Source organism: Ranitomeya variabilis, chromosome 2 (genome assembly GCF_051348905.1).
Source record: "Ranitomeya variabilis isolate aRanVar5 chromosome 2, aRanVar5.hap1, whole genome shotgun sequence".
In the NCBI taxonomy this organism is placed as follows: domain Eukaryota; kingdom Metazoa; phylum Chordata; class Amphibia; order Anura; family Dendrobatidae; genus Ranitomeya; species Ranitomeya variabilis.
The window spans coordinates 1,013,793,946-1,014,079,499 of NC_135233.1; the positions used below are offsets into that span (position 1 = coordinate 1,013,793,946).

A 285,554-nucleotide genomic window follows, 5' to 3' on the forward strand; every position below is an offset into this window, starting at 1 on the left:
CAGTGATCTTCCTCCTATTTTAAACATTGCAGTTAATAGTGTGGGCTTTGAAAATAATTACCTCCAGCAAAATGGCACCAGAAGCGGTGCTTGCTCAAAAGCATCTAATGCTTGCCAATAGATGCTTCTGTACATGTGCACCTGCCTTCTTACTGGAGCCAAATGTATTTTTTGTGCCAGCAAAATGGTGGTGGCGGTGGTGTCTGCACAGTAGCATCTATCACCTACCGATAATTGCGACTGCACATACGCCACCACCATCTTGCCGGAGCCATTTTTTTTACTCCAGTAAAATGGTGCTGGCAGTGGTGCATGCGCAGTAGCATCTGTCTGCAAGTGATGCTCATAATCTGCACAAGCCCATCCCATTGGTGGGCAGGGCTTATGCAGATGCAGAACATTGCTTGCCGATAGATGATAGTGCTCATGCGCCATTTTGCTGGAGGTACATTTCTTTTTCCAAACCCACACTATTAACTGCAATATTTAAAATAGGAAGCAGGTCACTGAAGGATCAGTGACCTGTCTTCTAAGCCGCAATAATGAAGATGAGGCCAGAGAGTACCAAATAAAGCCTCACCCACAAACCTTTACGAAGCACGAGAATCTCATTAACTAAAAACTCAAAACAAAGATTAAACAACAACCATAAGACAGATTTCTTCAACCCAGGTATCATTTTAATTAGTGTAACAGTGCCAGCCTGACAGTGTTTGTGGTTTACACAACACAATCCTGATGACAGGTTCACTTTAAATAAGACTCTGGCATCTATTTCTAGAGTATCACAGAAAAAACAATAATCAAGGAGTTACCAATTTACCAGTCTCACAGAACAAAACCACAAAAATACTAAAAAATCTCTTTATTAACAATTACTAAAAAACATAGTGTATGCAAAACCATCACCAAAATAGACATTTTTGGTGATGGTTTTGCATACACTATGTTTTTTAGTAATTGTTAATAAAGAGATTTTTTAGTATTTTGGGGGTTTTGTTCCGTGAGACTGGCATCTATTTCTAGCGTGCACCACAATGCAGCTTGCATAGTGAGAGAAGCATTGAAGGAACGAGTAGGATCTTTATTGAACACATCCAATGTCTAAATATAAATTGACATTTATTTAAAGCGTGCCCCAAATTGCAGTTTTGACATAGTATGTGTATTCATATTAGTCCAAAAATAACCTAAACACCATAGGTCACACTCCTACATGACTACTTTTATTAAGAACCAATAAAGGCCCATGAAGTGTATATAAAACAATTAATAAAGTTTATTTCAAAAACATATCCATAAAATCATTTAACAGTATATAATGGATGCCTCAAAAAATGACCAAACAACCAGCAGCAGAATGACACATTGATTCACATACAGGTATATACCATGGTAAGTATTGTAATCATATGGTAACCACAAAACGAATATTCAAATCTAATCCAGTTCCAATTTATAATAGTCGCCATAAAAAAATATGGTATAGTAAGGTGTCTACGTGCAAAGTGCTATTCTATTTTGAGAAAATAAGGTGCAAGAAATCACGGCTGTGTCTCACCCCGTTGTGTGTTTCGCCTATTCTTCTTCCGGAGGCGTGTATATACGGGTGGGTACGGAAAGTATTCAGACCCTTTTAAATTTTTCACTCTTTGTTTCATTGCAGCCATTTAGTAAATTTAAAAAAAGTTCATTTTGTTTCTCATTAATGTACGCTCTTCACCCCATCTTGACTGAAAAAAACAGAAATGTAGACATTTTTGCAAATTTATAGAAAAAGAACATCTGAAATATCACACGGTCATAAATATTCAGATCCTTTGCTCAGTATTGTGTAGAAGCACCCTTTTGAGCTAGTACAGCCATGAGTCTTCTTGGGAATGATGCAACAAGTTTTTCACATCTGGATTTGGGGATCCTCTGCCATTCTTCCTTGCAGATACTCTTCAGTTCTGTCAGGTTGAATGGTGAGCATTGGTGGACAGCCATTTTCAGATATCTCTAGAGATGCTCAATTGGGTTTAGGTCAGGGCTCTGGCTGGGCCAGTCAAGTATGGTCAGAGAGTTTTTCTGAAGCCACGCCTTTGTTATTTTAGCTGTGTGCTTAGGGTTATTGTCTTGTTGGAAGTTGAATCTTTGGCCAAGTCTGAGGTCCAGAGCACTCTGGAATAGGTTTTCATCCAGGATATATCTGTACTTGGCCGCTTTCATGTTTCCTTCAATGGCAACCAGTTGTCCTGTCCCTGCAGCTGAAAAGCACCCCCTTAGCATGATGCTGCCACCACCATGTTTCACTGTTGGTATTGTATTGAGCAGCTGATGAGTAGTGCCTGGTTTTCTCCATACAAATCGCTTAGAATTATCACCAAAAAGGACTGTCTTCATATCATCAGACCAGATAGTCTTATTTCTCATAGTCTGGGAGTATTTCATGTGTTTTTTTAGCAAACTCTGTGCAGGCTTTCATATGTCTTGCACTGAGGAGAGGCTTCCGTCGGTCCACTCTGCCATAAAGGCCTGACTGGTGAAGGGCTGCAGTGATAGTTGACTTTGTGGAATTTTATCCCATCTCCCTACTGCATCTGTGGAGCTCAGCCACAGTGATCTTGGGGTTCTTCTTTGCCTCTCTCACTAAGGCTCTACTCCCACGATTGCACAGTTTGGCTGGTGGCCAGAGCCAGGAAGACTTTTGGTGGTCCTGAACTTCTTCCATTTAAGGGTTATGGAGGTAAATGTGCTCTTAGGAACCTTGAGTACTGCAGAAATTCTTTTGTAGCCTTGGCCAGATCTGTGCCTTGCCGCAATTCTGTCTCTGAGCTCCTTGGCCAGTTCCTTTCACCTCAGGATTCTCATTTGGTCTGACATGCACTGTGAGCTGTGTGGTCTTATATAGACAGGTGTGTGCCTTTCCAAATCAAGTCCTATCAGTTTAATTAAACACAGCTGGACTCCAATGAAGCAGTAGAACCATCTCAAGGAGGATCACAAGGAAATGAACAGCATGTGACTTAAATATGAGTGTCTGAGCAAAGGGTCTGAATACTTATGACCATGTGATATTTCAGTTTTTCTTTTTAATTAACCCCTTAGTGACAGAGCCAATTTGGTACTTAATGACCAGGCCAATTTTTACAATTCTGACCACTGTCATTTTATGAGGTTATAACTCTGGAACACTTTGTTTTTTCGTGACATATTGTACTTCATGATAGTGGTAACATTTCTTCGATATTGCTTGCGATTATTTATGAAAAAAACAGAAATATGGCAAAAAAAATTAAAATTTTGCAATTTTCAAACTTTGTATTTTTATGCCCTTAAATCAGAGAGATATGTTACAAAAAAATAGTTAATAAATAACATTTCCCACATGTCTACTTTACATCAGCACAATTTTGGAATCAAATTTTTTTTTGTTAGGGAGTTATAAGGGTTAAAATTTGACCAGCAATTTCTCATTTTTACAACACCATTTTTTTGTAGGGACCACATCACATTTGAAGTCATTTTGAGGGGTCTATATGATAGAAAATAACCAAGTGTGACACCATTCTAAAAACTGCACCCTTCAAGGTGCTCAAAACCACATTCAAGATGTTTATTAACCCTTTACGTGCTTCACAGGAACTGAAACAATATGGAAAGCAAAAATGAACATTTAACTTTTTTTGCAAACATTTCACTTCAGAACCGAATTTTTTTATTTTCACAAGTGTAAAAACAGAAATTTAACCATAAATGTTGTTGTGCAATTTCTCCTGAATACGATGATACCCCATGTGTGGGTGTAAACCACTGTTAGGACGCACCGCAGAGCTTGGAAGAGAAGGAGCGCCATTTGACTTTTTCAATGCAGAATTAACTGGAATTGATATCGGATGCCATGTCACGTTTAGTGAGCCCCTGATGTGCCTAAACAGTGGAAACCCCCCACACATGAAACCATTTTGGAAACTAGACCCCTTAAGGAACTTATCTTGATGTGTGGTGAGCACTTTGAGCCCCCAAGTGCTTCACAGAAGTTTATAAAGTAGAGCCGTGAAAATAAAAAATCGCATTTGTTTACACAAAAATGAAATTTTCTCCCACAAATTCTTATTTTCACAAGGGTAACAAGAGAAATTAGACCACAAATTTTGTTGTGCAATTTCTCCTGAGTATGTTGATATCCCATATGTGGGGGTAAACCAATGTTTGGGCGCACCGTAGAGCTTGGAAGAGAAGGAGTGCCGTTTTACTTTTTCAATGTAGAATTGGCTAGAATTGAGATCGGACGCCATGTAGCGTTTGGAGAGCCCCTGATGTGCCTAAACAGTGGAAACCCCCCACAAGTGACCCTATTTTGGAAACTAGACCCCTTAAGGAACTTAACTAGATTTGTGGTGAGCACTTTAAACCCCCAGGTGCTTCTCAGAAGTTTATAACGTAGAGCCGTGAAAATAAAAAATCGCATTTTTTCTACAAAAATGATCTTTTTGCCCCCAAATTTTTATTTTCACAAGGGTAACAGGAGAAATTAGATGACAAACTTTGTTGTGCAATTTCTCCTGAGTACATCGATACCCCATATGTGGGGGTAAACCACTGTTTGGGTGCACTGCAGAGCTTGGAAGAGAAGGAGTGCCGTTTTACTTTTTAGATGTAGAATTGGACGCCATGTAGCGTTTGGAGAGCCCCTGATGTGCCTAAACAGTGGAAACCCCCCACAAGTGACCCTATTTTGGAAACTAGACCCCTTAAGGAACTTAACTAGATTTGTGGTGAGCACTTTAAACCCCCAGGTGCTTCTCAGAAGTTTATAACGTAGAGCCGTGAAAATAAAAAATCGCATTTTTTCTACAAAAATGATCTTTTTGCCCCCAAATTTTTATTTTCACAAGGGTAACAGGAGAAATTAGATGACAAACTTTGTTGTGCAATTTCTCCTGAGTACATCGATACCCCATATGTGGGGGTAAACCACTGTTTGGGTGCACTGCAGAGCTTGGAAGAGAAGGAGTGCCGTTTTACTTTTTAGATGTAGAATTGGCAGGAATTGAGATCGGAAGCCATGTTGCGTTTGGAGAGCCTCTGATGTGCCTAAACAGTACAAACTATATTTTCAGGTAATCAATGGCTGATAATAAAACTTAACTTTTAATAATAATGATAAAAGTTTGTAGTGTATGGACTGCTGCATGTTATTGTACTATCCTCTGCACGATAGGGCCGACTAGGGACAGATAGGGCAGCCTACGTTGAGCAGGGGCGCCATTGCAAAGGATTATTAGGGTGCCAACCTCTGCTGTAAGGTAGGGACCAGTTAGATAAGCCCTCCAGGGAGATTGAGCACCCTGTATCTTTGGTTGCAGCCATACATGTTTTTAGGTCGTGATTGTTGTTTGTTGTTTGTATTTTATCATTATTATTAAAAGTTAAGTTTTATTATCAGCCATTGATTACCTGAAAATATAGTGTCTCTTTTTCGGTGAAATAAGTTAGTATAAGACGCTGGTATCTGATTTTTTTCGGTGAAATAAACAGTACAAACCCCCCAAAAGTGACCCCATTTTGGAAACTACACCACTTAAGGAACTTATCTAGATGTGTGGTGAGCACTTTAAACCCCCAAGTGCTTCACAGAAATTTATAAAGTAGAGCCGTGAAAATAAAAAATCCTTTTTTTTTCCTCAAAAATGATTTTTTAGCCAGCAATTTTTTATTTTCTCAAGGGTAACAGGAGAAATTGGACCCCAAAATTTATTGTGAAATTTATGCTGAGTAGGCTGATACCCCATATGTTGGGGTAAACCACTGTTTGGGCGCATGGCAGAGCTCGTAAGGGAAGGAGCACCGTTTTGGAATGCAGACTTTGATAGAAATGTCTGCGGGCATTATGTTGCGTTTGCAGAGCCCCTGATGTACCTAAACAGTAGAAATCCCCCACAAGTGACCCGATTTTGGAAACTAGACCCCCCAAGGAACTTATCTAGATGTGTGGTGAGAACTTTGAATGCCCAAGTGCTTCACAGAAGTTTATAATGCAGAGTCGTAAAAATAAAAATAAACATTTTTTTCCACAAAAAAGATTTTTAAGCCCCCAAATTTTTATTTTGACAAGGGTAACAAGAGAAATTGGACCCCAAAAGTTGTTGTCCAATTTTTCCTGAGTACATTGATACCCCATGTGAGGGGGGGACCACTGTTTGAGTGCATGGCAGAGCTCGGAAGGGAAGGAATGCCATTTTGGAATGCAGACTTTGATAGAATGGTCTGCGGGCATTATGTTGCATTTGCAGAGACCCTGATGTACCTAAACAGTAGAAACCCCCAACAAATGACCCCATTTTGGAAACTAGAGCCCCCAAGGAACTTATCTAGATGTGTGGTGAGAACTTTGAATGCCCAAGTGCTTCACAGAAGTTTATAATGCAGAGTCGTAAAAATAAAAATAAACATTTTTTTCCACAAAAAAGATATTTAAGCCCCCAAATTTTTATTTTGACAAGGGTAACAAGAGAAATTGGACCCCAAAAGTTGTTGTCCAATTTGTCCTGAGTACATTGATACCCCATGTGTGGGGGGGACCATTTTTTGAATGCATGGCAGAGCTCGGAAGGGAAGGAATGCCATTTTGGAATGCAGACTTTGATAGAATGGTCTGCGGGCATTATGTTGCATTTGCAGAGACCCTGATGTACCTAAACAGTAGAAACCCCCAACAAGTGACCCCATTTTGGAAACTAGAGCCCCCAAGAAACTTATCTAGATGTGTGGTGAGAACTTTGAATGCCCAAGTGCTTCACAGACGTTTATAATGCAGAGTTGTGAAAATAAAAAATATTTTTTTTTTCCACAAAAAAGATTTTTTAGCCCACAAGTTTTTATTTTCACAAGGGTAAATGGAGAAATTGGACCCCAAAAATTGTTGTCCTATTTATCCCAAGTACGCTGATGCCCCACATGTGGGGGTAAACCACTGTTTGGGTGCACGGCAGAGCTCGGAAGGGAGGGAGCACCATTTGACTTTTTGAGCGCAAAATTGGCTGTGGCGTTTAGAGACCCCCTGATGTACCTAAACAGTGGAAATCCCCCAAATCTAACTCCAACCCTAACCCCAACACACCCCTTAGGCTTCTTTCACACTTCAGTTGTTTGGCGTCAGTCAGCTCCAACATAGTGACGGATCGACGGATCTGTCACAATTGTTGAGAAAATGGTTCTAACGGATCCGTTTTTTTGACGGATCAGTTACTTGGGGGTTGTCTGGGAAAAGTATCTACCTTTTGGAGCATGCACAATTGAAAAAGCGGATTGGGGCGATGGATCCGCCGAAATGACGGTGACGACGGATCCATCGCCCATAGGCGGCCATTCTATGGAATGACGGACGCGACAGATCCGTCGCAAACCGCCATTTCGGCGCAGACAAAAAATATTACAATGGCCGTCAATGTCTAGATGACGTCCGCCAAATCTCGACGGATCCTTCGCATGGCGGATGGAACGGATGACCATCCGCCACAATCCGTCACTAATGCATGTCTATGGGAAAATAGCGGATCCGCCAAAAAAAATGGCGGATCCACTATTTGACAAAAATGGCGGTTTCAGACTGACGCCAAAGGACTGAAGTGTGAAAGAGGCCTAACCCTAATGCCAACCCGATCCATAATCCTAATCACAACCCTAAGGATAATCGCAACCCTAACTCCAAAACAACCATAGCCCTAATCAGAACCCTAAATCCAACACACCCCTAATCCTAATCTCAACCCTAACCTCAAACCTAACCCTAATCCCAATACACCCCTAATCCCAACCCTAACCTTAACCCTAATCCCAAACCTAACCCTAATCCCAAACGTAACACTAATGCCATCCCTAATCCAAACCATAATCCCAACTCTAACCCTAACTTTAGCCGCAACCCTAGTCCGAACTTTAGCCCCAATCCTAACGCTAAATTTAGCCCCAACTCTAACTCTAGCCCTAATTTTAGCCCCAACCTTAACCCTAGCCCTAACCCTAAATTTAGCCCCAGCCCTAACCCTAAATTTAGCCCCAACCCTAACCCTAAATTTAGCCCCAACCCTAACCCTAAATTTAGCCCCAACCCTAACCCTAGCCCTAACCCTAGCGCTAACCCTAACCCTAAACCTAACTCTAGCCCTAACCCTAGCCCTAACCCTAACCCTAGCCCTAACCCTAGCCCTAACCCTAACCCTAAATTTAGCCTCAACTCCTCTAGCTGCCGGCCGGCAGATCATGGCGGGCGCACTGCGCATGCGCCCGCCATTTTCTTACCGAAGGAAGAAGCCGGCAGCCAGAAGAGGACACAGGAGGACCCAGGGACACCGGTAAGTATGATAGGGTCCCCGAATCCCCCTATTTATCTGTCCTCTGATGTGCGATCACATCAGAGGACAGAGAATTGCACATCGCTTTTTTTTTTTGCGGTCGCCGGTAAACAGTTCATTACCTGCGATCACAAAGCATCATGTTCTTTGGGGTCTCGGCTACCCCCGGCAGCTGAGACCCCAAAGATCTCCCGGGTGCCGGCCAGCCAGTTTTTTGCCGGAAGAAGATGGCGGCGCCCATCGGGAGCCACGAGGATCAACAGGGGAGACAGGTGAGTATCGAGGGCTATCGGGGACCCCATTTCTCTGTCCTCTGATGTGTGATCACATCGGAGGACAGAGAAATTAAATGGGAAATCGCGGGGGGGTTTTTTGCGATCGCCGGTAAACGGTTAATTACCGGCGATCGCAACTCGGGGGTCGGTAAAAAAAACCCGAATCATGTTCTCTGGGGTCTCGGCTACCCCCGGTAACCAAGACCCCAGAGAAAATCTGACTCTGGGGGGCGCTATTCACTTTTTCCACAGCGCCGTTAATTAATGGCGCTGTGGTTTAAGTACCTTTAGCGGCCACCGTTAAAAGGCATATCGGCGGTCGTTATGGGGTTAAATTTGCAAAAATGTCTACATTTCTGTTTTTATCAGTCAAAATAGGGTGCAGATTGTATATTAATGAGAAAAAAATGAACTTGTTCTACCAAATGGCTGCAATGAAACAAAGAGTGAAAAATTTAAAGGGGTCTGAATACTTTCCGTACCCACTGTACCAGTTTGATTAATGCCATGACGCTTATAAAAAAGTACAGATGAGCGTACTACATTATCTTTAGCCTTACATCTTCCTGTGTGCATGGGAAGCATATGGGGCATTCTAATATGACCAGAGCAGTGTTTAAACTTTACTTTTATTAGATATAAATCAATCAACATAAATTATTTTCTATCTTATCTAGACTTCAAATTAGGGTTGAGCGACTTTTACTTTTTCAGGATCGAGTCGGGTTTCGCGAAACCAAACTTTGTCAAAAGTCGGGTCGGGTGAAATCGGCCGATTATTTCGAAAAGTCGGGGATCCGACCGAAACACGAAACCCAATGCAAGTCAATGGAGAATCAAAGTCGGCAGTGAGTGGAGGACAGGAAAACACCAACAGAGCCCATTTTAATGCCAAAAACATCAATTCTTGGTACTTAAGCTTGTCAATCTTAATTTACCTTATAATAATAGTTAGCCATTGAAAATTTGGGGGTCATTTGGCAACAGTTGTGGGGGGAGTAGGGCTGGCTCAAGTTTTTCGTGGGCCCAGGAAACGCGAACTACGTCACGGCGGTGGAGCAGGGAGAGGTAAGTATTTCAACTTTGCAAGTGCTGTGATCCTGAGCAAGCAGGGGGGCACACTCGTTCGCATTGCCACTGGCACAGGGCCCCTCAAAGTACGGCGTTGTGATTGACGGCGGGGGTGCCTCCCACCAGCAGAGACACTTTTGCGTACTATGAGGGGCCCTGTGCCAGTGACGTCGTCAATGAGTATGCCCCCCCACCTGTTGAAGGAACCTGCACTTTCATCTGCACCTTCCTCTTTGCCCCCATGTAAGGTGGTATAGTATGCGGGAAGGGGAACCTGAGTTTCAGCAGGGTCAGATTCAGGCTGTGTAGAGTGCAAGGGGAATGTAGTGGTCTGTGTCAATGTACCAGCAGACTCATCTAGCATTGGCTGGGCAATGGGCAGGAATGAGGAGGAAACACAGATATAGGCCCAAAATAAAAAAAGTAGGCTAAAAGCTGTTAAAAATTGGTAACAGGAGTAAACAGGCGGCATTGGTTTGTTCAGTGGAGGAGAACAACAATCAGCGGCAGACACCGTTAGTAGGCCCAACCAAACAAGTAGGCCAAATGCAGTTTCATATTCTAAATATAGGCCAAAAGCCTAAAGATTGAAGCTCAGCTTTGTGTAGTAGAGGAAAACAAGAGGCAGCAGCAGACAACATTACTAGGCCCAAACCAAGAACTAGGAAAAATGTAGTTTCATATTGTTGTTACAGGCCGAAAGCCTGAAGCTTCAAGCTCAGCTTTGTTTAGTAGAGGAAAACAAGAGGCGGCAGCAGACAATGTTACTAGACCCAACCCAACAAGTAGGCCAAATGCAGTTTAATATAAAAAATATTTAAACGAAAGCCTGAAGATGGAAGCGCAAGAAAAATAAACCAGGAGAACACCAAGGAGTGGCAGACACCGTTAGTAGGCCCCAACCCAACAAGTAGGCCAAATGCAGTTTAATATTTGAAACGGGACAACAGTTGAAGTTCAGCTTTGTTCAGTGAAGGTAAAAAAAGAAGTAGCGGTAGACACCGTTATTACGCCCAAATAATAAAGACAGTGGTAGTAGGCGCAAAGTATTAAATGGAGGCCGGGGCCCCTGTATATTTTAACTATCATCTATCATTTCAAATAATTCGTATTGGCAGTGCCATTTAAGGTTTTAACCGCACAGACTACACAGTGGTGGAGCTGGGAGAGGTAGTATTGCAAGTGGTAGAGCACTGTTCAAGCTAGGGGGGGAACACTCTCTCGTGGGCGGTGGTATAGGCACAGGGCCCCTCATATTACGACGGTGTAATATGAGTTGTGGTTCAGTGTCTCCCCCCAAAAAATGAGGAAGTCTGGTGGAAGAGGCCGTGGGCGGGGGTTGCCAGCTGGTACTGATGGTGCTGGTGGTGCTGCATCTCGTGTTAGTGGCAAAAGCACAGTAGCACCTAAGGCTGGAGGTGTTCAGCCTGCGTCATCGTCTGGCTACACAAGGCCTCGAAGGCTCCCTTACCTGGGAGTAGGAAAACAGCTTTTAAAGCCGGAGAAGCAGGAAAAAGTGTTGTCTTTCCTTGCTGACTCACCCTCTAGCTCTTTCGCCTCCTCTTCCCAAAGTTCTAAATGTAAGAGCAGCCAGTCGTCAGTGGATGCTCCCGGTCAGGAAAAAGACGTTTCCTTGTGTCCTTCTCCCAAACCAAAAGTGAAGGATGCATCAGGCGACACTACAGGTTACTCCATGGAGCTCTTTACACATACCGTGCCTGGGTTAGAAAGGGAAATTGTACACTGCCAATTACAAGAAGAATCGGACATGGAGTGCACTGATGCACAGCCACAGCTAGATTGTGATGCTGTTCCATTGACTCTGATCACTACATTGCCCTCGCAGTTTACTGAGCCAGAATGTGACCCTGATGAGACTATGGTGCCCTGTCCCGAACGCTATAGCACCTTACACGGTGACACTGAGGAAGGTGCACATGACATTGAGGAGGAGGTGATAGATGACCCAGTTCTTGACCCAGATTGGCAGCCATTGGGGGAAGAGGGTACCGCTGCCACTAGCTCAGAAGCGGAGGAGGATGATCCGCAGCAGCCATCTACATTGCAACAGCTGTCATCTGGCAGGCCCGTATCAGGCCAAAAATGTTTGCAAAAAACAAAAACAGTTTTAGGAGAGCGTGGCCATTCGGTGAGAGTAGCACAGCGCACAATGCCTGAAAAGGTTTTCGATAGTAGGAAGAGTGTAGTGTAGCAATTTTTTAACCAAGATCAGAATGATCAGTCAAAAGTTATCTGTAAGAAATGCTCAAAGACCTTTAGCAGAGAGAAGAATCTTCAAAATTTAAATACAACGTGCATGCTTAGACATTTAACCAGCATGCACTTGCAAGCCTGGACTAACTACCAAACGTCCTGTACCGTTGGTGCACAAGCTCGGAATGAAGGTAGTCAGCAATGCTACATTGCTTCCCTCACTGTAAGCCCACCGGTTAGGACACCACCAGCAGCAAATGTGGAGGTATCGTCGTAAGGCCAAAGCAGTCAGGGAATCACAAGGTTATTGGTAGGAAAGACTGTATGTAGGCCAACAACAAGAATACCATAACAAACGCTCTCTCAATCCGCCATGTCCACCACCACCACTGCTAGTTCCACCATATGCAGCTCTCCAGTCCAGCTCACCCTACAAGAGACTCTCATTAGGAAAAGAAAGTACTCATCCTCTCATCCGCGTACACAGGATTCGAACGCCCACATTGCTATACTAATCTCATTACAGATGATGCCCTACCATTTGGTTGAAAGTAGTGTTGAGCATTCCGATACTGCAAGTATCGGGTATCGGCCGATACTTGCTGTATCGGAATTTCCGATACCGAGATCCGATACTTTTGTGGTATCGGGTATCGGGTATCGCAACAACATTAATGTAATAATGTGTAAAAAAGAGAATTAAAATAAAAAATATCGCTATACTCACCTGTCCGACGCAGCCGGGACCTCAGCGAGGGAAGCGGCAGCGTTGTTTGTTTAAATTTCGCGCTTTTACTTGGTTACGTGAAGTCCCGGCTTGTGATTGGTCAGGGCGGCCATGTTGCCGGGATGCGGACCAATCACAGCAAGCCGTGACGAAATTACGTCACGGCTTGCTGTGATTGGTCCGCGTCCCGGCAACATGGCCGCCATTAACCAATCACAAGCCGTGACGTCACGGGAGGCTGGACATGCGCGTATTTTGAAAAGCACGCGTGTCCAGCCTCCAGTGACGTCCCGGCAACATGGCCGCCATTAACCAATCACAAGCCGTGACGTCACGGGAGGCTGGACATGCGCGTATTTTGAAAAGCGCGCGTGTCCAGCCTCCAGTGACGTCCCGGCAACATGGCCGCCATTAACCAATCACAAGCCGTGACGTCACGGGAGGCTGGACATGCGCGTATTTTGAAAAGCGCGCGTGTCCAGCCTCCAGTGACGTCCCGGCAACATGGCCGCCATTAACCAATCACAAGCCGGGACGTCACGGGAGGCTGGACATGCGCGTATTTTGAAAAGCGCGCGTGTCCAGCCTCCCGTGACGTCACGGCTTGTGATTGGTTAATGGCGGCCATGTTGCCGGGACGCGGACCAATCACAGCAAGCCGTGACGTAATTTCGTCACGGCTTGCTGTGATTGGTCCGCGTCCCGGCAACATGGCGCCGTGACCAATCATAAGCCGGGACGTCACTGGAGGCTGGACACGCGCGCTTTTCAAAATACGCGCATGTCCAGCCTCCCGTGACGTCACGGCTTGTGATTGGTTAATGGCGGCCATGTTGCCGGGACGCGGACCAATCACAGCAAGCCGTGACGTAATTTCGTCACGGCTTGCTGTGATTGGTCCGCGTCCCGGCAACATGGCCGCCCTGACCAATCACAAGCCGGGACCTCACGTAACCAAGTAAAAGCGCGAATTTTAAACAAACAACGCTGCCGGTTCCCTCGCTGAGGTCCCGGCTGCGTCGGACAGGTGAGTATAGCGATATTTTTTATTTTAATTCTTTCTTTTACACATTAATATGGTTCCCAGGGCCTGAAGGAGAGTTTCCTCTCCTTCAGACCCTGGGAACCATCAGGAATACTTTCCGATACCTGAGTCCCATTGACTTGTATTGGTATCGGGTATCGGTATCGGATTGGATCCGATACTTTGCCGGTATCGGCCGATACTTTCCGATACCGATACTTTCAAGTATCGGACGGTATCGCTCAACACTAGTTGAAAGCGAAGCTTTCAAAGACCTGATGGCCCACGCAGTACTACGCTATGACCTACCCAGTCACCACTTCTTTGCGAGAAAAGCCATCCCAGCCCTCCACCAGCATGTCAAAGACCGCATTGTCCATGCCTTGAGGCAATCAGTCAGTGGAAAGGTGCACCTCACAACAGATGCATGGACCAGTAGGCATGGCCGAGGACGTTACGTGTCCATCACGGCACACTGGGTTAATGTGTAGGATGCAGGGTCCACAGGGGGCAGCCATAGTGGGACAGTTCAGCCTATCCCACAGTCTAAGGAAACAGTTGGCATAAGGCATTCGCCACTCCTCCTCCTCCTCCTCCAGAAGCGAAAGCTCGTGCACAGAGTGCAGGCGCCCTACCACTCCATCCGTAGCTGCCAGGGTTGCACACGGGGTGTCCCATTATCGAACAGCTAGTGGTAAGCGTCAGCAGGCTGTGTTTCAAATGAAGTGTTTGGGTGACAACAGACACACCGCGGAAGTACTGGTGGAGTACTTGCAGCAACAAACTCAGTCATGGCTGGGCAGTGTACATCTTGAGGCAGGCAAGGTATTTAGTGATAACGGAAGGAATTTTATGGTTGCCATAGCCCTTTCAGAACTGAAACACATACCTTGCCTGGCTCACACCTTTAACCTGGTGGTACAGGGCTTCCTCAAAAATTATCCAAAGTTACCAGCCCTGCTCCTGAAGGTGCGAAGACTTTGCTCGCACATCCGCCGGATGCCCATACAGTCCAGCCGTATGCTGAACCATCAGTGATCACTGAATCTTCCCCAGCACCGCCTAATAATCGACGTTGCAACAAGGTGGAACTCCACACTGCACATGATTCAGAGGCTGTGCGAAGAGAGGCGTGCAGTAATTAATTTTTGGGAGGATACACGGGCAGGCACTTGGATGGCAGACATGGAGTTGTCGGGTGTGCAGTGGTCGACGGCATCATAAGCATTAACATCCCACTTATGCATCTGCTGATGCAAAGTTTGACGCACATTAAGGAGCAGGCATCTGCAGCCGAGGAGGAGGGAAGCCTTGATGACAGTCAGCCATTGTCTGCTCAGGGAACTGTCCAGGACGAATTGGCGGATGAAGAGGATGAGGAGGAGGATGATGGGGATGAATATGTATGGGAGGAGGATGATTCTCAGGTGGCAATAGAAACTGGTGGCATTGCAAGGTCTGGTACAGGTTTATTGCGGGACACTTGTGATGTTGATTTGCAAGAAAGTGGTCCTCAACCCAGCAGAAACAGTTAATTGACACCTGGACATTGGCCCACATGGCTGAGTAAGCCTTGCGTATCCTAAAAAGGGACCCCATTGTTAAAATGATGACCGATGACGTCAACTGGTTGGCCTGCCTCATGGATACAAGATATAAAGGAAAACTGCAAAATATCATGCCACATGAGAACCTAGGTCAAATATTGGATACCAAACAAGCAACTCTTGTAGACCGTTTGGTTCAGGCATTCCCAGCACACAGCGGCGGTGATGGTTCTCACACAAGCTGCAGGGGGCAACATGGCAGAGGTGCTAGAGGTGCAGAAATCCGAAGTGGCGTTGGACAGAGGGGTTTTATGACAAGGTTGTGGAATGATTTTGCAATGACCGCTGACACGACAGGGACAGCTGCATCGATTCAAAGTGACAGGAGACAGCATTTGTCCAGTATGGTTACAAACTACTTTTCCGCCCTTATCGATGTTCTCCCTCACAGGTCATTCCCCTTTGACTACTGGGCATCTAAACTAGACACCTGGCCTGAATTGCCAGAATATGGATTACAGGACCTTGATTGCCCAGCTGTCAGTGTGCTTTCAGAAAGAGTGTTCAGTGCTGCTGGTTCAATACTGACCAAAAAAAGGACACGTCTGGCTACCAAAAATGTTGATTAGCTAACCTTCATTTAAATTAACCAATCATGGATATCACATTCTTTTGCCCCACCTTCCCCTGCTGACACGTAGCTTGCCTGAAAGATGACTTGCTTTTGGGGGGAGACACAGAACCCCAAATCTGGCCCTGTGGTATAACACAACACTATGAACGTGGCAGAAAGTGGCTGCCTGATATACGACGTACTAGCAGTACAGCTGAATATACACTGTGTGAGAATTTGAATCTCCATTTTTTGGGGGGAGACACTGAACCCTAACTCTGGCCCTGTGGTATAACACAACACTATGAACGTGGCAGAAAGTGGCTGGAATTATTAGAAAGAAAAAAAAAAGGTACTGCAATAACACGCTCCCTAGTCCCTACAATGATCTCAGGACAAGTATGGCAGCAATAAAAAGGACTTCAGAACAAAAAAGTGTGGACAAATAAACAAGACAGGTACAGTAACTGTGCAGAAAGGAGCAACAGGATTTTTGCTTTCAAAAAAGCAGTTGGTTTGCACAGCACCGTGCACACAGATATGCTGCTGATCCACTAAAATACGACCTCCACTGTCCCTGGACAAAAAGGTGGTGTTGGACAGTGGAAATCGCTACAGCACAAGCGGTTTGGGGGTTAATCTTCCCTCCCTAACTATATCCCTTCTTCTGATGAAGCTGCAGCAACCTCTCCCTATGCTAAGATCGGCAGAAGTAAGATGGCGGTCAGCGTGCACGCCCCTTTATAGCCCCTGTGACGCCGCAGAAAGCAAGCCAATCACTGTCATGCCCGTCTCTAAGATGGTGGGGACCGAGACCTATGTCATCACGCTGCCCACACTCTGCGTGCACCTTCATTGGCTGAGAAATGGCGCTTTAAGCGTCATATGAAACACGACTTTGGCGCGAAGATCGTGTACCGCATGGCCGATCCCACGCTGGGATCGGGTCGGGTTTCATGAAACCCGACTTTGCCTAAAAGTCGGCGATTTATGAAAATGACCGATCCGTTTCGCTCAACCCTACTTCAAATGAAACTTTTCAAGCTTCCACAAATTATTTTTTTATAAATAGCAAATACTTCAATTGCCTTTAAACGTCATGTTAAAGTGAACCTGTCAGCAGGATTGTGTTGAATAGCCTACAGATAGTGTCAAGTTGGCACCGTGCGCAACTAAAGATAGATTACATATATACACATAGAATAGGTGTAGATATATACACTGCTCAAAAAAATAAAGGGAACACTAAAATCCCACATCCTAGATATCACTGAATTAAATATTCCAGTTGTAAATCTTTATTCATTACATAATGGAATGTGTTGAGAACAATAAAACCTAAAAACTATCAACAGAAATCACAAGTTATATCCCAAAATCAAAGTGGAAACAGAAGTTACAGGCTGATCCAACTTCAGTGGAAATGCCTCAAGACAAGGATATGATGCTCAGTACTGTGTGTGGCCTCCATGTGCCTGTATGACCTCCCTGGGGAACAAGCAGGCCAGCCCATGGCTTCAATGCCTTCATATTGCAGGAACTGCTGACACACTCCAGCCACATGAGGTTTGGTATTGTCCTGCATTAGGAGGAGCACAGGGCCAACCACACCAGCAGTTGGCCTCACATGGGGTCTGAGGATCTCATCTCGGTACCTAATGCAAGTCAGGCTACCTCTGGCGAGCAGATGGAGGGCTGTATGGCACTCTAGAGAAATGCCACCCTACACCAATATATGTCTTATATTCTAGGTTCTTCAAAGTAGCCACCTTTTGCTTTGATAACTGCTTTGCACACTCTTGGCATTCTCTCGATGAGCTTCAAGAGGTAGTCACTGGGAATGGTCTTCCAACAATCTTGAAGGAGTTCCCTGAGATGCTTAGCACTTGTTGACCCTTTTGCCTTCACTCTGCGGTCCAGCTCACCCCAAACCATCTCGATTTGGTTCAGATCTGGTGACTGTGGAGGCCAGGTCATCTGGCGTAGCATCCCATCACTCTCCTTCTTGGTCAAATAGCCCTTACACAGCCTGAAGTTGTGTTTGGGGTCATTATACTGTTGAAAAATAAATGATGGTCCAACTAAACGCAAACCGGATGGAATAGCATGCCGCTACAAGATTCTGTGGTAGCCATGCTGGTTCAGTATGCCTTCAATTTTGAATAAATCCCCAACCATGTCACCAGCAAAGCACCCCCACACCATCACGCCTCCTCCTTCATGCTTCACAGTTGGAACCAGGCATGTAGAGTCCATCCGTTGATCTTTTCTGCATCGCACAAAGACATGGTGGTTGGAACCAAAGATCTCAAATTTGGACTCATCAGACCAAAGCACAGATTTCCACTGGTCTAATGTCCATTCCTTGTGTTCTTTAGCCCAAAAAAGTCTCTTCTGCTTGTTGTCTGTCCTTAGCAGTGGTTTCCTAGCAGCTATTTTACCATGAAGGCCTGCTGCACAACGTCTCCTGCTGCATACACAAGTTTCCAGTAATCCTCCTTCATCTGCTGTTCGTGTTTACTTTCATCTGCATTTGCTGGACATGTAAGCTGTTTCTGCTTTGCAATAACCTGAGACTATTAACCAGGCCTCCCTGGTTGAGCTAAGATATGATTTGAACTGCCTAATAAGCATATCTATCTGTGCCTGGACTAAGACAAGGATTTATTCGTGTCAAGTATCCTCAAGAATAACTGTGCTTCATAGACTTTCTGCCTGATTGCATTTTCCTCTGAAGTTTCCTATAGACTGCTAAGCTGCATTTATTATTTGCACCAAGTGTTGTGGATGTGAGTTTCTCTCTGCACATGTTTGAATCACCGTGTGATAATATAGACTTTACCACTTATAAAACTGTGTCCTGTAGTTGTCTTGTTCCACGCAAAGAGTCTCCTGAGTTATCCCCTATAATTATTACAGTATACATCTCGGATGCACCTGGCATCTGATGGGGATAACATGCTGTATACATTTTTTTATTTATTTTTTTTAATTTTGAAAACGCGAAATACTGAGTAGAACAAGGCTAGCAGATGGAACTATGCAATGTATGCCTGCAAAGTGAAGATTTTTCCACCACAGATACACCAGGCATCTGACAAAGATAACTGACTGTATACATTTTTAATGCTTTTTTGCAATTTTTGAAAGCATTAAATACTGAGTAGAACAAGGCTAGCCGACAGAACTATGCAATGTATGCCTGTGAAGCAAAAGTTTTTACACCACAGATTCACCAGGCATCTGGCGGAGATAACAGACAGTTAAAATATGTTTGTTTTTAAGGTTTGCACCATTATCAGACACATCCTTCCTTGGATGCAGGTTCAGCAGAGACAGCCATTGCTCATACTCCTCATGGAGAGCTGTCCCAACTCTTCAGCAATATGACTGCAATGGCATATCAATTTTAGCACTGCCTGATTGTGGTGAGCCCCGGCTGAACATTAAGGTGGTGGTGGGGATTTGCTCTGCACTTTTGGGATGCGTGTCTCATTAAGGATGAGGTTGAGGGTGCAGGTGGAGGCCCTAGAGGAGGTAGAGGAGGCAGAAGCCATGGAGGAATTGTGAACTATAGAGGTTTGTCCTGCAAGTCTTGAGATTCCAAGATTTATGAAGCATCATCTTCCCTGCCTGTCCCCATAGCCACCAGAGTCACCCAGTGCCCAGTCAGCAAAATGTAATGTCCTCGACCATTCTTACCCAAGTGTCTGTGGTGAAATGTGCCCTGGCAGACATAGATTTAGTCAAGGAAAGGATGATGTTGTCTGCGACGTGCTGGTGTAGCGCAAACACAGATTTATTAGAGAAGTAAAGGCGACTGGGCAACCAATACTGGGAGACTGGGATGGCCATTAGCTTTCGAAAATCATCTGTATCTACCAGGCAGAAAGGCAGCATTTCCATGGCCAACAGACTGGAGATGATGGAGTTCAATCTCTTAGCATTGTTATGTGTAGGAGGAAACAATCTTTTACGTGAACACAACTGCAGGACTGTGTGCTGGCTGAATTGCTGAGAGAGGGTGGAGTAGGGTGAACTGGACAAACTGCTGAACCATGAGGGAGGTGCAGGCAGAGATGTTATGGTGGATTGAGAAAGTTGTGGTGTGCTCATTCTCTGAGATCAGTCAAAAACAGCAGGCATGTCTGCGTCCGATACAGCTGATGGGCTCTCACTCAGCCTAACTGGAGCGGGTAAAGAACCCGAGTTACTGTGGTCCTTTGACCACAATAACGTATAACACTTGGGACTGTAACAGAGGAGGAGCAAGAAACAGGAGATGCGATTGATGGAGAGGCTGTTGGTTGTTCAGTTCTGCTGGTCTGCCTTTTAATGCAGTGGAATTTCCAGAGTAACGCATGTTGATTATGCATGTGAAGCTTTATTCATGTAGTAGTAAAATTATTGCACTTTTTCCCTCTACTCTGTTTTTTTGCAAAGTTGGCAGATTATGTGAGTTGGCACATCCTTTGCGGTGTCAAAATAAGACCCAGGTTAAGCATCTCTTGCTGCCCCTGTGAGCTGCAGACCAACATACACTGCTGGTCACAGCCACAGTTGTGGCTGAGGAAGCTTTGCTGGTCATTGCTTGCATCACTATGTGTCTACACCATACAACATAATGTGACCTCATCTTCCTCCTCCACCCCCTCAGATGCCCTACTCAGCTGTGTGCCGCTGTGTTCTACCACCTCTCATCATCCTCTGTGTTATCACATTCTTTGTCTCTAGAGTCACCCTCCTCCTCTTCCTGCCCTGATAGCACAGTGCATTCAGTGATAGCCTCAGATATCTGTGTCTCATCAGGATCACCTCCCTCGGGCGTAAATGTTTGGGGTCGAGGGTCAGGATGCTGCTCTGACCCTACTTTGCTCTGCCATGAATCCAAGCTAAAAAACTTTGTGTATCCGTGCACATGATTTGTTCTTGTTGACTCTGTGAAGCTTTGAAGTACAGTTCTGATGCCCATGGAATAAAATGTGTGAAAGGCTCCTCAAGACTCACCCATCTGTGGTTCCATACAGTCAATTGGGGGTAGCAAAGGTAATAGGGGTGGCACCTCTGTGGACTGTACTAGGTGTGATGTTGAGGTGGAGGAAGAGGAGGAGAGGCCTCTTGAAGCTGGGCTTGCCATCCACTCGAGCATATGCTTTTTCTGGGTCTCATCAACAACGCATACTGTTGTGTGTCTGCCAAAGACAGGTAGTGTAGTAGCCCTTTCAGTAACAGAAGTTGTCAGTTGTCTTCATATAGAATGTTACTTTGTTGGCTCACTAGTGCTTTCACAAACATTACCACCTACCTCACGTACACCTTGAACACCAAGCCTAATCCCTCTTCCACGACAACCTCGCTTTTTCCCAGTCATGTTGCTCAGATTGTATGTTACAAGCACAGTATTAGCAACAAAAAATTATATTTTTTTACTCTGCACCAGCTCTGTAAACAGATGAATTTTAGAGGCACTTAATGGCCAGGTGAAATATGGCGTACTGAATCACATTAGTCACAGAAGAAATTATTGTTCGATTGTGAATGAGGTTTGTATGACAAAGAAGATATGCTCCAAACAATTTTAAAATTAGATCTCTCCTACTGTATAACGTTAATAACAAACACATTTTTTGGGGGGAGGATGAGGACTGTACAAAATAGACTAGATGCTCCAAACAATTTCAAAGTGAGATCTCCCTTACTGTACGACATTTGTAACCGAAGAAAGTTTTTTGGCCTGTCGCTGAGGTTCATATAACATAGACTATATTGCTACAAACAATTTCAAAGTGAGATCTCCCCTACTGTAAAACATTAGTAGCAGAAGAATTTTTTTGTGTGTATGAGGCATGTATAAAATAGTCTAGATGCTCCAAAAAATTTCAAAGTGAGATGTCGGCTACTGTATGACATTAGTAACAGAAGAAAGAAATGTTTGAGTGGGGATGTATGGCAAATAAGATATGCTTCAAACGATTTTAAAATGAGATCTTCCCTACTGTATGATGTTAGTAACAGAAGACTTTTTTAGGCTGTTGATAAGGCCTGTATAAATTTGAGAAGATGCTACAAACAATTTCAAATTGAGATCTACCCTACTGTATGACGTTAGTAACAGAACATTTTTGGGGGGCTGTGGATGAGGCAAGTATAAAATAGACTACATGTTACAAACAATTTCAAAGTGAGATCTACCCTAGTGTATGGTATTAGTAACAGAAGAAAGAATTGTTTGAGTGTGGATGAGGCCTGTATGACAAAGAAGGTATGCTCCAAAGAAATTCAAAACAACATCTCCAGTACTGTATGACATTAGTAACAGAAGGAATTGTATTTTTGTGTGGCTGAGGCCTTTATAAAATACACAAGATGCTCCAAACAATTTCAAAGTGAGATCTCTCTTACTGTACGACATTTGTAACCAAAGAAAATTTTTTGGCCTGTCACTGAGGTTTATATAACATAGACTATATTGCTACAAACAATTTCAAAGTGAGATCTCCCCTACTGAAAAACATTAGTAGCAGAAGATTTTTTTTGTGTGTATGAGGCATGTATAAAATAGACTAGATGCTCCAAAAAATTTCAAAGTGAGATGTCTGCTACTGTATGACATTAGTAACAGAAGAAAGAATTGTTTGAGTGGGCATGTATGGCAAAGAAGATATGCTTCAAACGATTTTAAAGTGAGATCTCCCCTACTGTATGATGTTAGTAACAGAAGACTTTTTTTAGGCTGTGGATAAGGCCTGTATAAATTAGACAAGGTGCTACAAACAATTTCAAATTGAGATCCACCCTACTGTATGACGTTAGTAACAGAAATTTTTTTGGGGGGCTGTGGATGAGGCATGTATAAAATAGACTACATGTTACAAACAATTTCAAAGTGAGATCTACCCTAGTGTATGACGTTAGTAACAGAAGAAAAAGTTTTGGGACTGTGGATGTCCAGATTCAAACCCAGCAGCTCCTGTGCAACAGACAGCATCTCTTTCCTCTGAGCTATTCAGCTCGCTAGACAGTTCCGTGATAACCCAAATACTTGTACCTATGTTGTTTCTGATGGTCTCCACCTGAAGTTCCTGTTGGTCACCACCCTATGTTTTTTATTGGCTCCATACTGATTGAACACCCTATTTAAACCTGGCATAGCACTCCCTTCCTTGTGAGATTATTGAGCCACCAGCCTCTAGTCAAGCTGCCTTCCCCTGCTGCATATCCTCAAGATACTACATTGCTGTTCCCGTGTACTGACATCTGGCTATCCCTGACTACGATTCCCGCTCATTCCTTCAAACTACATTGCTGCTTCCTGTGAACCAACTTCTGGCTATCCCTGACTATGCTATATGCCGCTGCTGCCCCTAGTGGTTGCAATACCACTGCTCTAAATCAGGTCAGTCTATAACAGTGCATGAGGCCTGTATAACATAGACTACATGCTGCAAACAATTTCAAAGTGAGATCTACGCTACTGTATGACGTTAGTACCCAAATAAATTTTTTGGGACCTGTGGCTGAGGCCTGTATAACATAGACTAGATACTACAAACAATTTGAAAATTAGATGTCCCCTACTGTAGAACGTTAATAACACAAGATTTTTTTTGTGTGTAGATGAGTCCTGTATAAAATAGACTAGACTAGCTGCTGCAAATAAATTCAAAGTGAGATCTGCGCGATGCCAGTAATGGAGATGCATGATTTTAGTAATGGAGAAAAGAAAAGTTTGAGTGGGGATGAGGCCTGTTTGACAAAGAAGATATGCTCCAAACAATTTCAAAATGAGATGTCCCATACTGTATGACGCTAGAAACATAATAATTGTTTTTGTGTGTGTGGATGAGGCCTGTATAAAATAGGCTACTTGCTCCAATGAATTTTAAAATGAGATGAAAACGAGATCCATAGAACAGAAAACTTAGTATTATAAATAGGATTCTATACCAAGTGGTTCAAAGGGTCTAGGTACCGTGGGACACTTCTTATATATCACATAAGCACAAAGAGCAGAAAAGAGAGGGATAGTCTAGGGTAAAAAGTAACCAATTTTATTAAACTAATAGTTTAAAACAGCAGTGTATAAACACAATTACAATGAAAATGACAAAAAATGGATAGTGTAGAACAAATGTGCAAAAAGCACCTAGACCCACAAATATTAACCCCTTTCTGACCTCGGACGGGATAGTACGTCCGAGGTCTGAAGCCCCTCTTTGATGCGGGCTCCGGCGGTGAGCCCGCATCAAAGCCGGGACATGTCAGCTGTTTTGAACAGCTGACATGTGCCCGCAATAGGCAGACAGCGGCATTTAACTACCGCATCCGGCCGGGCGGCCGGAAATGATGGCATCGCCGACCCCCGTCACATGATCGGAGGTTGGCGATGCTTCTGAATGGTAACCAAAGAGGTCCTTGAGACCTCTATGGTTACAGATCCCCGGCAGCTGTGAGAGCCACCCTGTGGTCGGCACTAACAGCACACCTGATTTTCTGCTGCATAGCAGCGAACAGCAGATCGCTGCTATGTAGCAGAGGTGATCGTGCTGTGCCTGCTTCTAGCCTCCCAAATGGGAGGCTATTGAAGCATGGCAAAAGTAAAAAAAAAAGTGAAAAAAAAGTGAAAAAAATAAAAAAAATATAAAAGTTTAAATCACCCCCTTTCGTCCCAATCAAACTAAATCAATAAAAAAATCAAACCTACACATATTTGGTATTGCCGCGTTAAGAATCGCCTGATCTATCAATAAAAAAATGCATTAACTTGATCGCTAAACAGCGTAGCGAGAAAAAAATTTGAAACGCTAGAATTACGTTTTTTTGGTCGCCGCGACATTGCATTAAAATGCAATAAGGGGCGATCAAAATAACGTATCTGCACCAAAATGCTATCATTAAAAACGCCAGCTTGGCACGAAAAAAATAAGCCCTCAACTGACCACAGAACATGAAAAATGGAGACGCTACGAGTATCGGAATATGGCGCAATTTTTTTTTTTTTTAGCAAAGTTTGGAATTTTTTTTCACCACTTAGGTAAAAAATAACCTAGTCATGTTAGGTGTCTATGAACTCGAAGTGACCTGGAGAATCATAATGGCAGGTCAGTTTTAGCATTTAGTGAACCTAGCAAAAAAGCCAAACAAAAAACAAGTGTGGGACTGCACTTTTTTTGCAATTTCACTGCACTTGGAATTTATTTCCCGTTTTCTAGTACACGACATGCTAAAACCAATGATGTCGTTCAAAAGTACAACTCGTCCCGCAAAAAATAAGCTCTCACATGGCCAATTTGACGGAAAAATAAAAAGTTATGTCTCTGGGAAGGAGGGGAGTGAAAAACGAACACGGAAAAATGAAAAATCCCAAGGCCATGAAGGGGTTAAGTGGATGGGAGACCAATGAAAGCAGCATCATTACATGTAACGTGCCAGTGCTTCATATCATGGAATGAACAAAGAGCTAGCACTTGACTGGAGATGGAAGTGGACGGTGCAAGTGAAAGGAGTCCCAAGACCCCAAGAGTACCAGGAGAATTAAATCACTGCACTCATCATAGTTAAAGTCAATTTTGCTGAAGTGAATCTTTTTATTGGAGATGAAAACGAAATAATAAGGCAACAAAAAAGTTTTTAACGTTTCGGCCACTCAGTGGCCTTGATCACAAATGATGCTGTAACAAAAATAGAAAAAAACAGTGTATGAACATATAATATATACAGTGCTCAAATGTACAAGATATACAAAATATACAGACAATTATCCATACGGGTATGGATATAATGGAGCTCATGTCAGAAAGGTCAGTAAATAGACAAAATGAATTTTATCACAATGAGAGGACCTAGGTAACATGCAAGGATGTAAGAACAAAGAAAGGGATACTTGAAGATAGTATGTGTCAGTAGGGACAGAGATAAAGCAGTAGGTAAAGGTGGATTAACGTACCCTTAATAGGTTATTCGTATAGCGTATTATGGTAATAGAGTAAAAAATTCAAAATTAAAAATTAAAGGTGGCCCAGATTTCCCTGTTAAAAACAATAGGAGAACATGATATGGTATAGAAATAATGTTAGTGCACATAACACAGGGTTATCTCATAGAGATGTATGTGATCCGTGGAATTATACCACTGAACTGAAAATGGAAAGGTATTTACCTAGATAGTGGAGGAAGGGGCTTTTTAATTCAATAGTAACTGTCCAGGACAGCGTATCAGTGGTTTTAAGTAGTGTTGAGCATTCCGATACTGCAAGTATCGGGTATCGGCCGATATTTGCTGTATCGGAATTTCCGATACCAAGATCCGATACTTTTGTGGTATCGGGTATCGGGTATCGCAACAACATTAATGTAATAATGTGTAAAAGAGAGAATTAAAATAAAAAATATTGCTATACTCACCTCTCCGACGCAGCCTGGACCTCAGCGAGGGAACCGGCAGCGTTGTTTGTTTAAATTTCGCGCTTTTGCTTGGTTACGTGAAGTCCCGGCTTGTGATTGGTCAGGGCGGCCATGTTGCCGGGACGCGGACCAATCACAGCAAGCCGTGACGAAATTACGTCACGGCTTGCTGTGATTGGTCCGCGTCCCGGCAACATGGCCGCCATTAACCAATCACAAGCCGTGACGTCACGGGAGGCTGGACATGCGCGTATTTTAAAAAGCGCGCGTGTCCAGCCTCCAGTGACGTCCCGGCTTATGATTGGTCACGGCGCCATGTTGCCGGGACGCGGACCAATCACAGCAAGCCGTGACAAAATTACGGCACGGCTTGCTGTGATTGGTCCGCGTCCCGGCAACATGGCCGCCATTAACCAATCACAAGCCGTGACGTCACGGGAGGCTGGACATGCGCGTATTTTAAAAAGCGCGCGTGTCCAGCCTCCAGTGACGTCCCGGCTTATGATTGGTCACGGCGCCATGTTGCCGGGACGCGGACCAATCACAGCAAGCCGTGACGAAATTACGTCACGGCTTGCTGTGATTGGTCCGCGTCCCGGCAACATGGCCGCCATTAACCAATCACAAGCCGTGACGTCACGGGAGGCTGGACATGCGCGTATTTTAAAAAGCGCGCGTGTCCAGCCTCCAGTGACGTCCCGGCTTATGATTGGTCACGGCGCCATGTTGCCGGGACGCGGACCAATCACAGCAAGCCGTGACGAAATTACGTCACGGCTTGCTGTGATTGGTCCGCGTCCCGGCAACATGGCCGCCATTAACCAATCACAAGCCGTGACGTCACGGGAGGCTGGACATGCGCGTATTTTAAAAAGCGCGCGTGTCCAGCCTCCAGTGACGTCCCGGCTTATGATTGGTCACGGCGCCATGTTGCCGGGACGCGGACCAATCACAGCAAGCCGTGACGTAATTTCGTCACGGCTTGCTGTGATTGGTCCGCGTCCCGGCAACATGGCCGCCCTGACCAATCACAAGCCGGGACTTCACGTAACCAAGTAAAAGCGCGAATTTTAAACAAACAACGCTGCCGGTTCCCTCGCTGAGGTCCAGGCTGCGTCGGACAGGTGAGTATAGCAATATTTTTTATTTTAATTCTTTATTTTACACATTTATATGGATCCCAGGGTCTGAAGGAGAGTTTCCTCTCCTTCAGACCCTGGGAACCATCAGAATACCGTCCGATACTTGAGTCCCATTGACTTGTACTGGTATCGGGTATCGGTATCGGATTGGATCCGATACTTTGCCGGTATCGGGCGATACTTTCCGATACCGATACTTTCAAGTATCGGACGGTATCGCTCAACACTAGTTTTAAGACCTCTGTTGGGTCTTAAATTATCTGCAATATAAATGCATATATACGATGAACACGGCACTAGAGTTGTATAATAAAGGAACATATTATGTATGTCCATGGTAATTATACCTTAGTAGTCTTAGGCCCGTGTCTTGTAATCCTGAGGGACCCAGGGGTGGATAGTGGAAGTGGAACTCACCACATTAGTTTTGACCCCTCAGTATAAGGTGGGTATGCCTATTGAAGACTAAGGATATGGACATATAAGAGAAAGTCTAATAGCTTGGAGTACTTATCTGAAGTGCAGCCGTAATCTTACAAGGATTGGTAGCGCAGTGTGAGCATAGTCCGGGGCCTGGGAGACCGTTTGGCTGGTCCTGTGAAAAACGCCGACACGGACCGTGTCCTGGCGGTGGAGGCGGTGATACCATGGCTGAGAAGCGCCGTTCTATATAAACTACCGGTCAGTCCTTTGACCGGAAGTATGTGCGGACGCCCGCGCCTGCGCAGTACCCAGGGGTTGCTGGCAAGTCCGGCGCCTGCGCACTGTGGAGGAAAATCGGCGCATGCGCTGTGTCCAAATGGAAAAAACAGAGCCGGCACAGTGCGGTGTAGTGACAAGCGTATTCTGCGGTACCGTGAGAGGAATTAAGTTGGCATAGGTGCTATGAATGGACCCTACTTGGTGATATGCAAGATGTCACTGCAATAGTTAGACTAATGCTCTCTATGTGAAGACCGTAGGTCCTGACAATAAAGTACAATCAGTAGAGTATAAGTAATGTGATCTGATTGGAAACACCGCATAGAGCAATAGATAGGTGAAACAGTTTGTGAATAGACATAAAGAGGTACACATTCATATCACAAAATAATTGATACTCAGTGTTATAGGGGTAATGCCCATAACATGTATAGCCAAACATGATAATGAAAAGTAGGAGTCCAAACAATAGTTGATTATTCACAGTACTGGAAGCACCTTGAGTTGAATGGGTCAAAAAACAAATTATGCAATAGAATAAATAATATATTTTAGGATTAATAAGAAGACCAAATGAGCAAAAATGAAAAAAATTTATGAAAAAAATGAAAAAAGATGAACAAATGAAAAAATGAAAAAAAAGGGAAAATGAAAAAATGAAAAAAATATAATAATAATCAAATAAAAATGAAAATAAAAAATAAAAAAATAAAAAATAAAAAATAAAATAAAAAATAAAAAATAAAAAATGAAAATGAAAAAATGTAAAAAAGGAAACTTGTGAAGCACCTAAAGGGTATACGTCTTACCATCCTGCGGGGGTGCGAAACGATTTACACCAGAGCAGTGGGTTAGTTCGCCTATGGGAGAATAAGAAACTGGTTAAATTAGCCAATCGATTTCCCTGTTCAAGCCTCTAGGGTGAAGCGTATCTAACTTATAAATCCAAAAGGTTTCCCTTTGTTTAAGCAACTGGATATGGTTACCCCCCCTCCTTGGACGATGGACCTTTTCAATAACCTGAAACCGTAGTTGAGCGACTGTGTGTTGAGCTTCTTTGAAATGTAGAGGTAGCGGCAGCCAGGTCTTACCACATCTTATAGTGGATTTGTGACTTGAGATCCTATTCCTGATGGCTTGGGTGGTCTCACCCACATAGAGTAATCCACACGGGCACTTGATGATGTATATCACAAAATTAGATTCGCATGTGTGATACTCATTAATAGGAAAGGCTTTACCAGTGCGGGGATGTAGGACTTCACTGCCTTTTATAATGTTTGAACAACACATGCAATTTAAGCAAGGGAATGTACCCGTTCTTCTCTGGCCTGTAAGTGTCCTAAGTGGTGGTGTTCTAGATGTGCCTAGATCAGCTCGCACTACCTTATCTCTTACGTTACGAGGGCGTCTCATACTCATAAGGGGAAGATCTTTGAAGATTGAAATCTGTGGATAGGCCTTTGTCAAGAGTGGCCAGTGGCTACGGATGAGATTATGGATTCTATACATGGTGGGGTGGTGATCGTGAACGAACGGGAGTCTCGGGTTTTTGAACGTTGGTAGGACTGAATCTTCAGTGTCATGAAGGGCTTTGGATGATTCCAACTCAAGGAGTTTGGTTGGGTAATTACGTGCCCTGAATTTATCAGCCATTTAATGTACTCTGGTTTTCCTGGTCTCAGAGTTAGAGACAATCCTGGCTACCCTCTTGAATTGGGACCTGGGGAGGCTGTCACTGGTAAATTTGGGGTGGCAACTGTGGTAAAGCAATAAGCTATTGCAATCAGTTGGTTTAACATATAAATCAGTGCTCAAATTGCCGGACCTGTCTTTTAAGACTTTGGTGTCCAAGAATGCGATTTCCTCATGATGCTGTACCAGTGTAAATGATAGTTCGGGTCTGACCTCATTAATCGTGTTAAAGAACTCTTGTAAGCTGGTTTGGTCCCCTTTCCAAATGCAGAAGATGTCGTCTATGTACCTATGCCATGTTAGAGCATTCTGTTGGAAAATAGGATTAGGGTATACATGTGTCCGTTCGAAGTGGTCCATATACAAATTAGCATAGGCTGGGGCCACATTGGACCCCATAGCGGTACCACATGTTTGTAAAAAGAAATCACCCTCAAACATAAAGAAGTTCTCCCTAAGAACAAGGTTCAGTAAGTCAATACACAAATTTAGCGAGCCCGTGTCAACATTGGCCTCACGAAGGGTAAGCGTTACTGCTTCAATGCCCCTGTCATGCTGGATCGAGGTGTAAAGGCTGTGTATATCTAGGGTACATAAGATACTATCAGATGGAATGTTTTTGATGTTGTGAATTTTATTCAAGAAGTCTCCCGTGTCTAGAATGTAAGACTTTGTGGAGCGAGCATGAGGTGTGAGAATTTTCTCAAGAAAAATGGACAACGGATTAAGAATAGAGTTAGTGGACGCCACTATCGGGCGGCCGGGAGGGTTATGGAGATTTTTGTGGATTTTGGGCAAAATATACAGTACTGGGATAACTGGATGGTGGTTTATGAGGTATGTCCTAGTTTTGGTGTCAATTGTTTTGAGCTGAACGTGTTTATCCAGAACCGTATTGATTTTCTGGCGTATACCAAACGTAGGGTCAGTGTGTAGTTTTTTCATTTTTGCTCATTTGGTCTTCTTATTAATCCTAAAATATATTATTTATTCTATTGCATAATTTGTTTTTTGACCCATTCAACTCAAGGTGCTTCCAGTACTGTGAATAATCAACTATTGTTTGGACTCCTACTTTTCATTATCATGTTTGGCTATACATGTTATGGGCATTACCCCTATAACACTGAGTATCAATTATTTTGTGATATGAATGTGTACCTCTTTATGTCTATTCACAAACTGTTTCACCTATCTATTGCTCTATGCGGTGTTTCCAATCAGATCACATTACTTATACTCTACTGATTGTACTTTATTGTCAGGACCTACGGTCTTCACATAGAGAGCATTAGTCTAACTATTGCAGTGACATCTTGCATATCACCAAGTAGGGTCCATTCATAGCACCTATGCCAACTTAATTCCTCTCACGGTACCGCAGAATACGCTTGTCACTACACCGCACTGTGCCGGCACTGTTTTTTCCATTTGGACACAGCGCATGCGCCGATTTTCCTCCACAGTGCGCAGGCGCCGGACTTGCCAGCAACCCCTGGGTACTGCGCAGGCGCGGGCGTCCGCACATACTTCCGGTCACAGGACTGACCGGTAGTTTATATAGAACGGCGCTTCTCAGCCATGGTATCACAGCCTCCACCGCCAGGACACGGTCCGTGTCGGCGTTTTTCACAGGACCAGCCAAACGGTCTCCCAGGCCCCGGACTACGCTCACACTGCGCTACCAATCCTTGTAAGATTACGGCTGCACTTCAGATAAGTACTCCAAGCTATTAGACTTTCTCTTATATGTCCATATCCTTAGTCTTCAATAGGCATACCCACCTTATACTGAGGGGTCAAAACTAATGTGGTGAGTTCCACTTCCACTATCCACCCCTGGGTCCCTCAGGATTACAAGACACGGGCCTAAGACTACTAAGGTATAATTACCATGGACATACATAATATGTTCCTTTATTATACAACTCTAGTGCCGTGTTCATCGTATATATGCATTTATATTGCAGATAATTTAAGACCCGACAGAGGTCTTAAAACCACTGATACGCTGTCCTGGACAGTTACTATTGAATTAAAAAGCCCCTTCCTCCACTATCTAGGTAAATACCTTTCCATTTTCAGTTCAGTGGTATAATTCCACGGATCACATACATCTCTATGAGATAACCCTGTGTTATGTGCACTAACATTATTTCTATACCATATCATGTTCTCCTATTGTTTTTAACAGGGAAATCTGGGCCACCTTTAATTTTGAATTTTGAATTTTTTACTCTATTACCATAATACGCTATACGAATAACCTATTAAGGGTACCTTAATCCACCTTTACCTACTGCTTTATCTCTGTCCCTACTGACACATACTATCTTCAAGTATCCCTTTCTTTGTTCTTACATCCTTGCATCTTACCTAGGTCCTCTCATTGTGATAAAATTCATTTTGTCTATTTACTGACCTTTCTGACATGAGCTCCATTATATCCATACCCGTATGGATAATTGTCTGTATATTTTGTATATCTTGTACATTTGAGCACTGTATATATTATATGTTCATACACTGTTTTTTTCTATTTTTGTTACAGCATTATTTGTGATCAAGGCCACTGAGTGGCCGAAACGTTAAAAACTTTTTTGTTGCCTTATTATTTCGTTTTCATCTCCAATAAAAAGATTCACTTCAGCAAAATTGACTTTAACTATGATGAGTGCAGTGATTTAATTCTCCTAGTGCTTCATATCATTCCTACCATTGTGTTGCAGTGTGCATCGATTATCTAAAGCCACAATAGGCAATGTGCAAGTCCAGAGTCCAAACTCAGTAGTAGTAATTCAGAGGCTACCATTTGTGGTCACGGGTAGAGAGAACACCGGAGGTCAAGCAGTAATTATAACTACAGACAATGCAATAAAGCTCTTACCCACAGTCTCCACACAAGGTCTGGTGCTGATAGCCCCAACATGCTTTTTGCGTGGGCTTCCTTGGGGGGTTGTGATTAGGTGTGCATTGTTCTGGTTATTAACTAGGGCTCCCTGCCAGCTGCTCAGTTCACACAATTTTTTTTTTTTTTGCAAAATCCTTTTTTTTTAAATTTCAATTAGGAAAACAAATTTGGTATTGTCGTAATTAAGCAGCGCTGGACCATTGTGTTGCTATGACTCTGGGCATGATGTATCTATATTAGTAATGAGCTCTGGTAAATTAAAGCTCCTTGATGAATACGTACGGAATGTCCATCAGGCAGTTACAGCTTTGTACCCAAACAATCAATTCCTGTAGCTCAACTGATATATAGATAGCAAGCAACGGCTCCTGATGAAATTTGGAATTTATGAGGTCACTGAAATTTGCAATTTAACTTCTTAAATGCCAATATCAAAAATCACAACATCATCTAAGCGGAATATGTTGATGAAGTGGAATGGGAGGTGGTAGACAAGATGGACAGAATTATTTCTCTCCACACTCTATATTTAGGTGAAAAGTATAAAGATTTATTCACTTGTTACAATACAAATAGGGCAAATACATACATATGATATGAATTATTAGGCGATATATTGGAAGAAGTGAGATTTTGCCCATCAGACAATCCAACGTAAAGTATTGCAAACATATGCACTGTATATTTGACACAGTATCGTTAAAGCAGACAATTGGTAAAATTATATGAATAGAATCAGCAATGCAGATAAGGCTGGCTATGTACACAAAACACCTTAATATAAGGTATAAATTAGGTTCAATCTGTGTCTATTATAATATGGGACATTAACATATCAAAAGGTAAATAAGATTTAGGCACTATATAGTATAATGGCTGAGGCTACATTGACTGAAGCAGGGTTATGGAGCAAGTCCAAAATATTGGAGAACCTGGGAGTGAATATTGAATATGGATTTGGCTGCGGATCCGCAGCACGAAGTCCGCAACGTAAGCACATAGCCTTAGGATTTCCAGTAAGATCAATGATGAATTTGCAATTAGCAATGATGCATCTGTGCTGTAAAATGCCTGTGAACTTGCATACTTCGTGAAACTCTGAAGAGCATCATATGGACACCTGCATAAAGGGGATAAAAACTGTGAAGCAGCATTTTCATGACAACAAAGGTGATGTTAATCTTTCATTTCAGTAATTTTGCAATGAGAGGAGGTGCAGAATGCGTGGGAGGCAGAAGGCTATGGAAAAATATATTGGATAATTGTTATAGATGAGCAAATTGATTCTAATTGAAAATGTGTGTCAAATTTTCAGAAATTTGCTAAAGCTGGTAAATTCCAATAATATTTGACTTTTCTTATACAAGTCACCTAAAATGCCATTGTTTTACATACTGCATAAGATTGTATCAGCCTTAGAAACATCACATGATCCTGGATGCATCTGGCAGGATCATCTTAATCTAATTTAAAGGGAACCCATTATGCATGTATAGTATGTTAAAAAAAACTCTATTACACTGCATTAGAGCTGGCTGTCAGTCTGTGCCAAGTTCTCTTTACAGCCACGTCTCACTATGCACTGAGTGGTGACTGAAGCCACGCAGACCACATCCCCATGACTAAAAGCTCTAGGCTGTTGGAACCAAAAAAATATATTTTTCTCTGGGATCTCAGTGCAGTAGCTGCACGACTTGAGAATGCAATTAACATGCAGATTAACCCTATAACTGCAGGTTAATAGTGGATCTTGTTACGTGACAGGTTCTCTTTAAAGTATCACTCCTATCAACATTTTTATCCTTTTAATATATTACAATCATCATAGTATATAAAACTGTGTAATTACAATTGCTCATTTTGCCCTTTTACCCAGTTATTTTTTTTCTTTTACAATAGGTGTATGATATCATATGATTAAAACAGACAAACTGAATTGTTCTAAGCTCTATGTAGAAACAGGAAGTCTCTTTTTCTTGCATGATTCATCCCCATCTTCAACTTATGACCCAACTGTCCTGGTCCTCCATTCTGCTAGAGATTTTGTAGTGACTAGAATTGTAGTTCTAATGCTGACTCATGCAAGGAAAAAATACTTCCTGTTTCTACATAGAGCTTAGAGGGATTCAGCTAGTCTGTTTTTAATCATATGATGTCATAGATCTAATGGAAAAAGAGAAGAATTAACTAGGTAGAAGGGAAAAATGAGCAATTGTACGTACACAGTGCTATATAACATGATGACTTAATGATATTAAGTGGATAAAAATGTTGATGGGAGTGCATCTTTAACGTGGATATATGTCACACCAATATTGCTGCCTGTAGCTTGATGCTGCTGAAATTTGATTTGGTCCTAGGGGACCTCAGATTGTCAAACATGGATACATGGCTTTTAAGGGCAGTTGAAGTCTTTGGAGACATTTCCATTCATTGCAATTCAATTTTTCCAGCCAAATTTGTCAAAACTGTTGAATTTACTTTTCAAGAGATGTGCTTATCAGTAATAGCTGTAATTAGTGTTGAGCATTCCGATACCGCAAGTATCGGGTATCGGCCGATACTTGCGGGTATCGGAATTCCGATACCGAGATCCGATACTTTTGTGGTATCGGGTATCGGTATCGAAACAACATTAATGTGTAAAATAAAGAATTAAAATAAAAAATATTGCTATACTCACCTCTCCGACGCAGCCTGGACCTCACCGAGGGAACCGGCAGCGTTGTTTGCTTAAAATTCGCGCTTTTACTTCCTTCCGTGATGTCACGGCTTGTGATTGGTCGCGTGCCGCCCATGTGGCCGCGACGCGACCAATCACAGCAAGCCGTGACGTAATTTTCAGGTCTTCAATGCCTAATTCTAGGCATTCATGATTTCAAAATTACGTTCCGGCTTGTGATTGGTCGCGTCACGGTCACATGGGCAACAAGACCAATCACAAGCCGTGACGTCACGGGAGGCAGGAGACGCGCGCATTTTTAAAATTACGTCACGGCTTGTGATTGGTTGCGTGCCGCCCATGTGACCGCGACGCGACCAATCACAGCAAGCCGTGACGTAATTTCAGGTCCTGATGCCTATTTCTGCATTCAGGACCTGAAATTACGTCACGGCTTGCTGTGATTGGTCGCGTCGCGGTCACATGGGCGGCACGCAACCAATCACAAGCCGTGACGTAATTTTAAAAATGCGCGCGTCTCCTGCCTCCCATGACGTCACGGCTTGTGATTGGTCGCGTCGCCCATGTGACCACGACGCGACCAATCACAAGCCGGAACGTAATTTTAAAATCATGAATGCCTAGAATTAGGCATTGAGGACCTGAAAATTACGTCACGGCTTGCTGTGATTGGTCGCGTCGCGGCCACATGGGCGGCACGCGACCAATCACAAGCCGTGACGTCACGGAAGGAAGTAAAAGCGTGCATTTTAAGCAAACAACGCTGCCGGTTCCCTCGGTGAGGTCAAGGCTGCGTCGGAGAGGTGAGTATAGCAATATTTTTTATTTTAATTCTTTATTTTACACATTAATATGGATCCCAGGGCCTGAAGGAGAGTTTCCTCTCCTTCAGACCCTGGGAACCATCAGGGATACCGTCCGATACTTGAGTCCCATTGACTTGTATTGGTATCGGGTATCGGTATCGGATTAGATCCGATACTTTGCCGGTATCGGCCGATACTTTCCGATACCGATACTTTCAAGTATCGGACGGTATCGCTCAACACTAGCTGTAATATTCATTGATAGAATGTAAGAAAGTGATGTTTGGTAGGATTGACTATGAGGAGAGAACTAAGGAAAAAAGAAGGGGAACATGAGAGGGATGAGTTTGCCATGACAGTAAATAGCAACTGATGAGACAGCATGCAACAGCAAATGGATTTCCAAAAGGAGGGAGTCATGAAGGGTGAGAAGAAAAATGGCAAAAAAAGAGAGAGTCAGGAAGATGGCCGGTGTTTATACCTACTCTCAGAATAGAAATCAGAGATTCATATTATTGGGTGTTTGAGAAAAAGAAGAAGGAAATACAGCAAACACATATATTAGTAGGTAACTTTCCCTATTTAAGACTTCAGAAGAGAGTGTATTTATCTAAAACTACCTTTATTTGAAATGATTAGCACATTGACCGTGTATTTGAAGCTTTTTTTTATGGTCAGTGTCACCCAGTGGCATAGAAAGGGGGGTGCGGGGGGTGCGGGCCGCCCCGGGCGGCACAATGCGGGGGTGGGTCACCGGGCCGCGGCCGGCGCTGCAGGCTGCAGCTGTTTAACGCTATTGACGTGTGGGCGTGGTCAATAGTTAACAGCCGCCAGCCAATCTGAGGCTGGCAGCTGACGTCAGTCCCAGCGTGCATGTCGCCGGCGTCTGACGTCATTGTCAGTCGCCGGCGAGTGCACGCCCCTCATGTGCAGCTCCGCCGCCCAGGTTAGCCTGGCATGTGGGACTCTTCAGCCATGGTGGGGGTTATCTGTGTGGCCCTGGGGGGTACTTCTTAGGAAGGGCTCTCTGCAGGGGACCCTTTCAGGCTTGCACTCTAAGGGTCTCTTGGAGAGGGGGAAATATTGACTTGCTACACCCCTGAAAGGGCTCCTAGGGTGGCAATGTGAATCTGCAGGACCTCTTGGGGGTGGGATCGTATGAAACATGGGGTGGGCACCTTGGGTAAGGGGTGGGTAGACTCTGTGGATCTGAGAGGCTTTGAGGGGACACAATGTGGCTTTGGGGGGTATTCTGCACCCTGGGGCCTTTTTGGCAGGAGGAGCTCTTTCAAGGGGGCACTTTGCAGCTCTGGGGGGCCTCTTGAGGAATGGGCACTCTGCTGCCCTAGGGGCCCTTACATGGGGCACTCTGACTCTTGGGTAGGTGGGTTTGTGCGACCCTTGGGTAAGGGGGGCTCTGTGGCTCTAGGAAGCTTTGACTGGGCACTCTGTGATTTTGAGAGGGTGGGGCACTGCTGAAAGGCGAGCTTTATGGAAGATGACCCTGTTACCGCAGACTTGCTTACAAGAAGCCATTCCATTTTTAAGCCTTTTTTGCTGTCTAATGACAAACTTTTAGTAATGACTTGAATTAATATTTAAAATAACCATAACTTTATGTATACAGCCCCTATGCAAAACTATGCATCCATGGTTCCCGTAGCATGACCAATCAGCAATGTGCAACAGTTTTTTTTTTTTAATTTTTTTTTTTCCCTCCTGCCTTAACACGCAGCCATAGTTGCCCAGGGATTCTGGTTCGGAGCGAGGCGTGGGGCGCACCGCACCTTGTGCCCCAGTAATGGGTGGACTGATGTCATTGTGTGCAGTGTACCGTGCCTTCTTGGTGACTGTCACTGTTGTGCATCACAGGGAAGACCCCAGAGATTTGGGTTGTTTCCAGCTCTCAGGTGGGAAATTGACATAATCTATCTTGTCGTTCTTTCCATAGATTCACTTTGACCAGTTTAAAGAAGCCCTTATCGATGCCTTATCCAGCACACTGTCCAGTAAGGAAAACTGCCCTGAACCAGGTACATGATCTGTTTTTACTGCAACCTTTTTTTTTAATCTTAACATTAAAGGGTGTATGTATTTTTGCAACTTCTTTTTTTGTGCTTTATTGCATCCAAAATCTCGTTGTAGCGCATCCTGTGCACATAGCCCGGGGCCGAGCGGGCACTCACCGGCCGTTACCGCCCCCATATTCACACTACACGCTGGGCACAGCCTGCAGCCGGAAATGTACGTTCTGCTCCGCGAAATAAAGTTATGTGAAGGTGACGTCATATCCGGGTAGTTCAGCCACACTTCCGGGGGAGAGCGAGGGAGCCACGAAAGTGGGGAGGTAAGAGAGTGATGGGGTGATACAGTACAGGCGGTATTACACTCTGTTGTCCTGACTAGGGTTGAGCGAAACGGGTCGATCATTTTCAAAAGTCGCCGACTTTTGGCTAAGTCGGCGTCTCATGAAACCCGATCCGACCCCTGTGCTTGTCGGCCATGCGGTACGCGACTTTCGCGCCAAAGTCGCGTTTCAATGACGCGAAAAGCGCCATTTCTCAGCCAATGAAGGTGAACGCAGAGTGTGGGCAGCGTGATGACATAGATCCTGGTCCCCACCATCTTAGAGAAGGGCATTGCAGTGATTGGCTTGCTGTCTGCGGCGTCACAGGGGCTATAAAGGGGCGTTCCCGCCGACCGCCATCTTACTGCTGCTGATCTGAGCTTAGGGAGAGGTTGCTGCCGCTTCGTCAGAAGCAGGGAGAGCGTTAGGCAGGGTCCACTAACCACCAAACCGCTTGTGCTGCAGCGATTTCCACTGTCCAACACCACCTTCGGTGTGCAGGGACTGTGGAAGCTATTTTTTTTTTTTTTTCCCCTCAGCGCTGTAGCTCATTGGGCTGCCCTAGAAGGCTCCGTGATAGCTGTATTGCTGTGTGTACGCCACTGTGGAAACCAACTGCTTTTTTCAAAGCACATATCCTCTTGTTCCTTCCTTTCTGCACAGCTATCTTTTTTGTTTGTCCACACTTTTTATTTAATTTGTGCATCAGTCCACTCCTATTGCTGCCTGCCATACCTGGCTTACATTACTGCAGGGAGATAGTAATTGTAGGACAGTTTTTTTTTTTTTTTTTTTTTTTTTTTGTGGGAGATTAAGATTGGCATTTCTGCTACAGTGCCATCCCTGTGTGTGCCATCTCTCACTGAGTGGGCCATAGAAAGCCTATTTATTTTTTCCGTGATTTGTGTTCTAAAATCTACCTCAACACAAAAACACTACATCAATCAGTGGGAGAAAAATATTGGCCTCAGTCAGGGCTTGTGTGCCACTGCTGTGTGTGCTATCTCTCATTCAGTGGGCTATAGCAAGCCTATTTTTTTTTTTTTTTTTTAATATTATTTGGTTTCTAAAGTCTCCCTGAAAAAAAAAAAAAACCTAAAAAAACAGTGGGAGAGTAATATTGCCCTTTCAGCTTGTGTGCCAGTCTTGACTCCTGGGTGTGCCACCTCTCTCCCTCTCATTCAGTGGGCCATAGAAAGCCTATTTATTTTTTTTAAAAAATATTATTGGGTTTCTAAAGTCTCCCTGAAAAAACAAAAAATACATAAAAAAACAGTGGGAGAGTAATATTGCCCTTTCAGCTTGTGTGCCAGTCTTGACTCCTGGGTGTGCCACCTCTCTCCCTTTCATTCAGTGGGCCATAGAAAGCCTATTTATTTTTTCCGTGATTTGTGTTCTAAATTCTACCTCAACACAAAAACACTACATCAATCAGTGGGAGAAAAATATTGGCCTCAGTCAGGGCTTGTGTGCCACTGCTGTGTGTGCTATCTCTCATTCAGTGGGCTATAGCAAGCCTATTTTTTTTTTTTTTTTTTTTTTTTTTTTAATATTATTTGGTTTCTAAAGTCTCCCTGAAAAAAAAAAAAAACCTAAAAAAACAGTGGGAGAGTAATATTGCCCTTTCAGCTTGTGTGCCAGTCTTGACTCCTGGGTGTGCCACCTCTCTCCCTCTCATTCAGTGGGCCATAGAAAGCCTATTTATTTTTTTTTTTTAATATTATTTGGTTTCTAATTCTCCCTGAAAAAAAAAAAAAAACCTAAAAAAACAGTGGGAGAATAATATTGCCCTTTCAGCTTGTGTGCCAGTCTTGACTCCTGGGTGTGCCACCTCTCTCCCTCTCATTCAGTGGGCCATAGAAAGCCTATTTATTTTTTTTTTTAAATATTATTGGGTTTCTAAAGTCTCCCTGAAAAAACAAAAAATACATAAAAAAACAGTGGGAGAGTAATATTGCCCTTTCAGCTTGTGTGCCAGTCTTGACTCCTGGGTGTGCCACCTCTCTCCCTTTCATTCAGTGGGCCATAGAAAGCCTATTTATTTTTTCCGTGATTTGTGTTCTAAATTCTACCTCAACACAAAAACACTACATCAATCAGTGGGAGAAAAATATTGGCCTCAGTCAGGGCTTGTGTGCCACTGCTGTGTGTGCTATCTCTCATTCAGTGGGCTATAGCAAGCCTATTTATTTTTTTTTTTTAATATTATTTGGTTTCTAAAGTCTCCCTGAAAAAAAAAAAAAAACCTAAAAAAACAGTGGGAGAGTAATATTGCCCTTTCAGCTTGTGTGCCAGTCTTGACTCCTGGGTGTGCCACCTCTCTCCCTCTCATTCAGTGGGCCATAGAAAGCCTATTTATTTTTTTTTTTTAATATTATTTGGTTTCTAATTCTCCCTGAAAAAAAAAAAAAAACCTAAAAAAACAGTGGGAGAATAATATTGCCCTTTCAGCTTGTGTGCCAGTCTTGACTCCTGGGTGTGCCACCTCTCTCCCTCTCATTCAGCGGGCCATAGAAAGCCTATTTATTTTTTTTAAAAAATATTATTGGGTTTCTAAAGTCTCCCTGAAAAAACAAAAAATACATAAAAAAACAGTGGGAGAGTAATATTGCCCTTTCAGCTTGTGTGCCAGTCTTGACTCCTGGGTGTGCCACCTCTCTCCCTTTCATTCAGTGGGCCATAGAAAGCCTATTTATTTTTTTTTTTAAATATTATTGGGTTTCTAAAGTCTCCCTGAAAAAAAAAAAAAAACCTAAAAAAACAGTGGGAGAGTAATATTGCCCTTTCAGCTTGTGTGCCAGTCTTGACTCCTGGGTGTGCCACCTCTCTCCCTCTCATTCAGTGGGCCATAGAAAGCCTATTTATTTTTTTTTAAAAATATTATTGGGTTTCTAAAGTCTCCCTGAAAAAAAAAAAAAAAACCTAAAAAAACAGTGGGAGAGTAATATTGCCCTTTCAGCTTGTGTGCCAGTCTTGACTCCTGGGTGTGCCACCTCTCTCCCTCTCATTCAGTGGGCCATAGAAAGCCTATTTATTTTTTTTTTTAAATATTATTGGGTTTCTAAAGTCTCCCTGAAAAAACAAAAAATACATAAAAAAACAGTGGGAGAGTAATATTGCCCTTTCAGCTTGTGTGCCAGTCTTGACTCCTGGGTGTGCCACCTCTCTCCCTTTCATTCAGTGGGCCATAGAAAGCCTATTTATTTTTTCCGTGATTTGTGTTCTAAATTCTACCTCAACACAAAAACACTACATCAATCAGTGGGAGAAAAATATTGGCCTCAGTCAGGGCTTGTGTGCCACTGCTGTGTGTGCTATCTCTCATTCAGTGGGCTATAGCAAGCCTATTTTTTTTTTTTTTTTTTTTTTATATTATTTGGTTTCTAAAGTCTCCCTGAAAAAAAAAAAAAAACCTAAAAAAACAGTGGGAGAGTAATATTGCCCTTTCAGCTTGTGTGCCAGTCTTGACTCCTGGGTGTGCCACCTCTCTCCCTCTCATTCAGTGGGCCATAGAAAGCCTATTTATTTTTTTTTTTAAATATTATTGGGTTTCTAAAGTCTCCCTGAAAAAACAAAAAATACATAAAAAAACAGTGGGAGAGTAATATTGCCCTTTCAGCTTGTGTGCCAGTCTTGACTCCTGGGTGTGCCACCTCTCTCCCTTTCATTCAGTGGGCCATAGAAAGCCTATTTATTTTTTTTTTAAAATATTATTGGGTTTCTAAAGTCTCCCTGAAAAAAAAAAAAAAACCTAAAAAAACAGTGGGAGAGTAATATTGCCCTTTCAGCTTGTGTGCCAGTCTTGACTCCTGGGTGTGCCACCTCTCTCCCTCTCATTCAGTGGGCCATAGAAAGCCTATTTATTTTTTTTTTAAAATATTATTGGGTTTCTAAAGTCTCCCTGAAAAAACAAAAAATACATAAAAAAACAGTGGGAGAGTAATATTGCCCTCTCAGCTTGTGTGCCAGTCTTGACTCCTGGGTGTGCCACCTCTCTCTCTCTAATTGTGGGCCATAGAAAGCCTTTTTTTTTTTTTTTTTTAATATTATTTGGTTTCTAAAGTCTCCCTGAGAAAAAAAAAAAAATAAATTAGGTGGGAGATTAATATTGACATTAGTGCTTGAGTGACAGTCCTGCGTGTGTGTCATCTCTGTGATTTTGTGCCACAGAAAACAGAGTGTGTAACATTGTGCCTGATTTTCCTTGTGGTCTCACCAACCTGTTAAGGGATATTGAAATCATACTGAAGTTATAGCTCACCGTGTAAGTTGTTTGACAGCAACAAATAAAGTTACTTTGGTTAAGATTTTAAAACAATGAGGAAGTCTGGTGCAAGAGGTCGTCGTGGGCGTTCATTGTCAGCTGGTAATGATGGTAGTGGTAGAGGAGCATCAGGTGGTCGTGGGGATAAAAATATTCCACCTAAGTCTGGAGCTGTGGAGCCAGTTTCGTCGTCAGGCTACACAAGGCCTCGAACGCTCTCTTTTCTGGGAGTAGGAAAACCGCTTTTAAAGGCGGAGCAGCAACAGCAAGTTTTGGCTTACATTGCAGACTCAGCCTCTAGCTCTTTTGCCTCCTCTTCCGAAACTGGTAAATGTAAAAGCAGCGCGTCGCTTGTGGATGTTCACGGTCAGGGACAAGTCGCTTCCTTGTCCTCCTCAGCAAAAACTACAACAAGAGAGAAGGATGCAGCAGGCGACACAACGGGTCACTCCATGGAGCTCTTTACACATACCGTCCCTGGCTTAGAAAGTGAAACATTTAACAGGCCATGCCCATTACAAGTATATTCTGACATGGAGTGCACTGATGCACAGCCACAGCCAGAGTACTATGCTGCTCCTTTGACTCAGACCACCACATTGCCCTCTCAGGGTACAGATCCACAATCAGACCCTGATGAGACTATGTTGCCCCGCCACGAACGCTATACCACCGACCGACACAGTGACACAGACGAAGTTGCACACGAGCTCGAAGAGGAGGTAATAGATGACCCAGTTATTGACCCCGATTGGCAGCCATTGGGGGAACAGGGTGCAGGCGGCAGTAGTTCAGAAGCGGAGGTGGAGGAGGGGCCGCAGCAGGCATCAACATCGCAACAGGTTACATCTGCCGGGCCCGTATCTGGCCCAAAACGCGTGTCAAAGCCAAAACCTGTTGGAGCACAGCGTTGCCATCCGGTTAAAGCTCAGTCTGCAATCCCTGAAAAGGGATCCGAGTCTAGGAAGAGTGCAGTCTGGCATTTTTTTAAACAACATCCAACTGATCAGCGCAAAGTCATCTGTCAAAAATGTTCAACTAGCTTAAGCAGAGGTCAGAATCTGAAAAGTCTAAATACTAGTTGCATGCATAGACACTTAACCACCATGCATTTTCAAGCCTGGACTAACTACCAAACGTCCCTCAAGGTTGTAGCACCCTCGGCCAATGAAGCTAGTCAGCAACGCAACATCCCTTCCGTCACTGTAAGGCCACCATTTTCCGCACCACAGGCAGTATCTGTGCAGGTTTCTTTGCCAGCCAAAAGCAGTCAGGGTCAGGGAATCACCAGTTTTGTAGGAGGAAATATTGCATCTAGGGCACCGGCGGAAACAATACCGTCTCCAACCGTCTCTCAGTCTGCCATGTACACCGGCACACCCGAAAGTTCCACGATCTCCAGCTCTCCAGTCCAGCTCACCCTACATGAGACTCTGGTTAGAAAAAGGAAGTACTTATCCTCGCATCCGCGTACACAGGGTTTTAACGCCCACATAGCTAGACTAATCTCGTTAGAGATGATGCCCTACCGGTTAGTTGAAAGCGAAGCTTTCAAAGCCCTGATGGAGTACGCTGAACCACGATACGAGCTACCCAGTCGACACTTTTTTTCCAGAAAAGCCATCCCAGCCCTGCACCAGCATGTTAAACAGCGCATCGTCCATGCACTCAGGCAATCTGTGAGTACAAAGGTGCACCTGACTACAGATGCATGGACCAGTAGGCATGGCCAGGGACGTTATGTGTCCATCACGGCACACTGGGTGAATGTGGTGGATGCAGGGTCCACAGGCGACATCAATTTAGGGACAGTTGTGCCTAGCCCACGGTCTAGGAAACAGTTGGCTGTAGGCGTTCGCACCCCCTCCTCCTCCTCCTCCTCGTCCTCCTGCAGAAGCTACAGCTCTTCCACAGAACGCAGTCTGCCAACCACTCCATCGGCAGATGACACTGTTGCACACCAGTTGTCCCATTATGGGCCAGCTACTGCCAAGCGTCAGCAGGCTGTATTGGCTATGAAGTGCTTGGGCGACAATAGACACACCGCGGAAGTTCTGTCCGAGTTCTTGCAACAAGAAACGCAGTCGTGGCTGGGCACAGTAGATCTTGAGGCAGGCAAGGTAGTGAGTGATAACGGAAGGAATTTCATGGCTGCCATCTCCCTTTCCCAACTGAAACACATTCCTTGCCTGGCTCACACCTTAAACCTGGTGGTGCAGTGCTTATTGAAAACTTATCCTGGGTTCTCCGACCTGCTCCTCAAAGTGCGTGCACTTTGCTCACATATCCGACGTTCGCCTGTACACGCCAGCCGTATGCAGACCTATCAGCGGTCTTTGAACCTTCCCCAGCATCGCCTAATCATAGACGTTGCAACAAGGTGGAACTCAACACTGCACATGCTTCAGAGACTGTGCGAACAGAGGCGTGCTGTTATTTATTTGTGGGAGGATACACGGGCAGGCAGTAGGATGGCAGACATGGAGTTGTCAGGTGTGCAGTGGTCTAAGATACAAGACATGTGTCAAGTCCTTCAGTGCTTTGAGGAATGCACACGGCTGGTTAGTGCAGACAACGCCGTAATAAGCATGAGCATCCCCCTAATGCGTCTGCTGATGCAAAGTTTGACGCACATAAAGGAGCAGGCGTCTGCACCAGAGGAAGAGGAAAGCCTTGATGACAGTCAGCCATTGTCTGGTCAGGGCAGTGTACAGGACGAGGTAGCGGGCGAAGAGGAGGTGGAGGACGAGGAGGATGATGGGGATGAGTATATTTTTAATGCCGAACCTTTCCCGGGGGCACAGGAATTTGGTTGCGTGTCACGGCCGGGTTCTGGTTTTTTGAGGGACACAAGTGACGTAGATTTGCCTGCAACTGCCCCTCAACCAATCACAACCGGAGATTTGACAACTGGAACTTTGGCCCACATGGCGGATTATGCCTTACGTATCCTAAAAAGGGACACACGCATTACGAAAATGATGAACGATGACGATTACTGGTTGGCCTGCCTCCTTGATCCACGCTATAAAGGCAAATTGCAAAATATTATGCCACATGAGAACTTGGAACTAATATTAGCAACCAAACAATCAACTCTTGTTGACCGTTTGCTTCAGGCATTCCCAGCACACAGCGCACGTGATCGTTCTCACACGAGCTCCAGGGGGCAGCAGACTAGGAGTGTTAGGGGTGCACACATCAGAAGTGGCATTGGACAGAGGGGTTTTCTGACCAGGTTGTGGAGTGATTTTGCTATGACCGCAGACAGGACAGGTACTGCTGCATCAATTGAAAGTGACAGGAGACAACATTTGTCCAGTATGGTTACTAACTATTTTTCATCCCTTATCGATGTTCTCCCTCAACCGTCATTCCCATTTGATTACTGGGCCTCCAAATTAGACACCTGGCCAGAATTGGCAGAATATGCATTGCAGGAGCTTGCTTGCCCGGCAGCAAGTGTCCTATCAGAAAGAGTATTCAGTGCTGCAGGTTCAATATTAACCGAAAAAAGGACTCGTCTGGCTACCCAAAATGTTGACGATCTAACATTCATTAAAATGAACCACAACTGGATTTCGAAATCTTTTGCCCCACCTTGCCCGGCCGACACCTAGCTTTCCTATGAAAAGCTCTTGCCTGTGAATTACTTTTCTAATGTCTAATTTGCTGCAGCTGATTGTACAGCATACGACATGTTTACACCTCCCTAAATGGCAAAACTCCCCACACGGGGCCGTGGTATCGCGACTTGGCGCAAGCACCCGTGAGACTGCTGTTTGTCTGAAGAGGTGGGTGTGCTCGCTTTTGGTTGACGGCATTGCTACTGGGTCCCTCATAGTACAATGTAGTGTCTCTGGCGGTGGTGGTGCGCACCCAACGTCAGACACACCGTTGTAACATGAGGGGCCCTGGGGCGGTCCCGCCGGCCTCAAGAGAGTTCCCCCCTACCCCAGCTCAAAATGTGCTCTACCACGTGCAAAATTATGTCGCACAGCTCCACCAATCTTTAGTCTATTCGCTGACATCATTCAATGTCTGGCACTGACAATACAAATTTGTAGACATCTATGATGCAACTTAAAGTAGTCTGTGTCTGTGTCCTATATTGGCACCATTAAATAGTTACTGCCAAATTACTATGTCAGAAACTCAGTAGATGAGCCCACCCCTGTACCTAAGTATGCCACCTTTTTTTTTTGTTTTGGTTGTTTTGCGAGACATTAACATCTATTTATATTTTGGGAGTACTGGGACAGACACTCCTTGCACTACTCCTCCACTCACCACCAAGCTGCCTGTGTATCCATGTAACCGCTGTAAAACTGCCATGAGCCTATTGTTTGTTATTTTAGGCCTTTGATAGCCTGTCTGCGGCCCCTACTTGCAATACTCCTCCACTGACCACCAAGCTGCCTGCCCGTGTATCCATGTAACCGCTGTGAAACTGCCATGAGCCTATTGTTTGTTATTTTAGGCCTTTGATAGCCTGTCTGCGGTCCCTACTTTAAATACTCCTCCACTGACCAGACCACTGCTGCCCGTGTACCCCTGGAACCAATTATAAAGTGCCTACAGCCAGCCCATTTTTTTATGTTAGGCCTTTGAAGCCTGTCTGCGGTCCCTACTTGCAATACTCCTCCACTGACCACAATGCTGCCTGGAGTGCCTGCCTGTGTATCCATGTAACCGATGTAAAACTGCCATGACTGCCTACTGTTTGTTATTTTAGGCCTTTGATAGCCTGTCTGCAGCCCCTACTTGCAATACTCCTCCACTGACCACCAAGCTGCCTGCCCGTGTATCCATGTAACCGCTGTGAAACTGCCATGAGCCTATTGTTTGTTATGTTAGGCCTTTGATAGCCTGTCTGCGGTCCCTACTTTAAATACTCCTCCACTGACCAGACCACTGCTGCCCGTGTACCCCTGGAACCAATTATAAAGTGCCTACAGCCAGCCCATTTTCTTATGTTAGGCCTTTGAAGCCTGTCTGCGGTCCCTACTTTAAATACTCCTCCACTGACCACCAAGCTGCCTGCCCGTGTATCCATGTAACCGCTGTAAAACTGCCATGAGCCTATTGTTTGTTATTTTAGGCCTTTGATAGCCTGTCTGCGGCCCCTACTTGCAATACTCCTCCACTGACCACAATGCTGCCTGGAGTGCCTGCCTGTGTATCCATGTAACCGATGTAAAACTGCCATGACTGCCTACTGTTTGTTATTTTAGGCCTTTGATAGCCTGTCTGCAGCCCCTACTTGCAATACTCCTCCACTGACCACACCAATGCTGCCCGTGTACCCCTGGAACCTATTTAAAAGTTCATAGAGCCTAGTTATATATTTTATTTACTATTAATAAGGCCATGATGGACTACGCTGTACCACGCTACAAGCTAACCAGTCGACACTTCTTTTGCGAGAAAAGCCATCCCAACCCTCCACCAGCATGTAGAAGACCGCATTGTCCATGCACTCTGGCAATCTGTGAGTACAAAGGTGCACCTGACAACAGACGCATGGACCTGTAGGCATGGCCACGGAAGATTACGTGTCCATTACGGCGCAATGGGTTAATGTGGTGGATGCATGGTCCACAGGGGACAGCCTACTAAGTCTGTCTGCAGTCCCTAATTCAAATTGTCCTCCACTGTCTAAATCGGAACTTCCACCTTCTGGCTTTCGGCCTATAGTATCAGAAATTAAACTGCATTTGGCCTTCAACTTTGGTTAGGGCCTACTAACGGCTTCTGCCCCTCCCTGGTGTTGCCCTCAACTAAATAAAGCTGAGCTTCAACCTTCCGGCTCTCATTATGTGGTTTAAAAAAAAAAAATGGTGGTTAGGGCCTACTAACGGCTTCTGCCCCTCCCTGGTGTTGCCCTCAACTAAATAAAGCTGAGCTTCAACCTTCCGGCTCTCATTATGTGGTTTAAAAAAAAAAATGGTGGTTAGGGCCTACTAACGGCTTCTGCCCCTCCCTGGTGTTGTCCTCAACTAAATAAAGCTGAGCTTCAACCTTCCGGCTCTCATTATGTGGTTTTAAAAAAAAAAATGGTGGTTAGGGCCTACTAACGGCTTCTGCCCCTCCCTGGTGTTGTCCTCAACTAAATAAAGCTGAGCTTCAACCTTCCGGCTCTCATTATGTGGTTTTAAAAAAAAAAATGGTGGTTAGGGCCTACTAACGGCTTCTGCCCCTCCCTGGTGTTGTCCTCAACTAAATAAAGCTGAGCTTCAACCTTCCGGCTCTCATTATGTGGTTTTAAAAAAAAAAATGGTGGTTAGGGCCTACTAACGGCTTCTGCCCCTCCCTGGTGTTGTCCTCAACTAAATAAAGCTGAGCTTCAACCTTCCGGCTCTCATTATGTGGTTTTAAAAAAAAAATGGTGGTTAGGGCCTACTAACGGCTTCTGCCCCTCCCTGGTGTTGTCCTCAACTAAATAAAGCAGAGCTTCAACCTTCCGGCTCTCATTATGTGGTTTTAAAAAAAAAAATGGTGGTTAGGGCCTACTAACGGCTTCTGCCCCTCCCTGGTGTTGTCCTCAACTAAATAAAGCTGAGCTTCAACCTTCCGGCTCTCATTATGTGGTTTTAAAAAAAAAAATGGTGGTTAGGGCCTACTAACGGCTTCTGCCCCTCCCTGGTGTTGTCCTCAACTAAATAAAGCTGAGCTTCAACCTTCCGGCTCTCATTATGTGGTTTTAAAAAAAAAAATGGTGGTTAGGGCCTACTAACGGCTTCTGCCCCTCCCTGGTGTTGTCCTCAACTAAATAAAGCTGAGCTTCAACCTTCCGGCTCTCATTATGTGGTTTTAAAAAAAAAATGGTGGTTAGGGCCTACTAACGGCTTCTGCCCCTCCCTGGTGTTGTCCTCAACTAAATAAAGCTGAGCTTCAACCTTCCGGCTCTCATTATGTGGTTTTAAAAAAAAAAATGGTGGTTAGGGCCTACTAACGGCTTCTGCCCCTCCCTGGTGTTGTCCTCAACTAAATAAAGCTGAGCTTCAACCTTCCGGCTCTCATTATGTGGTTTTAAAAAAAAAAATGGTGGTTAGGGCCTACTAACGGCTTCTGCCCCTCCCTGGTGTTGTCCTCAACTAAATAAAGCTGAGCTTCAACCTTCCGGCTCTCATTATGTGGTTTTAAAAAAAAAATGGTGGTTAGGGCCTACTAACGGCTTCTGCCCCTCCCTGGTGTTGTCCTCAACTAAATAAAGCTGAGCTTCAACCTTCCGGCTCTCATTATGTGGTTTTAAAAAAAAAAATGGTGGTTAGGGCCTACTAACGGCTTCTGCCCCTCCCTGGTGTTGTCCTCAACTAAATAAAGCTGAGCTTCAACCTTCCGGCTCTCATTATGTGGTTTTAAAAAAAAAATGGTGGTTAGGGCCTACTAACGGCTTCTGCCCCTCCCTGGTGTTGCCCTCAACTAAATAAAGCTGAGCTTCAACCTTCTGCTCCAAATTACCATTTTGAAAAATGCAATAGGCTTTTCAGGCCTACAAAAGGTGTCTGTCTGTGTGCCCCTCCCTGGTGTTGTCCTCAACTAAATAAAGCTGAGCTTCAACCTTCCGGCTCTCATTATGTGGTTTTAAAAAAAAAAATGGTGGTTAGGGCCTACTAACGGCTTCTGCCCCTCCCTGGTGTTGTCCTCAACTAAATAAAGCTGAGCTTCAACCTTCCGGCTCTCATTATGTGGTTTAAAAAAAAAAAATGGTGGTTAGGGCCTACTAACGGCTTCTGCCCCTCCCTGGTGTTGTCCTCAACTAAATAAAGCTGAGCTTCAACCTTCCGGCTCTCATTATGTGGTTTTAAAAAAAAAATGGTGGTTAGGGCCTACTAACGGCTTCTGCCCCTCCCTGGTGTTGCCCTCAACTAAATAAAGCTGAGCTTCAACCTTCTGCTCCAAATTACCATTTTGAAAAATGCAATAGGCTTTTCAGGCCTACTAAAGGTGTCTGTCTGTGTGCCCCTCCCTGGTGTTGTCCTCAACTAAATAAAGCTGAGCTTCAACCTTCCGGCTCTCATTATGTGGTTTAAAAAAAAAAAATGGTGGTTAGGGCCTACTAACGGCTTCTGCCCCTCCCTGGTGTTGTCCTCAACTAAATAAAGCTGAGCTTCAACCTTCCGGCTCTCATTATGTGGTTTTAAAAAAAAAATGGTGGTTAGGGCCTACTAACGGCTTCTGCCCCTCCCTGGTGTTGCCCTCAACTAAATAAAGCTGAGCTTCAACCTTCTGCTCCAAATTACCATTTTGAAAAATGCAATAGGCTTTTCAGGCCTACAAAAGGTGTCTGTCTGTGTGCCCCTCCCTGGTGTTGTCCTCAACTAAATAAAGCTGAGCTTCAACCTTCCGGCTCTCATTATGTGGTTTTAAAAAAAAAAATGGTGGTTAGGGCCTACTAACGGCTTCTGCCCCTCCCTGGTGTTGTCCTCAACTAAATAAAGCTGAGCTTCAACCTTCCGGCTCTCATTATGTGGTTTTAAAAAAAAAAATGGTGGTTAGGGCCTACTAACGGCTTCTGCCCCTCCCTGGTGTTGTCCTCAACTAAATAAAGCTGAGCTTCAACCTTCCGGCTCTCATTATGTGGTTTTAAAAAAAAAATGGTGGTTAGGGCCTACTAACGGCTTCTGCCCCTCCCTGGTGTTGCCCTCAACTAAATAAAGCTGAGCTTCAACCTTCTGCTCCAAATTACCATTTTGAAAAATGCAATAGGCTTTTCAGGCCTACTAAAGGTGTCTGTCTGTGTGCCCCTCCCTGGTGTTGTCCTCAACTAAATAAAGCTGAGCTTCAACCTTCCGGCTCTCATTATGTGGTTTAAAAAAAAAAAATGGTGGTTAGGGCCTACTAACGGCTTCTGCCCCTCCCTGGTGTTGCCCTCAAGTAAATAAAGCTGAGCTTCAACCTTCTGCTCCAAATTACCATTTTAAAAAATGCAATAGGCTTTTCCGGCCTACTAAAGGTGTCTGCCCCTCCCTGGTGTTGTCCTCAACTGAACAAAGCTGAGCTTCCACATTCTGGCTTTCGCCCTATACTATCAGATATTAAACTGCATTTGGCCTACTAGTGTGGTTAGGCCCTTGAAACAGTGTCTGCTGCTCTTGGGTTTGCTACTCCACTGAACAAAGCAATGCCGCCTGTTTAGTCCTGTTACCAATTTTGAACTGCATGTAGCCTACTTTATTCTTTGGCCCTATATCTGTTTCCTCCTCATCCTGCCCATTGCCCAGCCACTGCTAAATGAGTCTGCTGGTACATTGACCTAGACCACTACATTCCCCTTGTACTCTACACAGCCAGAATCTGTCCCTGCTGAAAGTAAGGTTCCCCTTCCCGCATGTTATACCACCTTACACAGGGACAAAGAGGAAGGTGCAGATGAAAGTGCAGGTTCCTTCATCAGGTGGGGGGGCATACTCGTTGGCGACGTCACTGGCACAGGGCCCCTCAGAGTACGCAAAAGTGTCGCTGCTGGTGGGAGGCGCCCCCGCCATGCAAACACACCGCCGTACTTTGAGGGGCCCTGTGCCAGTGGCAATGCGAACGAGTGGGCCCCCCCCCTGCTTGCTCAGGATCACAGCACTTGCAACTTTTAAATACTTACCTTTCCCTGCAACACCGCCGTGACGTAGTCCGCATTTCCTGGGCCCACGAAAAACTTGAGCCAGCCCTACTCCCCCCACAACTTTCACCCAATTCCCTATGCCCAACTATTATTATACAGTTAATTAAGATTGGCAAGCTTCAGAAACAAGAATGGATGTTTTTGGCATTAAAATGGGCACTGTAGGTGTTTTCCTGGCCTCCACTCACTGCCGACTATGCTTCCCCATTGACTTGCATTGGGTTTCGTGTTTCGGTCGATCCCCGACTTTTAGCGATAATCGGCCGACTGCACTCGACTCGACTCTGGACAAAATCGGGTTTCCCAAAACCCTACTCGATCTTAAAAAAATGAAAGTCGCTCAACCCTAGTCCTGACTATTTTTGGTAACCTTTGTGTGTATTGAGCCGGGGGGGCGCCAAACTCGGGAACAGCCCCGGGCGGCAAAAGCTCTATCTATGCCCCTGGTGTCACCTGAATAGTTAGGGAGGAAGGGGGCTCATTCTGTTAGTCTATGACCACCCAAGAGATTGAGAGGTTCATTGCAGTGTGAAGTCTAGTAATGACCACCATGGCTGCCCTATTAGTTCTCTTATAGACTCAGACAGAAACTGTGTCTAATAGGATGCTTGAAAGGTTGTGCTGACTTACTTAATACACTGCGTTAAAAAAAGAGGCATGGTTCACATAAAGCACATTGTGGACTATGCTTGGATAGTGCATTTAGATTTGAGATAGTATAGACACAATAAATGGGAGAAATGAGTTGTCAATTCAGATTCAATTTCTAATTTTTAAAGAGCATTTGGAAAGGGAGAGAAGTTAGGTAGTTGGCTAATATGGGTAATTGTACCATTTTTAATGTCTAGAAGTTTTAGTACCGTATTTTCCGGCGTACAAGACGACTTTTTAACCCCTGAAAATCTTCTTAAAAGTCGGGGGTCGTCTTGTACGCCGGGAATCGCCTTGTACGCCGGGTGTATATGGTGGGTGGGGGGGGGAGTGATCCTGATGACGACGAGGGGGCGTCTCACAGAAAAGTGAGTATCCCCCATTACCTTATCATAGCGCTGCAGCGTGGGGTCTCTGTGCTGGGAGCGGCGGCGGCTGCTGTGCTGTGGCGGCTCCTCTTCTGCAGTGTGGGGCCTGTGGGGCGGTGGCGGCGGCGGCGTATCTTCATGCAGTCGGGGCTCCTCCGGCATCTCAGCCTGGAAGCCCCGCCGGCAACTCCATCGGTACAATGCGCTGGCCTCCGGGAAAATGGCCGCTGCTTAGATTCAGATCTCGTTGAGATCTGAATCTGAGCATGCGCAGCCCCCAGCGGCCGGGCCACCGCATCGCACCTATTGAGCTGCCTCCGGGAAAATGGCCACTGCTCAGATTCAGATCTCGTCTCCCGAGATCTCGGGACGAGATCTGAATCTGAGCAGCGGCCATTTTCCCGGAGGCCACCTGACCGCATTGTACCCATGGAGTTGCCGGCGGGGCTTCCAGTCTTTGAGATGCCGGAGGAGCCCCGACTGTATGAAGATACGCCGCCGCCACCGCCCCACAGCACCAGAGGCCCCACACTGCAGAAGAGGAGCCGCCACAGCACAGCACAGCACAGCACAGCAGCCGCCGCTCCCAGCACAGAGACCCCACGCTGCAGCGCTATGATAAGGTAATGGGGGATACTCACTTTCCTGTGAGACGCCCCCTCGTCCTCATCAGGATCACTCCCCCCCCCCCAAAAGGCACATATTCACCGGCCCTATAAGACGACATAGGGTGTATAAGAAGACCCCCGACTTTTAAGAAGATTTTATTTTTTAACTGGTAAAGTTGGGGGGTCGTCTTATACGCCCAGTCGTCTTATCCGCCGGAAAATACGGTAAATACTTTGGGATACTTTGTGAAATAATCCAGATTACAGATAAGTTGCTTTACTGTTCAGAATTGCATCATAGGTGGAGGGGCAGTACTGTTGGTAGAGACGTTCCACCAGCGTGTTAGTCCTAGGGACCATTGTTTCTTTTTCATCATTCATGTAGTTCCATAGATGAAGTGCAAATGAGTTTTTGAAGGTTGGCAATTTGCTCCATACTTCAAAATATCTTTTCCAAGATGGATATAAGATAGGATAGAATCTTTCAGGATGAAAGTAAGAGACATTTGCACACTTTGTGTGATCTATATAAATAAACTTGGGAACACCACAATGCTTCTTCACAACACGAGTAAAAACTCCAGGTCCTTGATGTCCCCATTTGCTTCCTCTATAATTCTGTACAAAGTTTTCCATAAATTCCCATGTCAGTGTGTGATATGAAGAAAGCCCAAAAACACTACTGCTGGTAGTCGAAAATGTTTCAGCAGCTAGAAAATTGTCTTCAGGAATTGGTCGAATAGAAATGACATCAGTATCCATGTAAATGCCTCCATATTTCCACATCAGTGCAAATCTGCAGGCGTCCGATTTAACATGAGTCCAGTAGACTTCTCTATGGGGGTTCACCTTTAAAAAATAAAAATAATAATAGTAAAGAATGGAAAAATAATGTAATTTTGTATGCATTTTCACAATGATAATACTGATTCTGATCCATTTTTACTACTACGCAACATGAGTCTCCAGTTCAGTACAAATATGATAACACCAAATTTCAAATTTTTTTTTTATTACTTCAGTAGCTTACATTTTTTAATGTTTAAGAAAAAAAATGTGGTTCATGCTGCCATTTTTCAACACCAATTTTGAACAATTTTTTTGAGTGTTTTCTTGCAATGAAATGTACCCAAAAACATGGAACACCCTATGGGTGAGCAATATGATACATTAGTAACAAGTTTTTGGAGTGTTACATACCAACAAAATGTACTCCAGATGAGTGAATAGTCTACAGGTGAGCATGGTAATACCAATACATTTTTAAATAAGGCTAGGTTCACATTGCGTTAGGGCAATCCGTTTAGCGCTAGCGCTAGCGGATTGCGCTAACGCAATGTATTTTTATGGATCGCGTTTGGGGGTCGCGTTATCGTCCCCGCTCTCGCAGATCCCCGATCTGCGAGAGCGGGGAACGGACCTCGGGCGCACCGCGGACGCTGCAAGCAGCGTCCGAGGCGCGTCACAGAAGAACGGCACATCACTAGCGCGAGCCAAAAAAGGCACGCGCTAGTGATGCGCTGCTGGCGAAATTAACATTGCTGTCAATGGGTGCGCTAACGGACCCGTTGCACGGCGTTAATTGCGACATTTTCGCTGTGCAACGCTGTCCGTTAGCGATCACCCATTAACGCAATGTGAACCTAGCCTAAGTTTTTGGATGACTTATAAAACACTAAAATCTGCCAAAGAACATGTAAAAGTCTATGGGCGAGCAATATAATATCAAGACATATTGTAAATAATTTTGGGAGGATTATATACAAACAAAATGTACTCCAGACCATGGAATAATCTGTGAATGAGCAATCTAATACCAGTAAAATTTGGAACAATTTTTTTTACGCTTATATAACAACGAAATTCACCCAGCAAAATTCAATACCCTATGGATGAGCAATATAATACCAGTAAATTTTGCAGAAGTTTTTTGAGGGTTATTTACCAAGGAAATGTACCAAGCACACATAATACTCTATGGTTGAGAATTGTAACTCAGCAAAATTTTTAAACATTATTTTTAGAGTTATATTTCACAAATATTTTTCCTTGAACATGGAAGAGTGTATGGGCTAGAAATGTTAAGAAACAAGCAACATTTTCAAATGCTTTTTTCTAATGTTACATATAATGAGTAATCTAAATCTGAATTATTTTTCTATGCTTTTTGTAAGTTTTAAATACTGCAGTAATACAGCAATAACCTTTTTAAACTGTCTGGATAAGTCACTGAATCCATAAAATAAATGTGAATGAAAACATTTTGAAAATGTCGTTGATGTACTTATACAGTCATAAAGGCTTTTCGGAAAGTACAAAGCTGGACAGAAATTTTGAGGATGATCATCCATAGACCCATGAAGAGCAACAACTTGAAGGCCTCATTAAAATATTGAATATTACAAACACTTTATGTGCTACTGTCATCTAGTGGTGTGAATGTGTGTGCTAATCCAGGCTTTGTTAATTTTTATGAGAGTGAGTCTAGTTGCATTGTCTGTTGGCTGGCGAAAGCGCCTGCCTGCTATGTCTCCGCTAGCAGCACAGAAAACCAGCTAAAAAAAAAACACTAGCAGCAGGGCAGCATGACACCTCCAAGGCATAGAAAGACAGCTCATGCCAGGTGTCCAGCTTGCTGGTTTGGTTGACCAGTTATTGCTAGACCTCCTTTAAAAACTTTTCCCTCCTTGTCAAAAATGCCAGTTCATCAGGCCATGGGTGCTGGGCTTTGTCATGAAATTGGCCCACGCTTTTGACAGTGTACCCCTGATATTCCTGTGTTTCTCCCTGGCCTCTTCTCTTTGGTTTAACAAGGAAGCTTTTTTAGAATATTTTCCACACTGTTCTTCTGATAGAGCACCATTTTTGAAGACCTCTCCACCTCAGGAAGAACAGATGAAGAAGTGGTGTACTGTCCTTCCCTGCAAGGTGGGACAGGAACCTATGTGTCATGGATGCGCGTGTTTCTTGTACTCCAGCAACAGGCATAGTCATAAAGGCCCCGTGTCCTCAGCATCTCCCTGCACCATCATCAGCACTTCTACTTCCCCATCCCTTAATGCATGCCTTAATCATTTTGTAATTGCTAGGTCACTTTTATAGATTACAGAAACATTCACAGGCCACGTAATACTGTATGTTTGAGAAATGGAAGCCTACAAATTTTTTAAAAGCTTTTTAGCAGTTTTAGAGAGCATAGAAATTTACTCCATACTACGAAATAGTGTATGGCTAAGAAATGTAGCCTAGGAAAATGTTTCAATGATTTTTGGATGTGTTATATAACACAAAAAAGGACCTCAAAGCTTGTAATACTTGATGGATCAAAATATATTCAATTTTTTTTAGCCCTCAGAAAAAAAACTGCAGCTATATATTTTCAAAATTTTCTCAAAATATCTGTTTTTTTTTCACAAAAAATGCAAGTTATATCAAATAAATTTACCACTATCATGAAGTACAATATGTCACAAGGGACAGCGGTCAGAATTGTAAAAATTGGCCAGGTCATTAACATGCAAACCACCCTCAGGGTTAAAGGGGTTAAAAAACATATGTATTGTGATGTAGTACATGATAGGAAAACATGTGGTGCAATCACATGGTATGTATAGTGGTACAAAACAAAATATTGTTTTATTAAATCACATGACTTTTGTATAAAGCTATATATCGTGTCCAAAACATATATGGTGATTAGTGTTGAGCATTCCGATACCGCAAGTATCGGGTATCGGCCGATACTTGCGGGTATCGGAATTCCGATACCGAGATCCGATACTTTTGTGGTATCGGGTATCGGTATCGAAACAACATTAATGTGTAAAATAAAGAATTAAAATAAAAAATATTGCTATACTCACCTCTCCGACGCAGCCTGGACTTCACCGAGGGAACCGGCAGCGTTCTTTGCTTAAAATGCGCGCTTTTTCTTCCTTCCGTGACGTCACGGCTTCTGATTGGTCGCGTGCCGCCCATGTGGCCGCGACGCAACCAATCACAGCAAGCCGTGACGTAATTTTCAGGTCCTTCTAGGCATTCAGTATTTTAAAATTATGTTCCGGCTTTGTGATTGGTCGCGTATCATTGAGCCACTCTGGGGAGATCTCAAGCCCGCAGTTCATGCTAGACAGCCCAGGAATTTACAGGAACTGGGGGCTTTTTGTCAAGAAGAGTGGGCAGCTTTACCATCTGAGAAAATAAAGAACCTCGTTCACAACTATCATAAAAGACTTCAAGCTGGCATTAATGTTAAGGGGGCAATACACGGCATTAAGAAATGGGGTATGTGAACTTTTGAACATGGTCATTTGGATGTTTTGGGTTGTCATTATGATTTAAATAGAGAAAACACAGTAGTTTGACATTAAATGGCTTCACTCAACCACTAACAATGAGTGGAGAAAAAGTTTTGGTGTTATCATTCATATTCTCTGAAAAAGGCCAAGAAAGCAATAATAATAATAATTCTGCCATGGTATGTAAACTTTTGAGCACAAAAAAATGTTTCATATGAACTTTTGTATAGGCTTTCACATAGTCAAAAAATGTTGAGGGGTATATCTTTCTTCACTTCAAATAGACTTTTCCAATTCAGGAAAACACAATATACGGTTTGCGTATTTTAATATCTACAGTCTAGTAGTTTATGACATCATGGATTTATTTTACTTTTTACATTTCCTTTTGTCACTTTTTACATCACTGTTGGTATAGGTGGTTTAAGTAATTCTAGAGAATAATATATTTGGTGTGTATTTGACGAATACAAGTTATTAAAACAGTATGGCACTAATTTGTATAAATATTTTTGCTCATGGGTTTCACTTTATTTGTAATAGTTGCATATGGTAAAATGATGTATGAGTACAGTATAAATTGACTATGAATCCATTATAGTTGATGGGTTGCTGCTAGTGATGAGCTAGTATGCCTGTTTGTTGGGAAATCCCCACATGTATTCAAGCTGTCTAGCAGTTGCAAATGATGCAGCTGCGTCGACATAAACTAAATCTCCGAGCACAAAAATTGAAAGAAATGGATGGCACTCACCGGTTAAAAAAAACTTCTTTATTCCAATACTTTAAAACATCGGCGTCGGGAGGATGGGAGCAGGAGTGGAATGGACGAAAGCCGTTTTGCGCTGCAGTGGAGCTTCTACTGGTCACACAGGTGAGTGAGACTGACATCACCTCTTAACAGAGGGAGGCAGCTAAACCCCACCCCCGGTGCTTGAACACATGTGCAGCAGCTATACATAACAATTAACATGCATTTAGAAAACAAATGAAAACGATAAAAAACACAATAAAACCGGCTTATTACAGGAAAATGGACATAGCCAATCTTCCATTCAAACCAGCGTATTCTTGCGCTCGAGTGCACATAATCCATATGGCCTTTCTTTTTATTAGAAGCTTATGCAGATCTCCTCCTAGCACTGGAAGAGACACCCTTTCTAAGCCAGCAAAAGAAAGCACCTCTGGGTTTCCTCCATGGAATTCCCTGACATGTTTGATCAAACGTGGAACCCCCTTGCCTGAACCAATCGAGTTGTATTGCTCTCTGGACCTCACATAGAGGGGGCGAATGGTCTTACCAATAGAAGGACTTACAGCAACATAAAACCACATAAACCACATGGGTCGTTTTGCACGTGATGAAATCTTTAACAGTATGAGAGACTTCTCCAATGTGCAGTGTTTAACTTACATCATGGTAGTTACAAAAAGGACAATGTCCACACTTAAAATTACCACGAGGAACACTTTTACTTAACCAATTGCTTTGTTGCTTCACCATCCGATTTTTTACTATTATGTCACCCAGAGGGGTACTGCATCTACTAGAAATATTAGGACCCCTTGCTGCCACCTCCGCAATATCTTTATCAGGTTCTAGAATGTGCCAGTTCCTGCGAATAGCAGACCGTATGATACCATCCATAGGGCCGAATTTAAAACAAAAAACAAATCTCTTATCGCGTTTGTGAACAGAACTACAATTATTGTCTCTTGCCTGATTAACCCTATTGTTAGCCTCATTCAAAAGTTCATTGGGATAACCCCTACAGTGAAACCTGTCACACAACTCTTCTGCCTGCTGAGTGCAGCTCTCCTGAGTATTATTAATCCTCTATAATCTTAATAATTGGCTATAAGGGAGGGAGCGTTTTACATGAGCCGGATGGAAACTATCAAAATGTAGGACAGAATTCATAGCAGACAGTTTTCGAAACACTCTAGTACAGATCGCACCATCCACAACGTTAATTTGTATGTCTAAAAAATCCAAATAAAGGCCTCCATATCTCGATGTGAACGACATATTCATTTGATTAGACTCATTGAGATACTGGACAAAATCATCAAATGATTCACGAGGCCCGTCCCATATCATGAAAATGTCATTCACATAGCGAACATAAAGTCTCATGTGCCTCAAAAAATTATTTCCCATATTGTACACACAATCCTCCTCCAACAAAGCCAGAAAAAGGTTCGCAAAAGTGCACGCCCCCGAAGTTCCCATCGCGGTCCCAGTGCATTGCAAAAACCAGGTATCCATAAATTTGAACGCATTGTGTTTTAATATGAATTCCATGCCCTCACACACAAAGTTGACAAAACCATCACTGCTTTTTAATGACCCCACTGGTTACACTTTCTATTTGATTGGTGGTACTATTTAAATATTAATCAGGCAAGAGACAATAATTGTAGTTCTGTTCACAAACGCAATAGGAGATTTGTTTTTTGTTTTAAATTCGGCCCTATGGATGGTATCATACGGTCTGCTATTCGCAGGAACTGGCACATTCTAGAACACGATAAAGATATTGTAGAGGTGGCAGCAAGGGGTCCCATTATTTCTAATAGACGCAGTAGCCCTCTGGGTCACATAATAGTAAAAAAACAGATGGTGAAGCAATAAAGCAATTGGTTAAGTAAAAGTGTTCCTCATGGTAATTTTAAGTGTGGACATTGTCCTTTTTGTAATTACCACGATGTAAGTCAAACACTGCACATTGGAGGTGAGTCTCATACTGTCAAAGATTTCATCACGTGCAAAACGACCCATGTGGTTTATGTGGTTTTATGTTGCTGTAAGTCCTTCTATATTGGTAAGACCATTCGCCCCCTCTATGTGAGGTTCAGAGAGCAATACAAGTCGATTGGTTCAGGCAAGGGGGTTCCACGTTTGATCAAACATGTTAGGGAATTCCATGGAGGAAACCCAGAGGAGCTTTCTTTTGCTGGCCTTGAAAGGGTGTTTCTTCCAGTGCTAGGAGGAGATCTGCATAAGCTTCTACTAAAAAGAGAGGCCATATGGATTATGCGTACTTGAGCGCAAGAATACGCTCGTTTGAATGAGAGATTGGCTATGTCCATTTTCCTGTAATAAGCCGGTTTTATTGTGTTTTTGTATTGTTTTCATTTGTTTTCTAAATGCATTTTGTTATGTATAGCTGCTGCACATGTGTCCAAGCATCGGGGTTGGGGTTTAGCTGCCTCCGTCTGTTAAAGGGTGATGTCAGTCTCACTCACCCGTGTGACCAGTACAAGCGCCACTGCAGCACGAAATGGCTGTCATCCATTCCACTCCTGCTCCCATCGCTGATGTTTTAAAGTATTGGAATAAAGAAGTTTTTTATTAACCGGTGAGTGCCATCCATTTCTTTCAATTTTTGTATTTATTGTGGCTATTTTCTTTGGAGTGGCAACCCGGCTCACGGAGCACTTACTGCTGTATGCATGCTTACAGCATCAGTTCATGTAATTACCTGTGCACTGAGTGGGCTTCCCCGCTGTGCGGATTAACACTTTGTTGGAACTAAATCTCCGAGCACGCCAAAATACTTGGAGACCACCCGAGCATGCTCGGAGAAACTCGAGTAATGAGCATACTTGCTAATCACTAGTTGCTGCTATTTTCATAAAATCTTTGTTTCTATAAGAGTGACATAATAGCTGGCTTGTCAAGGTAAGGAGGCTTATTCGCCGTGCAATGCTCCTCTGGGAAATTAAATATGCAAATTGCCTCTTCTGAGAAAAAGATGACTTAAACTCTATAGCGCCACCTGTTGGAAGTAGCGATCCTACAAGTCACAATCAACCCTTTAACGAGTTATGCAATATGACTTAGGATAAAAGCCAAATCAGTATCTCAATTCGCAGACATGGTGTTTCGGGTTGTTGCGGCCCCGGTGCCTGCGCTGTAAGTTCGAAGGGCAAAGCAAACTGCACATGCTCGAAAAAAACTTACAGCGGAGGCCCTGGGGCCTGCAGCAGAACACACGGGTGACTGCTGCGTGTTGTCTTCCTCAAAGTGGTCGCTGTTGTGACTGCTGCTCCAACCGCGGAAGGTCGTCTGGGAAGCGAGGGATGCACTGCGGTGGTCACTGACAAGGCGGTAAATCCGGGAGCCCCAGTGGGACGTGAAGGCAGAGGAGGTGGAGCCCGGTGCGCAGAGTATTGAGTGACAGCTGTGAGGCGTTTCTGTCCGGGGAAAAGACATGCCCCAAGTCTATTTCAAGGTATCAGGGACAAATTATAAAAGCGATTATTTCAGTGTTTGCAGGGACCCGAACTAAAAGAGTCACCTTGACAGAATGCAGCATTAGTGCTGCACAAGGTGGTTCTTTTAGTTAAAACCGCCTGGGGGGGGGGGGTGACAGGTTCCCTTTAATGAATGAGCCAATTTTTACAATTCTGACCACTGTCATTTTATGAGGTTATAACTCTGGAACGCTTTAACGGATCAGGCTATTTCTGAGAATTTTTTTTCGCAACATATTGTACTTCATGCTAGTGGTAACATTTCTTCAATATTACTTGCTAGGGTTGAGCGAAACGGGTCGGCCATTTTCAGAAGTCGCCGACTTTTGGCAAAGTCGGGTTTCATGAAACCCGACCCGACCCCTGTGTGGGGTTGGCCATGAGGTCGGTGATCTTCTGAATCTGGTATCGGAATTCCGATACCGAGTTCCGATATGTTTGCGATATCGGGAATTGGTATCGGAATCCATATTTAAGTGTTAAATAAAGAACCAAAATAAAAAATATTGATATACTCACCATCAGACGCGCCCTGGTACTAACCGGCAGCCTTCCTTCCTAAGAATGAGCGCGTGAAGGACCTTAGATGACGTCGCGGCTTGTGATTGGTCGCGTGACCGCCCATGTGACCGCTCGCGACCAATCACAAGCCTCGATGTCACCGCAGGTCATTTACGCCCTCTCCTTCAGACCCTGGGAACCATAGTATCCCATTGCACTGCATTGGGTTTCGTGTTTCGGCCGACCCCGACTTTTTTATAGGATCGGCCGATTTCACTCAACCCGACTTTTGAGAAAGTCAGGTTTCGTGAAACCCGACCCGATCCTATAAAAATAAAAGTCGCTCAACCCTATTACTTGCGATTATTTATGAAAAAATGGAAATATGGTGAAAATTTTTAAAATCTTGGAATTTTCAAAATTTGAATTTTTATGACCTTAAATAAGAGAGATATGTCACACAAAAATAGTTCATAAATAACATTTCCCACATGTCTACTTTACATCAGCACAATTTTGGAAACAAATTTTTATTTTGTTAGGAAGTTATAAGGGTTAAAACGTGACCAGCGATTTCTCATTTTTACAACAAAATTTACAAAACCATTTTTTTTAGGGACCATCTCACATTTAAAGTCACTTTGAGGGGTGTACATGACAGAAAATACCCAAACTTGACACCATTCTAAAAACTACACCCCTCAAGGTGCTCAAAAACAAATTCAAGAAGTTTATTAACCCTTTACATGCTTCACAGGAACTGAAACAATGTGGAAGGAAAAAATGAACATCTAACTTTCTTTTTGCAAACATTTTACTTCAGAACCAATTTTTTTATTTTCACAAGTGTAAAAAGAGAAAATGAACCACAAAATTTGTTGTGCAATTTCTCCTGAATATGTCACTGTTTGGGCACACTTCGGGCCTCGGGAAGGGAAATAATGATGTTTTAAAATGCAGACTTTGATGGAATGGTCTGCGGGTGTCATGTTGCATTTGCAGAGCTCCTGATATATCTAAACAGTAGAACCCCCCCCACAAGTAACCCCATTTTGGAAACTAGACCCCCCCAAAGAGCTTATCTAGATGTGTGGTGAGCACTATGAACCCCCAACTGCTTCACAGAAGTTTATAATGTAGAGCCATGAAAATAAAAAATCATATTTTTTTCCACAAAAAATATTTTTCACCCCAAAATTTTTACTTTCACAAGGGTAACAGGAGAAATTGGACCACAAAATGTATTGTGTAATTTATCCTGAGTATGCTGATACCCCATATGTGTGGGGGACCACTGTTTGGGTGCATGGCAGAGCTCAGAAGGAAAGGAGCGCTGTTTTGGAATGCAGACTTTGATAGAATGGTCTGCGGGCGTTATGTTGCGTTTGCAGAGCCGCTGATGTGCCTATACAGTAGAAACCTCCCACAAGTGACCCTATTTTGGAAACTAGACCCCCCAAGGAACTTATTTAGATGTGTGGTGACCACTCTGAATGCCCAAGTGCTTCACAGAGGTTTATAATGCAGAGTAGTAAAAAAAATAAAAATAATATTTTTTTCACAAAAATGATTTTTTTTAGCCCCCAATTTTTTATTTTTCCCAAGGGTAACAGGAGAAATTGGACCCCAAGAGTTGTTGTCCAACTGTTCCTGAGTATGCTGATACCCTATGTGTGGGGGGACTACTGTTTGGGCACACATCGGGGCTCGGAAGCGAATTAGTGACGTTTTAAAATGCAGACTTTAATGGAATGGTCTGCGGGTGTCATGTTGCATTTTCAGAGCCCTTGATGTACCTAAACAGTAGAAACCCCCCATAAGTGACCCCATTTTAGAAACTAGATCCTTCAAGGAACTTATCTAGATTTGAGGTGAGCACTTTGTGCTCCCAAGTGCTTCACAGAAGTTTGACGCAGATCCGTGAAAATAAAAAATCATTTTTTTTTCCACAAAAATGATTTTTTTAGCCCCCATTTTTTTTTATTTCTGCAAGGGTAACAGGAGAAACTGGACCCCAAACGTTGTTGTCCAATTAGTTCTAAGAACGCTGATGCCCCATATGGGGGGTAAACCACTGTTTGGGCGCACGGCAGAGCTCAGAAGGGAGGGAGCACCAATTGACTTTTTGAGTGCAAAATTGGCTGTTGCGTTTGGAGACCCCCTGATGTACCTAAACAGTGGAAACACCCCAATTCTAACTCCAGCCCTAACTGCAACACACCCTTAACCCTAACCCCAACCCGATCCATAATCCTAATCACAACCCTAACCCCAAAACACCCCTAACCCTAAAACCAACACTAATCAAAACCCTAAGCCCAACACACCCCTAATCCTAATCTCAAACCTAACCCTAATACCAACCCTAATCCCAATACACCCCTAACCCTAATGCCAACCCTAACCCTAATCCAAACCCTAATCCCAACCCTAGCCCTAATCCCTACTATAACCCTAACTTTAGCCCCAACCCAAGCCCAACTTTAGCCAGAACCCTAACCCTAACTTTAGCCAGAACCCTAACCCTAACTTTAGCCCCAACCATAACCCTAGCCCTAACCCTAATCCCAACTTTAGCCCAACTCAGTTTAGCCTAACTGTAGCCCTAATTGGAAAATGGAAATACATACTTTTTTCATTTTATTATATTTTCCTAACTAAGGGGGTGAAAAAGGGAGGAGGGGGTATTTACTATTTTTTTTATTTTGATCACTGTGATAGGATCTATCACAGTGACCAAAATGAAACAAGAGGAAGAATCTTCCTCTGCCGGCCGGCAGATTACAGCGGGCGCACAGCGCATGCGCCCGCCATTTTCTTACTGGAGGAAGAAGTCAGCGACCAGGAGGGGAAGCAGGAGGATCCAGGGACACCAGTAAGTATAACAGGGTCCCCGATCGATCCCCTATTTCTTTTCTCTTTTTTGCTTTCGCTGGTAAACTGTTAATACCGGCAATCGCAAAACAGGGGTCGGTAAAAACCGACCTTGATTATGTTCTTTGGGGTCTCGGCTACCCCCGGCAGCCGAGACCACAAGTACTGCTGGATGCCGGCCGGTGGGCGCACTGCGCGAGCCATTTTCCTCTAGTCGCCTTCCACAACGGCATATGTGGAAATAATGATGGGGAACAGGAAATATGGAGAGGTTAAAAGGCCCTCCCTTCTCCCACTTGCCAGTGTCTTTCCTGTTCCCCATGGGACAGAGAGAGGTTCCGTGTGCTGTGGTGGCCAGTGACTACAGTACCTTTCTAGGCTTTGCCTCTCCTGCCGGGCAGCATGTGGTCGCGTCTCACCTCCCCCTTATGCTGCTCCCATCATTCCGTGCTGTGGTGTCCTCGGGACCTCTTCCTGGCCTCCCCGCACCTCCTCGAGGGGAAAGCATGCCAGCAATCCTGACCGGAGTCCTCCCTGAGCTCTCCGGTCTCCTCTCCCTCCACGTGCTCAGCCGGCGTCCAGGAGGTGATCACGCGCATCATTTCTGGGTCTTTGCATTATGCAGCACTTCCGCCGGCGGCGCCTCGTACAGGACGCTGTTCCTCTACTCTCAGACCAAGGAGGGGGAGTAGGGAACCCGATGGTGGCTGAGGTGCAGGGGCCTGCTACTTTTAGTATAAAACCTGCCTGAAGACGCCACAGGTAAGACTGTCCTTCAGTGTGGAAGGCAATATCTGCCCTGCGCCTGCAGAGCCCAGCACTGCCCCTGCCACAGTAAGTGTTGTAGGGGTGGGGGTCTTTAGATAGATAACCAAGGGGGTCTCTTTTTTCTGACACTGCTCTCCCTCTCATTCCAGGGAAACAAGTCTGCCCCTAAAGCTTCTATAAAAAAGTGCACCATCTGCAATATTAAAAGGCCCTCATTATGGCATAAAAAACTCTGCCAATCATGTACTGACAAAATAGTCAGAGCAGAGAAACCCTCCCTCTTAGAAGAGATCCGCTCACTAGTTAAGCAAGAGGTGCAGTCTTCCATGGCGGCTTTTACCCCTCCACCCCCTCCACCACCTTCTCCAGGGAAGAAAAGGAAGATTCAGGTTGAGTCAGAGTCAGACCTCTCCTATGCTTCGTCCTCTTGTAGACGGGAGGAACCCATGTCACCCATAGCCTCTGAAACCAGGAAATATCTCTTTTCTTCGGATTGGATTGAGGATCTAGTATCTGCAGTACGCACCACTATGGGGCTAGAGGAAGAGTCAGAACCCCAGTCCATTCAGGACCAGATGTTTGGCGGGATAACCAAGGGGAAACGTGTAGGATTCCCAGTACACTCTAATATACTCTACATGATTTCTCAAGAATGGGAACTGCTGGAAAAATGCCTCAGCATTCCCTCTGAGATGAAGCACAGTTTCCCCATATAAGGTGATTCTGTCAAATGGGACATTCCCAAAGTCGACTCACAGGTGGCGAGAGTTGCAAAAAGAACCGCACTTCCATTTGAAGATTCTTCACAGCTGAAGGATCCGATGGACAGGAAAATAGAAAGTATCTTGAAAAAGTCCTGGGACACTTCTACAGTAGCCTTAAAAGCTAATATTGCTTCAACCTATGTTGCTAGAGCCCTCTCCAACTGGTTAGGGGAGCTAGAGTCCCATATATCCCAGGGTACCTCTAGAGGTGAACTGTTGGACTCTCTACCCAGCCTTCTTAGGGCTACTGGGTTTTTGGTGGATGCCTCCATGGAAGCCATGAGTTGCCGCTAGGTCACTTGCACAAACTAATTTGGCTAGGAGAGCCCTCTGGCCCTGTGATCTGGTGACATCACCTCCAAAGCCAAATTATGTTCCATACCCTTTAAAGGAGGCTATGTCTTTGGGCCTTCTCTAGATGAGATCTTGGAAAAGGCCACAGACAAGGAAAAAGCTCTTCCAGAACAAAAACCCCCTAAGAAAAGTTTTTTTCATCCCTCACAGCCCCAAGCCTCTCAGAGAGGAAAAGGCAAGACCGGGAGGTGGAGCTATCCAAAAGGTGAAGGAAAGAATATCCTTATCCTCCAACAACAGCAGTCCCAACAGGAGAAGCGGTGACTCTGACCTAGTGGGGAGGAGACTCTCAAAATTGTTTCCTCAATGTCATCAAAGAGGGCCTGTTAATAGAGTTAATTTCCTCCCCTCCACGGGGTCTGAAGGATACCTCCCTTCCCTCCCTAAGAGACCGAACAGCATTGCTAGTAGGTCTCAGAGACCTGACAAGATCAAATGTAATATCTCAAGTTCCAGAATCGGAGAGGAGTCTGGGACATTACTCCCGACTATTTCTGGTACCCAAGCCTTCAGGCGAGTCTCGTATCATTATAACTTTGAAGGCACTCAACCGACATGTAAAATACCGCAGATTCAAAATGGAATCGGTAAAATCTGCCATTCCTTTAAGGTCCTCACTCCTTCATGTCGACCATCGACTTAAAGGACGCATACTTTCATATTCCAATTCAACCGAGACACCGGAAATATCTCAGGTTTGCGGTACAAGGGAAACAACTAATAGAACATTATTATCATTTCAATGTCCTTCCATTTGGAATCTCCTTAGCGCCAAGAGTCTTCTCCAAGATAATGGCGGAAGTAGTGTCCTTCATCCCGAACCAAGGCATCTGTATAGTGTCTTACCTGGATGACTTGCTGATAGTGGCCCGCACCATGACGATCCTAGAGTCTCACGTATCAAAGACTCTTGACGTTCTAACATCCCTAGGGAGGGTCCTGAACCTGAAAAAATCCCAGCTACAGCCCTCCAAATCTAGGAAATTCCTGGGGGTTCTCCTGGACTCTGCAAAACAAATGTCTTTTCTTCCAGAGGACCACCGTCTAACCTTAATAACAAAGGTCAAGGAATTCAGAGATATGAGGTCTCTTACGCTCAGGGAAGGCATGTCGCTCCTGAGTTCCATGACAGCCTGCATCCAATCAGTACCCTGGGCTCAGGCCCACTCCAGAGTCCTTCAAGCTCATATTCTAGAGAACTGGAATGGCCATCCCAGCTATTTAAACAAAAGGCTATACATGCCGGGTCGAGTCAGAGCCTCCCTGGCTTGGTGGATAAATCTAAAAAATCTTCACAAAGGTGTCAGCTGGACCCAAGTCCCGCTAACTACAAGTATATCAGATGCCAGCAAGAGGGGCTGGGGAGCCATGATAAACAACATTCCGTTCCAAGGACTCTGGGACCAGGCAACGAGCAGGAAGTCATTCAACTTCAGAGAACTAAAAGCTATGGAGGAGGCCCTCCTAGCAGCAACTCAGCTTATCACAGGGCAACATGTTCGAGTATATTCGGACAATATGACTGCGGTTGCTCATATCAGACATCAGGGCAGTACAAAGTTCGACAACTTAAAAAGTGTCTCCACCCGAATATGCTCCTGGGCAAAGAAATACCTACTGTCACTGACAGCGGTCCACTTGAAAGGCTCTTCCAACAACCTGGTGGACTATCTAAGTCGCCAAGATATACAGCAGGGAGAATGGAGCCTGAACAGTCAGAGCTTCAAAATACTGGTAGACAGGTGGGGTCTGCCGGAAATCGACCTTTTCGCATCTCGTCAGAACATGTAGGTCAAAGCCTTCTTCTCCCTAAACACCCGGGGACAACTCCAGAGGAGTAGATGCTCTAACCTAGAAGTGGAATTTTCACCTAGCCTATGCGTTTCCACCAATTCTGATTTTGGCAAAGGTTTTACTGGAAAATCCAAGAAGAACAAACCCCAACTATATTAGTATCCCTGTTGTGGCCAAAAAAGGAGTTGGTACAACCTGATTATCGATCTACAGGTAGACGGCCCGGTCCAGTTGCCAGTAGAAAATGACATTCTCTTACAAGGACCCTTTCATCACCTGGATCCCCAGAGATGGAATCTAGCGGCATGGTTACTGAAGCCCAGGTGCTGAGAGCCAAAGGGCTATCGGACCCAGTAGTTGCTACACTTCAAAGATCCAGAAAACCAGTAACCAACACTATCTACAATAAGGTCTGGAAGAAATTTTCATCTTTCTGCCTCCCTAATCTACCAGATCCCATTAGTCCAAATTTGTCGCAAATCCTAGATTTTTTACAGAAGGGCTTAGAGATAGGCCTCAGGCCTAGTACATTAAAGGTCCAGGTCTCCGCCCTCAGTTCTATTTTTGACAGGGATCTGGCAGGTCATCGCTGGATTAAAAGGTTCATGACGTCAGCCCGCAGAATGAACCCTAGAGAACAGGGACCTTAACCAAATACTACAGGGGCTTACAGGTCCACCATTTGAGCCTTTATCCTCTTGCTCCCCTCAAAACCTTATCTACAAAATATTTTTTTTCTGGTGGCTATAACCACGGCAAGGAGGGTAGGAGAGCTCCAAGCCCTATCAATAAGTGAGCCCTATTTGTCTATTAGGGATGAAACCATAGTACTTCATCTTGACCCTTCCTTTCTTCCAAAGGTAGTCTCTGAATTCCACCACTCCCAGGAAATTGTCCTACCTTCCTTCTGTCAAAATCCAGCAAATCCGAAAGAAGAAAAATTCCATGCTCTTGATGTCAGACGTATTGTTCTATATTACTTAGAGCAAACCAGCTCTTGCAGAATCGATCAAAATCTATTTGTCCATCTCTCTGGACAAAATAAAGGGAAAAAAGTTGCGAAAAGTACTATTTATAAATAGATTAAGAGAGCTATAGCAGAAGCATATCTTGCTCAAAAGAAGACACCCCCAGTAGGGATCAAGGCCCACTCAACCAGATCCACTTCAGTCTCCTGGGCAGAAAGAGCAGGCGCATCCGCAGAACAGATCTGCAGGGCAGCTACGTGGTCTTCATTACATACTTTCTCCAAGCATTATAGATTGGACATATTGCCCAGTAAAGATTTAGTCTTCGGCCAGAAAGTTCTCCAAGACATTGTCCCTCCCTAGCGCCAAATTAGTTGGTATTCCTCCGTATGCCGTCGTGGAAGGTGACTGGAGAAAATAGAATTAGAATTACCGGTAATTCAGTTTCGAGGAACCTTCCACGACGGCGCTAATTCCCTCCCTGTATTCCTGGATAAAAATCTGGGATTCAAAGGTAAACCGGTTTTTAGTTATAAGTCACTGGCAAGTGGGAGGAGGGAGGGCCTTTTAACCTCTCCATATTTCCTGTTCCCCATCAGGGCAAAGATGCAACCCCCGTATGCTGTCGTGGAAGGTTCCTAGAAACCGAATTACCGGTAAGTCTAATTCTATTTTTTGCCGAAAGAAAATGGCGGCGCCCATGGGGAAGCACGAGGAGCACCGGGAGACACGGGTAAGTATCGGTGGGATAGGGGACCCCATTTCTCTGTCCTGTGATGTGCGATCACATCGGAGGACAGAGAAATTAAATGGCAAATCGCTTTTCTTTTTTTGCGGTTGCCGGCGATCGCAACCCGGGGGTCAGTAAAATTCCGACCCGAATCATGTTCTCTAGGGTCTCGCCTACCCCCGGCAACCGAGACCTCAGAGAAAATCCGACTGTTGGGGGCTCTATACGCTTTTTCCACATCAACATTAATTAACGGCGCTGTGATTTAAGCACCCTTAACTACCACCATTAAAGGGCGTATCGGCGGTCGTTAAGGGGTTAAGCCTCACAGCCTTCTCATTGATACCTCATTATGACAACGGTTGCCATGCCCCTAGCTCTGACGCGTTGAACAGTGGCTTATGGGAAACTTGACTTCAGACGTTGACACGTAGGCTGGCGATGACTATTTCCATGATGGCAGTGCCGCATGTGCAATACCACCTGTGGTAATTAGGAGGATATTTAAGACTGGTAGCTATTGTCACTGTACAACCCTTTGGGAGAAGCTAACACGAAGCACAGTTTATACACATGGTAAACTAGAACTGAACAGTGGTATATATTATGTCTGCCCATTAATTTATATGTTTGATGTGATATTGTCTTTGCACTAGTGCAGCATCTTTATATGATGTTTTTGTTTTGAGATGCACCTTCAATTTTTTTGTCAATATGATACATTCATTTGATCTAAATAATACCAATAATGCCTGGCATCCTTCACATATCACATATAGAGAAGTTTTCTTCTCAAATATGTAGTGGAAATTACTCTCTGGGAATAATTATTAAATACCTCTCCACACATACCACTGGATGACGATATAATTTTTTATCTAAATGGCAGTACTACATTTGAGCAAAACCCATTCTATAATTAGTCATTACCACCTGAGATATATACTTGGAGCGCCCCCACTGCCGCAGGGCCGAGGGGTACCTGGTACCGGGCCTCTCTGTCGCAGTTCTGGGGTTGTCACGGTGGCTAGGCCCGGCCCGTGACCCTGCTGAGGGGCATCCAATGAAGGTGGAGAGTGCGACGATGTTGTGGTGTGGTGCAGGTCGCGGTGAATGACGAGGACACCAGGTTGCAGTCTCTTTACCTCTTTACTGAAGGCTTCAGAATCCTCAGTCTGGAATACGGTTAACCAGGCTACCTGAGTCCGGCCGGTCCGATGGCACCTCCAGAGTTCCCTTTGCAGGTGGAAATCTGTGCCTACCTTCTAGCGCTTGTGTGTTGTGGTCCTCCCCTGCTGTGCTTACGGGATAGTCCCCACAACTGTGGTGTCTGTTTCTGAAGTTCCCTCACAACTCGATTATGATGTTCTTCTTCATCCCCCAGATGATATGGCTAGGACGCACTCGTATGACGGGTAGGCTCGGAGCTCTTCCGGGACCCTAGTGTCGCCCCTCTCCAAATGTTGCCCCCTATGTCTTCTTAGGTGATTTGAGTGAGACAGCCTGCCTATAACTGGCTGTCCTGCCGTAGGTTTGAAGTAAGGCCTGGAGCTCAATACTTCCTCGGCGTTTCTGGCCATCGGCTACGCGCCTCAGTAGGATGTTGCCTCGTCTTACAGCACGACTCCTACTGGTGATTCTCCTTGTTGTGTTGATCTCGTTTCTCACTCAGCGCAATAAACCTCGCTTCTTGTCCTTTCTTGGGGTTCCGCCACGATGAAGTGCAGGTGCGGTCCCGTAACGTTCTTTCTGTTCGCTAGGCCTCTGTCAGGATCCCACCCCTGACAGGGACCCCCCTGAATCTTCCCCTGCAACATCCTCTGCCACAGGATGTTGCCTGGTTCCAACCCAGTCAGCTTCTAACTAACTTCCTATCTAACCCCCAGTTTTACCAGATTGTGAGGAGTGGCCTAATATATAGCACCCTTAGCTCCCACTGGAGGCCAGACTGTGAAGTGTATTGGTGTCTGTGATACCTGGTCAGGTGAACTCCTTCAGTGCCATCAGACGTACCATAGCCCCCCTTAGCGGCGGAGCACCAGTACTGCAACGACCAGGACTCTGGGGCCCTGCACACTCACCTCCTTTTTTCTTCTTCAGCATCTACCTAAAAATCTGCACAAGCAGTTGGTACTGTTTTATTATAAATACAGTGGTTATGGAAAGTATTCAGACCCCCTTAAACTATTCTCTCTATCATTGCAGCCATTTGGTAAATTCAAAAAAGTTCCTTTTTTTTCTCATTAATGTACACTCTGCACCCCATCTTGACTGAAAAAAAACAGAAATGTAGTAATTTTTGCAAAATTATTAAAAAAAATAAAATCTGAAATATCACATGGTCATAAGTATTCAGACCCTTTGCTCAGTATTGAGTAGAAGTACCGTTTTGAGCTAGTACAGCCATGAGTCTTCTTGGGAATCATGCAACAGGTTTTTCACACCTGGATTTAAGGATCCTCTGTCATTCTTCCTTGCAGATCCTCTCCAGTTCCCTCAGGTTGGATGGTGAACGTTGGTGGACAGCCATTTTCAGGTCTCTCCAGAGATGCTCATTTTGGCTTAGGTCAGGGCTCTGGGCCAGTCAAGAATGGTCACAGAGCTGTTCTGAAGCCACTCCTTTGTTATTTTAGCTGTGTGTTTAGGGTCATTATCTTGTTGTAAGGTGAACCTTCTGCCAAGTCTGAGGTCCAGAGCACTCTGGAAGAGGTTTTCATCCAGGAAATCTCTGTACTTGGCCGCATTCATGTTTCCTTCGATGACAACCAGTCGCCCTGTCCCTGCAGCTGAAAATCACCCCCATTGCATGATGCTACCACCACCATGTTTCACTGTTGGGATTGTACAGTATTTGGGCAGGTGATGAGCAGTGCCTGGTTTTCTCCACACATAACACTTAGGCCTCTTTCACATTTCTGTCAGTACGGGGCCTTTGCAAACCATCAGCCCGACGTACCGACGGACGTTGTGCAAAATTGTGCACAAGGTGGGCAGCGGATGCAGTTTTCCGACGCATCCGCTGCCCATTCTGAAGACTGGGGAGGAGGGGGCAGAAATGGCAGATTCGACGGACAAAAAAACGTTCCCTTGAATATTTTTTCATCACGACGGTCCGCAAAAACACGACGCATCCGTTGCACGACGGATGCGACGTGTGGCCATCCGTCGCAATCCATCGTCAATAAAAGTCTACGGCAAAAAACGCATCCTGAGGGCACATTTGCAGGATCTGTTTATTTACCAAAACGCTGGATTGCAACGGATGGCAAAAATCGATGGCAAAAAACGAAAGTGTGAAAAAGGCCTTAAAATTATCACCAAAAAGGTCTATCTTCATCTTATCAGGCCAGAGAATCTTATTTCTCATAGTCTGGGAGTCCTTCATGTGTTTTTTAGCAAACTGTATGCGGGTTTTCATATGTCTTGAGTAGTGTTGAGCATTCCGATGCTGCAAGTATCGGGTATCGGCCGATACTTGCTGTATCGGAATTCCGATACCGGGATTCCGATACTCTTGTGGTATCGGGTATCGGGTATCGGAACAACATTTTATTTTAATTCTCTCTTTTACACATTTTAACATTGTTAAAATGTGTAAAAGAGAGAATTAAAATAAAAAATATCGCTATACTCACCTGTCCGACGCAGCCGGGACCTCAGCGCAGGAACCGGCAGCGTTGTTTGTTTAAAATTCCCGCTTTTACATGGTTACGCGAACTCCCGGCTTGTGATTGGTCAGGGCGCCCATGTTGCCGGGCCGCGGACCAATCACAGCAAGCCGTGACGAAAATACGTCACGGCTTGCTGTGATTGGTCCGCGTCCCGGCAACATGGCCGCCATTAACCAATCACAAGCCGTGACGTCACGGGAGGCTGGACTTGCGCGCTTTTGAAAAAGCGCGCGTGTCCAGCCTCCAGTGACGTCCCGGCTTATGATTGGTTGCGCCGCGATCAACCAATCACAAGCCGGGAGGCTGGACACGCGCGCAATTTTAAAATGCGCGCTTGTCCTGCCTCCCGTGACGTCACGGCTTGTGATTGGTTAATGGCGGCCATGTTGCCGGGCCGCGGACCAATCACAGCAAGCCGTGACATATTTTCGTCACGGCTTGCTGTGATTGGTCCGCGTCCCGGCAACATGGCGCCGTGACCAATCATAAGCCGGGACGTCACTGGAGGCTGGACACGCGCGCTTTTTCAAAAGCGCGCAAGTCCAGCCTCCCGTGACGTCACGGCTTGTGATTGGTTAATGGCGGCCATGTTGCCGGGACGCGGACCAATCACAGCAAGCCGTGACGTATTTTCGTCACGGCTTGCTGTGATTGGTCCGCGGCCCGGCAACATGGGCGCCCTGACCAATCACAAGCCGGGAGTTCGCGTAACCATGTAAAAGCGGGAATTTTAAACAAACAACGCTGCCGGTTCCTGCGCTGAGGTCCCGGCTGCGTCGGAGAGGTAAAGTATAGCGATATTTTTTATTTTAATTCTTTCTTTTACACATTTATATGGTTCCCAGGGCCTGAAGGAGAGTTTCCTCTCCTTCAGACCCTGGGAACCATCAGGAATACCGTCCGATACTTGAGTCCCATTGACTTGTATTGGTATCGGGTATCGGTATCGGATTGGATCCGATACTTTGCCGGTATCGGCCGATACTTTCCGATACCGATACTTTCAAGTATCGGACGGTATCGCTCAACACTAGTCTTGAGAGATTTCTGTTGGCCACTCTGCCATAAAGGCCTGACTGGTGGAGGGCTGCAGTGATAGTTGACTTTGTGGAACTTTCTCCCATCTCTCTACTGCATCTGTGGAGCTCAGCCACAGTGATCTTGGGGTTCTTCTTTACCTCTCTCACCAAGGCACTTCTCCCATCATTGCTCAATTTGGCTGGACGGTCAGGTGTAGAAAGAATTCTGGTGTTCCCAAACTTCTTCCATTAAAGGATTATGGAGGCCACTGTGCTCTTAGGAACCTTGAGTACTGCAGAAATTCTGGTGCCTTGCCACAATTCTGTCTCTGAGCTCTTTGGCCAGATCATTTGACCTCATGATTCTCATTTGGTAAGACATGCACTGTGAGCTGTGAGGTCTTATATAGACAGGCGTGTGCCTTTCCAAATCAAGTCCTATCAGTTTAATTAAACACAGCTGGACGCCAATGAAGGAGTAGAACCATCTCAAGGAGGACCACAAGGAAATGAACAGTATGTGACTTAAATATGAGTATCTGAGCAAAGGGTCTGAATACTTATGATCATGTGATATTTCAGGTTTTCTTTTTCATTACATTTGCAAAAATGTCTATACTTCTGGGTTTTTTTCAGTCAGGTTGGCCTCCGAGTATTTGTAACTGCTCGGAGATTTAGTTTTCATCACGGCAGCTGAATGATTTACAGCTACTAGCCAGGCTGAGTAGATATGGGGGTGGCCTGGTTGCTAGGGAATCCCCACATGTAAACAAGCTGGCTAATAGCTGTAAATCATTCAGCTGAGGCGATTGAAAACGTAATCTCCGAGCAGTCATAAATACTCGTTGGTCACCCGAGCGTGCTCGGGAAAACCTGAGCAACAAGTACACTCGCTCATCACTAGTTACATGCACTAGGATGTACTGCACTCTCTTCTCCTTTCTGACAATGCTGAAAATAGCAGCACAACATGCGATCCTGCCTTTATACAAGCTGTCTCATGTGCTGCGTCGCAGCACGCATCACAGCCATGCCAATACTCGAGTGAGATATTAGATAAATGGTAACTGCAGTTTATTGCAGGTACTCTACCATTTTCACTTTCCCTACAACGATTGTTACTGTAAGGCAAAGGCTTTTAATTTTCTTATAATGTTTGATGTTTGTTGTGGCTAATTAATCATTTAACGGTTGTATATTTATCCTGTATATTTATTGTGTCTCGGCTATAAGATGCATTAGGGTTAATTGTGTTAGCAGCCATAGTCTTTATAGCATTAAGGTGCAGTTACCATTTATCTAATCTGTCCATTACATGTGAGGTTCAAACTTCAACACACACCAATGTATACTGTATACCTCCTAGGATAGGTTGCTACAGGTGCTTCTCAATAAATTAGAATATCATCAATAGTTAATTTATTTCAGTTCTTCAATACAAAAAGTGAAACTCATATATTATATAGAGTCATTACAAACAGAGTGATCTATTTCAAGTGTTTATTTCTGGTAATGTTGATGATTATGAGTAGTAGAGCATAGGGACCTTTCGTCAAACTCAATTTGACAGGTGGACACGCCCCTATCAAAGTGTATCAAAGTGTGTAACCCCACCACTCCCCTCCCTGTCAGCCAGCTGTCCTCATTGTCTGGCTGTCCCCTTTTGATATAGTTTAATTTGTTAATACAGCGAATATTATCCCAGTAATTGTTTTATATTAGATGTTTATATGATATATTAAGATTAGTCTTGTTTGATAATCCACTGATAGGGAGAGTGAGGCTGTGTTTCTACAGTATTATTCTGCTGTGAGCTTGAAGGATTCTAGTACTATAATAGCTAACAGATGCTAAGAGTTTCTGTGATGCAGATACAAACATTCCACTAGCTAGCAGCTGTTAAAATGTATCTGTACTGATCACTAACTAGATGTCAGGTTGTGTGTGTTAAGAGGTGTTTACCAAATATGTGAAACTTCTTACAAAATAATATGTTGTTACAAGTCATTTATCTTTCTGTTTATTTGGCCAGCAGATAGTTAATTAAAAACGGATAAAATGTGTTAAATAGACATCATAGTGAGTATAAAATGTATTAAATTGATTACTGATACTCTTCCAACAAATTGATAATAATATCAAAAGTGTACCAATAATATTTATTCTCTTTTTATTGACATTTTCATAAACCTATAGTCCCAATAATATTTATTTGACCAGCAGATAATTAATTAAAATCGCATAAAGCGTGTTAAATAGACATTACACCAAAATCATAGCGAATCAAAATGTATTAAATTGGTTACTGATACTCTTCCAACAAATTGATAATAATATCAAAAGTGTACCATTAATATTTATTCTCTTTTTATTGACATTTTCATAAGCCTATAGTCCCAATAATATTTATTTGACCAGCAGATAATTAATTAAAATCGCATAAAGCGTGTTAAATAGACATTACACCAAAATCATTGCGAATCAAAATGTATTAAATTGATTACTGATACGCTTCCAACAAGTTGATAATAATATCAAAAGTGTACCAATAATATTTATTCTCTTTTTATTGACATTTTCATAAGCCTATAGTCCCAATAATATTTATTTGACCAGCAGATAATTAATTAAAATCGCATAAAGCGTGTTAAATAGACATTACACCAAAATCATAGCGAATCAAAATGTATTAAATTGATTACTGATACGCTTCCAACAAGTTGATAATAATATCAAAAGTGTACCATTGAGCTTGAATGATTCTAGTACTATAATAGCTAACAGATGCTAAGAGTTTCTGTGATGCAGATACAAACATTCCACTAGCTAGCAGCTGTTAAAATGTATCTGTACTGATCACTAACTAGATGTCAGGTTGTGTGTGTTAAGAGGTGTTTACCAAATATGTGAAACTTCTTACAAAATAATATGTTGTTACAAGTCATTTATCCACTATAAGATGTGCTTCTGACATTTTCATAAACCTATAGTCCCAATAATATTTATTTGGCCAGCAGATAGTTAATTAAAAACGGATAAAATGTGTTAAATAGACATCATAGTGAGTATAAAATGTATTAAATTGATTACTGATACTCTTCCAACAAGTTGATAATAATATCAAAAGTGTACCAATAATATTTATTCTCTTTTTATTGACATTTTCATAAACCTATAGCCCCAATAATATTTATTTGACCAGCAGATAATTAATTAAAATCGCATAAAGCGTGTTAAATAGACATTACACCAAAATCATAGCGAATCAAAATGTATTAAATTGATTACTGATACGCTTCCAACAAGTTGATAATAATATCAAAAGTGTACCAATAATATTTATTCTCTTTTTATTGACATTTTCATAAACCTATAGCCCCAATAATATTTATTTGACCAGCAGATAATTAATTAAAATCGCATAAAGCGTGTTAAATAGACATTACACCAAAATCATAGCGAATCAAAATGTATTAAATTGATTACTGATACGCTTCCAACAAGTTGATAATAATATCAAAAATGTACCAATAATATTTATTCTCTTTTTATTGACATTTTCATAAACCTATATATAGCCCCAATAATATTTATTTGACCAGCAGATAATTAATTAAAATCGCATAAAGCGTGTTAAATAGACATTACACCAAAATCATAGCGAATCAAAATGTATTAAATTGATTACTGATACGCTTCCAACAAGTTGATAATAATATCAAAAGTGTACCAATAATATTTATTCTCTTGTTATTGACATTTTCATAAACCTATAGTCCCAATAATATTTATTTGACCAGCAGATAATTAATTAAAAGCGCATAAAGCGTGTTAAATAGACATTACACCAAAATCATAGCGAATCAAAATGTATTAAATTGGTTACTGATACTCTTCCAACAAATTGATAATAATATCAAAAGTGTACCAATAATATTTATTCTCTTTTTATTGACATTTTCATAAACCTATAGTCCCAATAATATTTATTTGACCAGCAGATAATTAATTAAAATCGCATAAAGCGTGTTAAATAGACATTACACCAAAATCATAGTGAATCATAATATTTATTTGACCAGCAGATAATTAATTAAAATCGCATAAAGCGTGTTAAATAGACATTACACTAAAATCATAGCGAATCAAAATGTATTAAATTGATTACTGATACGCTTCCAACAAGTTGATAATAATATCAAAAGTGTACCAACAATATTTATTCTCTTTTATTGACATCGGATATCGTAGTGACTGTGCCGTCTATTTGCACACAACCATTTTGAATCCATGTTTTGCTGACCTTAAACATTTTGTATAACAGCTGTGTTTCTCCTGATTTTTCTAGCGCGGCTCGCTGAGCGTTACCACTGCACTCATTTCTCTTTGCTGCTTCTGAATGTACACTATTCACACCCATAGACAGTTTTCCTTTAAAAAATACGAATATTATTGAATATAATGTTTTACATATGTTACAGTATTTTATTTTTCCAGGTGTTACTTTAATAATAATAATGATAATAATAAAAATATGAATATTATTGAATATAATGTTTTACATATGTTACAGTGTTTTATTTTTCCTGGTGTTACTTTAATAATAATGATAATAATAATAAAAATATGAATATTATTGAATATAATGTTTTACATATGTTACAGTATTTTATTTTTCCTGGTGTTACTTTAATAATAATGATAATAATAATAAAAATATGAATATTATTGAATATAATGTTTTACATATGTTACAGTGTTTTATTTTTCCTGGTGTTACTTTAATAATAATGATAATAATAATAAAAATATGAATATTATTGAATATAATGTTTTACATATGTTACAGTGTTTTATTTTTCCTGGTGTTACTTTAATAATAATAATGATAATAATAATAATAAAAATATGAATATTATTGAATATAATGTTTTACATATGTTACAGTGTTTTATTTTTCCTGGTGTTTCTTTAATAATAATGATAATAATAATAAAAATATGAATATTATTGAATATAATGTTTTAAATATGTTACAGTATTTTATTTTTCCTGGTGTTACTTTAATAATAATGATAATAATAAAAATATGAATATTTTTGAATATAATGTTTTACATATGTTACAGTATTTTATTTTTCCTGGTGTTACTTTAATAATAATAATGATAATAATAATAAAAATATGAATATTATTGAATATAATGTTTTACATATGTTACAGTGTTTTATTTTTTCTGGTGTTACTTTAATAATAATAATGATAATAATAATAATAATCATACACTGCAAAATTGTGTCAATATTGGACTACTATGAAATTTTCCATAAAAATCTTCTTGGTTATCCCAAGACACGTAAGAAACAAATGCATGACTTTTAGCACGCCACAGACACGTATATTATTCCATCTTTCTTTAATTCAACATTATTTTATCACATATTAATTTCACAGATGTCTGTGCCGTCTATTTGCACACAACCATTTTGAAACCATGTTTTGCTGACCTTAAACATTTTGTATAACAGATGTGTTTCTCCTCGCTGAGCGTTACCACTGCACTCATTTCTCTTTGCTGCTTCTGAATGTACACTATTCCCACCCATGGACAGTTTTCCTTTAAAAAATATGAGTATTATTGAATATAATGTTTTACATATGTTACAGTATTTTATTTTTATTAATAGTTACTTTTAACTATTCTTTTAGAGTGTCTAGTAGATTTATATTCTTTGTCTGATATATTTCTACACAAAGCTTCAAACTATTTTGTAATTTATAATGTTCACAGTAGTTTCATATGAAGTTACATCTTAGGCCCCATTCAGACTATTGTAATATCTGTAGCTTAAAATAGAGCCAAATAGCTACTTTCAAATCCGGACATACACCATTGATTTTAATGGGGTCTAAGGGGGTTCTATCAAGGTTTCCACATAATAGTTATGGAAAGAATAATGCTACAGAATTGGCCGCTCCAGTTATAAAACAAAAATGATGAAAATTATCCATGATGATAATGTGAAAAAGGCTTATGCAGTGGGTTTATGGATCTCTACAATAAACACCATGTGTAGAAATTTGGTTCTAGAACTTGTTGGATTAGTGAATATAATAACGTTTGTCATATTTTATAACATGCAGCTAATGATTCTTGCTTTCAACTTGTATGTAACTGGATTAAAATAAAGAATAATGACCTAGCTGATTTGGGTGATATTGTAAAACCATTTATTGTTTCTACTACTTGGCAATTGTTACATTCAGTTATTTTTATTTATTTATTATTTATTTATTTTTATTTTTATTTATTTATTTATTTATTTATTTTTTCCTTGGAATTTGTTAGTCATTACAATTATTTTTGCTCCCAAGATAGGTTTTTAGAGCCACCAAGCTACATAAATGTGCAGGCTCCTGAATATTACAATTACAAAACATTCAAAGTTTGTTTCTCCACTTTTTGCAGATAATAAATCTTAATTTCTTTATAATTTGACTTTTAGTTATAGTTTGTTTCAGTTCTTTGGCGTTCTATGTATACCGTAAATTTTGCTTCCTTTCAGTGAATAATATAAGACAAATTATTTTTATTCAAAAACATCTAACTTATGTATACTTTTAAAGCTTTGTTACATTTCTAGCCAGTCTACACCATGCTGTGTAACATATATACATGCGGCCTTGTAGTGATTTAATATAGTGCACCAAACATGATATGGTTTTTGGTTTCTCTGAACTGGCGCAAACAAAACATATAAGGTAGTACGGCACAAGACGTGAGCGTACCCGCAGCTCACTGAGCATTACCACGGTACTCACTTCTCTTTGCTGCTTCTGAATGTACAGTATTCTCATCCATGGAGAGTTCTCCTTTAAAATATGGATATTATTGAATATAATGTTTTACCTATGTTACAGTATTTTATTTTCCTGGTGTTACTTTTGTTCATGTATTACTGGTCTCTTCTGCAGTTGTGATTCGTACCTTTTCTATAAAAATATGGATAAATGAATTGTCCATTATAGAACCATTTTGAATCCATGTTTTGTAGACCTTAAACATTTTGTATAACAGATGTGTTTCTCTTGATTTTTTATTTTTTTATTTTTTATTTTTTATTTTTTTCTTGGTTAAGGGCTCACTGATGTTTTAATAAACTTTGAATAAATAACTGTGCATACATAAGAAACCTTGCAATATATCTTTATAGAAATAATACTTCTGCACTCATGGCCACTTCTCCTCCACCTTTGCCTCCTGAACTCATCATTCACTGTGAAATAATGCAAAAATCCATCTTTGTGCTGATGGAGGCATCAACATTTTGCCATTATAAGTTTATGGCTCTGTAAAGAGAGATGAGAATTGTCGAAAGGAGCCTTCAGCAGCACGCGTGTGTTGTGTGTGTTTGTGTTTCTTGTGTGTGTTGCATGTGTTGTGTGTGTTCTGTATGTTGTGTGTGTGTATGTTTGTTGTGTGTGTTGTATGTGTTGTGTGTGTTTGTTGTGTGTGTGTTGCATGTGTTGTGTGTGTTCTGTATGTTGTTATATTATTCACTGAAAGGAAGCAAAATTTACGGTATACATAGAACGCCAAAGAACTGAAACAAACTATAACTAAAAGTCAAATTATAAAGAAATTAAGATTTATTATCTGCAAAAAGTGGAGAAACAAACTTTGAATGTTTTGTAATTGTAATATTCAGGAGCCTGCACATTTATGTAGCTTGGTGGCTCTAAAAACCTATCTTGGGAGCAAAAATAATTGTAATGACTAACAAATTCCAAGGAAAAAATAAATAAATAAATAAATAAATAAAAATAAAAATAAATAAATAAATAAATAAAAATAACTGAATGTAACAATTGCCAAGTAGTAGAAACAATAAATGGTTTTACAATATCACCCAAATCAGCTAGGTCATTATTCTTTATTTTAATCCAGTTACATACAAGTTGAAAGCAAGAATCATTAGCTGCATGTTATAAAATATGACAAACGTTATTATATTCACTAATCCAACAAGTTCTAGAACCAAATTTCTACACATGGTGTTTATTGTAGAGATCCATAAACCCACTGCATAAGCCTTTTTCACATTATCATCATGGATAATTTTCATCATTTTTGTTTTATAACTGGAGCGGCCAATTCTGTAGCATTATTCTTTCCATAACTATTATGTGGAAACCTTGATAGAACCCCCTTAGACCCCATTAAAATCAATGGTGTATGTCCGGATTTGAAAGTAGCTATTTGGCTCTATTTTAAGCTACAGATATTACAATAGTCTGAATGGGGCCTAAGATGTAACTTCATATGAAACTACTGTGATACATTATAAATTACAAAATAGTTTGAAGCTTTGTGTAGAAATATATCAGACAAAGAATATAAATCTACTAGACACTCTAAAAGAATAGTTAACAGTAACTATTAATAAAAATAAAATACTGTAACATATGTAAAACATTATATTCAATAATACTCATATTTTTTAAAGGAAAACTGTCCATGGGTGGGAATAGTGTACATTCAGAAGCAGCAAAGAGAAATGAGTGCAGTGGTAACGCTCAGCGAGGAGAAACACATCTGTTATACAAAATGTTTAAGGTCAGCAAAACATGGTTTCAAAATGGTTGTGTGCAAATAGACGGCACAGACATCTGTGAAATTAATATGTGATAAAATAATGTTGAATTAAAGAAAGATGGAATAATATACGTGTCTGTGGCAGTGCTAAAAGTCATGCATTTGTTTCTTACGTGTCTTGGGATAACCAAGAAGATTTTTATGGAAAATTTCATAGTAGTCCAATGTTGACACAATTTTGCGGTGTATGATTATTATTATTATTATCATTATTATTATTAAAGTAACACCAGAAAAAATAAAACACTGTAACATATGTAAAACATTATATTCAATAATATTCATATTTTTATTATTATTATCATTATTATTATTAAAGTAACACCAGGAAAAATAAAATACTGTAACATATTTAAAACATTATATTCAATAATATTCATATTTTTATTATTATCATTATTATTAAAGTAACACCAGGAAAAATAAAATACTGTAACATATTAAAACATTATATTCAATAATATTCATATTTTTATTATTATTATCATTATTATTAAAGTAACACCAGGAAAAATAAAACACTGTAACATATGTAAAACATTATATTCAATAATATTCATATTTTTATTATTATCATTATTATTATTAAAGTAACACCTGGAAAAATAAAATACTGTAACATATGTAAAACATTATATTCAATAATATTCATATTTTTTAAAGGAAAACTGTCTATGGGTGAGAATAGTGTACATTCAGAAGCAGCAAAGAGAAATGAGTGCAGTGGTAACGCTCAGCGAGCCGCGCTAGAAAAATCAGGAGAAACACAGCTGTTATACAAAATGTTTAAGGTCAGCAAAACATGGATTCAAAATGGTTGTGTGCAAATAGACGGCACAGTCACTACGATATCCGATGTCAATAAAAGAGAATAAATATTGTTGGTACACTTTTGATATTATTATCAACTTGTTGGAAGCGTATCAGTAATCAATTTAATACATTTTGATTCGCTATGATTTTAGTGTAATGTCTATTTAACACGCTTTATGCGATTATAATTAATTATCTGCTGGTCAAATAAATATTATGATTCGCTATGATTTTGGTGTAATGTCTATTTAACACGCTTTATGCGCTTTTAATTAATTATCTGCTGGTCAAATAAATATTATTGGGACTATAGGTTTATGAAAATGTCAATAAAAAGAGAATAAATATTATTGGTACACTTTTGATATTATTATCAACTTGTTGGAAGCGTATCAGTAATCAATTTAATACATTTTGATTCGCTATGATTTTGGTGTAATGTCTATTTAACACGCTTTATGCGATTTTAATTAATTATCTGCTGGTCAAATAAATATTATTGGGGCTATAGGTTTATGAAAATGTCAATAAAAAGAGAATAAATATTATTGGTACATTTTTGATATTATTATCAACTTGTTGGAAGCGTATCAGTAATCAATTTAATACATTTTGATTCGCTATGATTTTGGTGTAATGTCTATTTAACACGCTTTATGCGATTTTAATTAATTATCTGCTGGTCAAATAAATATTATTGGGGCTATAGGTTTATGAAAATGTCAATAAAAAGAGAATAAATATTATTGGTACACTTTTGATATTATTATCAACTTGTTGGAAGCGTATTAGTAATCAATTTAATACATTTTGATTCGCTATGATTTTGGTGTAATGTCTATTTAATACGCTTTATGCGATTTTAATTAATTATCTGCTTGTCAAATAAATATTATTGGGGCTATAGGTTTATGAAAATGTCAATAAAAAGAGAATAAATATTATTGGTACACTTTTGATATTATTATCAACTTGTTGGAAGAGTATCAGTAATCAATTTAATACATTTTATACTCACTATGATGTCTATTTAACACATTTTATCCGTTTTTAATTAACTATCTGCTGGCCAAATAAATATTATTGGGACTATAGGTTTATGAAAATGTCAGAAGCACATCTTATAGTGGATAAATGACTTGTAACAACATATTATTTTGTAAGAAGTTTCACATATTTGGTAAACACCTCTTAACACACACAACCTGACATCTAGTTAGTGATCAGTACAGATACATTTTAACAGCTGCTAGCTAGTGGAATGTTTGTATCTGCATCACAGAAACTCTTAGCATCTGTTAGCTATTATAGTACTAGAATCATTCAAGCTCAATGGTACACTTTTCATATTATTATCAACTTGTTGGAAGCGTATCAGTAATCAATTTAATACATTTTGATTCACTATGATTTTGGTGTAATGTCTATTTAACACGCTTTATGCGATTTTAATTAATTATCTGCTGGTCAAATAAATATTATTGGGGCTATAGGTTTATGAAAATGTCAATAAAAAGAGAATAAATATTATTGGTACATTTTTGATATTATTATCAACTTGTTGAAAGCGTATCAGTAATCAATTTAATACATTTTGATTCGCTATGATTTTGGTGTAATGTCTATTTAGCACGCTTTATGCGATTTTAATTAATTATCTGCTGGTCAAATAAATATTATTGGGACTATAGGCTTATGAAAATGTCAATAAAAAGAGAATAAATATTATTGGTACACTTTTGATATTATTATCAACTTGTTGGAAGCGTATCAGTAATCAATTTAATACATTTTGATTCGCTATGATTTTGGTGTAATGCCTATTTAACACGCTTTATGCGATTTTAATTAATTATCTGCTGGTTAAATAAATATTATTGGGACTATAGGCTTATGAAAATGTCAATAAAAAGAGAATAAATATTATTGGTACACTTTTGATTTTATTATCAACTTGTGGGAAGCGTATCAGTAATCAATTTAATACATTTTGATTCGCTATGATTTTGGTGTAATGTCTATTTAACACGCTTTATGCGATTTTAATTAATTATCTGCTGGTCAAATAAATATTATTGGGACTATAGGCTTATGAAAATGTCAATAAAAAGAGAATAAATATTAATGGTACACTTTTGATATTATTATCAATTTGTTGGAAGAGTATCAGTAACCAATTTAATACATTTTGATTCGCTATGATTTTGGTGTAATGTCTATTTAACACGCTTTATGCGATTTTAATTAATTATCTGCTGGTCAAATAAATATTATTGGGACTATAGGTTTATGAAAATGTCAATAAAAAGAGAATAAATATTATTGGTACACTTTTGATATTATTATCAATTTGTTGGAAGAGTATCAGTAATCAATTTAATACATTTTATACTCACTATGATGTCTATTTAACACATTTTATCCGTTTTTAATTAACTATCTGCTGGCCAAATAAACAGAAAGATAAATGACTTGTAACAACATATTATTTTGTAAGAAGTTTCACATATTTGGTAAACACCTCTTAACACACACAACCTGACATCTAGTTAGTGATCAGTACAGATACATTTTAACAGCTGCTAGCTAGTGGAATGTTTGTATCTGCATCACAGAAACTCTTAGCATCTGTTAGCTATTATAGTACTAGAATCCTTCAAGCTCACAGCAGAATAATACTGTAGAAACACAGCCTCACTCTCCCTATCAGTGGATTATCAAACAAGACTAATCTTAATATATCATATAAACATCTAATATAAAACAATTACTGGGATAATATTCGCTGTATTAACAAATTAAACTATATCAAAAGGGGACAGCCAGACAATGAGGACAGCTGGCTGACAGGGAGGGGAGTGGTGGGGTTACACACTTTGATACACTTTGATAGGGGCGTGTCCACCTGTCAAATTGAGTTTGACGAAAGGTCCCTATGCTCTACTACTATTATGGCTTTCAGCCAATGAAAACCCTAAAGTCATTATCTCAGAAAATTAGAATAACTAAATAAAGGTCATTGCTAAAGAAGCTGGCTGCTCACAGAGTGCTGTATCCATATTAATGGACATTTTAGTGGAAGGAAAAACTGTGGTAGAGAAAGGGCTAGCAAAGCTTGGAAGACTTAGGGTATGTGCACACGTGGCGGATTTCCTGGGGATCCGCAGCGTTTTTTACCATGCAGAAACGCTGCAGATCCGCAAGTGATTTACAGTATAATGTAAATCAAGGAGAAAAAAAACCCGCTGTGCTAATGGTGCAGAAAATTCCATGAGGAAACGCTGCGGATTAAAAGAAGTAGCATGCCACTTCTTTTTTGCAGATCTGCAGCGTTTTTGTACCCATTCCATTATAGAAATCCGCAGGGGTAAAAAACGCAAGAAATCCGCACAAAATCTGCAGCAAATCTGCAAAAAAAATGCGTCAAATCCGCACCTGCATTTTCTGCCAAGAGATGCAGAATCCGCACAAAAAATTCCACAGGCAATTCAGCAACGTGGGCACATAACTAAATCCCATAATGGATACAATCCAGCTCCTATGTTCGTTCATCATACCATAGATGAATAATGAAGACTAGGCCACCAAGTCATAATAGGACACTCCATACTCAATGCATGAACCATATACAAAAACGGAGTTCAAGTCCAAATTAGTATGTAAAAATATCAATTTTATTAATCTTAAATACTAATAACAATCATTATAAAATACCATATACTTAACATTGCATGCTCAGCAAAAGAAAGCACCAACAGTGCCAGACCTGTATGACCTACTGCTCACTGCCATAACATAAATAAAGTGCTTAGTGCTATTATCATATTTGATGGGACAAGGAAAAGAGACCCAGGATCAAGTATCATTATTTATCTAACATCAGCATGATATAATACACCTGGCACGTTTCCTTACCCATATAGCAGGCAACGGATGGTCACACAGCACAGCCCCAATGCGCGTTTCGTGTTGGCTTCGTCAGGGGGCGGTACCGTGATGTGTGTACGAGGAATATTTATATGGTAAATGATAGTCCTTAATTACGCACAAAATATGGCGCATGTGCGCCGCTGACCGTGCCGGGTACTGCATCATGCCCGGCGCCCACCATGACGAAACGCACCAGAGATGCCAGAATGACGTCACTGAGGCGCAAACGTCACTCTCCGGCACCGCCCACAATGCCCCGGGACACCAGCCACGGCGGACATGCGCACTGTGCGGAGGAAGACAGACCACATGTCATAAAGGGGTAGAGATACGCTGCAGCGCTTGTGAATATTAACTAGTTGCTAACCAGTGTACCTAACTCACCATTTATATAGGAAACCTCCCCCATTACAAATTTTAACAAAAATACTGGGCAAATGTAATTATAATTACCTTATTACTAAATACATGTTATTCAGTGCTAAAAATTCTTAAAGATAACACCGGCAGTGCCCAATACAGCAGATGCAGTGCTGCATAGTGAATGAAATATATTACCACATAACTGACATTATATATGTGACATCAGAAAAATAGGCAAATGTCATTGTGTTATTAAGTATAAAAATAAACATACATAAGTGCAATCATACAAAACAGATATTATTAAACAGTGATGCTGCTCCATAGGTTTCCCCATAAGTTCATAAAACATAGACAGATCTTGGGTCCGTCTTCCAGATCAGGTAATAGGACAGATTCCCCGGATATCCCATCATAATGTTCTTTGGAACATGCTTGTTTTTGGCGTCATCACATGTACAAACTTTATGGCGCTAAAGCTAATTTCTATATTAAAAAGCAAAAACAAGAAATAAGGCTACGTTCACATTTGCGTTGTGCGCCGCTGCGTCGGCGACGTAACGCACAACGCAAACAAAAACGCAACAAAACGCACGCTAAAACGCTGCGTTTTGCGATGCATGCATCCTTTTTCGCTGAAAGTTGGACGCAAAGAAAATGCAACTTGCTGCGTTCTCTGCGCCCAACGCTTGCGGCCAAAAAAACGCATGCGTCGCAAAACGCAGCACAACGCATGTCCATGCGCCCCCATGTTAAATATAGGGGCGCATGACGCATGCGGCGACGAACTCTAATGTGAACGTAGACAAAGTAAAGTTAAAAAGACACACACAACACAAAGTATATGGAGACTCAGTTACAAGAAGGAACTAAAACTAACTTGTTCATTGAGACCCGCTGGAGCTACTGTATTCAGAACAGTGATCCACCGGCACTCCTGTTGTGCCAGTTTTCTTTTTAAATCCCCCCCTCTAATGCCTGCACATATCCTATCTATCCCTCTAATTTTTAATTCTCCTGGGTTACAATTATGGTGTGCCCTAAAGTGCTTCGGGATTGGTTTGAGACTGGCCACATCTTCCACTTCACGTGATGCAATTATGTCTCTTACGTGTTCCCGTGTACGAACACACAGTTACCGAGACGTGAGACCTACATATATCAGATTACATGTACATACTGCATAATACACCACAAATGTGGTACTGCAGCTAATGTAGTCTCTAATTTGAAATTCCTTCTTGCCATCTGATGACTTGAAAGATGTGGCCCTCATCATATTTTTACATCCTAGGCAATCCCCACATGGATAGAATCCATTTTTCTGTTTACCAGCATTAAATGGATCCTGAGGTTTTGCCACATAATGGCTATGTACCACCATATCGCGGATGTTACCACTTCTTCTTGATGTGAGCAATGGTCTATCAGGAAGGCACTTTTGTAATATAAAATCAGTTTTTAAAACGGGCCAGTGTTTTTGTAATATGTCTCTCATCATTTCCCACCTATGATTATAGGTGGAGATGAATCTGATTTGATTTTCCCCCCATTTTCTTATCTTTCCTTTTTGATCTCAATAATTCATTTCTGTTTGCTTTTTTGGCCCTAATATATCCCTTTCTGATAGAACGTCGACTATACCCACGTTGATTAAAACGTTCACTCAGATCACTTGCTTGTTCCTCAAACATCTGGTCTGATGTACATATTCTTCGGGCCCTCAAAAATTGCCCTATAGGGATAGCTTTTATTGTGGATTGAGGATGAGATGATGACGCGTGCAACAAGGCGTTCACTGAAGTCTCTTTACGGTACATATCCGTATAGATGTCTCCATTTTCCTGCACCTTCAAAATGATATCCAAAAAGGAAATCTCCTTTTTGTTATATGTATAGGTCAACCTAATGTTGGAGCTGTTGCGATTGAGTTCCATCATGAACTGCTGTAATTCAGAGACAGGGCCTTGCCAGATGAACAGAATATCATCAATATATCTGTACCATAGCACATAGCCTTATATTTGATACAATGTTTCTGATATCAAACATTGAATATACTGTACATATCTATACCTTACCTTACCTAGATCACAGGTATAGCATTGGTCTGTTCCCCGTCTCTTTATTTTTCAACATTTTTCTATTTTTAAATGTTTTTTTATGAGATTTATATTATTAAAAATTTACATTATATACTACATCACTTCTTTATTGCCATTAGTGAATTTTCAAAAAATGGGAAACTTTTTGATAAAAAGCATCCTTTAGAAGTGTCAGTTCTGGCGCTTTGTCAGGTTCTTCTTCTCGCCCCATTGAGGTGGCAAATGATGTAATAGTTGTAAGGTTGATGTCAGCTTTGTAATGTCAACTGATATTAAGCTAACAGGTTTTTATTTGACAGGCGTCTATAAGATGCCCCCATTACTAACCCAATGGTCATATTGTAATACAAAACCAGGATAAAGTCCTTTATTTGAAAAAAAAAAACCTCCTCACCCTCTTTTAGGGCTGGCGGACGCACCAAATAATATAAAGGTAGCAATAAGGTGCATTCACACCCCAAGGTCCACCATGCAGAGATGTTACTTGCTGCTCAGTAATGGCGGACACTATATGGCGGCATTATAGACAAACAAATATGGATTAACATCACCCGGTATGTATAGAGGCAAACTCTATTGACTCACAGAGCCGCAATACCGCAGAATGCGTGCAAGCGTTTGGTCACAGGACCCACTAATGCACGGCGCCATACCTACGAGCCAGGACAAACTAAATAATAAATTTAGCGCACTGAGAGTGCGCAGCATCACTCCGGTGAATGCCACTAGCCGACTAAATTAGAAGAGGAAAGCACACTAACTGCGCACGGCGTTGCACTGGCGAATGCTGCTATTTGACGCTGGTGTATCGTGCTCCATGCTGGGTTGCACAAACTGGTGCTATGTCAGCTCCAATCACCCACACTCAGACAACAACACAAGGGAAGGGGATCAATTAGGAGCTTTCACCAGTACATACACGCATCCACACACACCATGATATCTGTTTATACTAGCGCATGGCCGAGCGGACATGCAAACCATTTATAGCTACGTCCTTCCGGGACCTTTCTAGTGGTCCAATCAGGGCCACTACAGGACCTGAGCATGTGATGCCCGACTTCCAATGAGAGGTCATCCCATGGGCATGCTCAGTTGACAAAAAGCCGGACTTAGTCCCTGGAGCTTCTGCTCGCCGCTGCTTAACGCTGGTTATAATAGCCGAGCCTGGGATGGCAGCAATAACCAGATGCTCAGTATCAGCATGAGCAAGATGCTCGGAACGAAGTCTCTGCTGAGCAGGCTCCTCTGTGGCTGGGGAAGAATGGGACACCACAGAGGACATGGTTCGAGATTCCCCCTGTGTGCAGTGGCAGGAACTCGACACCTAACATTACCCCCTTCCTAGGGACCCCGTACTTGGGCCTTGTTGCGTTCAAAAAGCTGCAATGAGCTGAGGAGCCCGAATGTGCTCAACAGGTTCCCAAGTCCTGCCCACTGGGCCATGACCCTTTCCGTCCACCATATAGCATTTTTTGCCAAGTACCACCTTGCACCCAACAATAGCGTTCACCTCATAATTATCTGTAGATGAGCCAGATGTCCCAGCAGATTACTCGGAAAACCGGGACATGTCATCGGGTTTTAGGAGGGACACATGAAAGGTGTCGGTGATACATAGGCATGGAGGAAGGGCCAGACGATAGACCACAGGGTTAACTTGTTCCAGGACCTTGAATGGACCTATGTAGCGAGGCACAAACTTAGTGGACTCAACTCGCAGCCTGATATTACGGATGAAGAGCCACACTAAGTCACCAGGAGCAAAATGTCACGTGCCTCCACCACACAGTCTGCCACCCTAGAGTCGATGGAAGACATGGGCATGGGCACAGGGATGCGCAGATGCTGGCCGTAGTTAAGGAGGAATGGGGTTTGCCCAGTGGAATCGGCTACGGCGTTGTTCAGCACAAACTCCGCCCATGGTAGCACGGATGCCCAGTCATCCTGCCTGGCTGAAGCAAGGTATGTGCAGGTATGTGACCAAGGTCTTGTTGGCCCTCTCTACCAACCCATTGATCTCGGGATGATATGATGGAGAGAGATGCAGCTCAATGCTGAGTAGATGACAAAGCTCTCTCCAGGACCGAGACGCAAACTGGGGACCCCGGTCACTGACAGTTTTGTATGGCATATCGTGTAGGCGGAAAACGTGCTTAATAAATAATGCCGCCAAGGCCCGTGCAGAAGGTACTCGTAGAAGAGGCACCAAGTACACCATTTTGGAAAAATGGTCGGTGACTACCCAGATAACGGTGCAGCTACGAGACTTGGGTAAGCCCACCACAAAGTCCATCCTGTCCATTTCCCAGGGCCTGTCCGTCACTGACAGGGGGTAAAGTAGCCCAGCAGGCCATTGATAAGAAGACCTATTCTTGGCACAGGAGACACAAACTCGAATATAGTCTCCAACATCACGGGCCATAAGCAGCTACCAGTACGTCCTCGCGAGAAGCTCAGATGTCCTCTTGGTCACAAAATGTCCACCCACCCTGGACGAATGAGCCCAAGACAGAACCTCTGGTCGCAAATTAGGTGGCAGAAAAGTCTGGCCCAGAGGCACAGACTCTAAAAAACCGGGGTCACTGTCCTCAGTCTCTCAAAAGGGGCAGTTTACCGAGGCTCCTCCTCAAATGACACTGTGGAGCGAGAGAGAGCGTCGGTTCGAATGTTCTTCTCCCGGAGAGAAAATGGAGGGTGAAATGGAACTGAGAGAAGAATGGGGACATTCTAGCCTGGTGAGAATTTAGCTGCTCCGCAGTTTGTAGATAGACCAAATTCTTGTGGTCGGTGTAAACTTGGAAGGGAAGATGAGCCCCCTCCAGGAGGGGTCTCTACTCTGAGAAGGCCCACTTCATAGCTAGCAACTCCCTGTCCCCGATGGAATAATTCCTCTCCACCAATGTGAAGGTCTTGGAGAAAAAGAAGCAAGGATGCTTCCAACCTTGAACATTCTTTTGGAAGAGGACTGCTCCAGCATCGATGGATAAGGCATCCACCTCCATTATAAATGGTTTATCTACATTGGGGCGATGTAAAATGGGAGCACTAGCAAAGTGAGACTTGATAGAGAGGAAGGCATTGGAGACCTCCTCCGGCCACAATTTGGGATTTGCTCCCTTCTTTGTGAGGGCTACCAAGGGAGCTACCAAAGTTGAGAAGTGGGGAATGAACTGGCGATAATAGTTAATGAGCCCCATAAAGCACTGCACCGCTTTGAGAGAATGGGGTTCCTGCCAGCCCATCAAGCCTGTAGTTTGGCAGGATCCATAGCCAATCCCTGGGTGGAGATGATATAGCCCAGGAAAGGCAAGGATTCCTGCTCAAACACAATCTTCTCCAACTTGGCATAGAGGGAGTTTGCCCATAGGAGGTCGAAGACTTTGCAAATATCTCTCCGGTGGGAGTCTATATCTGGAGAGTAGATGAGACTATCATCCAGATAGACTATGCCAGAGGTGGTGAGCATGTCCCGGAAGAAATAATTTACAAAGCCCTGGAAAACGGCAGGGGCATTACAGAGCCAGAAGGGCATCACTAGATACTTGTAGTGGCCATCCCTGGTGTTAAATGCCTTTTTCCATTCGTCCCACTCATGGATGTGAATCAGGTTGTAAGTACAACGCAGATCAAGTTTAGTAAAAACCCTCGCTCCCCGCAACCTATCAAATAGCTCAGATATCAGGGGCAGAGAGTACTTGTTCTTAACGGTGATGGCGTTTAGACCCCTGTAATCTATGCATTGACATAGTTCTCCTTTCTTCTGCACGAAAAAGAACCCCGCCCCTGCAGGTGACTCTGACTTCATAATGAATCATCTTGCCAGATTTTCCTGGATGTACTAAGTTATTGCCTTCGTCTCCAGGAGAGATAGTGGATATACTAGACTCCAGGGAGGCTCAGCACCAGGCAAGAGGTCAATAGGACAGTCATAGGGGCGGTGAGGTGGAAGGGTCTCCGCAGCCTTCTTGGAGAACACATCCGCATAGGACCAATGGTGCTTGGGAAGAGAGGAAAGATCTGTGGGTACCTCTGTAGTAGCAACCTGGATGCATTCCCTCAGACATATACCCTCACACGATTCACTTGGTCCCAGAATTCTCCCAGAGGACCACTCGATATGAGTAGAGTGGAAACGTAGGCAGGGTATCCCTAAGAGGATCTCATCAATTCCCTCGGAAATTACTAGCAGGGAGATAATCTACTTATGGGAAGGAGACATGGAAAGAGTAAATGGGATAGTCTGGTGAGTTATCTATGAGGTCAGTGTCGACCCATTTACCACTCATACGATCACTGGCTTGGCGAGCATCACCAGGGGTATTGCGTGCCATTGGGCCAAGGCAGATGAAATACAGTTGCCCTCTGCCCTGGAATCCACGCACAGCTCTACTGTATGAGTGGATGGGCCTATGGTTATTGTCCCCTTGAAGGACAGTTTGGAAGACAATGCCATTGTGTCTAGTGAACCACCTCCAATGTTCACTAAACGGGGACGTTTTCCTGACCGCTGAGGACATCTGGAGGCAAGATGTCCTGACTGCCAGCAGACATGACAGACCTTGAGTGCACGAGCGGCCCGGGACTTAGATCTCACTCATAACATGTCCATGGCCTCATGTGGCTCGGATGCCTGGACCCTCTGGTTTCAGAGGTTTGGCGAAGATGGGAGCCAGCCGAAACCTCTGCCTACACTGGGCTCGCTTCAACCTTTGCTCGTTAAAATGAAGATTGATGCGAGATGACACCGCTATTAGTTCCTCCAGTGTGGCAGGAATCTCCCTAGTGGCCAAAGTGTCCTTCACATGGTCAGCCAGTCCCCTCCAGAATACAAGGATAAGGACTTTGTCTGGCCACTCCAGCTCAGAAGCTAAAGTCCGGAAGCGGATGGCAAAATGGCTGACCATGGACGAGCCCTTTGTCAGTGCCAGCAGTTGGAGCGCCATATCATGGGTGACTCGAGGTCCCAAAAAGACCTGTTTAAGAGTGCTCAGGAACCGCGGAGCACTCTGCACCACATGACTGTCGCTCTCCCACAGCGGCATTGACCACTCCAACACCCTTTCCGACAGGAGGGATATTATGAATCCTACCTTAGCCCGCTTTGAGGGGAAACATGCAGCCAGGAGCTCAAGGTATATAGCACACTGGCTCACAAATCCCCTACATGACTTTCTATCACCAGAAAACTCATCTGGCAGTGGGAGGCGGGATAAGGTCGGAACAGGGGTGGCAGTGCCCAAACTGGCTGCAGCCACGCTAGCAGCCTGAACAGCTACTGCGGTAACATCCACGGCTGAAGTTGTGGGCTCGAGAGCCGCCAGCCTGCCCTCCAGCTGCTGGATGTACTGCTGCAGTCGCTGTTCATCCACCATTACTAGCCTGACCCTGCTAGGGCTGGCAGAACGCATCAAATAATATAAAGGTAGTAATAAGGTGCAGCCCGAGGTCCACCGTGCAGGGATGCTACCTGCTGCTCGGTAATGGCGGACACTATATGGCGGTATTATAGACAAACACACATGGGTTAACATCACCGGGTATGTATAGAGGGGAACTCTGGTGACTCACAGAGCCACAATACCGCAGAATGTGTGGTAGCGTTTGGTCACAGGACTCTGCCCCAAGGACATGGGGTTAGAGTCCCTCTAGACCCACTAACGCACGGCGCCACACCAGCAAAACCAGGACAAACTAAATAATAAATTTAGCGCACGCAGCATCGCTCTGGCAAACGCCACTAACCACCCTAACTAGAGGAGGAAAGCGCACGGCGTCACACTGGTGAATGCTGCTATTTGATGCTGGCGTATTGTGCTCTGTGCTAGGTTGCACAAACTGGCATTATGTTAGCTCCAATCACGCACACTCAAACAACAACACTAAGGAAGGGGATCAATTAGGAGCTTTCACCAGTACATACATTCATCCACACACATCATGATATCTGTATATACTAGCTTATGGCCGAGCAAACGTTTTATAGCTGCGTCCTTCCGGGACCTTTCCAGTGGTCCAATCAGGGCCGCTACAGGACCTGAGCATGTGACCCCCCGACCTCCAATGAGAGTCCATCCCACGGGCATGCTCAGTTGAAAAAAAACAGGACTTAGTCCCTGGAGCATCTTCTCTCCGCTGATTAATTCTGGTTATAATAGCTGAGCCTGGGATGGCAACAAAAACCAGACACGCAGCATCAGCCTGAGCAAGATGCTGGGCCCAATGTCTCTGTTGAGCAGGCTCCCCTGCGACATTGGAAGAATGGGAGACTGCAGAGGACATGGTTTGACATTCCCCCTGTGCAGCAGTGGGAACTCGACACCTAGCACCCTCTTTTACCAATTTATCACTGTAAAATGAAAAAATAAAAACAATATATTCCTCACCTGTCTGCCAATAATCCATTAATGGCCATGTTCCATGACGATGCGGATGGTTTGTACAGCAGTGATGCGACTGCTCTTCATGCCAGCCATGTCACACTAATCAGAGCATGAGAAGCGCTGCCTGCCTGTACCTGGCCATGACATCATTAAGATTACTGCAGGTCACAAACAGCGGTTCTCAGTGTGAGCCCGCTGGTGTGGAGAGCAGTCGCATCACTGATATTACTGCTCTCCAAACCAACTCCATTATCATTGGACATGGTCATTAATGGATTATCAGCAGAGGAGGAGTATGATGTTTCATTATTTTTTATTTTACAGTAATAAATGGGTAAAAGAGGGTGGGCATTTGAATTTCAAATAAAGGAGTTTCACATTAACAATTATACTCTGGCTGTGTTTTCATTGCAATCTTACTATGGGGTTAGTAATGGGAAGTCTTTTAGGTCCTCTGGGCTTGGTGTCAGTGGCCATAAAACAGCTGACATCAACCCCACAAATATTACCACATTTGCCACCACACCACAGCATGTGGGAAGAGACAGGCAAAGCGCCAGAATTGGCAAATCTAATAGACGCTCCTTTTCTGGGGTGGCTGCAGGCTGCTATTTTTAGGCTGGAGAGGGCCAATATTCATAGCTCCTTCCCAGTCTGAGAATAGCAGACCCCAACTGTCTGCTTTAGCTTGGCTGGTTGTAAAAAATGGAGTTGACCCCACACCATTTTTTTAATGTTCAGCTTTACCTGCACTGGTTATCAAAAATAGAAAGGAACCCAGGCTATTTTTTATTTATTTATTTATTGCAGAGCTGCTGACTGATGAATATTCTTTTCAGCCTTCCTACTCTTGCTGATGTTTGCAAGAGTAGATGCATGCTGATGAGAGTAATACTCTCATCAGCCAGTGCCTGTGACCGGCAGTAACCTTTTTACTGCCGGTCAGAACTGCTGGCTCACATTCTGTCATGTGTTTTACAGTGTGGGAACCACATTACTCTGACTGGTGATAATGAACTTACCGCTGAACAGAGCTGGTATTTCTAGCACTGTTACAGAGATGATAGCTTGGGAAACACTGGATGTTCCGGCTGCCGAACCGGAACAGTAACACAGTCTTCCTGGAGACGTCCATGTTCGGGGTCTGTGCACAGACACTAGGTGTTCAGTATGGTGCCCAGACTTTATTGTTTGGGTTTGCTCATCAGAGTGCCTCTTTGCTCTATTGACAGTTGAAGTGTACATTAGAGAAGGTGTGATGGCTATACTGATGTGTTATAACAAAAGTCTACATTTAGCTTGATGTTTCATACGCAAATACAATGCATAAGAAAATAGAACCCTTGTTTATGAAATTTAATATTTTATTTCACAGCATATATGTACACTTGATACCAATGCCAAATATGCATAAAAAAGTTAGTTGTCCCACTGCCTGCTTTCTTCAAAGTCTTAACCTTGGTGGACATGGAATCAAAGAATTCTACTATCTTAACTTTGCAATGTTTCCCTCTCAGGGCACAAACAATCTCAATCTCGAAGTTAACCCCTCCATGACCTTGGGATTTTCCATTTATGTGTTTTCTGCTTTTGCTCCCCTTCTTCCTGGAGCTATAGCTTTTTTGTTTTTCCAGTATGGCCATGTGAGGGATTGTTTTTTTGTGGGACGAGTTATACTTTTGAACAACATCATTGATTTTACCATATAGTATACTGGAAAACAAGAAAAAAAATTCTAAGTGTGATGAAACTGCAAAAAAAGTGCAATTCCAAAATTTAATTATTTATTTATTTTTTTAACCATGTTCACTAAATGGTAAAACTGACCTGCTATTATGATGATTCTCCAGGTCATTACGTGTTTTCAGATACCAGCCATTGTATAGGTTCTTGATTACTTTGATGGTAAAAAAAAAAAGTTTGCAAAAAAAAACAAAAAACATATACAGTGCCTACAAGTAGTATTCAACCCCCTGCAGATTTAGCAGGTTTACACATTTGGAATTAACTTGGCATTGTGACATTTGGACTGTAGATCAGCCTGGAAGTGTGAAATGCACTGCAGCAAAAAAGAATGTTATTTCTTTGTTTATTTTTTTTTTAAATTGTGAAAAGTATTTTCAGAGGGTCATTTCTGTTTGGTTCCCCTAAAGTATTAAGAAGTAGTTCAGGCAGTTCAGGCACAAAGAACAATGAGCTTCACATGTTTGGATTAATTATATCTTTTTCCAGCCTTTTCTGACTATTTAAGACCCTCCCCAAACTTGTGAACAGCACTCATACATGGTCAACATGGAAAAGACAAAGGAGCATTCCAAGGCCATCAGAGACAAGATCGTGGAGGGTCACAAGGCTGGCAAGGGGTACAAAACCCTTTCCAAGGAGTTGGGCCTACCTGTCTCCACTGTTGGGAGCATCATCCGGAAGTGGAAGGCTTATGGAACTACTGTTAGCCTTCCATGGCCTGGACAGCCTTTGAAAGTTTCCTCCCGTGCCGAGGCCAGGCTTGTCCGAAGAGTCAAAGCTAACCCAAGGACAACAAGGAAGGAGCTCCGGGAAGATCTCATGGCAGTGGGGACATTGGTTTCTGTCAATACCATAAGTAACGTACTCCACCGCAATGGTCTCCGTTCCAGACGAGCCCGTAAGGTACCTTTACTTTCAAAGCGTCATGTCAAGGCTCATCTACAGTTTGCTCATGATCACTTGGAGGACTCTGAGACTGACTGGTTCAAGGTTCTCTGGTCTGATGAGACCAAGATCGAGATCTTTGGTGCCAACCACACACGTGACGTTTGGAGACTGGATGGCACTGCATACGACCCCAAGAATACCATCCCTACAGTCAAGCATGGTGGTGGCAGCATCATGCTGTGGGGCTGTTTCTCAGCCAAGGGGCCTGGCCATCTGGTCCGCATCCATGGGAAGATGGATAGCACGGCCTACCTGGAGATTTTGGCCAAGAACCTCCGCTCCTCCATCAAGGATCTTAAGATGGGTCATCATTTCATCTTCCAACAAGACAACGACCCAAAGCACACAGCCAAGAAAACCAAGGCCTGGTTCAAGAGGCAAAAAATCAAGGTGTTGCAGTGGCCTAGTCAGTCTCCTGACCTTAACCCAATTGAAAACTTGTGGAAGGAGCTCAAGATTAAAGTCCACATGAGACACCCAAAGAACCTAGATAACTTGGAGAAGATCTGCATGGAGGAGTGGGCCAAGATAACTCCAGAGACCTGTGCCGGCCTGATCAGGTCTTATAAAAGACGATTATTAGCTATAATTGCAAACAAAGGTTATTCCACAAAATATTAAACCTAGGGGTTGAATAATAATTAACCCACACTTTTATGTTTAAAATTTATAAAAATTTAACTGAGCAACAAAACTTTTTGGTTTGTAAGATTTATGCATCTGTTAATAAATCCTGCTCTTGTTTGAAGTTTGAAGGCTCTAACTTATTTGCATCTTATTAAACCTGCTAAATCTGCAGGGGGTTGAATACTACTTGTAGGCACTGTATATGGCACCATTTTCCGAGACCCATAGTGTCTCCATATTTCAGGATCTGGAGTAAGTGAAGGCTTATTTTTTGTGAGCCAAGCTGCCATTTTTATGGATACCATTTTGGAGTAGATACGAAGTTGCAATGTTGCGGCGACCAAAAATATGTACTTCTGGAGTTTTTATATTTTTTCTCATTATGCAGTTTACAAATCAGTTTGTTTTTATTTTTTTATAGATCAGCTGTTTCTGAACACAGCAATACCAAATATGTGTTTTTTTAATATTGTTTTCTTTTGAATGAGGCAAAAGGGAGGTGAGTTGAACTTTCATATTTTTTTGATTTTTATTATATTTTTAAACCGTTTTTTTCTTTCTGCGCTTTACTTTTTTCAATAGTTCCCTTGAAGCTGGGATCATCCAATTGCTTGTGCTACACATAGCAGGGCTGCAGCCCTGTTATGTGTAGCAAAAATCACCTCCTATCAACACAGGTGATCTTCTGAAGGCCCCAGGTTGTCATTCCAACCCATCGGAGCTCCGCGATCATGCAAAATGGGCATTGATGGGCGGAATTTGTTACATGCTTACAGTAAGCACAAGTTAAATGACGCTATCAGATATTGACAGCAGCATTTAACATAATAACAGCTGTAAAAGGCACATGACAGTTGATCGAATCAGCTGTCTTGTGCAAGAAAAGATGCTAGCTCAGCGCTGGAGCCCTCATCAATTGTCGGAACTCGACCTATTATATACCTATACGTAAGCGGTCGTGAAGCAGTTAAGTTGGTTTCAGTATATGTCTTCTTAAAAGTCCATCAAGTATAGCCCAGCTTATGTTCTACGGAATTCATTTTCAGGTGGCTGACTAGCCCATGGAATCTTTTAGATTTTTTTTTGTTAATCTTGAATATTTTTATACTGTGACAAAGAACTCCATCTTCCATGAGAAAAGTGGATGTTTTGTTCAGCACTGGCTTACCCAAGAATGTTGGTCGAAGACCCTATGTTCAAAAACCTTTTTACTGAGCAAAGATTTATGATTGTTTGTGTGCCAAGTGACCCAACGTTTCACACACCATAATAGAAAAATTAATTGATTTGATTCCTGACCAGTTCAGCATTTTAAGAAAATGAGTAGTGGCACATGAAAGCTTTAGAGGACGTTTTACTTGCCATACTTAGGTAATTGTCTTTCATCTGATGTTAATATCAATATTTTTCTGAATTTGTAGATGTTTTTCTTTTGTTCCATTGCCTCTCCGTTCAAGAGATATGGCCCCTTCTTAGGCCGGCGTCAGACTCAGCATATGAAATTACGGTCCGTTTTTTACAGCCGTAATACGCAGAAATGTTCCCAAAATAGTGATCCGTTTGTCACCAATAGGCAGTACTGCGTTATTTTCTCGCAGGCTTGCAAAACCGACATCTAATGGATTTATGTGCTCAAATGTTCGTTAAAACATATATACTCTCTCTCTCTCTCTCTCTCTCTCTCTCTCTCTATATATATATATATATATATATATACATATCTGTCATTGAGACATACATATATATATATATATATATATATATATATATATATATATATATATATATATATATTTATATTTAATTCAGCGCTAGATAGCATAAAAGCCGGTAATTCAATTGCCGGCTTTTGCTATCTCCTTCCCAAACCCGACATGATATGAAACATGGTTTACATACGGTAAACCATCTCATATCCCTTTTTTTGCATATTCCACACTACTACTAATGTTAGTAGTGTGTATGTGCAAAATTTGGGCCCTCTAGCTATTAAATTAAAGGGTTAAATCGCAGAAAAAATTGGCGTGGGCTCCCGCGCATTTTTCTCCACCAGAGTAGTAAAGCCAGTGACTGAGGGCAGATATTAATAGCCTAGAGAGGGTCCATGGTTATTGACCACCCCTGGCTACAAACATCTGCCCCCAGCCACCCCAGAAAAGGCACATCTGGAAGATGCGCCTATTCTGGCACTTGGCCACTCTCTTCCCACTCCCGTGTAGCGGTGGGATATGGGGTAATGAAGGGTTAATGTCACCTTGTTATTGTAAGGTGACATTAAGCCAGATTAATAATGGAGAGGTGTCAATTATGAAACCTATCCATTATTAATCCAATAGTACAAAATGGTTAAGAAAACACACACACATTATTGTAGCATTATTTTGGTGTACAATTTTTTATATTTTATTCTGGTTGGAGCAGTAATAGTTGTGTCCTGATAATTGCAGCATCTAAGGGGTTAAATAGCCCTGTCAGAATTGTCTTTGATCCCAGGCATTATCATTTGTATATTGCAGCTTTCTGTAATAATGTTGCCATGATGATGCCCTCCCATGAACATTTTTTTTTTAATAAATCTGTATTTTTCTGTATGTAATGTAGTGTATGTATTAATATACTCCTCTACCGCTGCTCTATGGGGTACATAGTGTCTTTCTACTCCTCTTCTCAGTGATGCCACTACTCTTCAAATTCTCTTGCTCATTCTATGCACTATGCATGCATTGTAAATCTCTTTTTCTAGAAGTCTATTCTGGATCTCGTTCTGACATTCCATAGTTACATTGCAAAAGCCACTTCTGGGCCAGGCAGAGCGTAGAGTGACTTGGATAGTCTAAAGAGCAGTAACATCACTAAGAAGAGAAGCAGAATGGTGCTGGATCCCAGAGAGAGCAGTGTTAGTTGAGTATAGAAAAATACTCACATTACATTCCAAACAAATATATGTAAGGAAGTGGACAAGAAAGAGGAAGAGTACAATCTAAGTTGATGCCTAGCTGAATAATTCCAAGCTAGCTCCGCAATCTGCTGGTCAAAGGTGAAAGTAAAGCTAAGGAGCGAATTACTGTAGTAGGAATCTAATAATGGGAAGCTATGTTCATAGAGGAAGAGTTTAAAGATGACTCCAGGTCAGGTGACACCAGTGTCGCAGTTACTAGTTAAAAAAAAGGCTGGCCAGGACAAGAAGAAGCAGTTAGCACCAGATCCTGTACCATGTCAGTATGTGTTGCTGTTAGGTGAGTTTACAGCCACCATTGCCACAAAAGGGTTTGAGAGCTGTTAGATGCCTGAGAAGGCCAGAGCTGTGAGGAAGATCCTTGTTTTGGACAAGTAGAAGTCTGTGACCAGCACCAGTAGAAGTCTGTGACCTGATAAGAATTAGGCTCGGGAGATGAACCGGCTGTAGGAGTGGACCGTTCCTGTGGGCCGTTACTTCCAGTGTAGATATACGCTGCAGGTTGTGGGCTGGGGTCATGCTGCAGGGGACACTGTATACCCAGTGAATCTCATATTTAGAATTTGCGGCCTAGTTGGAAATAACAGTGAACACCACTAGTGCTAGTGTAATGATCAGAGGTGCTTATAAAGACTATGATGGGCACAAGTCTAGTGCTTAGAATGACACCTGTTAAGTTGTGACATAATGGTATTAACAGTTGTTAAACTGCTAGATAACAAAAACAGTATGTAATAGAATATTGCATAGATATTGTTTGTAGTCACATTGCTGTATCATCAGGGCTGCCATCAGGGCATTACTGCCCTTACTGCTGTATGGGACCCGGTGAACAGCAGTACACGCTGTTCTACGCTGTTCTACCGTTCAACAGGACCCATCCTGCAGCAAAGTGGTGGATGCTGTGGCGCACACATCGGCGCTGGGGCCTGGGAGCTCTCCCAGAGCTATGCACAGCCGTCTTACCTTGACGGCTGCACAGCTCCTGCTCCCTCTGTCTTCTATTTACTTCCTTTCAGGTGATGGTGCATATGCAATAACGTCATCACGTACGCGCCGCTTGACATGTGCCGGATGCTGGAGGCAGAGCCGAGCTGCTGGGGAACATCTGTGAAGTAAGTATGCAAAACTTTTTGTTTTCTGTGCAAAATGAATTAAATGGGTATGGGGAGGAGGAGGAACCGCACATGATGACATGGAGTAAGGAGTAAGGAGGACTGCACATATTGATGTGGGGAGTGGGGTTAAAGTTGGACTGAACATGATGTGGGAGGTTAAAGGGGGACTGCACATGATGTTGGGAGGGGGTTAAAGGGGGACTGCACATGATAATGTGGGGAGGGGGTAAAGGGGCCTGCACATGATTTGGAGAGGGTGTTAAAGGGGGACTGCACATGAAGTGGGGGGTTAAAGGGGACTGCACATGATGATGTGGGGAAGGGGGTTAAAGGGGGTCTGAACATGATGTTGGGAGGGGGTTAAAGGGGGACTGCACATGAAATGGGGGTTTAAAGGGGGGACTGCACATGATGTTGTGGGGAGGGGGATAAAGGGGGACTACACATGAATTGGGGAGTTAAAAGGAACTGCAAAGGGTGACATGGGGTAAAGGGGACTGCACATGATGATGTGGGGAGGGGGTTAAATGGGGACTGCACATGATGATGTGGGGAAGGGGGTTAAAGGGGGACTGCACATGAATTGGGGGGTTAAAAGGTACTGCAAAGGGTGACATGGGGTAAAGGGGACTGCACATGATGATGTGGGGAAGAGGGTTAAAGGGGGACTGCACATGAATTGGGGGTTAAAAGGAACTGCAAAGGGTGACATGGGGTAAAGGGGACTGCACATGATGATGTGGTGGTTACAGGGGGACTGCACATGATGATGTGGGGAGGGGGGTTAAAGAGAAACTGCACATGACATCAGGGGATAAAAGGAACGGCAAAGGATGACATGGGTTAAAGGGGACTGCACATGATTATGTGGGGGATTAAAGGGGACTTCACATGAAGTGGGGGGTTAAAAGGAACTGCAAAGGATGATGTGGAGGTAAAGGGGACTGCACATGATGAAGTGAGGGGAGAGGACTGCACATTATGAAGTGGGGAAGGGGATGGGAGACTGCAAATGATGAATTAAGAGTGAGGGAAGAGGGACAGCAATTGAATTGAATGTGGGGGTGGGGAGAGCATCGGGAGAGAGCAAATAATAATGAGTTCTGAGGGTGGGGGAGTAAATGATGTATTGAATGTAGAAATAGAGTGGTTAATAATGAATAGACGGTGGGAGTGAGCAGGGGCTGGCTCGGCTGGGTGGCAGGAAGGCAAATGCCCCCCAGGACACTACCCCAGCAGCTGTGCAGGGCCGACCACCTGATGGCCGCGCACTAGCAAACTGCGCGTGGCCATGCTTGCTGTGCTGTGATGCATTTATATAGCACTAACATATTCCGCAGCACTTTACAGTTTTGCACACATTATTATCGCTGTCCTCGATGGGGCTCACAATCTGAATTCCCTAAATTGGAACGTGGGAGGAAACCGGAGTACCCAGAGGAAATCCGCGCAAACGCTGGGAGAATATACAAACTCCTTACAGATGTTGTCCTTGGTGGCATATGAACCCAGGACTCCAGCCAGCCATTGAGCCACCATGCTGCCTGTCTGTCTCATAAGTTGCAGACCGCGGCTTGTGAGACTTTAGCGTGCTCATGCATGGGGTGCGATGACATCTTTGTCTCACGCTGCTCTACAGGCCAGAAGAGAAGATGGAGGCTGCAGTGCCAGGAAGCAGGATGAGGTGAGTATAAACTTCATTATTTGTTATATGAACAGGCTGTGAGGCTATCCTACTATATATTGGGGCTGGGGCCATCATACTGTATATATGGGGGCAGGGGCCATCATACTTTATATATGGAACAACTGGGATCATCATACTATATATATGGGGGCTGGGGCCATCATACTGTATATATGGATGAACTGCGGCCATCATACTATATATATGGGGGAACTGGGGCCATCATACTATATACAAGGGTTGAACTGGGGCCATCATACTGTATACATGGGGAACTGGAGCCATCCTGCTATATGCATGGGGGGAACTGGAGCCATCCTACTATATGCATGGGGGGGGAACTGGAGCCATCCTACTTTATATATGGGAGAACTAGCGCTGGAGTTCTATATTTCTATGCAGCCGCACAATCTGGTCCCAGTGCCGGGTATTGATGCGAGAGACTCATGCAAGTTTCTTACATCACACTCACAAGTGTGACCCCGGCTTAACAGAAAAAGTGACAAACAACAATAACTAGTCTGCATAGGTGCAATCCGCCCTTCACCATGCAGTGATTTTAATTACATCTGATCACATTAGGTTCCGACCAACCCATAAATGTAGGCTTTACCAAGAGAGGTGTTTATATTCACCCAGGATCCAAGAAGTATCATTTCTCCTTGCGGAGAGTGACATTTTAAGCATGTCGAGGTGAGGAGACTTAAAGCCACAATGCTCCTCTGGGAAATATGCAAATTGTCACTCTCCTCAAAGAGAAGCGATACTTCTTGGATCCCGGTCAGACGCCTCTCAATCAGCCAAACCAGATCTTCGCTTTGCACTGACGAGGGGCAGTACCCCAAAACACATTGTCTGCAAATTGAGATCTGGTTTGGCTCATATCATAAATCATGTGATAAGGCTCGTTAAAGGGTCAACATTGACTGTTAGGATTGCTACTTCCAATAGGTGGTACTAGAATTCTAGTCCTCTTCCTCTCTAAAGAGACAATTTGTATATTCACCCATACATTCAGAGATTAGCCATAAGTAAGTATTCACACTAGGCAGTTAGGTCGGGGACCCATCCGTTTCATGAGATTACCTTGACGATGGTGGATAGGCTCAAATTATTTGGCCAAATTTTGTGCTTAGCGTCTCATGTGTACTTTTCCTAAATTTCGGAAGCATTCACACTTCATGTATTTCACATTGACATGCTTTAACACTATTGAGTGCAACCATTTTTCATATTTTGATATAAATAAGCTGTTTTTTATGCACCTATTCAGACTAGTTCTCGTTGTTTCAGGCAGTTTTTCTGTTACTTATGTGGGGAGAACTGGGACCATCCTACTATATATATGGGGGAACTGGGGCCATCCTACTATATACAGTATATATGGGAGAACTGGGAGAACTAGGGGACATCACATTGTATAGGGGCTATGTAGCCATTTTACTATATGGGGAGCTGTGAGGTCCTCAATGTATAATAAAGGGCTTTGGGGACCACCATATTGTGCGTTTGGGGCTGTAAGACCATCATTCTGTATAGTCAGAGCTGTGTGGGACATTATCTGCATTGTTGGGTTTGGTGTCTCTCATCTTCCTCTTGACAATACCCCATAGATACTCTATAGGGTTAAGGTCAGGCGAGTTTGCTGGTCAATCAAGCACAGTGATACTGGTTTTTTTAAACCAGGTATTGGTACATTTGGCAGTGTGGACAGGTGCCATGTATTGTTGGAGAATGAAATTTCTATCTCCAAAAAGCTTGTCGGCAGAGGGAAGCATGAAGTGGTGTAAAATTTCCTGGTAAATGGCTGTGCTGACTTTGGTCTTGATAAAACACGGTGGATCTACACCAGCAGATGACATGGCTCCCCCAAACCATCATTAATTGTGGAAACTTTACACTAGACCTCAAGCAGCTTGGATTGTGGCCTCTCCATTCTTCCTCCAGACTCTGGGAACTTGATTTCCAGGTGAAATGCAAAATTTACTTTCATTTGAAAACACCTTGGACCACTGAGCAACAGTCCAGATCTTTTTCTCCTTGGCCCAGGTAAGATGCTTCTGGTGTTGTCTATTGGTCATGAGTGGCTTGACACAAGGAATGCGACACTTGTAGCCCATGTCCTGGCTACGTCTGTGTGTGGTGGCTCTTGAAGCAATGACTCCAGCAGCAGTCCAGTCCTTGTGAATCTCCCGGAAAAATTTGAATGGCCTTTTCTTAACAATCCTTTCAAGGCCATGGTTATCCCGCTTGTTTGTGCACCTTTTGCTACCACACTTTTTCCTTCCACTCAACTTTCCATTAATATGCTTGGACACAGCACTCTGTGAACAGCCAGCTTCTTTAGCAATTGCTTTTTGTGGCTTACCATCCTTGTGGAGTGTGTTAATGACTGCCTTCTGGACATCTGCCCATGATTGTGGAACCTACTGAAACAGACTAAGGGAACTTTTTAAACGCTTAGGAAGCCTTTGGAGGTGTTTTTTTTGTCAATTATTCAAATTTACTGAGATAATGATGTTTATGTTTTCATTGTCTGTAAGCCATAATCATCAACATTAACAGAAATAAACACGTAAAATAGATCACGTTTGTAATGACTCTATAATATGAGTTTAACTTTTTGTGTTGAAGAACTGAAATAAATTAACTTTTTGATGATATTCAAATTTTGTGACAAGCACCTGTATGACACCCCAAGCCAGAAGGCTGCATTCCTATACATAACACATAATCTACATAATTCTGGTCATTTATGTTTAGAACTGAAAACAATGTTCTCTGTATAATAAAATTAGTGGGTTGGACGTGGGTATCGGGCTGTTCAACACCACCTTTACTGAAAATTTCTTTACCACTGTCTCCTCGCTGTCTGCACTGTTGGATCCGAGTAACCTGCTTACATATACACAGATTTGGGGAAAAAATAGGGCTTCTTTAAAGAAAACTTGTCACATCCTTTTTAGCTACTAAACTGTCCCCAATGTGCATCACTAGCACGTTGTTTTCAATCCAAACGGCGCCTTAATCATCTCCAAAAATCACTTTGTATAGTTATATAGTACCATTTCATTCAGTCATAGGGGTGGCGCTTCATTTTATTTCAGACAGGGGCTCATCATATTTTTGGTGCACAGGCACTGATGTCCCTGGGTGTGCAAATGTCATGGGAATCTGCTCTAAAATCCAGCACTTACATCGTGTTGAGCAGATCCTCGTGCCTGTGCAGTGATGAGTGGCTCCCGTGAGTGTGCACTGAATCTGGGTGTATAAACCCAACTTCATTAACTGTGTTCACATGCGCTGGAGCCATGGTAGTCACTGGCTCTATGACCATGCTTGTCACTGCGCATGAGCGGAGAGACACTCGACACTGTTCAAGAGCGGGGAGCTGCACGACACTGAGCAAGCGCAGGATTTTAGAGCAGATTCCCATGATGTCAGCGCACATCGGAAAATCAGATTGCATGGGCGTTGACAACATAATAAAATGAAGTGCCACCCCTATGACTGAATGAGATGGTAAATTATTTTTGCAGATGATTAAGGCGTAGATTGGATTGAAAACAAAGTGTTAGTGATGTACCTTGCATCACTAACAACACACTAGGTACAGTTTAGTTGCTAAAAATTACTTGGCAGGTTCCCTTTAAGGGTAATAAAAGGATATCTAGTATGGTAACTTGTTGTATTAATGCTGTTCAGACTATAATTTCTTACTACTTACCTTCTTATACCAAGGCAGAAGTGGTGTGTTAGCAAATAACTTCTCCAATCGAAGAGGCAAAAAGTAGATATTCTTATAAATTGAGAGTGTTGGGTAGTGTTTCCGAGCTTTTTTCTCATCATCGTCAGTGACTATGTTTCCTAGTGCTTTCATGAAGAAGACCACTGGTCTGTCCGGATACACTCGAGCCGCTGATTCAATTGAGCATAAAACCAAGGATGGTTCATCCATTCTGTCTGTTGTTTCTACAAATAAGATACCGTTTCCTTGCTGCATGACAGCACTTAGTATTTTATTTTCTGTGTGATTATAATCATCCGTAATTGGGAAATCCTTATATTGACTATCAATGTTTTCTTCATTTAATGAATTGAAGATGAGACTTTTATCAATAAGAAAGTCAATTGTGTTTAAGCTGTTCTGTTTAATTGAAGTTCTGGTTAGAAAACATATAGTTGCTATTATCAGCAGAAAAGTCAAAATTTGCAGTTTTTTCAACATATTGTACTTGCAATTTCCAATTAAGCTGCAAAAGCAAAAACAAGCAAAAAAAATTATATATATTAGCATAACATATCGCGATAACTTATATTTAAAACACTCTCTGTAACCCCTTGCAGACAATTTTATTATTTGCGATTTCTTTTTTCCCTCTCCCATTGCAAATAGCCATCATTTTTGTATTATTCAATTGATTATTATTATTATTATAATTCATTTTTATAGCGCCATTTATCCCGCGGAGCTTTACACATGGCAGGGGCAATTATAGACAAGTACAATAAACATAAGCAAACCAGGGCACACACAAGTACAGAGGGAGGGAGGACCCACGAGGGCTCACAGTCTACAAGGGATGGGTGAGGATACACTAGGAGAGGGTAGAGCTAGTTGTGCGGCGGTTCAGCAGCCTAAGGATCACTGCAGGTTGTAGGCTTGTCGGAAGAGATGGATATAGATATATAAGGGCTTATTTTTGTGAATGAGTTGTACTTTTGAATGACTATGTATAAACATAAATAAATTAGAGTTAATAGATAGAAAAGAAAGTATCCTCAGATATTAATTGCGATTTTCATCTTAATAGTATTGAAACTTCAAAATTAATATAACATTAATGTTATTGTAGATTCGGGACCTATATGGTATGATAGTTTTGTTTTCTGTAAAAAGTCCATTTTCCATATAGTAATATCTGCACTGGAGACATAACAAAGCCAGAGAGGAAATGGTGGAAGCTAAAAATGCAACATAGTAACTTTTCTTAGCTTCCACCATTTCCTCTCTGGTTTTGTAATGTCCCCTTTACGTATATGACTATAAGGAAAATGGACTTGGTTATTAATAGTATTTTTATAGGTCATGTTGTGCATTTATTAATTATAGAATACTAGCATACCCTATTTCTCAAAGCTACAATAATATTACTATTATTACAATAATTATGTAGTTTCAAACTTCAATTAAAATCTGAGAATATTCCTACTTTTTTATCTTTGAACTATAATTAATATATATGTTTAGCTGCTGTTTCAAACTCTAAATGTCAGAAAAAATAAATTTGTAGAATACTGTCACAATGTGACACGACCCAATGGGGGGGGGGGTCGGTCAGTGGAAAGCGCAACACACACACACAATGGGATGGAAATGGAGAGAGGAAGGCCCAACTGATAGGGAAATGGGAATGGTCACCACCTGAGCTCAAACCTGTGTCTATCCCTGCACTCCCCTAATGCCCTAAGTGGGTCCTTCCCCCCCACCGCCATCAGAAACCTCATTCCTCGCTGTCACCTAGCACTGCATTGGCTAGTGCACTGGCTGGCAAGGGGCGCTAGCCTCACCACTGCAGACAGTTACACACAGAGAACAGTGACAAAAACAACAGGGATGAGAAGAAAACCCCTCACTTAGCTTCCAGACTCTGCTGCCAAGCTCCACACCGCAGATGACACAGAAGCCAGACTCCAAACTCCAGAGACAGCAGACACCAGAGAGCTGCCACTGCAAGGCTGGTCTCCATAGAGAAAATCTATCACCAACAGTCAGCTGTTGCATCACGTGACCATTTAAAGGATGGTGGGAGTGGTCACCACCCGCATCAGCTGAGCTACCAACTCTGCAGTTGCAACATATTGCCAGCAGGGGAAACTGACATTAACCCCTGCTGGTCCTGAAAGGAAAAAACCTACATTTAAAACATAATGGAACCAGAGCTGCCATGAATCCAAAAATGGATCCATTGATCATGACAAATAAACATTAATGGATATATTTCTATTAAGGGTATAAATCTTGACTAACTAAGTAATTGCAGAGTGGAAAAGTCTTGTCTCAGGTATATTGCACCATACCGGAATAGGAACTTACTAAATTGCTCTGTTTGTTCAGACAAGGTATCATGATTTAGGGCACTACAAAACTCAAAAAGCATAGATGCCAATGTAGGTAGTAGTAGTGCTATTTTAACATGCAGTATTCATTGTATATTCTCTGTGCCATATTTTTGTAAGTAAGTTAAGAAAGATTGTTTGGTTCTTTTGAGCTCAATTTAACTCCTTTCATTTGCATACTACTGGCCTTGGCAGAGCCATCATCTGAGCATCTTACAGAATAGGAATCAGTAAAGGTAAGCTGGAATACCTCTACTTCTATATTGCTAGATATCCCAGGAAAACTATCTTAATAGTTACAGGTGCATTCGCTTTCCCTTGGCTGTTATGTCAATGATCGCATCATTGAGGGGGCTAATAGGCTCTAAAATAAATGGCACAGCTAAATTGTGGCATGTAATGCCGGTGACACAAGGTTTAGAGCAGTGATCAGTGACAGCACTGATCACTGCTGTGTAAGGCAGAAGTCAGCTAACTATTATAGATAGCATCTGCCCTGTGTGAAGCAGGTTCAACTCTTTAGTGGGGATAAATGGATGTGTAGAATTTCGAGTTCTGGTAACCTACCCAAACTTTATTTCAATGCTTGATTCTGGTACCAGAACTTTACCCAAACTTCAACCAGAACCTGAAACCCATTGAAAACAATGAGGACCCAAACTTTTGAGCAGGAAAATTGTCTATTTCTCTTTGACTTTATATCTCTTTCTCTATGCAATCGACTTTCTCCGCCCTGAACTTCGAACATTGCAACGGACTTCAGGGAGAAGTCTGTATTCGGCGTTTAGCACTGGATACTAACTGTCCGGTATGAACCCTGAACTTTTACGTTCGGGTTCTCTGAGCTTTACTCCTGAGCTTTCTCTAAACACCCTGACATGCTTGATATGACTCATTAATTGTAAAAGAGAACAACCCATAAACAATACTTATCACATATCCATAAGATAAATTATTAATGTGATAATGATTGTTGAGGTGCTTTTTGCTGATTTCACAGATCCTAAAAACAGGGGAACCAAAGGCTCAAGTTAGATTGAAGCATTAGTGAGCTTGCGGACCACCACTCCATTTACTGGCTTTCACTTCCATTGAAAAAGCCTTTGTTGAGTAGAGTTGAAATATTGCAGTAATTAATTAAGGATCTCACATTTTTTTAATTAGATTTAGGATTGTTGACTCAATTATTTTTTTATATATTGTAATAAAGGATGCGGATCTAGTGATGGATAAATGTGTGTATGTGTTTGACTGCATGAGGCTTATCTTTTTATGGCTACTGAGAGCCCCACATGTCTAGCGTTCAAATTATACAAGCTTCTGACAATACTTCTATATGCTCAACAGCTGGTTACACAGACACAGTCCTAGAAAATAAATACTTAGGGTGTGTTAGATCCAGTTAGCTTCAGCTAGGGCCAGGTTTCAGTGTTCAGAAACATTTTGGATGGAGACACACTAGTGATTTTAAAATCTGTCCGATTTTGATGCAGGAGAGTAGGACAAGTGCAATGCAAGTGTCATGTGATTGTCATGTGTTTTTTTTTGCGCGTACAATACGATTTTTCATACCTAGCATCCGATTTACATCAGAATGCAGTGCGATTGCTATTTATGTCATTTACACATCATTTTCAAATTAAATATTCTTCAAAACGCATAGATAGATAGAGGCGGCAATTCATATGCGGGTACAGTAAAATCACACTGACAGGTTAGAATAGAATAGATATATACACATAGAATACACATATATATATATATATATATATATATATATATATATATATACACACACATTTCAGTAACACACACATATATATGTATTTATATTGAACTGAAAGATTGAATAAAAGCCGGTAATTCATCTGCCGGCTTCTATAAAATCACTGCAGCAGCCGACAGGATAGAAGAGATGGATTACATACAGTAAATACATATAGAATAGGTAGATATATAGATGTCAGTGCAGTAGCGTAGCTACTGGGGGGGCAGAGGGGGCCATCGCCCCGGGCCCAGTCACATGGAGGGGCCCACTCAGAGCCGCGGCCGCTTAAGGCTACGTTCACATTTGCGTTGTGCGCCGCAACGCACAACGCAAACAAAAACGCAGCATTAAGTCATTAAGCAATAAGCGGCCGCGGCTCTCTGATGTTTCAGAGTACAGGAGGAGGCAGGCAGGAGCGCAGGCTGCAGCATCGCCCCGGGCCTTGTAACATGATTGCAGGAGGGGCTGGGGCCCACCCATCCATCCAGAGCCGCGGCTGCTTCAGTGTTAAGCAATAAGCGGCTGCGGCTCTCTGCAGGCCAGACATGGCGACGCGCTGCTGCCTGGTCTCCGCTCAGCTGGAGACTCTGCACGCTGCACAGCAGCCAATAGCAGAGTCTCACTGCGAGCACACCGTGAGGGCTGGAGCTGGAGCCTGCTAACCTGATAGTATCTGACAGGCTGGCAGTGTTAGAGCAGAATCCATTTTATTTTGCTTGCCTCCATTTTGTATAAGTGTTATTAGAGGTCAGAAAAGTAAGATATAATTCACTATTCTTCATTGTGCTGTTATCGTGAATTCCTAAGAACTAATGGAAGGAGTGAATGTCCTTGGAAAGATAAAGAATGATGTACTGTGTAAAATATGTCTGCAAAACTGCAGGGAGATAAGGGAGTAAAACACTCCGACGCTTAGCCAATACATGGGGAATCCGCCTCCAACACAAGAATGCATAAAAGTGTGTGTAAGCTCATTAAAAACTAGAGATATTTCAGATACAGCCCTGGCGTACTGTGTCTTATCTCTCCGGTGCCGTGACTTCATCTCTACAGTGGACTCAGAGAGTAGGTCGAGACCTGCGACAACAATTCTGGCACCCGAACAGGGACCTGAGTGCTTCATCTGGGACCCGGCCGACTCCAGTAATGGACCAGGGGACTTCCCGGGACTGGTGGCATCACACAGCGCTGGGGTGAGAATACTGATTATATTCTGCCTACGTCATTCCACTTGTGGACGGGTTTTCCCCTGCTTCTAGTCGACCAGGACCAGGTAAGATCACGGGCTTTGCCCGGCTCAGGTACCCTTGAACCCAGATGTTAACCCTCAATGTGTGGTCACTGATGACTCCACTGTTAGATTAAAATGATTGACCCCATGATCTTTGTATGGTGTGCTTGTGAAGTGTTTGTTGTTTGTCTGTTCATATACCTGTGTTATCAATCTTGGAAGCAAGCTAATACAATAACCTGTAAGCACAGTAAACCTATAGTTTAGGTTTAGGACTAAGGCAGGAGGACATAGCCTTCTCTAGGTGAGGAGGAAAAGTCCGTCTGATAAGTTTTCAGCCTGCATGTTTAGGGCTAACGCAGGATGACATAGCCTTCTCTCGGTGAGGAGGAAAGGTCTGTCTGATAGTTTTCAGCCTGCACGTATACTAGCAATAGAATTGGGAACTAAGTACAGGGTTCCATAGTGCTAGAGAATTAGTCCAGAGAATAGTCCAGAAGGGAAGGAATCCCAGAAGCAGGTTAGTGTGCTCTTGAAGGCAGGAGGCTTCCACCCCTCAGGGGAATTAGATTCAGGTAAATGGCATGACTTCATGAAAACCCACACGGTGCAACTGACAGTGGACCTCCGACTTACCATGTTACTAGTAGGTATCAGCCATGGTCTCCCACAGAACAGATGTCTTTGACTGCCCAGCTGCCAGACATTAACCAACGACCTATGACTTTTGCCAGACAGTGTGGGGTGATACAGCACACTTACCAGGCAACCAGACAGGACATGCAACAGTTAGTGCGTTCAGCCCTGGGGGAAGCACCTTCCACCCGACTGACAGCTGAGACATTTAAAATGTACCCAGGGGGAAATGGTCCCCAAGACGGAGAACCTAACAATGCCAGGTCAGGGTCTGACTTTGTTGAGGCACTGGAAAAAGCCTGTAAGATTAGACAGGAGGAAGTATCGGGGCATTTAGAAAACTGTATACAGGACCCGAAGGAGCTCCCCATTGATTATTTCTACAGGTTGCAACAACGATGGTCTGATATGGGTTATGGTGAAGATGATAGAACTGCGACACGTTTGTTAAGTCATGCATATATGCTAGGGATTGATAAGTATGTGAGAGAGAAGGTGATGGCAAGTAGACCAGATTGGAGATCCTGCCCCCCAGGCGATCTTGCTAAGATTGCACATGGAGTCAGTTTGGACTCGCAGAAGCAGAAGACTAAGGTTCACTTTCAGAGGAGTGGACCCTCACAGAGAGGTGGAGGACCCACTACGGGTCCTAGATTGTGTTACGGATGTAAGAAACCAGGACATTTTAGGAAAGATTGTCGCACAAACCCATACCCAGATAAGGTTCCCACCCCCGACTGTACAGCACAGGTGAGCCTGCCAGGAGGAACTACAGCAGACTTTCAGGTTGACACAGGAGCTGACAACTCAGTTATCACGCTTTCAGACTGTCCATTACCCTTCCGTGACACCACCGACTTTGTCATGGCCACACCTTTCAAAGCGCCGACCCAGACCTTGGGAATGACGGAAACCATTCCCCTCTCCATTTGTGGGAAGACCATTCTGACACAGTTAATGGTAGCCCCCAGGGGACAATGCAATTTGCTAGGTGCTGATGTGTTACGGAAACTACAGGCGGTTATTACTTACCATGATGACGGAACAGTGACTATGACCCCTCAACTTAAACCCAGTACCCTCTGCAGGATTATGGCCCTGGATGCAGCTGCAAGTACTGTAGAAAGTGATCCATTCACTGCACCTGCCTTGGATCAACTCCCCACTGATCTGTGGGCAAAAGGCAAAACTGATGTGGGAAAACTCAAAGTTCCTCCCATAATAGTCAAATTGAAACCAGGGGTAGCACCACCCCTATTGTGTCAGTACCCCTTGAGTGCTGCTCAGGAGGCTGCAATAGACGCACAGTTACAAAAATTGCTGGAATCAGGGGTTGTTGTGCCTACACAGTCCGTTTGCAACACTCCCCTGTATCCAGTAAAGAAGAAGGTTAGGCCTGGGGAGCCGGTGAATTATAGAATGGTCCATGACCTCAGAGCAGTCAATGCCGCAACAGAACTGCTTGCTCCTTTGGTTCCTAACCCACACACCTTGTTGGCACATATTCCTGTTAACAGTATTTGTTTTTCAGTGATTGACTTAGCAAATGCCTTTTTCAGTGTTCCATTGCACCTAGTTTGTCAGTATCACAAGGCTGGCATGTTAAAGGAGCAGTTCTCATGCAGTATGTTGATGACCTATTGCTGTGTGCTCCTTCTCGTTCTCTGTGTAAAATGGCCACAATCTCTTTACTCTTTTTTTTCTCCATGAACAGGGGTGCAAGGTATCCAAACAAAAATTACAGTTTTGCTTAAGTACTGTTGTGTTTCTAGGACATTGTCTCTCTCCAGGGAAAAAGCACCTCACCCCTGAGCGAAAACAGGCTATCATGGACATGCAGCCCCCGCAGAATTTGCAGGGCCTCCGTGTGTTTCTAGGACTAACTTCCTACTGTCGTCCATGGATTCGTTCTGCCTCCATCTTAATGCAACCTCTATATGACTGTATGTAATCTGTCCCCTTCTGTCTTACACCAGAGGCACTTGACTGTTTTTACTCTCTGAAATTATGCATTGTTTCTTCTCCAGCTTTGGGCATCCCCAATTATGCCCTTCCTTTTAACCTTTTTCTTCATGAGAATGCAGGACATGCTACGGGTGTGCTGACTCAGCTTCATGGAGACAAACAGAGACCTGTTGCTTATTACAGCGGCCGCTTGGATACAGTGGCAGGAGAAAGCCCCTCCTGTGTTCGAGCCATGTTGTCTGTCCAGCTGTTGCTACACAAGTCTTCAGAGACTGTTTTGGATCACCCACTGACGGTCCATACCCCACATGATGTATATAGTATCCTTAACCAAGTACAACCTAGCCACCTGTCCATGACCAGACAGCTGCGTCTTCAGTGTGCTATTCTCATGCCTACTAATGTGACTTTGGAAAGGTGCACTGTCCTGAACCCCGCTACTCTTCTCCTAGTTCCTATGGATCCAAATGGGGGAGGGGTAGGTGACATGGAAAAGGACACTCTTTTTCTTTCCAGAATGGATCCAGAGGAAAAAGATCAGATATCTAAACCACATGATTGTCTGGAATTGATGTCTCAGGAGACGGCTGGTCTCCCTACTGTCTCTAGTGTGCCTATTCTAATGCTGATTTTGAGCTTTTTGTAGATGGATCCCATCACCAAGATGACCAAGGACGCTTCTGTACCAGATATGCTGTGGTCTCGGAACATGAGGTAATCAAGGCAGAGTCAATGCCAGCTCATATGTCTGCACAAGAAGCAGAGTGTGCAAACTAGCAGAAGGTAAGACTGTAAATATATACACTGATTCCAGGTATGCTTTTGGCATTGCACACGGTTATGGGCCTATCTGGAGAGCCAGGGCTTTCCTGACAGCAAATGGCCACCCCATTAAACATGCTGAGGCAGTCCAGCAACTTATGAATGCACTACAGTTTCCCACCCAAGCAGGCATCATAAAGGTAAAGGCACATACCAAAGGCATTGATGGACGGACAAAGGGTAACGCACTGGCAGACCAGGCTGCCAAGAAAGCAGCAAGCACTCCTGTAGCCTCTCAAGTACATCACCTAGACACCCCACCATCTCCACTTGTGTTGAAAGACATCTTAGCTCGGTTACAAGAACAGGCAAGTAAGGAGGAGAAAAATAGGTGGCAAGAGATAGGGGCTTGCTCTGATACCGTCACTGGACTATGGGGGAGGGGTGAAAAGGTCTGCCTACCACAGGTACTGTACCCAATGATGGCACAGGTTCTGCACGGGAATGTGCACCACTCGAAGACGGCCATGTGTGACACCCTACAGAAACAATGGATTGCCCCTGGGGTTTTCCACCTGCGCAGAAAGGCAGGTACAGAGCTGCATGATATGTGCCACACATAATCAGAGTAGGACAGTGAAAACCCCATCCAAACACACTCCCCGGCCCCTTTACCCATTCCAGAGACTGCAGATTGATTATATTCAGTTACCCAGGGTAGGGACGTATGAGTATGTGTTGGTCTGCATTGATTTATTTTCAGGTTGGCCAGAAGCCTACCCAGTTGCCAAAGCTACGGCTAAGACAACGGCGAAGAAACTGATGGCTGAGATCATATGCAAGTATGGAGTTCCTGAAGTCATTGAAAGTGATCGGGGTTCCCATTTTACTGGAGAGATCATGTCAGAGGTAATGGCAGCACTGGGGGTAAGTCAAGCATTGCATACTCCATACCATCCACAGAGCAGTGGAAGAGTAGAGAGATTAAATGGAACTCTTAAGCTTAAAATCCAGAAGGCAATGGCAGAGACTGGTAAACCATAGACAGAATGCCTTCCTCTAGCTTTGTTTTCAGTAAGATATACCCCAAACAGGAAGACAGGACTGTCACCGTATGAGATTCTGTTTGGCAGGGGCCCCAATCTTGGATGTTTCTTTCCACAACAGTTGCAGCTCAAGTACCAGGACTTGACTAGTTATGTGCAGGCCTCACATGGACACCTTGCCAAAGTGCATTTAACTGTCTTCACAGTTCTCTTCCAGACCCAGACAAGGTTCCTGGACACCATCCCTTAGAGCCAGGAGACTGGGTAGTGATAAAGCGGCACATCCGGAAGAGCCTGGATCCAAGATTTGACGGACCATACCAAGTGCTCCTGACCACAGCCACAGCTGTCAAGCTCGAAGGAAAACCTAGTTGGATCCACGCATCACACTGCAAGCGAGTTAAAGAACCAGACAGCCGATAAAGGAAACAATGTTTTGGCTGGTTTCGATTTCCATGATATTATGCGTAATCGCATGGGACAGTCTGAATTCTCCAACATCCTTGAATAATAAGTTTGTGCAACATCACCGAAAACTGATAGATGACTTGTTGAAAAATTCCCAGCCCTTATCAGACTGTTGGATCTGTACGCACTCACCCATGTCAGCCACAAGTATCCCCTTCCTAGCTATCCCTGTGTCACCTGAGGAACTGTTTGCCTGGACTGATTGTTCTGACACACTCGCCAACAATGCCACAAATAATGTTAAGTTATGGAACACTACAGTCGGTATACCAATTGTAGGATGGGTGGGATACCCGTGGTGGCAAGGTAATCTCTCAGGAAGTAGTACACATCTACAATATTTGGCCTATGAGGGTGGGGCCTGGGTACCTAGGAATAAGACTGCACTAACAGATTTAGGGCGAGTTCCAACTTATGATTTGCAAATTAGTTTTGATGTGACTTCATACTATAGTACTGGACTATCTAACAGCAGCACAAGGTGGTATGTGTCAGGTTATTGGACCTGCTTGCTGCCATTATATAGATCCAAATAGTACTCTAAAGATGAAGCTAAAGTTAGAAGATGTTCAAAGACTCAGAGACCGATATGACAAAGATAATGATCGCACTAAGGACAGCTGGTGGTCAGATACTTTCTCTTTCCTAAACCCAGCCAATTGGTTTAAGGGGATCGGGGGCTGGGTAGCTGGGGTTTTGCAAAGCCTGTTGCATATAGTAGCGATTGTCCTTATTGCATATATAGTGTTTAAAATAGTTTTTAAGTGTATCTCTGTATGTACTGGGAAATTCTGCACTCACATAGATGATGATGATATATATTAACAAAAAAAAAAAAAGGGGGTACAGCTTATTCAGAATAGTGAATAAAATGGGGGAATGTTAGAGCAGAATCCATTTTATTTTGCTTCCCTCCATTTTGTATAAGTGTTATTAGAGGTCAGAAAAGTAAGATATAATTCACTATTCTTCATTGTGCTGTTATCGTGAATTCCTAAGAACTAATGGAAGGAGTGAATGTCCTTGGAAAGATAAAGAATGATGTACTCTGTAAAATATGTCTGCAAAACTGCAGGGAGATAAGGGAGTAAAACACTCCGACGCTTAGCCAATACATGGGGAATCCGCCTCCAACACAAGAATGCATAAAAGTGTGTGTAAGCTCATTAAAAACTAGAGATATTTCAGATACAGCCCTGGCGTACTGTGTCTTATCTCTCCGGTGCCGTGACTTCATCTCTACAGTGGACTCATCAGAGAGTAGGTCGAGACCTGCGACAACAGCAGCACTGCAGATAGCTCCGCCTCCACCCCAGGTCTGCTGCTCCTATTGGTCCGCTGTTCTCAGGTCCTAGTGAGCACTCAGCAGCATCTCTTATTGTGCCAGGAGCCCAAGATAGTGCCTGGCCGGCTACCTGGACAGTGGACAAACTGACTGGCGGGAGAGAGAAGCAGGAGTCAGGAGGACGGACATTTTCATAAATGTAAGGGCTGCTGACTGTGAAACAGTGCAATGTTCGACTTCTTTTAAATAAATGAAAGCACAAACAACACTGCACATGATGTTAGTAATGCTACTGTGGGAGTGAGGTAAATGTTAGGGGGGAGGGGGAGTTGAGTTAGGGTAGTGGGGGTGGGTGGTGCTGTAGGGGCCTGCCTGCTATATTTCTTTTCATGGAGTATTATTACCTAATAGTTGTCTGGGTGGAGGTAGGGGGCTTATTATATTTACAGCTGTTAGGCTATGTCTCCACATTCAGGATTCCCTGCGCTTTGGATGCAGCCAATACCCCGCTCCACCAAAAGCGCTGCCCCCTGTTGTATGCACGGTGATTCTGCCTGTGTTCATTGAACACAGGCAGAATAACCGCATCGTATTCATAGACTGGGTTATTAATCTTGTGGAGATGAAGTATCTTCACAAGATAAATAGACATGCTGCAGTCTATAAAAACGCGCTGCATGTACGGTTACGCAGGTCTGCCACCTGCATGTTTGTACGCATAGTGGAGACGGGATTTCATAAAATCCCATCCACTACGCTGTAACATCTGGACGCTGTGGATTGGATGCTGCAGCTGTACGCAGCGTCCAATCCGCAGCAAATCCGGAAGGTTTCATGACCATGGAAACACAGCCTTGGTATAGCATGCCCTCATACAATAACCATGGCTCTAGCTGCACTTTATTTAAAGGGATTGTCTGATCTCATGCTGCAAGTTAGCAGGTACTCCTATGCGGCTGCAAAATTGTGACCCTTCACAACTCACATACTAAGGATTCGCCATTACCCATATCGACAAGTATACGATTTGCTTACTCCTGGCCATGTTCTAACTGTGCAGCCTCAATAAGGCCTCTTTCACATGTCCGTTTATTTCCAATACCAGAAAAAACAGTACCAGACATATCCATGTCCGTGTGTGTAATACGTGCGGCACACATGTAACTGAGATGCCCACAAGAGTGTTTAAAACCACCATAAGGCTGTGTGCACACGTTGCAGATTTTCTCACGTTTTTTCCACCTTTTTTGCGCTATAAAAACGCTATAAAAACGTGAAAAAAATGCATACATTATGCATCCCATCATTTAGAATGCATTCCGCAATTTTTGTGTACATGATGCGTTTTTTTCCGCAAAAAAACGCATCGCAGTAAAAAACGCAGCATGTTCATTAATTTTGTAGATTTTTTGCGGATTTCCCACTATATTTTTGCATTGGAACCTCCAGAAAAATCTGCAAAAAAATGCACCAAAAACGCGGTAAAAACGCGCAAAAAAACACATGCAGATATCTTGCAGAAAATGTCCTGTTTTGCTCAGGAAATTTCTGCAAGAAATCCTGAACATGTGCACATAGCCTAATTATGTAAACAAACGTTTCTCAGGTTAAGGCCAGGATCACACACAGCGAGATACGGCCAAGTCTCGCAGGTTAAAACCAAGCTCTGGCACCGGCACTGTGCCAGCGTATCGTGCGGTCGCATAGCAATACATGGAGCTACACGCTCCGCTCCGGAGTACCGGTGCCAGAGCTTGTTTTTAACCTGCGAGACTCGGCTGTATCTCACGTATGGTTGACTCCGGCCTAAGGGGCCCACTCAGATGTGTTTCGCCCCCACTAGCCTGAACCCTTAGCTACGCCTCTGTGTCAGTGACAAATACAATTGGTACAGTTTCTGTGCAAATTAGTGGACATGTATTTAACTAATAAACAATTATTTAGTGGCAAAAAATTGCAAGGGCTGCCATGCAATTTTCAAAACCAGCAGAGGAAAAGCCAGCGACTGGGGACAGATGTTTATAGCCTGGGAAGGGGGTAATTCCTATTGAGTTTCCCAAGCTATTAATATTAGCTCACAGCTGTATGCTTAGCCTTTACTGGCTATTAAAGGGACTCTGTCACCCCAAAAATCGTATCTGAGCTAAGCCCACCGGCATCAGGGGCTTATCTACAGCCTTCTTTAATGCACACCTGCGCCGGAGCCCCTGCAAGAAGACAAGAAGAGGACATCATCGAAAGAAGATAGCAGGCACTGGACCCGGATCGTGATGCTCATCGGACCGGACCACATCGGGACTGCCCCTGGGTGAGTATAATCTAACCTTTATTTCTCATCTTTCAAGTTACATCGGGGGCTTATCTACAGCATTACAGAATCACGGTGATTCCCAAAGCAGCACCAGACAAGCCCACAATGAGATTTCAGTATTTATCAACTTTACACTACTCTATCCTTCCTTGAATCTCTATTATAAGGTTTGATAAAGAGCAGGGACATGGTTGAAACATTACCTTATGGAATAGTTTGCATTTCTCTACTGCGGTGAAGCAATTTTCTTTATTTGGTGATTGAAATAAATCCTTTTTTTGCAAATTATATGAGACGCTGAGTGCGACTGTTTATCCTCTGGACACCAAGAGAAGTGGCATCAAATGATCTAGAGAACAAATAATAATATAATAATAATAATATATAATTGTGCAGCCTTGGTGCATGGGACAGGGCCTGGGACAGGGCTTGGACCAGCATTTCTAGCTGAAACATTGATCAGTAACAGGTGGATGAGTGACAGGTGTAGGCCTGGTACTTGACAGCCCCGCAAAATTCAGGCAACTCACATGAAGGAAACCCACCTTGGAGTCCTAACATTTCCAAAAATTAGGGGCAGACACCAGGAAAATTACATTAACTGACCCAAAGTAGAAATTTGATAATAGCACAGCAGTGGTCAACTATGGGCCATGCATGAGGTATCAGGGTCTGGGACAGCATTTACAGCTTTGAATTTAAGTTTAAATTAAGATGAGGTGGATGAGAGACCGATATATGTCTGCTGTGCTGGGAGCCCTGATACCTCATGCAACATGCAACTGTTTTTCTGCTCAGCAACATTCAGGTGTCTCAAACATCAGTTTCATAGACTACTATTGATAAAAAAAATAAATGTAAAGATAGTGACACAGGTAGTTGACTGATCAATTCACCCACAGTAGAAATTTTAGAATGGCACAGCAGCAGTCAGCCATGGACCATACATGAAGTATCAGGGCCTGAGCCAGCATTTATAGCTCTGAATTTAAGTTTTATTTAAGATGAGGTGGGTGAAGGGCCATAGTTAGCCCTGATACCTCATGTAGCAGCTCAAACTGGATTTTTGTTCAGCTACACTTAGGTGGCACAAATATCAGCTTGGTAGACCACTAATGTTAGAAAAATGTAAGAATAGTAACAAAAGTAGTTGACTTAAAGTAAGAACAGGCCTGACAGTCTGGGAGCCCTACCACTACAGGCAACACACATGAAGGAGACCCAACTTGGAATCTCCACATTTCAAAAAATTATTGCCACACACCACTAAAGTGGACCGACTGGTACAGGAAGAGAGAGGACCCTGCCTGTCAGGGTTCACAGTCTACAATGGATACGTGAGGATACAGTAGGTAAGGTTAGATCGTGCAGTGATATGGTGGAAAGATGGTTACTGTAGGTTTTTGGGATGTCAGACAAGGTGGCTCTTAAGTTACATTTTGAAGGTTTCTGTGATAGGAGAGAGTCTGATATGTTGGATTAGAGATTTCCAGAGTATAGGGAATGCACAGGTGAAATCTTCTTTGCAATTGTGGGAAGAGGAGATCTTATGTGGATCAGAGTTTGCGTGCATGCAAGTGCTGGGAGGCTAGGTCACAGATGTACAACCAGACAGGTTTTGGATGGCTTTTTATGCTATGGTTAGGGTTTTGAACAGGAGTTTCTAGGTAATTGGGAGCCAGTGAAGGAACTGACAGAGTAGTGGCCGAGAAATAGGAGAGGGATAGGTGGATTTATCGGGCAGCAGTTTAGGATAGATTGGAGGAGTGCAAGACAGTTAAAAGGGAGGCCACAAAGCAGGAGGTTGCAGTAGTCAAGGTGGGAGATGATGAGTGCATGGACTGGGATTTTTGCAGATTCTTATTAAGGAATGTTCAGATCTGGGAGATAATTTTGAGCTGTAGATGGCAGAAAATGGAAAGGGCATGGATATGTGTTTTGAAGGAGAGCTCAAAGTTCAGGGTTACCTTGAGGCAGCGAAGCTTGCGGGATGCCCTCATCTATGCCTTGCAGATGAGGGTCAGAAAAAGCATTTGCTCCAGTGGATGGCAAGTGTTGCATCAAGTGGCCTCTCCTCCTTTTCCTCCACCTTAGCATCACACACAGTACAGTTATCAGTAGGGTTGAGCGAAACGGGTCGATCATTTTCAAAAGTCGCCGACTTTTGGCTAAGTCGGCGTCTCATGAAACCCGATCCGACCCCTGTGCTTGTCGGCCATGCGGTACGCGACTTTCGCGCCAAAGTCGCGTTTCAATGACGCGAAAAGCGCCATTTCTCAGCCAATGAAGGTGAACGCAGAGTGTGGGCAGCGTGATGACATAGATCCTGGTCCCCACCATCTTAGAGAAGGGCATTGCAGTGATTGGCTTGCTGTCTGCGGCGTCACAGGGGCTATAAAGGGGCGTTCCCGCCGACCGCCATCTTACTGCTGCTGATCTGAGCTTAGGGACAGGTTGCTGCCGCTTCGTCAGAAGCAGGGAGAGCGTTAGGCAGGGTCCACTAACCACCAAACCGCTTGTGCTGCAGCGATTTCCACTGTCCAACACCACCTTCGGTGTGCAGGGACTGTGGAAGCTATTTTTTTTTTTTTTTCCCCTCAGCGCTGTAGCTCATTGGGCTGCCCTAGAAGGCTCCGTGATAGCTGTATTGCTGTGTGTACGCCACTGTGGAAACCAACTGCTTTTTTCAAAGCACATATCCTCTTGTTCCTTCCTTTCTGCACAGCTATCTTTTTTGTTTGTCCACACTTTTTATTTAATTTGTGCATCAGTCCACTCCTATTGCTGCCTGCCATACCTGGCTTACATTACTGCAGGGAGATAGTAATTGTAGGACAGTTTTTTTTATTTTTTTTTGTTTTTTTTTTGTGGGAGATTAAGATTGGCATTTCTGCTACAGTGCCATCCCTGTGTGTGCCATCTCTCACTGAGTGGGCCATAGAAAGCCTATTTATTTTTTCCGTGATTTGTGTTCTAAAATCTACCTCAACACAAAAACACTACATCAATCAGTGGGAGAAAAATATTGGCCTCAGTCAGGGCTTGTGTGCCACTGCTGTGTGTGCTATCTCTCATTCAGTGGGCTATAGCAAGCCTATTTTTTTTTTTTTTTTTAATATTATTTGGTTTCTAAAGTCTCCCTGAAAAAAAAAAAAACCCCTAAAAAAACAGTGGGAGAGTAATATTGCCCTTTCAGCTTGTGTGCCAGTCTTGACTCCTGGGTGTGCCACCTCTCTCCCTCTCATTCAGTGGGCCATAGAAAGCCTATTTATTTTTTTTTTTTAATATTATTTGGTTTCTAATTCTCCCTGAAAAAAAAAAAAAAACCTAAAAAAACAGTGGGAGAATAATATTGCCCTTTCAGCTTGTGTGCCAGTCTTGACTCCTGGGTGTGCCACCTCTCTCCCTCTCATTCAGTGGGCCATAGAAAGCCTATTTATTTATTTTTTTAAATATTATTGGGTTTCTAAAGTCTCCCTTAAAAAACAAAAAATACATAAAAAAACAGTGGGAGAGTAATATTGCCCTTTCAGCTTGTGTGCCAGTCTTGACTCCTGGGTGTGCCACCTCTCTCTCATTCAGTGGGCCATAGAAAGCATTTATTTTATTTTTTCCTTGATTTGTGTTCTAAAATCTACCTCAACACAAAAACACTACATCAATCAGTGGGAGAAAAATATTGGCCTCAGTCAGGGCTTGTGTGCCACTGCTGTGTGTGCTATCTCTCATTCAGTGGGCTATAGCAAGCCTATTTTTTTTTTTTTTTTTTTTTTTTTTAATATTATTTGGTTTCTAAAGTCTCCCTGAAAAAAAAAAAAAAACCTAAAAAAACAGTGGGAGAGTAATATTGCCCTTTCAGCTTGTGTGCCAGTCTTGACTCCTGGGTGTGCCACCTCTCTCCCTCTCATTCAGTGGGCCATAGAAAGCCTATTTATTTTTTCCGTGATTTGTGTTCTAAATTCTACCTCAACACAAAAACACTACATCAATCAGTGGGAGAAAAATATTGGCCTCAGTCAGGGCTTGTGTGCCACTGCTGTGTGTGCTATCTCTCATTCAGTGGGCTATAGCAAGCCTATTTTTTTTTTTTTTTTTTTTTTTTTTAATATTATTTGGTTTCTAAAGTCTCCCTGAAAAAAAAAAAAAACCTAAAAAAACAGTGGGAGAGTAATATTGCCCTTTCAGCTTGTGTGCCAGTCTTGACTCCTGGGTGTGCCACCTCTCTCCCTCTCATTCAGTGGGCCATAGAAAGCCTATTTATTTTTTTTTTAAAATATTATTGGGTTTCTAAAGTCTCCCTGAAAAAACAAAAAATACATAAAAAAACAGTGGGAGAGTAATATTGCCCTTTCAGCTTGTGTGCCAGTCTTGACTCCTGGGTGTGCCACCTCTCTCCCTTTCATTCAGTGGGCCATAGAAAGCCTATTTATTTTTTCCGTGATTTGTGTTCTAAATTCTACCTCAACACAAAAACACTACATCAATCAGTGGGAGAAAAATATTGGCCTCAGTCAGGGCTTGTGTGCCACTGCTGTGTGTGCTATCTCTCATTCAGTGGGCTATAGCAAGCCTATTTTTTTTTTTTTTTAATATTATTTGGTTTCTAAAGTCTCCCTGAAAAAAAAAAAAAAACCTAAAAAAACAGTGGGAGAGTAATATTGCCCTTTCAGCTTGTGTGCCAGTCTTGACTCCTGGGTGTGCCACCTCTCTCCCTCTCATTCAGTGGGCCATAGAAAGCCTATTTATTTATTTTTTTTAATATTATTTGGTTTCTAATTCTCCCTGAAAAAAAAAAAAAAAACCTAAAAAAACAGTGGGAGAATAATATTGCCCTTTCAGCTTGTGTGCCAGTCTTGACTCCTGGGTGTGCCACCTCTCTCCCTCTCATTCAGTGGGCCATAGAAAGCCTATTTATTTTTTTTTAAAAATATTATTGGGTTTCTAAAGTCTCCCTGAAAAAACAAAAAATACATAAAAAAACAGTGGGAGAGTAATATTGCCCTTTCAGCTTGTGTGCCAGTCTTGACTCCTGGGTGTGCCACCTCTCTCCCTTTCATTCAGTGGGCCATAGAAAGCCTATTTATTTTTTCCGTGATTTGTGTTCTAAATTCTACCTCAACACAAAAACACTACATCAATCAGTGGGAGAAAAATATTGGCCTCAGTCAGGGCTTGTGTGCCACTGCTGTGTGTGCTATCTCTCATTCAGTGGGCTATAGCAAGCCTATTTTTTTTTTTTTTTTTTTTTTTTTAATATTATTTGGTTTCTAAAGTCTCCCTGAAAAAAAAAAAAAAACCTAAAAAAACAGTGGGAGAGTAATATTGCCCTTTCAGCTTGTGTGCCAGTCTTGACTCCTGGGTGTGCCACCTCTCTCCCTCTCATTCAGTGGGCCATAGAAAGCCTATTTATTTATTTTTTTTAATATTATTTGGTTTCTAATTCTCCCTGAAAAAAAAAAAAAAAACCTAAAAAAACAGTGGGAGAATAATATTGCCCTTTCAGCTTGTGTGCCAGTCTTGACTCCTGGGTGTGCCACCTCTCTCCCTCTCATTCAGTGGGCCATAGAAAGCCTATTTATTTTTTTTTTAAAATATTATTGGGTTTCTAAAGTCTCCCTGAAAAAACAAAAAATACATAAAAAAACAGTGGGAGAGTAATATTGCCCTTTCAGCTTGTGTGCCAGTCTTGACTCCTGGGTGTGCCACCTCTCTCCCTTTCATTCAGTGGGCCATAGAAAGCCTATTTATTTTTTCCGTGATTTGTGTTCTAAATTCTACCTCAACACAAAAACACTACATCAATCAGTGGGAGAAAAATATTGGCCTCAGTCAGGGCTTGTGTGCCACTGCTGTGTGTGCTATCTCTCATTCAGTGGGCTATAGCAAGCCTATTTTTTTTTTTTTTTTTTTTTTTTTTAATATTATTTGGTTTCTAAAGTCTCCCTGAAAAAAAAAAAAAAACCTAAAAAAACAGTGGGAGAGTAATATTGCCCTTTCAGCTTGTGTGCCAGTCTTGACTCCTGGGTGTGCCACCTCTCTCCCTCTCATTCAGTGGGCCATAGAAAGCCTATTTATTTATTTTTTTTAATATTATTTGGTTTCTAATTCTCCCTGAAAAAAAAAAAAAAAACCTAAAAAAACAGTGGGAGAATAATATTGCCCTTTCAGCTTGTGTGCCAGTCTTGACTCCTGGGTGTGCCACCTCTCTCCCTCTCATTCAGTGGGCCATAGAAAGCCTATTTATTTTTTTTTTTAAATATTATTGGGTTTCTAAAGTCTCCCTGAAAAAACAAAAAATACATAAAAAAACAGTGGGAGAGTAATATTGCCCTTTCAGCTTGTGTGCCAGTCTTGACTCCTGGGTGTGCCACCTCTCTCCCTTTCATTCAGTGGGCCATAGAAAGCCTATTTATTTTTTCCGTGATTTGTGTTCTAAATTCTACCTCAACACAAAAACACTACATCAATCAGTGGGAGAAAAATATTGGCCTCAGTCAGGGCTTGTGTGCCACTGCTGTGTGTGCTATCTCTCATTCAGTGGGCTATAGCAAGCCTATTTTTTTTTTTTTTTTTTTTTTTTTTAATATTATTTGGTTTCTAAAGTCTCCCTGAAAAAAAAAAAAACCTAAAAAAACAGTGGGAGAGTAATATTGCCCTTTCAGCTTGTGTGCCAGTCTTGACTCCTGGGTGTGCCACCTCTCTCCCTCTCATTCAGTGGGCCATAGAAAGCCTATTTATTTTTTTTTTTTAATATTATTTGGTTTCTAATTCTCCCTGAAAAAAAAAAAAAAAACCTAAAAAAACAGTGGGAGAATAATATTGCCCTTTCAGCTTGTGTGCCAGTCTTGACTCCTGGGTGTGCCACCTCTCTCCCTCTCATTCAGTGGGCCATAGAAAGCCTATTTATTTTTTTTTTAAAATATTATTGGGTTTCTAAAGTCTCCCTGAAAAAACAAAAAATACATAAAAAAACAGTGGGAGAGTAATATTGCCCTTTCAGCTTGTGTGCCAGTCTTGACTCCTGGGTGTGCCACCTCTCTCCCTTTCATTCAGTGGGCCATAGAAAGCCTATTTATTTTTTCCGTGATTTGTGTTCTAAATTCTACCTCAACACAAAAACACTACATCAATCAGTGGGAGAAAAATATTGGCCTCAGTCAGGGCTTGTGTGCCACTGCTGTGTGTGCTATCTCTCATTCAGTGGGCTATAGCAAGCCTTTTTTTTTTTTTTTTTTTTTTTAATATTATTTGGTTTCTAAAGTCTCCCTGAAAAAAAAAAAAAAACCTAAAAAAACAGTGGGAGAGTAATATTGCCCTTTCAGCTTGTGTGCCAGTCTTGACTCCTGGGTGTGCCACCTCTCTCCCTCTCATTCAGTGGGCCATAGAAAGCCTTTTTTTTTTTTGGTTTTTTTAATATTATTTGGCTTCTAAAGTCTCCCTGAAAAAAACAAAAAAAACATAAAAAACAGTGGGAGAGTAATATTGCCCTTTCAGCTTGTGCGCCAGTCTTGACTCCTGGTTGTGCCACCTCTCTCTCTCTAATTGTGGGCCATAGAAAGCCTTTTTTTTTTTTTTTTTTTAATATTATTTGGTTTCTAAAGTCTCCCTGAGAAAAAAAAAAAATAAATTAGGTGGGAGATTAATATTGACATTAGTGCTTGAGTGACAGTCCTGCGTGTGTGTCATCTCTGTGATTTTGTGCCACAGAAAACAGAGTGTGTAACATTGTGCCTGATTTTCCTTGTGGTCTCACCAACCTGTTAAGGGATATTGAAATCATACTGAAGTTATAGCTCACCGTGTAAGTTGTTTGACAGCAACAAATAAAGTTACTTTGGTTAAGATTTTAAAACAATGAGGAAGTCTGGTGCAAGAGGTCGTCGTGGGCGTTCATTGTCAGCTGGTAATGATGGTAGTGGTAGTGGTGGAGCATCAGGTGGTCGTGGGGATAAAAATATTCCACCTAAGTCTGGAGCTGTGGAGCCAGTTTCGTCGTCAGGCTACACAAGGCCTCGAACGCTCTCTTTTCTGGGAGTAGGAAAACCGCTTTTAAAGGCGGAGCAGCAACAGCAAGTTTTGGCTTACATTGCAGACTCAGCCTCTAGCTCTTTTGCCTCCTCTTCCGAAACTGGTAAATGTAAAAGCAGCGCGTCGCTTGTGGATGTTCACGGTCAGGGACAAGTCGCTTCCTTGTCCTCCTCAGCAAAAACTACAACAAGAGAGAAGGATGCAGCAGGCGACACAACGGGTCACTCCATGGAGCTCTTTACACATACCGTCCCTGGCTTAGAAAGTGAAACATTTAACAGGCCATGCCCATTACAAGTATATTCTGACATGGAGTGCACTGATGCACAGCCACAGCCAGAGTACTATGCTGCTCCTTTGACTCAGACCACCACATTGCCCTCTCAGGGTACAGATCCACAATCAGACCCTGATGAGACTATGTTGCCCCGCCACGAACGCTATACCACCGACCGACACAGTGACACAGACGAAGTTGCACACGAGCTCGAAGAGGAGGTAATAGATGACCCAGTTATTGACCCCGATTGGCAGCCATTGGGGGAACAGGGTGCAGGCGGCAGTAGTTCAGAAGCGGAGGTGGAGGAGGGGCCGCAGCAGGCATCAACATCGCAACAGGTTCCATCTGCCGGGCCCGTATCTGGACCAAAACGCGTGTCAAAGCCAAAACCTGTTGGAGCACAGCGTTGCCATCCGGTTAAAGCTCAGTCTGCAATCCCTGAAAAGGGATCCGAGTCTAGGAAGAGTGCAGTCTGGCATTTTTTTAAACAACATCCAACTGATCAGCGCAAAGTCATCTGTCAAAAATGTTCAACTAGCTTAAGCAGAGGTCAGAATCTGAAAAGTCTAAATACTAGTTGCATGCATAGACACTTAACCACCATGCATTTTCAAGCCTGGACTAACTACCAAACGTCCCTCAAGGTTGTAGCACCCTCGGCCAATGAAGCTAGTCAGCAACGCAACATCCCTTCCGTCACTGTAAGGCCACCATTTTCCGCACCACCGGCAGTATCTGTGCAGGTTTCTTTGCCAGCCAAAAGCAGTCAGGGTCAGGGAATCACCAGTTTTGTAGGAGGAAATATTGCATCTAGGGCACCGGCGGAAACAATACCGTCTCCAACCGTCTCTCAGTCTGCCATGTACACCGGCACACCCGAAAGTTCCACGATCTCCAGCTCTCCAGTCCAGCTCACCCTACATGAGACTCTGGTTAGAAAAAGGAAGTACTTATCCTCGCATCCGCGTACACAGGGTTTTAACGCCCACATAGCTAGACTAATCTCGTTAGAGATGATGCCCTACCGGTTAGTTGAAAGCGAAGCTTTCAAAGCCCTGATGGAGTACGCTGAACCACGATACGAGCTACCCAGTCGACACTTTTTTTCCAGAAAAGCCATCCCAGCCCTGCACCAGCATGTTAAACAGCGCATCGTCCATGCACTCAGGCAATCTGTGAGTACAAAGGTGCACCTGACTACAGATGCATGGACCAGTAGGCATGGCCAGGGACGTTATGTGTCCATCACGGCACACTGGGTGAATGTGGTGGATGCAGGGTCCACAGGCGACATCAATTTAGGGACAGTTGTGCCTAGCCCATGGTCTAGGAAACAGTTGGCTGTAGGCGTTCGCACCCCCTCCTCCTCCTCCTCCTCGTCCTCCTGCAGAAGCTACAGCTCTTCCACAGAACGCAGTCTGCCAACCACTCCATCGGCAGATGACACTGTTGCACACCAGTTGTCCCATTATGGGCCAGCTACTGCCAAGCGTCAGCAGGCTGTATTGGCTATGAAGTGCTTGGGCGACAATAGACACACCGCGGAAGTTCTGTCCGAGTTCTTGCAACAAGAAACGCAGTCGTGGCTGGGCACAGTAGATCTTGAGGCAGGCAAGGTAGTGAGTGATAACGGAAGGAATTTCATGGCTGCCATCTCCCTTTCCCAACTGAAACACATTCCTTGCCTGGCTCACACCTTAAACCTGGTGGTGCAGTGCTTATTGAAAACTTATCCTGGGTTCTCCGACCTGCTCCTCAAAGTGCGTGCACTTTGCTCACATATCCGACGTTCGCCTGTACACGCCAGCCGTATGCAGACCTATCAGCGGTCTTTGAACCTTCCCCAGCATCGCCTAATCATAGACGTTGCAACAAGGTGGAACTCAACACTGCACATGCTTCAGAGACTGTGCGAACAGAGGCGTGCTGTTATTTATTTGTGGGAGGATACACGGGCAGGCAGTAGGATGGCAGACATGGAGTTGTCAGGTGTGCAGTGGTCTAAGATACAAGACATGTGTCAAGTCCTTCAGTGCTTTGAGGAATGCACACGGCTGGTTAGTGCAGACAACGCCGTAATAAGCATGAGCATCCCCCTAATGCGTCTGCTGATGCAAAGTTTGACGCACATAAAGGAGCAGGCGTCTGCACCAGAGGAAGAGGAAAGCCTTGATGACAGTCAGCCATTGTCTGGTCAGGGCAGTGTACAGGACGAGGTAGCGGGCGAAGAGGAGGTGGAGGACGAGGAGGATGATGGGGATGAGTATATTTTTAATGCCGAACCTTTCCCGGGGGCACAGGAATTTGGTTGCGTGTCACGGCCGGGTTCTGGTTTTTTGAGGGACACAAGTGACGTAGATTTGCCTGCAACTGCCCCTCAACCAATCACAACCGGAGATTTGACAACTGGAACTTTGGCCCACATGGCGGATTATGCCTTACGTATCCTAAAAAGGGACACACGCATTACGAAAATGATGAACGATGACGATTACTGGTTGGCCTGCCTCCTTGATCCACGCTATAAAGGCAAATTGCAAAATATTATGCCACATGAGAACTTGGAACTAATATTAGCAACCAAACAATCAACTCTTGTTGACCGTTTGCTTCAGGCATTCCCAGCACACAGCGCACGTGATCGTTCTCACACGAGCTCCAGGGGGCAGCAGACTAGGAGTGTTAGGGGTGCACACATCAGAAGTGGCGTTGGACAGAGGGGTTTTCTGACCAGGTTGTGGAGTGATTTTGCTATGACCGCAGACAGGACAGGTACTGCTGCATCAATTGAAAGTGACAGGAGACAACATTTGTCCAGTATGGTTACTAACTATTTTTCATCCCTTATCGATGTTCTCCCTCAACCGTCATTCCCATTTGATTACTGGGCCTCCAAATTAGACACCTGGCCAGAATTGGCAGAATATGCATTGCAGGAGCTTGCTTGCCCGGCAGCAAGTGTCCTATCAGAAAGAGTATTCAGTGCTGCAGGTTCAATATTAACCGAAAAAAGGACTCGTCTGGCTACCCAAAATGTTGACGATCTAACATTCATTAAAATGAACCACAACTGGATTTCGAAATCTTTTGCCCCACCTTGCCCGGCCGACACCTAGCTTTCCTATGAAAAGCTCTTGCCTGTGAATTACTTTTCTAATGTCTAATTTGCTGCAGCTGATTGTACAGCATACGACATGTTTACACCTCCCTAAATGGCAAAACTCCCCACACGGGGCCGTGGTATCGCGACTTGGCGCAAGCACCCGTGAGACTGCTGTTTGTCTGAAGTGGTGGGTGTGCTCGCTTTTGGTTGACGGCATTGCTACTGGGTCCCTCATAGTACAATGTAGTGTCTCTGGCGGTGGTGGTGCGCACCCAACGTCAGACACACCGTTGTAACATGAGGGGCCCTGGGGCGGTCCCGCCGGCCTCAAGAGAGTTCCCCCCTACCCCAGCTCAAAATGTGCTCTACCACGTGCAAAATTATGTCGCACAGCTCCACCAATCTTTAGTCTATTCGCTGACATCATTCAATGTCTGGCACTGACAATACAAATTTGTAGACATCTATGATGCAACTTAAAGTAGTCTGTGTCTGTGTCCTATATTGGCACCATTAAATAGTTACTGCCAAATTACTATGTCAGAAACTCAGTAGATGAGCCCACCCCTGTACCTAAGTATGCCACCTTTTTTTTTTGTTTTGGTTGTTTTGCGAGACATTAACATCTATTTATATTTTGGGAGTACTGGGACAGACACTCCTTGCACTACTCCTCCACTCACCACCAAGCTGCCTGTGTATCCATGTAACCGCTGTAAAACTGCCATGAGCCTATTGTTTGTTATTTTAGGCCTTTGATAGCCTGTCTGCGGCCCCTACTTGCAATACTCCTCCACTGACCACCAAGCTGCCTGCCCGTGTATCCATGTAACCGCTGTAAAACTGCCATGAGCCTATTGTTTGTTATTTTAGGCCTTTGATAGCCTGTCTGCGGTCCCTACTTTAAATACTCCTCCACTGACCACCAAGCTGCCTGCCCGTGTATCCATGTAACCGCTGTGAAACTGCCATGAGCCTATTGTTTGTTATGTTAGGCCTTTGATAGCCTGTCTGCGGCCCCTACTTGCAATACTCCTCCACTGACCACAATGCTGCCTGGAGTGCCTGCCTGTGTATCCATGTAACCGATGTAAAACTGCCATGACTGCCTACTGTTTGTTATTTTAGGCCTTTGATAGCCTGTCTGCAGCCCCTACTTGCAATACTCCTCCACTGACCACACCAATGCTGCCCGTGTACCCCTGGAACCTATTTAAAAGTTCATAGAGCCTAGTTATATATTTTATTTACTATTAATAAGGCCATGATGGACTACGCTGTACCACGCTACAAGCTAACCAGTCGACACTTCTTTTGCGAGAAAAGCCATCCCAACCCTCCACCAGCATGTAGAAGACCGCATTGTCCATGCACTCTGGCAATCTGTGAGTACAAAGGTGCACCTGACAACAGACGCATGGACCTGTAGGCATGGCCACGGAAGATTACGTGTCCATTACGGCGCAATGGGTTAATGTGGTGGATGCATGGTCCACAGGGGACAGCCTACTAAGTCTGTCTGCAGTCCCTAATTCAAATTGTCCTCCACTGTCTAAATCGGAACTTCCACCTTCTGGCTTTCGGCCTATAGTATCAGAAATTAAACTGCATTTGGCCTTCAACTTTGGTTAGGGCCTACTAACGGCTTCTGCCCCTCCCTGGTGTTGCCCTCAACTAAATAAAGCTGAGCTTCAACCTTCTGCTCCAAATTACCATTTTGAAAAATGCAATAGGCTTTTCAGGCCTACTAAAGGTGTCTGTCTGTGTGCCCCTGCCTGGTGTTGTCCTCAACTAAATAAAGCTGAGCTTCAACCTTCCGGCTCTCATTAAGTGGTTTTAAAAAAAAAAATGGTGGTTAGGGCCTACTAACGGCTTCTGCCCCTCCCTGGTGTTGTCCTCAACTAAATAAAGCTGAGCTTCAACCTTCCGGCTCTCATTATGTGGTTTTAAAAAAAAAAATGGTGGTTAGGGCCTACTAACGGCTTCTGCCCCTCCCTGGTGTTGCCCTCAACTAAATAAAGCTGAGCTTCAACCTTCTGCTCCAAATTACCATTTTGAAAAATGCAATAGGCTTTTCAGGCCTACAAAAGGTGTCTGTCTGTGTGCCCCTCCCTGGTGTTGTCCTCAACTAAATAAAGCTGAGCTTCAACCTTCCGGCTCTCATTATGTGGTTTTAAAAAAAAAAATGGTGGTTAGGGCCTACTAACGGCTTCTGCCCCTCCCTGGTGTTGTCCTCAACTAAATAAAGCTGAGCTTCAACCTTCCGGCTCTCATTATGTGGTTTTAAAAAAAAAAATGGTGGTTAGGGCCTACTAACGGCTTCTGCCCCTCCCTGGTGTTGCCCTCAACTAAATAAAGCTGAGCTTCAACCTTCTGCTCCAAATTACCATTTTGAAAAATGCAATAGGCTTTTCAGGCCTACTAAAGGTGTCTGTCTGTGTGCCCCTCCCTGGTGTTGTCCTCAACTAAATAAAGCTGAGCTTCAACCTTCCGGCTCTCATTATGTGGTTTTAAAAAAAAAAATGGTGGTTAGGGCCTACTAACGGCTTCTGCCCCTCCCTGGTGTTGTCCTCAACTAAATAAAGCTGAGCTTCAACCTTCCGGCTCTCATTATGTGGTTTTAAAAAAAAAAATGGTGGTTAGGGCCTACTAACGGCTTCTGCCCCTCCCTGGTGTTGCCCTCAACTAAATAAAGCTGAGCTTCAACCTTCTGCTCCAAATTACCATTTTGAAAAATGCAATAGGCTTTTCAGGCCTACTAAAGGTGTCTGTCTGTGTGCCCCTCCCTGGTGTTGTCCTCAACTAAATAAAGCTGAGCTTCAACCTTCCGGCTCTCATTATGTGGTTTTAAAAAAAAAAATGGTGGTTAGGGCCTACTAACGGCTTCTGCCCCTCCCTGGTGTTGTCCTCAACTAAATAAAGCTGAGCTTCAACCTTCCGGCTCTCATTATGTGGTTTTAAAAAAAAAAATGGTGGTTAGGGCCTACTAACGGCTTCTGCCCCTCCCTGGTGTTGCCCTCAACTAAATAAAGCTGAGCTTCAACCTTCTGCTCCAAATTACCATTTTGAAAAATGCAATAGGCTTTTCAGGCCTACTAAAGGTGTCTGTCTGTGTGCCCCTCCCTGGTGTTGTCCTCAACTAAATAAAGCTGAGCTTCAACCTTCCGGCTCTCATTATGTGGTTTTAAAAAAAAAAAATGGTGGTTAGGGCCTACTAACGGCTTCTGCCCCTCCCTGGTGTTGCCCTCAACTAAATAAAGCTGAGCTTCAACCTTCTGCTCCAAATTACCATTTTGAAAAATGCAATAGGCTTTTCAGGCCTACTAAAGGTGTCTGTCTGTGTGCCCCTCCCTGGTGTTGTCCTCAACTAAATAAAGCTGAGCTTCAACCTTCCGGCTCTCATTATGTGGTTTTAAAAAAAAAAATGGTGGTTAGGGCCTACTAACGGCTTCTGCCCCTCCCTGGTGTTGCCCTCAACTAAATAAAGCTGAGCTTCAACCTTCCGGCTCTCATTATGTGGTTTTAAAAAAAAAAATGGTGGTTAGGGCCTACTAACGGCTTCTGCCCCTCCCTGGTGTTGCCCTCAACTAAATAAAGCTGAGCTTCAACCTTCTGCTCCAAATTACCATTTTGAAAAATGCAATAGGCTTTTCAGGCCTACAAAAGGTGTCTGTCTGTGTGCCCCTCCCTGGTGTTGTCCTCAACTAAATAAAGCTGAGCTTCAACCTTCCGGCTCTCATTATGTGGTTTTAAAAAAAAAAATGGTGGTTAGGGCCTACTAACGGCTTCTGCCCCTCCCTGGTGTTGTCCTCAACTAAATAAAGCTGAGCTTCAACCTTCCGGCTCTCATTATGTGGTTTTAAAAAAAAAAATGGTGGTTAGGGCCTACTAACGGCTTCTGCCCCTCCCTGGTGTTGCCCTCAACTAAATAAAGCTGAGCTTCAACCTTCTGCTCCAAATTACCATTTTGAAAAATGCAATAGGCTTTTCAGGCCTACTAAAGGTGTCTGTCTGTGTGCCCCTCCCTGGTGTTGTCCTCAACTAAATAAAGCTGAGCTTCAACCTTCCGGCTCTCATTATGTGGTTTTAAAAAAAAAAATGGTGGTTAGGGCCTACTAACGGCTTCTGCCCCTCCCTGGTGTTGCCCTCAACTAAATAAAGCTGAGCTTCAACCTTCTGCTCCAAATTACCATTTTGAAAAATGCAATAGGCTTTTCAGGCCTACAAAAGGTGTCTGTCTGTGTGCCCCTCCCTGGTGTTGTCCTCAACTAAATAAAGCTGAGCTTCAACCTTCCGGCTCTCATTATGTGGTTTTAAAAAAAAAAATGGTGGTTAGGGCCTACTAACGGCTTCTGCCCCTCCCTGGTGTTGTCCTCAACTAAATAAAGCTGAGCTTCTACCTTCCGGCTCTCATTATGTGGTTTAAAAAAAAAAAATGGTGGTTAGGGCCTACTAACGGCTTCTGCCCCTCCCTGGTGTTGTCCTCAACTAAATAAAGCTGAGCTTCAACCTTCCGGCTCTCATTATGTGGTTTTAAAAAAAAAAATGGTGGTTAGGGCCTACTAACGGCTTCTGCCCCTCCCTGGTGTTGTCCTCAACTAAATAAAGCTGAGCTTCAACCTTCCGGCTCTCATTATGTGGTTTTAAAAAAAAAAATGGTGGTTAGGGCCTACTAACGGCTTCTGCCCCTCCCTGGTGTTGCCCTCAACTAAATAAAGCTGAGCTTCAACCTTCTGCTCCAAATTACCATTTTGAAAAATGCAATAGGCTTTTCAGGCCTACTAAAGGTGTCTGTCTGTGTGCCCCTCCCTGGTGTTGTCCTCAACTAAATAAAGCTGAGCTTCAACCTTCCGGCTCTCATTATGTGGTTTTAAAAAAAAAAATGGTGGTTAGGGCCTACTAACGGCTTCTGCCCCTCCCTGGTGTTGTCCTCAACTAAATAAAGCTGAGCTTCAACCTTCCGGCTCTCATTATGTGGTTTTAAAAAAAAAAATGGTGGTTAGGGCCTACTAACGGCTTCTGCCCCTCCCTGGTGTTGCCCTCAACTAAATAAAGCTGAGCTTCAACCTTCTGCTCCAAATTACCATTTTGAAAAATGCAATAGGCTTTTCAGGCCTACTAAAGGTGTCTGTCTGTGTGCCCCTCCCTGGTGTTGTCCTCAACTAAATAAAGCTGAGCTTCAACCTTCCGGCTCTCATTATGTGGTTTTAAAAAAAAAAAATGGTGGTTAGGGCCTACTAACGGCTTCTGCCCCTCCCTGGTGTTGCCCTCAACTAAATAAAGCTGAGCTTCAACCTTCTGCTCCAAATTACCATTTTGAAAAATGCAATAGGCTTTTCCGGCCTACTAAAGGTGTCTGTCTGTGTGCCCCTGCCTGGTGTTGCCCTCAACTAAATAAAGCTGAGCTTCAACCTTCTGCTCCAAATTACCATTTTAAAAAATGCAATAGGCTTTTCCGGCCTACTAAAGGTGTCTGCCCCTCCCTGGTGTTGTCCTCAACTGAACAAAGCTGAGCTTCCACATTCTGGCTTTCGCCCTATACTATCAGATATTAAACTGCATTTGGCCTACTAGTGTGGTTAGGCCCTTGAAACAGTGTCTGCTGCTCTTGGGTTTGCTACTCCACTGAACAAAGCAATGCCGCCTGTTTAGTCCTGTTACCAATTTTGAACTGCATGTAGCCTACTTTATTCTTTGGCCCTATATCTGTTTCCTCCTCATCCTGCCCATTGCCCAGCCACTGCTAAATGAGTCTGCTGGTACATTGACCTAGACCACTACATTCCCCTTGTACTCTACACAGCCAGAATCTGTCCCTGCTGAAAGTAAGGTTCCCCTTCCCGCATGTTATACCACCTTACACAGGGACAAAGAGGAAGGTGCAGATGAAAGTGCAGGTTCCTTCATCAGGTGGGGGGGCATACTCGTTGGCGACGTCACTGGCACAGGGCCCCTCAGAGTACGCAAAAGTGTCGCTGCTGGTGGGAGGCGCCCCCGCCATGCAAACACACCGCCGTACTTTGAGGGGCCCTGTGCCAGTGGCAATGCGAACGAGTGGGCCCCCCCCCCCTGCTTGCTCAGGATCACAGCACTTGCAACTTTTAAATACTTACCTTTCCCTGCAACACCGCCGTGACGTAGTCCGCATTTCCTGGGCCCACGAAAAACTTGAGCCAGCCCTACTCCCCCCACAACTTTCCCCCAATTCCCTATGCCCAACTATTATTATACAGTTAATTAAGATTGGCAAGCTTCAGAAACAAGAATGGATGTTTTTGGCATTAAAATGGGCACTGTAGGTGTTTTCCTGGCCTCCACTCACTGCCGACTATGCTTCCCCATTGACTTGCATTGGGTTTCGTGTTTCGGTCGATCCCCGACTTTTAGCGATAATCGGCCGACTGCACTCAACTCGACTCTGGACAAAATCGGGTTTCCCAAAACCCTACTCGATTTTAAAAAAATGAAAGTCGCTCAACCCTAGTTATCAGAGGTGGCACCCCTTGTTTAAGCCCGCTTCACAACTCTCCCATGTCCAAACTGATTGTGGGAAACCACAGATGGGCAAGTCTGCAGAGCTGTTCACACATTCTATTCTATGGGCGTCAGAGGTCTGCTCCAAAGATTCACAGACTCTACAGGAGGAAAGCTTCTCCACCAATGCAAAAAAAATATTTTCAGTGAGATACAAGGCCAGACGAGATAGGTTCAAAGCACAATCCAGGCCCTCGTCACCAGATGTTAAACCCCAGGGTGGAGGTGATCCTGATGAGAGTCAGACTGATGAGATGCACGTGGATTATACTGTTCTGTCAGAGAAGGAAGAGAAGGTTGACTCTCAGGGTAAGGAGTGGGCATAGAGGATGATGATGAGGTTGTAGATCCCACTCAGTTTGAATCCAGAGGAATGCAGCTGAGTAGTTCAGCAAAGGAGGTGGAGAAGGAGGAAGATACAGATAGATTGATGCATCTTTGACAAGCATTGCATCCTCAGCCACAACTCTGGCTGTGACTAGCAGTGGTCACGGGTCTGTAGTTCACATGGACAGCAAAGATTGCCTTACCTGGAACTTTTTTGAGACCAAAAAGGATGTCCCAACTCATGTTATCTGACAATTCTGTAGAAAAAGACTCAGTAGAGCAAAAATTCCAATAATTTGACTACTACATTCATAAACCAGCACATACGCAATCAACATGCTTTAGTCTTGGAATCTAACTGTGCTAAAATGTAGCCTAGCGAGCCTCGCAAATATCCAGCCACCCAACCAACTATATCTGCTCCTTCTTTCTCGTTGGTCAATGATGCAAGTGTTCTCACACAGGTCTCCAGCTGCAGAACCATCACTTGTTTACCCACTACAGTTGAGGTGAGAGAGAGCTCATCACTTAGTATGGAAGTAAACATGCCTGCTGTTTTTGACTAATCTCAGACACTAAACACATCACGTCCTTCTCAATCCATCATAACACCTCTGCCTGCACTTCATTCACAGTCCAGCAGTTTGTCATGTTTACCCTACTGCACCCATCACACCACCATCGCAGCCAGCCCTCGGTTCTGCAGTTGTGGTCAAGTAAAAAATTGTCTCCTCCTGCATAAGCCAAAGCTTTGAACTTCACCATCTGCAATCTGTTTAAATGGAAATGTTGCCTTCCCTCTGGTGTATACAGATGCTGATGGCCTTTGTAGTCCCTCAGTACCAGTTGCCTTGTCACCATTACTTCTCTAAGAAAGTTGTGCCTGAGCTACATCAGCATGTCGCAGACAACATCACCCGTTACTTGAAAAAATCTATGTTTGCCAGGGTGCATTTCATTACTGACACCTTGATGGGCAATTATAGCCAGGGGCGTTACATCTAGGTGCCTGAAGACTGAGTGACTCTGTTGGCTTTGGGGGCAGGTGAGGAAGTGTTTGCTCCACATGTCTCGGAATCCTTAAGGCTTGCAGTGCGCTTTGTAATATATAGCTAAACCACTACACACCATGGGATGATGAACTTAACCACTAGACACCAAGGGATGGAGAACTAAACCACAGCACCCCAGAAGATGGAAAACTAAACTACTAGACAACAGAGATTGGAGAACAAAACCATTAACCCCTTTCTGACATCGGACATACTTTCCCGTCGAGGTGGGGTGGGCCCGTATGACCACCGACGGGATAGTACGTCCAGCGCGATCGGCCGCGCTCACGGGGGGAGCGCGGCCGATCGCGGCTGGGTGTCAGCTGCCTATCGCAGCTGACATCCAGCACTATGTGCCAGGAGTGGTCACGGACCGCCCCCGGCACATTAACCCCCGGCACACCGCGATCAAACATGATCGCAGTGTGCCGGCGGTACAGGGAAGCATCGCGCAGGCAGGGGGCTCCCTGCGGGCTTCCCTGAGACGATCGGAACAAGGGAATGTACTCACCTTGTACCGAGCATCTTCTCCCTGCAGTCCCCGGATCCAAAATGGCCGCAGGGCTGCATCCGGGTCCTGCAGGGAGAACATCCGGGTCAGGAGCAGGCTGCAGCTGCAGCTCTGTAAGCCTGCAGCGATGATTGAGATCGCTGATCTCACAGAGTGCTGTGCAAACTGTGAGATCAGCGATCTGTGATGTCCCCCCCTGGGACAAAGTAAAAAAGTAAAAAAAAAAAATCCACGTGTAAAAAAAAAAAAAAAAAAAAATCCTAAATAAAGAAAAAAAAAATATTATTCCCATAAATATATTTCTTTATCTAAACCCCCCCAAAAAACAATAAAAGTACACATATTTAGTATTGCCGCGTCTGTAACGACCCAACCTATAAAACTGTCCCACTAGTTAACCCCTTCAGTGAACACCGTAAGAAAAAAAAAAACGAGCCAAAAAACAACGCTTTATTATCATACCGCCAAACAAAAAGTGGAATAACACACGATCAAAAAGACGGATATAAATAAACATGATACCGCTGTAAACGTCATCTTGTCTCGCAAAAAACGAGCTGTGACACAGCATCATAAGCAAAAAAATAAAAAAGTTATAGTCCTCAGAATAAAGCGATGCCAAAATAATTATTTTTTCTATAAAATAGCTTTTATCGTATAAAAGCGCCAAAACATAAAAAAATTATATAAATGAGGTATTGCTGTAATCGTACTGACCCGATGAATAAAACTGCTTTATCAATTTTACCAAACGCAGAATGGTATAAACGCCTCCCCCAAAAGAAATTCATGAATAATTGGTTTTTGGTCATTCTGCCTCACAAAAAACAGAATAAAAAGTGATCAAAAACTGTCACATGTCCGAAAATGTTACCAATAAAAATGTCAACTCGTCCCGCAAAAAACAAGACCTCACATGACTCTGTGGACCAAAATATGGTAAAAATTATAGGTCTCAAAATGTGGAGACGCAAAAACTTTTTTGCTATAAAAAAGCGTCTTTTAGTGTGTGACAGCTGCCAATAATAAAAATCCAATATAAAAAACGCTATAAAAGTAAATCAAACCCCCCTTCATCACCCCCTTAGCTGGGGAAAAATAATAAAGTTAAAAAAATGTATTTATTTCCATTTTCCCATTAGGGCTAGGGTTAGGGTTAGGGCTAGGGTTAGGGTTGGGGCTAGGGTTAGGGTTAGGGCTAGGGCTAGGGTTAGGGCTAGGGCTAGGGTTGGGGCTAGGGTTGGGTTGGGGCAAGGGTTGGAGCTAAAGTTAGGGTTAGGGCTAAAGTTAGGGTTAGGGTTGGGGCTAAAGTTAGGGTTAGGGTTGGGGCTAAGGTTAGGGTTGGGGCTAAAGTTAGGGTTAGGGTTGGGGCTAAAGTTAGGGCTGGGGCTAAAGTTAGGGTTAGGGTTGGGGCTAAGGTTAGGGTTAGGGTTGGGGCTAAAGTTAGGGTTGGGGCTAAAGTTAGGGTTAGGGTTGGGGCTAAAGTTAGGGTTAGGGTTGGGGCTAAAGTTAGGGTTAGGGTTGGGGCTAAAGTTAGGGTTAGGGTTTGGATTACATTTACTGTTGGGATTAGGGTTGGGATTAGAATTAGGGGTGTGTCAGGGTTAGGGGTGTGGTTAGGGTTACCGTTGGGATTAGGGTTAGGGGTGTTGTTGGATTAGAGTTTCAGGTAGAATTGGGGAGTTTCCACTGTTCAGGCACATCAGGGGCTCTCCAAACGTGACATTGCGTCCGATCTCAATTCCAGCCAATTCTGCGTTGAAAAAGTAAAACAGTGCTCCTTCCCTTCCGAGCTCTCCCGTGCGCCCAAACAGGGGTTCCCCCCCACATATATATATCAGCATACTCGGGACAAATTGGACAACTTTTGGGGTCCAAGTTCTCTTTTCATCCTTAGGAAAATAAAAATTGGGGGGGCTAAAAATCATTTTTGTGGGAAAAATAATATTTTTTTTATTTTCACGGCTCTGCGTTGTAAACTGTAGTGAAACACTTAGGGCAGGGGTCAGGAACCTTGGCCCTCCAGCTGTGGGAGAACTACAATTCCCAGCATGCCTCAACTGCTGCAAGTTGCTAGGGCATGCTGGGAGTTGTAGTTTTATAACAGCTGGAGAGCCGAGGTTCCCCACCCCTGACTTAGGGGTTCAAAGTTCTCGCAACACATCTGGATAAGTTCCTTGGGAGGTCTAGTTTCCAATATGGGGTCACTTGTGGGGGTTTCTACTGTTTGGGTACATCAGGGGCTCTGCAAATGCAACGTGACGCCTGCAGACCAATCCATCTAAGTCTGTATTCCAAATGGCGCTCCTTCCCTTCCGAGCTCTGCCATGCGCCCAAACAGTGGTTCCCCCCCACATATGGGGCATAAGCGTACTCAGAACAAATTGGACAACAACTTTTGGGGTCCAATTTATCCTGTTACCCTTGTGAAATTACAAAACTGGGGGCTAAAAAAATCATTTTTGTGAAAAAAAAAAATAATTTTTATTTTCACGGTTCTGCGTTATAAACTGTAGTGCAACACTTGGGGGTTCAAAGCTCTCAAAACACATCTAGATAAGTTGCTTAGAGGGTCTACTTTCCAAAATGGTGTCACTTGTGGAGGGTTTTAATGTTTAGGCACATCAGGGGCTCTCCAAACGCAACATGACGTCCCATCTTAATTCCAGTCAATTTTGCATTGAAAAGTAAAATGGCGCTCCTTCACTTCCGAGCTCTGCTATGCACCCAAACAGTAGTTTACCCCCACATATGGGGTATCGTCGTACTCAGGACAAATTGCACAATAACTTTTGTGGTCTAATTTCTTCTCTTACCCCTGGGAAAATAAAAAAATTAGGGGCGAAAAGATCATTTTTGTGAAAAAATATGATTTTTTATTTTTACGGCTCTGCACTATAAACTTCTGTAAAGCATTTGTTGGGACAAAGTGCTCACCTCACATCTAGATAAGTTCCTTAAGGGGTTTACTTTCCAAAATGGTGTCACTTGTGGGGGGTTTCAATGTTTAGGCACATCAGGGGCTCTCCAAACGCAACATGGCGTCCCATCTCAATTCCAGTCAATTTTGCATTGAAAAGTCAAATGGCGCTCCTTCCCTTCCGAGCTCTGCCATGCGCCCAAACAATGGTTTACACCCACATATGGGGTATCAGCATACTCAGGACAAATTGCACAACAACTTTTGTGGTCTAATTTCTTCTCTTACCCTTGGGAAAATAAAAAATTGGGGGCGAAAAGATCATTTTTGTGAAAAAATATGATTTTTTATTTTTACGGCTCTGCACTATAAACTTCTGTGAAGCACTTGGTGGGTCAAAGTGCTCACCACACATCTAGATAAGTTCCTTAAGGGGTTTACTTTCCAAAATGGTATCACTTGTGGGGGGTTTCAATGTTTAGGCACATCAGGGGCTCTCCAAACGCAACATGGCGTCAAATTCCAGTCAATTTTGCATTGAAAAGTCAAATGGCGCTCCTTTCCTTCCGAGCTCTGCCATGCATCCAAACAGTGGTTTACCCCAACATATGGGGTATCAGCGTACTCAGGACAAATTGTACAACAACTTTCGGGGTCCATTTTCTCCTGTTATCCTTGGTAAAATAAAACAAATTGGAGCTGAAATAAATTTTGTGTGAAAAAAAGTTAAATGTTCATTTTTATTTAAACATTCCAAAAATTCCTGTGAAACACCTGAAGGGTTAATAAACTTCTTGAATGTGGTTTTGAGCACCTTGAGGGTTGCAGTTTTTAGAATGGTGTCACACTTGGTTATTTTTTGTCATATAGACCCCTCAAAATGACTTCAAATGAGATGTGGTCTCTAAAAAAAAATGGTGTTGTAAAAATGAGAAATTGCTGGTCAACTTTTAACCCTTATAACTCCCTAACAAAAAAAATGTTGGTTCCAAAATTGTGCTGATATAAAGTAAACATGTGGGAAATGTTGCTTATTAAGTATTTTGCGTGACATATTTCTGTGATTTAAGGGCATAAAAATTCAAATTTGGAAAATTGCAAAATTTTCAAAATTTTTGCCAAATTTCTGTTTTTTTCTCAAATAAACGCAAGTTATATCGAATAAATTTTACCACTAATATGAAGTACAATATGTCTCGAGAAAACTATGTCAGAATCGCCAAGATCCGTTGAAGCGTTCCAGAGTTATAACCTCATAAAGGGACAGTGGTCAGAATTGTAAAAATTGGCCTGGTCATTAACATGCAAACCACCCTTGGGGGTGAAGGGGTTAAACACTGAGGGTTGGAGAACTAAACCAATACACACTAGAAGATGGAGAATTAAAACTACTAGACAACAGAACTAAACCACTACACATCAAGGGATGGCAAACTAAACCACTAGACATCAAGTTGCCACTTGACAGCAAATCTTGGAATCCCCAAGGCTTTCAAGACAAATTTCTATATCTAATACTTCCCCCACTGCTTCTGCCTCATCCATCTCCTCTTGGGCCTTCACCTGTGCCCTCAACCTCTCCCTTAATGAGACACACTTTCCAACAGTGAAAAGAGAATCTCCCCCATCTCTGTGCTGCGCAGCCAGGGCTCACTGCATTCAGGCATTGTTGAAATTAATATGCCTTGGAGATTGCAGTCAAACAGCTCAAGAATTATGGACAGCTATCCAGGCTAAGTTTGAGCAATGGTTGTCTTCACTGAACCTGGAGGAAGGGAAGTCTATATGCAAAAACAATGCAAATGTGGTGGCAGCCTTAAACTGTGGCAACCTCACAGACGTACCATGCATGGCTCACGTTCTCAACCTAATGGTACAGCAATTTTTCTGCCACTATCCCACCTGGATGCACGGCTGCAAAAAGCACTATCACTGTATGCTCATTTACACTGTTTGCATTGCTATAGAGGTCTTTTGGGCTACTGGTAATCCGGTTGATATGTAATGTGCCAACATGGTGGAATTTCACTCTGTACATGTTGCAGTGACAGTAGCATCAGTGACGAGCCCTGGTGCAGTGTGTCATTTTGCAGAGCCTAGGCCAACGCAGTACTGACATGGAGCAAATCACGCTTGTGGAGTGGGCACAGATGAAGGACCTCGGCACCCTTCTGTTTCAAAACAGCTACTAAGATGATTATAGCTGATGATATCATTATCAGCATTAGGGTTGAGCGAAACGGATCGTTCATTTTCATAAGTCACCGACTTTTGGCAAAGTCGGCGTCTCATGAAACCGAGCCGATCCCTGTGTGGGGTCTGCCATGCGGTACGCGACTTTCGCGCCAAAGTCGCGTTTCAATGACGCTAAAAGCGCCATTTCTCAGCCAATGAAGGTGGACGCAGAGTGTGGGCAGCGTGATGACATAGATCTCAGTCCCCACCATCTTAGAGAAGGGCATTGCAGTGATTGGCTTGCTTTCTGCGGCGTCACAGGGGCTATAAAGGGGCGTTCCCGCCGACCGCCATCTTACTGCTGCTGATCTGAGCATAGGGAGAGGTTGCTGCAGCTTCTTCGGAAGCAGGGATAGTGATAGGCAGGGTACATAAAGCTACAAACCGCTTGTGCTGTAGCGATTTCCACTGTCCAACACCACCTTTTGATTGCAGGGACAGTGGAAGCTACATTTTTTTTTCCTCAGCGCTGTAGCTCATTGGGCTGCACTAGAAGGCTCCCTGACCCTGATAGCTGCATTGCTGTGCCTGTGTGTATGCCGCTGTGCAAACCAACTGCTTTTTTCAAAGCACAAATCCTGTTTTTCCTTCCTTTCTGCACAGCTATCTTGTGTGTTTGTTCACACTTTTGTGTGCAGCAGTCCTTTTTATAGCTGCCTGCCATACTTTTCTGAGATAACTGCAGGGAGATAAATATTGGCAAGTCTGCCTCCGTGCCATTGCTGTGTGTGGTATCTGTCTCTCATTGTGTGGCACCGAAAACACTGTGTAATACTTGGCCATTTTTTTTTGGGGGGGGGTACATTCTCCCTTTTCCAAAAAAAAAAATTAGTGGGAGATAAATATTGGCAAGTCTGCCTCCGTGCCATTGCTGTGTGTGGTATCTGTCTCTCATTGTGTGCCACCGAAAACACTGTGTAATACTTGGCCATTTTTTTTTTTTTTGCTAAATTCTCCCTTTTCCCAAAAAAAAATTAGTGGGAGATAAATATTGGCAAGTCTGCCTCCGTGCCATTGCTGTGTGTGGTATCTGTCTCTCATTGTGTGCCACCGAAAACACTGTGTAAGGCCGGTTTCACACGTCAGTGGCTCCGGTACGTGAGGTGACAGTTTCCTCACGTACCGGAGACACTGACACATGTAGACCCATAAAAATCAATGCATCTGTTCAGATGTCATTGATTTTTTGCGGACCGTGTCTCCGTGTGCCAAACACGGAGACATGTCAGTGTTCGTGGGAGCGCACGAATTACACGGACCCATTAAAGTCAATGGGTCCGTACACGGACGTTCTCCGTCTGGGGTCCGTGTGCGTGCAGGAGACAGCGCTACAGTAAGCGCTGTCCCCCCCACTGGTGCTGAAGCCACGATTCATATGTTCCCTGCAGCAGCGTTTGCCGCAGAGAAAATATGAATAATAGTGTTTAAAATAAAGATCTATGTGTCCGCCGCCCCCCCACCCCCTGTGCGCCCCCCCACTGTTCAGAAAATACTCACCCACTCCCACGTTGGCTGTCACTCCTTCCTCTCTGCCCCGTGCCTCCTACTGTATGCGGTCACGTGGGGCCGCTCATTTACAATCATGAATAGTCGGCTCCGCCCCTATGGGAGGTGGAGCCACATATTCATGACTGTAAATGATCGGCCCCACGTGACCGCATACACTAGAAGCCGCAGCCAGACCAGGAAGCAGCGAGGGAGGCGGTTAAGTATTTTCTGAACAGCGGGGGGGGGGGGCGCACAGGGGGTGGGAGGGCGGCGGACACATAGATCTTTATTTTAAACACTATTATTCATATTTTCTCTGCAGCAAACGGTGCTGCAGGGAACATATGAATTGCGCTTCAGCACGATGCAGGGTACCAGACGCGTGGGTACCACACGCTCCATGTGGTACCCACTCGCCATACGGGCGGCACACGTGTGCCGCCCGTATGGCCTACGTGAGTTCCCAGGGACATGGATAACTCCGGTACCGATTTATTCCGCTACCGGAATTATCTGGACGTGTGGGACAGCCCTAATACTTGGCCATTTTTTGTTTTTTCTAAATTTTCCCTTTTCCAAAAAAAAAATTAGTGGGAGATAAATATTGGCAAGTCTGCCTCCGTGCCATTGCTGTGTGTGGCATCTGTCTCTCATTGTGTGGCACCGAAAACACTGTGTAATACTTGGCCATTTTTTTTTGGGGGGGGGTACATTCTCCCTTTTCCAAAAATAAAAATTAGTGGGAGATAAATATTGGCAAGTCTGCCTCCGTGCCATTGCTGTGTGTGGTATCTGTCTCTCATTGTGTGCCACCGAAAACACTGTGTAATACTTGGCCATTTTTTTTTTTTTTTGCTAAATTCTCCCTTTTCAAAAAAAAAAATTAGTGGGAGATAAATATTGGCAAGTCTGCCTCCGTGCCATTGCTCTGTGTGGCATCTGTCTGTCATTGTGTGCCACCGAAAACACTGTGTAACACTTGGCCCTTTTTTTTTTTTGCTAAATTCTCCCTTTTCCCAAAAAAAAATTAGTGGGAGATAAATATTGGCAAGTCTGCCTCCGTGCCATTGCTGTGTGTGGCATCTGTCTGTCATTGTGTGGCACCAAAAACACTGTGTAATACTTGGCCATTTTTTTTTTTTAGGGTAAATTCTCCCAGAAAAAAAAAAAAATAGTGGGAGATTAAGATTGGCATTTCTGCTTGAGTGCTGGTCCTGTGTGTGCCATCTGTCTCAAATTATTGGGGCACAGAAAACCTAGTGTGTAACATTGGGTCTGATTTTCCTTTCAGTGTCAGGCACCTATAAAGGTATATATAAATCCTACAGAAGTTTGAGTTCACCTGATAAGTTGTTTTACAGTAACAAATTGCGTTACTTTGGTTATGTTTTGCAAACAATGAGGAAGTCTAGTGGAAGAGGTCGTGGCCGTGGGCGGTCATTGTCAGCTGGTAATGATGGTAGTGGTGGTGGAGCATCAGGTGGTCGTGGTAAAAGCAGTACAGCACCTAAGTCTCGAGTTGTTGAGCCAGGTTCGTTGTCTGGCTACACAAGGCCTCGAACGCTCTCTTTTCTGGGAGCAGGAAAACCACTTTTGAAGCCGGAGCAGGAGGAACAAGTATTGGCTTTCATTGCTGACTCTGCCTCTAACTCTTTCGCCTCCTCCTCGGAAAGTGCCAAATGTCAGAGCAGTGCATCGTCAGTGGATGCTCCCGGTCAGGAACAAGTCGCTTCCTTGTGTCCTTCACTAAAAACAACAGTGAAGGATGCGTCAGTCGACACAACAGGTTACTCCATGGAGCTCTTTACACATACCGTTCCTGGGTTACACAGTGAAACAGTTAACAGGCTATGCCCATTAGAAGTTGAAACGGACATGGAGTGCACAGATGCACAGCCACAGCTAGATTACTATGCTGTTCCTTTGACTCAGACGAGAACATTGCCCTCGCAGTGTACTGAGGCAGAATCAAAACCAGCGGAGACTATGGTGCTCCGTCACGAACGCAATACCACCGGCTTACACGGTGACACAGACGAAGTTGCACACAACATAGAAGAGGAGGTCATAGATGACCCAGTTGTGGACCCCGATTGGCAGCCATTGGGGGAACAGGGTGCAGGCGGCAGTAGTTTTGAAGCGGAGGAGGAGGAGCCGCAGCAGGCATCAACATCACAACAGGTTCCATCTACCGGGCCCGTATCTGGCCAAAAACGCGTGGCAAAACCAAAACCAGTTGGAGGACAGCGTGGCCATCCGGTTAAAGAAGCTCAGTCTGCAATGCCTGAAAAGGTATCCGATAGTAGAAAGAGTGCAGTCTGGCATTTTTTTAAACAACATCCAAATGATCAGCGCAAAGTCATCTGTCAAAAATGTTCAACTACCTTAAGCAGAGGTCAGAATCTTAAAAGTCTAAATACAAGTTGCATGCATAGACATTTATCCACCATGCATTTGCAAGCCTCGACTAACTACCAAACGTCCCTAAAGGTTGCAGCACCCTCGGCCAATGAAGCTAGTCAGCAACGCTACATCCCTTCCCTCCCTGTAAGCCGACCATTTCCCACACCACCTGCAGTATCTGTGCAGCTTTCGTCGCCAGGCCAAAGCAGTCAGGGAATCACCAGGTTAGTAGTAGGAAACACTGCATGTAGGGCACCGGCAAGAATACCATCTCCAACCCTCTCTCACTCACCCATGACCACCGGCACCACCGCTAGTTCCACGATCTCCAGCTCTCCAGTCCAGCTCACCCTACATGAGACTCTTGTTAGGAAAAGGAAGTACTCATCCTCGCATCCGCGTACACAGGGTTTAAACGCCCACATTGCTAGACTAATCTCATTAGAGATGATGCCCTACCGGTTAGTTGAAAGCGAAGCTTTCAAAGCACTGATGGACTGCGCTGTACCACGCTACGAGCTACCCAGTCGGCACTTCTTTTCTAGAAAAGCCATCCCAGCCCTCCAACAGCATGTTAAAGACCGCATCGTCCATGCACTCAGGCAGTCTGTGACTACAAAGGTGCACCTGACAACAGATGCATGGACCAGTAGGCATGGCCAGGGACGTTACGTGTCCATCACGGCACACTGGGTGAATGTGGTGGATGCAGGCTCCACAGGGGACAGCAATATTGGGACAGTTCTGCCTAGCCCACGGTCAAGGAAAGAGTTGGCTGTAGGCGTTCCCCCCCCTCCTCCTCTTCCTCCTCTTCCTGCAGAAGCGAGAGCTCGTCCACAGACCGCAGTCGCACATCCACTCCATCCGCAGCTGCCACTGTTGCACACCAGGTGTGCCATTATGGGACAGCTAGTGGCAAGCGTCAGCAGGCTGTATTGGCAATGAAGTGTTTGGGCGACAACAGACACACCACGGAAGTTCTGTCCGAGTTCTTGCAGAAAGAAACTCAGTCATGGCTGGGCACTGTACATCTTGAGGCAGGCAAGGTAGTGAGTGATAACGGAAGGAATTTCATGGCTGCCATAGCCCTTTCCCAACTGAAACACATTCCTTGCCTGGCTCACACCTTAAACCTGGTCATGCAGTGCTTCCTGAAAAGTTATCCGGGGTTACCCGACCTGCTCCTCAAAGTGCTCGCATATCCGCCGTTCACCTGTACACTCCAGCCGTATGCAGAACTATCAGCGTTCTTTGAACCTTCCTCAGCATCGCCTAATCATCGACGTTGCAACAAGGTGGAACTCCACACTGCACATGCTTCAGAGAGTGTGCGAACAGAGGCGTGCTGTTATGTATTTGTGGGAGGATACACGGGCAGGCAGTTGGATGGCAGACATGGAGTTGTCAGGTGTGCAGTGGTCGAAGCTACAAGACCTGTGTCAAGTCCTTCAGTGTTTTGAGGAATGCACACGGCTGGTTAGTGCAGACAACGCAATAATAAGCATGAGCATCCCCCTAATGCATCTGCTGATGCAAAGTTTGACACACATAAAGGAGCAGGCGTCTGCAGCCGAGGAAGAGGAAAGCCTTGATGACAGTCAGCCATTGTCTGGTCAGGGCCGTGTAGAGGACGCGGTAGCGGGCGAAGAGGAGGAGGAGGACGAGGAGGATGATGGGGATGAGTACTTTTTTAATGAGGAAGCTTCTCCTGGGCCAACAGAAATTAGTGGCGTTGCAAGGCCGGGTTCTGTTTTTGTAAGGGAGACAAGTGACGTAGATTTGCCTGTAACTGCCCCTCAAACCAGCACAACCGCAGATTTGCCAACTGGAACTTTGGCCCACATGGCGGATTATGCCTTACGTATCCTCAAAAAGGACCCACGCATTATTAAAATGATGAGCGATGACGATTACTGGTTGGCCTGCATCCTTGACCCTCGCTATAAAGGCAAATTGCAAAATATTATGCCACATGAGAACCTCGAACAAATATTAGCAACCAAACAAGCTACTCTTGTAGACTGTTTGATTCAGGCATTCCCAGCACACAGCGCCGGTGATGGTTCTCACACGAGCTGCAGGGGGCTACAGGGCAGAGGTGTTAGAGGTGCACAGATCAGAAGTGGCGTTGGACAGAGGGGTTTTCTGACCAGGTTGTGGAGTGATTTCGCAATGACCGCAGACAGGACAGGTACTGCAGCATCTATTCAAAGTGACAGGAGACAACATTTGTCCAGTATGGTTACTAACTATTTTTCAGCCCTTATCGATGTTCTCCCTCAACCGTCATTCCCATTTGATTACTGGGCATCCAAATTAGACACCTGGCCTGAATTGGCAGAATATGCATTGCAGGAGCTTGCTTGCCCAGCAGCTAGTGTGCTATCAGAAAGAGTATTCAGTGCTGCTGGTTCAATATTAACCGAAAAAAGGACTCGTCTGGCTACCCAAAATGTAGATGATCTCACCTTCATTAAAATGAACCACTCCTGGATTTCAAATTATTTTGCCCCACCTTTCCCGGCTGACACCTAGCTTTCCTATAAAAAGGTCTTGCTTGTGGACTGGTCTTACTGAGTGTTAAAATCTCTTAATTTGCAGCAGCTGTTTGACCAGCATACGACATGTTTACACATCCCCCAATGGGAAAACTCCCCCCACGGGGCCGTTGTCTCACTCTCGATACTTGGCGCAAGCACCCGTTAGTTACAGTGCTGTTTGTCAGGAGAGGTGGGTGTGCTTGCTTTTGGTCGACGGCACTGCCACTGGGTCCCTCATAGTACAATGTAGTGTCTCTGGCGGTGGTGGTGCGCACCCAACGTCAGACACACCGTTGTAACATGAGGGGCCCTGGGGCGGTACTGCCGGCCACAAGAGAGTTCCCCCCCCAGCTCAAACTGTGCTCTACCACGTGCCAAATTATCTCGCACAGCTCCACCAATGTTTAGCCTATGCGCTGACATCATTCAATGCCTGGCACTGACAATCAATACCAATTTGTTGACATCTATGATGATAGTTACAGTAGTTTGGGTCAGTGTCCTATATTGACACCAGTAAATACTAATTTACTGCCAAATTACTTTGTCATAAACTCTGCAGATGAGCCCACCCCTGTACCTAAGCATGCCACCCTTTTTTTTATTTATAGTTGTTTTGCGAGACATTAACATCTATTTATTTTTTGGGAGTACTAACTGTGTGAGACACTTCTTGCAATACTCCTCCACTGACCACAATGCTGCCTGCCTGTGTATCCATGTAACCGATTTAAAACTGCCATGCCTGCCTATTGTTTGTTATTCTAGGCCTTTGATAGCCTGTCTGCGGCCCCTACTTGCAATACTCCTCCACTGACCACAATGCTGCCTGGAGTGCCTGCCTGTGTATCCATGTAACCGATTTAAAACTGCCATGCCTGCCTATTGTTTGTTATTTTAGGCCTTTGATAGCCTGTCTGCGGCCCCTACTTGCAATACTCCTCCACTGACCACAATGCTGCCTGGAGTGCCTGCCTGTGTATCCATGTAAGTGATTTAAAACTGCCATGCCTGCCTATTGTTTGTTATTTTAGGCCTTTGATAGCGTGTCTGCGGCCCCTACTTGCAATACTCCTCCACTGACCACAATGCTGCCTGGAGTGCCTGCCTGTGTATCCATGTAACCGATTTAAAACTGCCATGCCTGCCTATTGATTGTTATTTTAGGCCTTTGATAGCCTGTCTGCGGCCCCTACGTGCACTACTCCTCCACTGACCACAATGCTGCCTGCCTGTGTATCCATGTAACCGATTTAAAACTGCCATGCCTGCCTATTGTTTGTTATTTTAGGCCTTTGATAGCCTGTCTGCGGGCCTCTACTTGCAATACTCCTCCACTGACCACAATGCTGCCTGGAGTGCCTGCCTGTGCATCCATGTAACCGATTTAAAACTGCCATGCCTGCCTATTGTTTGTTATTTTAGGCCTTTGATAGCCTGTCTGCGGCCCCTACTTGCAATACTCCTCCACTGACCAAAATGCTGCCTGGAGTGCCTGCCTGTGTATCCATGTAACCAATTTTAAACTGCCATGCCTGCCTATTGTTTGTTATTTTAGGCCTTTGATAGCCTGTCTGCGGCCCCTACTTTCAATACTCCTCCACTGACCACAATGCTGCCTGGAGTGCCTGCCTGTGTATCCATGTAACCGATTTAAAACTGCCATGCCTGCCTATTGTTTGTTATTTTAGGCCTTTGATAGCCTGTCTGCGGCCCCTACTTGCAATACTCCTCCACTGACCACAATGCTGCCTGCCTGTGTATCCATGTAACTGATTTAAAACTGCCATGCCTGCCTATTGTTTGTTATTTTAGGCCTTTGATAGCCTGTCTGCGGCCCCTACTTGCAATACTCCTCCACTGACCACAATGCTGCCTGCCTGTGTATCCATGTAACCGATTTAAAACTGCCATGCCTGCCTATTGTTTGTTATTTTAGGCCTTTGATAGCCTATCTGCGGCCCCTACCTGCAATACTCCTCCACTGACCACAATGCTGCCTGCCTGTGTATCCATGTAACCGATTTAAAACTGCCATGCCTGCCTATTGTTTGTTATTTTAGGCCTTTGTTAGCCTGTCTGCGGCCCCTACTTGCAATACTCCTCCACTGACCACACCAATGCTGCCCGTGTACCCCTGCAACCTATTTAAAAGTTCAGAGAGCCTAGTTATATATTTTATTTACTATTAATAAGGCCATGATGGACTACGCTGTACCATGCTACAAGCTAACCAGTCGACACTTCTTTTGCGAGAAAAGCCATCCCAACCCTCCACCAGCATGTAAAAGACCGCATTGTCCATGCACTCTGGCAATCTGTGAGTACAAAGGTGCACCTGACAACAGACGCATGGACCTGTAGGCATGGCCACGGAAGATTACGTGTCCATTAAGGCGCAATGGGTTAATGTGGTGGATGCATGGTCCACAGGGGACAGCCTACTAAGTCTGTCTGCAGTCCCTAATTCAAATTGTCCTCCACTGTCTAAGGCTACGTTCACATTTGCGTTGTGCGCCGCAGCGTCGGCGCCGCAGCGCACAACGCAAACAAAAACGCGGCAAAACGCACGCTAAAACGCTGCGTTTTGCGCCGCATGCGTCGTTTTTGCCCGCAAGTTGGACGCAAAAAAAATGCAACTTGAAGCGTTTCTTGCGTCCAACGCTTGCGGCCATGCGGCGCAAAACGCAGCACAACGCATGTCCATGCGCCCCCATGTTAAGTATAGGGGCGCATGACGCATGCGGCGCCGCTGCGGCGCCCGACGCTGCGGCGCTGACCGCAAATGTGAACGTAGCCTAAATCGGAGCTTCCACCTTCTGGCTTTCGGCCTATAGTATCAGAAATTAAACTGCATTTGGCCTTCAACTTTGGTTACGGCCTACTAACGGTGTCTGCCCCTGCCTGGTGTTTGTCCTCAACTGAATAAAGCTGAGCTTCAACCTTCTGGCTCTCATTAAGTGCTGTGTTTTTAAAAATTGGTGGTTAGGGCCTACTAACGGTGTCTGCCCCTCCCTGGTGTTTGCCCTCAACTGAATAAAGCTGAGCTTCCACCTTCTGGCTTTCGGCCTATAGTATCAGATATTAAACTGCATTTGGCCTTCAACTTTGGTAACGGCCTACTAACGGTGTCTGCCCCTGCCTGGTGTTTGTCCTCAACTGAATAAAGCTGAGCTTCAACCTTCTGGCACTCATTAAGTGCTGTGTTTTTAAAAATTGGTGGTTAGGGCCTACTAACGGTGTCTGCCCCTCCCTGGTGTTTGCCCTCAACTGAATAAAGCTGAGCTTCCACCTTCTGGCTTTCGGCCTATAGTATCAGATATTAAACTGCATTTGGCCTTCAACTTTGGTTACGGCCTACTAACGGTGTCTGCCCCTCCCTGGTGTTTGTCCTCAACTGAATAAAGCTGAGCTTCAACCTTCTGGCTCTCATTAAGTGCTGTGTTTTTAAAAATTGGTGGTTAGGGCCTAGTAATGGTGTCTGCCCCTCCCTGGTGTTTGCCCTCAACTGAATAAAGCTGAGCTTCAGTCTTAGGCTTTTGGCCTAAAGTATCAGATATTAAACTGCATTTGGCCTATTAGTTTGTTTGGGCCCTTAAAACAGTGTCTGCTGCTCCTGGGTTTGCTACTCCACTGAACAAAGCAATGCCGCCTGTTTAGTCCTGTTACCAATTTTGAACTGCATTTAGCCTACTTTATTCTTTGGCCCTATATCTGTTTCCTCCTCATCCTGCCCATTGCCCAGCCACTGCTAGATGAGTCTGCTGGTACATTGACCTAGACCACTACATTCCCCTTGCACTCTACACAGCCAGAATCTGACCCTGCTGAAAGTAAGGTTCCCCTTCCCGCATGTTATACCACCTTACACAGGGACAAAGAGGAAGGTGCAGATGAAAGTGCAGGTTCCTTCATCAGGTGGGGGGGCATACTTGTTGGCGACGTCACTGGCACAGGGCCCCTCAGAGTACGCAAAAGTGTCGCTGCTGGTGGGAGGCCCCGCCGTGCAAACACACCGCTGTACTTTGAGGGGCCCTGTGCCAGTGCGAAAAAGTGTGCCCCCCTGCTTGCTCAGGATCACAGCACTTGCAACGTTGAAATACTTACCTCTCCCTGCTCCACCGCCGTGACATAGTCCACGATTCCTGGGCCCACTAAAACCTTGAACCAACCCTACCCCCCACAACTTTTGCCAAATGACCCCCAAGTTTCATTGAACAACTATTATTATAAAGTTAATTAAGATTGACAAGCTTCAGAAACAAGAATGGATGTTTTTGGCATTAAAATGGGCACTGTAGGTGTTTTCCTGGCCTCCACTCACTGCCGACTATGCTTCCCCATTGACTTGCATTGGGTTTCGTGTTTCGGTCGATCCCCGACTTTTAGCGATAATCGGCCGACTGCACTCGACTCGACTCTGGACAAAGTCAGGTTTCACAAAACCCGACTCGATCTTTAAAAAATGAAAGTCGCTCAACCCTAATCAGCATCACTACCCCAGTCATATACAAGCTGGAACATACTTTAAATAGTCTGCGGGAAGAGGTTGTGGTCCCAGAAGAAGAGGAGGAAACAGAGGAGAGTGTGCAAGGAATAACAATATCTTTAAGTTCAGGACTGTCATTGCACATGCGGGTAGCAAGGGAGGGTGGATTACAGTGAGGCCATGTGCACACGTTCAGGATTTTTCGCATTTTTTTCGCGTTTTTTCGCTATAAAAACGTGATAAAAACGCGAAAAAAACGCTAACATATGCCTCCCATTATTTTCAGTGTATTCCGCATTTTTTGTGCAAATGTAGCCTTTTTTTCCGCGAAAAAAATTGCATCGCGGAAAAAAAAGCAACATGTTCATTAAAATGTGGAATTGCAGGGGATTCCGCACACCTAGGAGTGCATTGATCTGCTTACTTCCCGCACGGGGCTGTGCACACCATGCGGGAAGTAAGCAGATTATGTGCGGTTGGTACCCAGGGTGGAGGAGAGGAGACTCTCCTCCATGGACTGGGCACCATATAATTGGTCAAAAAAAAAGAATTAAAATAAAAAATAGTCCTATACTCACCTTTGATGTCTTCCCGCCTCTCCGCTGCATGCTGCCGCTTCGGTTTCTATAGCTGGTGTGCGGTGAAGGACCTGCAATGACGTCACGGTCTTGTGATTGGTCAAGACCGGTCATGTGACCGCTCACGTGACCGCGACGTCATGGAAGGTCCTGAACCACACCGGCATCTATAGGAACGGACGCCTGCAGGTGAGTATAACTATATATTTTTTTTTTTTAATTAATTTTAAACATTCTATCTTTTACTATAGATGCTGCATAGGCAGCATCTATAGTAAAAAGATGGTCACACTTGTCAAACGCTATGTTTGACAAGTGTGACCAATCTGTCAGTCAGTTTTCCAAGCGATGCTACAGATCGCTTGGAAAACTTTAGCATTCTGCAAGCTAATTACGCTAAAAAAACGCGAAAAAAACTGAAAAAAACCACACAAAAAAAAATGCGGATTTCATGCAGAAAATTTCCGGTTTTCTTCAGGAAATTTCTGCAAGAAATCCGGACGTGTGCACATACCCTGATACTCATGGTATCAGATAAATTGTTAGTAAAGGTTAATTTAGATTCTCAAATGTGTTCTCCAGGCTGCACCACACTATTAGCACAAATGATTTAGATGCCAGAAGGTCAATTTGACACAGGATCCTATATAGCTGAGCTAGCTGACAATATATATTTAATCGTATGAACATATATTTAGCCATCATATAAGAATAAATAAACGATAAACAGTGATTGAAAAGAACAAAGGAACAGAAATCAGAGTTGGATATCGAGGTTTTCTATGTATGCAATAACATTGTCATTTCCAGTATAGAAATCATTCTTGTCACCAGTATAGGATCTAAGGGGACATTCCTCGACAATGTGCTGAATTGTTTGACGGTCAGCTCCACAATCACAGGCACGAGAGTCAGATTTTCCCCACTTATGCATAAGATCTGCACAGACACCAAAGTTAGTTCTGATGCGATTCAAAGTGACCCAGGTTTTCCTTGGCAGATTGAAGCCTGGTGGTGGATTTTGAAAGTGAGGAAACTTTTGAGGCTCACCATCTACTGCACTGACCCAAAGTTCACACCATTTCTCTTCTAAATTGAAATCATGTTCATACAGGGTAATTGTGGTTTGGATGGGTAGATGTCTTGATTTCAGTTGCTGTATTTGAACATCTTGGATATTTTGATGTATTGGGAGATTTTCATTATTCACTACTTTGGTGTATTCTTTGGTGCAATATGTCTCAAGACAGGTAACCAGTGGACGGGCATAGGTCTGATAGCACCAGAAATTATGCGCATAGAGTTGTTCAACTGATTCTCAATTGCATTCACATGACAACTATTCAGCCATACTGGAGCACAATATTCTGCGGCAGAGTACACCAAGGCAAGGGTAGACGTTCGCAAGACAGGTGTGGAGGAACCCCAGGAGGATCCGCAGAGTTTCTGAATAATATTATTGCGTGCTTTCAGTTTCTGTGCTGTCTTTTCCAAGTGAGATTTGAAGGTTAGGCTTCTATCAAGGATTATGCCTAAATACTTGGGATTGAAGTTGTGTTTGACAAGTTGACCTTCAAAACGTACTTTGAGTTCAGTATTAGCACTTGCGTTGTGCAAATGAAAGCAACATACTTCCATTTTTGATGGATTGGGCTATAGCCTCTATTGTCGAAAATACTTTCCCATTACACTAAGATCTTCTGTTAGAACCTCCTCTGCTTCCTCCATTGTTTTGCTCACTGTAGCAAGTGCCCAGTCATCAGCGTATCCAAATTTCCATGATATTGTGTCAGGAATGTCAGCTAGGTACAAAGCAAACAGGAGAGGTGCCAGCACTGATCCCTGGGCCAAACCATTGTTAAGGTTTTCTTACAACTGGTTGAATCACCCATAATAAGTTGAAAGGTTTGATTTGCAATCATATTATTCAAGAGGTACATAATTTTCTTACATGGGGTGTAACATTAGTCCGCCTCCACGTGGTGCACCCTGGGTAACGCTAAAGGACTAACAATCTTGACAACCAAACAATCAAACTACATCTAGATCTCCTGGTCAATATATTTTACATCTATAATACATATTTGATAATCAACAAAGCTGACAATAAACTGCCTAGCTAACTATCTGATTAGTTGCAGCAGCAGAAGGAGCAGCCTCTCGGCCCTGTTACACTTACAAAATGGCATAAAAACAACATGCCCACTTTTTATATGTTGAGGGACATGTGTCTTCGGCAGCCAATGACAGAAGCCCTTGTGTCTGGACATTGTGTATAGTTTCTGGGCTCTGACTGGCTGCCGGAATCTTCACACATTAAGTTAATTTAAAAAAATACAGTCCGCTGCTACTTTTGACCTCTCCCTACCCCCACCCCTCATCAAACAAGTCCCCCCCTCATCAAGCAGCACCACTATCCTAGCCAAAGTTATAACAAAAGCATTACTGGAAACTGATTTAACGAACTATGGACAAATTTTGCCAATTTTGAGGAAAATGCTCAGAATCCGAACACAAATCTGATTGTGTAGTGTTCGTGCTGAATTTGAGATTGGCGAATGTTTTCAGAACAAGTTTACTCATCTCTTTATTATATAACATTCCAGAAAAGCATTGAAAAATCTTTCTGAATTCAATTATTCATCATTAGAGTATTATGTGCTTTGTGGTACATTTGGTGTAATATAACACTCCAGAAAAGCATTGCAAATTATTTCTAGATTCAATTAGTCATCCATAGAGTATTACATGCTTTCTATTACATTTTGGTGGTATATAACACTCCAAAAAAGCTTTGAAGTATATTTCTGGATTCAATTAGTAATTCATAGAGCATTACCTGCTTTGTAATACATTTCGGAGGTACATGACACAAAAAAAAGCATTGACATTTTTTTTTTAACTCACTCACCCATAGAGTATTAACCCCTTAACGACCGCCGATACTCCTTTTAACGGCGGCAGTTAAGGGTACTTAACCCCTTAAGCCCCGAGGGTGGTTTGCACGTTGATGACCGGGCCAATTTTTACAATTCTGACCACTGTCCCTTTATGAGGTTATAACTCTGGAACGCTTCAACGGATCTTGGCGATTCTGACATTGTTTTCTCGTGAGATATTGTACTTCATGGTAGTGGTAAAATTTATTCGATATAACTTGTGTTTATTTGTGAAAAAAATGGAAATTTGGCAAAAATTTAGAAAATTTCACAATTTTCCAAATTTGAATTTTTATGCCCTTAAATCACAGAGATATGTCACACAAAATACTTAATAAGTAACATTTCCCACATGTCTACTTTACATCAGCACAATTTTGGAACCAAAATTTTTTTTGTTAGGGAGTTATAAGGGTTAAAAGTTGACCAGCAATTTCTCATTTTTACAACACCATTTGTTTTTAGGGACCACATCTCATTTGAAGTCATTTTGAGGGGTCTATATGATAGAAAATAACCAAGTGTGACACCATTCTAAAAACTGCACCCCTCAAGGTGCAAAACCACATTCAAGAAGTTTATTAACCGTTCAGGTGTTTCACAGGAATTTTTGGAATGTTTAAATAAAAATGAACATTTAACTTTTTTTCACACAAAATTTACTTTTTTACAGCTCCAATTTGTTTTATTTTACCAAGGGTAACAGGAGAAAATGGACCACAAAAGATGTTGTACAATTTGTCCTGAGTACGCCGATACCCCATATGTGGGGGTAAACCACTTTTTGGGCACATGACAGAGCTCGGAAGCGAAGGAGCGCCATTTGACTTTTCAATGCAAAATTGACTGGAATTGAGATGGGACGCCATGTTGCGTTTGGAGAGTCCCTGATATGCCTAAACATTGAAACCCCCCACAAGTGACACCATTTTGGAAAGTAGACCCCTTAAGGAACTTATCTAGATGTGTGGTGAGCACTTTGACCCACCAAGTGCTTCACAGAAGTTTATAATGCAGAGCCGTAAAAATAAAAATTCATATTTTTTCACAAAAATGATCTTTTCGCCCCCAATTTTTTATTTTCCCAAGGGTAAGAATAGAAATTGGACCCCAAAAATTGTTGTGCAATTTGTTCTGAGTACGCTGATACCCCATATGTGGGTGTAAACCATTGTTTGGGTGCATGGCAGAGCTCGGAAGGGAAGGAGCGCCATTTGACTTTTCAATGCAAAATTGACTGGAATTGAGATGGGACGCCATGTTGTGTTTGGAGAGCCCCTGATGTGCCTAAACATTGAAACCCCCCACAAGTAACACCATTTTGGAAAGTAGACCCCTTAAGGAACTTATCTAGATGTGTGGTGGTGAGCACTTTGACCCAACAAGTGCTTCACAGAAGTTTATAATGCAGAGCCGTAAAAATAAAAAATCATATTTTTTCACAAAAATGATTTTTTCGCCCCCAATTTTTTATTTTCCCAAGGGTAAGAGAAGAAATTTCACCCCAAAAATTGTTGTGCAATTTGTCCTGAGTACGCTGATACCCCATATGTGGGTGTAAACCATTGTTTGGGTGCATGGCAGAGCTCGGAAGGGAAGGAGCGCCATTTGACTTTTCAATGCAAAATTGACTGGAATTGAGATGGGACGCCATGTTGCGTTTGGAGAGCCCCTGATGTGCCTAAACATTGAAACCCCCCACAAATGACACCATTTTAGAAAGTAGACCCCTTAAGGAACTTATCTAGATGTGTGGTGAGCACTTTGACCCAACAAGTGCTTCACAGAAGTTTATAATGCAGAGCCGTAAAAATAAAAAATCATATTTTTTCACAAAAATGATTTTTTCGCCCCCAATTTTTTATTTTCCCAAGGGTAAGAGAAGAAATTTCACCCCAAAAATTGTTGTGCAATTTGTCCTGAGTACGCTGATACCCCATATGTGGGTGTAAACCATTGTTTGGGTGCATGGCAGAGCTCGGAAGGGAAGGAGCGCCATTTGACTTTTCAATGCAAAATTGACTGGAATTGAGATGGGACGCCATGTTGCGTTTGGAGAGCCCCTGATGTGCCTAAACATTGAAACCCCCCACAAATGACACCATTTTAGAAAGTAGACCCCTTAAGGAACTTATCTAGATGTGTGGTGAGCACTTTGACCCAACAAGTGCTTCACAGAAGTTTATAATGCAGAGCCGTAAAAATAAAAAATCATATTTTTTCACAAAAATGATTTTTTCGCCCCCAATTTTTTATTTTCCCAAGGGTAAGAGAAGAAATTAGACCACAAAAGTTGTTGTTCAATTTGTCCTGAGTACAACGATACCCCATATGTGGGGGTAAACCACTGTTTGGGCGCATAGCCGAGCTCGGAAGGGAAGGAGCGCCATTTGACTTTTCAATGCACAATTGACTGGAATTGAGATGGGACACCATGTCGCATTTGGAGAGCCCCTGATGTGCCTAAACATTAAAACCCTCCACAAGTGACACCATATTGGAAAGTAGACCCCCTAAGGACCTTATCTAGATGTGTTTTGAGAGCTTTGAACCCCCAAGTGTTTCACTACAGTTTATAACGCAGAGCCGTGAAACTAAAAATGCTTTTTTTTTTCAGAAAAATGATTTTTTAGCCCCCAGTTTTATATTTTCACAAGGGTAACAGGATAAATTTGACCCCAAAAGTTGTTGTCCCGTTTGTCCTGAGTACGCTGATACCCCATATGTGGGGGGGAACCACTGTTTGGGCGCATGGCAGAGCTCGGAAGGGAAGGAGCGCCATTTGGAATGCAGACTTAGATGGATTGGTCTGCAGGCGTCATGTTGCATTTGCAGAGCCCCTGATGTACCCAAACAGTATAAACCCCCCATAAGTGACCCCATATTGGAAACTAGACCTCCCAAGGAACTTATCTAGATGTGTTGTGAGAACCTTGAACCCCCAAGTGTTTCACTACAGTTTACAACGCAGTGCTGTGAAAATAAAAAATCATTTTTTTCTCACAAAAATGATTTTTAGCCCCCAAATTTTTATTTTCCCAGAGATAACAAGAGAACTTGGACCCAAAAGTTGTTGTCCAATTTGTCCCGAGTACGCTGATGCCCCATATGTTGGGGTAAACCCCTGTTTGGGCGCACGGGAGAGCTCGAAAGGGAAGGAGCACTGTTTTACTTTTTCAACGCAGAATTGTCTGGAATTGAGATCGGACGCCATGTCGCGTTTGGAGAGCCCCTGATGTGCCTAAACAGTGGAAACTCCCCAATTCTACCTGAAACTAATCCAAACACACCCCTAGCCCTAATCCCAACTGTAACCCTAACCACACCCCAAACCCTGACACACCCCTAATTCTAATCTCAACCCTAATCCCAACCGTAAATGTAATCCAAACCCTAACCCTAACTTCAGCCCCAACCCTAACTTTATCCCCAACCCTAACTTTAGCCCCAACCCTATCCCTAACTTTAGCCCCACCCTAACTTTAGCTCCAACCCTAGCCCCAACCCTAACCCTAACCCTAGCCCTAACCCTAGCCCTAACCCTAGCCCTAATGGGAAAATGGAAATAAATACATTTTTTTAATTTTATTATTTTTCCCTAACTAAGGGGGTGATGAAGGGGGGTTTGATTTACTTTTATAGCGTTTTTTATATCGGATTTTTATGATTGGCAGCTGTCACACACTAAAAGACGCTTTTTATAGCAAAAAAGTTTTTGCATCTCCATATTTTGAGACCTATAATTTTTCCGTATTTTGGTCCACAGAGTCATGTGAGGTCTTGTTTTTTGCGGGACGAGTTGACGTTTTTATTGGTAACATTTTCGGACATGTGACAGTTTTTGATCACTTTTTATTCCGATTTTTGTGAGGCAGAATGACCAAAAAACAGTTATTCATGAATTTCTTTTGGGGGAGGCGTTTATACCATTCCACGTTTGGTAAAATTGATAAAGCAGTTTTATTCGTCGGGTCAGTACGATTACAGCGATATCTCATTTATATCATTTTTTTATGTTTTGTCGCTTTTATACGATAAAAACTACATGGTGGCTCGTTTTTTGCGGGACAAGATGACGTTTTCAGCGGTACAATGGTTATTTATATCCGTCTTTTTGATCGCGTGTTATTTCACTTTTTGTTCGGCGGTATGATAATAAAGCGTTGTTTTTTGCCTCGTTTTTTTTTTTTTTCTTACGGTGTTCACTGAAGGGGTTAACTAGTGGGACAGTTTTATAGATTGGGTCGTTACGGACGCGGCGATACTAAATATGTGTACTTTTATTGTTTTTTTTTGTTTTTTTAGCTAAAGAAATGTATTTATGGGAATAATATATATTTTTTTCTTCTTTATTTAGGAAATTTTTTTTTTTTTTTTTACACGTGGAAATTTTTTTTTTAACTTTTTTACTTTGTCCCAGGGGGGGACATCACAGATCGCCGATCTGATAGTGTGCACAGCACTCTATCAGATCGGCGCTCTCACTTACATCGCTGCAGGCTGCAGCTTTCATCTGCAGCCTGCTCCGGACCCGGAAGTACTCCCTGCAGGACCCGGATGCAGCCCCGCGGCCATTTTGGATCCGGGGCCTGCAGGGAGGAGACGCTCGGTACAAGGTGAGTACATTCCGTTGTACCGATCGTCTCAGGGAAGCCCGCAGGGAGCCCCCTCCCTGTGCGATGCTTCCCTGTACCTCCGGTACACCGCGATCATGTTTGATCGCGGTGTGCCGGGGGTTAAAGTGCCGGGGGCGGTCCGTGACCACTCCTGGCACATAGTGCCGGATGTCAGCTGCGATAGGCAGCTGACACCCGGCCGTGATCGGCTATGACGTACTATCCCGTCACTGGGAATTAAGTCCCAGGTCACCTTGACGGGATAGTACGTCATATGGGATTAAGGGGTTAAACCACAGCCTCATTAATTAACGGCGCTGTGGAAAAAGTGAATAGCGCCCCCCCCAGAGTCGGATTTTCTCTGGGGTCTCGGTTACCGGACGTAGCCGAGACCCCAGAGAACATGATTCAGGGTTTTTTTACCAGCGGTCGCAAAAAAACCCCCAAAAACGCGATTTGCCATTTAATTTCTCTGTCCTCCGATGTGATCGCACATCAGAGGACAGAGAAATGGGGTCCCCGATCGCCCCCGATAGCCCCCCGATACTCACCTGTCTCCCCCGGTTCTCCTCGTGGCTCCCAATGGGCGCCGCCATCTTTTTCCGGCCAAAAAATGGCGGGCGCGTGCGCAGTGCGCCCGCCGGCCGGCACCCGGGAGTTCTTTGGGGTCTCGGCTGCCTGGGGTAGCCGAGACCCCAAAGAACATGATCAGGGTTGGATTTTACCGACCCCTGTTTTGCGATCGCCAGTAATTAACTGTTTACCGACGACCGCAAAAAAAAAAAAGCGATGTGTAATTCTCTGTCCTCTGATGTGATCGCACATTAGAGGACAGAGAAATAGGGGGATTCGGGAACCCCATCATGCTTACCGGTGTCCCTGGGTCCTCCTGTGTCCTCTCCTGGCCGCCGGCTTCTTCCTTCGGTAAGAAAAGCATGCGTCCGCCATGATCTGCCGGCCGGCAGCTAGAGGAGTTGGGGCTAAATTTAGGGTTAGGGTTAGGGCTAGGGTTAGAGCTAGGGTTAGGGGTAGGGCTAGGGTTAGGGCTAGGGTTAGGGTTAGGGTTGGGGCTAAATTTAGTGTTAGGTTTGGGGCTAAATTTATGGTTAGTGTTAGGGTTGGGGCTAAATTTAGTTTTAGGGTTGGGGCTAAATTTAGGGTTAGGGCTAAATTTAGGGTTAGGGTTGGGGCTAAATTTAGGGTTAGGGCTAGGGTTAGGGTTGGGGCTAAAGTTAGGGCTAGGGTTAGAGTTGTGGCTAAATTTAGGGTTAGGGTTGGGGCTAGGGTTAAGGTTGGGGCTAAAGTTAGGGCTAGGGTTGGGGCTAAAGTTAGGACTAGGGTTGCAGCTAAAGTTAGGGTTAGAGTTGGGATTAGGGTTGGCATTAGGGTTACATTTGGGATTAGGGTTAGGTTTGGGATTAGGGTTAAGGTTAGGGTTGGGATTAGGGGTGTATTGGGATTAGGGTTCTGATTAGGGTTATGGTTGTTTTGGGGTTAGGGTTGTGATTATCGTTAGGGTTGTGATTAGGATTATGGATCAGGTTGGCATTAGGGTTAGGGGTGTGTTGGGGTTAGGGTTGGAGTTAAATTTGGGGAGTTTCCACTGTTTAGGTACATCAGGGGGTCTCTAAACGCCACAGCCAATTTTGCGCTCAAAAAGTCAAATGGTGCTTCCTCCCTTCCGAGCTCTGCCGTGCGCCCAAACAGTGGTTTACCCCCACATATGGGGCATCAGTGTACTCGGGATAAATTGGACAACAACTTTTAGGGTCCAATTTCTCCTGTTACCCTTGTGAAAATAAAAACGTGGGGGCTAAAAATCTTTTTTGTGGGAAAAAAATATTTTTTATTTTCACAACTCTGCATTATAAACTTCTGTGAAGCCCTTGGGCATTCAAAGTTCTCACCACACATCTACATAAGTTCCTTGGGAGGTCTAATTTCCAAAATGGGGTCACTTGTGGGGGGTTTCTAATGTTTAGGTACATCAGGGTCTCTGCAAACGCAACATCATGCCCTCAGACCATTCTATCAAAGTCTGCTTTCCAAAATGGCATTCCTTCCCTTCTGAGCTCTGCCATGTGCCCAAACAGTGGCCCCCCCACACATGGGGTATCAGTGTACTCAGGACAAATTGGACAACATTTTTTGGGGTCCAATTTGTCTTGCTACCCTTGTCAAAATAAAAATTTGGGGGCTAAAAAATATTTTTTGTGGAAAAAAAAATATTTTTTATTTTCACCACTCTGCATTATAAACTTCTGTGAAGCACTTGGGGGTTTAAAGTGCTCACCACACATCTAGATAAGTTCTTTAAGGGGTCTAGTTTCCAAAATTGAGTCACTTGTGGGGGGTTTCTACTGTTTAGGCACATCAGGGGCTCTCCAAACGTGACTTGGTGTCCGATCTCAATTCCAGCCAATTCTACATTGAAAAAGTAAAACGGCACTCCTTCTCTTCCAAGCTCTGCGGTGCGCACAAACAGTAGTTTACCCCCACATATGGGGTATCGACGTACTCAGGAGAAATTGTACAACAACTTTTGTGGTCTAATTTCTCCTGTTACCCTTGTCAAAATAAAAATTTGGGGGCAAAAAATCATTTTTGTAGAAAAAATGCGACTTTTTATTTTCAAGGCTCTACTTTATAAACTTCCGTGAAGCACCTGGGGGTTTAAAGTGCTCACCACACATCTAGATAAGTTCCCTAAGGGGTCTAGTTTCCAAAATGGGGTGACTTGTGGGGGGTTTCCACTGTTTAGGCACATCAGGGGCTCTCCAAACGCGACATGGCGTCCGATCTCAATTCCAGCCAATTCTACATTGAAAAAGTAAAACGGCACTCCTTCTCTTCCAAGCTCTGCGGTGCGCACAAACAGTAGTTTACCCCCACATATGGGGTATCGACGTACTCAGGAGAAATTGCACAACAACTTTTGTTGTCTAATTTCTCCTGTTACCCTTGTGAAAATAAGAATTTGTGGGCGAAAAGATGATTTTTGTGTAAACAAATGCGATTTTTTATTTTCACGGCTCTACTTTATAAACTTCTGTGAAGCACTTGGGGGCTCAAAGTGCTCACCACACATCTAGACAAGTTCCTTAAGGGGTCTAGTTTCCAAAATGGTGTCAATTGTGCAGCGTTTCCACTGTTTAGGCACATCAGGAGCTCTCTAAACGTGACATGGCATCCGATCTCAATTCCAGCCAATTCTGCATTGAAAAAGTCAAACGGTACTCCTTCTCTTCCAAGCTCTGCGGTGCGCCCAAACAGTAGTTTACCCCCACATATGGTGTATTGGCGTATTCAGGAGAAACTGCACAACAACATTTATGTTAAATTTCTGTTTTTACACTTGTGAAAATAAAAAAAAATGGTTCTGAATTAAAATGTTTGCAAAAAAAAAGTTAAATGTTCATTTTTGCCTTCCACATTTTTTCAGTTCCTGTGAAGCACGTAAAGGGTTAATAAACTTTTTGAATGTAGTTTTGAGCACCTTGAGGGGTGCCGTTTTTAGAATGGTGTCACAATTGGTTATTTTCTATCATATAGACCCCTCAAAATGACTTCAAATGTGATGTGGTCCCTAAAAAAAATGGTGTTGTAAAAATGAGAAATTGCTGGTCAACTTTTAACCCTTAACTCCCTAACAAAAAAAAATGTTTCAGAATTGTGCTGATGTAAAGTAGACATGTGGTAAGTGTTATTTATTAACTATTTTTTGTGACATATATCTTTGATTTAAGGGCATAAAAATACAAATTTTAAAATTGCAAAATTTTAAAAATTTTCGCCATATTTCCGTTTTTTTCATAAATAATTGCCAGTAATATCGAAGAAATGTTACCACTAACATGAAGTACAATATGTCACGAAAAAACGTTCTCAGAATCAGCAGGATCCGTTGAAGCGTTCCAGAGTTATAACCTCATAAAATGACAGTGGTCAGAATTGTAAAAATTGTCTCGGTCATTAAGTACCAAATTGGCTCTGTCACTAAGGGTACCGTCACATTAAGCGACGCTGCAGCGATAGCGACAGCAATGCCGATCGCTGCAGCGTCGCTGTGTGGTCGCTGGAGAGCTGTCACACAGACCGCTCTCCAGCGACCAGCGATGCCGAGGTCCCCGGGTAACCAGGGTAAACATCGGGTTGCTAAGCGCAGGGCCGCGCTTAGTAACCCGATGTTTACCCTGGTTACCAGCGTAAAAGTTAAAAAAACAAACAGTACATGCTCACCTGCGCGTCCCCCAGCCTCTGCATCCTGACGCTGACTGAGCTCCGGCCCTAACAGCACAGCGGTGACGTCACCGCTGTTGCTTTCACTTTCAGTTTAGGGCCGGCGCTTTAGTGTCAGGAAGCAGAGGCTGGGGGACGCGCAGGTGAGTATGTACTGTTTGTTTTTTTAACTTTTACGCTGGTAACCAGGGTAAACATCGGGTTACTAAGCGCGGCCCTGCGCTTAGTAACCCGATGTTTACCCTGGTTACCAGTGTAAAATATCGCTGGTATCGTCGCTTTTGCTGTCAAACACGGCGATACACGGCGACCTAGCGACCAAATAATGTGCAGACCTTCTAGCAGCAACCAGCAATTTCACAGCGGGATCCAGATCGCTGCTGCGTGTCAAACACAGCGATATCGCCATCCAGGTCGCTGCAACGTCACGGATTGCTGGCGATATCGCCTAGTGTGACGGTACCTTAAGGGGTTAAGTGACTTTTGGTACATTTTGGTGTTTTATAACGTTCCAATAAAGCATTAAGAAATATTTCTAGATATAATTAGCAATCCACAGAGTATTACATGCTTTCTGTTACATTTTGGTAGTATAAAAGACTCCAGAAAAGCGTTCAAAATGTTTTCGACATTATGTTGCTCATCCATAGAGTATTACTTAATTTATGTTACATTTTGATGTTACCATATATACTTGATCATAAGCAAAGTTTTTCAGTACAATTTGTGTGCTGAAAAAGCCGCCTCAGGTGAGGCTCCCAGAAGATGCAGCGGCGGAGCAGTGGATCCCAGGAGGCAGGAGTCAACTGCTGCAGCTAAAGCCTGTGCCCGCTGCTAAAGAGAAATGAATATTCACTGCAATCTCAGTGATTATTCATTTCTCTTCAATAACAGGCACAGTAGTGGCAGCCACCGGCTTCCTGCAGCAGCCAGGCGATCACCTGTGCCTGCTACTTACTGTAAGTGAATGAATATTCACTTAACACCCTGCAGTGAAGACTCATTTCTCTTTAGCAGCGTGATCGTCTCGCAGCTGCTGGCATCGGAACAAGATGCTGCGAAGGAGTGCAGGGATGGTAAGTAGGATGTTTTGATTTTTTTACATTTTTTTGCTGGAGGCAATTCATACCAGGATGGGGATGAGAAGCCTTTCAGACCAGTACAAGTATAAAGAGCCATGCATACAAGGATAGGCATGAGGAGTCATGCATACCAGGATAGGATTGAGGAGCCATGCATAACAGGATTTAAATGAGAAGCCATGCATATCAGGATAGGAATGAGGAGCCATGTATAACAGGATTTGAATGAGGAGCCATGCATACCAGGATAGGAATGAGGAGCCATGCATAACAGGATTTGAATGAGGAGCCATGCATACCAGGATAGGAATGAGGAGCCATGCATAACAGGATTTGAATGAGGAGCCATGCATACCAGGATAGGAATGAGGAGAAAGCATACCAGGATAGGGATGAGGGTACAAGACATACCGGTAAAGAAAGGAGAAGGCCATGCATACTAAATTTGAGTTGAGGGTGCCATGCATACCAGGATAGGGATGAGGGGCCATGCTTACCAGGATGGGGATGAGGGGACAATCCATACCAGGCTTATGCTTGAGCCAATAAGATTTCCATTTTTTGTGGTAAAATTAGCAAAACGCGCGTTGGGGTTCCTCTTCCACGTCCTTGTCCTGAGGTTGGTTTTCTAATGGCGCTCTGATTTCATTATCTTCATTGTTTACACGTGTGTGTTCCCCATTTATTTATAATGATCCTATGGCAGCTATGTGATGTTTGTTTTTTTGTGATGGCAGTAATTCTCTAAAAAATTATGTTTGCAATAGTCTCTATTTTTCATTTATAACTTTGCATTGCACTCGCACGTGTCACTTTATGTGTCTCAATTAGAGCCTTTATGAATATATACATTTCTTACTGTCATTGCTACCCTTGATATTTAACTGCTGGTTTATATCATTTTTTTTTTATGGGGACAATTTTGTGCACCTTTTAAGAATTTTTCTTGGGTCTTTGATTATGTGTTTTGATTATACCTTTCTGAGTTTATATAATCTAACCGCCCTTGGAAGCAGCACTAAGGCGTCACCACCCCTTTTTCATATTCTTACTATTTAAAAAGTTTTTTCTTAACATATGTTATTTATATATTTTTCAATAAAAAATTTAGTTTTATTCATTGATCTGTGGTCCGTATTTGTTTTTTGGTTTATATTGCTATATTTATGGTTGAGCTATAAGTATAAGGCCTTTTTTCTGGTAAAATAGTGTGTCATAGAGGCCTGATACACAGGCCAAGAACAAATTCTTCTGTTATTAATGTCATACAGTAAGGGACCTGACTTGAAAAATAGTTTGTAGCATCTAGTGTGTTACAGAGGCCTGATCCTTGGTCCAAAGAAAAAATATTTTTTCTGCGACTAACACGTTACAGCATGCCATATTTCACCTTTTAATTTACTGTTGCTGAAATTCAGCTGTTTGCAGAGGTGGTGCAGAGTTTAAAATCTAATTTTTGGTTGTTAATACTGTACTCCTGCCACACTATCTGTGCAATATGACTGGGAAAAAGCGAGGCCGTGGTGGCAGGGGAATTAGGCTTGGTGTTCAAGGTGTATGTGAGGTAGGTGGTAATGTTGGTGAATGCACTAGTGAAGCAACATAACGTCCTATGCAAAGACAACTGACAACTTATGTTACTGGACAGGCTACACCACCACCTTTCTTTGACAGATGCACAGCGGTGTGCCTTGTCGATGATGCCCAGAAAGAGCATGTACTAGAGTGGATAGCAAGTGCATCTTTAAGTGGGCTCACCTCTTCCTCCACCTCAACATCACACCGAGCACAGTCCACAGATGTGGCACCCAAATTCCCCTTGCTTCCCCCGCGTCCCAACTAACCAAACATTCAACTGACTGCATGGAACCACAGATGGGTGATTCTGAAGAGCTGTTCACGCATTTTATGCCATGTTCATTAGAAGTGTACTCAAAAGCTTTGCAGAGTAAAGATGAGGAAATCTGCATCGATGCCCAACATTTTTTTTAGCTTGGATTCGGGACAGGAAGAAGTATGATCCCAACAGCATCCTGACCCTCATCATCAGATGTTAATCCCTGGGGGGAGGTGATCCTGATGAGACTCAGATATCTGAGGCTCACATGGACTGTACTGTGCTGTGAGGGCAAGAAGAGGAGGAGAGTGACTCCAATGGAAAGGAATGTGATAACACAGAGGATGATAATGAGGTGTTAGATCTGAGTTGGCATGAACATAGAAGCACACAGCTGAGTAGGTAATCTGAGAAGGAAGACGATGAGGTTATGTTGCGCCATCCTTTGCAGACACATACTGATGCAGCCACGGCGAGCGATGCATCCTCAGTAGGGTTGAGCGACTTTCATTTTTTTAAGATCGAGTAGGGTTTTGGGAAACCCGATTTTGTCCAGAGTCGAGTCGAGTGCAGTCGGCCGATTATCGCTAAAAGTCGGGGATCGACCGAAACACGAAACCCAATGCAAGTCAATGGGGAAGCATAGTCGGCAGTGAGTGGAGGCCAGGAAAACACCTACAGTGCCCATTTTAATGCCAAAAACATCCATTCTTGTTTCTGAAGCTTGCCAATCTTAATTAACTGTATAATAATAGTTGGGCATAGGGAATTGGGGGAAAGTTGTGGGGGGAGTAGGGCTGGCTCAAGTTTTTCGTGGGCCCAGGAAATGCGGACTACGTCACGGCGGTGTTGCAGGGAAAGGTAAGTATTTAAACGTTGCAAGTGCTGTGATCCTGAGCAAGCAGGGGGGGGCCCACTCGTTCGCATTGCCACTGGCACAGGGCCCCTCAAAGTACGGCGGTGTGTTTGCATGGCGGGGGCGCCTCCCACCAGCAGCGACACTTTTGCGTACTCTGAGGTGCCCTGTGCCAGTGACGTCGCCAACGAGTATGCCCCCCCACCTGATGAAGGAACCTGCACTTTCATCTGCACCTTCCTCTTTGTCCCTGTGTAAGGTGGTATAACATGCGGGAAGGGGAACCTTACTTTCAGCAGGGTCAGATTCTGGCTGTGTAGAGTACAAGGGGAATGTAGTGGTCTAGGTCAATGTACCAGCAGACTCATTTAGCAGTGGCTGGGCAATGGGCAGGATGAGGAGGAAACAGATATAGGGCCAAAGAATAAAGTAGGCTACATGCAGTTCAAAATTGGTAACAGGACTAAACAGGCGGCATTGCTTTGTTCAGTGGAGTAGCAAACCCAAGAGCAGCAGACACTGTTTCAAGGGCCCAACCACACTAGTAGGCCAAATGCAGTTTAATATCTGATAGTATAGGGCGAAAGCCAGAATGTGGAAGCTCAGCTTTGTTCAGTTGAGGACAACACCAGGGAGGGGCAGACACCTTTAGTAGGCCGGAAAAGCCTATTGCATTTTTTAAAATGGTAATTTGGAGCAGAAGGTTGAAGCTCAGCTTTATTTAGTTGAGGACATCACCAGGCAGGGGCACACAGACAGACACCTTTAGTAGGCCGGAAAAGCCTATTGCATTTTTTAAAATGGTAATTTGGAGCAGAAGGTTGAAGCTCAGCTTTATTTAGTTGAGGGCAACACCAGGGAGGGGCAGAAGCCGTTAGTAGGCCCTAACCACCATTTTTTTTTTTTAAAACCACTTAATGAGAGCCGGAAGGTTGAAGCTCAGCTTTATTTAGTTGAGGACAACACCAGGCAGGGGCACACAGACAGACACCTTTAGTAGGCCGGAAAAGCCTATTGCATTTTTTAAAATGGTAATTTGGAGCAGAAGGTTGAAGCTCAGCTTTATTTAGTTGAGGACAACACCAGGGAGGGGCAGACACCTTTAGTAGGCCGGAAAAGCCTATTGCATTTTTTAAAATGGTAATTTGGAGCAGAAGGTTGAAGCTCAGCTTTATTTAGTTGAGGACATCACCAGGCAGGGGCACACAGACAGACACCTTTAGTAGGCCGGAAAAGCCTATTGCATTTTTTAAAATGGTAATTTGGAGCAGAAGGTTGAAGCTCAGCTTTATTTAGTTGAGGGCAACACCAGGGAGGGGCAGAAGCCGTTAGTAGGCCCTAACCACCATTTTTTTTTTTTAAAACCACTTAATGAGAGCCGGAAGGTTGAAGCTCAGCTTTATTTAGTTGAGGACAACACCAGGCAGGGGCACACAGACAGACACCTTTAGTAGGCCGGAAAAGCCTATTGCATTTTTTAAAATGGTAATTTGGAGCAGAAGGTTGAAGCTCAGCTTTATTTAGTTGAGGGCAACGCCAGGGAGGGGCAGAAGCCGTTAGTAGGCCCTAACCACCATTTTTTTTTTTTAAAACCACTTAATGAGAGCCGGAAGGTTGAAGCTCAGCTTTATTTAGTTGAGGACAACACCAGGCAGGGGCACACAGACAGACACCTTTAGTAGGCCGGAAAAGCCTATTGCATTTTTTAAAATGGTAATTTGGAGCAGAAGGTTGAAGCTCAGCTTTATTTAGTTGAGGACAACACCAGGCAGGGGCACACAGACAGACACCTTTAGTAGGCCGGAAAAGCCTATTGCATTTTTTAAAATGGTAATTTGGAGCAGAAGGTTGAAGCTCAGCTTTATTTAGTTGAGGACAACACCAGGCAGGGGCACACAGACAGACACCTTTAGTAGGCCGGAAAAGCCTATTGCATTTTTTAAAATGGTAATTTGGAGCAGAAGGTTGAAGCTCAGCTTTATTTAGTTGAGGACAACACCAGGGAGGGGCAGAAGCCGTTAGTAGGCCCTAACCACCATTTTTTTTTTTTAAAACCACTTAATGAGAGCCGGAAGGTTGAAGCTCAGCTTTATTTAGTTGAGGACAACACCAGGGAGGGGCAGAAGCCGTTAGTAGGCCCTAACCACCATTTTTTTTTTTTAAAACCACTTAATGAGAGCCGGAAGGTTGAAGCTCAGCTTTATTTAGTTGAGGACAACACCAGGCAGGGGCACACAGACAGACACCTTTAGTAGGCCGGAAAAGCCTATTGCATTTTTTAAAATGGTAATTTGGAGCAGAAGGTTGAAGCTCAGCTTTATTTAGTTGAGGACAACACCAGGCAGGGGCACACAGACAGACACCTTTAGTAGGCCGGAAAAGCCTATTGCATTTTTTAAAATGGTAATTTGGAGCAGAAGGTTGAAGCTCAGCTTTATTTAGTTGAGGGCAACACCAGGGAGGGGCAGAAGCCGTAAGTAGGCCCTAACCACCATTTTTTTTTTTTAAAACCACTTAATGAGAGCCGGAAGGTTGAAGCTCAGCTTTATTTAGTTGAGGACAACACCAGGCAGGGGCACACAGACAGACACCTTTAGTAGGCCGGAAAAGCCTATTGCATTTTTTAAAATGGTAATTTGGAGCAGAAGGTTGAAGCTCAGCTTTATTTAGTTGAGGACAACACCAGGCAGGGGCACACAGACAGACACCTTTAGTAGGCCGGAAAAGCCTATTGCATTTTTTAAAATGGTAATTTGGAGCAGAAGGTTGAAGCTCAGCTTTATTTAGTTGAGGACAACACCAGGGAGGGGCAGAAGCCGTTAGTAGGCCCTAACCACCATTTTTTTTTTTTTAAAACCACTTAATGAGAGCCGGAAGGTTGAAGCTCAGCTTTATTTAGTTGAGGACAACACCAGGCAGGGGCACACAGACAGACACCTTTAGTAGGCCGGAAAAGCCTATTGCATTTTTTAAAATGGTAATTTGGAGCAGAAGGTTGAAGCTCAGCTTTATTTAGTTGAGGACAACACCAGGCAGGGGCACACAGACAGACACCTTTAGTAGGCCGGAAAAGCCTATTGCATTTTTTAAAATGGTAATTTGGAGCAGAAGGTTGAAGCTCAGCTTTATTTAGTTGAGGACAACACCAGGGAGGGGCAGAAGCCGTTAGTAGGCCCTAACCACCATTTTTTTTTTTTAAAACCACTTAATGAGAGCCGGAAGGTTGAAGCTCAGCTTTATTTAGTTGAGGACAACACCAGGGAGGGGCAGAAGCCGTTAGTAGGCCCTAACCACCATTTTTTTTTTTTAAAACCACTTAATGAGAGCCGGAAGGTTGAAGCTCAGCTTTATTTAGTTGAGGACAACACCAGGCAGGGGCACACAGACAGACACCTTTAGTAGGACGGAAAAGCCTATTGCATTTTTTAAAATGGTAATTTGGAGCAGAAGGTTGAAGCTCAGCTTTATTTAGTTGAGGACAACACCAGGCAGGGGCACACAGACAGACACCTTTAGTAGGCCGGAAAAGCCTATTGCATTTTTTAAAATGGTAATTTGGAGCAGAAGGTTGAAGCTCAGCTTTATTTAGTTGAGGACAACACCAGGGAGGGGCAGAAGCCGTTAGTAGGCCCTAACCACCATTTTTTTTTTTTTAAAACCACTTAATGAGAGCCGGAAGGTTGAAGCTCAGCTTTATTTAGTTGAGGACAACACCAGGCAGGGGCACACAGACAGACACCTTTAGTAGGCCGGAAAAGCCTATTGCATTTTTTAAAATGGTAATTTGGAGCAGAAGGTTGAAGCTCAGCTTTATTTAGTTGAGGACAACACCAGGCAGGGGCACACAGACAGACACCTTTAGTAGGCCGGAAAAGCCTATTGCATTTTTTAAAATGGTAATTTGGAGCAGAAGGTTGAAGCTCAGCTTTATTTAGTTGAGGACAACACCAGGGAGGGGCAGAAGCCGTTAATAGGCCCTAACCACCATTTTTTTTTTTTTAAAACCACTTAATGAGAGCCGGAAGGTTGAAGCTCAGCTTTATTTAGTTGAGGACAACACCAGGCAGGGGCACACAGACAGACACCTTTAGTAGGCCGGAAAAGCCTATTGCATTTTTTAAAATGGTAATTTGGAGCAGAAGGTTGAAGCTCAGCTTTATTTAGTTGAGGACAACACCAGGCAGGGGCACACAGACAGACACCTTTAGTAGGCCGGAAAAGCCTATTGCATTTTTTAAAATGGTAATTTGGAGCAGAAGGTTGAAGCTCAGCTTTATTTAGTTGAGGACAACACCAGGGAGGGGCAGAAGCCGTTAGTAGGCCCTAACCACCATTTTTTTTTTTTTAAAACCACTTAATGAGAGCCGGAAGGTTGAAGCTCAGCTTTATTTAGTTGAGGACAACACCAGGGAGGGGCAGAAGCCGTTAGTAGGCCCTAACCACCATTTTTTTTTTTTAAAACCACTTAATGAGAGCCGGAAGGTTGAAGCTCAGCTTTATTTAGTTGAGGACAACACCAGGCAGGGGCACACAGACAGACACCTTTAGTAGGCCGGAAAAGCCTATTGCATTTTTTAAAATGGTAATTTGGAGCAGAAGGTTGAAGCTCAGCTTTATTTAGTTGAGGACAACACCAGGCAGGGGCACACAGACAGACACCTTTAGTAGGCCGGAAAAGCCTATTGCATTTTTTAAAATGGTAATTTGTGAGCAGAAGGTTGAAGCTCAGCTTTATTTAGTTGAGGACAACACCAGGGAGGGGCAGAAGCCGTTAGTAGGCCCTAACCACCATTTTTTTTTTTTTAAAACCACTTAATGAGAGCCGGAAGGTTGAAGCTCAGCTTTATTTAGTTGAGGACAACACCAGGCAGGGGCACACAGACAGACACCTTTAGTAGGCCGGAAAAGCCTATTGCATTTTTTAAAATGGTAATTTGGAGCAGAAGGTTGAAGCTCAGCTTTATTTAGTTGAGGACAACACCAGGCAGGGGCACACAGACAGACACCTTTAGTAGGCCGGAAAAGCCTATTGCATTTTTTAAAATGGTAATTTGGAGCAGAAGGTTGAAGCTCAGCTTTATTTAGTTGAGGACAACACCAGGGAGGGGCAGAAGCCGTTAGTAGGCCCTAACCACCATTTTTTTTTTTTTAAACCACTTAATGAGAGCCGGAAGGTTGAAGCTCAGCTTTATTTAGTTGAGGACAACACCAGGGAGGGGCAGAAGCCGTTAGTAGGCCCTAACCACCATTTTTTTTTTTTAAAACCACTTAATGAGAGCCGGAAGGTTGAAGCTCAGCTTTATTTAGTTGAGGACAACACCAGGCAGGGGCACACAGACAGACACCTTTAGTAGGACGGAAAAGCCTATTGCATTTTTTAAAATGGTAATTTGGAGCAGAAGGTTGAAGCTCAGCTTTATTTAGTTGAGGACAACACCAGGCAGGGGCACACAGACAGACACCTTTAGTAGGCCGGAAAAGCCTATTGCATTTTTTAAAATGGTAATTTGGAGCAGAAGATTGAAGCTCAGCTTTATTTAGTTGAGGACAACACCAGGGAGGGGCAGAAGCCGTTAGTAGGCCCTAACCACCATTTTTTTTTTTTTAAAACCACTTAATGAGAGCCGGAAGGTTGAAGCTCAGCTTTATTTAGTTGAGGACAACACCAGGCAGGGGCACACAGACAGACACCTTTAGTAGGCCGGAAAAGCCTATTGCATTTTTTAAAATGGTAATTTGGAGCAGAAGGTTGAAGCTCAGCTTTATTTAGTTGAGGACAACACCAGGCAGGGGCACACAGACAGACACCTTTAGTAGGCCGGAAAAGCCTATTGCATTTTTTAAAATGGTAATTTGGAGCAGAAGGTTGAAGCTCAGCTTTATTTAGTTGAGGACAACACCAGGGAGGGGCAGAAGCCGTTAGTAGGCCCTAACCACCATTTTTTTTTTTTTAAAACCACTTAATGAGAGCCGGAAGGTTGAAGCTCAGCTTTATTTAGTTGAGGACAACACCAGGGAGGGGCAGAAGCCGTTAGTAGGCCCTAACCACCATTTTTTTTTTTTAAAACCACTTAATGAGAGCCGGAAGGTTGAAGCTCAGCTTTATTTAGTTGAGGACAACACCAGGCAGGGGCACACAGACAGACACCTTTAGTAGGCCGGAAAAGCCTATTGCATTTTTTAAAATGGTAATTTGGAGCAGAAGGTTGAAGCTCAGCTTTATTTAGTTGAGGACAACACCAGGGAGGGGCAGAAGCCGTTAGTAGGCCCTAACCAAAGTTGAAGGCCAAATGCAGTTTAATTTCTGATACTATAGGCCGAAAGCCAGAAGGTGGAAGCTCCGATTTAGACAGTGGAGGACAATTTGAATTAGGGACTGCAGACAGACTTAGTAGGCTGTCCCCTGTGGACCATGCATCCACCACATTAACCCATTGCGCCGTAATGGACACGTAATCTTCCGTGGCCATGCCTACAGGTCCATGCGTCTGTTGTCAGGTGCACCTTTGTACTCACAGATTGCCAGAGTGCATGGACAATGCGGTCTTCTACATGCTGGTGGAGGGTTGGGATGGCTTTTCTCGCAAAAGAAGTGTCGACTGGTTAGCTTGTAGCGTGGTACAGCGTAGTCCATCATGGCCTTATTAATAGTAAATAAAATATATAACTAGGCTCTATGAACTTTTAAATAGGTTCCAGGGGTACACGGGCAGCATTGGTGTGGTCAGTGGAGGAGTATTGCAAGTAGGGGCTGCAGACAGGCTATCAAAGGCCTAAAATAACAAACAGTAGGCAGTCATGGCAGTTTTACATCGGTTACGTGGATACACAGGCAGGCACTCCAGGCAGCATTGTGGTCAGTGGAGGAGTATTGCAAGTAGGGGCCGCAGACAGGCTATCAAAGGCCTAAAATAACAAACAATAGGCTCATTGCAGTTTTACAGCGGTTACATGGATAGACGGGCAGGCAGCTTGGTGGTGAGTGGAGGAGTATTTAAAGTAGGGACCGCAGACAGGCTATCAAAGGCCTAACATAACAAACAATAGGCTCATGGCAGTTTTACAGCGGTTACATGGATACACGGGCAGGCAGCTTGGTGGTCAGTGGAGGAGTATTTAAAGTAGGGACCGCAGACAGGCTTCAAAGGCCTAACATAAGAAAATGGGCTGGCTGTAGGCACTTTATAATTGGTTCCAGGGGTACATGGGCAGCAGTGGTCTGGCCAGTGGAGGACTAGTGGAAGGAGGGACCGCAGACAGGCTTCAAAGGCCTAAAATAACAAACAATAGGCTCATGGCAGTTTTACAGCGGTTACATGGATACACGGGCAGCTTGGTGGTGAGTGGAGGAGTATTTAAAGTAGGGACCGCAGACAGGCTTCAAAGGCCTAACATAAGAAAATGGGCTGGCTGTAGGCACTTTATAATTGGTTCCAGGGGTACACGGGCAGCAGTGGTCTGGCCAGTGGAGGACTAGTGGAAGGAGGGACCGCAGACAGGCTTCAAAGGCCTAACATAAAAAAATGGGCTGGCTGTAGGCACTTTATAATTGGTTCCAGGGGTACACGGGCAGCAGTGGTCTGGTCAGTGGAGGACTAGTGGAAGGAGGGACCGCAGACAGGCTTCAAAGGCCTAAAATAACAAACAATAGGCTCATGGCAGTTTTACAGCGGTTACATGGATACACGGGCAGCTTGGTGGTGAGTGGAGGAGTATTTAAAGTAGGGACCGCAGACAGGCTTCAAAGGCCTAACATAAGAAAATGGGCTGGCTGTAGGCACTTTATAATTGGTTCCAGGGGTACACGGGCAGCAGTGGTCTGGTCAGTGGAGGACTAGTGGAAGGAGGGACCGCAGACAGGCTTCAAAGGCCTAACATAAAAAAATGGGCTGGCTGTAGGCACTTTATAATTGGTTCCAGGGGTACACGGGCAGCAGTGGTCTGGTCAGTGGAGGACTAGTGGAAGGAGGGACCGCAGACAGGCTTCAAAGGCCTAAAATAACAAACAATAGGCTCATGGCAGTTTTACAGCGGTTACATGGATACACGGGCAGCTTGGTGGTGAGTGGAGGAGTATTTAAAGTAGGGACCGCAGACAGGCTTCAAAGGCCTAACATAAGAAAATGGGCTGGCTGTAGGCACTTTATAATTGGTTCCAGGGGTACACGGGCAGCAGTGGTCTGGTCAGTGGAGGACTAGTGGAAGGAGGGACCGCAGACAGGCTTCAAAGGCCTAACATAAAAAAATGGGCTGGCTGTAGGCACTTTATAATTGGTTCCAGGGGTACACGGGCAGCAGTGGTCTGGTCAGTGGAGGACTAGTGGAAGGAGGGACCGCAGACAGGCTTCAAAGGCCTAAAATAACAAACAATAGGCTCATGGCAGTTTTACAGCGGTTACATGGATACACGGGCAGCTTGGTGGTGAGTGGAGGAGTATTTAAAGTAGGGACCGCAGACAGGCTTCAAAGGCCTAACATAAGAAAATGGGCTGGCTGTAGGCACTTTATAATTGGTTCCAGGGGTACACGGGCAGCAGTGGTCTGGCCAGTGGAGGACTAGTGGAAGGAGGGACCGCAGACAGGCTTCAAAGGCCTAACATAAAAAAATGGGCTGGCTGTAGGCACTTTATAATTGGTTCCAGGGGTACACGGGCAGCAGTGGTCTGGCCAGTGGAGGACTAGTGGAAGGAGGGACCGCAGACAGGCTTCAAAGGCCTAACATAAAAAAATGGGCTGGCTGTAGGCACTTTATAATTGGTTCCAGGGGTACACGGGCAGCAGTGGTCTGGTCAGCGGAGGACTAGTGGAAGGAGGGACCGCAGACAGGCTTCAAAGGCCTAACATAAAAAAATGGGCTGGCTGTAGGCACTTTATAATTGGTTCCAGGGGTACACGGGCAGCAGTGGTCTGGTCAGTGGAGGACTAGTGGAAGGAGGGACCGCAGACAGGCTTCAAAGGCCTAAAATAACAAACAATAGGCTCATGGCAGTTTTACAGCGGTTACATGGATACACGGGCAGCTTGGTGGTGAGTGGAGGAGTAGTGCAAGGAGTGTCTGTCCCAGTACTCCCAAAATATAAATAGATGTTAATGTCTCGCAAAACAACCAAAACAAAAAAAAAGGTGGCATACTTAGGTACAGGGGTGGGCTCATCTGCTGAGTTTCTGACATAGTAATTTGGCAGTAACTATTTAATGGTGCCAATATAGGACACAGACACAGACTACTTTAAGTTGCATCATAGATGTCTACAAATTTGTATTGTCAGTGCCAGACATTGAATGATGTCAGCGAATAGACTAAAGATTGGTGGAGCTGTGCGACATAATTTTGCATGTGGTAGAGCACATTTTGAGCTGGGGTACGGGGGGAACTCTCTAGAGGCCGGCGGGACCGCCCCAGGGCCCCTCATGTTACAACGGTGTGTCTGACGTTGGGTGCGCACCACCACCGCCAGAGACACTACATTGTACTATGAGGGACCCAGTAGCAATGCCGTCAACCAAAAGCGAGCACACCCACCTCTTCAGACAAACAGCAGTCTCACGGGTGCTTGCGCCAAGTCGCGATACCACGGCCCCGTGTGGGGAGTTTGGCCATTTAGGGAGGTGTAAACATGTCGTATGCTGTACAATCAGCTGCAGCAAATTAGACATTAGAAAAGTAATTCACAGGCAAGAGCCTTTCATAGGAAAGCTAGGTGTCGGCCGGGCAAGGTGGGGCAAAAGATTTCGAAATCCAGTTGTGGTTCATTTTAATGAATGTTAGATCGTCAACATTTTGGGTAGCCAGACGAGTCCTTTTTTCGGTTAATATTGACCCTGCAGCACTGAATACTCTTTCTGATAGGACACTTGCTGCCGGGCAAGCAAGCTCCTGCAATGCATATTCTGCCAATTCTGGCCAGGTGTCTAATTTGGAGGCCCAGTAATCAAATGGGAATGACGGTTGAGGGAGAACATCGATAAGGGATGAAAAATAGTTAGTAACCATACTGGACAAATGTTGTCTCCTGTCACTTTCAATTGATGCAGCAGTACCTGTCCTGTCTGCGGTCATAGCAAAATCACTCCACAACCTGGTCAGAAAACCCCTCTGTCCAACGCCACTTCTGATGTGTGCACCCCTAACACTCCTAGTCTGCTGCCCCCTGGAGCTCGTGTGAGAACGATCACGTGCGCTGTGTGCTGGGAATGCCTGAAGCAAACGGTCAACAAGAGTTGATTGTTTGGTTGCTAATATTAGTTCCAAGTTCTCATGTGGCATAATATTTTGCAATTTGCCTTTATAGCGTGGATCAAGGAGGCAGGCCAACCAGTAATCGTCATCGTTCATCATTTTCGTAATGCGTGTGTCCCTTTTTAGGATACGTAAGGCATAATCCGCCATGTGGGCCAAAGTTCCAGTTGTCAAATCTCCGGTTGTGATTGGTTGAGGGGCAGTTGCAGGCAAATCTACGTCACTTGTGTCCCTCAAAAAACCAGAACCCGGCCGTGACACGCAACCAATTTCCTGTGCCCCCGGGAAAGGTTCGGCATTAAAAATATACTCATCCCCATCATCCTCCTCGTCCTCCACCTCCTCTTCGCCCGCTACCTCGTCCTGTACACTGCCCTGACCAGACAATGGCTGACTGTCATCAAGGCTTTCCTCTTCCTCTGGTGCAGACGCCTGCTCCTTTATGTGCGTCAAACTTTGCATCAGCAGACGCATTAGGGGGATGCTCATGCTTATTACGGCGTTGTCTGCACTAACCAGCCGTGTGCATTCCTCAAAACACTGAAGGACTTGACACATGTCTTGTATCTTAGACCACTGCACACCTGACAACTCCATGTCTGCCATCCTACTGCCTGCCCGTGTATCCTCCCACAAATAAATAACAGCACGCCTCTGTTCGCACAGTCTCTGAAGCATGTGCAGTGTTGAGTTCCACCTTGTTGCAACGTCTATGATTAGGCGATGCTGGGGAAGGTTCAAAGACCGCTGATAGGTCTGCATACGGCTGGCGTGTACAGGCGAACGTCGGATATGTGAGCAAAGTGCACGCACTTTGAGGAGCAGGTCGGAGAACCCAGGATAAGTTTTCAATAAGCACTGCACCACCAGGTTTAAGGTGTGAGCCAGGCAAGGAATGTGTTTCAGTTGGGAAAGGGAGATGGCAGCCATGAAATTCCTTCCGTTATCACTCACTACCTTGCCTGCCTCAAGATCTACTGTGCCCAGCCACGACTGCGTTTCTTGTTGCAAGAACTCGGACAGAACTTCCGCGGTGTGTCTGTTGTCGCCCAAGCACTTCATAGCCAATACAGCCTGCTGACGCTTGGCAGTAGCTGGCCCATAATGGGACAACTGGTGTGCAACAGTGTCATCTGCCGATGGAGTGGTTGGCAGACTGCGTTCTGTGGAAGAGCTGTAGCTTCTGCAGGAGGACGAGGAGGAGGAGGAGGAGGGGGTGCGAACGCCTACAGCCAACTGTTTCCTAGACCGTGGGCTAGGCACAACTGTCCCTAAATTGATGTCGCCTGTGGACCCTGCATCCACCACATTCACCCAGTGTGCCGTGATGGACACATAACGTCCCTGGCCATGCCTACTGGTCCATGCATCTGTAGTCAGGTGCACCTTTGTACTCACAGATTGCCTGAGTGCATGGACGATGCGCTGTTTAACATGCTGGTGCAGGGCTGGGATGGCTTTTCTGGAAAAAAAGTGTCGACTGGGTAGCTCGTATCGTGGTTCAGCGTACTCCATCAGGGCTTTGAAAGCTTCGCTTTCAACTAACCGGTAGGGCATCATCTCTAACGAGATTAGTCTAGCTATGTGGGCGTTAAAACACTGTGTACGCGGATGCGAGGATAAGTACTTCCTTTTTCTAACCAGAGTCTCATGTAGGGTGAGCTGGACTGGAGAGCTGGAGATCGTGGAACTTTCGGGTGTGCCGGTGTACATGGCAGACTGAGAGACGGTTGGAGACGGTATTGTTTCCGCCGGTGCCCTAGATGCAATATTTCCTCCTACAAAACTGGTGATTCCCTGACCCTGACTGCTTTTGGCTGGCAAAGAAACCTGCACAGATACTGCCGGTGGTGCGGAAAATGGTGGCCTTACAGTGACGGAAGGGATGTTGCGTTGCTGACTAGCTTCATTGGCCGAGGGTGCTACAACCTTGAGGGACGTTTGGTAGTTAGTCCAGGCTTGAAAATGCATGGTGGTTAAGTGTCTATGCATGCAACTAGTATTTAGACTTTTCAGATTCTGACCTCTGCTTAAGCTAGTTGAACATTTTTGACAGATGACTTTGCGCTGATCAGTTGGATGTTGTTTAAAAAAATGCCAGACTGCACTCTTCCTAGACTCGGATCCCTTTTCAGGGATTGCAGACTGAGCTTTAACCGGATGGCAACGCTGTGCTCCAACAGGTTTTGGCTTTGACACGCGTTTTGGGCCAGATACGGGCCCGGCAGATGGAACCTGTTGCGATGTTGATGCCTGCTGCGGCCCCTCCTCCACCTCCGCTTCTGAACTACTGCCGCCTGCACCCTGTTCCCCCAATGGCTGCCAATCGGGGTCAATAACTGGGTCATCTATTACCTCCTCTTCGAGCTCGTGTGCAACTTCGTCTGTGTCACTGTGTCGGTCGGTGGTATAGCGTTCGTGGCGGGGCAACATAGTCTCATCAGGGTCTGATTGTGGATCTGTACCCTGAGAGGGCAATGTGGTGGTCTGAGTCAAAGGAGCAGCATAGTACTCTGGCTGTGGCTGTGCATCAGTGCACTCCATGTCAGAATATACTTGTAATGGGCATGGCCTGTTAAATGTTTCACTTTCTAAGCCAGGGACGGTATGTGTAAAGAGCTCCATGGAGTGACCCGTTGTGTCGCCTGCTGCATCCTTCTCTCTTGTTGTAGTTTTTGCTGAGGAGGACAAGGAAGCGACTTGTCCCTGACCGTGAACATCCACAAGCGACGCGCTGCTTTTACATTTACCAGTTTCGGAAGAGGAGGCAAAAGAGCTAGAGGCTGAGTCTGCAATGTAAGCCAAAACTTGCTGTTGCTGCTCCGCCTTTAAAAGCGGTTTTCCTACTCCCAGAAAAGAGAGCGTTCGAGGCCTTGCGTAGCCTGACGACGAAACTGGCTCCACAGCTCCAGACTTAGGTGGAATATTTTTATCCCCACGACCACCTGATGCTCCACTACCACTACCATCATTACCAGCTGACAATGAACGCCCACGACGACCTCTTGCACCAGACTTCCTCATTGTTTTAAAATCTTAACCAAAGTAACTTTATTTGTTGCTGTCAAACAACTTACACGGTGAGCTATAACTTCAGTATGATTTCAATATCCCTTAACAGGTTGGTGAGACCACAAGGAAAATCAGGCACAATGTTACACACTCTGTTTTCTGTGGCACAAAATCACAGAGATGACACACACGCAGGACTGTCACTCAAGCACTAATGTCAATATTAATCTCCCACCTAATTTATTTTATTTTTTTTCTCAGGGAGACTTTAGAAACCAAATAATATAAAAAAAAAAAAAAAAAAAAAAGGCTTTCTATGGCCCACAATTAGAGAGAGAGAGGTGGCACACCCAGGAGTCAAGACTGGCGCACAAGCTGAAAGGGCAATATTACTCTCCCACTGTTTTTTTAAGTTTTTTTTTTATTTCAGGGAGACTTTAGAAACCAAATAATATTAAAAAAAAAAATAGGCTTTCTATAGCCCACTGAATGAGAGAGAGAGGTGGCACACCCAGGAGTCAAGACTGGCACACAAGCTGAAAGGGCAATATTACTCTCCCACTGTTTTTTTATGTATTTTTTGTTTTTTAAGGGAGACTTTAGAAACCCAATAATATTTAAAAAAAAAAATAAATAGGCTTTCTATGGCCCACTGAATGAGAGGGAGAGAGGTGGCACACCCAGGAGTCAAGCCTGGCACACAAGCTGAAAGGGCAATATTACTCTCCCACTGTTTTTTTATGTATTTTTTGTTTTTTAAGGGAGACTTTAGAAACCCAATAATATTTAAAAAAAAAAATAAATAGGCTTTCTATGGCCCACTGAATGAGAGGGAGAGAGGTGGCACACCCAGGAGTCAAGACTGGCACACAAGCTGAAAGGGCAATATTACTCTCCCACTGTTTTTTTAGGTATTTTTTTTTTTTTCAGGGAGACTTTAGAAACCAAACAATATTAAAAAAAAAAAAAAAAAAAAAAAAAATAGGCTTTCTATAGCCCACTGAATGAGAGATAGCACACACAGCAGTGGCACACAAGCCCTGACTGAGGCCAATATTTTTCTCCCACTGATTGATGTAGTGTTTTTGTGTTGAGGTAGAATTTAGAACACAAATCACGGAAAAAATAAATAGGCTTTCTATGGCCCACTCAGTGAGAGATGGCACACACAGGGATGGCACTGTAGCAGAAATGCAAATCTTAATCTCCCACAAAAAAAAAAAAAAAAAAAAAAACAGGGACTGTCCTACAATTACTATCTCCCTGCAGTAATCTAAGCCAGGTATGGCAGGCAGCAATAGGAGTGGACTGATGCACAAATTAAATAAAAAGTGTGGACAAACAAAAAAGATAGCTGTGCAGAAAGGAAGGAACAAGAGGATATGTGCTTTGAAAAAAGCAGTTGGTTTCCACAGTGGCGTACACACAGCAATACAGCTATCACGGAGCCTTCTAGGGCAGCCCAATGAGCTACAGCGCTGAGGGGAAAAAAAAAAAAAAATAGCTTCCACAGTCCCTGCACACCGAAGGTGGTGTTGGACAGTGGAAATCGCTGCAGCACAAGCGGTTTGGTGGTTAGTGGACCCTGCCTAACGCTCTCCCTGCTTCTGACGAAGCGGCAGCAACCTGTCCCTAAGCTCAGATCAGCAGCAGTAAGATGGCGGTCGGCGGGAACGCCCCTTTATAGCCCCTGTGACGCCGCAGACAGCAAGCCAATCACTGCAATGCCCTTCTCTAAGATGGTGGGGACCAGGATCTATGTCATCACGCTGCCCACACTCTGCGTTCACCTTCATTGGCTGAGAAATGGCGCTTTTCGCGTCATTGAAACGCGACTTTGGCGCGAAAGTCGCGTACCGCATGGCCGACAAGCACAGGGGTCGGATCGGGTTTCATGAGACGCCGACTTAGCCAAAAGTCGGCGACTTTTGAAAATGATCGACCCGTTTCGCTCAACCCTAATCCTCAGCCATAACTGTGCCACTGACCAGCAGCATCCACCGGTCTGTTGCTCGCAGGGGTGGCAAAGGCTGCCTAGCCTGGGCCTTTTTTGACACTGCAAAGGATGAGCCAACTCACGTAATCTGCCAACTTTGCAAAAAAAACTGAGTTGAGGTAAAAACTGCAATAATATGACTACTACAATGCAGGAACTGTTATGGACCTGGTGGTTAGGAGCACCCGAAGTGACCTGATGGTTAAAACAGAAAACCTGGGACAAGCTCTGAGGAGGTGGTAACTCTACTGACCGCAATCCCTAATCCTATCACACACACTAGAAATAGCCGTGGAGCGTACCTAACTCTCCCTAGACGCCTCTTCTCAGCCTAAGAGCTAACTACCCCTAAAGATAGAAATAGCAGCCTACCTTGCCCCAGAGAAATTCCCCAAAGCAAAGGTAGCCCCCCACAAATATTAACTGTGAGTTAAGAGGGAAGAGACAAACACAGGAATGAAACAGATTTTAGCAAAGGAGGCCGAATCTTCTCTAGATAGACAGAGGATAGGAAAGGGAACTATGCGGTCAGTATTAAAAACTACAAAAACCACGCAGAGTGTGCAAAAAGACCTCCACACCGACTCATGGTGTGGAGGTGCAGCTCTGCACCCCCAGAGCTTCTAGCTAGCAAGGAAATATCATAATAGCAAGCTGGACAAAAAACATAGCATGTACTAAAAAATATATACAAAAACCGATGAACAGCAAATGACTAGCAAGGACTTAGCTTCTGCTGGAGTAGACAGGTCATCTGAGAAATCCAAGAGAGATCTGAACCAGTACTGAGACATTGACAGCTGGCATGAACTAACGACCTGGGCAGAGTTAAATAGGGAAGCCAGCAGAAGCAATAAACGAGAGCAGCTGAGAAAGCCAACCTCAAAGATCAGCAGTTCCACTCAAAGCCACCAGAGGGTGTCCAAGGACAGAACTCACCAAAGTACCATTCACGACCACAGGAGGGAGCCCGAGAACGGAATTCACAACAAGGAACCTTCACATGCGCAATCAACATGCTTTAGCGTGGGAATCCCACTGCGCAACAATGCGGACCAGAGAACATAAACCACCATCAGCCACCCCATCAATCGCATCTGCTGCTTTTTCCTCCTCCTCTCTTACCGTGCCAACTATTGAGAGGCAGGTCTTTGACCATAGAACCTCGAGTTTCTTTTTCCAATAGAGTCACGCTGACTGAGAAGCCGTCTTCAGCTGTAACAGAAGCAGACATGCCTGCTGTTTTTGACCAATCTCAGAGAATGATCACACCATGATTTCAACTCACAGTAACATCTCCACCTGCACCTCTCTTATGGCCCAGCATTTTGTCCAGTACTCTGCCCTCTCACAGTACTGCAGCCACCCGACGGTTCCACAGTTGTGGTCACGAAAATAGATTGTTTCCTCCTACGCATGACAAAGCTAAGAGGTTGAACTCCACCATCTCCAATTTGTTAGCCACGGAAATGCTGCCTTTCCGCCTGGTGGATGCCGACGGTTTCTGAAAGTTGATAGCCGTCTCAGTCTCCCAGTATCAATTACCCAGTCGCCATTATTGTTCTAAGAAAGCTGTGCCTATGCTACACCAGCATGTAGCATACATCACCCATTCCTTGACAAAATCTCTGTCTGCCAGGGTGCATTTAACCACAGACACTTGGACGAGTAACTAAACCAGAATGAGTAGCCTCAGAGTACACACGGAGGACCGCATGTGAATCAAGAAAATGAGAAAAACCAACAAAGTCCTCCAAAACCAATAATCTTAGATATAAAGAAATTTTATTCATATACAAAGTTTTAAGAACAATTAAAAATAGGAAATGCAAGTAAACCATACATGTGATAGCAAAAATGCAAACACTGGATTTGAAATAAGTAAAATTTATGCCTTAAATAGGGCAATGTATATATATATATACACTCACCGGCCACTTTATTAGGTACACCTGTCCAACTACTTGTTAACACTTAATTTCTAATCAGCCAATCACATGGCGGCAACTCAGTGCATTTAGGCATGTAGTCATGGTCAAGACAATCTCCTGCAGTTCAAACCGAGCATCAGTATGGGGAAGAAAGGTGATTTGAGTGCCTTTGAACGTGGCATGGTTGTTGGTGCCAGAAGGGCTGGTCTGAGTATTTCAGAAACTGCTGATCTACTGGGATTTTCACGCACAACCATCTCTAGGGTTTACAGAGAATGGTCCGAAAAAGAAAAAAAATCCAGTGAGCGGCAGTTCTGTGGGCGGAAATGCCTTGTTGATGCCAGAGGTCAGAGGAGAATGGGCAGACTGGTTCGAGCTGATAGAAAGGCAACAGTGACTCAAATCGCCACCCGTTACAACCAAGGTAGGCCTAAGAGCATCTCTGAATGCACAGTGCGTCGAACTTTGAGGCAGATGGGCTACAGCAGCAGAAGACCACACCGGGTACCACTCCTTTCAGCTAAGAACAGGAAACTGAGGCTACAATTTGTACAAGCTCATCGAAATTGGACAGTAGAAGATTGGAAAAACGTTGCTTGGTCTGATGAGTCTCGATTTCTGCTGCGACATTCGGATGGTAGGGTCAGAATTTGGCGTAAACAACATGAAAGCATGGATCCATCCTGCCTTGTATGGAGCATCTTTGGGATGTGCAGCCGACAAATCTGCGGCAACTGTGTGATGCCATCATGTCAATATGGACCAAAATCTCTGAGGAATGCTTCCAGCACCTTGTTTAATCTATGCCACGAAGAATTGAGGCAGTTCTGAAGGCAAAAGGGGGTCCAACCCGTTACTAGCATGGTGTACCTAATAAAGTGGCCGGTGAGTGTATATATATATATATATATATATATATATATATATATATATATATATATATATATATATATATATATATATATATATATATATATATATATATATATATATATATATATATATATATATATATATGGGCTGCACTGTGCGACCATCCGCTGCCTGCTATATGGGTAAGAGAGCATACCAGGTTCATTACGTTGAGTTGTTGAAAGATAGAGACATTTTGGTGATATCAGAGATGTTAGGAGGTAATATATAATAATAGTGTATCCTGGGGGTTTTCTTGTCCCATAAAATACTATAGTGACACTAAGCACCTTACAAATTTAATAGCAGTGAGTGGTTGGTCGCACAGGTCTGGTACCGTTTTTGCTTTCCCTTGCTGATCATGTTATGTTGTTTATATGGTATTTTATGAGAAATGTGATTATTGTTAGAATAAATAAAATTGGTATTTTTTTATATATGAATTTGGACTAGAACTCCTTTTGTCTATACATTTAATGCTTCAAGTATGCAGTGTCCTATTTTGACTTGGTGGCCCTATGTTTGTGGTCCATCTATGGCGTGATGAACAAACATAGGAGCAAGATTGTGTCCATTACGGGATTAAGCTATGCTACAAAATGGAGGAGTGGCCTGAGCTCGCCTCACATGCCTTTGGAAGTTTTATTGTGCCCGGCAGCAAGCGTTCTCTCAGAACGTGTAGAGCTGCTGGTGGTGTCCTGATTAGTGTTGAGCATTCCGATACCGCAAGTATCGGGTATCGGCCGATATTTGCTGTATCGGAATTCCGATACCGAGATCCGATACTTTTGTGGTATCGGGTATCGGTATCGAAACAACATTAATGTGTAAAATAAAGAATTAAAATAAAAAATATTGCTATACTCACCTCTCCGACGCAGCCTGGACCTCACCGAGGGAACCGGCAGCGTTCTTTGCTTAAAATTCACGCGTTTACTTCCTTCCGTGACGTCACGGCTTGTGATTGGTCGCGTGCCGCCCATGTGGCCGCGACGCGACCAATCACAGCAAGCCGTGACGTAATTTTCAGGTCCTTCTAGGCATTCAGTATTTTAAAATTACGTTCCGGCTTTGTGATTGGTCGCGTCGCGGTCACATGGGCGACGCGACCAATCACAAGCCGTGACGTCACGGGAGGCAGGACACGCGCGCATTTTAAAATGCATGCGTTTGTTTTTGTGTTCGGCATTGTTTAGCGAATATTCGACTAATTAATGGGCGAATATTGCAAATTCGGTGAACGTAATCCGAATCGAATATTGAAATATTCGCTCATCGCTATTCTCCAGCAGACCTCTATGGTTGTCACTGCCGGATTGTTATGAGCGCCTGTATGTAGCAGAGATGATCGGGTTATGGCAACTTCTAGTCTCCCAAGGAGACTATTAAAGCATGCCAAAAGAAAAAAAAAAAATTAAATATAAAAGAATTTAAAAAATATAAAAGTTCACCCCCTTTTGCCCCATTCAAAATAAAACAATAAAAAAAATCAAATATACACATATTTGGCATCATCGCATTCAGAATCACCCAATCTAGCAATATAAAAAAATTAACTCGATCGGTAAATGAGAAAAGAGTAAAAATGCCAGAATTATGTTTTTTTGGTCGACGTAACATTACATTAAAATGCAATAACGGGCAAGCAAAACATCGTATCTGTGCCAATATGGTACTATTAAAAACAACTTGACGTGCTAAAAATAAGCCCTCACCCAACCCGAGATCACGAAAAATGTAGACTCTATGGGTATTGGAACATGGAGCCATTTTTTTTAACAAATTTTGGAATTTTTTTTCACCACTTAGATAAAAAAGAACCTAAACATTTTTGGTGTCTATGAACTCGTAATTACCTAGAGAATCATCATGGCAGGTCAGTTTTAACATTTACTGAACACAGTAAAGAAGCAAAGCAAAAAACAATTGTAGAAATGCACTTTTTTTGCAATTTCACCGCACTTGGAGTTTTTTTCCCATTTTCCAGTACACGATATGTTAAAACCAATGGTGTTGTTCAAAAGTACAACTCGTTGCACAAAAAACAAGCCCTCATATGGCCATATTCACTGAAGAATAAAAAAAGTTATGGCTCTGGGAAGAAGGGGAGCAAAAAGTGAAAATGCAAAAACGAAAATACCTCCAGTCATGAAGGGATTAATTTAGTCATCCATGCAGTTTAACATTGTAAAGTGACCCCCCACCCTTTGGATAAGTACACAAACCCCAATAGAACAGAACATTTGCCAAATGGTCAGAGAATTAGAGGCCACGTGTTAATGAAGGCAAGGAGGAGCATAGCTAGAGCCCCCTGCTGTCTTTTGTGCAAGGCGGCCAGCATCAATTATCCATCATTGGAAACATCTAGACCGAGCGTCACCGACATCTAGAGATGAATTATGGGAGTACCGTGCATCTCAGGGTTAAGTCCAATATACCACCAGAACCCTGGAATCCGTATCCCCCGGCTCTCCTCTCATGTGTTTTCCTTAAACACGGGCTTTGTGAAAAATTATGGTCTGCTATAATTTTTAAGGGCCACTTGGCCCGGTAGAGATTACAAAATATTTTTATTACAATAATTGACTACTGTCTATTATACTGTAGAACTTGGTTTGCGTGAAATTTCGTTGGTTTAAAATAAGCAAAAATTGGCCTGCCACTGCTACAGTTTTGCAAATTTGGCTGTTTAAAAATTGACTATTGTCATATATACTCTAGAACTTGTTCTGTGTGAAATTTTGTTGGTTTGAAATAAAAAAAACAAAATTGTCAAATTGTCTTGCTACAGGTGTACAAATTCAGGCCCTCGTCCCTAGCCAATAGTGAGCTGCAATGATGCCATAGTCAGAGCACCAATCAAGTTTCTATGCCTAACTAAACAGTCGCTGCTCCCAATTAAACATGAAGCTTTGCATGAGGACAAGGTAGAGATGAAGGAAGAAATGAGACAGTGACATACTACCAAGCACAGCCTCATCTCATCTGCTCAGCGCAGATTGGGTAACAATGAGGAGGTGGAGGCTGAGGAAATGGGAGAGGAATAGGAGCTGGCTTATAGCACAAAAGAGGTTCGTGCCCACACAAGCTTTGTCCCGTCTTTCCTACGTGGATGGGATGAGGAGGGGAATGAGGAGGAAGAGATGGAGGAGGAGAAGATGGAGAGTAATCATCATGATGGAGAGAGGGAAGTGTTGACTATAGGTAACATATGGCCAACTTTATGTACTGCTGCCTTTATCGTGACCCTCACGTTACATTTATCTTGGCCAAAAAAAGAGTACTGAGTGTTCACCCTGCTAGATCCACTCTACTACGAGAACTTTGCATCTCTTCTTCCTGAGGCTGAGTCTTTTAAAATAGAGCTATACCAGAAGGTCATTGTAGAAAATATGTTGAAAATATTCCCATAAAACAATGCTAGCATGCTAGCAGCAGAGAGCAAGCTTCCTTGCCCAACCAAGAAGAAGAGGCGAGGGAGACATACACCAGTTACAGCAGTGGCAGGGGTACATTGTCAGTCGCCTTGGCCAATTTCATGACACACTCCCAGTGTCCATGCCCTAACTACCGAGTATTTTTGACAAGAAGGGAAAAGTTTTTAAAGATGGTCAAGCAATACCTGGCCAACAAAACCTCCCTAATTTCTCTGTGAACGTCATCTATTGAGTCTCATAGTTGGATATCTGGCATGAGTTGTCCCTTAATACCTTGGAGGGGCAGTGCTACCCTGCCTAGTAGCGTGTGGTCTGAGTGGGATTTTAGTGCCACTTGGTGGTCATAACAGACATACACTTTCACCTGTAGAAAGTGCTGACAGGTTTATTCTGATAACAATGAACAAAGCCTGGATTAGACCCAACTTTTCCGCACCACCAGAAGACAGCAACACATAAAGTGTTTTTACTGTTCAATATTTGAATGAGACACACCAGTTGTTGCCTTCTAGGTTCTTATGGATGATTGGATGACTACTTATATTTTTTTTCCTGGACTTAAAGCATTTATGAGTGTAGAAGTAACACAACTACACTTTCTTAATTTTTTATGAAGTACTCCAGTTGGTGCCTTCAAAGGTGTATGAATCAGCATGCTTGTACTTATTGGCAGGCTTTGCATTGTGTGCATAGCTTTTATAAATGTAGGAGTAACACAACCATACTTTGTTCAACTATTTGAATGAGGCACTACAGTTGGTGCCTTTAAGGGTTTATGGATGACCCTACAATTAATGAGCTAATGAGAAACTACTACTCCCACCAGCCTACGCCAGATGTTGCTGATAACAGCGGGAGCAGGCAACGGCTGATGGGTGCAGTCATCAGCCAGCGTCTGTGCTCAAAGTAAAAAAAAAAAAGTTAAAATAAAGAAATGAGTATTGAAATAAAAATAAAAAACCACAATATATGTAAATCTTACACCTAATTCCTGAAGCACTTGTCTTCTGCAAAAAAATAAAAGATAAATTAAAAAACATACTCACCTTAATGCCTAATCCTCGATGCCTATGTCACCTGGAAAATAACAAAAAAATAAACCACTATGTCCCTCACCTATGTGCCATAATCCATACTGTCCAATGACGATTCAGATCACTTGAAGAGCAGTCACATCAGTTGATGCAATGCCACAACTGTCCCCTGCCTTTTATATGCAGTGCTATTCACATGTGGGCTAATCATGAATGGCGCATGCCAGCGCCATCCCCAGGTGCATCATGTTCTGGCACTCCGCTCTGGGGTGTGTGAGGAGAAAATGCTTCCGTAAAGTCAGAGACACATGCTGTTAGTTAGGACAGGCCTTCACAGATGCAGGGCACTCAGCGCGGTGCGCATGCACATACATGGTGCCACCATTGTGGAGTCTAGTGGGGGTGACCATTTTATAGTGTATACACAGAATAATAACGATGGGGGAAATAGAAGAAATAAGATTGTTGAATCAAAAAATGTTGATGTAAAAATCAGTGCAGAGATATGATAAGTGTAAAGGGTAAGGTACTGTATGTATAGTGAGGAGTGTGACAAGGTGAGGTGTGATGAAAATATGGGCACCATCTATATTTATCCCATGGTCGCAAACAGAATTTTTTGGATATTGCCATATGAGTCCCCTGAAGGATCTATATCCACTGATATCTACAGGAAATCGACTGCTACCAACACATTGCTTCATGCCAGTTCTTCTCATCCACAGTCAATCATCAGGTTCATACCCATCATTCAACATTTACATCTAAAACGGATCTGTTCCTCTGAGACTATTTTAAACAAACAAGCTCACATCTTGTAACAATGATTTTGAGATAAGAGGATACAGCCATCGTCAAATTAGGAGGGGTTATAATAGAGCGGCCAAGATTTCTTGAGATCACCTACTATATACTGTAAGAAACTTTCTCCTCCTGGGGATATTACAACTGGGTCCATTCGCTTTATTACACCATATAGTTAACAATGGGACCAGCTCCCTCAGATCATTAATAGACATTGGAATATTCTAAAAACTGACCCTATTTTAAAATGAATTTTACCTTGTAGTCCGGCGATCACTGCTAAGAACATAGAACCTGGGCGACACGCTTGTTCGGAGCCACTATTCGCCTGATTCTAAGTCTCTGACTGATTTTGCTACAAGTATTAGGGGCTTTTTTCCATGCACCTTCTGCAAAACTTGCAAAAATATGATAAAAACTAAGGAATTAAAAAACTCTGATGGAAGCCGATCTTATAAGATTTTACATCACCTCGAATGCTCCTCCAAAAGATTAATCTACTATGCAGAATGCCCTTGCAAAAAAATCTATATTGGAATGACTACGAGAGAATTTAAAATTTGTGTGAGAGAACACATTAGAAACATTGAAAAAGCCAAAACAGCAAAAGAAAATGAACAACTTAAGACTTTACGGAGACATTTCTTACAACATCATCATTGTGATGCAAGCAAGCTCCTGTTCAGGGCCATCCATCAGATCAGGAATCATTGGGTCAGAGGGGTGGTGAGCTTTTTAGGAGTCTCTTCAGAGTTGAGAGCCCATGGATTTACAGACTCAATGCTGTGAATCCGTTGGGTCTCAATGAGGGCTTTGGGTCCTTTGTATGAACTTTCCATATGCTTATTTTCTATATTTCACATATCTTCCATATCTCAGTACTATTTAATCGGTTTTCATTAACCTTTTTTTAATTTTCAAATCTTGTTGAGGTTTTTGGGGGGTGGTTTAATATTAATATTTTTATTTAGTCTTTTTGAATATATACAATTTCTGGCATTTTTTGGTCTGACATGATGGTCACATATTTTGTTTTATCACATACTTACATATTTTGTATTTTTTTCAGTTTGGTTATTTGATCTGGCCTTCCCCCCAATATTGGTTCCAGCTATGCGTTTCTGTTGCTCCGGTTTATCTTCTCCACCTTTGCACGAGATCATGTATTGTCCTGACACAAAGAGGTTTCTCTTTTATGCATCATTGGATTACATTGAGCCTTAATGGGATCTATGGACAATTGATTTAACTATTTAATGGTCATGTATATGTGTCACTTATTTGAGTAATTTTCTATATTTTATAATCTGTATTTTTGCCCCTATGTGTATTTTTGCATTTTTATAATTGTATTATATAATCTTCACTTTTGTTCACCTTTTTCAATAATGTCTTTTTATAAGACTTATGTATATATCTCAGTACACATTGTATCACTATAGTATGCCCACCTTTCACATTTCTCACTTCCCTTTACTTCACCCATTATATACTTACATTATGGGATCACCCTAGTCTGTTCATCCCTTCACATATTTATTCCTTTTCATGTTTACACATTATATACTCACATCATTTGGGTTTTGTTTTTCTACAGTTCAATTCACTACATGCTCACAGGATTCTTCATTCTGTCCACTACATTCTTCTTTTTTGTTCCCATTTTTGTTCAGCATTCTATTTACTCCTCTTCTCTTTAATCTCTTATTTGTTATGCAACACATACCGTTGTTACGTTGTTGCGTGGTGGGCCTGCCGCAGATGCTTTGGTGAACGGTCTAACCGGGCTCCTGCGTGTGCACTGTCGTCTTGACAACACGCCTGTGCTTGCGTTCCACCGGACCGCAAGCCGAAGCATCACACTGGCGATGGACTGACACTGGCAATGCACCAGACACGGACACATCACCAGCCTATGATTGCCTGTGTAATCAATATCTGAGGGTATCGGTTGTGCATTCATGCTTCTATTGGTTGGCTATATACCCAGTCCCCCCCCTCAACACATGCCTCCTGTGGAAGTTACATAACATAACGTGCGTTGGGGCGGCGGGAGTGCCATCACTATTTCTTGTCCTTCAATGTAAGTCATTTTATTTACATGTATTATTAATTTTGCAAGCTATTAGGCAGCTTTTTGCACTATATGTACTTTTACTGATTGTAATCCACTATTCAAGGTTTATACGTATTTTGTGGACATGTGGTAGAACCCCATTTGGGGATAATACATGTGTTTTGTCCTCTAGTCCTGATTTGTATGTTTTTTGCAGCCTCTGCCAATACAATTTTCATATATATGGTCTCTTTAATTACATATATAATAAAAGATTTTTTATGGTACTTATACTCTCTCTTTCTGGTGTTTTCATGTATTACAAGAGTTAAAAGTATACTGTTCTAAATTTTTGGGTAGCTTTTGTTGCTACCCTGATCATAGTGTTATAACCAAAGGTAAAAATAAATGGTCAGAAAGGAAATGTGACAGCGTAAATAATTAAAAGGGGGGTCATAAAGAATCAATACTGTTACTCCATTGTGTGAAGTGTGTGAAGGATGGTGTAATACACTACATACTGAGAATAAGACATAGACGGTCAAGTGAGTAATAAATGATAAAACTCCACAAGGACATCCATAATCCATTCCAACCATATAACAGATACTCAAAAATGACAACCATTGATGTCAAGAGTGACACAATGTTGTAATCTAACACAAAATATGACCAGCCAAAAATAGGCATATTAACAAAGATGTAAAGTGCATAGTGCTGATGTATAAATATGAAAGCCCACCATGTAGACTGTCTTGTAGATTGTGAGTGTAACACCCCAGGTAACTGTTTGTTACAGTGGCATTGCTTTCCTCATGGGGAGAGTGATGTCACGCTTGAAAGCGAGAAAGGATCCCTTTGACAGGTATTCAGCACATACAACACTGTTCTGACTCCAGGCCAGAAGGGGGAGCTCTACACCCGACTAAAGGGGAGCTGCTCTCTCTGGTCGGGAGGAGGAGTCACTTGCTAGGCAGTTGCTAGGCAGTTGGAGTAAGACAGTTGGTGAGAGGAGAGCGAGGAGAGAGGAAGGAAAGCTGGGGCCATGGAGACGAGTGATTCTGCAGCTCCTGGGAAGGAAAAAGAAAGCAGAGCAGTCTGTAGGAGACTGAGAGGGAAAAGAGGCACAGGAGAGAAGAGCTGGAGAGAGAAGCTGCGACGGGGCTTCCTCCATGCTGAGAGCAGATACCGGTAGCCAGAAGACCGAGGTTGTGGGGGTAACTTCATGCCCCATGGCATAAACTGATGGACAGCTGATTGCAAGTTACCTGTCCACCATTAACACCCGAGGACACATTAGCAAATAGAGCCCGGGTCATGATAGAGATCCTGTAAAAAGGCTTGAGCTACCTGTCCTATGGGTAGTATACCTATCTAAAGGGGACAGAGAGAAAATGTGAGGACCTTGTGTGAGGCCTAAGGCAGCGCTAGAAGGAAGGCTTCCAACCCCACCTGGTTCGAGGAATTCCCAATTCGCTTCCAAGCTGGCCGGATCACATGAGCATCCATGATCCGGTACCCTGGACTGTGGCTGCCTTGAATCAAATAAAGAGGTAAAGAGACTGCAACCCTGTGTCCTCCGTTTCTTACTACACCACCTATCACCATCTTCATCTATTACACCGGGAGTCCTCGGGACCCAGCTTCACCTGTGTAAAGCCATACCATCCCTGCTGCCATAATATCACCCCAGTGGACCCCTTTAAGCAGTGTCGGTCACCCCTGACCAAATACCACAGGTGGCGTCACAAACTTTTATTATTCAACTAACCCCTTTAAAGAGGGTCCCTTTAACATGGGCACCCAGGGCCACGGACCAGGTCGCTGCCGCTGTGACACATCCCTTTAAGTACCGGACCCGTTCCATGAGCCCTCGCGGGCAGGGTCCTCAGTCCTCCTGTACCAGTTGTGGCTTGTATTGTTTAATAGTACTGTACTTGTTTTTATTATGTATACCCCTCCTCACATGTAAAGCGCCATGGAATAAATGGCGCTATAATAATAAATAACAATAATAATAACAACGTAAATAGAAATTGATGTATATATCATGCCTGTTTAGAATTACCACAAAGAAGGTAACAGAAGAGCAGGGAGGAAAGGGAAGAATGGAAGGCAAAAAACAAAGAGGGGAGAGGATTTGTTGAAATTGAAAACAAATTGATTAGGTAGAGAAGGAAGAGAACATATATATCAATTCTACATGTCTAAGAGACATTCACAGAACTGAACAGAGATGCGTCTTTGCCAAAATAAAAATCCCATCCAATATGGAATTCTGAGGTATAGAGATTTTGATCAGTCCACGTCATATTATTCACATCAGTCTCGGTTCTCTCTTCTTCTCCCATAAATAGTAGGATATAGATGTCCTCACAGGGTTCTGGATTTCTTATAGATATTTTCAATAAAATATCACCTTGTCACTCTCATCACTATACATACCTCATCCTTTACACTTATCTCTGCACTGATTTTTCTCATCAAACTTTTTTGATTCAACTATACAGTATTATTTCTCGTTTTCCTCTTTTTCCGTCATTGTTATTATTCTCTGTGTGTTCACTACAAAATGGATGCCCCACTAGACTCCACAAAGATGGCACCATGTATGCGCATGTGCAACACGCTCAGTTTCCTTGCATCTGAGAATCATGGAGGCATTTACTCCTCACACACGTCGGAGCTGAGTGCCAGAACATGATGCACCTGGGATCCGGGATGGCGCTGGCATGCGCCATTAATGATGGGCCACTTGTGAATAACACTGCATAAAAAAGAGTGATAGGAGAAACTATTGGACTCAATCCCCTTGAGAAAGCAAAATTGCGAAACATGCATTGGGGCCGTTGGGGCATTGTGCATGGTCCACCGACTATACTATGGGTAAGCATAACATTGCAGATTTTTCCATATAGACTGATTAACTTCATTCACTGTTATTTGTTTCACATGTATTTTTGAACTGTATCCTTTGGTTCAACAAATATACAATTTTTATTGTTACCTGCAGCCTGACCTCACTTACCACTTCCTTTTTTTATACTTCATTTATTTTCCATCTTTAAATCCTCTAACATGTATTAGTTACTATATGGTTCATGTTTTTTTTATATAATTGTTTTTGTAAAAAATTTCTATTCAATTTTGCATTTCTATGAGTGGTGTTTTTGGATACTCTATATCCTTATATAGGTTGTATAATATAAGTAACCCACCTGTTTACTAACTGGACAATGATGGAAAGATGGACATTGATAGTCTCTAGCTACTATAATTATGAATATATGATCCTTGGATATTTTTGTGATTATAAGTTTACATTATGTACTTGGTGTCGGAAGCATGAATTCTGAGGTAAAATTGGCAACAAAACATTGGCTCTGATTGGCGGTAAGATCGTTACCACCTGTCAGAGTGCTGAGTTTCCTACACTGTCAGATGAAAGCGTGTGAACCAGCAGCACTGAACAGCAGAAAAAGTTACCACCAGTCCCAGGTGAGGCTGATGATAGTATTCATCAGCCAGCACCTGTGCAATAAATACTTTAAGTAAATAAATAAAAATGGCATGGGTTCCTCTCTATTTTTGATAACCAGCACAGGTAAAGCTAATAGAGAGGTCCACATGCCATATTTTTATTTAAATAAATATTTTAATAAATGGCATGGAGTCCCCCCATTATTGACAACCAGCCAAGCTAAGTAAGACAGCAGAGGGCTGGTATTCTCAGATTGGTGACAGGTCATGGATATTGGCCCTACCCAGCTTACAAATAGCAGCTCACAGCCACCCCAGAAAAGGCTCATGCATTAGATGTGCCAATTCTGGTGCAGTGGCAAGTGGGGTAATAGTTATGGCATTGATGCCAGTTTTTCATTATCAGCTTACATCTAGCTCACAGGTTAGTAATGCAGAGGCATCTACAAGACGTCCCCATTACTAAACCCATAGTCTTATTGTAATAAAGAAACACCAAGAATAAAGTCCTTTATTTAAAAAATAAAAAACACCATCTTTCTTACCTTTCCGACGAGAAGATAATTCATTGATGCCCATATCCCCTTTAAAAGACAAAAAATAATAAAACACTAAATTTCTCACCTGTCCGATGAGAAAATAATCCATATCTGTCCCACGATTATCCAGATGACTTGGAGAGAAGTCACATAAGTGATTTGACTGCTCTCCATGCCAGCTGGAACACAATGAGCATAGAGTGAGAAGCGCTGCCTGTCTGTGACCAGTAGTGACGTCATTCAAGTTACGACCAATCACAGGCAGATCTTCCCATGTTCTGTTCAGCGTGTTCCAGCTGGCATGGAGAGCAGCCTTAACACCAATGTGACTGCTCTCCAATAACCTATGGGCTTGATGTCAGTGGCTATAAAACAGCTGACATCAACCCAACATCTATTATCTTACTTGCCACTGCAACAGGGTAAGTGGCAAGAGCCGGGCAAAGCGCCAGAATTGGCAAATCTATTATATGTGTCTTTTTTGGGGGCAGCTGTGGGCTGCTATTTTTAGGCTTGGGATGACCAATATCCATGGTCCCTACCCAATCTGAGAACACCAGCTGGCAGTTGGCCACTTTAGCTTGGCTGGTTGTCAAAAATGGTACAGACACCACACCATTTTGTTAATTTACTTATTTAAATAATTATAAAATCCGATGTGGGGACCCGTCTATTTTTGATAACCAGCCAATATAAGCTGACAGCTGGGTGTTGCAGCCCCTTTACTTGAGCTGGATATCAAAATAGAGGGTAATCCATGCCATTTTTTATTTATTTATTTCATAGGTACTGGCTGATGAATACTTTCATAAGCCTCACCTTCTCTCGCTGCTTTCATGCACCTCTGGTGGCTTAGTGCGGATTTGGTTAGACACCCCACAAGGTTCAAAGGGATAGAAAATACAAGATTCTGAGACACCAAAGAAAATAGGGATAAAATATAATTTTTATTATATCCTTTAAAAATCACATGGTGAAATACAATTGAGGTAGACAATTGAAGCAATATTTCGGCCAAAAAGGGCCTTTTTCAAGCCAGAAGTACAATAAATTACAGCCATATGCGGGGCTATCAGAACTCCCAGGCAGTATGCCTGCTCTCTTGAGGTTACGTTTGGGGCTATGTTTCCACAATGAGTTTTGATTACCGTATTGTTCGGACTATTAGATGCACAGGACCATCGGAAGCACCCCAAATTTTCAGAAGGAAAATAGGGAAAAAAATTAATGTGTCAAATTGGGGTGCATCTTACAGTCTGAATTCAGTTTACCAGGGGGAATAAGCAGCTCTGGTGGAGCGTGGTCACAGGGGGTGTTCAGTGGTCCACCGATATGACTCCCATCCCAGACTGGTGTGGCAGGTTCAGGGGTGCTCATTCCGCGGCAGCAGGAATCGCGCGATTCTGCGGCGGTCTGATGCTGCAGGGAGATGATCACACTCCCTTCCCAGGATGGTGTGGCAGGTTCGGCTATGCCCTGTGGTGCGGGGGTTCCGCCGGCATTTTGTGAAGGCCCGGAGCCCCCGCACATCCATTACTGTAATGCGGTGGAAAATGGCTTCCGGGGGCAACTCATGCTCAGATTGGGATCCCGGAAACAAGATCTTGGTGCCAATATCTCATCTTCTGAGATCTCGGGATGAGATCTCGTTGCTGAGATCTCAATCTGAGTATGCGCCGCTTCCAGCGGCAATTTTTCTGGAGGCCACCCCATCGCAGTAATGGATGTGCAGGGGCTTCAGGCTTTCTTAAAATGCTGGCAGAACCCCTGCACCACAGAGCACAGCCAAACCAGCCACACCATCCTGGGAAGGGAGTGTGATCATCGCTCTGCAGTGTCGGACCGCCGCAGATTCACCCGACTCCTGCTGCTGCCACACTACTTGTAAGTATATTTCGACTATAAGTAGCACCCCCATTTTCCTGCTAAATTTTTTGGGAAAAAGTGCATCTTATAGTACAAAAATACGGTAGTTTTTGATAGAAACTTGATTCCAGCTCAGCCAGTTGCTCTATGCTCATCCACCTGGGGCTCAGACACCGGCCTCGCCCTGGCCTCACATCAAGGAAAATAGAAAAAATTGGAGTCCGGCTCAACAGGACTTGTTTTTTTTTTCTTTTCTTTTTCAAAAGAAATTATAGTGCATACAAAAGAAAAATGTACATGGTCGACATGACCCAGTCGACCCGTTTCAACTGCATTAGTGGATTTTTTTTATTGCATTTTTAACACTGAGATTTTTGTCTGTTTTAGGTATGTCATGTTTTAATTTAGACTGCTTTGTTTTAAACTTTTTGGTGTTTGACTTTAACACATTTTTTAACAGGCTTATCAAATTGCTTCTCTAATCTACCTTTTCTCAGATTTCCCATTACTAAATTTTTTCATTACAGGGTCCCTCCTTTCTACAGTACCCCCTCCATAGCTCTTCATATCAGAACACAGAGAGATAATAGCTGATGACCAGTTCATGGACCTTATTTATAAGAAAGATCACTGGATTATACAATACAAGCCTCTTTTACAGTACCTTTTGTGCCACCCCATCAAAAACAGTAAGCTCTTACAAGAAAGTCACTTTCTCATCTTGTTTGAAGTGTTGAACTATGTGTTACTTTGTAATTCCTTTTTATTTATATTACTTACTGATGCAACAACATTAATTCCACAGATCCTTACATACATCATCACTGTCCCCTTTGGTGATCACAATCTAAATTCCCTATCAGTATGTCTTTTGGGTGTGAGAGGAAATCGGAGGAAACCACCAAAACACAAGGAAAACAGGCACACTCCTTGCAGATGTTGTCCTTGGTGAGACTTGATCCCGTGCTAACAGTGCTAACCACTAAGCCACCCTGCTACTCACATGTTAGATATTATCTGTAAGTGTACCATCTTAATTGTAAAGTGATGCAGGCTATGAAGGTGTTATATAAATAAATATATTATTATTATTATTATATTTATCTAACATGCCAAAATAGTAGTCCGATCTGTGGCACTTTACTGGATGCTGATTGATAATATTTAGTGATGAGCGAATATACTCGTTACTCGAGATTTCCCGAGCACGCTCGGGTGTCCTCTGAGTATTTTTTAGTGCTTGGAGATTTAGTTTTTCTTGCCGCAGCTGAATGATTTACATCTGTTAGCCAGCATAAGTACATGTGGGGGTTGCCTGGTTGCTAGGGAATCCCCACATGTAATCAAGCTGGCTAAGAGATGTAAATCATTCAGCTGAGGTCAGGAAAACTAAATCTCTGAGCACTAAAAAATACTCGAAGGATACCCGAGCTGATCGGGAAATCTCGAGTAACGAGTATATTCGCTCATCACTAATAATATTCCATTATTGTAACAGTATTACACCCACAATAAAGTGTAGCTGACTTTTCATTAGAAACTTCAAAAATATCATTGGGTTTTGTATTTACCTGATTCTTTGCCAATTTGAGAGTCTCAGGCGACGTCAAGGTCCTATTTTCAGCAGCGTGTTCTGTTTAGCTACTTTCTATTCTCTAATTGTAGAAGGGCGTTTACTTAGCCTGTAAGTCTGCTAGTACGGTGCTGACTGTGATTTCCTTTCTAGTTGTTCTACCAATCATATTTTTGTAGCTGGATAAAGAAAGCAAAAGGGACGGACATTTAGAAGATTTCTCATAATGGTCCGTTATTATTATTATTATTATTATGAGCCACCATATATCTTATATATCTTTCTCACTCATTCCTCAGGGATCATATAGCAGATACTTTTTATGTTTTGTAAGTATAAACATATATTTATTACACATACAACATACACACTGCTCTTATTTTGTGCCTCCATGTTGGCAATAAACTTAGCTTGCCAGGCATGGAAAAATGTAAGTGTTGGGGGTAGGGGACATTCTTTCTAACTAACGGTTACTAATAATAGAGAAGTGCTGAGGAAGGGGTGGGCGCTTAGTTCTGTATGAGGTCTCACTTGTTGCTTTAAGGTCTTTAATGAAGATTGTAATGCACGAACACACAGATGGAGGGGTCTTTTCCTATGAGAGGTCTGCAATGCTGAGTATGTTGCAGGGCTGCATCGCCGCGGCCTGGCATCGCTATACCTTGCTGGGGCGGTTCATCTTTGAAGCAGGAGACACAGATAAGACATTACAGGGATGTACAGGAGGCTGATGTGTCTGCTTGCTGTAAACCATCCTGGCATCTCCATTACGTCAGCAAAACTTCAGGTGCCAACATGCAGCGCGTGATGGATTAGAAAGAAGGGACTTTTATAGTTCATGAATAACTATTGTCATTGAGGAACTAAATAAGTAGCCAAATCAGTAACTAAATAAGATTCCAATACTGTACCTGTTTGGCACTGATATGAGAAAGACTGTGCTTTCATTCACTTTAGTGCAATCTACCTCCTCCTGCCACCACAGACTATGATGGCAAAGTGAAAATGCTGAGGTCAGTTACATTTTGAAATATAGAAATAATAATTGATTTCCTCATCTACAATTAACTATTGCTCTAAACTTGTCATTAATCTGGTTCCATAGTTCAATAAAAGTAACGTAATGTCCCCCACATGCGTCTGCTTCTAAAAAGACGGCGTTGTACAGTGTCCTTTAATGACCATTTAATATCTGCCTTGCTGTTTTAATGATAACAAAGGGATGGTGTACCTAAAGTAAGAGCAATGAAATGAAAAACCTTGCACTCAACTTAGATGCCCAAGTGAAGAATTTAATGTAGTACACCACAAAACGTTTCGGTCCAAAAGGCAGGACCTTCATCAGTTACGTACTGTTAGAACAGTGGAGGGTAGACACGACTGGCGTGTCAATAGGCACATGTGTACGCAGCGTCTGTAATTAGGATGCTAAGAGAAAACCAGACCTACTGGTATCCGTTGTAACTTGAATGTGTGCCCGATTCAGACGCGGTATCCACCGCTCGTCTGGTTGTCTCTTAGCATCCTAATTACAGACGCTGCGTACACATGTGCCTATTGACACGCCAGTCGTGTCTACCCTCCACTGTTCTAACAGTACGTAACTGATGAAGGTCCTGCCTTTTGGACCGAAACGTTTTGTGGTGTACTACATTAAATTCTTCACTTGAGCATCTAAGTTGAGTGCAAGGTTTTTCATTTCATTTATCGTAAGGTGTGGGAACCTACCTTTGCACCTCTACCCAGTGGTGCACGCGCTCCTATTTTTATAAAGTAAGAGCAGGCACATATCTAATAAATGCTGTAACAGACGCCTAAGTTAATCATACAAGAAAAAAATATATAATTCTATTCAACTTAAAATATCAACCTAGGGGATTAAAATCAATTTCAAAATAAATGATCATATTTTTTCTTAAAGCAACTGTTCCACTATTCGCTTGAACAATTGCTATTTAATATTAAAATTCCTCAGAGGGGGGATTTGAATTATGAGTCAATGTGGACCTCAGCATTTTTCCAAAAGATGTAAGATCTTGGAGCAGAGTATCATCAGCATATCTCATCTGATGCTCTCACATCGGATTCTATACGCTGGTCTGATTCCTGCTTTAGGCCGGCATCACACAGGCATATTGCATCCGATGCGAGAGCATCGAATGCGATATGCTAATGACTCTCGGCTCCTGCTCGCAGCAGAGCAGGAGCCGAGTGTCATGCGTCTGTGCTCTGATTCTCTTGCACAGGGAGGATCGGAGCACAGCTGCGGAGGAGGCGGAGAAATGAATTTCTCCATCTCCTCCATTGCTGGGGTCCGCTTATAACGCACATCACTCGGATGATATCCAAGTGATGTGCATTGTCTCACTCGCTCCCATAGGCTCATATGGGTGCGATTGAGCCGAGAGTTTTCCTCAGTCCAAGACAATCGCAGCATGCTGCGATTGTCTCGGCATCAGGAAAATGGCCGACAAAAAGTCGGCTGCTGGGAGCTGCCCCATAGCTGAACATTGGTCCGAGTGCAATGCGATTTTTTATCGCATTGCACTCAGCTGTTTAAAACGCCAGTGTGATGCCGGCCTTATACTTTTCCTCTGATTGTTCCACTCCTGGGTTTTGGTGTACAAATACTGAGGTAAAAAACTTACCAAATACTGAACATGTGAATGTCGCCTTACAGTTCCAGCAGAGTGGATGGGATTTATAGAAATCTCCTGCCCACTGTGTTTTATTTTTTAACTCAGCATAAACTGACCTGTGGTGCGTGTTTCAAATTCTCAACATGACAATTTCTCTTGGGCAAGGTTCCCACGATGAGCTTTTGGTGAGTTTTTGACGTTGCAGATTTTCTGCACCATTTCTGCACATTAACTAAAATAGGTTACTTGCATTTTTTTAAAATACTCAAAATACTAAAAATAAAATATCAAAAACTCACCAACAACTAATTGTGGGAATGCAGCCTTGCTGGTTCGCTAAGTTTTTCTGTTCAAATTTTTATGATAGGATGTGTGCACATGTTGTATTTTTGCTGCATTTTTTCAGCGCAGATTGGTCACAAATCCTGAATATGAAGGCTTTAGGGTATGTGTCCATGTTCAGGATTGCATCAGGATTTGGTCAGGATTTTTCATCAGTATTTGTAAGCCAAAACGAGGAGTGGAACAATAAGGGTCCCTTTCCACTTGCGAGATAAAAAACGGTCCGTAATCTGGACCGAAAAAACGGATGGAACGTATGCGATTTTCATGCGAGTGTCATGCGAGTACAATGCGATTTTTAATCGCATCATCCGTTTTTTATAATCGCATCATCCGTATGACATCCGTATTACTGTCCGATTTGTACGCACCGGTGTCCTTTGAAAAGCCGGCAATTCAGCGCGGTGTACAGTAAAATCACACTGACAGGTTAGAATAGAGTTGATATATACACATAGAATAGGTATATATACATATATATATGTCAGTGAGACACCTATATATCTAGATTTATATTTAATGCAGCGCTAGATAGCTTAAAAGCCGCTAATTCAATTGCCGGCTTTTAATTTCTCCTTCACAAACCCGACATGATATGAGACATGGTTTACATACAGTAAACCATCTCATATCCCCTTTTTTTTTGCATATTCCACACTACTAATGTTAGTAGTGTGTACGTGCAAAATTTGGGTGCTGTAGCTATTAAATTTAAGGGTTAACTCGCGGAAAAAATTGGCGTGGGCTCCCGCGCAATTTTCTCCGCCAGAGCGGTAAAGCCAGTGACTGAGGGCAGATATTAATAGCCAGGAGAGGGTCCATGGTTATTGGCCCCCCCGTGGCTAAAAACATCTGCCCCCAGCCACCCCAGAAAAGGCACATCTGGAAGATGCGCCTATTCTGGCACTTGGCCACTCTCTTCCCACTCCCTGTAGCGGTGGGATATGGGGTAATGAAGGGTTAATGCCACCTTGCTATTGGAAGGTGACATTAAGCCAGATTAATAATGGAGAGGCGTCAATTATGTCACCTATCCATTATTAATCCAATTGTAGGAAAGGGTTAAAAAACACACACACACATGATTACAAAGTAGTTTAATGAAATAAACACAGCGGTTGTTGTAATAATTTATTGCTCTCTCAATCCATCAGCAACACCCTCGCTTGGCAACATAATAAACGCACAAGATACATACCCTCAGATGTCAGATCACGTCCCACGATGTAATCCATCTGAAGGGGTTAACTAATATTACAGGCAGGAGCCCTGCTAAATGCAGCTGTGTGCTCCTGCTTGTAATTCCCCGGCGAATGAATGAAATGTAGGTCATTGACCTACATTTCCTTCAGTCGCGGTGATGCGCCCCCTGGTGGATGTCCTCATATGACCTGGAGCGTGGGAAAAAGTTCCCAGGCTGCAGTTTATGAGAACATCCACCAGAGGGCGCATCACCGCGACTCAATGTAAGTACAGATCCTGCTTTCCTTTCAGCACCCGGGGGATTACAGGCACCAGTGAGTGGTTTATCGCAGCTCTGCCTGTAATATTAGTTAACCCCTTCAGATGGATTACCTCGTGGGACATGATCGGACATCAGAAGGTATGTATCTTGTGCGGTTATTATTTTGCCAAGCGAGGGTTTCCTGATGGATTGAGAGAACAATAAATTATTACAACAACCGCTGTGTTTATTTCATTAAACTACTTTTAAATCATGTGTGTGTGTTTTTTAACCCTTTCCTACAATTGGATTAATAATGGATAGATGTCATAATTGACGCCTCTCCATTATTAATCTGGCTTAATGTCACCTTACAATACCAAGGTGGCATTAACCCTTCATTACCCCATATCCCACCGCTACAGGGAGTGGGAAGAGAGTGGCCAAGTGCCAGAATAGGCGCATCTTCCAGATGTGCCTTTTCTGGGGTGGCTGGGGGCAGATGTTTTTAGCCACGGGGGGGCCAATAACCATGGACCCTCTCCTGGCTATTAATATCTGCCCTCAGTCACTGGCTTTACCGCTCTGGCGGAGAAAATTGCGCGGGAGCCCACGCCAATTTTTTCCGCCATTTAACCCTTTATTTCAGCAGCTACAGCGCTGAAATTTTGCACATACACGCTACTAACATTAGTAATGTGGAATATGCAAAAAAAAGGGGGATATGAGATGGTTTACTGTATGTAAACCATGTCTCATATCCTGTCGGGTTTGTGAAGGAGAAATGCAAAGCCGGCAATTGAATTAGCGGCTTTAATGCTATCTAGCGCTGCATTAAATATAAATATACATATATAGATGTCTCACTGACATATATATATGTATATAGACACATTCTATGTGTATATATCTAGTCTATTCTAACCTGTCAGTGTGATTTTACTGTACACCGCGCTGAATTACCGGCTTTTCAAAGGTCACCGGTGCGTAAAAATCGGACAGAACTCGCATGGTGCGAGTGCTGTGCGATTTTTTTCTCGCACCCATTGACTTGCATTGGCGAGTCTCGTCCGAGAATCGCAGCAATACGCAGCATGCTGCGATTTTTTTCTCAGCCGATCCAGATTTTTCTCAGTCCGATTTCGGCTGAGAAAAAAATCGCAAATCAAAAGACACCTATTAACTAACATTGGTCCGAGTGCAATCCGATTTTTTATCGGATTGCACGCGTCCGTTTTCCTCGCAAGTGGAAAGGGACCCTTAGAGGAAAAGTATAATAGAAACATATGCACCACTTCTGCATTTATCACCCACTCCTGGTTTTGGCTTACAAATACTGATGAAAAATACTGACCAAATCCTGATGCAATCCTGAACGTGGAGACATACCCTTATAGATGCCAGCAAAGTTAATGAGAATCCTGATTTCGCATGCACACGTTGCTTATTTGTGACTTGCAGATTTGGTGCAGATTTAAATCTGCAGCATGTTAAACCTTTCAGGCTATGTGCACACGCTGCGGATTTTGCTGCGGATGCGCAGCGGATTTTACCCTGCAGATCTGCAGCAGTTTTCCATGCATTGTACAGTACCATGTAAACGTATAGAAAACAATATCCGCAGTGCACATGCTGTGGGGAAAAAAACGCTCGGAAACGCAGCGTTGTTTTTTCCGCAGCAGGTCAATTCTTTGTGCGGATTCCGCAGCATTTTACACCTGCTCCACAATAGAAATCCGCAGGTGTAAAACCACAGGTGGAATCCGCACAAAAAAACGTGGAAAAAACACGGTAAATCCGTGGTAATTCCGCTGTAAATCCGCAGTTTGGTTTACCTGCAGATTTACCAAAAACACTGCGGAAAAATCCGAACACCATTCCGCAACGTGTGCACATAGCCTCAGCGTTTTTCCTGCAGTTTTCAATGATGTCAATGAATGTATTTTACTTTATTTTTTAAATTTCAACTCATGTGATTCTATAGATAATATTGGAATCACATGATTAAAGATGGATGTGACTTGTATTGGTAAAAATGCAAGTGAAATAACACAAGAAAAATAGCAGACTGCAAAATTTAAAGGAAAGAAATGCAAGGAAAACTGCTGAGAAATTTGCAAAAGATTGCAAATTAGGCTGGAGTCACACTAGCGAGTTTTACGGACGTAAGAGCGCAGAAAATACGTCCGTAAAACTCGCCAAACAAACGGCACAACAATTCTCAATGGGTCTGGTCCTATCAGCCGTATATTACGGATCCGTATTATACGGCTTTCTACGGCCGTACAAAATCGCAGCATGCTGCGTTTGTCAGCGTATTGCGCAAAAAATACGCCAATGAAAGTCTATGGGGGCGAAAAAAATACGGATTCCACACGGACCAGCAGTGTGACTTGCGAGAAATACGCAGCGGTGTTAGTGAAAAGCCGGTAATTCAATTGCCGGCTTTTCATTTCTCCTTCACAAACCCGACATGATATGAGACATGGTTTACATACAGTAAACCATCGCATATCCCCCTTTTTTTTGCATATTGCATATATTGCACTACTAATATTACTAGTGTGTATGTGCAAAATTTGTTTGCTGTAGCTGCTAAAATAAAGGGTTAAATGGCGGAAAAAATTGGCGTGGGCTCCCACGCTCGAGTTCATATGAGTTCATCCACCAGAGGGCGCCTCACCGCAACTCAATGTAAGTACAGATCACCCAGCTTTCCTTTCAGCACCCGGGGATTACAGACAGGAGCGAGTGCTTTAGCGCAGCTCCTGCCTGTAAATTGATTTAACCCCTTCAGAAGGATTTACATCGTGGGACCTGACAGATCCTCGGATGGTATGTATTGTGGGTTTATTATTTTGCCAAGCGAGGGTCTTCAGGTGGATTGAGAGAGCAATAAAATACTAATACAACCTGTGTGTTTATTTCATTAAAATAATTTTAATAACGTGTGTGTGTGTTTTTTAACCCTTTCATACAATTGGATTAATAATGGATAGGTGACATAATTGACGCCTCTCCATTATTAATCTGGCTTAATGTCACCTTACAATAGCAAGGTGACATTAACCCTTCATTACCCCATATCCCACCGCTACAGGGAGTGGGAAGAGAGTGGCCAAGTGCCAGAATAGGCGCATCTTCCAGATGTGCCTTTTCTGGGGTGGCTGGGGGCAGATGTTTTTAGCCACGGGGGGGCCAATAACCATGGACCCTCTCCTGGCTATTAATATCTGCCCTCAGTCACTGGCTTTACCGCTCTGGCGGAGAAAATTGCGCGGGAGCCCACGCCAATTTTTTCCGCCATTTAACCCTTTATTTCAGCAGCTACAGCGCTGAAATTTTGCACATACACGCTACTAACATTAGTAATGTGGAATATGCAAAAAAAAGGGGGATATGAGATGGTTTACTGTATGTAAACCATGTCTCATATCCTGTCGGGTTTGTGAAGGAGAAATGCAAAGCCGGCAATTGAATTAGCGGCTTTAATGCTATCTAGCGCTGCATTAAATATAAATATACATATATAGATGTCTCACTGACATATATATATGTATATAGACACATTCTATGTGTATATATCTAGTCTATTCTAACCTGTCAGTGTGATTTTACTGTACACCGCGCTGAATTACCGGCTTTTCAAAGGTCACCGGTGCGTAAAAATCGGACAGAACTCGCATGGTGCGAGTGCTGTGCGATTTTTTTCTCGCACCCATTGACTTGCATTGGCGAGTCTCGTCCGAGAATCGCAGCAATACGCAGCATGCTGCGATTTTTTTCTCAGCCGATCCAGATTTTTCTCAGTCCGATTTCGGCTGAGAAAAAAATCGCAAATCAAAAGACACCTATTAACTAACATTGGTCCGAGTGCAATCCGATTTTTTATCGGATTGCACGCGTCCGTTTTCCTCGCAAGTGGAAAGGGACCCTTAGAGGAAAAGTATAATAGAAACATATGCACCACTTCTGCATTTATCACCCACTCCTGGTTTTGGCTTACAAATACTGATGAAAAATACTGACCAAATCCTGATGCAATCCTGAACGTGGAGACATACCCTTATAGATGCCAGCAAAGTTAATGAGAATCCTGATTTCGCATGCACACGTTGCTTATTTGTGACTTGCAGATTTGGTGCAGATTTAAATCTGCAGCATGTTAAACCTTTCAGGCTATGTGCACACGCTGCGGATTTTGCTGCGGATGCGCAGCGGATTTTACCCTGCAGATCTGCAGCAGTTTTCCATGCATTGTACAGTACCATGTAAACGTATAGAAAACAATATCCGCAGTGCACATGCTGTGGGGAAAAAAACGCTCGGAAACGCAGCGTTGTTTTTTCCGCAGCAGGTCAATTCTTTGTGCGGATTCCGCAGCATTTTACACCTGCTCCACAATAGAAATCCGCAGGTGTAAAACCACAGGTGGAATCCGCACAAAAAAACGTGGAAAAAACACGGTAAATCCGTGGTAATTCCGCTGTAAATCCGCAGTTTGGTTTACCTGCAGATTTACCAAAAACACTGCGGAAAAATCCGAACACCATTCCGCAACGTGTGCACATAGCCTCAGCGTTTTTCCTGCAGTTTTCAATGATGTCAATGAATGTATTTTACTTTATTTTTTAAATTTCAACTCATGTGATTCTATAGATAATATTGGAATCACATGATTAAAGATGGATGTGACTTGTATTGGTAAAAATGCAAGTGAAATAACACAAGAAAAATAGCAGACTGCAAAATTTAAAGGAAAGAAATGCAAGGAAAACTGCTGAGAAATTTGCAAAAGATTGCAAATTAGGCTGGAGTCACACTAGCGAGTTTTACGGACGTAAGAGCGCAGAAAATACGTCCGTAAAACTCGCCAAACAAACGGCACAACAATTCTCAATGGGTCTGGTCCTATCAGCCGTATATTACGGATCCGTATTATACGGCTTTCTACGGCCGTACAAAATCGCAGCATGCTGCGTTTGTCAGCGTATTGCGCAAAAAATACGCCAATGAAAGTCTATGGGGGCGAAAAAAATACGGATTCCACACGGACCAGCAGTGTGACTTGCGAGAAATACGCAGCGGTGTTAGTGAAAAGCCGGTAATTCAATTGCCGGCTTTTCATTTCTCCTTCACAAACCCGACATGATATGAGACATGGTTTACATACAGTAAACCATCGCATATCCCCCTTTTTTTTGCATATTGCATATATTGCACTACTAATATTACTAGTGTGTATGTGCAAAATTTGTTTGCTGTAGCTGCTAAAATAAAGGGTTAAATGGCGGAAAAAATTGGCGTGGGCTCCCACGCTCGAGTTCATATGAGTTCATCCACCAGAGGGCGCCTCACCGCAACTCAATGTAAGTACAGATCACCCAGCTTTCCTTTCAGCACCCGGGGATTACAGACAGGAGCGAGTGCTTTAGCGCAGCTCCTGCCTGTAAATTGATTTAACCCCTTCAGAAGGATTTACATCGTGGGACCTGACAGATCCTCGGATGGTATGTATTGTGGGTTTATTATTTTGCCAAGCGAGGGTCTTCAGGTGGATTGAGAGAGCAATAAAATACTAATACAACCTGTGTGTTTATTTCATTAAAATAATTTTAATAACGTGTGTGTGTGTTTTTTAACCCTTTCATACAATTGGATTAATAATGGATAGGTGACATAATTGACGCCTCTCCATTATTAATCTGGCTTAATGTCACCTTACAATAGCAAGGTGACATTAACCCTTCATTACCCCATATCCCACCGCTACACGGGAGTGGGAAGAGAGTGGCCAAGTGCCAGAATAGGCGCATCTTCCAGATGTGCCTTTTCTGGGGTGGCTGGGGGCAGATGTTTGTAGCCGGGGGGGGGCAATAACCATGGACCCTCTCCTGGCTATTAATATCTGCCCTCAGTCACTGGCTTTACCATTCTGGCGGAGAAAATTGCGCGGGAGCCCACGCCAATTTTTTCCGCCATTTAACCCTTTATTTTAGCAGCTACAGCAAACAAATTTTGCACATACACACTACTAACATTAGTAGTGTGGAATATGCAAAAAAAAGGGGGATATGAGATGGTTTACTGTATGTAAACCATGTCTCATATCCTGTCGGGTTTGGGAAGGAGAAATGAGAAGCCGGCAATTGAATTACCGGCTTTTCACATATATCGCGCTGAATTAAATATAAATACAGAATATATATATATGTGTCTCAAAGGACATACGGATCACTATTTTGGGAACATTTCTCCATATTACGGCCGTATTACGGCCGTAAAAAATGGACCGTATTGTCTTACGCTGAGTGTGACTCCAGCCTAAAAATGAGAGCTTCTTTACATATATTTTCTTGATCAAAAATTCAAGAAAAATTGTGTAACCTAAATTAAGGCTGGAGTCACACTAATGTATGGCATCAGATGTGATATGCTCCTCGGCTCCAGTTCTGCCGTGAGAGGGAGCCGAGTGTCAGTGCTCTGCGCTCAGATCCTCTCGCACAGAGACGATCAGAGCACAGCTGTAGAGGAGGCTGAGAAATTAATTTCTCCATCTTCTCTGCTTCCGGCGTTGGCGCATATCGCGCCACACTCGGATGATATCCGAGTACTGTGAGTTGTATCACTTGCACACATAGACTTGTATGGGTGTGAGTGTGTCTTGATGCCAATCGTAACATGATGTGATTGTTTTTGTAAGCCGATTCAGTAGTAAAAAATAATCACAGATGTTAGCTGCCCATAGAGTAACACTGGTCAGAGTGCTGTGTGATGTTTTATCACATAGCACTTGGCCGTATTGTACGGTAGTGTGACTCCGGGCCTAAGGCTACGGTCACACTATCAGTGTGTGGTCAGTATTTTACATCAGTATTTGTAAGCCAAAACCAGGAGTGGAACAAACAGAGGGGAAAGCTATAATAGAAACACGTCACCAATTCTGTATTTTTGACCCACTCCTGGTTTTGGCTTACAAATACTGATGCGAAATACTGACCAAATACTGCTAGTGTAACCGTAGTCTAAGGCCAGCGTCACAGCGTATGAAAATACGGTCCGTTTTTTACGGCCGTAATACGCAGAAATGTTCCAAAAATAGTGATCCGTATGTCATCCGTAGGCAGGGTGTGGCAGCGTATTTTGCGCATGTCATCCTCCGTATGTAATCCGTATGGCATCCGTACTGTGATATTTTCTCGCAGGCTTGCAAAACCGACATCTAATGGATTTATGTGCTCAAATGTTCGTTAAAACATATATACAGTATCTATCTATATATATGTCATTGAGATATATATATATATATATATATATATATATATATATATATATATATATATATTGTATTTATATTTAATTCAGCGCTGGATAGCATAAAAGCCGGTAATTCAATTGCCGGCTTTTGCTTTCTCCTTCCCAAACCCGACATGATATAAGACATGGTTTACATACAGTAAACCATCTTATATCCCTGGGAATTTTTCCCACGCTCGACGTCATATGAGGACATCCAGCAGAGGACGCATCACCGCGACTCAAGGTAACTACAGGACATTCCCCTGCTTTCCATTCATTCCCCGTAACCCTTTATTTTAGCAGCTACAGCAAACAAATTTTGCACATACACACTACTAACATTAGTAGTGTGGAATATGCAAAAAAAGGGATATGAGATGGTTTACTGTATGTAAACCATGTCTCATATCCTGTCAGGTTTGGCAAGGAGAAAGCAAAAGCCGGCAATTGAATTACCGGCTTTTATGATATCTAGCGCTGTATGAAATATATATATATATATATATATATATATATATATATATATATATATATGTGTCTCAATGACATATATATATATATATATATATATATATATATATATATATATATTCTATGTGTAGACATTTATTATACCTATTCTATTCTATTCTGTCGGTGTGATTTTACTGTACACAGCACTGAATTGCCGGCTTTTCTCTATAACACTGGTGCGTATTTCTCGCAAGTCACACGCACCACGGACTGGGACTAAAATTCAGCCCTGGCATTTGAAGTTACACAGGCCCACTTGTCACATGGTGACTGTATAATATCTTTGTACACTTGTAGGCAGGGCCGGTTTTAGGCAAAGTGGGGCCCTAGGCAAAGTTTAAAATGGGTCCCCAAATGCTAACATATTGCACATCACACAGAAGCCTTTCTGTTGTATTTACGTGCGCTGAGTTCAGGCCGCTAAACGAGTTTGATCGACAATACTGAAGTTGTTCAACGCTTGTTTCCCGGCCTCTTTCCACCAGCTGAGGAATAATGATGAGACAGAACGGTCACTAATAGATCACCATACAGTATCATGTTTTCAGCAGCACATCTACAGTTTACACTGGCAATGTGCTGCTGACAACAAGGCTTTTTGTTCCAGCAAAAACAATCCGAATATGCAGCATTTTACTTGTTTAGTAAAATACACCCCATAGTCCTCCATATATTATAATGTGCTCCATAGTCCTCCATATAGTATAATACACTCCCTATAGTCCTCCATATATTAAAATACACTGCTCAGTCCTCCACATAGTATAATACACTCCTCATAGTCCTCCATATAGCATAATACAATCCTCATAGTCCTCCATATAGCATAATACAATCCTCATAGTGCTCCATATAGTATAATGCACCGCCACAGTCATCCATGTAGTACAATTCACTTCCCATAGTATAATGCACCCCATAGTTCTTCATATAGTCTAACGTATTCCCCATAGTCCTCGATACAGTATAATGCAGCCCACATATAGTATAATGCAGCCACCCCAGAGTATAATGCAGCCACCCCAGAGTATAATGCAGCCACCCCAGAGTATAATGCAGCCACCCCACAGAGTATAATGCAGCCACCCCAGAGTATGTAACCCCCATAGAATATAATACAGCCCACCTCCCCATAATATATAATGTAGCCCCCCATAGAATATAATGCAGCCCCCCATAGTATATAACGCAGCCTCCCCCATAGAATATAATATACCCCCACAATAGTATATAACACAGCCACATAGTACATAACATGGCCTCCCCCATAGAATATAATATACTCCCCATAGTATATAGCAAAGCCCGCATATTATATAGCACAAACCGCATAGTATACAGCACAGCCTGCATACTATAGCACAGCTCGCATAGTAGATAACACAGCCCACACAGCAGTATTCAGCACAGACCACACAGTAGTATACAGCACAGACCACACAGTAGTATACAGCACAGCCCACGTAGAAGTATACAGCACAGTCCACACAGTAGTATACAGCACAGCCCACAGAGTAATATATACAGCACAGCCCACAAAGTAATATATACAGCACAGCCCACAAAGTAATATATACAGCACAGCCCACAGAGAACTATATACAGCACAGCCCACAGAGAACTATATACAGCACAGCCCACAGAGAACTATATAAAGCACAGCCCAGAGTACTATATACAGCACAGCCCAGAGTACTATATAAAGCACAGCCCAGAGAGTACTATATACAGCACAGCCCAGAGAGTACTATATACAGCACAGCCCAGAGAGTACTATACACAGCACAGCCCACAGAGTACTATATACAGCACAGCCCACAGAGTACTATATACAGCACAGCCCACAGAGTACTATATACAGCACAGCCCACAGAGTACTATATACAGCACAGCCCACAGAGTACTATATACAGCACACAGTTGTATACAGCACAGAGCACAGCCCACAGAGAACTATATACAGCCCACAGTAGTATACAGCACAGAGCACAGCCCACAGAGAACTATATACAGCCCACAGCAGTATACAGCACAGAGCACAGCCCACAGAGTACTATATATAGCACAGAGCACACAGTAGTATACAGCACAGAGCACAGGCCACAGAGAACTATATACAGCCCACAGTAGTATACAGCACAGAGCACAGCCCACAGAGTACTATATATAGCACAGAGCACACAGTAGTATACAGCACAGAGCACAGCCCACAGAGAACTATATACAGCCCACAGTAGTATACAGCACAGAGCACAGCCCACAGAGAACTATATACAGCCCACAGCAGTATACAGCACAGAGCACAGCCCACAGAGAACTATATACAGCCCACAGCAGTATACAGCACAGAGCACAGCCCACAGAGAACTATATACAGCCCACATCTCTTCTCTTCCTCCCCTCACCTCCTCCGAGAATGGCCCCACAGTCCAGAAAAAAAAAAACTCTCCTCACCTCTCCTCGTGCCCAGCGTTGCTTCCTGGTTCCTGCTCCTGTCTCAGCAGCTGCAGTCTGCCCGGGACACAGCAGGTGCGCGATGATATGACATCATCGCGCACCCGCAGTGTCAGAGGCAGAGCGGGGAATGATGGGAGAGGAGCGTCTGTAGACGCTCTCTCCTCCATCATTGCTTTCAACTGTACCGGCGTCTATACGCCAGTATAGTTGAATGCGACGGCGGGGGCGGCGGATTGAGCGGCCCACCACTGGCACCGGCCCTTCTGGCATTTGCCAGAAGTGCCCTATGGCCAGTCCGGCCCTGTCCATGTGTAATCCATATTTTTCTCGCCCCCATAGACTTTCATTGGCGATTTTTTTGCACAATACGGTGACAAACACAGCATACTGCGATTTTCTATGGCCGTACAAGACCGTATAATACAGATCAGTAAAATACGGCAGATAGGAGATGGGCCATAGAGAATCATTGTACCGTATGCAATCCGTATTTTCTGCACCTCTCATACGTCCGTAAAACTCGCTAGTGTGACGCCGGCCTAAGAGTGAAAAACTTTATTAGTTTGTAGCATGCATATAATACAGATGTAGCAACAGACAATCTAAAGCAGTACAGGGATATCATGCCACTCCTACACGAATTGCATAGAGTTGTGCTTATTCATAGTGAATGAGAGCAGCCAAACTATGTAAATAGTGCATGCTATATACAGCTCTGGCAAAAATTAAGAGACCACTGCAAAATGTTCATTTTGTCTGATTTTTCTCTTTATAGGTATATTTTTGAGTAAAACGTAAATTGCTTTTTTATTCTAGAAACTTCTGACAACATGTCTCCGAATTTCCAAGCAATAAATTTTGTATTTTGGTCAATTACATGGCCAATGGTCAAATTACAAAAAAAACAGTGCTTTCAGACCTCAAATCATGCAAAGAAAACAAGTTCATAATAATTTAGAAACAACAATACTAATGCAAGCATTCCTACATGAACAGTTTCCTGGAAAGTAGATTGGTCGTCATCGGCCAGTTAAATGGCCACCAAGGTCTCCCGATCTGACCCCCTAAGGGTATGTGTCCACGTTCAGGATTGCATCAGTATTTGGTCAGGATTTTCCATCAGTATTTGTAAGCCAAAACCAGGAGTGGAACAATTAGAGGAAAAGTATAATAGAAACATATGCTCCACTTTTGCATTTATCACCCACTCCTGGTTTTGGCTTACAAATACTGATGAAAAATCCTGACCAAATACTGATGCAATCCTGAACATGGACACATACCCTTAGGGTATGTGTCCACGGTCAGGATTGCTTCAGGAATTGGTCAGGATTTTATGCAGGTAAAATCCTGACCAAATCTGCACCTGAGGTCACTGCCAGGTCACCTGCGTTGTCCTTGATTTTTTCTGCAATGTAAGAACATGCTGCGTTCTTAAAAGACGCGCCGCATGTGAGTTTTCTCGGGTGTGCCGCATGCGTCTTTTACTGCATAGTTGAGACAGGATTTCATGAAATCCCCTCCACTATGCTGTAACATCTGGACGCTGCGTTTTTTATGCATGCTGCTCAATGCTGCGTCAAAAACTCAGCGTTTCCTGAACGTGGACACATACCCTTAGACTTTTATATTTGGGGTCATGTGAAGTCAATTGTCTATGCTGTGAGGGCATGTGCACACGTAGTTTGGAGCTCTGCGGATTTTTTCGCAGCGGATTTGAGACATCCGCAGGTAAAAGGCACTGCGTTTTACCTGCGGTTTTACAACGGGTTTTTATGCAGATTTTGTGCGGATTCCACTGCGGTTTTACACCTGTGGATTCCTATTATGGAGCAGGTGTAAACCGCAGTGGAATCCGCACAAAGAATTGACATGCTGCGGAATGTAACCCACAGCGTTTCCGTGCGTTTTTTTCCACAGCATGAGCACTGCGGATTGCGGTTTCCTTAGGTTTACATTGTACTGTAATCACATGGAAAGCTGCTGCGGACCCGCACCTGCAGATCCGCTGCAGATCCGCAGCAAAATCTGCAACATGTGCACATAGCCTCAAGATACGAGATGTGCAGCATCTGAAACAACGGATACTGGAAGCTTGTGCTAGCATTTCTTCTGCGGTGTTGTATCAGTGTGTCAAGAGTGGGAGATGAGGGTTGCACTGACAATCCAACACAATTGGCAGCACTTCGAACACATTTTATAAGTGGTCATAAAAGTGTAAATTATAAGTCAGGAAAATAGCGGTCTCTTAGGAGTGGTGTGAGGACAGCAAGGGAATTGATAAGGGAAAGCAGATTCAACGCAGCTCCAGCCGTGCACCTTCGAGAAGGAACAAATGAAACTTGAAAAAACAAGCACGGTCACAGGAGCGCTGAAATGAAGCCAGGACAAAAATATTGGTGTAAACCACAACGCGTTTCAACGGTACCCTGTCTTCATCAGGTGGAAGTTTATTGTGAGTGGACAGGAAGGGTTATTTAAGGGCAGTACAACCAATGAAAATTAACATTCAATCAAACAAGTCACATGATAAAACACATGATAAAACAACACAACCAAATGAAATGCAAAAACATGAATGCCTCCATTAAAAATTAAAAACATCATAAAACTAAACACATGTCATGTTAAATAAAAGATATTGGCACGGGATTTGAACCACGCTTCGCTGATTAATCGCGCCCGCCCGGCCGCGACCAATCAACGATATTGGTGCAGTCCGGCCGCGAATTAGCCTGGGATTTTAACCATGCTTCGCTGATTGGTCGCACCCGGTCGGCCGCGAACAATCAGCGATATTGGCTCGAGATTTAAACCCCACTGTGCTGATTGGTCCCACCCGGCCGGCCACGACTAATCAGCGATATTGGCGTGGGATTTAAACACCGCTTCACTGATTGGTTGTGCCCAGCCAGCCACAACCAATCAGCGATATTGGCTCGAAATTTAAACCCCGCTGGGCTGGGGTGTGTGTGAAAATGTGAAAATGTGTGCGGCCGGCCACGACCAATCAGCGATATTGGCTCGAGATTTAAACCCCGCTGCGCTGATTGGTCACGGCCAGGCGGGCGCGACCAATCAGTGATATTGGAGCAGGATTTAAACACAGCTTCACTGATAATGTATATATTTTACCCAGAAAATCCTGTGTATTCATTGCATTATTCTTAAATTTTCATAAATAAACTACATACATATTCTAGAACACACATATATTTACATATGTGTCTTTTGAATAATATTTCCTTTGAAAACAATGTGTAAATGACATAGGGAATTTCTCTGTGTAAAAGCTCATGTTAAAATCGCATTGCAGTCGGACAGCAATAATATCGCATTCCGATGTAAATCAGATGCTAGGTGTGTGGGGCGCCCCAGGGTCCTGGTCGTCACAGTAGCATTGCTTTCCTCATGGGGAGAGTGATATTATGTTTGGAAGCGATGAAGGATAACTCTCATCAGGTAATCACAATGCACACAACATTTTCACACTCCAGGCCACAAGGGGGAGCTTTTGATCCTATTTCTAGGTGACTTCCCTATATATATTGTGGTTTGGAGGGAAAGAAAGAGATTCAGATTCTGCCAGAGGCAGAGAAGAGAGCAGATCGACATAGAGTGTCAGAAGGTCTGAAGGGGCCATGTAGTCTGAAGTGTTACAGCTCCTGGAAAGAGACATACAGAAAGCCAATCATTGTTCAGTGATTGTGAAGGAGAGCGAAGCACAGGAAAGTAACATTAAGGGAGACCAGCTAAGAGCAGACTGCCTCCCTCTGAGGTGCAGATAACCGGTAGCCGGACTACCAAGGTTGTAAGGGACTCTATGACTTACAGCAGAGAATTGAAATGACAGAAAAAAGACTCGCACATCCTAACTAGTGTGAATAGGTGCATACCAGGAGCAGCTACCTCCATACATAAATATACAAAAAAGGTTGCACTCTATCGTGCCAAAGCATGTCTAATATGGAATACTTGAAATTTGAATAGCAAAATGGCTTTTGAACATTAGAAAATTATTTTGCTATTCAAATTTCAAGTATTCCATATTAGACATGCTTTGGCACGATAGAGTGCAACCTTTTTTGTATATTTATGTATGGAGGTAGCTGCTCCTGGTATGCACCTATTCACACTAGTTAGGATGTGCGAGTCTTTTTTCTGTCATTTCAATGCTAGCTTATTGACTGAGCACTCCTCCCATCACCATGTGGTTTTTAATTGCATCTCATTACACTTGGTCCCGGCCAACTCATATGTAGGCTGTGCTGAACAGAGGTTTTCACATTCACCCAGGCATACAGACATTGGCCTTTGGTAAGTGTTCACATTTGGACAGGGAGGTCAGGGACCCATCAGTTTATGAGACCACCTTGACGTCGGTTGATGGGCACACACTATTTGATTATATCAAATTCTGTGCTAAGCGTCTCTTAAATAATTTTCTAATGTTCAAAAGCCATTTTGCTATTCAAATTTCAAGTATTCCATATTAGACATGCTTTGGCACGATAGAGTGCAACCTTTTTTGTATAATTACAGCAGAGAATGGCAGGACAGCTGAACTGCAAATTACCTGTCCACCACACACACCTGAGACACAGTAACACATAGAGCCCGGGGCATGCTAGAGTCCCTGTAAAAAGGCTCGAGTTACCTGTCATGCAGGTATTGTCCTATCCTATATGGAGGACAGAGAGAAGAACTGTGAGGACCTTATTTGAAGCCATAGGCAGTAAGGGACTACAACACCACGCTAGAGGAAGGCTTTTAACTCCACCTGGTGAGGAGGACTCTGGATTCACTTCCAAGCCGGCCAGACCCTGCCTGCCCTGTGATCTGGTACCTTGGACTGTGGCTGCCTGAAGTCTTCAGTAAACCAGGTAAAGAGACTGCAAATCAGTGTCCTCTTTCTTTACTGCGCCTTTCACCATCTTCCATCTTCACACTGGGAGCCTTGGGGATACACTTCACCTGTGGAAAGTTATACCATCTAGCTGCCATAACATCACCCCAGAGGACCCCTAAAAGAAGCGTCGGTCCCCACTGACCGAATACCACAGGTGGCGTCACGAACATAAACTTTATTCAATAAATCCCTTTCAAAGACTTTCCCCTTTTTCATGGGCTCCCAGGGCCACGGACCGGGTCACCACAGTGACATCCCCCTGTGAACACCGGGCCCAGTACCGGGTACCCCACGGCCCTGGCGGGCAACTCTTGTGAAATATCGGAATGTATTTGAGCGAAAAATGCATGACACTTGCATTTCACTCGTCTGACTTTGCAGGAACAAAATCGGACCGATTTTAATATCACTAGTGTGACTCCAGCCTAACTTCTTTCTAGCACAATAAAATGCATGTGTGAGATTTTATGTTCAAGGAAAGAATCTCAGGCAATATTTAATCAAAGTCCTTATAGTAGATTTTTGTAGCTGATCCCCTCCTAAATCCTCCTTGAAAACCACTTCAAAAACATTGGTAAAACTCTTCCCATTCAATTCTTTCTGAAATCCACTTTGCTGTATATATAGGGAGTTTCATGAGCAATTTTTTTTCCTGAAGAGATATCGAATAACACCTGGCAGAAAAAAAGTGATAATTGATTCTTCGAAATGGATTCAGTTGGAATTCCTTCCAAACTAACCTCTGTCAAATGAGAAGACTTAAGGAAAAAAACTCTTCCAAAAATCTTCAAAAACTGCATCAGGAAGCACTTCAGGAAAAAGAAACTCATTAAAAAAACAAAAAGGAACTTTTATTGAAGTAATTTCCTCTTAGGCTTAAATTATTTGTTTATCTTTTGGGACATTTTTTTTTTTATTTAAATGCATGTAGTTTAGGTTAAATAAATTGTTTTTACAATTGTGTTTCATTAAAAAAATTGTGCACTATTTTCTTTCTTAGACCTGTATTAGATTGACCTTAAAATTTTTGAAGAAAAGTTCAATTATAAGATCTACAATTAATGTCTTATTATAGTTTTTAAATGTTTTAATAACCAACACAGGTTAAAGAAAAAAACAGTGAGGGAAAATGTACAATCAGGGCTTACAACGCTTGGATGGCACTAAGAGGATAATTATTTGATTAACAAAAATTCCTCTAAAATACAAATTCTATTATAATAATATTTATTAAAATCCCAAACAAAGGAAAAAAATCATCTATATTCAACAGTAACATAAAAATCACTCAAGTAGCGGGATACGTCAAATAAAGCATTAGCACAATGTGGGCACAGGACACAATTTGGTTGATAATATACCCAATTAGTGCTTACTCCCAATTGTGATTTAAATGGACAAATGCAATCCTACTAAAAATTAGCTAAATTTAATTTATCACTCTCCTCCACAGTTTTTCTGCAATGCTGTCATGCGGGAGGATTGAAGCACTGACAGTCAGCTCACACACTCACATCGGATGTGATACTCTAATGGGACCCCGACGTTACTCTTAAAAACATGGTGCTATCTAGCCATAGAGGTAATCATCCTAATTCAAGGGCAAATGGCACCCCCACTTCTTCATCAATTGACCCTATGATGCCCAAAAATGTATTATTCACTGATCTCAAATAATTACATGTAATGCATTAACTACATCCTTGTATTCTCAGTATTGGATACTCAGGAAAATAAAGAAAACAGTTTTTCGCAAATAATTTGTCTATTCACCACCATATATTTATTATTATTATTATTATTTATTATTATTGTGCCATTTATTCCATGTCGCTTTACATGTGAGGAGGGGTATACATAATAAAGAAAGTACAATAATCTTAAACAATACAAGTCACAGCTGGTACAGGAGGAGAGAGGACCCTGCCCACGAGGGCTCACAATCTACAAGGGATGGGTGAGGATACAGTAGGTGAGGATAGAGCTGAACTTGCAGTGGTTTGGTCGATTGGTGGTTACTGCAGGTTGTAGGCTTGCCGGAAGAGATAGGTCTTCAGGTTCTTTTTGAAGGTTTCGATGGTAGGTGAAAGTCTGATATGCTGTGGTAGAGAGTTCTAGAGTAGGGGTGATACGCAGGAGAAATCTTGTATGCGATTGTGGGAAGAGGAGATAAGAGGGGAGTAGAGAAGGAGATCTTGTGAGGATCGGAGGTTGCGTGCAGGTAAGCACCGGGAGACGAGGTCACAGATGTATGGAGGAGACAGGTTGTGGATGGCTTTGTATGTCATGGTTAGGCTTTTGTACTGGAGTCTCTGGGTAATGGGGAGCCAGTGAAGGGATTGACAGAGGGGAGAGGCCGGGGAATAGCGGGGGCACAGGTGGATTAGTCAGGCAGCTGAGTTTAGAATAGATTGGAGGGGTGCGAGAGTGTTAGAGGGGAGTACACAGAGCAGGTGGTTACAGTAGTCGAGGCAGGAGATGATGAGGGCATGGACTAGGGTTTTTGCAGATTCTTGGTTTAGGAATGTACGGATCCGTGAAATAATAATTCCTTCAGGGATACACACCAGTAATTCTAATATGTGCCCATTATTCTCATGTGATCAGACTCTCTGCCTTTTTACTGTTTTTGGTTTTGTATTTTATTTGTGACTTTATCATGAAAGGAAAACTAATTCATTGATCATTTATTTCTCAGATGCGCTCATAGAATTAAGAGTTAGGCCCTCGATCAGCTTCTAGTAAGTTTTTGACGCTGTGTATTTTCGGTGTGTCAAAAACGCAGTGTCCTACAGTTGCATCAAAGTGGATGTGATTTATAGAAATCCTCTGCCCACTGCGCTTCTTTTTTACGCAGCGTGTTTCAAATCGGCAACATATCAATTTATCTTGCAGTTACACTAAGTGTTCCCATAGACTTGTATTAGATGCGAAAAATCCGCAGTTAAAGAAAAAACACGCTTTTAGTGAATTTTCTCAGCGTAAACACATAAAAAATTGACACATGACTGTAAAAATAAAGTTTTGTCTAATCCAAATACCAGAAAGTACCAAAAACAAAGCAGCTTTGTTTAAAAGGGTGCACACCAGCAAGAGACAAAAAATGCAGTGCTAAAAATATAATAAAAACATATGTAAAAAATACGCAGCTACCACACTTACATAATAGATTCTGAAATGGTACAGAAAGTCTGAAACGTAAAAAACTAACCAAAGTCTCATCGTAGGAATGTAGCCTTAAAAAAAGCAGTGTGTAGCCTCCTTCAATATAATAGCCAAAAAGCAGCAGAGGTAAAGTTAATAGGCTTAAAAAAACTGCAAACAAAAAAACGTAATACCTACATTTTAGAATACTTTGTTATACCTTGTCTTCTGTACATATTATTTGAAGGACAGAACTGCAAAAATGAGATTATATTTCATGGTTGACTTACATTTAGCTGGTTCAGGATCTACCTGCTTGGTTCAGTCGGGATATATCTCTATACAGTTGGTATATCCCAGAACAGAAAACCTTGGCCATAGACAAATAAAAAAAAAAAAAGACCTTCAAAGTAACAATAACTTTATTGTGACTAAAACAGGGCAGGTAGATACTGTTTTTGGCTTCCAGTTTTTTTCTTGGGTTTGAATAGGATTAGCAAACATAAGACGATAATTAAGGTCCAAGTCAAGCAATACTTAACTGAATCAATCTAAGATGGAGTGAGTGAGACAGTGGTATCTGGTAGATAGGAAAAAAGAACACATTGCACAATAGTTGAATTATTCACGTACAAATGGCATACACTTATTAATGATACAATGCAATAATCTTGCAGGAACAGTAATCTGAAGTATGAGATTATTGATGTTGTTTGCTAAGTACAGAATGGTATCAGCAAAAGCTGAAGGAAATGTCTTTGCAGAAAATTGCATATTCGTTAACCTTTTGCTGAAGGCAACATTTTTGCACTTTTTTATGACATTATGTATTATTCATAATTAAAATATACCATACATTTAAAATGTTCAGGTTATTTCAGGCAACTTTTAAGAAAAACTGTCATGTGTGTGTACATGAAGAAAGAACAACACTACTTCTGACCATCACATGACTTGCGCCCCATATTTTTCACCTATTTACCTCTTAAAAAAAGACCTACTTCAATATTAAAATTCTTGTTTGGCTAGCGGGTGGAGGCCATGATATTATGTTTCACATACACAGCACATAAAGCAGGGATTCCTGATTTTCCTTCTCTGTTTAGCACATGAACAAAAGCAGTTCCAGCATACAAAGAATTGTACAGCGGTACTGAGCATTGTAACTGTGAACCCAGATAAATGAAATGAATTGCTTGCTAGAAGAAGAGTTTATTGGATCAATCAGTGTAGAATTAACTTCCATTTTTTTTGCAATCCCCAAGGAGGCATAGTTACAAATATTTAAATATACAGTGACAAGCAAAAGGGTAACAATGCTTTGAAAATTTTAATTTCAGACTTCATATCTCACCATCCACTACGGCTTTGAACGTGAGACTATCATCATTTTATAGACAATCATATTGGATCTCTCATGCATAATTTTAACTTGAAATTATTTAGCATATGTTTCTTGTGTAGATTACCGTCATGTCACTGCATTGATACTGTTTTTCTCCTAAATATATAAATTGTAATTTTTATTATTTTTGTTAGTATTTTGTAAATCCACCTCTTGGCATTCAATACTGCCTGAATCCTTCTAAGCATGCTCTCGATCAAACCAAAATTTTATTCCAGGTCTCTTGTACATGTTCCCAAAGTTTGTGCAGTTGGTGCAAACTTATCATGTAGTAACAAGGAACTGTGGGCGCCTTACTGATTCCTCGAACTACGGGTACCCTACGCTATCCCAGTCCACTGGATTGCCCCAGATGATGGAGACACCAGAGTCTCGTACCTTGCTATGCCCCTATATTACCACTTTTATGTTCCCTCCCACACTCAGGGGTGACCCCAAAGTGTATTGGAAAACATTTAGACAGACAGGGTAAACAGACAGGGATAAAATAAAACTACAATCATACAAATACACTAACAAAACAACAGAGTGGGAAACAGGGGAACATTATGAGGCACAAACCAAATGGGACAGAATAAGAATAAACACACAAACCAACTACACGCAGAAATCTCCAGAACAACTCTCCAACCATCTACTCCAAACACTGAACTTCTCCTTCAACTCCAAACTAGGAACTAGTACAATTATCAGTGGCAACTCCCAAGTGCTCAAGTGCCAGTGGCGAGCATATGTACCAGAGGGGAGTGGCCAACACAGAACAGCTGAGACAATTCAGGATGGAGAGCTCCAGGAGATCAACTAAACTGATTAAACCTTGTGATGACAGAGCAAGTAACACCTGCATTGTTTAGAACTGCTTCACCAATCCCATTAACGAGTACATGGGTTTGTGTAACCAGACACTGCTGTCTTCTGGCCCTTCTCTATGACGTAATCCCTGTAAAAACAATGGCCGACTCACTTATGTATGTATAGTTTTTTCTTCAACTCTACCATTTCTTCTCCAATCTCAACGTATGTTTCAGGTCATTATCCTGCTGGAACATTATGTTGTTCTTTTCATACCTATAGTAGTCGAGTGTATGAAGTAACTCGTCTTGTAGTATACTCACATATATCTCAGCATTGAGACCTCTATCAATCCTGGTCAAGTTTCCAATGCCTTTGGCTGTGAAACAATCCAATATCATCAGGCTTCCTCCACCGATCTTCACAGTTCTTTCAATTTTGCAATCTGTTAGCCCCTTTTTCCCTTGTTTCTTCCAGACCATTTGCACCCATTAGAGCCTGTTCTATTGACTTTTGTCTCATCTCTCTAAAACACCTGTTTCTAATCTTCTATTGTCCACTTTTCATACTTTTTTGCAAACTTGAGCTGATGCTTCTTATGATGCTATTGAAGTTGAGGCATCTTCACCTTTTTTAAAGCCACTATTCCAGACTTGTATAATGTGCGTTGAAAAGTCTTTGCATGTATGTTTGTTATCACACTATTACGACGCATATGAGTCACCTTCACTGCCATGTTTATCGTGCCAAAACTTATAGACCATGTGTTGAGCCAAATTGTTGACTCATTATTTTGCCTGGACGTCCACCTTTTGGCTTTTGAATTAATGGACAGACTTAATTTTGTATTCTTACAAGTGTCATGACACTCACAGGATCCAGTTTGGCAATTTTCTTGGCCGAGAGACTGCTATTGATGAGATGGATGATGCTGTTTCTCTTTTCTTAGGAAATCGTTTTCATTGCTGCTTCTTGGTTAGAACCAGTGCCTTTTTGCTTAGGAATCAACCTAACCACACATTGAGCTATTAGGGAATGTGAGAACAGGTTGTATTTTACAGCATATAGGAAAAAAAGATTTTTCCACCAGCAGGAGCAAACCAATACCACTATATGACAAGAATCTGCATCACTAGTCATATGGTAAAGAATTGCAAGACAAAGCCAAGATAAATGTGTATAAAGTGACGGTAGTTCCCCATTCGAAGCAGTAGTGGGTAGTGATATATAGAGCCTGAAATTCAAAAGTTCAAAATATTGTTCTTTTGCATATATATATATATATATATATATATATATATATATATATATATATATATATATAATATATAATATAGGGAGAGAGAAAAGGAAACAAAAATCAGCATAAGCAAATAGTGTTCTGGGATGCCGTGCCTCCAAGGCAAAGACCAAATGTCCATATACAGGCAAAAAAAACAAAGGCAGCCCACCAGTTCAGGGTGAAAAAATGTGCCTATTTAATGTGTTGAGAAGAATAAAACATAAAAAATGATCCATGTAAATCAAAATTAATGTCCCAAGAAGGTCTGAATTTGGAGTGATACTGAAAATCAAAGTGGAAAATCAAATTACAGACTGATCCAACTTCAGTGGAAATGCCTCAAGACAAGGAAATTATGTTCAGCAGTGTGTGTGGCCACCAAGTGCCTGTATGACCCACCTACAATGCTTGAGCATGCTCCTGATGAGGCGGTGGATCTCCTGAGGGATCTCCTCCCAGACCTGGACTAAAGCATCTGCCAACTCCTGGACAATCTGTAGTGCAACGTGACATTGGTGGATGGTGTGAGACATTATGTCCCAGATGTGTTCAATCAGATTCAGGTCTGGGGCACAGGCGGGCCAGTCCATAGCTTCAATGCCTTCATCTTGCAAGAACTGCTGACACACTCCAGCCACATGAGGACTGGTATTGTCCTGCATTAGGAGGAAACCAGGGCCAACCGCAGCAGCATTTGGTCTCACAAGTGGTCTGAGGATCTCATCTCGGTATCTAATGGCAGTCAGGCTACCTATTGTGAGCACATGGAGGGCTGTGCAGCCCTCCAAAGAAATGCCACCCCACACCATTGCTGACCCACTGCCAAACCGGTCATGCTGAGGGATGTTGCAGACAGAAGATCACTCTCCACTTCTGTCACATGTCTGTCACATGTTCTCAGTGTGAACCTGCTTTCATCTGTGAAGAGCACAGGGCGCCAGTGGCGAATCTGCCAATCCTGGTGTCCTGTGGCAAATGCCAAGCATCCTGCACAGTGTTGGGCTGTGAGCACAGCCCCCATCTGTGGACTTCAGGCACACAGACCATCCTCATGGAGTCAGTTTCTAACCGTTTGTGCAGACACATGCACATTTGTGGCCTGCTGGAGGTCATTTTGCAGGGCTGTGGCAGTGCTCCTCCTGTTCCTCCTTGCACAAAGGCTGAGGTAGCGGCCCTGCTGCTGGGTTTTTGCCCTCCTACGGCCCCCTCCACATCCCCTGGTATACTGGCCTGTCTCCTGGTAGCGCCTCCAGCCTCTGGACACTATGCTGACAGACACAGCAAACCTTCTTGCCACAGCTCGCATTACATTAAAATCAGGCACACAATTGTTTTCCTTGTGAAATTCTAAATAAGTTTGAAGTGTCACATGACCCTCTTCCCATTGAAACAAAAAACGTTGGATCCAAAATGGCTGACTTCAAAATGACCACCCATCTTGGAAAGTTTTCCCCCTCCCATATACTAATGTGCCACAAACAGGAAGTTGAGATCACCAACCATTCCCGTTTTATTTAGGTGTATCCATATACATGACCCACTCTGTATAAAATATATTAAGGTAGTTAAATATCCAATATACAACAAAACCAAAGAATGTGAAACACCCAACATTTATGAAGATAGTTTTATCTGTCTTTAGTATTACAACAATTTAAAAACAAATAAAATACAAAATAAAATAAGAAACATTGCACAAAAAAAATAGATAAATGTGATATCCGAGTCACAAGACTTTTTTAATTACCATATATACTCGAGTATAAGCTGACCCGAGTATAAGCCGACCCCCCTAATTTTGCCACAAAAAACTGGGAAAACTTATTGACTCGAGTATAAGCCTAGGGTGGAAAATGCAGCAGGTACCGGTGAATTTCAAAATTAAAAATAGATACTCCATACCATTCATTATGGCCCCATAGATGCTCCACATAAAGCTGTGCCACATATAATGCTCTGCACCGTTCATTATGGCCCCATAGATGCTCCACATAAAGCTGTGCCATATATACAATGCCCTGCACCGTTGCCCCATAGCTGTGCCATATATATATAATGCTCTGCACCGTTGCCCCATAGCTGTGCCATATAGTGCTCTGCACCGTTGCCCCATAGCTGTGGCATATATATAATGCTCTGCCCCATTGCCCCATATCTGTGCCATATAATGCTCTGCACCGTTGCCCCATAGCTGTGCCATATATATAATGCTCTGCACCATTGCCCCATAGCTGTGCTATATAGAGCTCTGCACCATTGCCCCATAGCTGTGCCATATAGTGCTCTGCACCGTTGCCCCATAGCTGTGCCATATAGTGCTCTGCACCATTGCCCCATAGCTGTGCCATATAGTGCCCTGCACCATTGCCCCATAGCTGTGCCATATAGTGCTCTGCACCATTGCCCCATAGCTGTGCCATATAGTGCTCTGCACCGTCCATTATTGCCCCATAGCTGCTGCTGCTGCTGCTGCTGCAATAAAAAAAAAAAACATACTCACCTGTCTTGCTTGCAGCTCCTCGGCGCCATCTTCCCGGCGTCTCTCTGCACTGACTGATCAGGCAGAGGGCGGTGCGCACACTATTTGCGTCATCGCGTCCTCTGCCTGAACAGTCAGAGCGGAGAGACGCCGGGAAGATGGCGCGACGCCCGGCGTGTGGAACGAGGACAGGTGAATATGTCATACTTACCTGCTCCCGGCGTCCCGCTCCTTCCCCCTGCCTGTCTTCGGTGCCGCAGCCTCTTCCTCTGTCAGCGGTCACCGGCACCGCTGATTAGAGAAATGAATTATGCGGCTCCGCCCCTATGGGAGGTGGAGCAGCCTATTCATTTCTCTAATGAGCGGTCCCACGTGACCGCTCAGGGGAAGAGGCTGCGGCACCGAAGACAGTGTGACTGCAGGGACAGCGCCAGGAACTCCGGGACTAGGTGAGTATATGACAGTGCTCACCCGCCGACCCCACCACCGATCATGACTCGAGTATAAGCCGAGAGGGGCACTTTCAGCCCAAAAATTTGGGCTGAAAATCTCGGCTTATACTCGAGTATATACGGTATATAAAAAACTCTCCAGTTCCATTAGAGAGCTCAGTATATTGATCTATATGGCAGAGAAAATCACATAATGCCATGATATAACTCACATAGATATTGAAAAAAATAAAGAAATAAAATATATAATGGTGCCATATCCCCCCATCCATCTCCATGGATAAAAGTGTGAACCATTAAAGACAATGGGGAATAGCATCATCTAGTGTGTAAAATCTGAAAATTACAAGTATATAGTTACATGTGTTTCAGTAGCAAAAATGTATAATTAAGAAGTTATACTTTTTGATTAAAAAATGAAATTCAATAAAATTATATCATAAAGTGCAATACATAGAGCTAAGAATTAAAGTGCAGATAAATTCAAGTCCTATATGGGACAAAGGTTTCCACATACCCAATAATCACAAATAAACATAAGTTTATACAATATACATAAAGATTAGTGTTGAGCGATACCTTCCGATATCGGGAAATATCGGATCGGATTGGATCGGATCGGTACCCAAAAGATATCGGATATCGCCGATTCCGACACCTGAAACCAAGGCAAGTAAATGAGACACAAATATCGGAATGAAAATAAACCCTTTCTTTCCTTGCACATCCAGTTCAGGAGGGGGGAAGAGTGTGGGCGGTGCGTGAGTGGAGACTGTGCGTGTCTGTGTGTGGCGGGGTCTGTATGGGACTCTCGGTGGTCGGTGCGGGCCTGCCGGGGGTCTGTACGGGCCTCTTGGGGGTCTGTGCGGGCCTGCCAGGGGTCTGTATGGGAATCTCGGGGGTCTGTGTGTGTGGGCGGGGTCAGTACTGGTCTCTCGGGGGTCTGTGCGGGCCTGCTGGGGGTCTGTGTGGGCCTCTCGGGGGTCTGTGCGGACCTGCCGGGTGTCTGTAAGGGCCTCTCGGGGGTCTGTACAGGTCTTTTGGAGGTCTGTGCGGGCCTGTCGGGGGTCTTTGTGTCTGTGTGCAGGCAAGGTCCGATGGGACTACAAGTTCCATTGGGCTATGCCTGCTACAATAAAAGTGATTGACACATTAGCCAGTGATGAGAAAGCAGTAGTCCCATCATTCGGCTAATGTGTTGAATGTAAAAAAACACAAACATACATACTACATACAACATACTACATGCATACTACATACATACAACATACATACTACATACATACATGCAACATGCTACATGCATACAACTTACTACATACATACTACATACATACATACAACATACATACTACATACACACTACATACAACATACTACAGTTGTGGCCAAAAGTATTGACACCCCTGCAATTCTATCAGACAATACTCAGCTTCTTCCTGAAAATGATTGCAAACACAAATTCTTTGGTATTATTATCTTCATTTAATTTGTCTTAAATGAAAAAACACAAAAAGAATTGTCCTAAAGCCAAATTGGATATAATTCCACACCAAACATAAATAGTGGTGGACAAAAGTTTTGGCACTGTTCAAAAAATCATGTGATGCTTCTCTAATTTGTGTAATTAACAGCACCTGTAACTTACCTGTGGCACCTAACAGGTGTTGGCAATAACTAAATCACACTTGCAGCCAGTTGACATGAATTAAAGTTGACTCAACCTCTGTCCTGTGTCCTTGTGTGTACCACATGGAGCATGGAGAAAAGAAAGAAGACCAAAGAACTGTCTGAGGACTTGAGAAACCAAATTGTGAGGAAGCATGAGCAATCTCAAGGCTACAAGTCCATCTCCAAAGACCTGAATGTTCCTGTGTCTACCGTGTACAGTGTCATCGAGAAGTTTAAGGCCCATGGCACTGTGGCTAACCTCCCTAGATGTGGACGGAAAAGACAAATTGACAAGAGATTTCAACGCAAGATTGTGCAGATGTTGGATAAAGAACCTCGACTAACATCCAAACAAGTTCACGCTGCCCTGCAGTCCGAGGGTACAACAGTGTCAACCCGTACTATCCATCGGCACCTGAATGAAAAGGGACTGTATGGTAGGAGACCCAGGAAGACCCCACTTCTTACCCCGAGACATAAAAAAGCCAGGCTGGAGTTTGCCAAAACTTACCTGAAAAAGCCTAAAACATTTTGGAAAAATGTTCTCTAGTCAGATGAGACAAAAGTAGAGCTTTTGGGGCAAAGGCAAAACTGCATCAAAAGTGCATCAAAAACCACACCAAAAAATGCATCAAAACCGCACCATAACTGCACCAAAAACTGCATCATAACTGCACCAAAACTGCATCAAAAACTGCACCAAAAGCTGCATCAAAACTTTGGTGCAGTTTTGATGCAGTTTTTGGTGCAGTTATGATGCAGTTTTTGGTCCGGTTTTTACGCGGTTTTGATGCAGTTTTTGGAAATAAATAAATAAACGGAAAATGTGCATGATTTGAATGAAAACATGCATGAAAAAATGGATTTGGAGGCCGTATTCATCATTTCACATCTCTGTTTCATACGTTTTTCGCCGGATCCGTTGCTATGCTTTTTTTGCCGGACAGAAAAACTGTTCCTCTGTATGTTTTCCGTCCGGCAGAAACAGCTTTTTTGACGGATCCAGCAAAAAACGGATGAAACGTGTGGCTATCAGGCATAATCCAGCGCTAATACAACTCTATGAGAAAAAACGGATCTAGCAGAAAAAAAAAGGATCGTTTTTTCAGAACTCGCCGGATTGTGCCTGACGGCAAAAACCTGATGTGTGAAATTAGCCAGATCGATATATGGATAGAAACATCTATGTATCTATAGATAGATATAGTTAGATAGATAGATATATCCATAGATAGGCCGATGGTGATTAATGAACATAAAGAAAAAAATGGGAAAAAAATTACATGGGCTCCCGCGCAATTTTCTGCTCCAGAGGAGGAAAGCCGATGGCCGGGGGCCAATATTTGTAGCCTGGGAAGAGGTTAATACCCATGGCCCCTCGCAGGCTATGAATATCAGCCCGCAGCTGACTGTATAGCCTTTACTGGCTATTAAAATAGGGAGAATCCCCCCAAAAAATGACGGTGGGTCCCCCTATATTTTACAACCAGAAAGGCTACGCAGACAGCTGTGGGCTGATATTCATAGCCTAGAGAGGGGCCATGGATATTGCCCCCCCGGCTACAAATACCAGTCCGCAGCCACCCCAGAAATGGCGCATCTGTAAGATGCACCAATTCCGGCACTTAGCCCCTCTCTTCCCACTCCCGAGTTGCGGTGGGATATGGGGTAATAAGGGGTTAATGTCACCTTGTTATTGTAAGGTGACATTAAGCCGGGTTAATAATGGAGAGGCGTCAATAAGATGCCTATCCAGTATTAATCCTAGAGTAGTGAAAGAGTTAAAACAAAATAAAGACACAGCCAGAAAAAAGTATTTTATTATTGTTAATTTAACCATACTTACCATACTTCAGCGTCTGCAAAAAACGTAAAATAATAAACTGTATACTCCCTGTCTGACGCAGTCCAATTAATAACGAGTGTCCCATGACTATCTCCCCTATAGAACAGTGACATCGGGTGATGTCACTGCTCTATAGGACCTTCAGTGACACACTGACAGACAATGGCTCCTGCAGTGCATCACTGAGAGGTTCTTAGTTCACTGGTCTCACTTTATGGCAAAAGCTGCGTGGGAACTTTCTCATACAGCAATGCCAAAAGTGAGGCTAGAGACTATTTTTTTACAGTGGTGGAGGAATACAGTGCGGAAGGATACCTTCCTCCCGTCATTGTATTCCTGGAGCCCCTAGAGAGCGGTCGCATAAGCTGATGCTGCTGCTCTCCACGGGAGATCGTCGTGGGACACTCGAGGATTTCTGCGGATCAGGGAGTATACTGTTTGTTGTTTTAATATTTTTTACAGATGACACTAGCTTCAGGGAACAAAGTGACAAGTAATGGTGAGTATGTACTCTATGTTATATGTACTGTATGTCTAAATGTATTAATGTATTGTATGTAGTATGTATGTTGTATGTAAGTAGTATGTTGTATGTACATTGTATGTTGTTATGTATGTTGTATGTATGTAGTATGTAGTATGTATATAGTATGTTGTATGTATGTAGTATGTACTGGTCCTTCTCAAAAAATTAGCATATAGTGTTAAATTTCATTATTTACCATAATGTAATGATTACAATTAAACCTTCATATACTATAGATTCATTATCCACCAACTGAAATTTGCCAGGTCTTTTATTGTTTTAATACTGATGATTTTGGCATACAACTCCTGATAACCCAAAAAACCTGTCTCAATAAATTAGCATATCAAGAAAAGGTTCTCTAAATGACCTATTACCCTAATCTTCTGAATCAACTAATTAACTCTAAACACATGCAAAAGATACCTGAGGCTTTTAAAAACTCCCTGCCTGGTTCATTACTCAAAACCCCCATCATGGGTAAGACTAGCGACCTGACAGATGTCAAGAAGGCCATCATTGACACCCTCAAGCAAGAGGGTAAGACCCAGAAAGAAATTTCTCAACAAATAGGCTGTTCCCAGAGTGCTGTATCAAGGCACCTCAATGGTAAGTCTGTTGGAAGGAAACAATGTGGCAGAAAACGCTGTACAACGAGAAGAGGTGACCGGAACCTGAGGAAGCAGTGGACTGAGTCTGGTGTGGAAACATCCAGAGCCACCGTGCACAGGCGTGTGCAGGAAATGGGCTACAGGTGCCGCATTCCCCAGGTAAAGCCACTTTTGAACCATAAACAGCGGCAGAAGCGCCTGACCTGGGCTACAGAGAAGCAGCACTGGACTGTTGCTAAGTGGTCCCAAGTACTTTTTTCTGATGAAAGCAAATTTTGCATGTCATTCGGAAATCAAGGTGCCAGAGTCTGGAGGAAGACTGGGGAGAAGGAAATGCCAAAATGCCTGAAGTCCAGTGTCAAGTACCCACAGTCAGTGATGGTGTGGGGTGCCATGTCAGCTGCTGGTGTTGGTCCACTGTGTTTCATCAAGAGCAGGGTCAATGCAGCTAGCTATCAGGAGATTTTGGAGCACTTCATGCTTCCATCGGCTGAAATGCTTTATGGAGATGAAGATTTCATTTTTCAGCACGACCTGGCATCTGCTCACAGTGCCAAAACCACTGGTAAATGGTTTACTGACCATGGTATTACTGTGCTCAATTGGCCTGCCAACTCTCCTGACCTGAACCCCATAGAGAATCTGTGGGATATTGTGAAGAGAAAGTTGAGAGACGCAAGACCCAACACTCTGGATGAGCTTAAGGCCGCTATTGAAGCATCCTGGGCCTCCATAACATCTCAGCAGTGTCACAGGCTGATTGCCTCCATGCCACGCCGCATTGAAGCAGTCATTTCTGCCAAAGGATTCCCGACCAAGTATTGAGTGCATAACTGAACATTACTATTTGATGTTTTTTTTGTTTGGTATTAAAAAACACTTTTATTTGATTGGTCGGGTGAAATATGCTAATTTATTGAGACAGGTTTTTTGGGTTATCAGGAGTTGTATGCCAAAATCATCAGTATTAAAACAATAAAAGACCTGACAAATTTCAGTTGGTGGATAATGAATCTATAGTATATGAAAGTTTAATTGTAATCATTACATTATGGTAAATAATGAAATTTAACACTATATGCTAATTTTTTGAGAAGGACCTGTATGTACAGTTGAGGCCAAAAGTATTGACACCCCTGCAATTCTGTCAGATAATACTCAGTTTCTTCCTGAAAATGATTGCAAACACAAATTCTTTGGTATTATTATCTTCATTTAATTTGTCTTAAATAAAAAAACACAAAAGAGAATGAAGCAAAAAGCAAAACATTGATCATTTCACACCAAACTCCAAAAATGGGCCAGACAAAACTATTGGCACCCTAAGCCTAACACTTGGTTGCACAACCTTTAGCCAAAACAACTGCGACCAACCGCTTCCGGTAACCATCAATGAGTTTCTTACAATGCTCTGCTGGAAAATTAGACCATTCTTTTATGGCAAACTGCTCCAGGTCCCTGATATTTGAAGGGTGCCTTCTCCAAACTGCCATTTTTAGATCTCTCCACAGGTGTTCTATTGGATTCAGGTCTGGACTCATTGCTGGCCACCTTAGAAGTCTCCAGTGCTTTCTCTCAAACCATTTTCTAGTGCTTTTTGAAGTGTGTTTTGGGTCATTGTCCTGCTGGAAGACCCATGACCTCTGAGGGAGACCCAGCTTTCTCACACTGGGCCTTACATTATACTGCAAAATTTGTTGGTAGTCTTCAGACTTCATAATGCCATGCACACGGTCAAGCAGTCCAGTGCCGGAGGCAACAAAGTAACCCCAAAACATCAGGGAACCTCAGCCATGTTTGACTGTAGGGACCGTGTTCTTTTCTTTGAATGCCTCTTTTTTTCTCCTGTAAACTCTATGTTGATGCCTTTGCCCCAAAAGCTCTACTTTTGTCTCATCTGACTAGAGAACATTTTTCCAAAACGTTTTAGGCTTTTTCAGGTAAGTTTTGGCAAACTCCAGCCTGGCTTTTTTATGTCTCGGGGTAAGAAGTGGGGTCTTCCTGGGTCTCCTACCATACAGTCCCTTTTCATTCAGATGCCGACGGATAGTATGGGTTGACACTGTTGTACCCTCGGACTGCAGGGCAGCTTGAACTTGTTTGGATGTTAGTCGAGGTTCTTTATCCAACATCCGCACAATCTTGCATTGAAATCTCTTGTCAATTTTTCTTTTCCGTCCACATCTAGGGAGCTTAGCCACAGTGCCATGGGCCTTAAACTTCTTGACGACACTGTACACGGTAGACACAGGAACATTCAGGTCTTTGGAGATGGACTTGTAGCCTTGAGATTGCTCATGCTTCCTCACAATTTGGGTTCTCAAGTCCTCAGACAGTTCTTTGGTCTTCTTTCTTTTCTTCATGCTCAGTGTGGTACACACAAGGACACAGGACAGAGGTTGAGTCAACTTTAATCCATGTCAACTGGCTGCAAGTGTGATTTAGTTATTGCCAACACCTGTTAGGTGCCACAGGTAAGTTACAGGTGCTGTTAATTACACAAATTAGAGAAGCATCACATGATTTTTCGAACAGTGCCAAAACTTTTGTCCACCCCTTTTTATGTTTGGTGTGGAATTATATCCAATTTGGCTTTAGGGCAATTCTTTTTGTGTTTTTTCATTTAAGACAAATTAAATGAAGATAATAATACCAAAGAATTTGTGTTTGCAATCATTTTCAGGAAGAAACTGAGTATTATCTGATAGAATTGCAGGGGTGCCAATACTTTTGGCCTCAACTGTACATACATACAACATACTATATACATACTACATACTACATACATACAACATACATAACAACATACAATGTACATACAACATACAACATACTACTTACATACAACATACATACTACATACAATACATTCATACATTTAGACATACAGTACATATAACATGGAGTACATACTCACCATTACTTGTCACTTTGTTCCCTGAAGCTAGTGTCATCTGTAAAAAATATTAAAACAACAAACAAACAATATACTCCCTGATCCGCAGAAATCCTCGAGTGTCCCACGACGATCTCCCGTGGAGAGCAGCAGCATCAGCTTATGCAACCGCTCTCTAGGGGCTCCAGGAATACAATGACGGGAGGAAGGTATCCTTCTGCACTGTATTCCTCCGCCACTGTAAAAAAATAGTCTCTAGCCTCACTTTTGGCATTGCTGTGTGAGAAAGTTCCCACGCAGCTTTTGCCATAAAGTGAGACCAGTGAACTAAGATAACCTCTCAGTGATGCACTGCAGGAGCCATTGTCTGTCAGTGTGTCACTGAAGGTCCTATAGAGCAGTGACATCACCCGATGTCACTGTTCTATAGGGGAGATAGTCATGGGACACTCGTTATTAATTGGACTGCGTCAGACAGGGAGTATACAGTTTATTATTTTACGTTTTTTGCAGACGCTGAAGTATGGTAAGTATGGTTAAATTAACAATAATAAAATACTTTTTTCTGGCTGTGTCTTTATTTTGTTTTAACTCTTTCACTACTCTAGGATTAATACTGGATAGGCATCTTATTGACGCCTCTCCATTATTAACCCGGCTTAATGTCACCTTACAATAACAAGGTGACATTAACCCCTTATTACCCCATATCCCACCGCAACTCGGGAGTGGGAAGAGAGGGGCTAAGTGCCGGAATTGGTGCATCTTACAGATGCGCCATTTCTGGGGTGGCTGCGGACTGGTATTTGTAGCCGGGGGGGCAATATCCATGGCCCCTCTCTAGGCTATGAATATCAGCCCACAGCTGTCTGCGCAGCCTTTCTGGTTGTAAAATATAGGGGGACCCACCGTCATTTTTTGGGGGGATTCTCCCTATTTTAATAGCCAGTAAAGGCTATGCAGACAGCTGCGGGCTGATATTCATAGCCTGGGAGGGGCCATGGGTATTAACCTCTTCCCAGGCTACAAATATTGGCCCCGGCCATCGGCTTTCCTCCTCTGGAGCAGAAAATTGCACGGGAGCCCATGCAATTTTTTTCCCGTTTTTTTCTTTATGTTCATTAATCACCATCGGCCTATCTATGGATATATCTATCTATCTAACTATATATATCTATAGATACATAGATGTTTCTATCCATATATCGATCTGGCTAATTTCACACATCAGGTTTTTGCCGTCAGGCACAATCCGGCGAGTTCTGAAAAAACTATCCTTTTTTTTTCTGCTAGATCCGTTTTTTCTCATAGGGTTGTATTAGCGCCGGATTACGCCTAATAGCCACACGTTTCATCCGTTTTTTGCTAGATCCGTCAAAAAGCTGTTTCTGCTGGACGGAAAACACATACAGAGGAACAGTTCTTCTGTCCGGCAAAAAAAGCATAGCGACGGATCCGGCGAAAAACGTATGAAACAGAGATGTGAAATGATGAATACGGCCTCCAAATCCATTTTTTCATGCATGTTTTCATTCAAATCATGCACATTTTCCGTTTATTTATTTATTTCCAAAAACTGCATCAAAACCGCGCAAAAATTGCATCATAACTGCACCAAAAACTGCATCAAAACTGCACCAAAGTTTTGATGCAGTTTTGATGCAGCTTTTGGTGCAGTTTTTTATGCAGTTTTGGTGCAGTTTTTGGTGCAGTTATGGTGCGGTTTTTGGTGCAGTTTTGATGCATTTTTTGGTGAGGTTTTTGATGCAGTTTTGATGCAGTTTTTGGTGCAGTTTTTTATGCAGTTTTGGTGCAGTGAGGGTATGTGCACACATAGAATGATCCTCTGCGAACTTATCCGCAGCAGATTTGATAAATCCGCAGGGCAAAAACTGTGTTTTTCCTGCGGATTTACCACGGATTTACCGCGGTTTTTGTGCGGATTCCACTGCGGTTTTACACCTGCAGATTCCTATTATGGATCAAGTGTAAAATCGCTGTGGATTCCGCACATAGAACTGACATGCTGCGGAATGTAAACTGCTGCGTTTCAGTGGGTTTTTTCCATGTGCACTGGGATTGCGTTTCCCATAGGTTTACATTGTTCTGTAAATGCATGGGAAACCGCTTCGGACCCGCAGCTAGGGAAATGCTGCGGATCCACAGCAAAATCTGCAGCATGTGCACATAGCCTTATGACGCAGTTTTTGGTGCGGTTTTTTATGCGATTTTATGCAGTTTTTTGTGCAGTTTTGATGCAGTTTTTGGAAATAAATAAATAAACGGAAAATGTGCATGATTTGGATTGAAACATGCATGAAAAAATGGATTCGGAGGCCATATTCATAATTTCACATCTCAGTTTCATCCGGTTTTTTTCCGGATCTGTCGCTGTGCGTTTTTTCGGCAGACAGAAAAAAACTTTCCTCAGTAAGAGTTTTCCGTCCGGCGGAAACAGCTTTTTAGACGGATCCTGCAAAAAACGGATGAAACATGCGGCCATCAGGCGCAATCCGGCACTAATACAACTCTATGAGAAAAAAACGGTTGAGGCGGAACAAAACAGATCTGTTGTGAATTCCATTCTCGAGCTCCCTCCTGTGGTCATGAATGGTACTTCGGTGAGTTCTGTCCGTGGACTCCCTCTGGTGGCTGTGAGTGGAGCTGCTGGTTCTGAGATTCCTTCTCCAGCTGCCCTCGTTTAGGGCTAGGCTGGATTCTCTATTTAACTCCACTCAGATCGTTACTCCATGCCAGCTGTCAATGTTCTAGTACTGGTTCAGATCACTCCTGGATCTTTCTGTGGACCTGTTTACTCCAGCACAAGCTAAGTTCCTGCTTGTTCATTTGTTGTTACTAGTGTTGAGCGATACTTTCCGATATCGGAAAGTATCGGTATCGGAAAGTATCGGCCGATACCGTCAAAATATCGGATCCAATCCGATACCGATACCCGATCCCAATGCAAGTCAATGGGACGAAAATATCGGAATTAAAATAAACCCTTTATAAACTTGTAGGTTCATTCTACATGAAGGAAAACAACTAAGAATAATGTAGGATGTATTGGGGGACGTGGCGGAGATATTAAAGGGACAGAGGTTTAGCCCAATGTAATAGAATAGCAGGATTTTTAATTTTTTTTTATGAAGTTCGGCGTTAGAAAGAATTTGACTATGTTATTTTTTTTTTTTTTTATGTCAGATATTGATGTTTCACTACTTCCACGCCCTTCACCTTCTTTTTTACTTCTCCCACGCTTTCTTCTTAATTATCCTCATCATCAGCTTCTTTGACATCAACTTCTTCACCTTATTCATCTTCTTCTTCATCTTCTACCTATTATTTTTTGGGTTACATTGTTCATATTCTTTTTATTTTACTATTATCTTCATCATATTCAACTTCTTCATCATATTCTTATTTGTGACAGGCATTCCCGTAGTTGTTATCTATAAAAGTTTGAAGATTACACCTTCCGTTCTGCCTGTCACAAACCAGTTACATTTGTCCGCGTTCAGTTTGGCCTGCAGCATCAGGCTTTATCCAGGGGCACCACGAGGAGGAACGGACTCACCCCCATACACTGCTTAGTCTTCTTCTGCTTATAATTTACATAATATTTTTTTGCTCTGATATTTTGTGTTATGCTTAATGTCCTTCTGCTCTTTGTTCTGCAGCCTCTTGTTCTTCTGCTTCTCGGTCTTCCAGGTCGTCGTCGTCTCCAGGGTCGTCGTCTCCGGGGTCGTCGTCATCGGGGTGGTCTCCGGGGTCGTCGTCATCGGGGTGGTCTTCAGGGTCATCGTCTCCAGGGTCGTCGTCATCACGGTGGTTGTCGTCTCTGGTGTCGTCGTCATCTTAGGGGTGTTCTTCCGGGTCATCGTGTTTAGTCTCTTGAACTTGGAAATGTAGCAGAAGGTACAAGAAGGCTGAGAAAATGCCGAGAACCAGCTGATGGAACTGGAACTCGGATGGCTACCCGAAGGTCCAAGAGCCAATGGAACTACCGAGGACCAGCTGACGTTACTGGAACCCGGTTACTAAGCAGGAGGTACCCGTGCCTGAAAGCACTACCAAGGACCACCTGACGTTGGTGGAACTCGGATACCCAGAGGGAGGCACCTAAGCCAAAGGCTCTGCCCGGAACCAGCTGACGGTACTGGAACCAGGATGGGGAGCAGAAGGTACAAGAGCAAAAGACACTGCCGAGAACCAGCTGACGGTGCTGGAACCCGGATGGGTAGCCGAAGGTCCAAGAGCCAATGGAACTACCGAGGACCAGCTGACGTTACTGGAACCCGGTTACTAAGCAGGAGGTACCCGTGCCTGAAAGCACTACCAAGGACCACCTGACGTTGGTGGAACTCGGATACCCAGAGGGAGGCACCTAAGCCAAAGGCTCTGCCCGGAACCAGCTGACGGTACTGGAACCAGGATGTGGAGCAGAAGGTACAAGAGCAAGTGTCTGCGTGGCTTTTGCAGGACACGTTGCCGGCTGCACAGCAGGGGAACAGCTGGCGGTGCTGGACCCCACTGACACATTGGCGAGGTGTTTGGCTCTGTGCAGCCAGCACTTCCGGACAGCAACGAGCGGTGTTGTAGCCCGGGCTCTGCAGGGGGAGCAGAGTGTAGGCCGAAGCCTACTTGAACCAATTTCAAAGGTAACCTTTAACCCCCCCTCAGGGGTTAGAAAGTAGAAGAGCCACAGCTTATGCAGCAGTAGTGCTGCACAAGTCAAAGGTTGCTCTTTTAATTTCGCTCCTTGCACACGCTGAATGAAACACGTATAACATTTAGCCCTTTATACAGTCAAACTGTGTTGGAGGCGCGAGTTCCCTTTGTAATGAGACGCAGCACAGATGTCAAGAATCCCACCTTGGTGCTGGGTGCAGCCTCCTGAGCGTTGTTATTTGCTGTACAGGAGTCTGCGCTGTCGTGTTATCCCCTGGCCTAGCGCTGTTAGCGCTGCCCATCTTCTGACCTCATTTAATGTTGGCCGGTGCGGTTCGCGATGCCCATGAATCACAGCCCCGCAGTGTATTGACATAGTTTAAACACTGCGGGGCTGGGATTCATGGCCTGGCGCAGTACATATGTTCGCCTCTCGCTTGGGTTCTTACATCTGCTTCAGACTATGTGGCGTCATCTGATCCCTTATCGCATGCCACGGCCATGAAGCCGCACAGTCCGAAGAAGGCGGAAGGAGAGGAGGGACAGGCGAACTGATGCACTGATCCTGCCCATCAATCACACCCTCGCAGTCCCAATAAATAAGACACCGAGGGGCGTTGTGTGGGTCAGGGCGGCCGCAGAGGCGCAGGCAGCCAAACAATGATGCCAGAAGACGGGCAGCGCTACCAAGGGGGTTGCAGCGTGTCATTACAAAGGAAAGTCACACCACCGGGACGGTTAAATGGTCACACAGAGGACACATTGCAGACGTGTTTTCAGTTCCACATGTGCGAGGAGAATACGTTTCTGAGCCACCTTGCACACATGCAGCATTACCGCTGTACAAGGTGGCTGGATAACGTAAAAACGCCTGGGGGAGGGGGGACAGGTTCCCTTCAATTTCAGTTCTTGTGTCTGCGTGGCTTTTGCAGGACACGTTGCCGGCTGCACAGCAGGGGAACAGCTGGCGGTGCTGGACCCCACTGACACATTGGCTGGTGTTTTTCTCTGTGCAGCTAGCACATCTGGGCAAAAACTGGCGGTGTGTTAGAGCCCAGGGACAGCAGGAGGAGGAGCAGGAGGAGGAGGAGCAGGGGGAGGGGAGTGTAGGCCGAAGCCTGCACAGGCGGCAGCTTTGGGTGTGTTGTGTCTGCGTGGCTTTTGCAGGACACGTTGCCGGCTACACAGCAGGGGAACAGCTGGCGGTGCTGGACCCCACTGACACATTGGCGAGGTGTTTGGCTCTGTGCAGCCAGCACTTCCGGACAGCAACTAGCGTTGTTGGAGCCCGGGCTCTGCAGGTGGAGCAGAGTGTAGGCCGAAGCCTAATTGAACCGATTTCAAAAGTCACCTTTAACCCCCCCTCAGGGGTTACAAAGTAGAAGAGCCACAGCTTATGCAGCAGCAGTGCTGCGCAAGTCAAAGGTTGCTCTTGTAATTTTTCTCCTTGCACACGCTGAATGGAACACGTATAACATTTAGCCCTTTATACAGTCAAACTGTGTAATGGAGGCGAGAGTTCCCTTTGTAATGAGACGCAGCACAGGTGTCAAGAATCCCACCTTGGTGCTGGGTGCAGCCTCCCGAGCGTTGTTATTTGCTGTACAGGAGTCTGCGCTGTCGTGTTATCCCCTGGCCTAGCGCCGTTAGCGCTGCCCATCTTCTGGCATCATGTAATGTCGGCCGGTGCGGTTCGCGATGACCATGAATCCCAGCCCCGCAGTGTCTTAACATTGTTAAAACACTGCGGGGCTGGGATTCAGGGCCTGGCGCAGCACATATGTTCGCCTCTCACACTCGGGTCCTTACACCCGCTTCAGACTGTGCGGCGTCATCTGATCCCTTATCGCATGCCACGGCCATGAAGCCGCACAGTCCGAAGAAGGCGGAAGGAGAGGAGGGACAGGCGAACTGATGCACTGATCCTGCCCATCAATCACACCCTCGCAGTCCCAATAAATAAGACACCGAGGGGCGTTGTGTGGGTCAGGGCGGCCGCAGAGGCGCAGGCAGCCAAACAATGATGCCAGAAGACGGGCAGCGCTACCAAGGGGGTTGCAGCGTGTCATTACAAAGGAAAGTCACACCACCGGGACGGTTAAATGGTCACACAGAGGACACATTGCAGACGTGTTTTCAGTTCCACATGTGCGAGGAGAATACGTTTCTGAGCCACCTTGCACACATGCAGCATTACCGCTGTACAAGGTGGCTGGATAACGTAAAAACGCCTGGGGGAGGGGGGACAGGTTCCCTTCAATTTCAGTTCTTGTGTCTGCGTGGCTTTTGCAGGACACGTTGCCGGCTGCACAGCAGGGGAACAGCTGGCGGTGCTGGACCCCACTGACACATTGGCTGGTGTTTTTCTCTGTGCAGCTAGCACATCTGGGCAAAAACTGGCGGTGTGTTAGAGCCCAGGGACAGCAGGAGGAGGAGCAGGAGGAGGAGGAGCAGGGGGAGGGGAGTGTAGGCCGAAGCCTGCACAGGCGGCAGCTTTGGGTGTGTTGTGTCTGCGTGGCTTTTGCAGGACACGTTGCCGGCTACACAGCAGGGGAACAGCTGGCGGTGCTGGACCCCACTGACACATTGGCGAGGTGTTTGGCTCTGTGCAGCCAGCACTTCCGGACAGCAACTAGCGTTGTTGGAGCCCGGGCTCTGCAGGTGGAGCAGAGTGTAGGCCGAAGCCTAATTGAACCGATTTCAAAAGTCACCTTTAACCCCCCCTCAGGGGTTACAAAGTAGAAGAGCCACAGCTTATGCAGCAGCAGTGCTGCGCAAGTCAAAGGTTGCTCTTGTAATTTTTCTCCTTGCACACGCTGAATGGAACACGTATAACATTTAGCCCTTTATACAGTCAAACTGTGTAATGGAGGCGAGAGTTCCCTTTGTAATGAGACGCAGCACAGGTGTCAAGAATCCCACCTTGGTGCTGGGTGCAGCCTCCCGAGCGTTGTTATTTGCTGTACAGGAGTCTGCGCTGTCGTGTTATCCCCTGGCCTAGCGCCGTTAGCGCTGCCCATCTTCTGGCATCATGTAATGTCGGCCGGTGCGGTTCGCGATGACCATGAATCCCAGCCCCGCAGTGTCTTAACATTGTTAAAACACTGCGGGGCTGGGATTCAGGGCCTGGCGCAGCACATATGTTCGCCTCTCACACTCGGGTCCTTACACCCGCTTCAGACTGTGCGGCGTCATCTGATCCCTTATCGCATGCCACGGCCATGAAGCCGCACAGTCCGAAGAAGGCGGAAGGAGAGGAGGGACAGGCGAACTGATGCACTGATCCTGCCCATCAATCACACCCTCGCAGTCCCAATAAATAAGACACCGAGGGGCGTTGTGTGGGTCAGGGCGGCCGCAGAGGCGCAGGCAGCCAAACAATGATGCCAGAAGACGGGCAGCGCTACCAAGGGGGTTGCAGCGTGTCATTACAAAGGAAAGTCACACCACCGGGACGGTTAAATGGTCACACAGAGGACACATTGCAGACGTGTTTTCAGTTCCACATGTGCGAGGAGAATACGTTTCTGAGCCACCTTGCACACATGCAGCATTACCGCTGTACAAGGTGGCTGGATAACGTAAAAACGCCTGGGGGAGGGGGGACAGGTTCCCTTCAATTTCAGTTCTTGTGTCTGCGTGGCTTTTGCAGGACACGTTGCCGGCTGCACAGCAGGGGAACAGCTGGCGGTGCTGGACCCCACTGACACATTGGCTGGTGTTTTTCTCTGTGCAGCTAGCACATCTGGGCAAAAACTGGCGGTGTGTTAGAGCCCAGGGACAGCAGGAGGAGGAGCAGGAGGAGGAGGAGCAGGGGGAGGGGAGTGTAGGCCGAAGCCTGCACAGGCGGCAGCTTTGGGTGTGTTGTGTCTGCGTGGCTTTTGCAGGACACGTTGCCGGCTACACAGCAGGGGAACAGCTGGCGGTGCTGGACCCCACTGACACATTGGCGAGGTGTTTGGCTCTGTGCAGCCAGCACTTCCGGACAGCAACTAGCGTTGTTGGAGCCCGGGCTCTGCAGGTGGAGCAGAGTGTAGGCCGAAGCCTAATTGAACCGATTTCAAAAGTCACCTTTAACCCCCCCTCAGGGGTTACAAAGTAGAAGAGCCACAGCTTATGCAGCAGCAGTGCTGCGCAAGTCAAAGGTTGCTCTTGTAATTTTTCTCCTTGCACACGCTGAATGGAACACGTATAACATTTAGCCCTTTATACAGTCAAACTGTGTAATGGAGGCGAGAGTTCCCTTTGTAATGAGACGCAGCACAGGTGTCAAGAATCCCACCTTGGTGCTGGGTGCAGCCTCCCGAGCGTTGTTATTTGCTGTACAGGAGTCTGCGCTGTCGTGTTATCCCCTGGCCTAGCGCCGTTAGCGCTGCCCATCTTCTGGCATCATGTAATGTCGGCCGGTGCGGTTCGCGATGACCATGAATCCCAGCCCCGCAGTGTCTTAACATTGTTAAAACACTGCGGGGCTGGGATTCAGGGCCTGGCGCAGCACATATGTTCGCCTCTCACACTCGGGTCCTTACACCCGCTTCAGACTGTGCGGCGTCATCTGATCCCTTATCGCATGCCACGGCCATGAAGCCGCACAGTCCGAAGAAGGCGGAAGGAGAGGAGGGACAGGCGAACTGATGCACTGATCCTGCCCATCAATCACACCCTCGCAGTCCCAATAAATAAGACACCGAGGGGCGTTGTGTGGGTCAGGGCGGCCGCAGAGGCGCAGGCAGCCAAACAATGATGCCAGAAGACGGGCAGCGCTACCAAGGGGGTTGCAGCGTGTCATTACAAAGGAAAGTCACACCACCGGGACGGTTAAATGGTCACACAGAGGACACATTGCAGACGTGTTTTCAGTTCCACATGTGCGAGGAGAATACGTTTCTGAGCCACCTTGCACACATGCAGCATTACCGCTGTACAAGGTGGCTGGATAACGTAAAAACGCCTGGGGGAGGGGGGACAGGTTCCCTTCAATTTCAGTTCTTGTGTCTGCGTGGCTTTTGCAGGACACGTTGCCGGCTGCACAGCAGGGGAACAGCTGGCGGTGCTGGACCCCACTGACACATTGGCTGGTGTTTTTCTCTGTGCAGCTAGCACATCTGGGCAAAAACTGGCGGTGTGTTAGAGCCCAGGGACAGCAGGAGGAGGAGCAGGAGGAGGAGGAGCAGGGGGAGGGGAGTGTAGGCCGAAGCCTGCACAGGCGGCAGCTTTGGGTGTGTTGTGTCTGCGTGGCTTTTGCAGGACACGTTGCCGGCTACACAGCAGGGGAACAGCTGGCGGTGCTGGACCCCACTGACACATTGGCGAGGTGTTTGGCTCTGTGCAGCCAGCACTTCCGGACAGCAACTAGCGTTGTTGGAGCCCGGGCTCTGCAGGTGGAGCAGAGTGTAGGCCGAAGCCTAATTGAACCGATTTCAAAAGTCACCTTTAACCCCCCCTCAGGGGTTACAAAGTAGAAGAGCCTCAGCTTATGCAGCAGCAGTGCTGCGCAAGTCAAAGGTTGCTCTTGTAATTTTTCTCCTTGCACACGCTGAATGGAACACGTATAACATTTAGCCCTTTATACAGTCAAACTGTGTAATGGAGGCGAGAGTTCCCTTTGTAATGAGACGCAGCACAGGTGTCAAGAATCCCACCTTGGTGCTGGGTGCAGCCTCCCGAGCGTTGTTATTTGCTGTACAGGAGTCTGCGCTGTCGTGTTATCCCCTGGCCTAGCGCCGTTAGCGCTGCCCATCTTCTGGCATCATGTAATGTCGGCCGGTGCGGTTCGCGATGACCAAGAATCCCAGCCCCGCAGTGTCTTAACATTGTTAAAACACTGCGGGGCTGGGATTCAGGGCCTGGCGCAGCACATATGTTCGCCTCTCACACTCGGGTCCTTACACCCGCTTCAGACTGTGCGGCGTCATCTGATCCCTTATCGCATGCCACGGCCATGAAGCCGCACAGTCCGAAGAAGGCGGAAGGAGAGGAGGGACAGGCGAACTGATGCACTGATCCTGCCCATCAATCACACCCTCGCAGTCCCAATAAATAAGACACCGAGGGGCGTTGTGTGGGTCAGGGCGGCCGCAGAGGCGCAGGCAGCCAAACAATGATGCCAGAAGACGGGCAGCGCTACCAAGGGGGTTGCAGCGTGTCATTACAAAGGAAAGTCACACCACCGGGACGGTTAAATGGTCACACAGAGGACACATTGCAGACGTGTTTTCAGTTCCACATGTGCGAGGAGAATACGTTTCTGAGCCACCTTGCACACATGCAGCATTACCGCTGTACAAGGTGGCTGGATAACGTAAAAACGCCTGGGGGAGGGGGGACAGGTTCCCTTCAATTTCAGTTCTTGTGTCTGCGTGGCTTTTGCAGGACACGTTGCCGGCTGCACAGCAGGGGAACAGCTGGCGGTGCTGGACCCCACTGACACATTGGCTGGTGTTTTTCTCTGTGCAGCTAGCACATCTGGGCAAAAACTGGCGGTGTTAGAGCCCAGGGTCAGCAGGAGGAGCAGGGGGAGCGGAGTGTAGGCCGAAGCCTGCACTCGAGCAAGTTGAAAGGAAACCTTTAACCCCCCCCCCCCCCAGGCGTTTGTAGCTGAAAGAGCCATTGTGTACAGCACTAATGCTGGAAAAGGTAAACTTAGCTCTTTTAATTATGGTCCTTGTACATGCGGAACCTAACATTTATGAAATGTGTCCCCACACAGCGTTAAACCGTCCGGTAGGTGGAACTTTCCTTTGTCGTGTGACGCAGCACAGCCATCATTTTTATTCCCTTGGCGCCGTGCGCCCCCTCCTCAGCGTTGTTTGAATCTGTCCCGGAGCCTGCGCTGTTAGGTTAGCCCTTGGCCATGCACACATGTTGCGCTGCCCGTCTTCTGACCTCATTTGGTGTCAGGCTGGCTGCGCCTGTGCGGGTGCGCTGGCCGAGATCCCGCCTCGCAGTGTCGTCTCATGTAATCCCACCGCGGGCCTGTGATCCGTGCCCGTGCGCAGTGCATATCCTCTCCTCTCACTCCCCTCCCTACGGCTTTTTCAGACTGTGCGGTGTCACGGCCGTGGCATGCTATTAGGGACCAGCTGACATCGCACAGTCTGAAGAAGCCATAGGGAGGGGAGTGAGAGGAGAGGATATGCACTGCGCACGGGCACGGATCACAGGCCCGCGGTGGGATTACATTAGACGACACTGCGAGGCGGGATCTCGGCCAGCGCACCCGCACAGGCGCAGCCAGCCTGACACCAAATGAGGTCAGAAGACGGGCAGCGCAACATGTGTGCATGGCCAAGGGCTAACCTAACAGCGCAGGCTCCGGGACAGATTCAAACAACGCTGAGGAGGGGGCGCACGGCGCCAAGGGGGTAAAAATGATGGCTGTGCTGCGTCACACGACAAAGGAAAGTTCCACCTACCGGACGGTGTAACGCTGTGTGGGGACACATTTCATAAGTGTTTGGTTCAGCATGTGCAAGGAGCATCACGAAAAGAGGCACTTTTTCCCTTTGCATCATTACTGCTGCACAAGGTGGCTCCTTCAGTAACAAACGCCTGGGGGGGGGGGGGTCAGGTTCCCTTACATTTAACTTGTTGTGCCTGCGTGGCGGTCGCAGTACACGTTGCCGTATACACAGCAGGGGAACAGCTGACGTTACTGAACCCCAATAACAGAGGAGGGACTGTTGACTGTGCGTACAGCACTTCTGGACGGCAACTGGCGGTGTTGGAGCCCAGGGACAGGTGGAGGAGGAGGAGGTTGGAGGAGGTAGGAGGGATTGCCACACACACAGCAGGGGAACAGCTGACATTACTGAACCCCAATAACAGAGGAGCGACTGTTGACTGTGCGTACAGCACTTCTGGACGGCAACTGGCGGTGTTGGAGCCCAGGGACAGGTGGAGGAGGAGGAGGTTGGAGGAGGTAGGAGGAGGTAGGAGGGATTGCCACACACACAGCAGGGGAACAGCTGACGTTACTGAACCCCAATAACAGAGGAGGGACTGTTGACTGTGCGTACAGCACTTCTGGACGGCAACTGGCGGTGTTGGAGCCCAGGGACAGGTGGAGGAGGAGGAGGTAGGAGGAGGTAGGAGGGATTGCCACACACACAGCAGGGGAACAGCTGACGTTACTGAACCCCAATAACAGAGGAGGGACTGTTGACTGTGCGTACAGCACTTCTGGACGGCAACTGGCGGTGTTGGAGCCCAGGGACAGGTGGAGGAGGAGGAGGTTGGAGGAGGTAGGAGGGATTGCCACACACACAGCAGGGGAACAGCTGACGTTACTGAACCCCAATAACAGAGGAGCGACTGTTGACTGTGCGTACAGCACTTCTGGACGGCAACTGGCGGTGTTGGAGCCCAGGGACAGGTGGAGGAGGAGGAGGTAGGAGGAGGTAGGAGGGATTGCCACACACACAGCAGGGGAACAGCTGACGTTACTGAACCCCAATAACAGAGGAGGGACTGTTGACTGTGCGTACAGCACTTCTGGACGGCAACTGGCGGTGTTGGAGCCCAGGGGCAGGTGGAGGAGGAGGAGGTAGGAGGAGGTAGGAGGGATTGCCACACACACAGCAGGGGAACAGCTGACGTTACTGAACCCCAATAACAGAGGAGGGACTGTTGACTGTGCGTACAGCACTTCTGGACGGCAACTGGCGGTGTTGGAGCCCAGGGACAGGTGGAGGAGGAGGAGGTTGGAGGAGGTAGGAGGGATTGCCACACACACAGCAGGGGAACAGCTGACGTTACTGAACCCCAATAACAGAGGAGCGACTGTTGACTGTGCGTACAGCACTTCTGGACGGCAACTGGCGGTGTTGGAGCCCAGGGACAGGTGGAGGAGGAGGAGGTTGGAGGAGGTAGGAGGGATTGCCACACACACAGCAGGGGAACAGCTGACGTTACTGAACCCCAATAACAGAGGAGGGACTGTTGACTGTGCGTACAGCACTTCTGGACGGCAACTGGCGGTGTTGGAGCCCAGGGACAGGTGGAGGAGGAGGAGGTAGGAGGAGGTAGGAGGGATTGCCACACACACAGCAGGGGAACAGCTGACGTTACTGAACCCCAATAACAGAGGAGGGACTGTTGACTGTGCGTACAGCACTTCTGGACGGCAACTGGCGGTGTTGGAGCCCAGGGACAGGTGGAGGAGGAGGAGGTTGGAGGAGGTAGGAGGGATTGCCACACACACAGCAGGGGAACAGCTGACGTTACTGAACCCCAATAACAGAGGAGCGACTGTTGACTGTGCGTACAGCACTTCTGGACGGCAACTGGCGGTGTTGGAGCCCAGGGACAGGTGGAGGAGGAGGAGGTAGGAGGAGGTAGGAGGGATTGCCACACACACAGCAGGGGAACAGCTGACGTTACTGAACCCCAATAACAGAGGAGGGACTGTTGACTGTGCGTACAGCACTTCTGGACGGCAACTGGCGGTGTTGGAGCCCAGGGGCAGGTGGAGGAGGAGGAGGTAGGAGGAGGTAGGAGGGATTGCCACACACACAGCAGGGGAACAGCTGACGTTACTGAACCCCAATAACAGAGGAGGGACTGTTGACTGTGCGTACAGCACTTCTGGACGGCAACTGGCGGTGTTGGAGCCCAGGGACAGGTGGAGGAGGAGGAGGTTGGAGGAGGTAGGAGGGATTGCCACACACACAGCAGGGGAACAGCTGACGTTACTGAACCCCAATAACAGAGGAGGGACTGTTGACTGTGCGTACAGCACTTCTGGACGGCAACTGGCGGTGTTGGAGCCCAGGGACAGGTGGAGGAGGAGGAGGTTGGAGGAGGTAGGAGGGATTGCCACACACACAGCAGGGGAACAGCTGACGTTACTGAACCCCAATAACAGAGGAGCGACTGTTGGGACTGTGCGTACAGCACTACCAGGCAACAACTAGCGGTGTTGGAGCCCAGGGACAGGTGGAAAAGCAGAGGAACACAATGTAGGCCGAAGCCTGAGAAAGTCGAAAGGGAACCTTTAACCCCCCCCCAAGGCGTTTGTAGCTGAAAGAGCCAGCTTGTGCAGCACAAAAGATGCAAAAGGAAAAGGTGGCTCTTTTCATCATGCTCCTTGCAAACACAGAACTAAACACTTATAAAATGTGTCCCCTGCAACCGTAAAACCGTCCCGGAGGTGGGACTTTCCTTCGTAATGTGACGCAGCCCAGCCGTCATTCCTACCCCCCCGGCGCCGCGCACCGGCTCCTCAGCGTTGTTTTATTCCGTCCAGGAGCCTGCGCTGTTATGTTATCCCGTGGCCAGGCACACTTAGCGCTGCCCGTCTTCTGGCATCATTTGGTGTCTGGATGGCTGCGCCTGTGGCATGCTCTTAGGGACCAGCTGACACCGAACAGTCTGAAGAAGCCATAGGGAAATGAGTGAGAGGTGGAGGTTCAGATATGCACTGCGCATGTCCATGGATCCCAGGCCCCCAGTGGGATTAAATCAGAAGACACTGCGAGGCGGGCTCTCTGCCAGCGCGGCCGCACAGGCGCAGCCATCCAGACACCAAATGATGCCAGAAGACGGGCAGCGCTAAGTGTGCCTGGCCACGGGATAACATAACAGCGCAGGCTCCTGGACGGAATAAAACAACGCTGAGGAGCCGGTGCGCGGCGCCGGGGGGGGTAGGAATGACGGCTGGGCTGCGTCACATTACGAAGGAAAGTCCCACCTCCGGGACGGTTTTACGGTATCAGTGGACACATTTTATAAGTGTTAAGTTCTGCGTGTGCAAGGAGCTAAACAAAAATAGCTACCTTTTCCTTGGGCAGCATTACTGCTGCACAAGGTGGCTCTTTCAGTAACAAACGCCTTGGGGGGGGGGGGGACAGATTCCCTTACATTTCAGTTGTTGTGTCAGCGTGGCGGTCGCATGACACATTGCCGGCTACACAGCTGGGGATCAGCTGACGTTACTGAAACCCAATAACACTGGGTCGTATGTTTTGACTGTGCAGACGGCACGTCTGAGCCTCAACTGGCGGTGTTGGAGCCCAGGAATTTAAGTTCAGGTGGTAGAAAGATGAACACAACAGGAGACCTGGATAACGTATACAGTGACCTAATTATTCAATCAGGAGGAGGAGTGGCAAATTCCGGCGAGATCCAGGCCTTGTTCATTTTCAGGAAAGTAAGCCGGTCAACGTTATCGGAGGATAGTCGCATGCGACGGTCAGTTAGTACACCACCTGCAGCACTAAAGACACGTTCCGATAATACACTGGCCGCAGGGCAAGACAGCACCTCCAATGCATACTGGCTTAGCTCTGGCCATGTATCCAGCTTTGAGACCCAAAACTTGAAAGGGGAAGAGCCGTCTGGGAGTACAGCAAGAGGGCAAGACATGTAGTCTGTCACCATCTGACGGAACCGTTGCCTCCTGCTGACTGGAGCCGTCTGTGATGGTGTAGACTTTTGTGGCGGGCACAGAAAACTGTGCCACAGTTCGGCCATACTGGTCTTGCCTTGGGCAGAGGCACTGCTTCTGCTCCCTCTTTGTGCAGAGCCTCCACCACGGCCTGGACGCACTGAGCTGCTTTGGAATGCACTAGCAGCACTTCTCTCAGTTGGAATGGAGAAGATGATGGAATTGACCAGTGTGTCTTGGTACTCCCGCATTTTTCGCTCCCGGTTCAACGGTGTGATGAGGCTTTCTACGTTGTCCCGGTAGCGAGGATCGAGGAGGGTGAACACCCAATAATCAGACATGTTGAGAATGTGGGCGATGCGGCGGTCGTTTCTCAGGCACTGCAGCATGTAATCCACCATGTGCTGCAGACTGCCAACTGCCCAAGAAACGCTGTCCCCTGCTGGAGGCGTGATCTCTGCCCGCTCGTCATCACCCCACCCTCGCTGTACACACTGAGTACTGGACAATTGTGTAACTCCCTCCTCTGGACGGATGTCTTCCTCCTCCATTGACTCCTCCTCATCCTCCTCACAAACGGTCCCCTGCCTACGCGTTTGTGAGGAACCACGTGGCGCTGACTGTCCAGAAGATGATGGAAATGGTGAATCCTCATCCTCCACCTCTTCCACAACATCATCCCTTAGCGCTTGCAGTGATTTTTCAAGCAGGCAGATAAGGGGGACAGTCATGCTGACTAGTGCATCATCTGCACTCGCCATCCGCGTGGAATAATCAAAGGGACGCAAAACCTGGCAGACGTCATTCATAGTGGCCCACTCTGTGGTTGTGAAGTCTGTACGGCGCTGACTGCGACTTTTTTGCGCCTGAAGCAGCTGGTACTCCATTACAGCTTGCTGCTGCTCACACAACCGCTCCAACATATGTAACGTGGAATTCCACCTGGTAGGTAGGTCACATATGATGCGATGTTCCGGCAGGCGGTGTCGGCGCTGCAGAGCCGCAATGCGCGCTTTTGCCGTGCTGGAACGCCGCAAGTGAGCACACTCTAGGCGGACCTTGTGCAGCAGTGCATCAAGATCCGGATAGTCCCTCAAAAAGCTCTGCACGACCAAATTGAGCACATGTGCCAGACATGGGATGTGAGTGAGGTTGCCGAGGCCCAGAGCTGCCACCAGATTTCGGCCATTATCACACACTACCATGCCTGGCTGGAGATTCGCTGGCACAAACCACACATCGCTCTCCTGCTTGATGGCATTCCAGAGCTCCTGCGCTGTGTGGCTACGATTCCCCAAGAAAATTAATTTCAAGACGGCCTGTTGACGTTTGGCCACGGCTGTGCTCATGTCGGTCGTAACAGGTACACGTTCATCACGGGTCCATGTGGAGGTGGACTGTGACGGCTCCTGCAGCGATGATTCTGAGGAACTGGTGTAAGAGGAGGAGTCAATGCGTACAGAATGGATTCCTGCAATCCTTGGAGTGGGCAGGACACGTCCTGCGCCACTCGCACGGTCTGTACCCGGCTCAACGACATTAACCCAATGGGCAGTGAGGGAAAGGTATCGCCCCTGTCCATGTTGACTGGTCCACGCATCGGTGGTGAGGTGGACCTTGCTACTGACGGCGTTCAGTAGCGCGTGTTTTATGTGTCCCTCCACATGCTTCTGCAGGGCAGGGACGGCTTGCCTGCTGAAGTAAAAGCGGCTGGGCACATTGTACTGTGGGACTGCCAATGACATCAAGTCACGGAAGCTGTCAGTCTCCACCAGCCTGAATGACAGCATTTCCAGTGACAGAAGTTTGGCAATGCCTGCAGTCAGAGCCTGTGCTCGTGGGTGGTTTGACGAGAAAGGCCGCCTTTTCTCCCATGCCTGTACTACCGATGGCTGTAGACTGGGCTGGGAGTGTGTGGATGACTGGGAAAGTGGCGCTGCGGGTGGAATTACAGCGGGTCTCTGGACAACAGGGGCAGAGGTTCTTCCACGGCGATCCTGGGAGGACGCCGAACCAGCTGCGTGTGAGGTAGAGGAAGAGGCAACACGAGCTGAAGAGGTGGTAGCTGCCGCTGTTGGTTGGCCTACCTCTTCAGTGTGTTTTTCTAACTCCGCCGGGTGCCTGTTGCGCACATGTTTCCACATGTTGGAGGTATTGAGGTTGCTGACATTTTTCCCTCTTTTGACTTTTTGATGACACACGTTGCATCTGACATAGCAAATGTCATCTGCAACTGTGTCAAAAAAGGACCAGGCACTGCAAGTCTTGGGAGCGCCCTTTTTGGCTTTTGGAAGAGACATGCTCCTAACGGGTGCCAAAGCGGAGGCTGCAGGATCCGCAGTCTTCCCCCTCCCTCTCCCTCTTTGGGCCGTACGGGGAATCTCTTCCTCAGAGCTGCTCCCACCACCTTCCTGTCCCTCACGCCAAGATGGGTCGAGGACCTCATCATCTACACTACCCTCTGCCCCCAACTGCTCCTCCTGGGTAGTCTCAGCAGCAGAGCACGCACCAGTAAGTGGCACCTGAGTGTCATCATCAGCTGATGCGGCCTGCGATGTGGTGACCGGAGCCACTGGCCCACCCGCCTCTTCAGAGGAAGACAGAAAAAGCTGTTGGGCATCACTGCACCCTGCCTCTTCTTCCATTTCTCCAATGCTGCTTGGCTGGCCCCCTGTTTCCAAGCCAAGAGATTCAGAGAACAGAAGTAGAGACGGCTCCTGTCCTGGGCTCTCTGTCTGCCTGGGCAATTTGGCAGGTGGTGAAGAGACAGATGGCTGCTCTCCAGTGCTCTGTGTCTGAGAGGATGTGGCACTAATGGAAGTTGATGCATTAGCTGCCATCCATCCGACAACAGCTTCAATTTGTTCTTCACGCAGCAGCGGTGTACGGCGCTCGGACACAAAGCTTCGCATGAACGACTGTTGCCTGGTGAAAGTGGGTGCTGATGAGTCACCGGTGCCCGCAGCAGGCACAGAATCCCCACGTCCCCTCCCTGCTCCGCGACGGCTCCCACGCCCCCGTGCCTTACTCACTGCCTTCTTCATCTTGGTTGACTGATAAAGATAAGCAGAAAAGTACTAACGGATTTGTGTGCTTATTCCTGAGCAACTCCTCCTAACAGGTATAAGAAGCACTAATTATCTAAAGTGTGGACTAGACTTTAATATGAGCTAATGTGGCCTACAGAAATGTAAAGTGGTGTAACTGGTGTGTTTGGTGAACTTTATTATTTATTTATTTTTTGGGGGCTGAACTGACAACAGATAGAGCTGCAGTCACACGGAGACCGTGCAGACAGACGTAAACGGCGCTACAAGGCCCAAAAACCCTCCTCTACTTTATCCTATGTAGTGTTTTTCCACAAATTAGCTGGAGACGGGTGGAAAGACACTAATAGGATTTTTTTGAATAAATTAGCAGCAGACTACACTATTTGGAAAAAAAAGAAAATTGATTTGGCGGTATGACGCAGTGAAAAACCCTGAGCTGGAGACAACCAGGCTATAGCTGCTCACAGATTACAGGGCGAGCTGCAGTCACACGGAGACCGTGCAGACAGCCGTAAACGGCGCTGCAAGGCCCAAAAACCCTCCTCTACTTTATCCTATGTAGTGTTTTTCCACAAATTAGCTGGAGACGGGTGGAAAGACACTAATAGGATTTTTTTAAATTAATTAGCAGCAGACTACACTACTTTGAAAAAAAAGAAAATTGATTTGGCAGTATGACGCAGTGAAAAACCCTGAGCTGGAGACAACCAGGCTATAGCTGCTCACAGATTACAGGGCGAGCTGCAGTCACACGGAGACCGTGCAGACAGCCGTAAACGGCGCTGCAAGGCCCAAAAACCCTCCTCTACTTTATCCTATGTAGTGTTTTTCCACAAATTAGCTGGAGACGGGTGGAAAGACACTAATAGGATTTTTTTAAATTAATTAGCAGCAGACTACACTACTTTGAAAAAAAAGAAAATTGATTTGGCGGTATGACGCAGTGAAAAACCCTGAGCTGGAGACAACCAGGCTACAGCTGCTCACAGATTACAGGGCGAGCTGCAGTCACACGGAGACCGTGCAGACAGCCGTAAACGGCGCTGCAAGGCCCAAAAACCCTCCTCTACTTTATCCTATGTAGTGTTTTTCCACAAATTAGCTGGAGACGGGTGGAAAGACACTAATAGGATTTTTTAAAATTAATTAGCAGCAGACTACACTACTTTGAAAAAAAAGAAAATTGATTTGGCGGTATGACGCAGTGAAAAACCCTGAGCTGGAGACAACCAGGCTACAGCTGCTCACAGATTACAGGGCGAGCTGCAGTCACACGGAGACCGTGCAGACAGCCGTAAACGGCGCTGCAAGGCCCAAAAACCCTCCTCTACTTTATCCTATGTAGTGTTTTTCCACAAATTAGCTGGAGACGGGTGGAAAGACACTAATAGGATTTTTTTGAATAAATTAGCAGCAGACTACACTACTTGGGAAAAAAAAAAAAAAAAGGAACAGTATGAGGCAATGAACCACCCTCCCTGAACTGAATACAACCAACTATGGATGGCCTATGTGGCTGCACTCAGACTGGAGACTGGGCTGCACTCACACACACACACACACAGACCCTGCAGATCGCTGTGAAAACAGCGCTACAAGGCAAAAGCAAGGTGAATAGTAGGTGAACACAGCGGTTGCTAAATTAGCCTTTGGAAAGCACAAAGAAGCAAATCGCTATCTCTAAACTGTCCCTCAGTCAGCAAACAGCGTCCTGTCACTAACTGAATTCACAGCAGAGTGATCGCAAAATGGCGCCAGCGACTTTTAAACTGCATCATGACATCATTACACCAGCCAATCACAGCCTTGCCAGTAGTTTCATGCCCTCCATGCTAAACAGGATGTGCCCACACTTGGAATCAATCTCATTGGCTGAATTTCTGCTTTTTGAATCTTAGAACTTCCGATTCCGGTATCCGATACGCGGCAAGTATCGGAATCCCGGTATCGGAATTCCGATACCGCAAGTATCGGCCGATACCCGATACTTGCGGTATCGGAATGCTCAACACTATTTGTTACATATGGTTTTTCTTGCTAAGTTCTAGTCCAGCTTGCTAACATGAAACTATCTGGCTAGCTGGAAGCTCTGGGGGTGCAGAGTGGCACCACCGCATCGTGAGTCGGTGCGGGGGTATTTTTTGCACACTCTTCGTGGTTTTTGTAGCTTTTTGTGTTGACCGCAAAGATCCCTTTTCTATCCTCAATCTGTTTAGTTAGACTGGCCTCTCTTTGCTGAAACCTGTCTCATCCTGTGTTTGTGATTTCCTCTTATCTCACAGTCAATACTTGTGGGGGGCTGCTTTTACCTTTGGGAAAAATTTCTCTGAGGCAAGTGAGGCTTTGTTTCCTTTCTTTAGGGGAAGTTAGCTCTTAGGCTGTGAAGAGGCGTCTAGGCACAGTCAGGCACGCTCCACGGCTATTTCTAGTTGTGTTTATAGGAGTAGGGTTTGCGGTCAGCAGAGTTCCCATTTCCCCAGAGCTCGTCCCGATTCCGTGTTTAACTATCAGGTCATTTCTGGTGCACCTAACCACCAGGTCCATAACACAGATCCTGCAAATGTGCTCGCAGGATGCGTTTTTTACCCATAGACTTGTATTAGCGATGGATCGTGACAGATGGCCACACATCGCGTCCGTCGTGCAACGGATCCGTCATGTTTTGGCGGACCGTCGGCACGAAAAAAACATTCAAGTGAACTTTTTTGTCTGTCGCGGCTGCCATTTTCTACCGCGCATGCGCGGCCGAAACTCTGCCCCCTCCTCCCTGGACTTCAGAATGGGAAGCGGATGCATTGAGAAACTGCATCCGCTGCCCACGTCGTGCAAAAATTTCACAACGTGCGTCAGTATGTCGGCCCGACGCATGGCGATGGACCCGTAATGACGCAAGTATGAAAGAGGCTTAATGAGCGTTTAATTTAAAAAAAAAAAAAAATGCTGTGGGCTCCCGCACAATTTTCTGCACCAGAGGGGGAAAGCCGATGGCCGATATTTGTAGCCTGCTATGAATATCAGCCCGCAGCTGTCTGCATAGCCTTTACTGACTATTAAAATAGGGGGACTCCCCCCAAAAAATGACGTGGGGTCCCCCTATATTTTATAGCCAGAAAGGGGATGCAGACAGCTGCGGGCTGATATTCATAGCCTAGAGAGGGGCCATGGATATTGGCCCCCCTGGCTACAAATACCAGTCCGCAGCCGCCCCAGAAATGGCGCACTTAGCCCCTCTGTTCCCACTCCCGTGTAGTGGTGAGATATGGTGTAATAAGGGGTTAATGTCACCTTGCTATTGTAAGGTGACATTTAGCCGGGTTAATAACGGAGAGGCGTCAATAAGACGCCTATCCATTATTAATCCAATACTAGTAAAGGGTTAATAAAATACACACATTAGGAAAACATTATTTTAATATTCTTCATTTAACCATACTTGCCATACTTCAGCAAATGCAAAAAACATAAAATAATAAACCATATACTACCTGTCTGCCATAGTCCCATTAATAACGAGTGTCCCACGACGATCTCCCCTATAGAACAGTGACATCGGGTGATGTCACTGCTCTATAGGACCTTCAGAGACACACTGACAGGAGACAATGGCTTCTGCAGTGCATCACTGAACAATAGTAACCTCTCAGAGTCTCACTTTATGGCAATTGCTGCGTAGGAAAATTTCTCACACAGCAATGCCAAAAGTGAGACTAGGGACTATTTTTTTACAGCGGCGGAGGAATACAGTGCGGAAGGATACCTTCCTCCATCATTGTATTCCTGGAGCCCCTATAGAGCGGTCGCATCAGCTGATGCTACCGTTCTCCACGGGAGATTGTCGTGGGACACTCGTGGATTTCTGCGGATCAGAAAATATATTGGTTGTTTGTTATTTTAATATTTTTTACAGGTGACACTGGCTTCGGGGATCAAAATGACAAGTGATGGTCAGTATGTACTCTATGTTTATGTACTGTATGTCTCTATGTATTGTATGTAATGTATGAATGTATTGTATTTTGTATGTATGTAGTATGTATGTAGTATGCATGTAGTATGTATGCAATATGTATGTAGCATGTTATATGTATGTAGTATGTATGCATGTATGTTGTTTGTAGCATTTTTTTTTTTCATTTAACACATTAGCTGGATGATGGGACTACAACTTTCCCATCATTGGCTAATGTGTCAATGTGTCAATCGCTGCCATTGTAGCAGGCATAGCCCAATGGGACTTGTAGTCCCATCGGATGATGCCTGCACACCCGCACAGACCCACGGCAGGCCGCACAGACCCCCCAAGAGGCCCCGACAGACCCCCGGCAGGCTGCACAGACCCCCGGCAGGCCACACAGACCCCAGAGAGGCCCATACAGACCCCCGGCAGGCCGCGTAGACGCCCGGCAGGCTGCACAGACACCCCGAGAGGCCTGTACAGACCCCTGGCAGGCCGCCCAGACCCCTGAGAGGCCCGTACAGACACCTGGCAGGCCGCACAGACACCTGGCCGGCCGCACAGACCCCCGAGAGGCCCGTGCAGACCCCCGGCAGGCCCGCACAGACCCACCCATGGTCACGCACAGACCCCGCCCGCACACACAGACGTAGTCTCCGCCCACGCACCGCCCACACTCCATTAAAGTGCAACATTGCACTATAGGAACTTCCAATTCCGGTATCTGATATCTTAAAAATATCGGAACTCAGTATCAGATATCCGATACAGCGAATATCGGCCGATACCCGATATTTGCAGTATTGGAATGCTCAACGCTATTTATGAGGTAATAACTCTGGAACACTTCCATGCTTTCTGGTGATTCTGGCAATGTTTTCTCGAGACATATTGTTCTTCATGATAGTGGTAAAATTTCTTTGATATGACTTGCGTTTATTTGTAAAAAAAATGGAAATTTGATGAAGATTTTTAACATTTTGCCTTTTTCCTTAAATCAGTTAAACCTTTTCCCTTAAATCACAGCGATATGTCACACAAAATACTTAATATGTAACATTCCCCATATGTCTACTTTCATCATCACAATTTTGGAACCAATTTTTTTTTGTTAGGGAGTTATAAGGGTTAAAATTTGACCAGCGATTTCTCATTTTTTACTACATTTTTTTTTTTTTTTTTTTTTTTAGGGACCACATCACATGCTCAAAACCACATTCAAGAAGTTAATCTATCAACCCTTCAGGTGCTTCACAGGAATTTTTGGAATGTTTAAAAAAAAACATTTACATTTAACTTTTTTTTCACAAAAAACTTACTTCAGATCCAATTTGTTTTATTTTACGAAGGGTAACAGGAGAAATTGGACCCAAAAAGTTGTTAGACAATATGTCCTGAGTACGCCGATACCCCATATGTGGGGGGTAAACCACTGTTTGTGCGCATGGCAGACTTGGAAGTGAAGGAGCGCCGTTTTACTTTTCTATGCAAAATTGGCTGGAATTGAGATAGGACGCCATGTCACGTTTGGAGAGCCCCTGATGTGCCTAAACAGTGGAAAGTCCCAACAATTGGCCCCATTTTGGAAAGTAGACCCCCTAAGAAACATCTCAATGTGTGGTGAGCACTTTGAATTCCAAAGTGCTTCACAGAAGTTTAAAATGTAGAACCTTAAAAATAAAAATATCGTATTTACTCAAATTCAAAAATCTTTTTCCCCAATTTTTTATTTTCCCAAGGGAAACAGGAGAAATTGGATCCACAAAGTTGTTGTGCAATTTTTCCGGAGTATTCAGATACCCGATATCTGGGGGAGAACCACCGTTTTGGCACATGGCAGAGCTCGGAAAGGAAGGAGCACCATTTTGGAATGCAGATTTTAGATGGGATGGTCTGCGAGCGTCATGTTGCATTTGCAGAGCCCCTGATGTACCTAAACAATGAACCCCCAAAAGTGACCCTATATTGTAAAGTAGACTCCAAGGAACTTATATAGATGTGTTGTGAGAACTTTGAACCCCCAAGTGTTTTATTAAAGTTTATGAAAATAAACTGTGCCGTGAAAATAAAAAAATAATATTTTTTTCCACAAAAATGATTTTTTTTGCCCCCAGTTTTCTATTTTCCCAAGGGTTACAGGAGAAATTGGATCCCAAAAGTTGTTGTGCAATTTGTCCTGAGTACGCTGATGTCCCATATGTAGGAAAAAACTACTGTTTGGGCACACATTGGGGCTCGAAAGGGAAGTAGTGGTGCTTTGGAATGCAAACTGAGGAAATGGTCTGCGGGCGTCATGTTGCATTTACAGAGCCACTGATGTGTCTAAACAGTAGAAATCCCCCACAAGTGACCTCATTTTGGAAACTAGACCCCCCAAGAAACTTATATAGATGTGTTATGAGAACTTTGAACCCCCAAGTGTTTCACTAAAGTTTATAATGCAGAGTCGTGGAAATACAAAATCATTTTTTTCCCACAAAAATGATTTTTTAGCCAGCAATTTTTATTTTCCCAAGGGTAAAAAGAGAAATTGGACTTCAAACTTTATTGTGCCGTTTATCCTGAGTACGCTGATACCCCATATGTGGGCATAAACCACTGTGTCACGGGGCAGAAACAGGAAAACAGGAGATGAGGAATCTGGGCCCCTGAACTGCCCCTCAGGCTAAGGGAAGACCTGTCTTTCCTTAACTTGGGGGTACCCTTGAAGGTAGGGAGGCCCAAGTCACCGACCTTTCCCTGTCTTTTAATAAACCCTGAACGAAACTCCCACCCCAGGAGGTGAACAGTGTAAACAGCACCACAAAGCAATAAACAGGAATAAACAATATGAGAGTGAGGAAAATACAATACAAAAAGGTGAATGCTCAAACTACAAAGTAACAAAACTCCGAACTTAGCTTGTGCATGCCGCTGCAGACTCCACAACACAGAAAGTAGAGCAACTGAGCTCCAAACACCAGACTTGGCTGACACCAGGGAGCTGCTACTGCGAGGTTGATCTCCAGAAGGACCTGTATAACCAACAGTCAGCTGATGCACCAGGTGAACTTATAAAGGATGGTGGGAGTGGTCACAAACATCAGCTGACCCAGCAGTAATGCAATGAAATAACACCAGTGGCCACCGGGGGGAGAACTGCATTAACCCACGATGACCAGAAAGGAAAAAAGGTTTAAATCAGATGGAAACCAGATCTGCCACAGATCCAAACATGGATCGTGACAGTACCCCCCTTTCAATGAGTGGCCTCTGGACACTCAACATCAGACCTCACCAAACCTACCTACGGTGAGGATGCCTCGATTCACCAGAGTTCACCTCGGCAGTCAGCTGACTCTCAGGTTTATGGCAAACGTGGCCTGATGAAAATGCCAGCAACGTAGGCTCCGGAGGCGCCACAAATCTCCAGAGCGCCGACCTGGGGAATGAGTTGTGTACATGCATAACTGGGGGTAACTCCAACTGAAAAGTTCCTCGGCTGAGAATGGCCGACACCTGATATGGCCCAATAACCTTTGAACTCCAGGTCCCAGTTGCACACTTCCACCTGATGTTTTTGGTGGACACCCATACATACTCATTCACACACAGGTCCGGACCTGAACGTTTATGTTCACGCATGCGTCTGCCACAAGATGGTGAACTCTTTACAGAACCGACAACAGAGGCGTCCCCCTGTGTCGCCAAACTCACTCCTCCACTATGCATCGAGGGAACCACCACCCTCCTCTGACCCCTCCTCCTAAGAGGTCTCTGACATACCGGGTTAGAATGTAGTGAGGGTAGAGTCTTGCCCCTACTCCCTTCAAGCACCTCTACTGCCCCCACTGGAGAAGAATGGGTAGGTTGTAGAAGGACGGCAGAGATCGTAGTTTCCGGGCAGCAGTCCTCACACGACTGACCCCAGCTGACTACTTCTCTGGACCGCCAGTCTAAGACCGGGTTGTGTTTTTTCAACCAAGGGAGACCTAAGACCATGGGAGTTGGTATGCCCTCCAAGACGCAGCATGACAGGGACTCTTCATGACAAGCCCCTATATGCAGATGTATATTGTCTATGACTTGGGTAATGCTCCCCTGGCTGAGCAGGGCAGAGTCAATGGCCTGGACGCTTAGAGGTTTAGCTAGCGACCTACTCATCAGGCCATGGGTCTGGACAAAATGAGCATCCACCAAATTGACTCCTGCTCCACTGTTCACAAGCACCGGAACATTCTCAGTTACCCCACCAACAACCACCTCAGCAGGTAAGGTACACTGAGATGAGAAAATGGAGGAAATATAGACTCCCTGGTTGCTTCCTTCCACACAACCAGGGGGACGCGGCTTTTTACATGGAACAGGAATTTTGGCGCGAGCTGGGCAGACATTGATAAAATGACCAGTCTGTCCACAGTAAAAACATGTCCCCACACCACGGCGAACCCCAGACAACCCCGTTTGGGAACCAACTCCTCCCACCTGCATGGGTTTGTCTGCCTGGTCAGGTGTGTCCTCCTCCCTAGCAAGGACTACAGGGGGCACATTTGGTGTATTGTCATGATTTCCCCAATGGCAGGGAAATCAAAAATAACGAACGAACTAGCTCTCGGGTGATGGGAACTAAAGTGACCGTGACCTGAACCTGACACAACACTGGAAGTAGCCGGGGAGTGTTTCCCACGATGCCCTAGACACCACGCGCCAGCCGGAGATCCAACTACCCCTATCAGAGGAATACACAGGCCTGCCTCACCTCCAGAGATGAACCCCAAAAGGAGACAGCAGCCCCCCACAAATACCGACGGCGAGTCAAGAGGAAAAGACACACGCAGAACGAACAGCAGATCTAGCACAGTGAGGTCCGCTTTCTAGACAGCAGAAGTACAGGAAAGAGTTACTTCACGGTCAACTTCAAAACACTACTCAAAAACACCATCCCGAAATTACTTCAAAACTCCAGTGACAACTCATGCCACTGGAGTGGCAATTTCAGTCCACGAGAGCTTCCAGCCACAGAGAGTCACATTGCAGATAGCTGGACAAAAATAGCATAAACAAGAAACAAAATTCAACTTAGCTGAACAGGAGCTTGAGGCAGGAGAATGCAACAGAATGCTACTGATACATTGATGGCCGGCATAGGACCAGCAGCCAAGCAGCCTTAAATAGGAAACTCCCCTAATGGGTGGCAACAGGTGATCAAGGATAGAAGAAGGCAAATAAGTGGCACTACCATAAAACACCACCGGGGGAGCCCACAAACAGAATTCACAACAGTACCCCCCCCTTAAGGAGGGGGCACCGAACCCTCACCAGAACCACCAGGGCGATCTGGATGAGCACTATGAAATGCACGAACCAAATCAGGAGCATGAACATCAGATGCTGTCACCCAAGAATTATCCTCCTGACCATAGCCTTTCCACTTAACCAGATACTGAAGTTTCCGTCTGGAAACACGGGAGTCCAAGATCTTTTCCACCACATACTCCAATTCACCCTCAACCAGCACAGGAGCAGGAGGATCAGCAGAAGGAACAACCGGCACCTCATACCTCCGCAATAATGACCGATGAAAAACATTATGAATAGTAAAAGATGCTGGGAGGTCCAAACGAAAGGACACAGGATTGAGAACCTCCAGAATCCTATAAGGGCCGATAAACCGAGGCTTAAACTTAGGAGACGAGACCTTCATAGGAACAAATCGAGAAGACAACCAAACCAGGTCCCCAACACAAAGACGAGGACCGACACGCCGATGACGATTAGTGAACTGTTGAGTCTTCTCCTGGGACAACTTCAGATTGTCCACAACCTGTCCCCAAATCTGATGTATTCTATCAACCACAACATCTACTCCAGGACAATCCGAAGACTCCAATTGACCGGACGAAAAGCGAGGGTGAAACCCTGAATTACAAAAAAATGGAGAAACCAAAGTGGCAGAACTAGCCCGATTGTTAAGGGCAAACTCTGCCAATGGCAAAAAATCAAGCCAATCGTCCTGATCAGCGGACACAAAACACCTCAAGTAAGTCTCCAAGGTCTGATTAGTACGCTCAGTCTGGCCATTAGTCTGAGGATGGAATGCAGACGAAAAAGACAAGTCGATGCCCATCCTGGCACAGAACGCCCGCCAAAATCTAGACACAAACTGAGTGCCCCTGTCAGACACTATATTCTCAGGAATACCATGCAAACGCACCACATTCTGAAAAAACAGAGGGACCAGCTCAGAGGAGGAGGGCAATTTGGGCAAAGGTACCAAGTGAACCATCTTGGAAAAACGGTCACACACCACCCAGATGACGGACATCCTACGAGAAACAGGAAGGTCAGAAATAAAGTCCATAGAGATGTGCGTCCAAGGCCTCTTAGGAATAGGCAAGGGCAACAACAACCCGCTGGCCCGGGAACAGCAGGGCTTAGCCCGAGCACAAACATCACAAGACTGCACAAAAATACGCACATCTCGAGACAAGGAAGGCCACCAGAAGGACCTAGACACCAGATCCCTGGTGCCAAAAATTCCAGGATGACCTGCCAACGCGGAAGAGTGAACCTCCGAAATAACTCTACTGGTCCAGTCATCAGGGACAAACAGTCTACCAGGCGGACAGCGATCAGGCCTATCCACCTGAAACTCCTGTAAAGAGCGCCGCAGGTCTGGGGAGACAGCTGACAATATCACCCCATCCTTCAGGATGCCAGTAGGTTCGGAATCACCAGGCGAGTCAGGCTCAAAACTCCTAGAGAGGGCATCCGCCCTCACATTCTTAGACCCAGGCAGATATGAAACCACAAAGTTAAATCGAGAGAAAAACAACGACCAGCGCGCCTGTCTAGGATTCAGACGCCTGGCTGACTCAAGATAAATTAGATTCTTGTGGTCAGTCAAGACCACCACCTGGTGTCTAGCACCCTCAAGCCAATGACGCCACTCCTCAAATGCCCACTTCATGGCCAAGAGCTCCCGATTTCCAACATCATAATTTCGCTCAGCGGGCGAAAACTTTCGAGAGAAAAACGCACATGGTCTCATCACTGAGCAGTCAGGACCTCTCTGCGACAAAACTGCACCTGCTCCGATCTCGGAAGCATCTACTTCAACCTGGAACGGGAGCGACACATCAGGCTGGCGCAACACAGGAGCAGAAGAAAAGTGGCGCTTAAGCTCCCGAAAGGCCTCCACAGCCGCAGAGGACCAATTAGCAACATCAGCACCCTTCTTGGTCAAATCAGTCAAAGGTTTAGCAATGGCAGAAAAACCCGCTATGAATCGGCGATAGAAATTAGCAAATCCCAAGAATTTCTGAAGACTCTTTAGAGAAGTAGGTTGTATCCAATCACAAATAGCCTGAACCTTAACAGGGTCCATCTCCATAGATGAAGGGGAAAAAATATATCCCAAAAAGGAAATTCTCTGAACCCCAAAAATACACTTTGAGCCCTTCACAAAAAGAGAATTAGCTCGTAAAACCTGAAAAACTCTCCTGACCTGTTGAACATGAGACTCCCAGTCCTCCGAAAAAATCAAAATATCGTCCAAATACACAATCATAAATTTATCCAGATATTCACGGAAAATATCGTGCATAAAGGACTGAAAAACGGAAGGGGCATTCGCGAGACCGAAAGGCATTACCAAATACTCAAAATGGCCTTCAGGCGTATTAAATGCGGTCTTCCACTCATCCCCCTGCTTAATCCGCACCAAATTATACGCACCACGTAGATCGATCTTAGTGAACCATTTCGCCCCCTTTATGCGAGCAAACAGATCAGTCAGTAAAGGTAACGGATACTGGTATTTAACTGTAATCTTATTCAGAAGTCGATAGTCGATACAAGGTCTCAATGAACCATCCTTTTTGCCCACAAAGAAAAACCCTGCCCCCAGTGGAGACAAAGAGGGGCGAATATGACCCTTTTCCAAAGATTCTCTGATATACTCCCGCATAGCAGTATGTTCAGGTACAGACAAATTAAACAAGCGACCCTTAGGAAATTTACTACCGGGAATCAACTCAATAGCGCAGTCACACTCTCTGTGAGGAGGGAGAGAATCAATTTTAGGCTCCTGAAAGACATCATAAAAATCTGACAGAAATGCTGGGATCTCAGAAGGAGTAGATGAAGAAATTGGAACCAAAGGTGCATCCCCATGAATCCCCCGACATCCCCAGCTCAGCACAGACATTGATCTCCAGTCCAAGACTGGATTATGAATTTGTAACCATGGTAATCCAAGTACTAACACGTCATGTAGATTATATAACACAAGGAAACAAATAATCTCCTGATGGTCTGGGGTAAGATGCATAGTCACTTGTGTCCAATATTGTGGTTTATTGCTAGCCAAAGGTGTAGAATCAATACCCTTTAAGGGAATAGAAACCTCCAGAGGCTCTAAATCAAACCCACAACGCTTGGCAAAGGACCAATCCATGAGACTCAGAGCGGCGCCAGAATCCACATAAGCATCCACAGTAACAGATGATAAAGTACAAATCAATGTCACGGACAAAAGAAATTTAGACTGCAAGGTACCCATAGAAAAAGATTTATCAACCTTTTTATCAACCTTCTTTATGCGTTTAGAGCATGCTGATATAACATGACCTGGATCTCCACAATAGAAGCACAACCCATTTTTGCGCCTGTAATTCTGTCGTTCGCCTCTAGACAATACACTATCGCATTGCATATGCTCTGGTGCCTTTTCAGAGGTCACCGCCAAATGATGCACAGGTTTTTGCTCAGAAGATACCGCCATATGGTGCACAGGTTTCTGCTCAGAAGATACCGCCATATGGTGCACAGGTTTTTGCTCAGAAGATACCGCCATATGGTGCACAGGTTTTTGCTCAGAAGATACCGCCATATGGTGCACAGGTTTTTGCTCAGAAGACACCGCCATATGGTGCACAGCTTTGCGCTCCCGTAAACGCCGATCAATCTGGATAGCCAATTTCATGGCATCATTCAGACCTGTAGGCACAGGGAACCCCACCATGACATCCTTCACGGCATCAGAGAGACCTTCTCTGAAATTAGCTGCTAGTGCGCACTCATTCCATTTAGTAAGCACCGACCATTTACGAAATTTTTGGCAGTATATCTCAGCTTCATCTTGCCCTTGGGAAAGAGCTATCAAGGCTTTCTCAGCCAAAATCTCTAAATTAGGTTCTTCATAAAGCAACCCCAGAGCCAGAAAAAACGCATCTACATTTAATAACGCAGGATCCCCTGGCGACAATGCAAATGCCCAACTTTGTGGGTCACCCCGTAATAGAGAAATAACAATTTTAACCTGTTGTGCAGGATCACCAACAGAGTGAGATCTCAGAGACAAAAACAATTTACAATTCTCTCTGAAATTCAAAAAACGGGATCTGTCTCCGGTAAAAAATTCAGGCATAGGGATCTTAGGTTCAGACATTGGAGCAAGTATAACAAAATCTTGTAAGTTCTGGACCTTTGTAGCCAGGTTATTCAAACCTGCAACCAAACTCTGTGGATCCATGATTCAAACAGGTGTAACCAAAGCCATTCAGAGATTAAGAGGAGAGGAAAAAAAAAAAAAAAAAAGGCTGAAGACTGCAGTTTAAGCAAGGAGTACAAATGAGCACATTCCAAACACAGAAGGAAAAAAAAAAACCTTTTCACATCCTTTCCTGCTTTAGTGCATAGTTTTAACACATTTGGCCGGCCAAACTGTCATGATTTCCCCAATGGCAGGGAAATCAAAAATAACGAACGAACTAGCTCTCGGGTGATGGGAACTAAAGTGACCGTGACCTGAACCTGACACAACACTGGAAGTAGCCGGGGAGTGTTTCCCACGATGCCCTAGACACCACGCGCCAGCCGGAGATCCAACTACCCCTATCAGAGGAATACACAGGCCTGCCTCACCTCCAGAGATGAACCCCAAAAGGAGACAGCAGCCCCCCACAAATACCGACGGCGAGTCAAGAGGAAAAGACACACGCAGAACGAACAGCAGATCTAGCACAGTGAGGTCCGCTTTCTAGACAGCAGAAGTACAGGAAAGAGTTACTTCACGGTCAACTTCAAAACACTACTCAAAAACACCATCCCGAAATTACTTCAAAACTCCAGTGACAACTCATGCCACTGGAGTGGCAATTTCAGTCCACGAGAGCTTCCAGCCACAGAGAGTCACATTGCAGATAGCTGGACAAAAATAGCATAAACAAGAAACAAAATTCAACTTAGCTGAACAGGAGCTTGAGGCAGGAGAATGCAACAGAATGCTACTGATACATTGATGGCCGGCATAGGACCAGCAGCCAAGCAGCCTTAAATAGGAAACTCCCCTAATGGGTGGCAACAGGTGATCAAGGATAGAAGAAGGCAAATAAGTGGCACTACCATAAAACACCACCGGGGGAGCCCACAAACAGAATTCACAACAGTGTATGCCTCTCCCTCAACCGTCTATCCACCCGGATGGCAAGGGACATGGCGGCCTCCAACGACTTGGGGGCGGCATACTGTATCAGAGTATCTTGCAACCTAGGGGACAGACCCTGCACAAAATGGCTCCTAAGGGCCGGGTCATTCCACTGTGTGTCAGTGGCCCACCTCCTGAACTCTGAACAGTAGTCCTCCGCAGGCCGGCCCCCCTGCTTGATCTTACGGAGTCGGGATTCCGCCAAGGAGACGCCGTCCGGGTCACCATATACCAGCGCCAGAGCTGCAAAAAACTCGTCCACCGACCGTAGGGATGGTGAACCAGTTGGCAGGGAGAAGGCCCAGGATTGGGGATCACCCTTAAGAAGGGAAATGATGATTCCCACCCGTTGTTCCTCACTCCCTGATGAACGAGGGCGGAGGCTGAAGTACAACTTGCAGGCCTCCTTAAAAACCAAAAATGTATCTCTCCCTCCAGAGAACCTTTCTGGGAGAGATATCTTGGGTTCTGGTTGAGCCTGTACCTGAGCCGAGGCCCAAAACCCCAACAATTGCTGCAGCTGCTGCACCACCTCACCGCGCAGCACCTTACACTCATCGGTGAGAGTCTGTAGCAATTGGGCAAAGGCCTGCATTTGGGTCATGGCTCACCAGAAAAAAAGAATGGTTGGTTATAATGTCATAGGGCAGAAACAGGAAAACAGGAGATGAGGAATCTGGGCCCCTGAACTGCCCCTCAGGCTAAAGGAAGCCCTGTCTTTCCTTAACTTGGGGGTACCCTTGAAGGTAGGGATGTCCAAGTCACCAACCTGTCCCTGTCTCCTAATAAACCCTGAACTAAACCCCCACCCCAGGAGGTGAACAGTGTAAACAGCACCACAAAGCAATAAACAGGAATAAACAATATGAGAGTGAGGAGCACACAATACAAAAAGGTGAATGCGCAAACTACAAAGTAACAAAACTCAGAACTTAGCTTGTGCACGCCGCTGCAGACTCCACAACACAGAAAGTACAGCAACTGAGCTCCAAACACCAGACTTGGCTGACACCAGGGAGCTGCTACTGCGAGGTTGATCTCCAGAAGAACCTGTATAACCAACAGTCAGCTGATGCACCAGGTGACCTTATAAAGGATGGTGGGAGTGGTCACAAACATCAGCTGACCCAGCAGTAATGCAATGAAATAACACCAGTGGCCAACGGGGGGAGAACTGCATTAACCCCCGATGACCAGAAAGAAAAAAAGGTTTAAATCAGATGGAAACCAGATCTGCCACAGATCCAAGCATGGATCGTGACACACTGTTTGGGCGCATGGCAGAGCTCAGAAGGGAGCTTTACTTTTTCAATGCAGAATTGGCTGGAATTGAGATCAGAATCCATGTCACATTTGGAGAGCCCCTGATGTGCCAAAACAGTGGACACCTCCCAATTCTAGCTAAGGGGGAGATAAAGGGGGGTTGATTTTCTATTTATAGCGGGTTTTTATATTTGGCAGCTGTCACACACTAAAAGACGCTTTTTATTGCAAAAAATAGTTTTTGCATCACCACATTTTGAGAGCTATAATTTTTCCTTATTTTGGCTCACAAATTTATTTGAGGTCTTTATTTTTTCAGGACGAGTTGATGTTTTTATTGGTACCATTTTCGGGCACATGACATTTTTTAATCACTTTTTATTCCTATTTTTGTTAGGCCGAATGAACAAAAACCAGCTATTCATGAATTTCTTTTGGGGGAGGCGTTTATACCATTCCGCGTGTGGTAAAATTGATAAAGCAGTTTTATTCTTCGGGTTAGTATGATTACAGCGATAGCACATTTATATCTTTTTTATGTTTAGGCGCTTTTGTACAATAAAAATTATTTTATATAAAAAAATAATTATTTTTTATATTGCTTTATTCTGAGGGTATAACTTTTTTATTTTTTCGCTGATGATGCTGTTTGGTGGCTGTTTTATTTATATCTGTCTTTTTGCTTGTGTGTTACTCCTCTTTTTGTTTGGCGGTGTGATGATAAAGCATTGTTTTTTGCCTCGTTTTTTTTTTTTACTGTATTCACTGAAGAGGTTAACTAGTGGGACAGTTTTATAGGTCTGGTCGTTATGGACACAGCGATACTAAATATGTGCACTTTTATTGTTTTTTTTTATTTACATAAATAATGTATTTATTGGAACAATATTTTTTTTTCTTTATTTAGGAATTTCTAAAAAAATATTTTTACACAGTATTTTTTTTAAACTTTTTTACATTGTCCCAGAGTGGGACATAACTGCATAAAGTCAGATCGCTGATCTGACACTTTGCACAGCACTGTGTCAGATCAGCGATCTGATAAGCAGTGAAGGAGGCCACCTCCTTGCAGAACTTCACGGCCACCTTGGATTCGGGGGTCTGCAGGGAGGGAGAACCTCAGAACAACGTGATCACATCGTGTTGTTCTGAGGGTCTCAGGGAAGCATGCAGGGAGCCCCCTCCCTGCGCAATGCTTCTCTATGGCACTGAAATGCTGTGATCTTGTTTGATCGCAGTGTTCCAGGGGTTAAAGTGCTGGGAGTGGTCCGTAACCTGTGAGAATCAGTTGACACCCGGCCCCAATCGGCTGCACACCATCCGTGTGCACGGCCGATCGGCCTTGACGTACTATCCCGTCCATGGTCATACAGGCCCAGCCCACATGGACGGGATAGGCTGCTTTCACACTAGCGTCGGGCTCGGCCCGTCGCGGTGCATCGGGCCAAGGTTCCCGACGCTAGCGTTGTGTCCGCCGCACAACGGGGGCAGCGGATGCATTTTTCCAGCGCATCCGCTGCCCCATTGTGAGGTGCGGGGAAGTGCGGGGAGGTGGGGGCGGAGTTCCGGCCGCGCATGTGCGGTCGGAAAAAGCGGACCCTCGTGAGCAAAAAACGTTACACGTAGCATTTTTTGGTCCCAACGGTCCGCCACAACACGGCGCAACCGTCGCACGACGGTTGCGACGTGTGTCAATCCGTCGCAATACGTCGCTTAATGTAAGTCTATGGGGAAAAAACGCATCCTGCAAGCACTTTTGCAGGATGCGTTTTTTCGGCAAAACGACGTATTGTGGCGGATTGCAGTTAACGCTAGTGTGAAAGTAGCCATAGTATGTCGGATGTCAGAAAGAGGTTAAAGGCGCTGTCTTATAGCGCCGCTGCACGCAGCAAAGGCTCCCATTGGATGCCGAGGAGGGAGGTGACGATTACACAGCAAACATGAGCTCCCATAGAAGACCAGGAAGAGCCATCCTGTTAGTGGCAACTAGGGTTGAGCGAAACGGGTCGGCCATGAGGTCGGCGATCTTCTGAATCTGGTATCGGAATTCCGATACCGAGTTCCGATATGTTTGCGATATCGGGAATCGGTATCGGAATCCATATTTAAGTGTTAAATAAAGAATCAAAATAAAAAATATTGATATACTCACCCTCGGACGCGCCCTGGTACTAACCGGCAGGCTTCCTTCCTAAGAATGAGCGCTTGAATGACCTGCGGTGACGTCGCGGCTTGTGATTGGTCGCGAGCAGTCACATGGACAAGCCGCAACGTCATCTAAGGTCCTTCACGCGCTCATTCTTAGGAAGGAAGGCTGCCGGAAAGAAGCAGGGCGCGTCCGAGGGTGAGTATATTCCTATTAGGAGAGTTTCCTCTCCTTCAGACCCTGGGAACCATAGTATCCCATTGCACTGCATTGGGTTTCGTGTTTCGGCCGACCCCGACCCCGACTTTTTTATAGGATCGGCCGATTTCACTCGACCCGACTTTTGAGAAAGTCGGGTTTCGTGAAACCCGACCCGATCCTATAAAAATAAAAGTCGCTCAACCCTAGTGGCAACATCTTATGCATTTACAAATCAATCGCAATGCAGGATAATAATACAGCAAAAGGTGTCCCTTATAACAAGAAAAGTGTGATAGATTTCTGCTTTATTGTTTCGTTCTATTATTCACTTTTACTTGAGCCTTAGTTTCTGGATCTGTGCACATAGATTATTGTAGACCGGGTGCCATCATGTGGATATTTCTGGCATTACGTGTCTTACAGGAAAGATCTTTATAACTAAAAAAATTATTAGGAAAAATAATGTGAAAATAGTTAACAGAGATAATTGAATAAATTAATGAATTAACTAAAAATAATGAAAAAAAATATATATAATGAAAATAAAAAATATTAAAATAAATTTCAAATATAATAAACATTGAAGAAAAAAATCAGAAAAATCATACTTTGTTCACTCATACGAATCTTCTATAACTAAGATAATACTTTAAAACCATCCTACTTAAGGACTGTGATAAATTGTTAAAAATATTGAAACAAAAATATATGTACTACAACAAAATGTCTAAATTAACAGCAAACAGTGTCAAGGAACTCCGCTAAAAATCTAAAGTTCAATTCATTAAATCAGGTTTTACCATAACCCAAGATATTGCTTAATTCAGTACATTTTATTCTAGTTTTTCCAACTTGAAAAATTATCCAAATTGCCCAAATCCAACTTTAGATACTATTGATAATTTCCTCTTTGGTATTCACCTACAACAGTTAAACACATCTAAAGTTGAATCTTTGAATATGCCTTTAAAGAGATTAAAGAGAGTAAAGAGATTTCTTATGCTATTTCATAACTAAAAGATAACAAAGCACGAGGCCCTCATAGTTTCCCTAACTAATGTTATAAAACATTTAATTCCCATCTAATCACACCTTTAGATTCTTTTTTTAACTCCGCTGCCAAAACTAAACTTTTTCCAACAGAATTCTTACATGAGAACATCATTATCATTCCCAAACCAGATAGCAATCCTGAATTGATCCAAAATTATCACCCTATTTCTCTTCTTAACACAGATATAAAAGTGTATTGTCATGCTGCTGCCATGCAGGTAGATGCAGGATTCATTAGATGGCAGTAGAGAGGAAGCAGGTCTGCACCTAAACAGAGCTGACCTGCAGTGCAGCAGTGAGGCTACCACAGGTGGCAGCAGAATAGTCAAACAAGCCGGGTCAAATCCTAAACTGTAGTGCAGTACCAAAAGAATAAGCAAACTCGTGGTCAGTGATAAGCCAGGGGGGTCTGTAACGGTCCGGAGGTTAGGATACAAGTCAAAACCAGGGAGTCTGCACACTAAAGGGAAACACTGAGTCAAGATGGGAATAGGGGAAAACAGAGACACAGGTTAAGACAGCAAATGCAGCAGGACCAATCAGAGCAATCAGAATCAGCTATAGCAGCACTAGGCAAAAACTATAACTGACATCACCTGCAGGAAGCAGTGGCGATAAATAGCCATCCTGAACCCAGACAGAGGCTTAGAAAGTTTAACTCTTGACATGACCAGGGAAAACAGGTTTCAAAACCCAGTCTGGATCATGACATGAATGCAAAAATTATAGCACAAAGACTAAAAAACATTATACCCTTACTGATTAATTCCGATCAAATT

General features: G+C 44.1%; 1 protein-coding gene across 1 annotated transcript; it reads right to left on the reverse strand.

The window, feature by feature from the left end:
• Positions 1-54,274: 54,274 nt before the first annotated feature.
• On the reverse strand, positions 54,275-209,953 carry LOC143808530 (alpha-1,4-N-acetylglucosaminyltransferase-like). The gene is made up of 3 exons (XM_077291292.1): positions 209,874-209,953; positions 111,074-111,599; positions 54,275-54,862 (listed from the first exon to the last, which is right to left on the reverse strand). The coding sequence occupies exons 2-3, from the start codon at positions 111,572-111,574 to the stop codon at positions 54,275-54,277; spliced, it is 1,089 nt and encodes a 362-aa protein (XP_077147407.1). The 5' UTR covers positions 111,575-111,599; positions 209,874-209,953.
• Positions 209,954-285,554: the final 75,601 nt, after the last annotated feature.

What these genes read in the sequence shown, in the direction of transcription:
- LOC143808530 (XM_077291292.1), bottom strand. Translation starts at nt 111,574, where the DNA reads ATGTTGAAAAAACTGCAAATTTTGACTTTTCTGCTGATAATAGCAACT. An exon ending in TTCTGCCTTGGTATAAGAAG is followed by an intron (nt 54,863 to 111,073) that starts GTAAGTAGTAAG and finishes TATTTTTTAAAG; the next exon opens with GTGAACCCCCATAGAGAAGT.